Here is a 226461-nt window from a genome sequence, read left to right on the forward strand (position 1 = left end):
AATAAGCGTATGTGCTACTAATAGAGCAAATCAATATGGTATAGGAATATGCAAATTGTGGAAAACATGCAGGAGTTATTTCATAATTTAAATAACTGAAGCCTGTAGTTACAAAAGCATGAAACATGAGGGAGTGACTGGGATAAAATGCATCTAATTTTAACCTTTTGTGCACCATCATTTTTCAGGTCAAATATTTTTTGACTCCCATGTGCGAAGCACAAAATGGGAGTCTTTGCAGTTAGTGTGTCTGTATGTGTGTGTGTGTGTGTGTGTATGTGTGTGTGTGTGTATGTGTGTGTATGTGTGTATGTGTGTCCGACTGTTCCACTGCTATCTCAAGAACCATACATCGGTTTTTGATGAAACTTGGTGCATAGATGCTCTGGGCCAATGCGCAGATTTGATTAGGTTTTGGTAAAAATCCATGCTCGTTAATTACCTAATTTGCATGATAATTAGCTAATTTTTAGCTGTTCTATGACTGTTCCATTGATATCTAAAGAACCACTCATTGGATTTTGATGAAACTTGGTACATAGATGCTCTGAACTAATGCTAGGTTTTGATTAGGTTTTGGTTAAAATCCATGCTCGTTAATTACCTAATTTGCATGATAATTAGCTAATTTTTAGCTGTTCTATGACTGTTCCACTGATATCTAAAGAACCACTCATTGCATTTTGATGAAACTTGGTACATAGATGTTCTGAACATATGCACAGATTTGATTAGTTTTTGGTAAAAATCCGTGCATATTAATTACCTAATTTGCATGATAATTAGCTATTTTTTAGTGGTTCCATGACTGTTCCACTGATATCTAAACAACCACTCATTGGATTTTGATGAAACTTGGTACATAGATTTTCTGAACTAATGCTAGGTTTTGATTAGTTTTTGGTAATAATCCGTGAATACTAATTACCTAATTTGCATAATGATTAGTCAATTTTCGGTTTTTCCACTGATATCTCAAGTACTAATCATCACATTTCAATGAAACTTGGTACATAGATGTCATATGACACTGCACAGACCTGATAGTTTTTATGGTAATATCAGTACATGTAATTACCTAATTTGCATAATTAATTAATTTTCAGCTTTTGATATAAGTAGTGAGCATTACATTTCAATGAAACTTGGTACTTACATACTCAAGGACTATGCAGAGATTGATTGTTTCGGATAAATATTTGTGCATATTAATCACCTAATTTGCATAATTAGTTAATTGTCAGCTTTTCCACAGGTATCTCAAGTACTAATCATCGCATTTCAATGAAACTTGGTTCATAGATCCTTTAGGACTATGCAGAGACCTGATTAGTTTCAGGGTAAATAATTGTGCATATTAATTACCTAATTTGCATAATTAATTTTCAGCTTTTCTACTGATATCTAAAGTACTAATCATCACATTTCAATGAATCTAAAATTATGCAGAGACCCAATTAGTTTTTGGTAAATATTTGTGCATATTAATCACCTAATTTGCATAATTAACCAATTTCCAACTTTCACACTGATATCTCAGGTACTACCGTAATCATCACATATCAATGAATGTTTATACATGGATGCTGTAGGACAATAGACAGACCTGGATAATTGTGGGTTAAAATCTGTACATATTAATTACCCAATTTTCATAATTAACCAATTTTAAGCTTTCACACTGATATCTAAAGTACTAATTTCCATTTTAATGAAACTTAGTACAAAGATGCTCTAGGACAATGTACAAACCTAATTAGTTTGGGGTAAAACTCTGTTCATATTATTTCCCCAATTAGCATAATAATTCATAATTTTTTGGTTCTAATCACATTTCAATTAAACTTGGTACATAGAGTTTTTGTTACATTGCGCAGACCTCATTAGTTTTACAATCAAATCTGTTCATGTTAATTTTCTGATTTGCATAATTAGTTTTCAGCTAAGTAATTTCAAATTATATTTAATGTGTCTCCAATACTCTCAGCACATGGGAGTTCTTTCTAAGCTTTCTTTGATTTATATTTTGATGGGATAATTTTAGATCAAATGAAAATAACTTTCCATTGGCTACAAGTCAAAATTTTGGAAAAATGATGAGGCAAAAGTTTATTTTCGTCCTCAGCGTATTGAATAGAGAGATAAAAATGTGAAGCTGTTCTAAGTTTGGAGGGGTATCATATATCATGATAGATTTGGTACTTCTTGTTATCCTGAATTTTTTCAATAATCTTGGTTTTAAAAAAAGACAAAAATTTTGTTCAAAAAATAGCAAGCATTTGTTTAATTGCAATATTGTGAATGTAGCAGTGATGGGATATTGTTATTATAAGTTATGGTGAATAGAATTCAAACACAAAAATCTTTGCAAGCTGAAAATATTTTCTGTAATTTCCGAATATTCACATCATCAAATATTTTCATAATAGTCATAAATAATAAACTTTAACATTACACTTATATATAATTGAGGCATTTACATTATAATTAATATAAACCTAATTATTTATAAATTTCAATGAAAGCTATATATTGTATAAACATGTACAGTGTTGTCTGTTTTAACACATTCTATATTTATGCATGAGGACTTTGTGGAATGTCGTTGTTTACCAACTGAGCCAATCCAAATGTTTTGATTTAAATGAAGCTGATTTCAAATGAAAACAGTTGGGTTTATGAACTTTCAAACGTGTCTTTGTTGACTGCATTGTAAATCGGTGAGCAAATAAAGAGCTCTAAAACATTTACGATGCCCCTTGTTCGGATGATAGTTTGATTTTAAATTACAAGTCTATGAACAATCTGCTTGGTGTTGCTGTGACAATGGTCACATTGATTTGCCAGTGAATACATGAACAAAATTTTTTCCACCACTACCCAACGAATTCAAGATTGCATACTTGCAAGATTTTACGAGAATTTACGAGACTGTTGGAACACAGTCAAAGTCAAAATCTTCATTGATGAAAAACATTTTCCGCCATGTTGTATTTGTATGATTTGACCTGCAACATTGTCCTTTGACCTAATGGGTCAAGTCTGTTATTAACCAATCAGAATGCTGTGTTGTACCGACATAATTCGATGTCAAAGTACGATCTGATGGAATTGACTTCGGTGAATAAACGACATGGTTTTTTCAAAAAACTGGTAACCAGCCATTTTTGAGAGGTAAACTGTATATGGCATGAAATATTTGCCGCATTTTACTTTTATTAACAGGTCATTGTCGAAGTGTAGTTTACACATGGTTACTGTGGTCTACGCATTCACAACAGTCTTATGGTCATCGATATCCACACTGTATCATATGAAAACGATAACCAGTATTCGTTAAGCACCCACTGTCCTGGTAATGCCATGATGTAATGACATCGATATCGACATCAGGTGATGTGATTGTCTTCATCAGGTGATGTGATTGTCTTCATCAGGTGATGTGATTGTCTTCATCTGGGATGTGATTGTCTTCATCTGGGATGTGAGTGTCTTCATCTGGGATGTGATTGTCTTCATCTGGGATGTGATTGTCTTCATCTGGGATGTGATTGTCTTCATCTGGGATGTGATTGTCTTCATCTGGGATGTGATTGTCTTCATCTGGTATGTGATCGTCTTCATCTGGGATGTGATTTTCTTCATCTGGGATGTGATTTTCTTCATCTGGGATGTGATTTTCTTCATCTGGGATGTGATTTTCTTCATCTGGGATGTGATTGTCTTCATCTGGGATGTGAGTGTCTTCATCTGGGATGTGATTGTCTTCATCTGGGATGTGATTGTCTTCATCTGGGATGTGATTGTCTTCATCTGGGATGTGATTGTCTTCATCTGGGATGTGAGTGTCTTCATCTGGGATGTGATTGTCTTCATCTGGGTTGTGAGTGTCTTCATCAGGGATGTGATTGTCTTCATCTGGGATGTAATTGTCTTCATCTGGGATGTGATTGTCTTCATCTGGGATGTGAGTGGCTTCATCTGGGATGTGATTGTCTTCATCTGGGATGTGAGTGTCTTCATCTGGGATGTGATTGTCTTCATCTGGGATGTGATTGTCTTCATTTGGGATATGATTGTCTTCATCTGGGATGTGATTGTCTTCGTCTGGAATGTGATTGTCTTCGTCTGGGATGTGATTGTCTTCATCTGGGATGTGATTGTCTTCATCTGGGATGTGATCGTCTTCATCTGGTATGTGATCGTCTTCATCTGGGATGTGATTTTCTTCATCTGGGATGTGATTTTCTTCATCTGGGATGTGATTTTCTTCATCTGGGATGTGATTTTCTTCATCTGGGATGTGATTGTCTTCATCTGGGATGTGATCGTCTTCATCTGGTATGTGATCGTCTTCATCTGGGATGTGATTTTCTTCATCTGGAATGTGATTGTCTTCATCTGGGATGTGATTGTCTTCATCTGGGATGTGAGTGTCTTCATCTGGGATGTGATTGTCTTCATCTAGGATGTGATTGTCTTCATCTGGGTTGTGAGTGTCTTCATCAGGGATGTGAGTGTCTTCATCTGGGATGTGATTGTCTTCATCTGGGTTGTGAGTGTCTTCATCAGGGATGTGATTGTCTTCATCTGGGATGTAATTGTCTTCATCTGGGATGTGATTGTCTTCATCTGGGATGTGAGTGGCTTCATCTGGGATGTGATTGTCTTCATCTGGGATGTGATTGTCTTCATCTGGGATATGATTGTCTTCATCTGGGATGTGATTGTCTTCGTCTGGAATGTGATTGTCTTCGTCTGGGATGTGATTGTCTTCATCTGGGATGTGATTGTCTTCATCTGGGATGTGATTGTCTTCATCTGGGATGTGATCGTCTTCATCTGGTATGTGATCGTTTTCATCTGGGATGTGATTTTCTTCATCTGGGATGTGATTTTCTTCATCTGGGATGTGATTTTCTTCATCTGGAATGTGATTGTCTTCATCTGGGATGTGATTGTCTTCATCTGGGATGTGATTGTCTTCATCTGGGACTTAATTCTGATTCTGATTCTGAAGAGAATTCTATACATAGACTGGATGTTGGTGGACCACAAACTGACTCAGTATTAAATGGGAACAAGGACGTAATTTGCAGCTCATAATCATAGGTCAGTTTTTTCCAGTTGGGTAAAAGCCTACATACAAGGCAGAATTTAATTAAAAAAACTTGTCAACAAACATGCTGCTCTCTGATTGGTCCGATTATTAGGTGTTAGGGTTTGGTAGCCAATCAGGCACATTCTTGTAAGTAGCTTTGCATTAACTCGTTTTCTCGCCAGCAATCTGCATATTTGGTGGTATTTACATATGAATCAATATCATTTACATATTGTTTTTTTATTGATGATTATTGTACTGATAATTAGCATTACATTACAATTATATTGTTTTAAAAAATGGGAAAATTAACTAGAAAGTGCCTGCAAATACAGTTTCAATTTTGAGTCGTATAATCAATATTACCTTGTATGGTTACCCTTGGTAACACATGACAGCACTCTGTTCAATCATATTACGGTAAATATGTATTATAAAATTCTGATTAAATTTGAGTTAAAGTAATCAAGATACGATATATAAAAACTTAACAATGGCAAGTAAAACCAGCAATTATTCATAAATGAACCAAAATAAAAATAAAAAAATATAAAAAAAAAATTGGAGCCTATACCTACTTGAGATTTTTACTCAAGCCGGAAATCATAATATCAAGCATGTATGAAAAATAATTTTATTTTGAATTTATTGATAAGATGTCGAAAATAATTGATATTGTTGTGGTGGACTACTCTTGTTTCCATGGTAATAGTTGTGTTGCAGCAGCCCTATAGAATTATACTTTTATACTGATCATTTGGGGACAAAGACTGTTTCCAAGAAGTATATTTATGGATTATGGAATTTGCTGAAGATGTGTGATTTTTTTTTAGTTTATCTTGTCTATATTAATGCTAAGTGACAACTGCATATATTCATAACAAGGTAAAATGATATCAAGTTCTACCTTACCTTGAGCATTTTAAAATAAACAGCGCCCCCAACAATTATAGATGAAAATTCACTTGTTCACAGCCTGAGTGCAGCACATTTACTAAGCACGCTGCAATGTAATGCTTTATTTTAGTGTATAGTCAACGTCCATGAAAAAGTGGCATTGTTGTAGCAAACATTGTAATCGATGTTCAGTATTAATGCTTCACCACGGAATTCGCTACAATCTTCCGCTGAGTGGAGCCCCCCCCCCCCCAATTTTGACAAACATTTAACGAAAGTGTGTATTTAACAGTATGGTTGTGTATCTGTAATTTTACCCATACTGCTTTTATATATAATATAAAACTAAAAAAATTAAATACTATTAGCCGTTAAGTTCAGTGCACGCGCCTGTCGTAAAACTGAAAGGTGTGCCACTCGGTCTGGAGTTATCCAAATGTGTATGCTGTAATATACCCATAACGTATATAGGTGTGTCAGCAATTATGAGGAGGGTTGGGCACGGTTACTTGTAACCGTGGTTTGGGCGATACGCACGCGAAGAATAACGCAATTCCCAGTTTAACGATTGCCGAACCACACGGTTCGTCTACATACTTTTAGGGAACAGTTGCGCATATAGAAGGCGGTGCCGCGCCGCTGAATTGGGTTAATTTTGTGTCTGAAATTCAGTATTTTTCACCCAAGCCCCGATAGACAATAAAGCTTCAAGTTTTATTGAAACACCAAACGACCCTACAAAAAAACGGCGCAGTACATTTAATTTTTTTTTTTTATATATATTCAATCCATTGTTTTTTTTAGTTTATACATAAACCCCACTTACTATATTGTAGGGAATGGTTCATATGAATTTTACATCTACGATATTTGCCGAATCGGGGCTTATAATTCAGAAATGTTTTTCTTTAAAGAAGTGCGTCTGTAGATCATTCCAGCGACATAGACTGGCCTTCCTTTTCCGTTTTACTAGGGAAGTACCCCGCCCCACCCGTTGATTGGAATGTTGCATGCGGGGCCTACGTGCAAAACTGTTGGTACTTGGTGTGACCTAACGTGTACAAAGTACATTTCTATTTTCGCCAACTACGTATAAGCATGTATTCACCTTGGCTCCGGGTACCGCGAATCAAATGACGCGCTTTCACTGCAAGGTAAACACTGTATGACATTCCCACAGTTCCCCGACATCCACTCATAAATTCTACTGTAGCAATCAATTTTTCTTTCTACTTTCATAACCACTGTAATAAATGCATCTGTTTTTCTTGGCGATATCCTGGAATTAAAGCTCGAAGCGTGTGACGGATTTATTCCTTGAACAAAGACAACAATTAGTGCTACGTGAGTCAGTTGATAGTGGTGAATTTGTACAATGGTTATTATTAATATCTGATGTTTATTATTTAAATAACTGTATTTATTATTCACAGTACTATAGTGCCGCGCTTTCCCGATAATAGTCCCGCCCTGTTCTTAAATATGTCGTTTTGCACGTATGCCGTCACAGACTGATGTTGTTGTTGGTAAAGCCATTAAACAATATGTAAACTTTTGTTATTATTGGGAGGAAAGCCAACAATTGTTAATTGTTAATTGTTAATTGTTGGCGGCTGTTTAGCCTTAAAGATTTTCCACGTGTAATTGTTAAATTAAACTGCATACGTAATACATAAAAGCGAGTTCATTGCGGGCTGCGAGAACCTTGAGTAGCATTTGTCCAATTTCAAAATGCTGTCAGTACATTTAATCAATGGATTGTCAGCATTTGAGGATCATTGCACATGGTAATCCATTCAAGGCCCAGGCGTGCTCAGCAATACAGTGTCTGTCAATAAAACAGACAAATCCAAACACTTCTAATTGTTCACAAAAACATAACATCCATATGTTGTCTTTGTTCTTTGTACCCGGTATTAGGTTGTGTACAGAAGAGTGGGACATTGACAGTCATCAACATGCTGTTACCGTTGTGCGCCGGGACATCATATCATCACACAGCCCGCCATTATAGTGACGCACCCTTTCATGTACACACCGGAGTTTTGAAAGTTTCATTACAAGTTGATTAATATACCAATAAAAGTAGTTGAATATTGGAGCATTATATGTTGCGCATGGTGAAGGTGTAAGTTTGGAACTTCGGTGGAACATCGAAGGACATTTAGTGGAAAATTCGCTTTAGCTTGCATGATCTATAGATTCTTGATCCGTAAATTCCATTTTCATTTCCAAGTACATGTACATGTTATGCTCTCATCACTGAACAAAATAAGTGGACTCAGTATTCATTCGTGATGTGGGGAATGCACACTGCTAAAACGTGAAAATGTCATAAAACGTTCAGTGTTCCACGCAAGGACTACTTCGTAATAGGCATAAATTAAACATATCTATAAACTTGAAAGTTCTGATCAAATTGATGTACAATATCCAACAGATTATTATGTTTTATTTATCAGTCCCGTGATATTAGGTATAAAGGTAAACAAAATTACCTTCAAATTCCACCTTGGTGACTATTTCCGATCCGATCAAGAAAATTACAGCGATTTTTTTAATATTGTTGTTCGACACTACATACTGTAGACTAAATCAGACAATGATAGGACACACAACACTATTCGTTAGACAAAAAAAACCCACTAAATTTAATTTAATTTAATTTAATTTAATTTAATTTAAGGAAGACCCATTCGCCACTTGATGCGCTCTCCCAATAAATAAGTGACCAATTAATAACCAGACCCTATAATTTTGAATATGTTGAATACGCATGCGCATTAATTGTTATTATACGTACCGAAAATCCAGTACGCATGTGTATCAGAGAATACTCAGATGTACGGAAGAAGTGCATTGGAATTTTTTTCTTACAGTAAAAAAAAAAAAAATTTCAGTGAACAAAACAAGTGCACGTACTGATTAATGTATAAATAAATACACACATATCATCACTTGTGCCGTTCGTACTGTGGTTATGATATTAGCCGTTTTTCACCAGGCTCAGCGTTGTTTTTCGATGATGGTTATTGTCAGCACTGCCAATTTTAAATGTTATACATCCTTTAAATACTTTAGCTCAAAAATTAATCCGTTTCAGATATTTTCACTTAAAACAAGACCCAATGTATGCCCGTCTATGTGCGCTTACAATCAATGAATACACCCTCCCTACTAGTAGTTTTAAAGTGTTAAATGGCGAACCCGCACAGCAGCGCTAAGTTGTACATCAACCATAAACGCATGAATACTCGCCATCGCGATTCAATTCCCACTCTACGTAGTTAGATGGACGTACTATATAGTAACCGAAGCGTGCGACCAGCTGGAGTTTGCATTAATAAATAATTTCCGGATACTTTTACCAAACCGTTTTTTTTTTCTTGATGGCAGATTATAGCCTGGGGGAAATTGCGAGCGTACTGGATGTTGCCGGAGTTACCCGTAGACATCGATCACGGAATGTGCAGGACTAGGTGAAACATGATCAAAATAATAAGCTAGCAGATCGAAGCTTCTGACAACATACGTTATAGAAAGACATTCTATTTACACAGATTGAGGTCGCTGGAAATGTGTTTAAGTCGCGCGTAAGTTAGTTGCGGTTATTTATTTCTGGTCGTCACGTAAAGTTGGTATTTGGATGATTAAAACAAAACAAAACGTCAAATCAATAAAATATTTACTAAATGGCCAGCTGGACATATTAAATACTTTTTACTATGTTCGAACGCTAAAATTAACCTGTGGCTATAATCGTATTCATTAATGTATTAATTAAGTATAAAAAGGATTGCATGTTTAAAGGACGCGTGTGCAATAATGACGTAGTCCAGCATATTTTCACATTCGGTTGTCTACAAATTTGAATATCACCATCCATTTTCACAACAAATATGTAGGGGGAGATTTCCACGTGTCCATGTCGTGCGTATTTCAAGTCCTACTCGCTGACACGTGTTCGACAATAAAGATGTTTTATCGTGTCGTCTGCTCGTAACTTGATATCAACGCCGCCATGTTCGCTCACGCTCGACAAATGTTGCTAGCAACAGGTGCCTCTCCAGTAAACCGAAAATTATTGCACACAAAATATAGCAGTTCCTTAAAACGTAATTATAAATGTGCCACGGGCACTAAATTTTTTAGTATAGTATAGGGGTAAACTGGGTGCATTTCACCTCCATGCATGACGGGGCCCAGAGAAGAAACTTATTCTAAATTGGCATGCACATTTTTTTAATTGTTAGAGATATGTATTCAAAAAGGGGTTTAAAAATGACGTTTTTTTTTATAGATAGGATAGTTTTCTATTCGCCAACGATTTGGCGTATCTGAACTCGAATTTGTAACCTCTCGCTGGCAGTGTGGCAACAGTTCTGCACCAGTTAGCGTTGCCTATTATGGCCAAGCTGTGGAACAAAAGAGACCAACTCACACCACTGTTATGCCGGACAGTTACAGCACGCAAAGAGTTGAGGGTCAATGGTAACAACAAGTTGGCTCAAGTTATGTTAACGATGAACAGCGTAACAATGAACAATAGAAACGCGATAATGGCAGAAGAATTCAAGTCTAGAGCGAGGGTGGGGCCTGTTGATGAATTTATAATGGCTGGATAGTAATTCCATTAATACGGTTAATCCATCGAGACTGGTGGTTATAAATGTATAAACCATCAGTCTAAAACAAGAAAATCGAGCACACAGCGACAAAAATCAACACATGATTAGTGCAGCGCGGTTTGGCATGGACAATAAAATAAAGATGGTTAAAGGGTCGCGGAGAAAGTTCACTCAGAAAATTGTCAGATAATATATTTCAAATTTAACCATCATCATCATCATCGTAAAGTAGTGCGGGTCAGTCATTGTCACAGCCAGCCTGACACAACAAAATGGCAGTCAGAATAGAATTAAAAGCTTATGACGGCGAATTAAATCGGATTTGTCCTTGGTCTACGTTTTGTTACAACACGTGTCATCTACAAGATTTGCACATGTTTCTAGGGAGTTTTGCTTGATTGTAGGCACCCCCAGGATTCGTGATAATAGTCACCTTCAGCTCTGTTCTGCTGCATGTAACCGGCGACTAGCCGTGCCTTTGAACATTAATATCTACATCCAATATCATTAAGCAATATTTCCAATCCATATTATAAAATATTTGTAGCGTTTGCCTCTAAACCCCTTCGTTTTTACGAGAGTAATAAAGTATTCCAACAAAATAGGAAAGCGTGCGATGTTTGTGTCACATATAGGTTGTGTACAATATGGGTTCAATTTAGAACGTTTCTATGGCGATGTGATATATGTTAAAGTAAAGTCGGCGTTTGAAAAGTACACGCTAGGCTTTTCATACTGGTCAGTGTCCGTACGGTTTTCCTGGTAACACGTGTCAGAAAGATAGTTACCTAGTATAATAAGGCAATCTGAATATTAATCCCATTATCTCCATAGCGTTAATTGTCAAACAAATACCAAGTGTGTACGTTCAAACATGGGTGTCCATGGTTCAACATATTTCATTGTCTTTGTTAGGAGAGTGTTTATTATTAAGACAAACTATTGTTTGAAAGCTAATACAACAATCTACCGAACTGCTCACGCCCGTGTGTTAGACGGCGCTAACGACTACCGCTAGTTGACTCGACTTACCATGGTGCGACTACTAAAGCATACACGTACTTGTATATAACACGTATACTCATGTCCGTTCGCGACTTGGGGTAAAACATTGAAAGACTTATCTGCGGCACAGACAAGCATTGATATACCTTCAGCCATTTTATTTAAATCGCTATTTTAGTCGCATCGGCATGTTCAATGCACCGTCGCGTTTTAACTCCCACATTTCACCTTAGTCATTGCGCCAACTCGCTGCCACTCCTGGAAAATTGAAGCCATAGCAGCCACGCTGGATAAGGAACAAGTACAGACCCGATCCGTTGATTGATCGAGTGGTCTATTTACACCGACAGTTGAATGATGGTCAACTGTTTATCGACTACATTTCCACTAAGTTGCCATTATATTTGTGTGTGTCTTTTCAACAGACCATCCAACAATAAAACGTATTCTTAATAACGCAACATACGGATTGTTATAATATATAACAAAATAAACCCTGGTCACAATCGTCCTCTATATTGTTATATATCTGGGTCAACAGTTAAAATAATTTACATTATTGTTAATCAAACATTTTGACAGAATATTAAACAGGGGAGATAACAACTGACTATATATTTTAAATGGAATCGAGCGGTTTGTCAGAATGGATACTTGGTCCGTTATGTCAACTGAGCTGTCGCCAGGCAACGCTTTTTTTCTCTGACTCTTGTTGCTGCAGGGTAATTTATATTGAAGAATAAACGGCATTTATTCAGCGGACGAGTTCAAGATCATCAAATCCTCATGCATCTGCTTCTTTTTATTTGTCACAATATATCAATATGCTTCATACAAAGCGCCTCCTCGCTGCTAACTGCGGGTTTTCAGCGGGAAATTGTATTTATTTTCGAGGGTTATTTTACTTATAACAAATGTGACAGCACTCGGTTCGGCATACGTTGACGAATGGCAGACGTGGCTACTCGATCGGTATTTTTTACTCCAGTTTTCATGAACAAATAGTGTGCGATTTGGCTGGCTTTATCGTATGACCAGAAATAAGCGAGACACGTGGGGGAAACTCACGCCTTCGTCATTCCACCGGCACATGTGACGGTCATTTAAACCGGAAACGTCTTGATCGTATCATGTTGTTGCTATGGAAAGTGTCTGGCATTAAAACAAAACGACATAAAATTACAAATAAATGAAAGAAGCACAACAAAAAATATTGTCCATAAGTAAATACAATGCCAGACCCACTATATACACGTCAGTTGATATACATATATCCTTCTTGATTACCTTGCGAATTTAAAGTTCCTTTAAAGTCACGTCGAGTGAACTCAAGGTCGATCATGACGCGTGTTGTTGGATGGGATTGCTGTGGCTCGACTGTGCAAAATCAACACGAACCTCGACACCGACTGAAAATGACTTTATTTTCTCAATGACGTGATTTTTACATTTACTCGGTCATTCGACAGGAAGAGAGGAGATCGGGCCTGAAAATTTTTAAAAGTTATTTTTAGAGGGTGATTATTTACTCTATCAGCTGAGTTTGACAGTGTCATAACAATGTCGATCCGCCCCTATACACGAGAGTCCCGTGATGCAATGCATTGTTTTGGTCATATTTTTTTTCTGGCCTGGATAAATACTCACTGTTTCTGTACAGAAAACATAATGAAGAGACAAATGGATATACATAAGACCAGAATCGTGCTTGTTTGCGTCAAAAAAATGTGCTTAAGTAACTGATTTTGAGTGTTTTTTTCGTGTTTTGATGCTTTTATGCAGGGCGTGGCGTCATCCACGTGTGTCACACATGTCGTCGTCCTCTGACGTCATCACTCAGCTTGATCAACCAATCGATGCTTTGATTTGGGGGATTTTAATTTGAATTGCTAATATTGTTTGTGATCTGACCTCAACTTCTCAACGTGCCGAACTCATCGCCACACGTAAATGCGCCGAGTGCAGAGAGACTATACTTACCTATCGATCAACAATTTTCGTCTTTTATTCTTGCCCACAATTTTATATATTTTTTTGTCTTTATAAAATCTCTTCAAGATGATGAGCATAGCCCAATTGCTGCAGGCAGCAGAATATTTAGAGAGGAGAGAACGCGGTAAGTTTCGTTGACAGTGGAATGTTTTGGTCGTCAGATGGACATGCTGTGTGTTTGTTCTTCTCGGCTGACAGCTGAGTTTTCCCCATCATGCCCAACAAAATTCTGATCTAGACCCTTTTTTGCAGAAGCAGAGCACGGATATGCATCACCACTGCCATTACACGACGAGCCATCACGCAAGAGGCTAAAAGCTAAGAAAATTCTGGGTAACAGGTGAGTAATGTGGAAGAAAAAATCGGGGATTTTTTTGACGTTTTCCTGTTTCGATGTTGACTCGTAGATATCTGAATGTAAACAAACCGACCAGCTGATCTTATGGGCTGAGTCTCCTGCAATACCAGGGCAAAATAGTCTTTTAAAATTTGCGTAAATCTACTCGTATATTCTTTGCTTTAAACAATGATATTTGTATTTGTGTTATTTCTGATTTTTTTTCTTGAAGCCTATAACTTAAATTTGGACAGTCGACGTGGCCGGGCGCCATTTTCTGTTGACGTTTTTTTTCCATGGTATTTTACTTGGTGCCGTCGTTAGCTCAAATTGTCACGTGAAATTGGCATATTTTTCTGGCTGCCGTTTTCGAAATTTTCAACCAATTTTGTAGATTGGATGCCAAATTCGAAAGATTTTCATCCGTTTGTGTTTGAGCGCGAGGACGTGAATGTGTATGTTGGCACAAAAGGCCAGCTGCCTGTTCGATCGTCTCCCGATACAGTGCGCGGTCTTTTCTGTAGGGAAGGCTAAATAACAAATTAATTAGCGCGATAGTATATATTTTGTGTGAAGTCTTATTAAGCCCGTAGTTTTCCCTGAAATCTCAGAAAAATTTTTATATTTCCCCTGCATTTTTATCGCCTTGATCGCTTTAATAATTCCCCTCCCACTACTGTGACCCGCAAACGTGTGCGGGGTCAGACTATCTCAGCTGCTTGGAAAATAACATAACAGCAAGCACTGCTGATAAAATTCACAGTACCGTTCAATCTAATTTTTGTTTCATTTTTTTGTTTCATTTTGCAGTCGTTCCACTCACAACGAACTAGAGAAAAATAGGTGAGTGTGTGTAAAGATGTGCGTACCTATGTGAGACTATTTTTTCCGTTGCGTCGCGTATTTGGTTTCCCTCCCACCACACATGAATACAGCGGGTGTAAAGGGATAATGCCCGCTTATGAATAATGCATGTTTTGTTTTCAAAGATTCTATTTTTACGGGGTTTGCAAGATATATCGACTGCTGGACAGCCAAACAACGGCTTTTTTTGTTGAGTATTGTGTAGACAGTATGTGTGGAGTCCTATTTTTTGGAAATTACAGACGCCATGTGTGTGCATGACTTTCACTATCTGTCACGGTATTTTAAATGTGTATTCACATGTCTTTTGATATTTTTGTTGTGCCGGCCGGCGACGTGATAAGGCATGAGTGTGCGCGTGTAAATTTCTGCAGCCTTGGCCCGTTGTCATCCTCATATTGAATTTACCTTCAGGTCATTGTTAAGCATTGATGACGTCAACAAAAGACTTCCACACTTTCGTATATTGTGCTATATACATGAAAAATAAAAAAATATTCTCAGATTTTGCTGGGTTGGCGCCAGTTACTATGTGAATTAACACTTAACAGTCCTGGGTTTTAAAAAAAAAAATTGAGGAAAGAAGCAGTCATCTATGCCTCATTTTTATTTTTAGTAAGAAAAAAAAATATTAATATTAATTTTCTCCAATTACAAAAGACAAAGGAAACCGAAATCAATTTTTTTGCATAAAGTATTTTTTAAAAGAAGCATGTTGCATCAAATTTGGCATGCCTTTGAAAAAAAATCAGTTGTCATTTAAGCTCTCAATGGTCAAAAATTTATTGCTGTATTACATCATAAGCAAGCCTTTAGCTGTCTAGCCCTGAGTACAGTCCTGTAGGTTGGCCTCCTTCCGTTGATCATTCGGCCCCCACAGTCCTGAGAAGTCGCATAGACCGGGGATTCGACACCCGCCTACAAATTTATGGCGGAGAACCGTTCTGCAGTTTTCATGATTGTAACCAGCTAAAACATCTATCGACCAATCTAGCGATTACAAATACCTTTTTTGTGGCCGAAAAATGAACCTACAGCACTGGAACGTTGGCGAAAGCAAGTTTTACGCAACGAAACAACGTTTTGTTTATGAATGCGTCAAGAACAAGATGGCGGCGTATATTTTCGGTTGACGTTGGAAAATGTCGATTTTATCGACCCTAGTGGGAAATCTTATGTAATTTCGCTTCCAGTTAAGGTATTTAGAATAGTTAGACGCATCGACCTGCTTATTTTTTAACCGCAAAGCTGAATGCCTCTTAAATCGCCCGATACACTCTTTCACAATAGTGTCGAATCCCCGGTCTATGCGACTTCTCAGGACTGTGGGGGCCGAATGATCAACGGAAGGAGGCCAACCTACAGGACTGTACTCAGGGCTATTAGCTGTCATGAAAGAAAATACTAGGTCTGGAATGATAAAAATGTGACACTGTTTATTTTCCAGTGACACATTTTTGTATGCAGTAATGTATGGCCAGCGTTTTTTTTGCATACAATAGAACTAGCACTTAAAGTGCAGTACTCTGGCTTTCTATTGGATTACAGCTATGCTAATGTGTGACCGATTTAGCTGTGTAGCAGTGACCCTTGTATTCTAGCTTCATATACAAGCCTGTCATTGTGAAAAAAAATCCACATGTACTTTGAAAGTAGCAAACACATTGCTTCGAAAAAAACCTTCCTTGTATGGCATGTACATGTTACTATCGTGTGGGTGGGTTGGTGAGTGTAAGGGGGATACCAAATTGCGTTCTGACCTCATCTTCTATTATTAGCTAATTGAATGCAAAGGTTTTTGGTTTCTATTCTGTCTTTCTTCTGGGAAGAAATATTTATTAGTTTTGAAGGTGGCTTATGAAACTGACATTGCCAAGCAAAATTGTCAATATTGTAGATTTCCCATGAGGATTGTATTTGACACTGGCTTTGAGTGCTCTATGAAATTTCATTTCCATTTATCAGATAAAGCAGCCAACCCAAATTGAAAGTATTGTGTGTGAAAAAAAAATTACAAAACCTTTTCAATCTCATGATGGCCAGTTTTAATGTTATTGCAATTTACTTTTTTCCAACTAGTTAATTAACTTGTCTATCCCATGTTACATGGTGGTTGACTTTCAAAAGAAGTTGATTATTATAATTCGAAGCCCCATGTCTATTTCATGCTGACAACCCCAATATTAGATTATTGCTGGAAACAATGCTACTTGAAATAGAGGATAGATGCCTGTTTATTAATGATTTTTCTTAATGAATAATTGTGTACACAGTTCATATCATTTCAGTAAATGGAGTCTGCTTGAATTGGAAATGGATTTTCAACATAAAAAAGCAAAGAAATTTCCTTGAAATGTAATTTGAAATTATACCATATTGATTTTTTTTGCCTTTTAAGTGTCTCAGTTAGAATGTAAAAAAAAAATATGAGAACTGAAATAATTTTTATGTGTAGTGTGACAGGATATCAGTATTTTTTTTGTCTTTTCACCATTTTAGAAGTAAATGCGACACTCGCATTGTGTTCATATTTTAGTGCATATAACCTAAAATTGTTTGTCAAAATATATATATAATTAGTTACATACAAGTCAAACAGCATTTCGACTTTTTTTTTTACTTGATCTGTCAATTTAAAAAAAAACAAATAGTATGCAAACATTTATAATTTAACATCAGTTACCATATATACCACAATGAAACAAATTTTGTCATTAAAACCGCAGCTGAAAATAGTGACTTTTTGAATAGCCATTAAGATACTATATCATTGGTTCTCCCCATACCATTGAGAAAAATGTTGAGATATTAAGATATATTCTAGCCATATGACACACTGGTAAAATGCCATTATTTTTCATTCAGCTTGTCTTCATTCATCACTTTTCTATTCTAATGTTCTTTTGGAGATATTCTAAAACGTTTGTCAAAATACTAGTACTTTGTAAAATGTATTAAGAGTAATTTTTCATATTTTTAGTTAACTTCATCAGCCCATTAAAATATTTGTCTTGGCTTTTGTAAGGAGGTTATGTCAGCTTGGGAACAATTGTATGTGTGCGTGGTTTGTTAAAACTGTATGCCCCCCCCCCCCCCAGTTCTCAGAATATGATATTCACTTATCATAATGTATTGTTTGAACTTTATAAGGATATAGTTTTGTAATGTGTATGTTTAACATATTTAAATTGGGAAAAAAAAACCTGCTGCTTTTGTTGTGGTATCAATTCTATTTCTGGTTCAGAAACTCTCATTTGACCTGACTGTGTCAAAGCTCCTATTTCTTTCTTAAGTAGGTTGATCTGCTTCAGTTTCTTTGTGATGGACAGCAACTTTCAGTCCAGTCTGCCATATTGGCCTAGAGTATTGTTTACAACTTTCCTTGCATTCAAAATCTAACTAAGTAGTCAGGATTTTTTTTTTCACTACCCAGGTTTTTTTGGTCATGCTTGGGGAAAATAGTGATATTGTTTCTGTGTATAATCAGAGCATTGCTGGCCTGTGTAACATTATACACAACCTTTATTGGGTCAAGGCTGGCAGGGGTTCTTTAATGACACATGTGCCTTACTGCAGATGAAACCTGTCAGTGCCTTGAAGATGATGGCCACTGAGGGCCTGCATATTTTATGATAATTAGTTCATTTTCCTCAACTAATAATGACCTGTGAGAGTAAGTTCAGCATCAATGCAAGCTGCTGATCATGAATGACCTGGCTGAGTGCCAGAGCAATGTTGTAAACAAAGTTGCCCTACTTTGCTGCTTACATCCTCATTTAAATAACACTCTCTCTTTTTTTTCGTAGGAGAGCCCATCTTCGAAACTGCCTGGAAGGCCTTAAAGAAATGGTGCCACTTGGTCCTGAAGCCACAAGACATACCACTCTAGGGCTCCTAACAAAAGCAAGAGTATTTATAAAGGTAACAAAAAAATGTGCAAATCTGTCTAGTATAAATCTTTCATGCATGTTTTTAATTTAGGGAGTATGAGGGATATGACATCTATTGTATATTTCAATATCTATAATCAGAGCACAAGTGATTTATTTCATGCATGTGTACATGTGTCAATGGAAATGCTATAACCTGATGGTTGTTGTCATGACAACTGCTGATGCCTTATCTAGTACATTTCAATGGATAAACAAAAGAGAAGGATGGGTTGTAGTGTAACAGCTTTGCTTTATTATCTGTTCTTGGTCACTACCACTGTTGATTAATGTACTATCCTTTCAAGTTTGTGCTCCAGCTGGCTGTAAAACCATTAACATTTGTTAATCAAAAAATAATTGGACGAAGGAAAACAGATTTCAGTTCTGTTTAAAGTTCAGTATCTACAATAAAAAAAATGTATTTAATGCTTCAATAAAAGAAAATTGAAATATCACATCACACTCAACTATAAATCCACTTGAACCATGTATTATTTTATTTTTATTATTCCTTCCTAGAATTTAGAAGACAAAGAGAAAAAAAACCAGCAGCTTAAAGATCAACTAAATCGGGAACACAGGTTTTTGAAGCGAAGGCTTGAGCAGCTAGACACCAATGTATTTAGGAAATCACGAAAACTCAGGCAAGACAGTACAGGCTATTCGGAAGATTCAGAAAAAGGTAGGTCCATTCAGTTTATTTTTCTTTTCTGAATTGTCAGCTGTGAGGTGGTTACATTCACTGGCTGGTTTTGAGAACTTAAATTGGTCATTAGAGATGCATACATGTAATGTGGTTACATTTTAATCAGTTTTATAAATGCTAATGAATGTACTGACTGACGCCCATGAGGAAATTATGATGGTATGCCCAATTTGAATAACAATCAGCAGTCATTGTAATTAATTGCACTGGGGTTTATAAATGGTAAATGGGCTCCTAAGTGTATGTGATAGCTTTTTGGAGAAAGATATTTTGTTAACACATAGCCTGCTGAAAAACATCCATGGATAGCTGAATTAAATGTCACCTGGCAATGTGTAGATTACGGTAGATTTCAATGGAATGAAGCAGATTTCAGGAGGTAGAATACAGTAGAATACCACAGAATATTCCAAAAGGTAGAATATGAAAAATTTCAGTATAATACGGTATATTTCAGTAGAATATGCTCAATTTCAGAAGGCAGAATATGATAGATTTCAGGTAGAGAATATAGTAGATTGGAATAGAATATAGGCGTAGATTTAAAAATAACCATAGAGACTTTCTCAGCTCTCGCATTATTCTCTGTTGTATGTCCCTAATATCGGCAATCTACATAATTATAATGAAGATGTGTGTTGTGTTCACAGTTGCAAGATAATCCCTGTTGTTCAAATCTGTAGACTTCCTATCTGTCTTTTGTTTCCATTGATATTTAAAACCTGCTAAATAAAGTCTGTGTGTATGCTCTGTATTTAATATGGGAAATAATTATATGGACCTTTTACTTTTAGTGGTGTTATTTTTTAAAAGTATAACGCCCATCATTAAATTGGTATTTGTTTGGCCTTTGCAGATGAGGTTGACGTCCTTGGTTACACTAGTCACAGTGATTCAGATGAGCGAAGTAGCGTTGAAACGAATGGAAGTGATGGTGGTTTTACGTTGAACAGTATCAAACTTCTTGATGTACAGGACTCGTGATTTACTCCGCCAAGAAACTCCATGTTCTAGATTTTGTATTCCATGCCACAGATTATTGTCTGGTAGAGCTTGGTGGACTAAAATGAAAAGGATAAAGCGCATGGAATAAGTTATTCGCTGTGTCAAGGCAGTATTAGCTGAAATACTTTTGTTTTGTTTTTAAATGCAGCTGCTTCCAATTTTTGTGTCTCATCAAGGCTGCTGCAGCCAGGTTAAAAGTTGAAACAGTGCCATACATGGTCCCTCATCATTCCTCAAGTCTGTAGTGAACAGGAAACTCGGGGCAGAAAGCGTCACCATCTGATTCTATGAATGAGAGACTAGTCATGTTGATTTTTAGTTGAAGAAATGTTTTGGAAAAGGTGAAGACTAATAATTTGCTTATTTCAATTGGTCACCAGCATTATTTATATTCTGAATATAGAATGAGATCGCACACAGCATTGAGAGGCCCAAATGAATGTTTATTATAATTTCAATCAGAAATTACATGTGATCAAGTTGCAACCTTATCTTTTATGCACAATTTGTAAAGTCCTATTTTTTTTTTTTAAATAACAAAACAGGACTGGAAATTAACTGAAATAGTTTTCTGAGAGAAAACTACACATCTTTGTTTTAATCAACAAAGCGCAATACCTAGAGAAAATGATAATTTTATCATTTTAATTTTTAACATCACACTACTTTGCTTAGATGCTTAGATTAACTAATTATTGTCCTATTAAGCATACAGTATGTCCAAGGCAAATTCTGGGAAGTTGGTAAATGCATATGCTCATAATGGCAGAAAGTAATGTAAAAATTTTATTTGTAATGTCATTGAAAATGACTCAAGGGACTAAGATAATATAATATTTAGTGGTCCACTATTCACACTATTGACGAGAGGTTCTGCAGTGCTTAGCAAGCCTACTTGTACCCCCTAAATCATATCTTGTTGTGCAGAGTATTACATGCTTTATTAATTAGCAAGCTGAAAAATGACTCCTCTTCCCAAATTATTTCAAAATTTACAGTGCTATTTGTGGTGGATAGCAGTTTTTAAACGGATACATGCATAATAAGCTTGGACATTGTTATGCAAACTTTTCCTTTATAAACATTTGCACTGGGGCCTGGATGTTTTGTTACACTGAACAATGGTTTTCTCCAACTAAATGGGCTTTGCTGGCAAAAGACCTAGTTGTTATCATATCCAGTCACTGAGCCATGATGACCCAAGAATCGTTGACTTTTTTTTTTTGGTCCATACACATGAGCATTCACTTTCTAGACTCAAACATTCCAAACAGAGACTCTATTTTTTTAATAGTGTCATTTTCCACATACTTAAATGGAAATAGACTGACTGATAATGTTATCATATTTGGTGCGTATATATCAACCCGGATAAGTTATCAAAACAAAACAAGGGTTGCATCTTTTTATAATCCAGCTTTATTTTGCTAATTGTTAGCAATTAGTAGAACTGCAGGGGGTGGCTAGCCTCCCACCATACCCTATTTTTGATCATTTATCAAAATAAAACGTGTGAGAATCCCATGTGTTTTCTTGGTCGTTAAAGTTACAGCCTGCTTGCTAAGCATTGCATGGCCAAATTTGAAGCACGCTACAGGTGTTGATTTCAAACCAATCAGTGATGCCCAGGGGGGGTAACCTCCCTGATAAAATCGGGACTTTGAAAGTTATATGGTTATTTATTTGCGTGTGCATTTTTTTGCTAAGATGTTTTTATTAGAGAAGTGTGAAAAAAAAAAACAATTATCTGATTATCATCATGGCTGCAAGTCAACGCCAGTTTCTGTGATCGTGGTAATTTGCATGCACCGTTTTCAGCTGAAAATATCTCTTGAGTACTTTTAACCACAGAATTGAGTTTAATAGTTTTAAAAATACCAAAATTTGTCTCCTGTGTTGTAGAGAGCAATTTCTCCGCGATCATGGAGCTTTTTTTATATGGTGCTATTTATATCTTAGAGTTTTTAGCAAATACGATCAATATTTAGTATTTCTGTAAATTTGAATGTTGTATTGCATTTCAATTTTGAGAAAAAGCAATTAGCCAAACATAAAAATTTGGCTGCCATGCTCCATCCAACCTAGGGCATATATATATATATATATATGTATTATGGTTCTCGTAGAATTGTCTCTACAGAGACGAGACGTGCTGGCATAGGTTTTTACTAAAAAAACAAACCTAACGTAAAACCAGCAAAACTTTCAATTGTATATTTTGCATGTAATTTATGTGTACAGAAAAGAGTTAAAATGAAATGTATGTATAGCTGAAAAAAACAAAGAAACTTTAAAAAAAACAAATGTAGATTTTTCCCCCAGATTCTTGAAAAAGCTCTAGCTCCAACTTTTAGGAATCTCTTTTTCTAGTTCACTTAGAAATTCAGAACTGAATTAGTTATTTTTGAAATTATTGGTGTTTTTAGCATGGTTGTAGTCTGATAGCGTACTCTCTACTTGCCATAATGCTCTATTCTCTGCAAGGTTGGGTGGTTGTGGTACAATCCCTCTCAGGTTTAAACAACATGCAGTTTTTTGGTGTTTAGGCAAAAAAATACTTTTTTGGCAGATTTTCAGGTGTCCTCTAGATTTGAATGTATATTGCAGAGCGTATACGTGTGTATGTGTGTATATATACCTGACAGAAATTTGATGTTATTATTACCTTTAACCAGTTGTTCTGATATAAATAAATTTTTTTTTTATTTCCCAGCAAAAAAACTCATTTTGCATTGTCTTTTTTTTTTCCTGTAAAGTATTCATTTCCAGAGAAGCCCTGCAAGCAACCTAGTGTTGGCAGTATTCAAGTTCAACGCATTGAATTGTTACCATCGGTACAGGAAGTCGTTATCAATTCAGTATTAGTCTTCAATTTCTACTGGTAAAAAAAAAATGCATTTTACGAGGGGAAAAGTTCACACATCTGCAGATAGGTAGATTGTTGGACTATCGATGGCTGTGACCTGGTTCATATGCTGTGTTCCCTTCATTGACTTTGATGCCAAGCAAGATCAAAGTTTTCAATCAACGTTTGCATAGGCTAAGCAGCATGTGTACCGATTGTCTGTTGCTAGTTTACACTGCCTGGCATGAGTCTCGTTACAGAGTTTGGCTTGCACAAAAACAAGATGACCTGAGAGACCATAACTGCCAACTGCTGCTATTAAGTGAAAGCCCATGCAGGATGTGAAGTCCTGATACAGTTTCTCACTCAGTTACTACCAAATTTATTTGTTGTTTACCTGCTTTAATTGTTGCTGTTTATGTAAGGTGTTTGCCCATAACTGCAAAATGCTGGTTGTTCCACCATTAGCGATCGCATATTATACGTGGTCTAATATTATCTTGCTTCAATAAACCACATTGAAAAACCAGGTGTCTAGCAAACGAAGCTTTACTTTGTTGTTGCCGACTTTACGTTTAATGGATATAAATATTTCTGTTCAAAGTACAGCGCATGTAATTTGACCAGTAGTTGATATATCTATATAGTATGAGGTACTAAAAAAAAAAAATTAGACTGCTAGAATTAAAATGTTCTGTGCAAGGTTTTTGAATATTGCTTTCAGTATACATGTATTTTATAAATTTAAATTCACAGGCTTATACTTATTAATATATACATTTCAATCTGATGAGTACTACCGGTATATATTTTATGTCAATTTCTCTGATCGGATCCTGTTCATACATAGCTGCAGACTGCCTGATTAGTTAACCTGCCAGAGTACAGACTCCATTTTTGATAAAAAGTTAGTTCCACCACGGAACACCCTCAAGTTTGAATTACGAAATTTTTTTTTTACAGTGTACATTTTGGACATTCTTGATTGTAGGTAGCATTAACGAAATTGACAATTCTTCCTGCGATTGTAGTAAGAATGTGCGTTAAGGGGTGGTTTACTTTTTGTAAGAATTGAAAAAGGGGATCTAGGGCGTGCTATGCATTGAAGCAAATGTCTAAATTTAAATTAAATGCATGAATATTGTGCAAATATAGCTGAAATCACCAAGCGTTTAATAAAATACCCACCCTAAAATTTATCTCTGCCTTGAGAGCCAGGAATGACATTCCCCTTGGCTTCAATTCATGCATCTTTTTATGCATTCATTTATTTGTTTAAAATGTGCAGCAGTAAATGTATACTGTTCTACATTAGTTTTGATGGGTCGTTAGTTTGACACAGTGGAATTACAATACTACTGGGAGTGTAGCGTGTACAGGGTGTTTGTCACATGGCCCAGTAAAATGAATGAAACACCTCCATCCGTACCTTGAAAACACAATGCCTCCATGGCAATAGAAATGCCCTATTGTTGTCAAAGGACGCCCACGTTAGAATCCATCCATTTAAAGCAGCCACATGTTGGTACTTGTCGGAGGGGGGATTTAAAACTTGCTGCATGTTTTTAAAGGTGACATTTACACTGCCAGTTGTTTATTTAAACGTGGCACAAACTAAATTTAAAATTGACTGCATTGTTGGTTCAGTAACCTGGCATGAGTCTACAGGTTATAAAAAAAAAATACATTGATTAATTTCATGCAGGCTTGAATGAGCAAAACCTTTCAGAACACTCTCTATTAGACGGTAGTGCATGAACAACACAGGTATATGCATGCCTGGTAATTCCCGCCAGATAATGCCTTCATATTTCAGACTAATGTATTGACGCAAGCAGCGAACAAATATGAAGATTACAATCCCTGGTAGCTATTTGGAAACCCTAAAAATGTGCCTGACAATCACAATAGGTTTATTGTTTTGTTTGTTTGTCCTTAAACAGATAAGGGGTGAAGGCTCCATACAACCAAACCTTATTGTTGCTTGGGAACTTATGGACAGCTTACCTTATGATATATCATTGTTCCAATTTTAAGGAGTTAACCTTTTGAAACTTGGGGGGGGGGGTATTTTTTGCTCTCATTCTTAGTCTACAATCACTAGATTTTTATCTTCCCTCATGAAAATCAGTTTGACACACCCTAAACATTTCATGTCCCTTGTCTTTCTTGTCCTGGCTCAATGTAGCTGGATCATCCTCTTATATATTGCTCTGTACTCCCTCATGTAATGTGTTGCTTGCACTCACCGAGTATACCATTCGAGCATTCACATATTGTGTTGGTGGGAGGGGGGTTAATTCCTAATTATTTTTTGTGAGCAAGATAATTGAATTAGTACAGCAACACATGTGTTTGTAATCGCTATTAAATGTCGGATAGTTTTGCCCGTTTGACTTCTCAATATGGGGACAAACTGCCATGTTCTGTAGGAACTTGCTTCCCATCCATCAATATCACCATAAAGGTGTGAATATGCACATACAAAGGGATTACAACATGAAATATGCCAGCATTTAGCAATACAGTGGCCTGCTATTGTTGCTAAATTTTAAACTAATAGGTATATACATTGTAATGCGTGGTGACAGATGGACTGACAATCATTCTCAGCATGTGGTGGTAGTTCGATGGGGGCACCCAGTCCACCCACCAGTATTTTATTAATGTTTTACTCTTGCGTCACTTAAATATATATATATGTATGTGGGGCACTGATGTTGCCTAGCACTCAATGTATACCATATTATAGTAAAAATGTTAACTATAGTTAATTTTTAAATGATTTGTATGATTCACAATTTATTCAATTACAGGTAAAACAAGTTATATTATATGGATTCTGATATGAGATTGTTTAAATGTCTTTGGCATATTTACTTAAATGTCCTTCATACCAATTGAAGGGTGTGTTTTAATGATTTGTGTTTGTATGTTTGTACAAAGTGCATTTTTGGCAGCTTTTGAAACTTTGGCTGTTAAATATAAGTATGACTTAATTGGTACAAAGTACAAAAAAAAAAAAAAAAAAGCACACAATTACAGTTGTCAGGTGGTGTTTGTAGAATTCCGATAACTCCCATTTGGTATCGAGTTCTCTTATCTACTTCCTTAAATTCAAAATTTATAAATTTTGTGTTTCTGGCAATGTAGGTCAGAGGTAGTCACATTGCATTTTACTCATATATGAGATAGATATCCAACTTATCGCAGCGATCGTCATTTTTAATATTTATTTTTTCCTTTGCTTGCAGTTAGACATTCATTTTTTTCATAAAATAAAATTTGAAATTAACATAAAAATTTGTCTTTTTCAGCAAATAAATAAATAAATAAAATAATCCCTTAAATAAAAATAACATAAACAGCTTTAACTTTGAGAGAGACAAATTTACTGTGAAAATCATGAAATTCTGCAGCAGTACAAATTTGTCTGTGGTCCTACGGCATGGAGTATCATCATCTTTCATAAACTTTTGTCTTCAAGAATGCCATGAAATTGTGAAAATTGCTAGCGTCAAAAATGTACAGGACTCGTATTAAATGCTTTAAACAAGACAGACATAGAATAGCTTCGTAGATTAAATGTCAATAAACAAATGACATACATAGATTTTTTTTTAGGAGTCCGTTTCTATTAAAAAAACAAAATGGCATCTATTTTCAAGAGCATAATAAAAAGTCTTGTGTTGATGTGTAAACATGATAGACCCTAAAAATAAGCTCCATGAGGTAATTTTGAATTTTCAGGAAAATTCACACAAAACATTGGCGATAATATTGATTTACATTCATGAAAATAGATGTAAATATCTTGAAACAATAATAAAATTTAATTATCCAGCTATTATATTTTGTTTTACTTTGTATCACCGACTTTTATTTTGCATAATGAATGCAGGTCATTGACCAAGCAGCTTGGCTACGTGGTAAAAAGGCTTTTCTGTAGACAGACAGTCAGTTCATAGTGACATAAAATAATGCCATAACTAAAATAGTTGTGCTGAAAGAGCATTTTGTATTGTATGTACAAAGGTATTAATTGGTTATTTCAACATCCATATTACAGGGGGAAGCCATTAACATGGATAAATACGTCCATGGCAAAAATAACCTCTCGCTCATTTTCGTCTGTATGTGCATTAGTGCAACTTGTGTTCATCAAGGTATATGTAAATTTATAAATTTATTTTCAATTACATTGATATATTTTAATCATAATTAATATATATTGAAATATATTTGTAAAAATGCAATACAGTATGTTGAAGACAATATATACAAATCCGGCATGAAAATATAATTGTAATTTTGACATGTAAAAATAGATGGCTGAACAAATTTAAATAATTATAATTTTTCTTATTTTTTTTCCCGCTAATATCATAATTTTGGTCAATGTCAGGATGACCTGCATGTAAGTGTATCTTACTAAGCTTACTGTGAAAGGCCTTGAAAGTTTGAGGGTTTGACCAAATTCATTTGAGGAGGGATTGAAAGAATGGTCTAATTATGTGACCTGATAATAAAGGGGAAAGTTATAGTCTTTGTGTCATCGTCGTTATTGTCATTAAATATTTCACTTATGGTCACATTAACAAACGTAATTTTTATCCAATCATTTTCAAACTTGGCTATATCAGTATGATGTATAATTAGTGAAATATCAAATGTGAAAATGCTTTTTTTCCCATCCTTATTCAATGTTCATGCTCTATAGATTCATTTTTCTTATATGATTTCCAATAATATATTTGTATATGTTTTGCATAATTATAACCGTTGTCAACTGGATATTCCACAATCATGGAATTAGGTTTTTGACAAACAAAAATTATGTCTTAAGGTCAGTTAAAGTTCAACACAAACAATCTTGTTTCAGGTTACATACAGTGAAGGACACAAAACTGGGGCTTTGCTTATTAAAGTTCAAATTCAAATATTTAATAGCGATTGACTCAAGAGCTAAACAATATCTATGCCCATAATGCACACACATACTTAGACATGACATAACAACTGCGACTGTCCATATATTCACAATGAGGCACTTGCGGATTACATAATGTTGAACTATCTCATTAATAGTAATTAGAACTAACGATAATGTCATAATACCATTCCTGAATTGGTCAAATTGAATTCTAACATCCATTTTGTTGATGTATATAAATATGAAACTTTTATATAATGACCACAGCTTTCTGCCCTTCACGGTATCTATGAAAGTGGTCAATTTTTGTCAATATAGATAAATGTAGATTCAAATGAGAATTATCCTATTGGAGTGCATGTTATAAAGAGGTACTGCACTCTATGCACAAAGCTGATTGCTGATTGGATGATCTCATTACATTCATCTTCACTAAAGCCTCATGCTTCTGTTGTTATTTATAAAAATTTACAAATTAACCATAAACCACATGGGTAATATGAAACCATTTTAGACAAGGTTTGAATTCTCTTGATTGCTTCACTGATTTAGATGAGTGCACACGCTAGTGTCTATTCCGCCATTAGAATGAATTGATTCCACAAGCATTTGTAAAATCGTTAGAAGCTGTTTTTTGCATTTCCATCATTCTCCCTCAGTGTATGGAACACAAGTACCATCTCAATGACGCTAATAATAAAAATTAAATTAAAATTTGCGCCATTAAACTGAAACAGATTTGTAATATCTCTATTGAGAACTGCCTATGACCGAAAGCATATACTCTACTTTGCTTATGAAATTGACATCGCACATGGGGTTTCCTAGCAACTAGAACCCAAATCTGTACAATTGGACTTAATTATCTAACATTTTTTTCTATTTTTAGCAAAGTTTTGTCTACTCATGACCAATTTTCTTTGAATATTACTGTTTTTTTAATATAAAATATTGTTTGGGGTAAAGTAAATGTTAATAATATTTTATAAATTTTCATAAAAAATGTTCTGGTTTTTGTTTTATTTTCTAATTTTTAATTAATTTAATTTAATTTTTTTTTGTATATTTCAAATTTTTGCAATAGATGAGAACCTTTGCATGCTTAACATTCACAGCGAGATATTATTGGCCAAAAAAAAAGTTCAGGTCAATTTGTTATATATTTTTCATTTTATTCTGAAACTGTCATTAAATTATATGATTTTTCACAAAAACCCAATTTTTTATTCAAAATTTTGAATAAAAAACACATAAAAATAACCACATATTATTAACTGAAGTGTATAAATATGAAACATAAATATGAATATTTAATAAGCAAATACTGTAAGCTCCAGGAATTAGTGATTCTTGACTAAACATACATTTTTGGATTAAGGCAATTTCTTGAGAGACTGAAGAGTTAGCTTGAATAATTTTTTAGGGGATATCAGTTTCAACCTCATTTATTTTATATTAAGGTAGAACTAACAGGGATAGACGAATTTTACTTGTAGCGGGGTTGGAGTTTTTTTTTATATAATGAAAAAACGAACTGAATATGTGGTCGGATTTGGTAGTCCACATTTCAACATATAAGATATAGGACTTCAACAGAACAACTTGAATTTGAATACTCATAAATCAATTGTTCAATATTCCAACATAAACTCCATTTATTGCTGACTTTGAACGTATTTACACATGTTAACTTCTGGTAGTTACAGAGACAAGCACAAATCACAAACGTTGCATAAATAGTTGAATCTAACGCAGAGTACACCAGAACAGAAAACTACCGGGAGGTCAATCAATCAGTGACTACGTACTAAACTACCGATAATCATGGAATATCAGCCAGAAAGGAAATATAGAATGTTTTCAAATGATTGAAATAATTATGTATAACTATAAACACATAACTTATTTATTAAATTGGAACCATAGAGCAATAAATTCTGTAAATATTCAGAAATTATAAACATCACAAACACACCTTAGTATGGATTAAAGCGCGGTGGTCGTTGCGCAGCGCATGTTCGAATTTCATGTAAATAAACAATGTATTTTACACACGTTGTATATGAGTCCCATATCGAACAGGACATGGCAAGATGACTGCTGCCCTTAATATGGTTTCAACGATAGAATATAATTCCCTTTAATTTGTTTCTCTCTCGTTAATTGTCTCACTATGCTTGGCTTCAGGGAAGCCTTAATGTTAAGTCACGGATATCGCATTAAATTGGCGTAATGTCATTATGATAGGACGATGGTTACAAGGTTGTCTCGAGAGTTCCAATGCGGATTACATTCACCCACATGGCCACCACACCCACTGAATAATTAAAGTGTAAAAACACTTGAAGGTGAAATTGTGAATTTCAGAAATGTAATGATGTAATAAGGAACAGTAATGGTCAAACAATTTATTTTAAACAGTATTATATATACTGTGGTTGGTGAGGAAAGTGTAAAAACTAAATATGAAATACAAATTGATCAAAATACTTGCAGATGAACACTTAATTGATGAAAATCATTTTAATAAAAATAAATATAGCACATGTAGTTTTTTTCAAAGCATGCATGACTTGCTCTGCATGACTGTAGTTATCAGAATTCTTATAAATAACATGATTTTCACATTATTAAGTGAATTTATCAATGCCTTGCAAAATTTGACAGCACAGATTTTTTTGGACTTAAATTAAGCATGAACTTGGAAATACATCAGTAGCAGCGAAGTATGTAATAAATTTTTCTTAATAACAGTTTCTTAAATACAAAATCAACCTAAATACTCAGGTTTAAATAAAAATGGGAAGAATTTAAAAAAATCACTATTTGACATATTTCAATAATTAAATACCTTATTTAATTGAATTATTTATAACAAGATGATAATTTCTAATACAAACAATATGCATATAAGTAAGAGCACTGTAAAAGGTAAAATATTCACTGGGTTTAATTTAAAAATTATAAGTTACTTAGACAATTCATTGGTTTGTAAAGAAATTCTATGATTAACCTTGCATATTCACTGCGTTTGAATTTTGTTTCGCATTTACAGCAGAATGAGTAAAAAAACAAACAAACCGTGAATAATTAAGCCATTATTATTATAAAAGGCAACTGTCAGACAATCAGAGTATTGGTCAACAGTCCCTGTAATAGTGAGGCTGTGACTGGGTGTGTATTTAAAAAAAAATTACTAGACTGGAGCATTCTCTACATTTATTCTGCAAAGAAAAAGAAATACTTTTTCACATTTCTAAGTATTATTAAGTTTCTATTTTTATACTGAAGAGACCTAATTTTTTTTTTCATAAAAAAAAAATGTATGTATAATATAATATCTAATTAGAGTGTGAAAAAATTCAAATACGAGTGCATCAACTCAGTTTTATTTTATTCAATAATTTGTAGTCATAGTTCATTTTTGGCATATCTGAGACATCTAGGGCTTAAATTTGAGAGGAATTACAGGTGGGTCTTAGCAGGTATTTCGTTGTCCTCATATTTTGCGGTCCATTGGGGAATACATCACAAATGATTGACCGAGTTATGCAGTCCATGAAAACGGAAATGCAATTCCTGCCATTTATATTGGCGTAACCTTGAACCAGATGCCAGTTTTCTTCACTTCAATATTAGAAATTTAACACTAACTACAATGTAGGTTAGCTGACCTGATGTGTGCAATTACTCAGTATTCATAGTTAGTTTAATTATAAATACAAAAAGCAATAGAATGATTTATATATTATTATTATCGCAGTCAATACTTGACAACTAGTAAGATGCGGTGCTCATCAAAGCACAATACTAGCACACATATGTATCATAATTAATGAGTACCGTAAAATCTGTATTAGAAGCCGCATCCCTAATAGAAGCCGCACCATTCTTTTTGAACAATTGAGAACCAAAAATTCACCATTTCTCATATGTGTAGATGCTCTAATAGAAGCCGCATCTCTTCTGTTGCATTGTACCATTTTAATAGAAGCCGCAGCTTCTAATACAGATTTTACAGTACATTTTTTTTATAATTATGTCACTTGAATTCTTGTTGCTAAGGCTACCAGACTTAATCAATACCACCAAGCTTTTCTTCTTAATTGCTTCTTAAAAAATAAATTAGAAAGTCACTAGTGAGCTATTTGGAAGGAAATAGCGGCTGTTAGTCTCTGAGGAGTCGTAAGTTCTCATTACGTTGATTGTTCTCTTTGTTTCAATAACAGAATGCTAAATATCGTTTAATTGTCATGGCTGAATTCCAGCAGATGTCGTTAATTTCAATACTCAAATAATGAAGGCGGCGTTTTTATTTCACAATTATTAACAGACATACGAATGGTCGATTGATTTTTCTGAGGGGCCACATACATGTATGAACTCAGAACTATGATTGCATGAGATCGAGAGAAAAAAATCACTTCTCTGAAAATACTATATCTATATATAACCGGAAATGGGGGAATTGCTTTTAATAGTAAATATTTAATTTTGTGGGATGCAGCCTGGATTTCAGACTGTGTTTTTTTTATGCAATCTTAGAAGGAAAGGATGTGTTATAAAATAAAGTGGTAAGTTGATATTTCACATCAAATTACACATATTTCAATATTTACCTTTAGCAGCACTATATGCTGATGTATTCAGTGTACATCAGGGATAGTGTACAGAGATGGTACACAGATGCATGCTGAACTTGGTATACATGGATGTATGATGCACTGTGTGCTGTTTTTAGTATACAGAGATGCACTGGATCCTGGACATGATGCAGAGATGGACTACGTGCTGGCTTCAATTTACACTGGATGCTGGATGTGATGCAAAGATGCATTGCGTGCAAGCTTCAAAATATACTGGATGCAATGGATGCTGAATGTTATGCAGAGATGCATTGCGTGTTGGCTTCAATATACACTGGATGCAATGGACGCTGGATATGATGCAGGGATGCATTGCATGCTTGCTTCAATATACACTGGATGCAATGGACGCTGGATATGATGCAGAAATGCATTGCATGCTAGCTTCAATAATTACACTGGATGCACTGGACACTGGATATGATGCAGAGATGCATTGCATGCTAGCATCAATATACACTGGATGCACTGGACACTGGATATGATGCAGAGATGCATTGCATGCTAGCATCAATATACACTGGATGCACTGGACCCTGGATATGATGCAGAGATGCATTGCATGCTAGCATCAATATACACTGGATGCACTGGACACTGGATATGATGCAGAGATGCATTGCATGCTAGCATCAATATACACTGGATGCAATGGACACTGGATATGATGCAGGGATGCATTGCATGCTAGCATCAATATACACTGGATGCACTGGACACTGGATATGATGCAGAGATGCATTGCATGCTAGCATCAATATACACTGGAGGCACCGGACGCTGGATATGATGCAGAAATGTATTGTGTGCTAGCTTCAAAATACACTGGATGCACTGGACACTGGATATGATGCAGAGATGCATTGCATGCTTGCTTCAATATACACTGGATGCAATGGACGCTGGATATGATGCAGGGATGCATTGCATGCTTGCTTCAATATACACTGGATGCACTGGACGCTGGATATGATGCAGGGATGCATTGCATGCTTGCTTCAATATACACTGGATGCACTGGACCCTGGATATGATGCAGAAATGTATTGTGTGCTAGCTTCAATATACACTGGATGCAATGGACGCTGGATATGATGCAGGGATGCATTGCATGCTTGCTTCAATATACACTGGATGCACTGGACGCTGGATATGATGCAGAGATGCATTGCATGCTAGCTTCAAAATACACTGGATGCACTGGACACTGGATATGATGCAGAGATGCATTGCGTGTTGGCTTCAATATACACTGGATGCACTGGACACTGGATATGATGCAGAGATGCATTGCGTGCTAGCTTCAATATACACTAGATGCACTGGATGAATCAGAGTACAGAGATGCACTGAATGCTGGATATGTATCCATCACTAGCTTCACTATGCGCTGGATATGCACTGCATTATTAGGATACAGAGATGCACTGGTGGCTGGATAATACAGGGATGTACTGCATCATTCAGTATACAGGGACAGTGCACTGCATGCTATACGGGATACACTGTGTACTGGATCATTCAGTATACAGGGACAGTGCACTGCATGCTATACTGGATACACTGTGTACTGCATCATTCAGTATACAGGGATAGTGCATTGCATGCTATACTGGATACACTGTGTACTGCATCATTCAGTATACAGGGACAGTGCACTGCATTCTATACGGGATAGACTGTGTACTGCATCATTCAGTATACAGGGACAGTGCACTGCATGCTATACAGGATACACTGTGTACTGCATCATTCAGTATACAGGAACAGTGCACTGCATGCTATACGGGATACACTGTGTACTGCATCATTCAGTATACAGGGACAGTGCACTGCATGCTATACGGGATACACTGTGTACTGGATCATTCAGTATACAGGGACAGTGCACTGCATGCTATACGGGATACACTGTGTACTGCATCATTCAGTATACAGGGACAGTGCACTGCATGCTATACGGGATACACTGTGTACTGGATCATTCAGTATACAGGGACAGTGCACTGCATGCTATACGGGATACACTGTGTACTGCATCATTCAGTATACAGGAACAGTGCACTGCATGCTATACGGGATACACTGTGTACTGCATCATTCAGTATACAGGGACAGTGCACTGCATGCTATACGGGATACACTGTGTACTGGATTATTCAGTATACAGGGACAGTGCACTGTATGCTATACTGGATACACTGTGTACTGCATCATTCAGTATACAGGGACAGTGCACTGCATGCTATACGGGATACACTGTGTACTGGATCATTCAGTGTACAGGGACAGTGCACTGCATGCTATACTGGATACACTGTGTACTGCATCATTCAGTATACAGGGACAGTGCACTGCATGCTATACTGGATACACTGTGTACTGCATCATTCAGTATACAGGGACAGTGCACTGCATGCTATACGGGATACACTGTGTACTGGATCATTCAGTATACAGGGACAGTGCACTGCATGCTATACTGGATACACTGTGTACTGCATCATTCAGTATACAGGGACAGTGCACTGCATGCTATACTGGATACACTGTGTACTGCATCATTCAGTATACAGGGACAGTGCACTGCATGCTATACGGGATACACTGTGTACTGCATCATTCAGTATACAGGGACAGTGCACTGCATGCTATACTGGATACACTGTGTACTGCATCATTCAGTATACAGGGACAGTGCACTGCATGCTATACGGGATACACTGTGTACTGCATCATTCAGTATACAGGAACAGTGCACTGCATGCTATACGGGATACACTGTGTACTGCATCATTCAGTATACAGGAACAGTGCACTGCATGCTATACGGGATACACTGTGTACTGCATCATTCAGTATACAGGAACAGTGCACTGCATGCTATACGGGATACACTGTGTACTGGATCATTCAGTATACATGGACAGTGCACTGCATGCTATACTGGATACACTGTGTACTGCATCATTCAGTATACAGGGACAGTGCACTGCATGCTATACGGGATACACTGTGTACTGCATCATTCAGTATACAGGAACAGTGCACTGCATGCTATACGGGATACACTGTGTACTGGATCATTCAGTATACAGGGACAGTGCACTGCATGCTATACGGGATACACTGTGTACTGCATCATTCAATATACAGGGACAGTGCACTGCATGCTATACGGGATACACTGTGTACTGCATCATTCAGTATACAGGGACAGTGCACTGCATGCTATACGGGATACACTGTGTACTGCATCATTCAGTATACAGGGACAGTGCACTGCATGCTATACGGGATACACTGTGTACTGCATCATTCAGTATACAGGGACAGTGCACTGCATGCTATATGGGATACACTGTGTACTGCATCATTCAGTATACAGGGACAGTGCACTGCATGCTATACGGGATACACTGGAATACGGGATCTAGAAAGATGGGCAAATTAAATACAGCAATGCTACTATTGAAGACATCACAGAAAAACTTAAAATGCAATTCCAGAAAAAAAGTAAAGAATGCATGTTTGATGATGATAAGGGCGTGCATCACAAAAACAAATTGAGAACATACAGAGAAATAAAAACTGATTTTTCTTTTGAGAAATACCTCCAAATAATTAAAAATCCACTATATCGTGCTGCAATGACTAAACTTAGAATAAGTGCCCACCGTTTACAGATTGAATCAGGCAGATACAAAAACATCTCCATCTCTGATAGAATATGCCCTGTCTGTGATCTTGGAGAAATTGAAGATGAGAAACATTTCCTTTTCACGTGCCAGCTATATGATAAAGAAAGAACCAGCCTTTTTACTAAACATAAAATGCATGGAGAGACATTAATAAACATATTAAATAATAAAAACGATCACATAATTAAAGACATTTCAAAACACATTTATACTTGCTTTATGCTTAGGGAGCAAAAAATCAAACAATAACTTCAGTACCAGCTGCCTCAAAAAAAAAAAAACCCCACAAAACACAGATTTACATTTATTTACATTATATTACAATTATTCATTTATCTCTTATTGTGAGATGTGTATTTATTTCATTCATTTACTGTATTTTTAGTATTTCCTTTTATTTTCATTTTTTTATTATTACATGTTTTTGACTTTATTGTACTTTTTGTCAAGATCTCAAATGGGATACGATAGCAATAAAGAATTACTTACTTACTCACTGTGTACTGCATCATTCAGTATACAGGGACAGTGCACTGCATGCTATACGGGATACACTGTGTACTGGATCATTCAGTATACAGGGACAGTGCACTGCATGCTATACTGGATACACTGTGTACTGCATCATTCAGTATACAGGGACAGTGCACTGCATGCTATACGGGATACACTGTGTACTGCATCATTCAGTATACAGGGACAGTGCACTGCATGCTATATGGGATACACTGTGTACTGCATCATTCAGTATACAGGAACAGTGCACTGCATGCTATACGGGATACACTGTGTACTGCATCATTCAGTATACAGGAACAGTGCACTGCATGCTATACGGGATACACTGTGTACTGCATCATTCAGTATACAGGAACAGTGCACTGCATGCTATACGGGATACACTGTGTACTGGATCATTCAGTATACAGGGACAGTGCACTGCATGCTATACTGGATACACTGTGTACTGCATCATTCAGTATACAGGGACAGTGCACTGCATGCTATACAGGATACACTGTGTACTGCATCATTCAGTATACAGGAACAGTGCACTGCATGCTATACGGGATACACTGTGTACTGGATCATTCAGTATACAGGGACAGTGCACTGCATGCTATACGGGATACACTGTGTACTGCATCATTCAGTATACAGGGACAGTGCACTGCATGCTATACGGGATACACTGTGTACTGCATCATTCAGTATACAGGGACAGTGCACTGCATGCTATACGAGATACACTGTGTACTGCATCATTCAGTATACAGGGACAGTGCACTGCATGCTATACGGGATACACTGTGTACTGCATCATTCAGTATACAGGGACAGTGCACTGCATGCTATACGGGATACACTGTGTACTGGATCATTCAGTATACAGGGACAGTGCACTGCATGCTATACTGGATACACTGTGTACTGCATCATTCAGTATACAGGGACAGTGCACTGCATGCTATACGGGATACACTGTGTACTGCATCATTCAGTATACAGGAACAGTGCACTGCATGCTATACGGGATACACTGTGTACTGGATCATTCAGTATACAGGAACAGTGCACTGCATGCTATACGGGATACACTGTGTACTGCATCATTCAGTATACAGGGACAGTGCACTGCATGCTATATGGGATACACTGTGTACTGCATCATTCAGTATACAGGAACAGTGCACTGCATGCTATACGGGATACACTGTGTACTGCATCATTCAGTATACAGGAACAGTGCACTGCATGCTATATGGGATACACTGTGTACTGCATCATTCAGTATACAGGGACAGTGCACTGCTTGCTATACGGGATACACTGTGTACTGCATCATTCAGTATACAGGGACAGTGCACTGCATGCTATACGGGATACACTGTGTACTGCATCATTCAGTATACAGGAACAGTGCACTGCATGCTATACGGGATACACTGTGTACTGCATCATTCAGTATACAGGGACAGTGCATTGCATGCTATACGGGATACACTGTGTACTGCATCATTCAGTATACAGGGACAGTGCACTGCATGCTATACGGGATACACTGTGTACTGCATCATTCAGTATACAGGAACAGTGCACTGCATGCTATACGGGATACACTGTGTACTGCATCATTCAGTATACAGGGACAGTGCACTGCATGCTATACGGGATACACTGTGTACTGCATCATTCAGTATACAGGAACAGTGCACTGCATGCTATACGGGATACACTGTGTACTGCATCATTCAGTATACAGGAACAGTGCACTGCATGCTATACGGGATACACTGTGTACTGCATCATTCAGTATACAGGAACAGTGCACTGCATGCTATACGGGATACACTGTGTACTGGATCATTCAGTATACAGGAACAGTGCACTGCATGTTATACGGGATACACTGTGTACTGCATCATTCAGTATACAGGAACAGTGCACTGCATGCTATATGGGATACACTGTGTACTGCATCATTCAGTATACAGGAACAGTGCACTGCATGCTATACGGGATACACTGTGTACTGCATCATTCAGTATACAGGAACAGTGCACTGCATGCTATACGGGATACACTGTGTACTGCATCATTCAGTATACAGGAACAGTGCACTGCATGCTATACGGGATACACTGTGTACTGCATCATTCAGTATACAGGGACAGTGCACTGCATGCTATATGGGATACACTGTGTACTGCATCATTCAGTATACAGGGACAGTGCACTGTGCATGCTATATGGGATACACTGTGTACTGGATTTAGTATACAGGGGACGACTTGAGTATACAACTTTTTCTGGAATGTTTTTTTATCAAGTATTGCTGCTATATTCTCAGATAAACAAAAATTTAAACATTATAAAATTTTGGAAATTATGAAAGTTTGATAACAATTCTTAGCTAAACTGTACACATCTTTGAGTTGAAATAGAAGTATAAATGACTGTGTCATTTCTCTTTAATATACCAAATCTAGGTGCTGTATTTAATGTATTATTTTTAGAAAAATAATCCAAACATGTTCTTATTGAATGTTCTTATTATAGACACATTCAAGGTCATTGTCAGCTTGTGTTTATTTCATTCACAAAATAAAAATTGGAAATATTCAAATTGGGCCAAAATAAAATACTGAAAATCTAACTATTTCAAGTTAGAATAATTCTGGGTCACAAAACAGCTTAACCTACAAATTTAATTTACTTTTACCCCATATTTTAATTATTCAAAATGGCTTCAAGATATAATGTACAGTATTGGATAATGAATGGCTGTCGCCATGGAAACGTACATGGATGACATATCTTGATTAGCGAATTCTCTGTATGGCCAATTAGGATTAATACATGCAGTCATGTGATATGCCTCTTTTTCATAACTTTGATATTAATTGTGGCAATTTTGGGAAACAACTAGAGATAAGGAAAACATGATTTTATCGCAGTCACCAGCTGGTTTTTCATAGACAGGATGCAATAGCAATGTAACATCAAGTAAATTAACAATTGAAATATATCTAATTCATTCTCATTTTTACCATGATACATAATGAATGACTCAATATTTTTACTGCAAGAAAACAACTCTCTAAAGTCGCTGTGATTTTTCAACCACTACAAAATTTCACTGATGTGCATATTCGTCTCTCGCACAATTAAAGTTGGTTAGATATATGTAACAACAACCAATCTATGGACATTGAAATTATACCAGTCTGTGGACTGAGAAATACCTGAGAATTGTATGCAAGATTTTTTTTTCAGTGTTGCCGAGTACCACGGCTGACTCACAATACCGATGTTGGTATCTATAACCAAGAGACGAGGCCTCTCTACTAGAATACTAGTATACAATAGAACACACATACATACATGTAAGAGTATTATATCCGGTTATAACGCTGACATACTGGCTTGTATTGTTATGTAAATGACACGCAGACCCCAGCATGGCTCCACTTGTAAGGCGCCCACTACCCATAGTAATGAGGTGTTTATTAAAACTGACTTCAACATAATACCGTTTTAATTGAATCAAACACAGCAGAGTGTCATGCGTGCTCATGTAACAGGCTGTTATGAACAAGAACACATGTGTGTATAAAACAAAACAAAAAATGAAAATCTTTTGAGTTATCACAGTCATGTCCTGGCATGCTGTATACTGATTGCTTTGTTTCCATAGTTACATGAATACAATTACATGAATACAATTACAGGGCCCTGGCACAAGATGTACAGAAAGTTATGCAAATTTAATAAAAAAATGTATTATGTAACATCTACTGAATTTTTAAATAAATTATATAACTACCTCGCTGGTTAATAAGGTTAGTATTTTAATGGAAGCTCTGAGTTATCTTCAATTCAAACATATTATTATGTGCATACCACAATGCAGAGCCTAGCACCATGGCTGATGAAGAAAGTTTCTTAGCATTTTAAAATGCATTTATATGCAAAAATTTATTTCTCACTAGATCCAGAACCTGACTAGTTAATAAAGTAAATAATTTATTGAGTTTTTTTTAATATTCTAAATGCTTCTAATAGACCAACAGGACATTTGAGTTGTTTTAGTCATAAGAACCAATATTAAAAGAAATTCCAAAATGACAGGCATCAACCAACATTGTATCTAAAATAGTATGAAGATAGACCCAAACAACAAATACTGATCTAAAATCTAGTTATTTCTATTCATCAGTCCAATAGCTGATCACATTCTGAATATAAAATAGCCAACGTGATAATATTGGTAACACTGTATTATAAAAGTTCTTTTTTATTATCTTGGTTAGTAATAATCTCATCCATCTTAGAGAAACTTGGTGGCCTTGGGGGTAATGAATCTTGACCCCTGACCTCCACCCTACTCAACCCCAAGTAGGAATTATGGGTAAACATGCTATTTTTTTTTTTTAATTTGGACAAAACCCACATCACTCTTGTTATAATCTATCATGTCTGATGGAATTGATAAAATGACTGTAAGACTGGTTCAATGATATATAGCTTGTCTAGTTCAGAGGATATGGATTGTGAAAAATTATTTACGGTTTCACAGTGAAGAGCACAAACCTGGGTTTATATTTATAAAAACTCAGATTTGCTAGGGCTGAGCTGTATGTCTTTCAGAGACTAAATGCATATAGGCATCACTGATTGGTCAATGAAGGCGATCAGGTTCAAAGTTGATTGGAAATGCTGTCAATGTAAGTGTCAATCGCATGACTGCATGCACGTACACATTGAAACCAAACCGGGAAATTAATGTGGAGTATTTTACCTAAATTTTTGATTCAAGTAAAGTTAGCCCATAATAATGATATGTTTGAATACATTTGCATACAGTTAATTGAAGAACGTGAGGTACCGTAGTAGAGGTTCCTAGGAAAATGCATACATTGTATGTGGCTTAATTTGATGTCCATGATCCCCATCAATCAAGCCAAGTAAAATCTACCAAATCTGGCGTGACTGCACAAACTTCTTAAATTACCTGCCATTTTGAATTTATAAATATTTATAAATTATTAAAAAGTTTGTTCATTTGACCAAAAAAAACAAAACAAGGTTTTGTCAGAGTTTTAGAAAAATTAAAGTAATTATATGATTATTTAAAACATGTAGTATCTTTGTCAATTTCAGAAAACAAATTTATCAGAAACTCTTTTGAACCTTAAAAACTTTACTGTATACAAGCAAGTCTATATAGAAAAATGCTATTCAGTTTACACAGAATTCAGATTACAGAAGTTAATAAACCGTATATGCTCTATTAGTATGCACTTACGTAAATAACAGATTGGTATTTTATGATATTTTAATTATTTAGCATACAAAAGCAATTTTTGTTTTGCATGTGCTTCTATGTGAGATGTGCTTCAAATAGAGCAAAGATTATTGGTATAGATGTTTTATTTCATGGGTAACCAATTTTTGTGTGACATTTTGTAAGGATGAAAATTAATATTCCATGGATTTCTACGGTCACATCAATTATAATTAACCCTTTGAGCACCATTATCAACTTGTTTGCATCTAAAAAGTGATTTTGCAGTTTGCACTGTCCCACAAAGCATGAAATGTTGAAATAAGTTGACAAACTTTTTGATCAAAAACTATAAGCAATATTTAAAGCTGTTCATACAGTCCGAAATGATGATGAAATTTAGCGAAAATTTTACAAATTGTGAAAATATTTGCACTGAATTTTAGGCAGAAAAAAATATCTGGCACCTAAAGGGTTAAGAATGACCCCCTAGTTTTGTGAGAATTGAAAAAATGTCACTGAATTCATGGAGATTTGAACTGAATTGAACATTACCCGTATATTTCATCGTTTTTATACTTTCATGTTAGTAGGATACTGAAAAGGAAAACAATAATCATGATCAGCAAATCATTGTTCAGAATATCATAGAAAATGGCAAAAATTGCATTTTTCATTTGTTTCTATGGTGATATCTTGGAATGAAAAAGTCATCTATAATAATTATTGACATGAATCCTAATATTGTTAATATCAACATTTCAAAACATTGACATTCAATTTATTGTCAGTTTCCAGGAGGATTATAGCTTTTCATTTTCATTTTTTTCCAGTTCTTTCCCATAATGCATTGTACACATGCTCAGTAGTGAACTGCCTTACATAACCACAAGACAAAACAGGTTACCGTGGTAATCAGACCATATCACACAGGTAATTTTCATTGATTAATGAGTATTGGTCTTTAAAGTATCGCACAATTGTTAATGTGTTTTTTTCAGTTACAACCAATAGGTCAACATTGGAACATCAATAAAACTGTTAACAGCTCTGTGGTCCTGACCTTTTCAATGCCCTCCCAGGGTAATGGTTGACAGCCGAATTGCAGCCTTATCGTAAAATGTAAACATCCCTCACCCTAGCACTGGGGTGTAACTACGGGTAGATACAATTCCTCACACTAGCAGGGGGGGGGGTCAGGGTTGGGTGGATGAGGGGGTGGTGTAATCACATTTTGAATATAATCAGCAAATATTGTAATATTGAGTTTCTTTACACTACAAGTTTTCTACATGTATTTCATTCTACAAATTGTACTCTGATGTCACATGTTCTAATGCTCCATTGTGATTGGTTGTTAAGTACATCAAATAGCAGATTAATTAATATATATTCATAATATACTATGCTATTATCTGAAATTTGACAGTGGGGATGTACAAACATTTATCAAAACCTGTACAGACACAATTATATTGAATATATGATGTATGAACAAAAAACAAAACGTGAAAATATCAATGTTCAGTTAAAAAGTTGTGGTACTCGGTGATCACTGGGAAGACTCAGGAGATACAAATTATTACCTGACAGGTACTTGTGTACTGCTGCGGTAACGTAAAAATTGCCATCTGACCGCACATCCCTGTTGTGTAGTTAAACATACATATAAGGCAAAATATCTGCTTAACACTTGCAATGAAAGAAACATTCAGGAAAGATCATAGTGACGCTCGGTCTTTTGAACCTTTATCTACAAAAGAAAATAACAATCCTACTAAAAAATATTGCGATTTTCTCTGACTTGCATTATTTATTAACATTTGTTTCATTGTGAAATTAAAGCATTTTATTGTATAGTAATATAGTGAATTACCAGAAATACTTCACATACTGTAAAGGCATTAATTATTTTCTGGGTTTAAATTTTTGCTGATAATTTTTGTGGAAATCTACTAAAATTAAATCACCATGAACAAATTTCTCAATTTTTCATTACACTAAAAAAAAACAATTAATTTAAAAACAAGTGATTATGATCAAATATCAAAATTGTGAAATTAAATAATCGTTAAAATTAATGTCTCTACTGTATACAAACTTACTGACACTTTATATTTTTGGCGAATATTTTGTGTTTGTTACAGTGGAGCTTAGCTTGGACAATTGTATATAACCCAAATTTATATCACAGTAGTATTCCCTAAGTGTAGAAGGCATCAGTATTGAGTAAAATGAAATCATGCAGAAAATCAGCCCTATTTAAATATTTTGTTATTCAGCCAGCCAATTAGGCAGAAGAATTCCTTGTAACTCATTTGCATACGATCTAAACAAAGTGAGATTCTAGTCTCTGTTGCATCACATTTATCAGCATTATACAATGCTTAAACAAATTCATTATATTTATTGATCATTCACTTAGTTCAAAGTGACAATATAAAAATATAATTTTCCTAGATTTTATTTGTAAGGTGATTTCTCTCAAAGGTGAAAAATAGCAGCTGAAAATCAACCACTCCACAAAAAATCATTTTACAATAATTTGTTCTAAGTTGCAATCATACAATTAATGTATTGAGTTAATTATTAATCGTCGAACCTGGTAAATCTCAACCAAGAAGTGGATCTTACTGAACCCTTCAGTTTTCCTTTATAACAACCACTTGGTGCCCCACATCAGCTATATATCAAAGCACAAATTGTTCATAAATTTACGACACAGAATTTAAAATGTAATTTGGTCAAGGAAACGGAAGGTACACACCAATTTTATTACACATTAATATTTTTAAAAATAGATTTAATTTCATAATTTTGGTGATTTCATTTCCTGTCCTCTCACCGAATATGAAATCCAAAAAGAAAAGCAGTTTAATTTTTATTTGATGTTATTTTATGCATTATAAAAAACATATTTTGGTATAATATCATTTGTCTTACTTCATGAAGATGAAGATGATGTGAAGGTCGAATCTCTCCTATATACAATCTTGTTGTTATGCAAAGCGTTTTAATTCATGACGATAAAAACAAAATCAGGCTGTAAAAAACATCAGACAGATTTTGAAACACCGCATGTTAGGTGATTCAAATTTAACGACTTGCATCTGGACTATTAAAAACTATTATAAAAAAAATGCCGCCAGTATATGCGACAAATCTAAAATCAATGGAGCATGAAATAGCAAGCTTTTCAAGTCTTTAATAGAGACTTGGATGTTTTCCTACAACAGAAAATGAGTAAATATATTAATATACAATTTTTTTTATATTCACCATTATTACTTATTATTAGTAAGGGCAAGTGATAGAACCTTAATGGGTGAGTGGTTTACAATTATTCCAGGGGGTGGAGGTGGGGTAACATGAATGATGAAACTCTGCATGATCAGTTTATGTAACAAATAACAACTGTCTGGTCTCGGTTTTACCAGGAATTCAAATCTTCCACATTTTTAGTCCCCGTTCGGACACAGTCCGAAAACGGGGACTTATGTTTTGCCCTGTGTGCGTCCGTCCGTGCGTCCGTGCGTCCGTCCGTGATCACCTGTATCTCGAACATGCATGGACCGATTAAGTTCAAACTTCACTCATACATCACACATTATATGGGACATATGCACATGCATTTTTTTCATGATCTGATTAACGATAGCCGAATAGCGGCCATTTTAAGGCCGAAAATGCATCAAAATCGCACATTTTCACCATTCCGGACCCGGATCTCAGTTATGCATGGACGGATTTTGTTCAAATTTGGTACATACATTAAACATAATAGGACCTTGATGCACGTCATTTTTTTGGGGGGATCGGGTTCGAAATGGCCGACTGGCGGCTATTTTGTTTTAAAGAATTCAGTTCTGGATCCGTATCTGAGACATGCTTGGATTGATCGAGTTCAAACTTCACACACACAAGGTACATCATGTCACAAATATGTATGTGCATTTGTTTCATGATCTCATTAACGATAGCCAAATGGCGGCCGCTTTAAGGCCGAAAATGCATTGAAATCGCACATTTTCACCATTCCGGACCCGGATCTCAGTTATGCATGGACGGATTTCATTCAAATTTGGTACATACATTAAACATAATAGGACCTTGATGCACGTCATTTTTTTTTTCGGATCAAGTTCGAAATGGCCGACTGGCGGCCATTTTGTTTTAAAGAATTCAGTTCTGGATCCGTATCCGAGACATGTCTGGATTGATCAAGTTCAAACTTCACACACACAAGGTACATCATGTCACAAATATGTATGTGCATTTGTTTCATGATCTCATTAACGATAGCCAAATGGGGCCATTTTAAGGACGAAAATGCATTGAAATCGCACATTTTCACCATTCCGGACCCGTATCTCAATTATGCATGGATGGATTTTGTTCAAATTTGGTACATACATTAAACATAATAGGACCTTGATGCATGTCTTTTTTTTTTTCGCATCAAGTTCGAAATGGCCGACTGGCGGCCATTTTGTTAAAGAATTCAGTTCTGGATCCGTATCCAAGACATGTCTGGATTGATCAAGTTCAAACTTCACACACACATGGTACATCATGTCTCAAATAGATATGTGCATTTGTTTCATGATCTGCTTAACAATAGTGGAATGATGGCCATTTTAAGGCCGAAAATGCATCAAAATCATGTATTTTCACAATTCCAGAACCGGATCTCAGTCATGCATGGATGGATTTTGTTCAGATTTAGCACAATGTGTTGTACATATGCAGGTGCATTTCGGTCATGATCTGCTTTGAATTTATATGTCACTCAAATATGAACGGAACGGGGACGTGTCATTGACAATGACTTGTCATTCTACATTTGTTATAAAATAACTCATTATTAGCCCCCCCCCCTCCCAAATATTTGTTTCAGCTCAACGTTTGAATCGGTTTAAAAAGTTTCTTGACTTTTTTTCTGGTTTCTGCCAATCATCAGTCATTCATTATCAATCACTGAGAAGTCGATGAATGACACCGATCAGTAAATTCTTATAATAGCAATTAATACAATTTATAAATCATGCATTTTAAAAATGAAATAATTCAAATTTTGTAAAGTATGGAACAATTTTAGTATTCCAATAATGTTCACCGCAATGCTTGTTGCCAACTGAGCTTACATTTCTCATTGTTTTGGCACTGACCTATTTTTAAAATATTGCTCATGAATTATGAAATGAGGCGAATAATCCACACTTATTTATGTCCCTGATAGCTACTGTAAAACCATTTTTTTCCCTGGCATTTAATTTCACTATTTTGATGTTTTGAGCACCTTCACTGGGTTTCAAATTCACAAATTTAGCAGAAAAACAATGCGTTTTATTGTTATTTTACATGTAGATTTAATTCATCGAATTTTACTTATCGATGAAAATAGCAAAATTAAAACACAGTGAAAAATTAACGCATTTACAGTAAATTGAAACAGCAAATAATCAAATTTAACAATAAAAAAATATTGTTTCTTTTACAAACCAGTGAATTTAAAACTGAGTGAATATTCACACATCAAATCTCCTGGAAGCAAAATATTCCTCATTCCACAGTAAACTCTTGTATCCTGGCACAATTCTCTAAACAATACTTTTGAGCTCAGTACCGCACGTACGTACGTACGTTATAATCGAAAATAAATGACATAAATACTGTCAGTGACAGATTTTTGCGTTTTGGATGCAAATATTTATTGCTCCGCTGTCGAAATGAGCTTATCATATGAGTGATTGTCCGTTGTCGTCCGTCGTCCGTGTCAATGTTTTACTTTTTCGACTTCTTCTTGAAAACTACAAGCCTGAATGCTTTGATACTTGGTGTATATGTACCTTGGGTAGACCTCTCTCAGATTTGTTCATTTCATGATCATATCTTCAATTCTCTAATTTTGGTGAATATTTTTGTCATTTTTGGTAAAAAGTGATATTTTCGACTTCTTGTTAAAAGCCGCAAGTCCAATTGCTTTGATATTACATATATAGGTACTACATGTGGATCTCTCTCAGATTTGTTCATTTTGTAATGATATCTTTAGTTCTCTAATTTTGGTGAATAATTTTGTCATTTTTGGTAAAAAGTGATATTTTCGACTTCTTGTTAAAAACCGCAAGTCTAATTGCTTTGACATTACATATATAGGTACTACATGTGGACCTCTCTCAGATTTGTTCATTTTGTAGTGATACATTTTGTATCTTTAATTCTCTAATTTTGGTGAATACTTTTGTCATTTTTGGTAAAAAGTGATATTTTCAACTTCTTGTTAAAAACCGCAAGTCCAATTGCTTTGATATTACATATATAAGTACTACATGTGGACCTCTCTCAGATTTGTTCATTTTGTAATGATATCTTCAATTCTCTGATTTGGGTGAATATTTTTGTCACTTTTGGTAAAAAGTGATATTTTCAACTTCTTGGTAAAAATCGCAAGTCCAATTGCTTTGATATTACATATAAAAGTACTACATGTGGATCTGTCTCAGATTTGTTCATTTTGTAATGATATCGTCAATTCTCTAATTTTGGTGAATATTTTTGTCATTTTTGGTAAAAAGTGATATTTTCGACTTCTTGTTAAAAACCAGAAGTCCCATTCCTTTGATATTACATATATAGGTACTACATGTGGACCACTCTCAAATTTGTTAATTTTGTAATGATATTGTCAATTCTCTAATTTTGGTGAATATTTTTGTAATTTTTGGTAAAAAGTTATATTTTCGACTTCTTGTTAAAAACGACAAGTCCAATTGCTTTGATATTATTACATATATACATGTAGGTACTACATGTGGACCTCTCTCAGATTTGTTCATTTTGTAATGATATCTTTAATTATCTAATTTTGGTGAATATTTTTGTCATTTTTGGTAAAAAGTGATATTCTTGTTAAAAACCACAATCATTTATGGTGAAAAATGATATTTTTGAATTCTTGTTGAAAACAGCAAGTCCCATTGCATTGATACTATGCATATTGTTCATTTTCTAATGATATCTTCTGGTCTTTAATTGAAATGTGCATTGATAACAGCGGAGCTATCTCAGCCGAGAGGCTGCTTGTTTGAATATGCAAATATTTTTTGTAATTTTAACAAAAACATACAAAATATATCGTTTTAAGATCCTAATCATGTCAATATTTCAAACTATGATTAACACCATCGTTGAATGGAACTTCTTCATGAGAGGGGGGTCAAAAAATCGACAATGGCAGCGTCAATTTCATGCTTTTATCAGATAATGATGGAATTGTACATTTCTTTATTTAAATTTTGAAGTAATTGGTACATTTTAATTTTATAGTAATTGGTACATTTTGATTAAAATGTACGTATTTACAGCTGATAGAATGATTCTGAAAGATCCATTATTGTAAGAACAAATTTCACGCATAAATAAATGTTTTTTTGTTTTTTTATTCGCTTAATATGTAAGCAACAATTGCTTTTGATATGTGCATGAGCCATTAGGCCTACAGGATAATACACAATAGTAACTTCTAACAAAAGCGTGGTGCATAAAATAATTACAGAGATAATATGGTTAATATTGCACAAAAGTAGAAGTGAATGTTTATTTTATTAAAGTCGGCATACGAAAACATGCATAGATCAAATATATTATCACATATTAACAAAGAAAAGAAAATACCAATATTTAAATTTCCTCTCACCAGAAAGTACTGTAGAGAAATAAGGTAATATAATATTACTGTAATCACAAGACTAATTAAAAACTGTACATGCCTAATTTGTTATGAAAAAATATATTTCCGATTGGAAAAATAAACAAACAAACAAATCCTGACATGAAAATGTAGCTTGCGAAATATTACAAAAGCGGTTTAAAAATATAGATTGGATCAAAGCCTTGTATGGTATGTACACACTTTCTCATTATTCACACTTATCAAGTTGTTTTCCAAAATCAAGATAAAACTTTCCATGATATTATACATATTAGTAGCCAGCTACCAAGGCTAAAGTATGATTCCATGGAATTACAATAGATCATTTTTTTTTTATTTTAATTACAACAGTTATTTATTCATTTTTTTTTAATTACAAAAGATATAAAGTAGGATTGGTTCAAAAATGTTAATATAACAATGTCGATAATATAACAAATTGTTCTATTTTTCAGTATTATTTTTCCAACACAAGTACAAATGTATAAGGATCATATTTTCCTAATACAATGTTTTTCATGGGCACTCTTACTGGCAAAATATTCTATAAATTGATCACATAAAAAAACAAACATGTTACTCTTGTTGAATTGCTAGATGAAATCAAAGAAATTGATTCATTATAAATCATCATCTTTATATATTCAATTAAAATGCATTTGTACTATGAATGAGAACACACAAAATATCCTCACCTACAATAATTGGAACACTTGAAAAATGACCGTGTTACATTCAACAGCGGTTTTTGTTCATCAAACAAATGGAATGTCCTTAGGCTACATTCTCCTTCCATACCTAATTAATGTATTTTTTTTTACATTCAAACTTGGGAATGTAAACATAAAATCGATGAAAAATTAGCGAGATAAAAGTATGGCAAGCCAGTAATAAACACTGGTCATGTGATAGATATAACACCTTCTGATTGGCTCACATGATATAAAACATGAGAAGTCTTCATGAATATTCATGATGACCTTGGGATAACCTGACCTAGATATAATATATATTTAGATTAGACGCTATTATTGAAAGGGACTCCTATTCTACCAACAACAAAATTCAATGCCTAATCCAATTATGTTTGGATTAATAATTTAATTTAAAATTGTCAGCTGTATCACATTTTCAGACTACAGAAATGTACTTGATAATAATTAATCATTGTATTTTTTTTTATTTAAAATATTTGGGGATGTAATTGCAATATTGCAGTAATCACTTGGATGAAAACGACTACAATAAACCATGTGACTTACATGTGACCCAATATCACATGTTAGTTGGTAGGGATTGATAGCAACACGAAGAATAATATTGGTAAAACAATAATATTAAAATGCTTCCTTGCTTAACAATAGCGAAATTAGATCAGGCAAGCTGGTGACGCATTTCATGGTTTCAGTCACAGTGGCTTTTATTATTGATCGTTATTGTCACACACCACAAATATATGTATCAATATACATTTATAATTCAAAGTTGGGCAACCTTTGTGTATTGTATCATTTACTAGCATAGACTCAACCACTTTACAGCAGGGGTGGTGGGATAAACCATTCAACAGTTAGGGTTACAATTACAGATCGCAGCAGGCATTTTCATGGAAAGCTTGTGTGTGATGATAGAAATTAAAGCATTTAAATTACAACAGCAAAAAAGGTTTGATGTGTTTAAACATTATATGCATGATTGAGGGAATGTATCCTGTGTTATATAAAAAGAATAAGACCTACACAAGTCACAGATCAAAATAATGATTTACATTCGGCAGGTTGATTGACGTATAACAAATTGAGCTTTGAAAAAATAATTAAAAAAAACTAAAACACAGGTCTTTTCGGCGGTACCATCATCTAACTGAGGCTGTGCCATTGACATCAGTATTATTATAAACATAATTGTTATTAATAAACAGATGGCGAAATATAAAAAAATGTTTTATATTGGTCTGTTGAATGAATCCAGAATGTAAGGCATAATAATATGAAACATACACCAACCAGTAAATATTAAATCGATTGTCTGAAAATATCAGCAATTATTTAAGAATTTAAAAAGGAAGTTACCCAGTAATAATTTTTTCCCTCACAATTTGCTGCACCCCCCCCACAAGCCTTCAGGTTAACATCGGCGTACAAATATTCTACAAACAATTATCCATATAAACCATACCAACTAATTAAAAATAATTATTTATCATTGCTTTAATATAATATTCTATTTTTTTTTAGATATCTATAATAGATTTAAAGTCACAATATTTTTTTTTGTATTGTGACTGGAATAACTGCATTTCTACACAACATACGAAAAAAAAAATATGAGAGTATTTCTTTGTCAAATGAAATATTGGAAACATATTGACATATTGTATTAGATCCAGATTACAGACATCCACCATTATGTAAATACCCTTAGTCTCAAAAGTCAAGATAAAAAGAAAAGAAGTCAAGACTAATGGAAGTCTTTAGGTGCCGTTGTCATGGAAACTTGAAAAACCATATATGTCAACGTGAAGATGTTTATTCAAAAAGATCTCTGAAGCGTATCTGAATCAAAACTGACCCCAAAATAACTCATAAATTAATCCATTATTATTCTTGTAATAAAAATAATATTATGATGTAAAAAATTATGAGAACATTCTTCAAATTTGAAACGGTAAACATGCTGAGATAATAATCAGGCAGGTCATGTGACAGGTCACATGATAAGTATAAATAGACAATCAATGTCATATGCAAACTACAACACTTTATTTTCATTGAAAGCACCGCCGGTGTGACATGTGTCATTTATTTTCATCAATTTCTAAAGAGTTGCACACAAAAAATGGGAATATTTATAATCAATAAATTTCTGGTTATTTTTTCACTGATTTATAAGTGGGAATAAATGGGAAGAGTTCATTTTAAAGAAGGGAGGAAGCTTACATAACATATTCAAATGAAATAAGGTATTTTATTTTTATGCAAAAAAGAGTTTTAAATTTGTCAGCAAAAAGAGCTTTAAATTTGTGTAAAAAAAAGATTAAAGATAAGTGACTAGATAGGTTTTCCTGATGGAAATAAAAGCTTCTATTAAATTCATTTTAGAATTTGGAATATTTATACAGGAATTCAGCTGCCTCCCCCCACAAATAATGATTGGTTCCATGACTTTGTACTCCAGGAATCCGCATGATAAAACACATCAGGAAGATCTATTGGGAGCTGGTTCTTTAGTTACTACCTAATTGTGGAGCCAGCGTGACTCAATGAAAGCTAGCGTGCAATTGATGGTCACTGTATTGACATAGAAATGAGGAATATAGTTATTCAGATTATTTCTAAGCGTGATGTTTCTTTGAATGAATACATCACATATGTCATTCGATTCTGAAATTTTGTGCAAGAAAAAATTGAAAACATTCTATTGAAAGAGTCAAGTAACTTATAGCCACCAATGTTAAAATATTTGTTACCCATCACAGTGTGGCAAATTATTCTTTCCTGGCCACACACCCTAAACAGTTTGTTTACCACTGTGGCATTTTACACTAGAGAACTTAATCAATGGCAGGGTTTAGAAAAGTGTTCGAAAGTGACATAAATGCAATGCACAAAGAAGACATTTGAACACTTTCAAACATATTTCTATACATTTCAAAGATAGATGAAAAACTGTATATATATGTCTACGATGCCAAATGTATTTTTTATTGATGCATAAAAAAGAACATTTTTTATTTTGTTTAGATATTAAGTACAACAAACTCAGACTGTGATTTTAATTCGTTAATGCTAACATTTCATTCTTAGAGCACCATCATTTTTGCGGGTGAACATTTGTATAAATTTTTCTACAAATTCTTCTTCGTTTAAAATAATTAAAATTGAAAAAAATTATCCAGGTCTATTTTGTGAAAGTAGAAAAAAGTTGACCTTGGCTTTTACCTACAAAATGAATGCATTTTTAATAGTGTAAGTATGGTACATGGTGAGACAGGATATGATCTATTAGCTGTGGTTTGAACCATAGTCCCTATAGAGGGACCGTGTTTGAACACATTTATTTATTTTAGGGAAAACATGAAAACATAAAATAGCATATTTTCTACAGTAATCTTTGCTAAATTTGCATCAAACCACAAGTTGTCGGTTTTGATGTGATGCCTTGGTATTAGCACATTTTAAGAATGTAACAAAAATAAAGCAGCTTTCACTCCTATTCTGATGTGAACCTTACTCAAAATGTTTATGAAGCTGGGCTAAAACACTTGTATAAAGGGGTGTAAGCAGTGATCCTTCCATTTTGTATAGGGGTGAAAGCTGTGAACCCTCTCTATCATGAATCCATGATTTGGAACACCTGTTCAGACTGTGTCCCTAGTCAGCATGGTGGAGTTTATCCATTGTATCATGAAAACACAGGTGCTGGTATAGTCAGGCATACTTTGCCGCTTCCTTGCAAAATCAAAGTGTTTTCCTGGTGGTACTGCACAAGCTCTAACGGACTGTTAAATAGCTGTAAAAAAAACAGACCATTCAAGTTCATAAATTTAACCTAAAACCAGTGTCACCGCCTCAAGGAGACAGAGAGCATAACAGAATATTGTACTTCATAAACAGATGAACTTTTGAACTTCTGAGCTTATGGTAATTTTAGCTGCTCATCAAGGGTAGTCCACCAAGTATGGAAGAGACATTAAGGGAGAAGCCTACTCATAAATTAAAATATCCTGAATTTATTCATTTTTCAATAAACTGTACTCAAGGTCAATATAAGGATATTGACTTGAAAAAAAGTTAGGGGTCACCAGCCTTATTCTCGAGAAATTGATGGTTGTATTTTAGTGGAAAGTCACCATTTTGGCACTATTATAATGCTTTTACCATAGGTTCCTATGGCAGAAATATTATGCAATATCTCAAAATCTAGCCTGGTGACATAGGCAGAAAAAATCATATATTGTTAATGATGGAGTACTTTTTATTGTTATGAATTATTAAAAAAAATCTTGGTTTTAAAAAGTGTCAAAAATGCATTTTTTCTTTAAAAATGTGTTTTATAGAATTGTTCTAAAAATAGCGATTGTAACACACAAAATAATGCTATTTCATTATACCATGGGATATTAGCTTCATGATTGCACATAATAAACTAATGAACATTGTCATGCGATTTATGACCAATTTTGTACAAAATTATGAGTAGGCTTCTACCTTAATGTTACTTGTGAATTTTTTGCATGTGCATATATTTCAGAATATATATAGCAGTTACGATATTTCATTTCAAAATCTGTCTACAATTAATCGTCTTAGTAGTAGTCAACAGTATGTGAACTATATTGGTTCACTGTTAATATGTTTTTAGAGTAAAACGGTAAAATAAGATGCCATTTTAGTAGTGGTTTCCACAGACCATAATGTAAACACATGTTCAATTTTATAATACTTGTAGACATCACCATATGTCACCAAAACATTTTGAGATCTTGAGAAATATTGTTGTCATGGTAAACACTGATAAAATGACCTAAAACAGACAAACCATGCTATTTTCATTGTATTATATTTGATAATTTTTTTCCTAATTGAGTACAGCAACCCCATATGTGTTTTTTTCATCCTTGTAACATGATATATCAAATAAGATATAAGATAACAGCTTTATTACAACCCTGTAGAAAATTTTACATTTCTAATTTGGTGTTTAAAATGTAATAAAGTTAATAATAAATAACTAAATGACAATATTTTTAATTTTTTGTAGTGTTTGTATTTGCTCTATTAGAAGCACATTTTCAATAGAATCACATATAAACCAAAAATCATATTTGTTGTTTAATAAATCATTAAAATATTAAATTTTTTTGCCCATGGAAACACCTCTGTAGTTCACATGAGCGCATGCACTTCTAATAGAGTAAATACGGTATACGTGCAAGCACTTCCAATAGAACAAATACAGTATTTGTAATTCAGAGTTATTAACTGAAGTGAAAGATATGTAGTTCATTCACCTATACAGTAGCAATTGTATGTAGACGTGCTGCTCACGATTCCATAGGGGCTTCACACATGGAATACCTTAAGCCATGTAGCTTAATCAAAAATTATGACCTAATGTGCCAGAGCGTTTTGTTCACGATGTTCTAATAAGCATTATGCATGACCCCTAAAGGTCACACATCCTGGCATTTCAGGGATATTGTTCCCCTATAACAGCAATAATTTCAAATATCATTTATCTAAATATACGCTGTGTTTTTGAATTTCAATGTCAATGTGTGGAACAATTAAAAAATCTGTACGCCCGAAAAGTACCACCAGACTTTCTCGCCCAAATTTGTCTGCACTTTTTTCTTATAATTTTCATTATTTTTGGAAATGAATATTAATTTTTAAGCCAAAAGACAAAATTTGAGTCAATTTTCAGTTTTTACTCAAAAAAATTGGCTATTTTTGTCCCAATCTTCTGAAGGAAAGTGCAGACTATTTTATGAATTTATGATAAAAAGAGGGAACCAGTGGTTAAGGGGCCTGAATTGCAAAATGTTATCTTCACAAATGCCATGAAATCATTAAACTCCTATCAGTGAAAATTACCGGTAAATGGTTTACACTATAATCAAAATGTAACATCAAAATGCTGTTCAATTCTTTGATAAGAAAAATAAACATTTTTAAATAAAATTGGGAAAGCGTTAATTAATATTGCAGGCTAATTATGTCTTTACCTTTTCTCCTTCTTTTAACGCACCAAGAGCTATCTTTCCCTGACTTCTCCTCTTCATTTGAAGATGCCATGGTCGTTTGTACCATACACTGACGGTATATGGGGAATTACTATTGATGCCATCCTTGCCATCGCGTATTATGAATGCCCCGTCCTGAAAAATATTCACAAATAAACACATGTAAAGAAGTCATGTAGTTATACAAAATAAAATCTGGTTGAACAAATCTGCTGCTGATGATAGTTTTTTCCATTTTATTTTGGATATCCTCACTATCCATTGAAGTTGGTTATCCATTGGTTGCTAAGGAACAGATGGTTTAGTCACCATCAATATACTCCAGTGTTTTGATATACATTAGTTTTAGTATTTTTTTTAAATTCTAGAGTGAAGTGAAATGTTTACACAAGTTTGTCAAAATTTGCTCATTTTAACAACATAAACGAACATTAACATTAACATCCAATCAACTCCTGCTTATATAGCAGGATGTAGTCAACCAGAGTATCTTGTTTTTGTTACACCTATTGGCCAGGTTTTCAGGTAGGTTTGTGTAGTACAAATGTAGATGGAGGTAGAGGTAGAATTTACATCACTGTATATCTTATATTTTTCTTTAAAAAACAAACAAAATCAAAACACGGTGAAAGAGTAAATTATTGTTAATGTGTGACAATACGGGTGTGGCATCAGGTTGTTACGCGAGAATATATTGGCATGTTTCCAGACAATATCGTCCTTGTATATCTGCATGTTGTAAACACACGCAGTTGGGACTATACACGTTACATAGGGTTTAAAACACATGCAGGTTCACATAACCAAAATTCCATCCAATCAACTCCTGCTTGTTTTCAACACACATACTATGGTGTGTACGTTCTATGAGAAGATATGATATCCCGCAGAAATAGACAACTATTCAAGTTGCAATACACATGCAGTGAGGTCATAGAACTTCTTAGGTACATGCACATGGTTTTATTGACAAAAATGGGTCAGGTCACATCGAGCAGGCAAGCCAATCTCTTATTCAGACAAATCAAATAAAGACCAGATTTTTTTCAGAAAATTGATTCTATGACATATTTATATCTGTTATTTAGATATTGTTAAATTTAAAAATGCCAAACTTGTTTACAATTGAATTTGATCCCATGTTAGTTTGTGCTCAAAGAGTGTCATATAGTGAAACTTGACTCAAACAAACTCTGCGTAAATCAAACACCTGTAACACCGTAGACTGATTCCAGTCTCTTCTTCATGATGCATGAACTTGATTTATTTAAGGTCATTGATGGTCTTCAACCAATTAACATGAGTGAAAAAATTATCATGCTTTTTTGGTTTCAAACTTGATTTTTGATTGAGACACAAGAAATCAACTTTGGGGAGTCTTCATCCAGTAGAATTATATTTTTTTGTGAGAAAAACCTTCTGAAAACACAAATTGGCCTTTTAGGAAGTATTTCCATAAAAGTTTATGTTAAAATATGGTAAAAGAAAATCTGGCGATAAATTTTAATGGTTCCAACTACCTTAATGTTTAAAAAAACTTTATAACTTTTAAGGTTAAGACGCGTAGATTGGTAAAGTCAAAAGAATTTAAAACATGCCATGTTATATTCATATGCTGGAAATTTCAGCTTATGAGAAAAATATTTAAAAAAAAAATTGTACATTCATGAAATAATTTTGGTTTTTTTGTATATTTTTTTTCTATCCAGTTGTAAAACACATTGTCTACTGAGAGTCTCCACAGATAGCTGGTATAGAATGGTTTCAGTAGGCAATGTATTACCGGTAACTGGTCTTATTTAAATGTATTTTCACTTAAGATAAGTAAACCATGTTTTCATTATCAGATCCTCAGATGCTTTTATGTCACATTTAATATACATGTTTCACTGGGTTATTATTGGTTGCATCAACTTATGAAATACTGTAAAATACTTTATTATCGCTTAGAATTAGTTTACGTGATTCAGTGAAAATAAAATTCAGCGAATATACCCTTTTTTTTCTATATTTGACATTCAAATCATCAACAAATCAGTGAGAATAATCTCCATACAAAACACCCAAAATATCTGTTCAGCGAAAATTAATTCAAGCTATTAAAATTAAATTATTTTACAGTAATGCTTTTAAGCCGAGGCTTCATGTGCATTAAAGGAAAGATGGCGACCAGATTTCAGTGGGTAAGTCTCACCTTATGGTAATGCATGTGGTTGGAATACTCTACAAAATGGTTCTTTTTGATAATCAGATTTCATGGACTATTTTTTTGCCGCAAATAATCATGAATATTTGTAGAATACAATTTTGACATTATTTACAATTTGAAGTGAATTCTAAATCTAAATGTCGATGAGAAAAAATTTTTCAAACAGCCAATGAGATTCTTCAAAATAACTGTCAAACACAGGCTTATTCAAATCAAAGTTAATCCAAACTCTTCCAAATCAGACAATGGTGTACACAAAGGATTAAGAGATCAGCTAATGCTTGTATTGTGTAGTACTAATTGATGGGCAGGTCATGCAAATTATATTTCCCATAATGCACTGGTGCAATCCTAGGGATTGGAAGCAGCAGTTTAAACATTTTTTTTGTATTGCTTTCTTTTTTTTGAAAGTATTTCTTCAAATTTCACTTAAAATCTCAGTTAAAAAAAGTCACATAATGTTAACTGATATTAATCTTATACAATGCAGATACAATCAGTAGTACTAAGTTCGAATTTGGCACAAACTTGCACGAATAAGGTACCGGTATGCACAGTATTTCATGTATTTGACGCAAACATTTTCAGAAAAGTTGAAGCTAGGCAAGTCACATACATTCTATTTTATAGTTTGTGTTTAAAGGGTTGAAGACTGGTGCCATTATAGTTATGGTACATGTAGTTGGACACCATTAAAACTTATTGCTAGATTTCCTTCACTTTGAATTGATTTCCTCACAAAATCCAGATAAAAAAGTATGGTCATCGAACATTTTTCACAAAAATTTTTTTTTTAATACCTATGGTAAAAGGTTTCGAGATATTTCAAAATGTGGTACATATGGTGTGAACAGAATCATCAGTACCTGTAGTTATGGGTATTCATGGTTTTCCGAATTATTGGGAAATTTTGATAAATACTATCCATTTTTTTTTCCTACCGAAATTCTATTTATGATTTTATTTGTGATGTTTTTTTTTTAAAAAAAAGCCTAATGTTGAAGACTTGTGTCAAAATTAAAAATAAGATTACACTTTTCAAAAAACAAAAGAATATGATATTTGTTTCACTCAAATGCCTGCAAATGACCTGAACTACATTCACACAGACATGAAAGAACTTTTTCTTTCTTCCTACACTCTAATAAAATAATACAGTTAAGTTTATGTGTAATACAAGTCATCAGTGAGCGGAAACAGCAGTCTGGATGTGCTCGTTAACTAGTTCAGGTCACTGTAACATCTCTATTCAATAGACCAGAATAAAAACATGAATTTTATTCACATAATCTTTTTGATAAAGTTTTCTAAACTACCACTTAAATTTAAATCATCAACAAACATCACTTTGTTTGCATAAACTGTGATGAGTAAAAACTCTCCATACTTAATTAAGAATCATCCAGAACTTTAAAATTGTATGGTTATTGAATTTTGAACCAGGAATGTTTTTTTTGTCGGTGACAGGTTTCTCCTGATTTTTTTTTGGTACTGAAATATAGCGCAATTTGTAATATTCCAGTTTCAGACTAGGTGGCCATCATCCTATCATAATGGCATTATGTCAATTTAATGCACTATATTGGAGTTAATCAGGCCTGTTCTAATGCAATACCCTGCAAATCTTAACCAAGGTTCCCCCAAAGTCACTTTTGTTAGTGAATGAAATTTGGCCAGTGGATTTAGCCACAGACAGTATAGAAGACTACTACTAGATTAGACTACTACTTAACCTTCCCATTAAATCTGTGTCATACTCGCCCAGGGTAGGGGTCGAGCCTATTTAATGCCTACCCATACAAATTAGGATCATGAGTCTGATGCTCTAGCCATTATGCTACTGGTTCCAATGAATAGTAACGTGGATGAGAAGAGTATGAAGCATTTTCAATGCTAGTACAAAATGCACATAAAAAAAGTTTGAAAAGACATCAGCAACATTCAATGTTCAAAACTGATGTCTAGCACACACAAAAAAAAACAAAAAAAAAAACATACTGATTAAAATCATTCTATTTTCATCTAATTGTCAATATGCATAATAATTAAGGATTTGTGAATTTTATTTCTCACCAGTCATGGACTGGGTCTAGACTGCAAATTGCAGTCCCTGTCTGATTAAAATTTGTCATTCAACCCTCCCAAATATTCCATTACATTACCCAGTTGTCATGGAAATTTTCTTTTTGTTTCATCTTGGTCCACAACAAATTTGGTTTACACAAAAAACTCTGACCCAAATGAGGAACCCCTTTGCAGAAAGTGTCTTTTCAAAATATATTTACTTTTAAATTAAAATCTACTAAAATCCCACTCAAATTTTTAATGCTTGAAATAAGTTTTGCAATTCTGTGGAAATGATGAATGGCCAATTAAATTTGTGCAATGACAATTCTTGGATTTTGATTTGTGACCTCGTAACCAGGATACCAGTTTCAACTGAAACTAACACACACATGTTGCAACTTTTCAACTAATGAGGGCGCTTTTCAAATAAAAGGAGACGTACCCTTTTACTGTCATTCAGAGCCTGCTCGGCTTGCTTCCTGTCCAACGAACCATGGTAATAGGGATAGCCTATAAACTCACTCTGAAATAAAAAAAAAACAATGTGACAGCTATTTATTCGGAAGTAATAATTCAACATAGTGTTTTAATGAGAAGACACAGACAAAATGTCATGTGTGGTTTGTCAGTTTCATTGCTATATGATGTCCAGTGCTCACCATGTAGGTATAGCTATACTAATATGTGTATCTCTACATTAGTTAATTTGCATTGCTCATATGTGACATATTCCCTCTACTATTATTAATGTCTTACACAAATGACAGACGTGTATCCATATTAAAAATAAATCATATTTCAATGATTCAAGATAAATAAAATACAATTTTTGGTTTGCATGCACTTCTAATAGAGCTTTACTGTAACTGTATATTTTGTTAAGCGCGTCTTTACCCCAGGTTTGTGGGTGTATGACAATTAAATTTGATTACTTTGTGTCTCTCTGGGATAGGGTGTCGGATGAGTGGATCGCTGATAGCGTGACGAAATGCAAGATAGTTCTAACACCATCAGAAACTTCTCTTTGTTTAACCCATCTGCCCCACTGTTGCTGGTGGCAAGTTATTTTCACAGAGTTTTATCGTTACCTAGTTGATTTCAAATGTTCATTTTTACAAGACAAATAACATGTAAAAATAATTTCAGGGAAAAGTTAAAACAAAAAACAAGGATTGGAGTGTTATTTGTATTCGTACTTTAATTACCAGTAACTTTAAATTTTATTTTGTATGTATTTAGATCATGAATTTTGAGAATAAAAATGGTTATCACAGTAGATACATCACAGAGTCACTGTTTCCATGGAGACAAACTTGAGAAATGCCTTTTTTTTTTTTGCATTTTTTTTTTTTCAATACTAGAACCTAATAATTAGCAGTGCTTTTTTAAAGTTTTTAGTGTTTTATTTGTTATAACAGCAGTCACATTAAATTATACGACCCACCATGCACCAAAATACAAAAACAGGATGTCCAAAATGAGGCAACTTCTGAACTCTGTTGTATAATCAAAATAAACTTTGTACTCTTTGTATGTGGTCAATAAAACTTTATTAGGTGACTTCAGGCGGCTTTTAAATGGATTTTATACAACAAGTATGAATGGACCTGAATACATAGCACACACTAGTCTGGGTTTAACTTGCAGACAATTTTATTAAAAATTGACATACAAATTTCATTTTTTTTTTTCGACATACATAGGATATTTTATCAAAGTTGCTCAATCAGAGATGAGATGTATAAATTGTATTCTGTCAGGCAGTTTATTTTATACAGACCTAGAAAGCGACTGATAAATCTAAAAGATAAGTAAACCTCAGCAAAGAGGCCCTACTGAATGGAAACCTCCATTTTTTCATATTTCTCATTAAATTTAAATTAATTTTCACTATTTTAAAATAAATTTTCAAATTTTCAACATACTGCAACAACAAAAATCAGAGAATTTTGATTAAAATTCATACAAAAACTAAGTGGGATACATTTCGATTAAATGTGCCCTACTTTCTAGAAATACAAGTCAGTCAGCCAATAAAAGTATTAAGTCATGCACAAAGCACACCACACTGACTGGTTTCATTTTAAAAACAATAGATATACAGGTACTTCACTAAAAACTAGTTGAAACTAAGACGTCAATCTAGCGACTCTGCCCTAGTAACAAGTTCACAACACAGTATTGTAAATTATAAATTTGAAAGTACCGATATTGATTAAGAGAGTGTGTGGGTGCATTTGTGTGAGTTGGGCCAGACACCGAACTGAAACAAACAGTGCATGACACAACATGATGCAGAAAGCACTAAATACCTCTGTAATTATAGTAATGTTTAATGTGTGCCTCGTTACGTTGGACTGTAAGCTATAAAACATTTGTATTATCAATTAATTACCGCAACTTGTTGACACCTTTCCTAAAATGCTCTTATTCAGTAAGATTTATGTTTTAAGTTATTTCAGCTGTTTTGAAACCATTTTCTCAGTTTGTTCAAAAACTATAAATTTTGGAGAAACTGCGAAAAATCCAACCTTCAAAAATTCCGAAAATCTCATCTCAGAATGTACAAAATGTGGAAAACAATAATTCCCATCAGCCCCGATATATTTTATTCTGACTTGTCCACTTAACTATACGAGAAATATCATAAAAAAGAAAATCCACCCATCACACACATTTTAATGTATTTCCTCCTCAACAGGAAAACTTGTAATATATATTTTATGAGAAATTGCTGCAAACTTCAAAGAGCGTTCATAAATTACGTACTCCAGATCCAAGAACACAAGAGTGTGCTATGACATCACTCACTCGTATACGTGTGAATCATGATGTACATTAATACATATGTCCTTGAGGTTTGAACCAATATACCTGTAATTCGTGACAATAAAACAAAAACAGGTCACGACTTGACCCATTGCATTCTAATTAACGAGTGACGCCGATTCAATTAACACACAATTGTCGATGAATTATGTGCATTAGAAATCAGTTTACAATGCATCTATTGTGGCGGCGAGGAAGGAATTTCTCAAAGTGATCAAAGAATGTGATATGTAAGGTGGTTTGTTTTTTTAAAAGAGCCGCTTTTGTTACCAGATTAATTTCACCGCAAACATCTCTGCTGGATAATAATTTGGACAGGAAATAACAAGAGAAATGAAATTCATGATAGTTGAAGTTGTGAAACACTGATGTAATTTCAGGAATTCCAGATTAAACTGTGAATCATACTCCAGGACCTGTTCAGTTCTGTCACGTAGTGAGTACATGCTGCAATGGGGATATTTCTTTTGCTTTACTTCTCACAGAACTACAAACAATACATGAATGTACTAGCTAGTGTAAATACTATCACCGAAGATGAGATAAGAGAAACAGGAAATGGCAGTCAGCAGCAAAGTCAGGAAATGCATTAATTCTTTATTCTGACGTGCAATTGATTTCTGATGCTAAGAAAGAGTTAAATAGACAGAATGTTCCAGCTGTCATTTTTTTTGTACTCTGATTCAATTGTGACTTTCAATTCATGATTATTTCAGTGATCCTTTTTTTTATGAGATTTTATTTCTTGTGAGACATTCTCTACATTATCAGTTATATTCTTGTGTCACAGGATGTTGATATAAAAAGTATCGTATTTGCTCTATTAGTAGCGCATATAACTAATGATCCAGGATACAATGGTTTTCGTGTGCTTCTATTAGATACTAGTATGCTGCTGTTAAAGCGAGAGGGTCATCACCTGCACACACACGAGAATTGAGTCCCAAGCGACGATAACAACACACGCTAAAAACGCGAAGGCTCATGGGCAGACGCTTATTTGTAAACAATGACACGCTATGGCCATCTGATGCATGCGCAGGTGACAACTCCCTCACTTTAATTGCCAACATCAATCAATTATAAACAAGACAAACAAAGTTTTGTAAATTCACAAAATCACAGCAGTGAAAATTTGACTTGGGTTCCTCATGTGATATCGAGTCATGAGACTTTCATGTGTCCTTGCCTCTCAACCCTTATGAAAATGGAAGCTGTGCTGCATAGTTACAGCATGGATGCGGCATGGCCAGGGCAAATGATTTATTTTTAAAAAAATTTGTGAAGTAATTTTACACACTGTGACCACTTTATTTTGGACAAATTTTTATGAATTAGTAAAAATCATGATATTTTGTAGTAGTGAAAATTTTTCCTGGATCAGTGATTTTCACAAAAATTAGTCGTCTTCACAAATGACATAAAGTCATCAAATCCTGAATATTCCAAGCCACCCAAATTAAGAGGTTTACAGTATATGTCAACACACATACTTTCAAATTACTCAAACTAGAAGCATGTCTCTAATAGTGCACATAAACCAAAAATTGCATTTGGTGAATATCAAATTATTAAAATATCATTTTTATTAATATCATAATTAACATACGCACATGTACTACTAAATACACCACACATTTTTGTGTTTGCATACACAAACACACCTATATTTAATCCACAATTTTCCTGATATTTTTAATATTATACATCATTTATTCACCAATAAATATTTATATTTAATAACAACCTTGAGCAATCAGTACTGACAAATTTTTTTTTTCATAATTTATGAATTCTAGCCTATGCGTGCATAGATACTAATCAAAGTGAATCACAGAAATATACAGCCAAGATTATAGATAAGATAGACTATTGATGTTTTGGAATCATCGCAATTAACCTCGGAGTCAACCTTGGTTTATATTATAAATAGACCTGGACATCAATGTAATTCCCTTAATAATAACTTACATTTTAAAAAACGGCTTATTACAATCTGCGAGTGATGTAAAGGTAATTACGTTCTGCTTGTAATGTACTGTAATCTGCTTGTATTTCGTAAGAAATATATTTTCATGAGTCAAGAAAACATGCAAGATTCACCCTTCCATAGAGTTCCATGTGCGTCATGGAAACAGCATTCTGACCAATGGCATGGCAGTAGTTCATCTCAAATCTCTGATAAGCCACATTTAATTGTGTGTTCGATACTTTTATATTTGTGTTTTAGGAGAAATAAACTAAAATAAACCATTTTTTTTTAATATAATTTATGATTTGGTAATTAAGTTAAAAATGCTGAGCAAAATGTATTTAGAACAGAGCATGGTGCACGTTGTTGGACAGTTATGCAAAACATTATTGAATATAGAAAAGGTGATTCATGTATTATTAACCATTTCATTAAAAAAACAACATTTTGATTTGTTGCTCAATTAAACACTGAGTAAGCATAGCAGATGCACTTCACTCTGGTGTTCAGTTTGTTTTTATTTTTATTTTGTGCTCTATTGGTCCCAGACTCATTGCCAAGATCAGGGCTTGATGTATGTTAACTTTTAAACACAAAATGCACGTTACCAATATATTTATATACTTCCATCTACTGTAAAATACTTTATTTTAGCTGGAATTAATTTTTCATTGAAAAGACTTTTTGGGTGTTTTGTATGGAATTTACTTTCCTTTTTTTTGAATGTAAAATATAGGGAAAAAGGTATACTTGCTAGATTATTTTCAGTGAAATTTTTTTCTTGTCAGGCCAAGCATGATATATTACCAAATTTTATTTTGAGGTTGAATAAAAAAATAATGTGTTTCTAATAACTCAACCTTGTCTAGATGCCTTGCTTTTTCAGACCATATAGTAAAAAATGGAAACTTGAAATTCTTTATTTTTTTACCAAATTGTCAAAAATCTCATACTAAGCAGCACTACAGAATAATAAATTGAGAGTTATGATAAACAAGCAGCCTGTCGGCTGAGATAGCTCCGCTGTTAGCAATGCACATGGCAATTAAAGAACAGAAGATATCATTAGAAAATGAACAAATCTGAGAGAGGTCCACATGTAGTACCTATATGTATAATATATCAAAGCAATTGGACTTGCGGTTTTCAACAAGAAGTCGAAAATATCACTTTTTACCAAAAATTACAAAAATATTCATCAAAATTAGAGAATTAAAGATATCATCATGAAATGAACAAATCTGAGAAAGGTCCACATGTAGTACCTATATATGTAATATCAAAGCAATTGGACTTGCGGTTTTCAACAAGAAGTCGAAAATATCACTTTTCACTAAAAATTACAAAAATATTCACCAAAATTAGAAAATTAAAGATATCATTACAAAATAAACAAATCTGAGAGAGGTCCACATGTAGTACCTATATATGTAATATCAAAGCAATTGGACTTGCGGTTTTCAACAAGAAGTCGAAAATATCACTTTTTACCAAAAATGACAAAAATATTCACCAAAATTAGAGAATTAAAGATATCATTACAAAATAAACAAATCTGAGAGAGGTCCACATGTAGTACCTATATATGTAATATCAAAGCAATTGGACTTGCGGTTTTCAACAAGAAGTCGAAAATATCACTTTTTACCAAAAATTACAAAAATATTCACCAAAATTAGAGAATTAAAGATATCATTACAAAACGAACAAATCTGAGAGAGGTCCACATGTAGTACCTATATATGTGATATCAAAGCAATTGGACTTGCGGTTTTCAACAAGAAGTCAAAAATATCACTTTTTACCAAAAATGACAAAAATATTCACCAAAATTAGAGAATTAAAGATATCATTACAAAATGAACAAATCTAAGAGAGGTCCACATGTAGTACCTATATATGTAATATCAAAGCAATTGGACTTGCGGTTTTCAACAAGAAGTCGAAAATATCACTTTTTACCAAAAATTACAAAAATATTCACCAAAATTAGAGAATTAAAGATATCATTACAAAATGAACAAATCTGAGAGAGGTCCACATGTAGTACCTATATATGTAATATCAAAGCAATTGGACTTGCGGTTTTCAACAAGAAGTTGAAAATATCACTTTTTACTAAAAATGACAAAAATATTCACCAAAATTAGAGAATTGAAGATATCATCATGAAATGAACAAATCTGAGAGAGGTCTACCCAAGGTACATATACACCAAGTATCAAAGCATTCAGGCTTGTAGTTTTCAAGAAGAAGTCGAAAAAGTAAAACATTGACACGGACGACGACGACGGACGACGACGGACGACGACGACGACGGACAATCACTCATATGATAAGCTCCGCTCGACAAAGTCGACAGCGGAGCTAAAAAGATTATTTCTACCTAAGTAACCTACTTTTGTTTTCAATTTTACCAGAAATACACTATTAACCTTTTCACTACCAGTTCCCTCTTTTCATCACAAATTCACAAAATAGTCCTGTTTATAGTCTGCCCTTTCCTTCAGAAGATTGGGACAAAAATAGCCAAATTTTTTTGAGTGAAAACTGAAAATTGACTCAAATTTTGTCTGTTGGCTCCAAAATTAGGGTTCATTTCTAGAAATATTGAAGAATATAAGAAAAAGTGAAAGTCTGGTGGTGGAAAGGTTAATTTTATTTGTCCTGAATCTGCAAAAATTGTTAGCCTATATTCCACACTTCCTCCAATAATGTATTTTTCACACAACTGAATATAATTGTGACTAATATTTCATTTGAAAAAAATATTATCTTGTTTATATGCATTTTATTAAGTACAAAAATAATATTCAGCTACACGTGTTCTCAAAATATATTTTTGACAATGTACCGGTATGCACCATAGTAGTGTGAGAGCAAATTGAGAGATGCACATTAACACTGATTGACTGTCTATGATCTAATTAATATTCATGAATAAATCAGTGACCCTACCTACAAAGGTCAAAATCGCAAACTCCCCTGGGTGGCCACTATAGACAGGTTTGACTGTAAGTATTTCTGCAGTTCATCTTGAGAAGGGACTATTTTATCTCATTTGCATATCAGTTGTAGACATTACCAATGGTCTTCCATGGCAAAATAATCTACAGTGTATTAGTACACTGTAGAACATTAGGTAATACAGAATGGACTCCCTAACTTATTAAATTTTCCAACCAGAGCATGCATAGATACTGTATTCAAAGTTAATTGTGGAAATATACTGCCAAGACTTTTTCACCACTCATAGTAAGCCAAGATGTACTTTGAGGTATTCTTTCACTAGCAAATGAAAATACAGAAAAAATATGCCAAAGTTGTCTGGGTTGGGTAACCAATCAGGTAGCTTCACATTAACTCTATTTTGGTAACAATTATTCGGTATCTAAAACAGTTTAAGTTTGATAAGTCAGTAACTAATTTATTTTGACTGGTTTAGAAATTCATTTATTCCCACACCCAAATATGATAATAGAGATATCAATTTCAAACCATGAGAATGCCGACAGGGTAAAGGCAGCTGGAAAAGCCATAATTTGATTAGAATATCATTATTACAATGAATGACGATGTATCGATATATCAAGTTGTATCAAATCATTGACAAGACTATTAAATTGCTTTGAAATCTCTTACTAGATTACAAGACAGCCAACTTAGTAAGGCACCAAAGCCAGAACTGCATAGTTTCAACCTGGCCTTCATTTATTTAACCCTTTTTTTTTGCCTAAATTTTGAGGCAACATTTTGCGCATTTTTATGTAGTTTATGAAATATTTTCTAAGTAATTTTGCACCAAATTCCCACTGACTATAAATCTTGTTTATTTTTTTTGAAAAATTATGTCTACAATTTATGCAGTTTTGTTTTGACAGATATTGACAGAAATTTGCAGGTGGGTTGGGTTGTAGCGGCTGTGATGCATGTGGTGCCTGATCTGGTATTACAGAGAATAAATCTCCAATTTGCATAATTACAGGGGAAAAACGATTCTCACATTTTGTGATTTATAGAGAAAATAGATTACTTATTCATCCCATCCAAGGCAGAGACTGAACGCCTCCCACAAAAATAAAATAATTAAATTTTGAATTTGTTTTTTATAGCTCAATGTTGAAACGCCAATCATTGAGAGGGCAATATTGCATTGAGATTACCGGTACCTTACTTCATCAAAATTGACCATCATACATGTAGAACATTATTATACCGAGTACCCCAAAATGTTTTCACATTATTCAAAACCCAAGCGATGTTTTGATGTCACTATGACCAATATTTGTCCTGTTTTTACGTTCAATTTCACGCATGACACAAGATCTCACTGTTAACGAAATGGCCTAATGAAGAACCAAATACATAGCAGTTATTTTTTATTCACATGTACATGTAGAAAACATATTTTTGAATTAAAAAAAACAAACAAGGTTCACTAATTATATTTTAGTACATAATTATTTTTATTATTAAATTATGCAAATAATTATGAGAGTTTTGAATTAAAAAAAACGCATTTATGTTAAGACAACACCCCTCCGCCACCCACCCTCAACAAAATTTTACAGCATTTTATTTACATGTATTTATTTATAACAGTTTTTATCAGAATTTTTTATTTTGATTTTGTATGTGAAATCTACCAAAAGATTGTTATTAAACTTGTATACACCAAACCTCCAGTAACTACTAATGTGACTGATGAAGTCTAATCCCATTATCTTGGCACTGTAACACAAACAAACAACCAACCTGACAATCTGAAAGACATTTTCACCATGACTGCTCTTGTCTTTTCACTTGCAATTTTTTTTTCTTAAAGGTATCAATGACAGGACATGTTCAAGAGCATCGTTTCAGCTTGACTACTGTTCTATTCATCTGTCACCATGACATGAAGGATACAGATTGATGCACTTTGCATTGGACAATGATATCTTACTTTACAGCTCACTGAATGTGTGTGACAGGATGTAAATCAATCCATCCCTGGCTTTATAACCTTTTGAACACCAAATAAACTTTTGACTCACAGCATTTTTTTCTCAAACATTTTGATCATAACTTTTAGCCAATGGGAAATCATTTCAACTTGGGTAAAAAATAAGAGATAAATAGAAACAGACTCCTTAATGTTGCATCGTCATTTTAGTGGGGAAAATATGATGTTCAAAGACACAGCATGTAAATATATGGCTGATAAAGCATAATAGTGGTTGCTAAGGGCAAAATGGTTAGAAGTTCATGCAGAGTTCAAATCTTACATACATGTATAGGGTTGATATAAAAGAATTTAAGCCATGAGTGAGCTAAAATCATTGTACCCTGGGTGAGTGTGGCACAGACTCAATGGGGAGGCCAATAAGCCACTGTAGCCTGGGTGAGTGTACCACAGACACAATGGGGAAGGCAAAGCCACTGTAGCCTGGGTAAGTGTACCACAGACTCAACAGGGGGAGGCCAATAAGCCACTGTAGCCTGGGTGAGTGTACCACAGACACAATGGGGAAGGCAAAGCCACTGTAGCCTGGGTAAGTGTACCACAGACTCAACAGGGGGAGGCCAATAAGCCACTGTAGCCTGGGTGAGTGTGGCACAGACACAATGGGGAGGGCAAAGCCACTTGGTAGCCTGGGTAAGTGTACCACAGACTCAACAGGGGGAGGCCAATAAGCCACTGTAGCCTGGGTGAGTGTACCATAGACACAATGGGGAGGGCAAAGCCACTTGGTAGCCTGGGTAAGTGTACCACAGACTCAACAGGGGGAGGCCAATAAGCCACTGTAGCCTGGGTGAGTGTACCACAGACACAATGGGGAGGGCAAAGCCACTTGGTAGCTTGGGTAAGTGTACCACAGACTCAACAGGGGGAGGCCAATAAGCCACTGTAGCCTGGGTGAGTGTACCACAGACACAATGGGGAGGGAAAAGCCACTTGGTAGCCTGGGTAAGTGTACCACAGACTCAACAGGGAGAGGCCAATAAGCCACTGTAGCCTGGGTGAGTGTGCCACAGACTCAACAGGGGGAGGCCAATAAGCCACTGTAGCCTGGGTGAGTGTACAACAGACACAATGGGGAAGGCAAAGCCACTGTAGCCTGGGTGAGTGTGCCACAGACTCAACAGGGGGAGGCCAATAAGCCACTGTAGCCTGGGTGAGTGTACCACAGACACAATGGGGAGGGCAAAGCCACTTGGTAGCCTGGGTAAGTGTACCACAGACTCAACGGGGAGGCCAATAAGCCACTGTAGCCTGGGTGAGTGTACCACAGACTCAACATGGAGGCCAATAAGCCACTGTAGCCTAGGTGAGTGTACCACAGACACAATGGGGAGGCAAAGCCACTGTAGCCTGGGTGAGTGTGCCACAGACACAATGGGGAGGCCAATAAGCCACTCGGTAGCCTGGGTGAGTGTGCCACAGACACAATGGCGAGGGCAAAGCCACTGTAGCCTGGGTGAGCGTGCCACAGACTCAACGGGAGACCAAAGCCACTGTAGTGATTTGAGTGAGTGTACCACAGACTCAATGGGGAGGCCAAAGCCACTCGGTAGCCTGGGTGAGCATGCCACAGACTCAATGGGAGACCAATGCCACTATACCCTGGGTGAGCGTGCCACAGACTCAATGGGGAGGCCAGAGCCACTATACCCTGGGTGAGCGTGCCACAGACTCAATGGGGAGGCCAGAGCCAATATACCCTGGGTGAGCGTGCCACAGACTCAATGGGGAAGCCAGAGCCACCCTACCCTGGGTGAGCGTGCAACAGACTCAATGGGGAGGCCAATATGCCACTATACCCTGGGTGAGCGTGCCACAGACTCAATGGGGAGGCCAATGCCACTATACCCTGGGTGAGCGTGCCACAGACTCAATGGGGAGGCCAATATGCCACTATACCCTGGGTGAGCGTGCCACAGACTCAATGGGGAGGCCAATGCCACTATACCCTGGGTGAGCGTGCCACAGACTCAATGGGAAGGCCAATGCCACTATACCCTGGGTGAGCGTGCCACAGACTCAATGGGGAGGCCAATGCTACTATACCCTGGGTGAGCGTGCCACAGACTCAATGGGGAGGCCAATGCCACTATACCCTGGGTGAGCGTGCCACAGACTCAATGGGGAGGCCAATGCCACTATACCCTGGGTGAGCGTGCCACAGACTCAATGGGGAGGCCAATGCCACTATACCCATGGGTGAGCGTGCCACATACTCAATGGGGAGGCCAATGCCACTATACCCTGGGTGAGCATGCCACAGACTCAATGGGGAGGCCAATGCCACTATACCCTGGGTGAGCGTGCCACAGACTCAATGGGGAGGCCAATGCCACTATACCTTGGGTGAGCGTGCCACAGACTCAATGGGGAGACCAGAGCCACTATACCCTGGGTGAGCGTGCCACAGACTCAATGGGGAGGCCAATGCCACTATACCCTGGGTGAGCATGCCACAGACTCAATAGGGAGGCCAATGCCACTATACCCTGGGTGAGCATGCCACAAACTCAATAGGGAGGCCAGAGCCACTGTTCCCTGTAGAACAGACTCAACATGAAGGTCAAAACTATATACCCATGGTGAAGATTCATTCATTTAAGACTGTGATGTGAGGACAGTTTCATTCACCACATTATTTTCCACACCACATATCATGGTCCCATGCAGCATATAGCATATGTAAAATACAGGATACAGCATATCTTCACTACACACAGTACATTATTTCAATTTCATGACTTGGATTATTATCACATTATCTGCTGAAAACGTTCCCCCCCAATTCATTTCAGATACCGGTAGTCATGGAGGTTTTTAGCAGATAATATGTTGAAGCTTCACAGTAACTTTATAGTCAATTCATTGGTGTATTAAAGTCAAGCGACTTGCATTTTGTAGAAAAAATTCAGCAAATCCAAAATGTTTCCTGTACTAGCAAGCTTTCTTTTTTATACTTAAACCAAATCCTCATGCAAACAAATTTATTTTTCCAATTTTATTTTTTCTCTAAACCAATACCAATAATCATTCTGATTATTGCAAAGAATATTATTGTTAGTCGCTAAGCAACATGATGAATTTAAAAGAAAACACTTAAGCAGCTAGGTTCCAATAATCAACATTCTCATAATTACAGATTTGACTCATGGACAGACAAGAAACACAGTCCTTCAACAACAGAGACTGCACAGCCAATAATCCTTATCAAACAATGATTCCATTGGAAACCCATTCTCCCTCAAGGTTGGGTACACAGAATTCTTTGATAATTCCCCTTGGAATACTGGGAAAGGATACAAGTGATGAAACTTACACTTCCAGAGTTATTTTGCAATTATCAGTGCACTGCCTTTTCTCCATACATGATTAATCTTCAAGTCCTCATACTCCTGTTACAAATACTTCCGTTTGGTGATTTTGTTTGTCTTTGCACAGACTTCTTATGTTACAGTTTTTAATTTAACACTCAGGGTAAAAATAACTGGCATAGTAAGAGAAGGTCATATTCTATGGTTGCTCTTATTTTAATTAATTGATCATTCAAGACTTAATTAATTAATGAAATGCTGTGTTAATGCCGTGAAAACCATTATTTTGGGGCAACATAGTTCATTTTTATGTATTTTTCTTTATCAATTTTGACTATTTTGACAATTTTTTCCCAGGTCTTGGTCAAAATTTAAAAAAAACAGTATGGACAAAATTATGGGTATATTTTGTGAACTTAAATTTTGTTTGCATAATTTTGGATGTTCTGAATCAGAACTAATATTTTAATTGACATACCCCCAGCAAGCTTTACTGTACGACCCTGGTATGTATGTAGTCTTGGCTTTTACAAACTAAAGATGAGGTTTCCATACAGTAACTGAACAAAACTATACACTATTATAACATGTACTCAGAAATGAGAAAATTTAACCTTTTTACCACCAGTTTCCATTTTCATCACAAATTTACAAAACAGTTTCGTTTATAGTCTGCACTTTCCTTCAGAAGATTAGGACAAAAATAGCCAATTTTTTTTAGTATAAACTGAAAATTGACTCAAATTATGTCTGTTGGGCTCCAAGATTAGGAATCATTTCCAGAAATAGTGAAGAATATAAGAAAGTCAAGAAAGTCTGGTGGTGAAAAGCTTAACACAAGCATTGTCTATAAAACTAGAAGAGAACAAAGAAAATTATTAAACTAGAAGCCTCATAACATTACAATTCATTGAATACTATCTTCTTTATTTCAAAATGACATTTATTTTTACAATATTTTATTTTAATGCATTTTTCTAATATATCTAATTTTCTAATATTTTAAAATTTTTATTTTGACTGATTTATAACTGAACATGTATTTACTTGAACAGAGCTTCTACATGTTTCAGTATATGAAATTGAAAGCTTTCTCAAGATTTTTCAAGACCATGATTTTAGAAATTTAACATTATAAGACCTCTGGGGAAAAAAAAAAAAAAATTCCAGGCTTTTTCAAGGTCTTAAAAATGTAAAAATAAAAGTAAAGCAAAAGAACCCCCAAAGATGACAAACAATGCTTTTTACTTTAGCCTAAAGAAAAAAATACTGTTTCTGGTGAGTTTGATATTTGCCAAAATATTGTTTTCATAGATAAATAAAAAAAAATGTTTCATCTCATCTCTTTTTTTCTGGCCTGGTATTCACAAATCTTTTTCACATCAGTTTGTTTTTCAGCCTGAGTGTGCTTTGATTAAAAAAAAATGCTTGACAAGAACAACTAATGAACAGCAACACTGACCCAATTTCATATGACCCTTGGAATTTGTCAGATTTTATTACAATTTAGGGATGGATTTGTCACCAAGCCACATGCCACCTTAAATTCACCAGGGTATCCTCACTGTCAAGTTCAGTTTGCTTTATATCTGTTCTGTATATCACATGGTTTCCCTTATGCAGAAAATGCAGTACAAGTAGATTTTTTTAATTTTATACAATTTTTTTTAATTTTATACATTTTTTTTTAATTTTATACATTTGTTTTGTCTAGATTTAAATTTCAAAATGTCATAGCAATCAGTTTTCCTAATATGTCCTTATGGTAAAAACATTCAAAAAAAACAAACAAACTTAACACTAGCTCCAAATGCATCAAAATCTGAATCAAAATGGAACATAACATACATACACCAGAGCAATAGCACAATTTAGAACAATCAGCCACAAATTAGCAATAGGAAGGGGTTTATCCAAAAGCAAAAACGCCAAATGAACAGACTAATAAGTGTACCATACATTGCAATGAAGTACAGAACAAAATACATCATCGTATGAGCTGTACATTAACAGTGAACTTAGAAATACAATGAACATCGTAGTACAACAAATCAACCCAGACTGTCAAAACAGAAATAAGACGGAACAGTTTAGATATACCAGGTATTATTGAAACATCGAATATAAACTTGAATCTGCCATCCAATGATGTTTTATAATTATGCTTAACTGATACAACATATACCATTTTTTTGAAGTTTAAAACACTTTCTATTCTATTCCAAAATATTGTCAAAGTGTATGGCTTTAATCCCTAGGAATCACCACATGACTATCTCTCTATTTTCTAATCAAGCAGAGTGACATTCCTGTAAATGAAAGATGGTGATTGTACTTGGTGCGCTACAGTAGATGAGCTTCAACGCCAAACGGACAGACTGAAATAAGATATGCACATAGTTAATGAGGCCACAACATCAAATAGACAAACTGAAATAATAGTTAATGAGGTCACAATACTGAACAGACAGACAGACTGGAATTAGACATGCACATTATGAGGATACAACAGACTAGATTAAGATATGCACATTGTTAATGAGGTCAGAACAGGATTGAATTACATAATATATGCACATACCTAATGAGATCAAAAGAGACTGGAATTAGATATGCACATACCTAATGAGTTTATTATGTGCATAGTTAATGAGATGACAAAAAGTTCCAGTTGATACTTCACAATAAATACTGGATTTGCTCTATCAGTAGTTATACGCTTATGTGAATGACAACAGCAATAAGACCATAGTCAAAACAATAAAGATCCACTTACAATGAATGTTATTTTTAACTTATGTGCGCTTCTATTGAAACTGTACTTTTTTACTTGAACATTGTCTACTGTTCAGAATATGAATTAAACATTGCACTGCAAGTGGCACACTTCACTGGTATGCAAAATTTACATAAATATTGTGTGAGGCAAAGATTTTCAAGTGAGGTGCATGATGAGAAGCAAAACTTTGTTTTTTGACATGTAAATGTAAATGGTGAAGTAAAAGGCAAGACAAAACCACACAAAAAACAAAACATGCAACCAACTAGAACTCATCCACACCCACAACACAACTCGGTGACCTTCTCAATGGGTCGTTGACCTCAATCTATAACCTTTGACCTTAAGAGATGGATGTTATTAAATCAACAAGTGTGGGAAATAAGTGGTTTACAGCAACAAGTCAGACATATAAAATGAAACCCATTAAAAGAAGTCTGCATTCAAAGTAACTCTTGACATTTGAGGTAACAAAATGTTATCTGAAAGAGTCGTATATGCACACTATTATTTTAACGATATCAGCTCTTATGTAAATCCCAATAGACTGGCGCCCTCTAGAGAGATTACAGAGAAATTCAATTATTATTCTTTATCTGTAGAATTTCGGAAAGACATGATATAGAGGAGCTAGGCACAAAGGGGTTGATTCCCTTAAATGTCGTGAGTAAAGTGGATGGCTAATTCCGAGGTAATCACAATGTTCTGCCATGCTTTATCAGGTTGAATACGTAGATGAGTGGTGTCTATAATACAGTGTCATTCACATACACTTTAAAAAGCACAAGAGATCTGATTATGAAGAGGAATCTGCATCACTGTGTTTTGTGTTGTCTCCACATCTATAGAAACTGCCATTGTCAGATTGAAGAGAATCTATTCACTGTGCAAGAAAGAGAAACTATTCCCTCAGATTTGTACCATGTGTAGCATATCCATGTTTTTAGAAATAATCAATTTCACCTAGTTATCTCTTGATGCATTATGGGTTGCTAGGAGACCAACAAAGAATGCATCCATCTTTTATTCCACTTTGATTATTATTCATTGCGCTCAGTTCTCAAATTATCTGTATAAATAAAACTATGCTGAATGAAAAAAAAAATGCATGTAATATTACTGTTTATATTTATATTATGAGCATAAACAACAAAACAAAATTGGAACATTGCAATCATACGGTAATGGGTGAGTGAGGATGATATGTACATCAGTGAAATACAACCACAGTCAGCTGGCGTACATGTGATAATAAATTAAATGTGATTAAATTCCTGATATTTACTATATGGGGACATCAATCTTGAATATGGCTTGTAATAATTTAGTTTCTAGTTGTATTCAAGATGGCCGCCCCCATATAGTGAATATCAGTACTTTTGATCACAATTATGTGTACGATAGCTGATTGTGAATATAACATGCGAGAAAGGCAAATTTTGAAGAAATTTGGGATTGTTTGGTCATAAAGGTACTTTTTCATTATTGCACATATACTTGATATTCTGCTTCAATCTGTGAAGTTTTAGTTAGTGAAAAAAAAAAAAAGATCATTGCTACTTCAGGGTTTCTTAAAAAAACACACAGTTCTAATCTAATTCTCTTTGTTTTTCCCTTTTTAACTGACATACACAAATCAAAAACATCATTTTTTTGGTCTTATATAGTTTAAAAATTATGGTTTTCAAAAAGCACTTTTTTAAAAAAAAATGTAATTCGATAAATGCATTTCTTGCAGTTTAAAACCCTCAGTGTTCTTCAGATATGAATTCATCTCTTCATTAAAGTCGGAAATATTCAGTTTTCTCTTTTAAATCATTTTTTTTATAATTTTTTGATCATTTTGGACCAAATGGCCATAATTTTACTATTAGCTACATGTCAAAATTTTAGAAAAAATCTGTGAAAAATGGAACATTTTATTCTGCGAATGGTGACGAAAGTTTAATTTAGAACTTTTTCGCTGGGTTTTATTTCGACTGATATGCTTAATTAAAACCCTACAAATATGCAAACTATAACCAGAGAATGTATTCACAAACCAGTGAGATTAAAACCTAGTCAAATCTTCTAAAATTCAACGCTATAATTTTTTTCAATATTTGAATTTTTTTTTAAATTTTCGAACCAAAAGGAAATAATGTTCTATTGGCTATATGCTTTGATCAAAATATTGTGAAAAAATTTGAGTGAAATCGCACAGATTTATTTTGAGGATGGTGACTAAAGTTGACTTTAGCACTCAGAGGACTAAGACTGAATAACACATAACAATGGTATTTAGAATAGGCTGTGATAGGGTCAATGTCCTATACTATTGTTATCTTACAGTGCAATAAAAAAAGATGATCTTCATTCTTTGTTTGTTTGGGCGAATCCTTCAATATGCTGTCACATCTTCATCACCCAAGGATAACCCTTGACCTCAAGTTGACCTTGCAAGCATGAATTATACCATAGACCTTAGAAAGAGGTCTCTGATTATAGGCAATATAGAGCATGGTGACCGTTAAATTACTTTTCAACTCATTCAACCTTCAAATACTGACATTTAACAATGTTATAATCACAAGGTCTGTTACAGTATATCAGTGACAGTCACAATGTGGATGAAATTGTTTCCTGTCTATTATCTCAAAGGAACAAGCTTGTCCAATCTTTTAGTGACTACAGCTCACATGGTTGCCATGGTTGCCGCAGTTTTCCTTTACACTAAAAAATCTGCAATATAGACTGTAGACAAAAGTGTGCAGGTAATCAACAATTTTTCAAAACAAAGTAGGTACCAGTAATCAACTGTAAAATTTTGATAATTTTTGCTGTAAACCATGAAAAAAAATATAATTTACAATTTTCACTTAAAAAATTTGGCTATTTTTGTCCCAATCTTCTGAAGGAAAGTGCAGAATTTTGTGAATGTGTGATGAAAAGAAGGAACTGGTGGTGAAAGGGCTAATATTGTCATGTACTACGGTATCTGTAACAACATTTTAAAGCTATGTCTTGATGACCATGCATATGAGCCGATGGAATGAAAAGAGGATTTACTAATGAATGCGACTTTGAGAGTACCTTGGTTAAGTTTGGTATGTTTTCGCAAAATGCAAATAAAAAAAACACAGTGATATTCAATGACCAGCACAAAAAAGTTAATTATAAAAAGAGTGGGTGGTGTTCATATGGTACTTTATATAGTGAAAAATATGAACAGTGATCAGATGCTACATTTACATGACAGCATTATATCGGGCCCTACAGCTTGAGCTGCAAAAATGGTCGTGTATGCGCTTTTGACCTTAGCCAGCTTGAGCCAAGTTCGGCTACAATAAACCCTTGGGGTTTAACTCTGATAGGATTGGGCCCAACAAGCCTCGACCGCATATACGCAACAGCTAATTTATCTGGCCAAATCATGCCCTCAGTCTACTTCTTCAAATAACATGTCATTTTAATTATGGCGGAGACAACATTGCTTGTAATTTCGCATAATTTCTGACTTGATGAAGAGGTGCACGCCTTAATATCTATTTGACAAAGTAAAGAAATTCTGTGATAGATTGATATCTCATCGGGAAACAGAAAAAAAGGCTTACGAAATTATGCATCAAAAACTTGAAAGGACGACTGAACAGATCCAATGGAAATTGAAGGAACTTTTTGAAGAAACCGAAGATAGTTGCATCCTGTTTATTCAAGAGTATAACAGTGCATTGTCTAAGACTCATGACTGTCCTACACATTGTGCCATGTTGTAAAGAAAAATCAAAGAAAGCTTAGAAAGAACTCCTGTGTGCTGAGAGTATTAAAGAGACATATTAAAAATTAATTCAAAATTTAGGATTTGGTTTTCAAACGAGAAGCTTGGCAACTAATTTTTGTCTGCTATTTGAGTCGCATAACATGAAAAACATGTGATTCACATTATCAAAATTTATAATACATACAGAAAATACATTCAATTTTTCATCATGGTTTTTAGTCTAATTTATTCCAGAGCACCTCTGCAATGAATTCAATTTAAATCTGATTTTTTTAGATATCAGAAATGGGCTAATAATAGATAATCAATATGCATGTTTATCAACATTAAACTAATCATGTCTGTGGATTACCTCAATGAACCAATTGAATTATTATATATAGATTTAGGTCTATATATTGTTTCAGGGTGCACATGTACAAAGTTTCATTATAATGTGTTTTAATCCTAAGTAAATTAGTGGAAAGCTGAAAAGTAAATTATTATGCAAATTAGGTAATTATTATAGATGTATAAAAACCTAAACTAATTTGATCATCACATTGTGTTAGAGTACATATGTACCAAGATTCATTAAATTAAGATAAGTACTGTCACAGACCATCTATGTATGAAGTTTTATTGAACTGTGATTAGAACCAAAAAATTTGATTTATTATGCAAATTAGGTAATTAATATGATCTGATTTTAATTCAAAACTGAGTGGGTCTGTGGACTGTTCTGGAGCATCAATGTACCAAGTTTCATTGAAATGGAATAATTAGTACATGTGATATAAGTGTAAAAGCCAAAAATTAACTAATTATGCCAATTAGTTGATTAATATGCACACTTTTTTAATTAAAATTAATTAGGTCTTTGGATTGTTTTAGAGCATCTATGTACTAAGTTTCATTGAAAAGTAATGAAGTAATAATACTTGAAATATCAAAAGCTGAAAATGTATTAATTATGCAAATTAGGTAATTAATATTTCACATAAATGTCTGTGCATCATCATCATGTATCTATGTAAGTTTCATTGAAATGGAATAATTAGTACATGTGATATCAGTGTGAAAACCAAAAATTAACTAATTATGCAAATTAGTTGATTAATATGCACACTTTTTTAATTAAAATTAATTAGGTCTTTGGATTGTTTAAGAGCATCTATGTACTAAGTTTCATTGAAAAGTAATGAAGTAATAGTACTTGAAATATCAAAAGATGAAAATTTATTAATTATGCAAATTAGGTAATTAATATTTCACATAAATGTCTGTGCATCATCATCATGTATCTATGTAAGTTTCGTTGTAATGTGATGATTAGTACCTAAGATATCAGTGGAAAAGCTGAAAATTTACTAATCATTATGCAAATTAGCTAATTAATATGCACTAATTTTTACCCCAAACTAATCACATCTGTGCATTTGTCCAGAGCATCTATGTACCAAGTTTCATCAAAATCTAATCAATAGCTCTTCAGATAGCACACAGGAGTCAAAAACAACAACACAAGCATGACATCAAAATTGTTTTCATCCATGTTGTTTTCATACTAAGTATTGAGGCGCTGTTCCATTCGGCTCTGATCAAACTGAATTAATCTCTAGCAGACTCATTCGTTTGCCCCCCCCCCCCCCACCATGTAATCACATAGGAGATAATCTCCTGTTAATCAGTTGGAGGAGCAGTAGTTCGGCTCCAATAGAATGCTGCTGTGTAAAGGTAGTATATATGTACAAAAATGTTTGTGACTTGTTTATTTTATTATATTACTTGTTTATTTTATTTGTACTGTATTTGCTATTAGGAGCGTATGCACTTAAGTAAATGATAGATAAGAGGTACAAAAATGTATTTTAATTATATATTATATAAGTAATGTTGTTTTTTTCTATTAAAAATATGCTTCACACTTTCAATAACAATTTAATAATTTTTTATGAAACTGACTTTATATTAGTTCCTTAATTAGGGTAAAGTAAAAACACATTTATCTCCCAAAAATGTTCTGTTACCCAAATTTATTTTTATTTTGCTTAGAACCATGTGTTATATTAGACACTATCGGCAATTCCTCATACTTTAAGGAAACTGTATTGTCACATTGTGATGTTTGATAAGCTTCACATGGGATGTAAGCAATGCATATAAAAATTGACTGTTCATTCAAATAATGTTTGCATGCACACTGTGTGATGACTGCAGTCATTTACTATATAAAAAATAAAATGTGACACATGCAGATCCATCAAAATAAATCAAAGAAAAGCATACATCTGATATTTCATTCACCATCTGAGTATTCTTTTGATTTTCTCAATACGCACAACTTCTCCACTCTATATTGTATATTTAATTGAATCACAGAATCAAAAGATCAAAGTAAGCTTAGAAAGAACTGTGTATAGAAGCACATCACAGTGAAAATAGGTAATTTTTAAAATTCATTCAAATTTAAGAAGCCTGGATATAAGTCTCCTATTTAAGAAGCACCACATTAAAACAATGTGATCCACAATATTGGAGTTGATATAATACGCACAGAAAGTTGTTGTTGAAACAAAATGAATAGATTTGATTGTACATCTCTAGTTTGTAGCTGATTTATTCCAGAGCAACTGTCCGACAATAATTTAATTTGTATCTGATTTTTTGAGAAAATAAAAAATTAAAATTTATGCAAATAAGATTATCAATATTCAACAATTTTTAACCCTGAAATAATCACTTCTGTGGATCACCCCAGTGCATCTATGAACAAAGTTTCATTGAAATCTGACTGCTGCTATCGGTACTTGAAATCTATGAAACAACTAAAAACTGGCTCATTTATTTAAATTAGGTAATTATAATTAGTATGCATGGTTTTAACCTGAAACTAATCACTTTTATGGATAACCCCAGAACACCTATGTATCAAGTCTCATTGAAATATGATGAGTTGTTATTGGGGAAAAAAAAGCTAAAAATATGCTAATTTATGCAAATTAGAGAATTTATATACGCAGATGTCAACAACCAAAAAACAAAGTTTAATTAAAAAGCAACATCTGGTTCTCAAGGTATCAGTGAAAAACTGAAAATTGGCTAATTATAAAAATTAGGTTAATGATTCGCGACTTTGATATCCATACAAGGTGATATATTAATTATTCTATGTTCCATGCATGTATCACTCAAATCTATTTCAGACCAATGGCATGACAGAACACAGTGAACTGACCAATGGCATGACAGAACACAGTGAACTGACCAATGGCATGACAGAACACAGTGAACTGACCAATGGCATGACAGAACACAGTGCACTGACCAATGGCATGACAGAACACAGTGAACTGACCAATGGCATGACAGAACACAGTGCACTGACCAATGGCATGACAGAACACAGTGAACTGACCAATGGCATCACAGAACACAGTGGACTAACCAATGGCATGACAGAACACAGTGAACTGACCAATGGCATGACAGAACACAGTGAACTGACCAATGGCATGACAGAACACAGTGAACTGACCAATGGCATCACAGAACACAGTGGACTGACCAATGGCATGACAGAACACAGTGAACTGACCAATGGCATGACAGAACACAGTGAACTGACCAATGGCATGACAGAACACAGTGAACTGACCAATGGCATGACAGAACACAGTGCACTGACCAATGGCATGACAGAACACAGTGGACTGACCAATGGCATGACAGAACACAGTGGACTGACCAATGGCATGATAGAACACAGTGGACTGACCAATGGCATGACAGAACACAGTGGACTGACCAATGGCATGACAGAACACAGTGGACTGACCAATGGCATGATAGAACACAGTGGACTGACCAATGGCATGACAGAACACAGTGAACTGACCAATGGCATGACAGAACACAGTGAACTGACCAATGGCATGACAGAACACAGTGAACTGACCAATGGCATCACAGAACACAGTGAACTGACCAATGGCATGACAGAACACAGTGGACTGACCAATGGCATGACAGAACACAGTGGACTGACCAATGGCATGATAGAACACAGTGGACTGACCAATGGCATGACAGAACACAGTGAACTGACCAATGGCATGACAGAACACAGTGAACTGACCAATGGCATGACAGAACACAGTGAACTGACCAATGGCATCACAGAACACAGTGAACTGACCAATGGCATGACAGAACACAGTGGACTGACCAATGGCATGACAGAACACAGTGGACTGACCAATGGCATGACAGAACACAGTGGACTGACAATGAGTATCATCACAGAACACAGTGGACTGACCAATGGCATGACAGAACACAGTGGACTGACAATGAGTATCATCACAGAACACAGTGGACTGACCAATGGCATGACAGAACACAGTGGACTGACAATGAGTATCATCACAGAACACAGTGGACTGACCAATGGCATGACAGAACACAGTGGACTGACCAATGGCATGACAGAACACAGTGAACTGACCAATGGCATTATGGAATACAGTGAACTGACCAATGGCATTATGGAATACAGTGAACTGACCAATGGCATTACAGAACACAGTGAACTGACAATGGCATTATGGGATACAGTGAACGACCAATGGCATTATGGAATACAGTGAACTGACCAATGGCATTATGGAATACAGTGAACTGATCAATGGCATTATGGAATACAGTGAACTGACCAATGGCATTATGGAATACAGTGAACTGACCAATGGCATTATGGAATACAGTGAACTGACCAATGGCATTATGGAATACAGTGAACTGACCAATGGCATTATGGAACACAGTGAACTGACCAATGGCATTATGGAATACAGTGAACTGACCAATGGCATTACAGAATACAGTGAACTGACCAATGGCATTATGGAATACAGTGAACTGACCAATGGCATTATGGAATACAGTGAACTGACCAATGGCATTATGGAATACAGTGAACTGACCAATGGCATTATGGAATACAGTGAACTGACCAATGGCATTACAGAACACAGTGAACTGACCAATGGCATTATGGGATACAGTGAACTGACCAATGGCATTATGGAATACAGTGAACTGACCAATGGCATTATGGAATACAGTGAACTGACCAATGGCATTATGGAATACAGTGAACTGACCAATGGCATCATGGAATACAGTGAACTGACCAATGGCATTATGGAATACAGTGAACTGACCAATGGCATTATGGAATACAGTGAACTGACCAATGGCATTATGGAATACAGTGAACTGACCAGTATCATCACAGAATACAGAGGACATACCAATGGCATGACAGAATACAGTTTACTGACCAGCATTACAATAACCCAATCCCTCTTGCAGGATTTCAAGAATTTTGAATTGAAAAATGATGTAGGGATACAGTTTTGAATTTGTTTTTTGTATTACACATCGCCTGCTAATGGCATTTTTTCCCATCCATTTCCGTTCTCGGGAAGGCTTCTGCAGACAATGGTTAAAACTATTCAGTATGTTTACAAGATACATAGATGTTCATTTAATAAATAAAGTTTTCAAACACATGCGTTAAAGGTTTATTTGGATCCACAAAACATCTACTGAAACAGAAAACAGTCATTGCCCTATTCTGCTGTACAGTGAGCACTTTACCGACGCACAGAATTGCAAAAAAAAATTATGATGGGTGCACAATGATGTAAACTATAGTTATAAGAGCACTCACCACTCCTGTTGATAATGTTGTTCTTGGTGCCGGTGCATCAGGGAGTGGTCTTTTCTGTTGTTGAACTTGACTTGGAGCTGGTCGACTTTTCTCTATGAAAATATTAAAAAAATAGAATTAATAAACAAGAATGCCATAAAATTATGGTGCCCAAAGTGTTAATCTTAATTTTCATAGATTTTTAAACTTTATCCTTTTTAATTCCTGGAAAGTTCACTGCTTTCATAAAGTTTCAGTTAAATTTTCATTTCTGGACTTGGAAAAGTCAGTCCTGCTGTTACATGAATGGGAAAACATACTTTAACATGATTTTAAAACTTTATCCTTTTTTTATTCCTGGAAAGTCTACTGCTTTCATATAGTTTCAGTTAAGCTTTAATTCTTTGACTTGAAATAGTCAGTCCTGCTGTTATATATACAAACATGGTGTGCAAAAATTCACTCTGTTGGAATTATTTATATATTAGATCAGGAGAAAAAACAATTTTTCCATCTGCTATGTGCACAAAGAAATGGGAAATAGCAAAGCCTAATGAAATTACATTGAGTTAATGCAGTTTAGTATGTACCGGGGTACTGTTAAATAAATGTTGAGCTCTGTAGAAATGTATTCATGATCCTTAAGGTCCAGGTATTTTCAGGATGCACAAATTCACTAGTAAATGCAATTTATTGATTATTTTCCCTGAAAAAAAATTGGCAAAAAACGAGGTATAACTGGAAATTACAAGACAACAACATCCTAGAAAATGTAACAAGATTTGTTACCTTCAGAGGTTATGCAAAATGCATGAACAACATAGCTCTTAAATGATAGTTCAATATTTTGAATTTTCCCACATAGTAATAACTCCCTCTATTGGCAAATTTGATAGTACGCTCATTAGTTATTTAAAAAAACAAAACAATAGGGTATCTCAATAACCGTGTCATGACTTCTGAAGATGAGACAGGAAAAACAAAGACGAGTGGAATCTAGCTGCTATAAAGGCAAGTTGAAATTTTCTTTTTTTCGGTGCAATTTCAAAAATTAAATGAATGTAAAAAACCCTACAATTTTTTAACTTTTTGTTACTGATCACACATAGTCAGGATAGAATCGTGATGTTTTGTTGCTAATTTTTATAAATTCATATTGACATATTCAATACATGCTTTATTGCTAATATTCTTCGAAAGAAGCACATTCTGTGTATTTTATATACATACCAAGGATGGATATAAAGATAAATTTAATTTAAGCTGTATGGAGACATGCTGAGATTCAATTTTTAAATTTATTTTGAGACAAAGACACTGTAGTACCAGGGGTATAATGAAGATGACATCACTTTCTTACCTGGAGTAATCTTTTCAGGTTTTCTAGTGTTATCTTTGGGAAGGTCCGGCAAAGCTTTACCCATTGGACCAGCAGGTCTAGTTATTGGTGGCGGCAGTAGTGGTGGTGCTGCTGCTGACCCATCTCCACTATCACCAGGAGACATCTGATGCGGTCGTCCTGGTAACGGAGGTGGTCTGAATTCTCCATCTCCACTGTTACCAGGGCTATCTTTTCTTGAGAAAGTCGGTTTGCTTGTTACATCATTGTCACTTTGCCTAGGAGTCCTAAAATCAATGTTTTTATTTTCCAACAAGTTCTTCATGTTGTTGATAATGTTTCCAACTGCTTTTCCAGAATCAGAATCGGTACCAGGTTTGACAGAAGGAGTTTCATTTTTATTTTTCTGTGCAATAAGATTTTTCTTCCATTGAGGGACATTGTCAGCAGCCTCTGTTTTTTTATCTAAAGTAGGAGCATGTTGTTTATTCTTTTTTGCAATGAGATCTTTCCTCCACTGAGGAATATTGTCAACAGCTTCTGTTTTACGTTCTATTTTAGGAGATTGGTTCCTCTTACCGGGAAGACTTGGAGGAGTCAAATCATTTTTGTGACCCCACTGTTTAGGGGGATTTACTTCACTGGGGGTAGCCTGAACCGGAGGTTTTGGTGGCCAATTCCTCTCAGCTGGAGTAACCCCTGGTAATGGCATCTGTGGCCTAGTAGTCTGTGCTGGTGGCAGTTCTGAGAGATAGAAATCATATGGGATGAAAGTATTAAACAACATATCACTCTTTAGTAAAATCAACTTTCACAAATGCATAATTTGTTCCCAGCTTGTTTTTGATCAAAACCTGCAGCCAATGAGACTGGACTAAAAATATTGACAAATAACCGACAAATACCTAAAAATGACCAATGCACCAAAATTCACATATCATAAGCAATAAGCCATTTATTGTGTGCTATTACTGCCACAATGTACAGTTAGCCAAGTATGTTAGACATACCACAAGGAAGACGGGGCAAGATGGCCATGGTTCTTATGTGTGAAATAATTTATAGTATTGGTGTACCACACTTTGAATGCGACAATATATTTAGACATATTTAGACATATTTTGCTGATTTTTATATTTATATAACTTCTGTATTCCCAATAATTGACCTGGATTTTGAATGGATTTTGGTTGTATGGACACATTTGTTATTTTTGTCACCTAATTTAGATTTCAAGTGCATTTTTTTGCCAATCTCCTCACGAAATTACATTTGTATATACATTCTCAGCAACCCAGTTCTTGAGAATGAGAAGTTAAATAACTGAGACAGGGAACACATGTACATGGCACATACCTGAATTTCATGGGAGAATTGACACTGGATTACATAGGGGTGAATTCTTTTATGAATTTTACATCATTGGTTGATGTGGATACATGGCATTATCAGAGTTAGCGATATTTACATTCGGTAGCCAGCTACACACTGAAATGCCGCCATGGACTCTGGTATTACTGGTATATAGCAAAATGGGGTTGAATGCATACAGTACTTATGCCTATACCAGTGAAAACCTAACTTTGATTTAAGTACACGTTCCTGTATAGATAAATTTAACCAAAATGAGCCAGAATAGAGATTTTTTACAGATTTTTCGTTGTTTTAATGGTTTGCGTTTAGTTCATCTGTTTTGTCTAAAACTGTGCCTATCAATTTGCTGCATATCAAAATTTCTTTCATATTTGATTGGCAGCTGAGATGACCGAACTAATCTAATCACGTAGCAGCTATGATAACATCATGAACCCACAGCTACTTCATAGATAGACCACAAACCTTCAGCAATCTCATAAACATCTTCAGCAGGTTGAGACTGCTCCACCATTTGTAAATTATATTGCGAATGATTTCCCGGACGAGCAGGAGATCTCTCTCTCTGTTGTGCATTTATCATACTAGGCATGTTGCATTTCTCTTCTTGCTGGCCATATTTACCAGTTGTTGGCAGCGGTGGTGGTGCTACCTGGTTTTTAAGCTTCCATGCTGGATAGTTCCCCGTACGAGCTGGTGAATTGTCTTGTGCTTTTAACTTACTGGGCAGACAAGGTTTCTCCTCTTTTTGCTGACCCCAGTTTCCAGTTTTAGGCAATGGGGAAGGTGTAGCTTCCTGGTTTTTAAGTTTCCAAGCTGGGTAGTTTCCTTTTTGAGCTGGAGTATTCTCTCTCTGTCCAAATGGTTGTTTTTTCAGTAGTGGATTCCATTGAGTATATTTTTGTTTTGGAGGTGGCTCAACTTTGGGTTCAACAACAGGCAAAGTGGGGACATGACTCTCATCTGGCATTTCATAATCATCATCATCATCTGTAGAAAAATTATAGAAAATTACAGACACATTTAGGCCACTTTAAGCATGCATTTACACTGTATTTCCCTGCCCCAAAAACTGACAGCTTGAAATAGCATTTGTCTTGAATACTTTTAATAATTAATGTGTGTCTTTGATTAAATATACTACGAGAAAGAGCTGGTTGTCAATTTATTTCAATTGCAAAGTCATAAACGCTGTGCAAAATTCATATGGAACTGATTATGGAACTTTATTTAATTTATTAGGACAGGAACTTATTGATTGACCTCTGTGTGTTCGTACCTATATCTTGGACATGCCAGAACCAATTAAATTCAAATTTCACACATACATCATACATAATATTATACATATATGCACATCAGTTTGTTTCACGATCTGATTTAAGATTACTAAATGACATCAATTTTTGTGCTGAAAAATGATGAAAAACAAGCATTTACAAAACCAGATTTTGGCTGTTTATAGATGGATTTTGTTTAAACTTGGTACATATATATTGGACATTGTGGGACCGTGATGTTATTTAGTTTTAATGAATTTGGTTCTAGTGCCATATTTCTGACTTGCTTTGACTGTTTATGTTCAAATTTTATATATTCAATACATCATGTCATAGATATACAGAATTATTGGTTTGATGATCCAGTTTTAAAATGGCCGAATAGTGGCCATTTTTGTGCCATTTTCGTAATTTCAGAACTGGATCTTGGTGATGTATATAACATTTTGAATGCAATTTTATTTTACCTTCTTCTGGAAGTGGCTTTGGTTCATCTTCAGGAACTTCATACAATTCTTCCTCGATGGGAGCTTCGTAAATATCACCATCGTTTGGTTCAACATACATACTGTCATCCTAGGAATAGCAATGCAATGTAACAATAAGATAACTGCAACATTTCTAGTCACAACATTCATGCTATTACCCAACAAGCAGCCTCTCGGCTGAGATAGCTCCTCTGTTAGCAATGCACATTTCAATTAAAGAACAAAAGATATCATTAGAAAATGAACAAAATGTATAGTATCAAAACAATCAGACGGTTTTCAACAAGAAGTGGAAAATATCATCTTTTACCAAAAATTACAAAAATATTTATCAAAATTAGAGAATTGAAGATATCATCATGAAATGAACAAATCTGAGTTAGAACCACATGTAGTACCTATATATGGTAAGCTCCGCTCGACAAAGTCGACAGTGGAGCTAAAAATTACCGAACAGTCACATAAATTCTTTATTCATGATTTAGTTTTCAGCATATCAGTGCTGCATTATGGCATTGAATCAAGCGCAGGATTTCTGTTTGATGATTGACACATACAAGAAATATAAAAAATGTACTGATAAGCCATCATGGAAAACAACAACATTCACAAACTTGCAGCCATCTCTATGATTTAAAATGTTTAACCTTTTCACCACCACTTCCCTCTTTTTGTTACAAATTTGCAAAATAGTCTGATTATATTCTGCACTTCTCTTCAGAAGATTGGGACAAAAATTGCCAATTTTTTTGAGTGAAAACTGAAAATTTACTCAAATTTTGTCTGTTGGCTCCAAAATTAGGATTCATTTCCAGAAATATTGAAGAATATAAGGAAAAATGTACAGAAAAATTTGGGTGGGGAAGTCTGGTGGTGAAAAACTAAATTAAACATAACATCGACCAAATGTACAAGAAAATTTGGGTGGGGAAGTCTGGTGGTGAAAAACTAAATTAAACATAACATCGACCAAATCAAAAATGAAACTCACGTTATCTGTCTAAAACTGCACATTCCTGCTGACTGTATGGTAGCAAAGCAGCTAAAAAATCTCAAATTAGTGATAACTATGACTATCCCCATCATAATTTACATACAAACTACGATTATACTAATCAAACTCAAACTCACCTCTACTGGAAGTGGTATCGGTTGTGATTTCGGTGGCCTGGGAGGCAGATATGATGTGGGCTGCTGTTGTATTTGTTGCTGTATTTGTCTTGGTGGCTGCTGTCTTGATGGCTGCTGTTGTCCCGGTTTAGGTGGACGAGGAGGTGGACTGTAGGAACAAATGAAAACAACTACATGGTAAGAGTATCAGGTAAACTAACAAACAATTTGCTAGGACTTGGTTTAATTTTAATTTTGCGACCACAGTAACTCTGTCATCACCATCGCAATACTTCGTCTTAATCAACACGAATCAATTACAAATATCAATACTTGACTTTGTTCTGAGTTTAAAATAAAAAAACACATTATTATTACTAACATGAGGTTACTTTGTCCATTTTGCGATATTCCAAAATGACCCTGAAACAATAAAATTAACAAAACTATTAATGTCAGTGTAATACTAGGTTATTACAAGATTATACACGGAGGCAGTACGGTGATTGTATTATTCCTTATGGACTGATGGAGGTTGTGCGCCAGGAGCGCCTGAGATTGTTAAGGCGCGTAAGCTGTACGACCAAGGGCAACAAAAGCAGTATCCAGTCTATAATTGTTTTATCATATACCGTTTAGGTGTAATTACAGTTTTACCATGACGTGACCTCAAAAACACGGTGTAATTTAGAATGACGCGTTTAAAACATGGTTGATGCATAGTTACAAAATGTAGTACTTTCCATTGTTGATGAAAGCTAGGCAGCACCTGATACAGAAAATTATTGCCTTGCTTTGAGGGCGCACTTCCCATAGTGTTACTAAGCCGGGCAATATGAGGTGTATGATAACAAATGACATGATAACCTGATAATTATACATTTTTTCCTTGCTTGTAGTAATAATTTTAAGAGAGATAACAACCAGAATGGCAACAAAGAATGTTCTATGTTATGTAAATGTTTTAGTGGCAGGGTTCTATTTAAGCCACACGCTTGATTAATTTTGCATTTGTTGTAAACAAAGAAAATTGTTCAAATTTGATGTCAGTGATTTTAAACACATTTAGGTTGCTGATGTACCACACATGCAGAAAATTTTGAACATTTGAACAAGTGCAGATTTGTCATTTACGAAAACAATAAAATTCTAATTTTAGGTTCTAGATATATAATTTTAAAATGAACTTGGAAAGTGAAATTATTTCTCAGATGGAATTACTTGCGGTTGATGAACACTTTCCAGCTGTATAAATGCATTCAACTAAACACCCTTGGACTGTTGTATATCGCCCTCTACAGTCTGTACAGGGAAATTTGTTTATAGGCTACACACCACAATTAGATATCCATCCATATCTAAGATCACATTGGCACATCATATATTATATTTTTGAGCTTTATTGACTTCTTTAAGTTTGAGATTATATCATTTGTCTTGAATATAAAATTAATTAATTGTTTTGCCAATAAGTGAAAATTCCAATTTTCACTTATCTTCACCTGAAAATTCACGAATTCAAATCCAAAGAACATGATCAAATATCATAATAGTGACATTAAATATTAGTGAAGAATAATACCTCTACAGTATTTGAAATTAGGGACTGTTTAATATACTATACTGATACAATGTTGCATGGTTGTATCAGCTCAGAGCACAAGAGAAACATTTTTAACTGTTTGATTTGAAAACTGTGGATAACACTAATTTCAATTTTGTCCATAATAACATTCACCGTTTTTTCAGTTAAACAGTATTTTTGTTCTGGTGTATTCTGCGCTCAACTCTGTGCATAGATTTAACTATTTATGCAAGGTTTGTGTTTTATGACATTCTACAACTTCCAGAATTTTACACTTGCAAATATTGTAAATTGTAAATACAAAGTGTTTCAGCAATAAATGGAGTTTACGTTGGAATATTGAACAAGTGATTTGCGAGTTTTCCATTTCAAGTTTTTTCCCATTCATGTTCTATTTCATGTTGGAATGTGGCCAACCGAACACAACCAAAAGACTGAGCAAGGTCAGAACAAGAGGAGACACAAGATGTATTTTTGCAGTCTGCAGAACAAAATGTAGCATTATGGCAACAAAGAGTGGCCTTTGAGGATAAAGTAGATCATATGGTACTTACCACTGGTAATCTTGGTGGTATTGCAGGTTCTAGTTGGAAAAAACACACATTTATTTGTAAATTCATCATGTGATATGTTTTATTTGATTACTAAAGTAATGTCTTTTAAAATGACAACAATTGAACATTCTTTTGGCTCAATTAAAAACAAATTCTATATCCTGAAAGAATTTACATTTAAATTAACAAGTAAATGTTTGGACCTGAATGAACTGAATGGATATATAAAGCCAAATAGAAGGGCTATACAAAAGGAGAAAAGCAGAGTTTAATAACCCTCACAAAACTTTGACAAATTATGTCTGTATTGGAGGGGAAAAAATGTCATAAACCAAAAAACATCTACCACAATGACTTATGGGTAAATTGAATCAACACTCATTGTCAAAATATGACATCATATATCAGACAGAGAAATGTGTTCAAATAGATTTTAGTACTGATTGAAATTGCTGCAGTCAATTAACACACCATGTCATTTTCAATATGGGTCCCATGTGATGGATACAACATGTGTGAAATCACAGTCCCTCTATAGACTCAAAACTGTAGTTAATTGACGGTTTGTTTACATGAAATTCAAATGTGTGTTGCATACCAACAGCGCCACCAAAGTTCAAAAACTGAAATGCTTTTACTGAATAAGATGTGCACATACTGTTTTAATTTCACTTATTTCGCTGACTGGAAAATGCTCTAAATTAAAACCCTGTGAATATGTAAAATTTAGCATAGAACACATTATCTAAATGATAAAACTGTGAATTTAAAACCCACTGAATATGCCTGAAATGGTAAATCAGCGAAATTTAAACCCAGTGAAAATTAGTCATTTTACAGTACTGCATGATAACATCTTCCATTGCTATGATTCTTACCTGCATCGTCTGGCTGCAAATATAAATCGTCTTGTTCATCTTCTTCTACAAAAAAATACAACACACAAAATTTAATTGCGCTCTTGAATTTTGAGAGAGAATTCCTGTGTATTCCACAAGACATGTATAATCATGTACGATAACTGTAGATACAGATACTGGTTTTGTTTTAATTTTGTTATTTTTGTTAAAAAGTAAAATTCACTAAAGACCCAGTGAAATTGCTCAAAATAGTGAAATTAAATGCCAGCGAAATTTAAATGGTTTTACAGTATGATTTTTTTTATTGTTGTTGAATTTTATCCAGTGAATGCAGAACTATGTAGCTAATTTTGCAAGATTTATGTGAAAGAGATGATTGATATGGCATGGGTGAAAGGAACAGCGCAAACATGCGACAGAAACGTATACAATCACTGTTAAAATATTTGTTAGTAATGATGTCACTAAGATCTCCTATAAATATTTCTCTGTGTAAGTTGCCAAGATCTAAGACTCATTGATTGACCTTTTTGTTTTTCTGGTTCTTGAAGTGATTCAGGTAAAATCTAGGATAGAACCCTATTGCCGTAGATACAATTACAGGATATTATTGAGAACTGATATAATCATAGCACGGGAAACAGATTCAAATGTGGACAATGTGCACAGACAGTAATGACAATTTCCTGCTGACTGCATTACTTCGCTGTGGTTTTCAGCGATTTGTTGTTGTCTGTTGCTAATCTAATTTTTGTTTATATACCTTACTAAATACTAAATAATTTAATCACATGACCTAATACATTTATAAACTAAGCTACACAATGTGACAGGGATGGTAGTCATGGCAACCCTCATGAAATTCCTCACAACATATCTCATGCTGAAAATTCAATAGTTTTAAATATTGACAAACTTACCTGGCAATCGGTAATCAAATTGTTCATTCTAGAACAGAAAGAATTTGTTATGGGTTATAATTTTTGAAATGCCATAAATTTTTACACTAACAACATTTTGCTTATTTTAATCTAATTTTTTTACATTTTTTTTTTTAATTTTTGAATTGATAAAAAGTGAATTAATTTTCCAAAAGGCGACACTAAAATTGTCATTGGTTTTCAAATAATAACTTGCCATAAAAATAAATAGACAAACAAGCAAATTAACAGTCAATTTACAGACAGTACTAGTTTGGTTTAACAAATCAAGAATTGTACTTGGAATGCTACCTCCTAGCAGTTACAAAAATAATTTTAATTTGAGCTTGTTTATTAAAAGAAATAAAAACATCAGTATCACAGATAATAAGTAGTGATAAGTAAATAATAAGTAAATTCATAGTTACCACAGAATTGCCAGGTTGCCAGTGTCCTGAAAAAAAAAAAAAAATAAAAAAATTCAGATCTCTGAACATGGCAGACAAAATCTATAAAACCTTGAGAGTGATATCATGACTGAATATGCAAATGACATGTGCAAGTTAAAAAGCATATATACAGTCGGTAACTGTATTCCTGATGCCAAGTTTAGGAATACAAGACAGAGCTGTGCTTCCTATCATAACATTGTAGCAAAGGTCACACAAAATTCACATCGTATCGTGAATAATTCTCAGTCACTGGCTTTCACCTAACTGACTAACAATTACTTTTAACAATTACAGGATGCCAAATTCTTCTGAAAACATACAAATGAGCAATAAAAATTAAAAAAAGGTAAAAGTGCTTCGTAAGATGGCACTGATTGGCTCATATAGAAGCTTTGTGAATGATCAAAATTAATCTGATTGGTTATTAAAATCAAAGAGTTGTGAATCTGAGAATTGCATCAATCTCAGGCACTAGTCATGTTGCCGCACAAACCAACACTTCAGTAAATATGAGAATAATATTGTTGCCGTAAATGTACATTTGGTGAGTCCTACATGATGAGAATATGTCCAGAGCAACCAATGTTAGATAAGTGCTGAATTACTGGTGCACAACAAAGCCTTATCTGAGGGGAAGAAGAGCTCATAGGTTTGCAGTAATGGTGTTTGATAGAACGGTGAGGTTATCAAGCTGCTATACTGTGTTTAGATAAACAGAAAAATACTCGTAATGTACCCGTAGATACTGAAATTATATAACGTTACTTTAGTTATTATATAGTTCAAATTCGTACCTGCGTCTTCATCAGGATCATCAGGAGGAAAATCATAATCTGGTTGATCATCATCTTCTTCCCCATCACTCTGTAAATTACATTAAATAATAGTACATAATTATTACATTAATTAATAATTAAAAATTCTTCTATTGATTTGAATCATTCTGGACTAATAGATACAGTATGGTGTTAAAATATGGTGTGTTCAAGTCCATTTGAATCAGGTAAAAAAAACAAACATTAAATTTGACCACATGTGCCAACTACAATGTATATAGATTTACATTTTCTGTGAAAAAATCAACGAAGTCACATAAACAAGATTCAAAATAACACAACCCAGCAGTACCTGAAAATCTGATCCCCAACCTCCATCTGAAAAACAAAACAAAGAAACATTTATCACACGAACGTTGAAGACCTTTAAATGGCATGGCGTGTTACTGATTTCGAAAATGTGAACTATAGAGGGTGCAACATAAATGAGACAGGATGAACTATAGGTGGCGCCACCTACAATGCTATCAATTGAATCATCAACAAGTATTGTAAAATACTTTATTTTAGCTGCTTAGCTGCAATTAATTCCCCTGAAAAGGCATTTTGACTGTCTGTATGAAGTATAGTTTCACTGATTTTTGGTGAGTTGAATGTAAAATACAGGACAAATGGTATTTTCACTAAAACATGCCTTCAGCGAAAAAGGCGAAAAAATAACAAAGTTCTTTACAGTACTTCTGCATGTACATTATTACACAATGAAATCACAATCATTCTCACCAAACTAGGTTCTCCTATTCAAAATCATTTCACAAAATTTGTCTTAATATTATAAATAATCTCAATTTCACTACATCATGATTTTAGTTGCAGAAAAAAGTGATCAGTTGTGAATATATTTTTGTACCTTCATCATCATTATAGTCCTTGGGTGCTGGTGCTGGTGCAGGAGACGATTTATCACTTCTGAAAACAATAATGCAACTAAGTTAGGCTAAACCATTTGATAGCTGGGGGTGTATAGGTGGTGGCGAGATGAAGGTGTTTGGAGTAACTGTAAATGAAGACAATACTTGATCAAACCAGCATGCATTAAACATTACACTTTATTAAATCCGATTATCGTCGAACTCTTTAAGTGTATTTTACTCAACAAGAAGAAATATGTTGACCTTTGACCTCTCATCGCCATTGCAAGTTTTCACACTACATGACAGTATAGTTGTTAATTTCAACGACTGATGTTAATCAAAATTGAATATTTTGTTTTATCAAAACCAAATTTATGTTGAAATCAGTAACAAATTACAGAAAATGAGGAGGTATGTTAGTCACGATTTTGAAAAAAAACATGTGGCTGTGGAAGGTTTGAAAATTACAATCGTAGTGTTTATAGTAATTAACTAAAACTAAGCGAAATATTCTAACTTTTTGTTGAGCCTAATTTATCTTGGTGAAGCTAATTTATCTTGGTGAAGCTAATTTATCTCGGTGAAGCTAATTTATCTCGGTGAAGCTAATTTATCTCGGTGAAGCTAATTTATCTCGGTGAAGCTAATTTATCCTGGTGAAGCTAATTTATCTTGGTGAAGCTAATTTTTCTTGGTGAAGCTAATTTATCTTGGTGAAGCTAATTTATCTTGGTGAAGCTAATTTATCTTGGTGAAGCTAATTTATCTTGGTGAAGCTAATTTATCTCGGTGAAGCTAATTTATCTTGTTGAGCCTAATTTATCTTGGTGAAGCTAATTTATCTTGGTGAAGCTAATTTATCTTGGTGAAGCTAATTTATCTTGGTGAAGCTAATTTATCTTGGTGAAGCTAATTTATCTTGGTGAAGCTAATTTATCTCGGTGAAGCTAATATATCTCGGTGAAGCTAATTTATCTCGGTGAAGCTCATTTATCTTGGTGAAGCTAATTTATCTTGGTGAAGCTAATTTATCTTGGTGAAGCTAATTTATCTTGGTGAAGCTAATTTATCTTGGTGAAGCTAATTTATCTTGGTGAAGCTAATTTATCTTGGTGAAGCTAATATATCTTGGTGAAGCTAATTCCTGGAACAACAGATAACTATAATTTATATTTTTACTTCTGCTTATGGTTCGTTAGGTTATTAAATCAGACAAAGTTCAAGTTTTTGAAACTATACATTTAAAAACTATTCCATATTAATCATTTATAACTAAGCTTTATGACTAATTACTGCAAAATATTATGTGGTGTGGATCAAATACGACAGAATATTATTGTGGCTAACACAACAGGAAAATGCAGATATCACGGCATATCATATGACAAATACTGGTAGATATAAATAAAAAACAAATTCTAGAAGTATTATCAGATTGCAGTACAATCTGTTGGGATTGATTTCACCAATGTTGGGATTGATTTCACCGATGTTGGGATTGATTTCACCGATGTTGCTTCTTAAAATGTTTTTAAAAAGTAAAACAAACATTTCAAGCCATTTAACAGTTTTGTTATGATAATAGAGAAAACATACTTCATATACTCACACAATGAATTCTTTTCTATGTCACTAACTCAGTCGTAATCCTTTGGGAGGGCACGTACCGAGTGGGATACTTGCCCAAAAATATGACCCTTTCCCCCAACGATCGCACAGGGCAAGATAACAGGCAAATATGATACTAGATTTACTTTTTGTTGTTGTTGTATTTATAAATTTTATTGGAGTTTTTGCACTGAAATTAACATTTTACATACCTGGTTTGTAAATTACAAATTGCAATTAATCTACATATTGTGCTAGATTTACTTACCCTAGACGTTTTAGTAATCCTTTATCTCTATTTCTTGACTTGTTAATCTGTTTTAGTAATGATCTGTTGAGAGATTATCAGATTAAACATATGTCACCACTATTATCGACTATTACGACTAATGTACTGCCATGGAAATTGAAGATGAGACCAACTTACAAACAGAAAAGAAATTTATTTTTAAACATCGCAGCAAAAGTTTATTAAAAATTTCACTGTTTTGACGAAAAACAACAAATTCTAATGAGGTCAGATATATTGCATTTTCATGTTAGCAAAGTACATAGAAAAATGTATCTGCATAAGACAGTAACTTCCAGACCTAACACAATAAGCCAAAAAATAAAAAATAAATAAAATTAATTTAAATATCTTTCCTTGTTCCGTCCAAATTCCATTATGCTATTTTCTCCAGAAATACTTAAACTTTATTTCTTACTTTTATAGCTTTATCAATCCTAGTCGTGTTGTATTTTGGTTGTCTTAGTGTTTCTTTCTGAATCAGTGTTGTGGCAATAAAGATGTTATGAGAACAGAATTGCAATGGAATACACCATTTGTATAAGCAGCACTTGCTAAGTGCTTCTGCTGTCGTGTATGCTTATCCACTTGTGTTTTTTCTCATTGATTCTATTTGTTGTTGTTTATTCAGATTTATTCATTCTTGCTCGAAATTTAGTTATATTATTAGATCATGTTTTGCTTTATCTATTCGTCTTTATTTTGTTCAATTACAAGTAGTATTAGCTGAGATATAGCCAGTAGAAGTTATTACATGTCAAGATTTCACACTTCAATACATGTATCTCTATTATAAATTAACACAGAGTCGAGTTACATAAGCCATTTAATAATAATCAATAGACAGCATGAATGCAATAGGAATCAGTTGCAAGGGCGATTTTAAGCCAATGTATCAATATTGAAAACCTATCACTGTGTCTCCCTCTTATTTTAATCCATAGGTGTGAATCCTACTGAACCCTATAAAAGGGGCATTCTATCGTGTATTCATCAGTTGCCTTCTTGTTACATTGTAGTTTCTTTGTTGTAACATTGCCATAATAAACAGTGTATTGTTTAAATGTACATTACGCTTCCTTTATTATACTCTACAATCCAATACATGCAGTTTGAACCTGATCGAATGTGAGCGAATATCATCCACATCTGCAAGGTCAAAACAACTCAGCTTGACTGTGAAGTTGTTTTTGGACCCGGCACATGAAAAACATCCACCAATTGAAATAATATTAAAGGAAATATCAACCCAAACAACATAATGACCCCTGAAGAAAAAAGCTCTACAAATGTAAGAGAATGCAATTTACATTTTTTTTATATCACTTTTCATCAATATTATGTAGTCAGCCATCTTGATTTTCAAGCAAAGGATTATGGGTAAAGTATGACATCATAGAATCTGTTGTCAGAAATTGAGAAAATGATTTCATCTATAACTTCAAAAGTTTAACTTCAAATTGGCTGAAAGTTTAGAGATTGGTAGCATACATGTACTGGGGCAATCCATGTTTATAAAATAGTTGTCATGGAAACAGAACTGAAAATTTAGCAATATCTTCACTTCATGTGTATTTGTAATATTCTAATTTCCACTACTATAATTATATACATAAGCAATATGCACAATGAAAATTTGAACTAATTCGCATCAGTATTTCTCATGTTATAGATAATTTTCTTAATGTTTGACAACAGATTCTATGATGTCATACTTTACCCATAATCTTTTGCTTGAGAATCAAGATGGCTGACTACATAATAATGATATAAAGTTGAATATCTAGAGAATGAAAAGTGATATAAATTGCATTCTCCTACATTTGTGGACCTTTTTCTTCAGGGTCATTATGTTGCTTAGATTGATGTTTCCTTTAATGTTGTGATTGTTGTCCTTTATATACTCTTTGTTTTGTCTTGTCGCTTGAAGGATTGAATTAAATAATATAATCTGCTGAATAAATCATTATTATGATTATATTATAATCACAGTGCATAGACAACTCTGAACTCAGACAGCAACTAGACAGAGGTCACATTATTTACAACAGTTCATAGAAATCTAATAATAGTAACGTATTAAATTCATATTTACTTTAGTTTTTTTTCAGGAAACTGATGGTTCATGGAATTTATTTCCTGTTCTGTGATCGTCTAGAAAAAAGACAGAATTAATAAAATCAGAAACTAGCAACAGTAGTGCAGTGGTTGTTGATAGGGGAACTCCTATATTGGGCAGACCTCAAGTTCATATCCTAATGGGGAGGATTGCTGGTAGTGGGGTGACACTGAACACAAAGACAGGATATCTACATTTGGGTTAGTTTGCCAAGATAACATGGTGAAGGTCACAGTTCCAGAATTATTTGCTGTCATTGGCATAACCTTAGTTAACCTTTTCACCACCAGACTTTTTCGTCCAAATTTTTCTGCACTTTTTAATTACATTCTTCAATATTTCTGGAAATAAACCCTAATTTTGGAGCCAACAGACAAGATTTGCGTCAATATTCAGTTTTTACTCAAAATATTTTGCTATTTTGGTACCAATCTTCTGAAAGAAAGTGCAGACTATAAACAGGACTATTTTGTGATGAAAAGAGGGAACTGCAGGTGGTGAAAGTAGCAGTACTTAGGTGAAACAGAAGTGCAATGATGGTCTCAATAATCCAGAATGTAATAAATGCAATTTTTGACTACATGATAGTGAGATGAAAAGAGGGAAAAGAGGGAAGTCTGCAGGTGCTTGTGCTAAACTTGGTCTACATGTAGTTGATTATATTGTAATTATGATATCAAGACACTGTCACATAAAAGTAGTAAATGTGGATACAATTTCTGTGGCAAAATGCACTATATATACAATTAACAAACAATTAGTATATCAGACATGACAGAAATATTTAAAAGAAAAACATTAGAAACTACTATCAATAATTAAGGGTGACGTGTGGTGAACATTTCTCTCCTGAAATGTATTACATGATTGACCATCTAAATGTATGACTGTGTTCCACAAGTCTACTGTCTGGGCACTTAATTAGTGACTGACTGACAGCATTACCGGAACCCAGAAAATAATATCAGAAATAACATTCTCAACTTAACAATCTATACCCAAAACTCATTTGTTGCTTGATTTCCTGAGTGACAGTAAAAATAGTACATGGAATTTTGTTTTGCTTATTTATAATTTGATTCTATGGTTTTGGTTACCATGGTATTTTTATTATGACAATTAATCATGGACTTACCAAAAGTTTCACGCCATCACATCGGTAGCCTTTGAATGCCAGTACAAACTCACCATATCCTGCCTGAGGGGAGAAAGATCATTTTTATACACTCATGTAAATTACAGAGGTGATTCTATAATCAAAATAAGTAATATTTTAATGATTTAGTGTACTACAAATAAAAGTTTTTATTTATGTGCACTATAACATAACTGAACTCAAGAACATACATGCCAAGTTCACTTAGTTTTTAATAACTTAAGTCACATGACCATATAGGATTATTTAATATATAAAGCGCTGCTTGAATGGTTCTCCCAATATGATATTCATGCATTTTTAATGAGATTGCATGACCATATATGGCCATTAATTTTGTTGATCAGATCTAGTGTGCAATATCTTCAATAAAGAACTGGTTGAACGTCATTATCTGCAATAATACTCCTGATATGATTTTGTATGGCCATACGTATGGACACTGGTAATCACTAAAAGTGTAATGATCACTTGAGGGCTAATAATTCCAATAAATCGATCAGTACTACAGTATTTATTATTATTTTTTTCATTGTTATTTCCCAATGAAAAACACTAGTTGTGAAACTGTGAAATCGTACTATTTTTTGGGAATTTTGGTTCTGGAAATAACATTTGGAAAGAATGTACATGTATTCTTGATGCCATAATATTTTATTTTTACATTTAAGATAAAAATGGATTATTGAAATGGACAATGCTTTGATTCTACTATGGCTATGCTTTACAACTTCTGTTTATTTTAGAAAAAAGTAGAGATGAAAAAGCAGGAACAAAATAATAATAAATAGTAATATTATAATTATTTGAATTTTCAACTCTCAAGTGATTGTGACAATTCTATAGCCAATCACAGTCCTCATTTTAAAATATTTTAAAACTACTTATAAAGTGATAGCATACTCTCTCTATCTAAACTGAATGTTTTAATTGGAATAAATAAACCACAACAAGTACAAAGAAAAAAATGTATGTTATTGGAAGTTTGACTCAGCAAATGCAGATATGGCAATGTTCAAGTGCTTGTTGTAAATCTTTGTATTGCCATAACATCTTCACTTCCGCTTTGATTTTCTAAGAATTAAAAGAGAAATATTCGCTGAATTGACGATCTCTTATTCATTGACCTGAACAACCATGAAAAATATACGATGAGAGAGAATGATCGCATTGCGTCACTTTAAGATATAACCCTCCAACAACTTACTGCTCTTAGCCATAATGTTACTTCGTCCGTTGACCACTTCTGCAATACGCTGGGACCTGGAAGATTTTTAGAAGCCATCTCGATGATAATTTAAATAAATTGCTAGTGTTTCACCGCTTTAACGACGAATTTACACAGGGATGCTGGAAACACAAAACGCGATGTTCACAACACTTCATCAAACTATAAACTTACTTCCTTAACTTCCTTGTTCAAAATAAGTTTTCTGCGCAACAATTTGCGCACGTCGATCATGACCTTTCACTCAGACACAATCAGCTGATTTGCAAGTCTGATGACGATCAACGTGAGAGTCGAGCGTACTTTTATTCGAGTATGAAATGTAAGTTTATCGTTGATGACTGTTTGATGCACCACTGCCATATCACAAGAATATATATGATCTATTTAAATTCAGTATAATTTGTTGTTGTTCAAATTCTGCTAGAAAATTACTTAGTTCATATAATGAAGATCGATTACATTTGTACATTTATTAGATTTCTAATTCTGTGCACGTAACGTTAATGATTGTACTGTGTAATCATGATCGAGTTGGGGGGGGGGGGGTACTCACGATAAGGGGTGCAGCACGAACCTCTAGACCATGAGCTGTTGAACTATCACTTTTATCAAGTGAGTGTTGAACCACAGTTAGCTGTCATTCGCCATGAGGACAGTCCTGTAGGTTGGCTTCCTTCCGCTGATCATTCGATGGGGGCTACCTACAACAACTTAAATATTTCAACCGGGTAACAAACTCTGATAACACATTACTAAGAGAAGCCTACTTAGTAAACAAGAATGTAAAAAGTAAATGGTTTACAAGTGTAGAAACCCTCATGCAAGATTTAGATGTTGTCACCATTGTAAACTCAAGTGAAAAAATAATTAAGAAAAATTTAGACTTTATTCATAAAAAAATAAACAAATCATTTGAGAACCAATGGATCTTAGACATGCATAATGATAATAGAAAACTAACCTTGGCTAAAAACAAACTAAGAACATACAGACTTTTCAAACAAGATTTAAAAATTGAAAATTACCTAATTAATATGCAGAACCATGGTCTTAGAAGGTTAATTGCAAAATTCAGGACAAGCAACCATGACCTTAAAATTGAGAAAGGCAGACATAATAATGTGCGGCTGGATAAAAGAACATGTGATATGTGCAGCCAAAATATAGTTGAGGATGAGCAACATTTTGTAATGAAATGTCCAGCTTACAGTCACCATAGGGACAAATTATTCCTGACTGCACAAAATAAAATTCCAAATTTTGATAAAGAAAATAGTCAGAATAAATTCATTTTGATTATGGCAAACCATACTCTAGCACCAGCCTTAGCTGTCTTCTTAAAAAACAGCTATGGAACAAAACAGCAACAACTATCAGTGTATTAGGCCACATTCTGTGTTCATTCTATATTCTGTATTCACCATTGGCTGCAAATTGTATTTTTTTGTTTTTGACTTGTTTTTTTTTTTTTTTTTTAGAAAAGTTTTTATTTTTTGTTTTCTTTTTTAGATTGTAGTTTTTTTTGTTTTTTTTTAATTTCTTTCTGTAAGACCCTTTTTATCCTTTCCTAAGGATTTTATGCGTCTAATAAAAAAATATATACAGGACTGTACTCGGGGCTAAGGGGTACTAATGCTGACAACGGCAGATGTACTCGGAAAATTCGAAATTAATCTTATTTTAAATAAAGTGAATGGTACCCTTGTCCCCACCACTTTTATTGTCTTTGCATGTATGCACCGTCGGTGTTGAGGACGGTGATGTATGCCAGTAATATATTGGATTAAATAATTGCAAATAATTGCACTGATTTTTAACTTATAATATGTTAGAGGGCAGTTGTCATCACAGCATATGCATCAAATTCTGTGTCAACTATGCATTTTACACACAATGTGTAAGTAGCATGGGACCCATATTGAACAAAATGCATCACAACGACCATTGCTATCATTTTATTTCACTTACACTCACAAAAAAAATTACTAAGAGAAAGAAGGATTATTGGGTTAACCTTGTAAACGTTTGACACAAGGCAGTGCTACTATAATAGAACCACATCTAATACAATTTCATGTTGTCAAGAATTGCATTTTTTGTATGCTGGGCTATTGAGATTTGACCAACGTTGCACTTCTGTCATAACTAAGCACTTATACTTGCACACAGTGATGTTTTTTTCAATAAAATAAAATATAATAGGAGTGTGTAAATGGCGAAATCTGTGTTACCGTGAAAACTGGGTTACCGCAACATAATCAAGGGACTTGTGACCCTTGTAGGCACCCTCTTGTAACACTGGTAATAATTATCACCAGTCTGGGTTCATTGTCGGATGCAATATGCCAACAATCAGCATTGACTAGTCAAAATTGCAATATGATTTGTCTTGATATAAACTGCGCCGAAAATGAAATTTCGCATGCTTGCATTTCACATTATTCTTTGTGTTTCTTTATGATGGCAAGAGGGCATCGAAGGTGCACTTAAAGATACTTTGAGAAAACCGACTAGAGATTGTTAATGCATACACTACTGGTCGCGATGTTTGTTTGCTTTGAATAGTTTTCTGCGGTTATCCGATTTTTGTATTTTTGACCCGCATACAAGAAAATTCATTCCCAAGTTCTCAGTGACAGTTGTAAAGCTTGTTTTTGTCGGTGTGCTAGCGATCGATTGTCCGCTATTCTTGTCCATTTTGAAAGAATGTAAATTTATATGTACACTCCGCCTATCAAATCCATCAAAATTAAAGGGTGGTTGTCATTGTGTCGCTCATGTGTGACATTTGTGTTGATAAACATTGATCTTTCCCACAGTTCAATGCGCTCATCTAATGAAAATCCCAAGTACAAGTTTATAGCTGGGTGCGACATGCACCAATCTTTTGAAGCTCAGTAACATCCTGGTTTGTACACGTTAGTGTGCTCAACAGTCAAGGTCTTTGTATATATAAGTCCCATATCTCGCACATGGTATGACAACAACCGCCTTTTAATAAATAAAGTAACATGTCAATCAAACTTACATCTATGATTGATGAATATTTTTCAGGGATTTGTCAAAATTGGGTGAAACCATTCTACACTGTGATGTCAACATCAATAAGCGTGTTAACGTAGGATGGAACAGCAATGTACAAGTTTATCTATGCGCGTTGTTGAACTCTGGTGGTGGTATTCTTCATTTGCAAAATACATCCCACGAGAATGATGACGTCAACTTTAAGTCGCTCGACACGTGGTGGAGCGGGGTTGAACAACAGTTGAGATGGGTCTTATCTGAGGATGACATCTGTAATTTTATTGATCTGGTTGGAAGCTTCAATGATCCAGACTTGTACGTCTTCGTGAAAGGTGCCGATCACATCTGTACGGTTCACTATCATGCTAGAGTTCCTACAGACACCGCAACGCTGTTTCTCAGCTACCACACTGTCATGAAACTGATGATGCAGCAGGATGGTCAAGTTGGTTGTCTGTCAAAGTTACGACCGTTTCCCAACGAATTTCAATACGGTAAACAGATTGCTGGCATCCCTCAAGAGACCATGCAGATTCAATTTAAGTTCCTGAGTAGTGATAAAGATGTACGGACAGAACCGATCGCCGATCGCATCAGTTGGTTCATTCGGCGATACGTCTCGGCCTTCGCTAATCATGCTGGGGGTCATATTATCTTTGGTGTGGAAGACAAAACATGTCAGGTTTACGGAGAAGAGATACCAGACGAGGCAACCAAATATGACATCATCGACAAAGTAGAGGAGAGAATGAAAAAAACGATTTGGGTGCACCTGAAACAACGCGTCCAGAGAGGTATACATTGGGATATTGGATTCTATCCGGTACTCAATACTCCGGAAGGAATCACTGGTTCACGGGTTGTTGTGGTGGTGTCCGTGGTCAAGTACCCAGGCCTTGTTTACACACAATGTCCAGAGAGCTATCATATTGTTAATGGGAAAGTAGAACAGTTGTCATTCACAGACTGGAGGTCTAATCTAATGATGCAAATCACAGGTAAGAGGGGGCGGGTAATTTTTGGATAATTGTACTGTAAAACTTTAGCTGGAATCAATTTTCACTGATTTTAGATGTTTTGTACGGTATTTATTTTCTATAATTTTTGACAAGTTGAATTTAAAATATAGCAAGAAAGGTATTTTCGCTGGATTTTATTTTCACTGAATCATTCCGTCAGCAAAAATAGCAGAAATTAATTCTAAGCGAAAATAAAGTATTTTGTATAGTACACATATGTACATGTATGTACAAAATTAAACCATCATATTTATTCAGTAATTCTTGCAAAATAACCCACATCGAGTTCATTCCCAGTTTTTCAAATTTGTTGTTATGTCTACATGTAGCACTAAGCAAAACAGAATTGTACTTCATTTAATGCAAAAATATATATATACATGTATATTTATAAGATACAAAAACAAAATCTTGTTGTAATGAGTTACTACCTTTTAATATTACTTTTATCAGGATGAAATTTCAATCAAAAAATTTAATCCATTTTAAATGTTGCCTTTTGTCATCTTTCATACCACAAACTATCAAAACCTTTTTCAATATTTTTACAAGAATTTGGATCAAAACTTGTAGTTAACATAAAAATAAAAACAAAGTTATTTTAGAGAATACTTAAAATTGCACAGCGTTTGGCAACATTTTGGCAGGAAATATTTTGCTGTTCAAGAAGTTTAACATGGTAGAAAAATCATCAAAGTTAATTATCAAATTTGTTTAAATTGGATGACCTGGGTGGTCCCATGCTAACTGATAATTTAAAGCTATTGCTATTTAAAGTTTCAATGAAATACAAATTTAAAATATAAATTTTAACCAAATATAATATCTTGTGATTTTCCCATACTGATGAAAATAGCAACTGGTATTAATGGAATGGAAAGTTGGTAAATAATATGCAAATTAAGCTAATTAATATGCACAAATTGGTTCTAAAATAAGAACTTGCAATTGCTCCATAGTAACTGATTAATGAATTCATCTGATTCAATTTTTAATTGAGATGTAATGCTGCACAGCTATTAGTTTTATTGATATTCATTTGATAAAAAAAGATTGAAAATCTGACAATTGGAAGAAAGATTAGCATTGTGTGGATGGAAAATTAGTTTTATTATTGTATTTTGTTGTTATTTTTCAGATATAGATGAACTGAAATATAAATATCATCGTCTGGAAATTCAGAGTCCTAGATGCGTTCCGGTCTACATGCTGCATGACACCATCACTGTAATTCAAGAGAAACACTTTAAACGTTTGTACTGGTTTATTTCAATCTTTAATATTTAATATTTACAGCAGAATGCTTTATTTTCACATACAATGGTTGTCAAGATCATTCAGAGTGAAGGTTTTTGCCATTCAAGTATTGTCTCGTAATTACGTCCACTGTTCGGTTTACCATGGTTACATATTACAGAGGACGCAATGACAGACAAAAACTAGTCTTGCGGCTCACTCGCACTCAACATGATCTTGGCGACTATTTGTATCTTAATTATTAGGGTAAATATTTTTGCAAAAATCAGCAAAAATAAAAATTATTGAAAATTCCCCCTTTCATTGTTTACCCTCATTGATTATATGTAAATCAGTCACGTTTTGTCAACCAAAATAAACAGCTTTTCAGAGATAATAAATCAATCCACTGTAATGAGTATAACCAATGTTTTTATATTTTAAGGGTATGCAACTCACATGATATGCCGTGAATATTCCAATATGAAGACGATAACTTGCACTCTGACTCCTCCCTTTGTTTTCTATCAGTTAAAGAAGATACCATATCCTGTTTTCCGACTGGATTTCTACAAAGACTGTCTTCAAAGCCAGCCAGGGAATGGCTGCAGAAATTTATCTCTCAGTGTACTATGTCGGGCATCATGATACTGTTGTCATGGACTTTATTTGATGCCTCCATGGTTACCAAACCAAAGGATGCAGTTTGTGATGTTCTTCTCCTGACAAAAACAGGAATCATACTTATCACTTTGGTTGAGGGCGCTGTAACCAGTAAAACGGAACATTATAGCGTTCAACTTGGAGCCAAATTAAAACAAAGAATAGTGTTAGATGGAGGCTGTCGTGAAAAGTTTAATATCATTTGTCTTGCTTTTAGTTGTCTTGAGAAGGTTCCAGGTAATTACATCCTTGAAAACCACTGTCTGGAGCAGTATCACATCACTGAAGACAAAATCCAGGCACTTCTTCACAGCATAGTTGTTGTCATGGCAACATTCACACCAATGATCAATGAATCATGGCTTAAAGAAAAGTCTTTTCTTCTAACATTCAGTCCGCAACAGTTTGAGTTGCTATGGCTATACCGCCAGCACAAGGAACTATGGGTATATGGTCCTCCAGGTTCAGGAAAGACTCTCTCAGCCATTTGTTTTATCAAAGGGCTGCTAAAAACTGGTTGCCATGGTGATGAAGTACTGTACTTATGTGAAAATCAACCTCTGTGTGACAATATTAGGTAAGCTACTATTCTTAATTTGATGCCTTGTCTGTTGCTAGGTAGGTTACGTTGCTAGGTAGGTTACATTGCTAGGTAGGTTACATTGCTAGGTAGGTTACGTTTGCGCAAAAAGAATTACCAGTACATTGCGTTTCTGGGTAATTCAGGAATCAGGAATTGGACATTATTGTAAACATGGAAGTTTTTTAAGTAATTAACCAGGTCTAGTGCAATGGTTGTGATCTACGGTGAGGAAATTTTAAAAACTAGAAAAAATGTTTATAGGATGCGTTTGCAATAAACGAAAATTCATCCAGTAGCATAACTACCTAATGTTACTAAGTAACATTACTGGTACTACGCAAGTGATATAGCCACAAGTTGCATGCACATATCAATTAAACATAGGCATCCCACAACGCATAGTCTGTAACTATAGTGAACTGACATGACTGAGCTTATCAGCTTTTTATGAAGTCTGCAGTACATCATTTATGAATATGCACCATTAGTAGAAAAAAATATTAACCATTTCTTTCATTTGTATCTGTATTTTTTTTAAATCAATGGTGGGATTGTTATCATATTGTACCACAGGATCATACCCATATATATTTGTTTAATAAGATTTATTTTTATTTAACAGAAAACTCAATATATGTCAAGCAGTTTGCAGAAGGAAGTTTCTTGCAGACTACAATTCTAGCAGTGAGAAAGGCAGTTGCTATGAGAACATAAAACACATTGTTATTGATGAAGCTCAGAATTTCAAAGATTGGGATGGTGATTGGTACAGGTTAGCAAATCACATCGTCAGGAGAGGTGAGGATGGTGCCGGTCACCATGGTTACCTTTGGGTTTTTGTTGACACAAATCTGCAGGTGCACAAGTTCAACACAGGTATGCCAGATTTGACCCACAAGATAACATTTGGGCTTACACAAATAATCAGATGCTCGGGTGAGCTGTTTGGTTTTGCGTCCAAATTTCTTCAAAGTCATTATGATGAAGTTGATTCGTTGGACACTAGTTTAGCTCATGATTACCCTGGTGAAAAAGTGAAATTCTTGTCATCGCACAATGCAGATATTGACACTCTACTACCAAATCTTGTCCGTGAATATACCCAGCGTGGTTACCATGCCAGCGATGTGGCAATTCTCTTCAGCAAGAAACAAGAAGCAGAGGAGCGAAGTGACTTACCCGTAGGAGAAGCCACTACTGTAGACAGCGTCAAGCACTTCAGTGGTTTAAGCAAACCAGTCGTTATAGCTGTGCACCCAAAGATCAATCCACAGACAGGAGATTATAACAAATTCATGCTTAATCTCATTTCTAGAGCATCATCACAATTAATTATTATCTCTGCATCAGACAATGATAAATCTCAACTGATGGACAAATATAACGACTGATGGACAAGTAAATGACCATTCAATAGTTTAATATTATATTGATATTGCTGGTAACCAGTTGATTTGTGCAATGTTTGCATAAAATGTTGAACTTTACATATGTGAAGCTTTTTGTGATCGAATGAGAGTATTTTTGAAGTAGACGCCAAGTATTACTTTGTTTTTCATATGCCTGAACTTGCGTGTTCTATAAATTATAATGTGAATGTATTTTTAAATGTAATTAGTTATATTTTGATACGCTGTTTATGATTATGACTTTTTTTAGTAATTACAGAGATTGTAAAAGCCTGTATTAAAAATTTGCATAGTTAAGAGCGTAGAGACAAGAAAAAAAGGGAATAATGTATCATATGCTAATTTAATGAGATATTGCATAATGAGACTTGAAATGAACAGTACAATTGATGTGGAAATTGCCAAGGATTGCGTTGATAGCTAGTAAATATTATTAAGTGGCAGGAAATGAAACTGTGAATCACTCAGGAACAATCAGCTGAAGGAAGGATAGTATAACGTTGAATATTGTCAAAGTTATGACTATTTTGTTTCACAAAAATTAAACTGCGTCACATAGTACATACGATGTTGATGGCAGATTTTGAAGTTTATTTCAGAACTTAATTTTAACGAAGAAAATTCATGAGTAATTTTTGTGTGGAAAACTATGAAGTTAAAAAAACTTAGATTGGATGATGAGTGAGCGTTCTACATAATACTGTAAAATACTTTATTTTAGCTGGAATTAATATTCGCTGAAAACACTTTTAAATTTCAGGAATTTACTTTAGGTATATTCTCTGGATTTTATTTTCACTGAAACATTTCTTCAGGAAAAATAGTGAAAATTAATTCCAAGCGAAAATAAAGTATTTTACAGTACAAAGGATCTGATGAAAAAAAATAGACTTTGATTTTGAAAATTCAAGTTAAAGTGAAGGCTCAATCAGTGATTGAAATTTGTGTGCATAGCCTACATTAGTTTAATGAATTACACTTAACACATCAAAATAGTAATGAGCCATCGAATAACAATACTTCATCACATAAATGTGAGTTGTTGTTCAATGAACATTTCGTCAAGTGAACTACTGTTATCATAGATGAGGACATCAGCACTATCCATGTATAAACATTGTATATATTCTTTCACATTTTGAAATACATATGTATCTAATAAAGTATAGGCCACTCCCAATTTCCCAAAAGGCAATAACACCCTCTATGTTGAATATTTCAACTTGATTAATAGGTATTAGCGCCCTCTAGTGTTGAATAAATGTTATCAATGCTGTACAACACAGTGGTAGCTATGCTCAAATTTTCATTCACGTAAAAAAATACAGGTAAGATTTATGAATAGTTTATAATATTTATGTAATACAATGTAGGGTAAGTTTATTATTAATTTATCTTGTAATAAATATATTGAAGCGATATTACATCCGTGTCATTTTTAAGTACTAGTAGTACTGAAGTACAGCAAATTTGATTTTGTATATGCAACACTTTGAGCTTTCAGCCCCAGACATGTCCCCTGAATGTTGGTGGACATGTGTTTTATAATAGAAAATTGCTAATATCCCCGTTTTACAACTTGAAACCATACTTACATGTACCTTTCACAAATCGATATAGAGTATCGATTGAACTTTTAGGCATGGTTCAACTTTGACCGTAAATTTAAAATAGGCGGGACTTGATACAAGAGGGGTGCCACCTAGCTTGATCATCAGTTTCAAATTCCAGACGAGTTTAAAACCAAACTTACCTTACACTAATTGATATAAAGTATTGATCAAAAAGTTGGGCAGAGTACAAAAGCACACCTAGGTTGTGGGTAATATGTTTAGAGTCCAAACCAACGAAAATATTTATTTCCAAAAGTCCAGTGTATACATATATGCAATTGCTCCTTTGAGTAGAGTTTTGAAAGCCATGATTAAACAACAGAGAGATAACACATAATCAAGACATTTTGAATAGGTATAGATTTGGAATAGTGTGGATCAATCAAGAGGTGGGAAATGAATTTGCATTCTTCGCAAATTTTGCTCAAAGAATTAGGAACATGTGGCAACAGAAATGAGCCGCCTAAATTTGTTCTGCCAGGTAAAACGACACTATACTGTAGAAAAATATATTATCAGTGTAAGTGTGAACAAACATAGGAAATCTTTATCAAGGCTTTGTTGCTCGAGTCACCAATTAGCAATAGAATCTGACCGTTTGCATAATGTAGATCGTTTTGAAAGGAAATGTGTATTATGCAATAGCGGAATAATTGAAGATGAATTACATCTAATTTTCGAATGTCCCATATACCAGGCCTACAGAGACGAGCTATAACCTTGTTGGTCATTACATGACCAGGGACACCACACCTTCATAAAATTAATGGCAAGTGAGTTACCCATTACACTTTGTAATTTGTCAAAATTTCTGTATCAAGCTTTTAAGTTAAGGTTAGAGGCACTAAAATTAACCTCTCGATGGGCAGTATTTTATATTACAGTTAATTTATGTATTTATGTATTATTATTGTTTTCAAGAAATGTATACATGTACTTGAGATTGTGATGGGCCGGTGGCTTTGTATGGCAATATAGTTTATTTATTAACTGTTATTAAACAACAGAGAGACTGGAGGTATATGATTTCAATACTAGTATATGAACATTTTATTTTTACTCAGGCTCTTTCCATTGTAGTAATGTAATTTCCATTTAAAGCACGCAGTCTGACACTATCAACTTTCTTCACTTTGGCATTGTTATGGGAACCAGAACTAGAAATTGGTGAAGTTCACTGAAGTAGACATGGATTATACCTGTTGATAGTTTTTAAGGGAAGGAAGGATTGTGCCTTGGTGTTGAAGGAGACAATATAGATGGTTGTGATGGGAGTTATGAAAGAATGGATGGGGGTAGTGAGAGGATCCATTGAACATGAAGTTCTTTCTAATTTGAAGTGTGTGTAGATGTAAATCCGTGGACTTGTTCAAAATTTGTCAATGTCAACAGCATTACCTATCCCAGATTGACGAACACTTTGTACCATCTATCGCAGATTGACGAACACTTTGTACCATCTATCCCAGATTGACGAACACTTTGTACCATCTATCCCAGATTGACGAACACTTTGTACCATCTATCCCAGATTGACAAACACTTTGTACCATCTATCCCAGATTGACGAACACTTTGTACCATCTATCCCAGATTGACAAACACTTTGTACCATCTATCCCAGATTGACGAACACTTTGTACCATCTATCGCAGATTGACGAACACTTTGTACCATCTATCCCAGATTGACGAACACTTTGTACCATCTATCCCAGATTGACGAACACTTTGTACCATCTATCCCAGATTGACAAACACTTTGTACCATCTATCCCAGATTGACGAACACTTTGTACCATCTATCCCAGATTGACAAACACTTTGTACCATCTATCCCAGATTGACGAACACTTTGTACCATCTATCCCAGATTGACGAACACTTTGTACCATCTATCCCAGATTGACGAACACTTTGTACCATCTATCCCAGATTGACGAACACTTTGTACCATCTATCCCAGATTGACAAACACTTTGTACCATCTATCCCAGATTGACGAACACTTTGTACCATCTATCCCAGATTGACAAACACTTTGTACCATCTATCCCAGATTGACAAACACTTTGTACCATCTATCCCAGATTGACGAACACTTTGTACCATCTATCCCAGATTGACGAACACTTTGTACCATCTATCCCAGATTGACGAACACTTTGTACCATCTATCCCAGATTGACAAACACTTTGTACCATCTATCCCAGATTGACGAACACTTTGTACCATCTATCCCAGATTGACAACACTTTGTACCATCTATCCCAGATTAACAACACTTTGTACCATCTATCCCAGATTGACAAACACTTTGTACCATCTATCCCAGATTGACGAACACTTTGTACCATCTATCCCAGATTGACAAACACTTTGTACCATCTATCCCAGATTGACAAACACTTTGTACCATCTATCCCAGATTGACAAACACTTTGTACCATCTATCCCAGATTGACGAACACTTTGTACCATCTATCCCAGATTGACGAACACTTTGTACCATCTATCCCAGAATGACAAACACTTTGTACCATCTATCCCAGATTGACGAACACTTTGTACCATCTATCCCAGATTGACAACACTTTGTACCATCTATCCCAGATTGACAAACACTTTGTACCATCTATCCCAGATTGACAAACACTTTGTACCATCTATCCCAGATTGACGAACACTTTGTACCATCTATCCCAGAATGACAAACACTTTGTACCATCTATCCCAGATTGACGAACACTTTGTACCATCTATCCCAGATTGACAACACTTTGTACCATCTATCCCAGATTGACGAACACTTTGTACCATCTATCCCAGATTGACAACACTTTGTACCATCTATCCCAGATTGACAAACACTTTGTACCATCTATCCCAGATTGACGAACACTTTGTACCATCTATCCCAGATTGACAAACACTTTGTACCATCTATCCCGGATTGACGAACACTTTGTACCATCTATCCCAGATTGACAAACACTTTGTACCATCTATCCCAGATTGACAAACACTTTGTATCATCTATCCCAGATTGACGAACACTTTGTACCATCTATCCCAGATTGACAAACACTTTGTACCATCTATCGCAGATTGACGAACACTTTGTACCATCTATCCCAGATTGACAAACACTTTGTACCATCTATCCCAGATTGACAACACTTTGTACCATCTATCCCAGATTAACAAACACTTTGTACCATCTATCCCAGATTGACGAACACTTTGTACCATCTATCCCAGATTGACAACACTTTGTACCATCTATCCCAGATTGACAAACACTTTGTACCATCTATCCCAGATTGACGAACACTTTGTACCATCTATCCCAGATTGACAACACTTTGTACCATCTATCCCAGATTAACAACACTTTGTACCATCTATCCCAGATTGACAAACACTTTGTACCATCTATCCCAGATTGACGAACACTTTGTACCATCTATCCCAGATTGACGAACACTTTGTACCATCTATCCCAGATTGACAAACACTTTGTACCATCTATCCCAGATTGACGAACACTTTGTACCATCTATCCCAGATTGACGAACACTTTGTACCATCTATCCCAGATTGACAAACACTTTGTACCATCTATCCCAGATTGACGAACACTTTGTACCATCTATCCCAGATTGACAAACACTTTGTACCATCTATCCCAGATTGACAAACACTTTGTACCATCTATCCCAGATTGACAAACACTTTGTACCATCTATCCCAGATTGACAAACACTTTCTACCATCTATCCCAGATTGACAAACACTTTGTACCATCTATCCCAGATTGACAACACTTTGTACCATCTATCCCAGATTGACGAACACTTTGTACCATCTATCCCAGATTGACGAACACTTTGTACCATCTATCCCAGATTGACAAACACTTTGTACCATCTATCCCAGATTGACGAACACTTTGTACCATCTATCCCAGATTGACAACACTTTGTACCATCTATCCCAGATTAACAACACTTTGTACCATCTATCCCAGATTGACAAACACTTTGTACCATCTATCCCAGATTGACGAACACTTTGTACCATCTATCCCAGATTGACGAACACTTTGTACCATCTATCCCAGATTGACGAACACTTTGTACCATCTATCCCAGATTGACGAACACTTTGTACCATCTATCCCAGATTGACGAACACTTTGTACCATCTATCCCAGATTGACAAACACTTTGTACCATCTATCCCAGATTGACGAACACTTTGTACCATCTATCCCAGATTGACAAACACTTTGTACCATCTATCCCAGATTGACGAACACTTTGTACCATCTATCCCAGATTGACAACACTTTGTACCATCTATCCCAGATTGACAAACACTTTGTACCATCTATCCCAGATTGACAAACACTTTGTACCATCTATCCCAGATTGACAACACTTTGTACCATCTATCCCAGATTAACAACACTTTGTACCATCTATCCCAGATTGACAAACACTTTGTACCATCTATCCCAGATTGACGAACACTTTGTACCATCTATCCCAGATTGACGAACACTTTGTACCATCTATCCCAGATTGACGAACACTTTGTACCATCTATCCCAGATTGACAAACACTTTGTACCATCTATCCCAGATTGACAAACACTTTGTACCATCTATCCCAGATTAACAAACACTTTGTACCATCTATCCCAGATTAACAAACACTTTGTACCATCTATCCCAGATTGACAAACACTTTGTACCATCTATCCCAGATTGACAAACACTTTGTACCATCTATCCCAGATTGACAAACACTTTGTACCATCTATCCCAGATTGACAAACACTTTGTACCATCTATCCCAGATTGACAAACACTTTCTACCATCTATCCCAGATTGACGAACACTTTGTACCATCTATCCCAGATTGACAACACTTTGTACCATCTATCCCAGATTAACAACACTTTGTACCATCTATCCCAGATTGACGAACACTTTGTACCATCTATCCCAGATTGACGAACACTTTGTACCATCTATCCCAGATTGACAACACTTTGTACCATCTATCCCAGATTGACAAACACTTTGTACCATCTATCCCAGATTGACGAACACTTTCTACCATCTATCCCAGATTGACAAACACTTTGTACCATCTATCGCAGATTGACAACACTTTGTACCATCTATCCCAGATTGACAAACACTTTGTACCATCTATCCCAGATTGACGAACACTTTGTACCATCTATCCCAGATTGACGAACACTTTGTACCATCTATCCCAGATTGACGAACACTTTGTACCATCTATCCCAGATTGACGAACACTTTGTACCATCTATCCCAGATTGACGAACACTTTGTACCATCTATCCCAGATTGACAAACACTTTGTACCATCTATCCCAGATTGACAAACACTTTGTACCATCTATCCCAGATTGACGAACACTTTGTACCATCTATACCACAGTACAGTTACGCATCCACTGTTAAATATTATAAGAATGACCTGAAGCATGCGCACTGTGCACACATTATGGTAATAATTTCAATGAGGTTATGACGTAGATATATCTCATAAATATTATTTTAAAGTGCAATTATTAATAGAAAACATTTATTCTATTGTGGTTATTTGAAGACTGTACACGCTTTCTATCATACTGGTTACCAACTTTAACACATGTCTGTACTTTTTACACTGTTCGTGTGAGCGTTGACAAGCCTAAATAGGTTTTGATTGTATACAGCATCACTAGTGGCTGTTCCCGGCTCCATGTGTCCAGCTGATACTATGACAAAAAAAAATTTACAAGACAGACTGACGGAGACATTCTGAATAGGAACAGATATTAAATTAAAATGTGGGGAAAGTGTTTCTTCACAAGATGCTGAATGTTTGCGTTACGAACATTGAGTTACGAATGAGGAAACAGAATTAAAGAATAGTTTTGATGCCGACACAATATCCATGAGCTTCAAATTGTCCAATAACTTCTTCATTGCATGTTTTCACGATCTCTGTAAAGTGATTAGTTGATCTTGTACTGTTTCCATTTCACCAACACTGTGAATTAAACAAACATTGCATTATATTAAGGAAGTTTCACATAACAAAAATATTATTTCTTTTAAAGTGTTAAAAGTGCTCAGAAACAGACAACATTACATGTATGTATGTATGTATGTATGTATGTATGTATTATATTGTTGATAGACTATTAACCCAGGAGAACCTTCAGTGCACATAATATAGGGCTAAAAATAGATTTATTTCTGGTTCTGATGTCATTTTTTTTTATTTTCATGCAAATAAAATGTGTGAAACTACTTTTCAAATACGGTAAATTTTTTTTTGTCATTTTATTTTAATATATACTTGCCTTCTTTCAATTGCTTCTGCTCTGTAAGTAAAAACAATAAATCAAAGTGAAATAATGGAAGAAATGAGTATGTTAATAAAGTTTATTTATTAATTCCAGAATCCCCAGATTCAATGATATACAGTATGTACCAAGTGTTGTTGATAACTGTTCATGCATGACCAAGACTTGGTTAACATTAAAATCCAAGTATTAAAAGCTATTCCTTGATATACTCCGCAAGTTTAAAATTATTATGTCACTTACTGAAATTGTAAATGTGAAACCAGGATACCCATTCTCTTGACAGTCTAGAAAATAAAAAACATGTAATTCCTTGAACAACTAGAAATTGTATTATCAGATATATTTTGCTTTCAGCCTATGATGTATGAAGTCATAAGTGCCATACTACCGGTAGTACAGTTAGGTAATCCAAAACAAAAGTTGTTCACAAATAGAGAAAAATGGTCAAGAACTACCATAGATTTAGTTGAGATTAAATTTTTAACATCTCCTAATGCTGACACCAGCGAATCACACAGAGAATTTAATGTCTGACAATTTATATTTTACATTCAACTCGTCAAAGATCAGTGAAAATAAATTCCATACCAAATACCCAATAAGTCTATATTCAGCGAAAATTAATTACAACTAAAATAAAGTATTTTACAGTAGTGGTTTATGGACCTGGATTAATTACATTATGTAAATTAACCTGTATACTTACTGCATCTGAGCTTTCTATTGTGTTGTCAACTGATACAAATGTCTTGGCAGCATGCGATAATAACTGATGAAAAAAAAATACATTGTTTTACTTCAGAATGGTTGGTTATAGAATGAGATATCCTTTATCACTAGTATGACTGCTGTAGAAAGTTTATCATTTAAAATACAAAACCCACCTAAACTACATACATTGCTCTGCCCCCATATTTATCATGGACTCTGAGGTATGAATCAGCTAGGCAATCGACAGTGAAATTGACATAAAAATAACAAACGTTACCCTAGAATATACGCGAATGTGCCCCTAGCTGCAGTTCTGTAGCTCGCTTGGTTTCGCTGTCGGTTATTTTGTTCGTCGTGGTGTTAACGCGAAACCAGGGAGCTACAGTTCCATCCTATGCGAGTTACCATATTTTACCGACCTGAAATCAGGTCGGGCCGTAACAGCCGTTTTTTTTTCATTATTTTCGCCTCAAGTTTCTACTTTTCTACTGTCGATGGGTCCCGAAACTATTTCATCAATTATTTTGAGGGCGATTGTCCGAAATTGGTCGATTTCACGACGAAAACCGCGGAAAACTACAGCGAAATCCCCGCATTTGCCGCCATCTTGAATAAGTTATCGTGACGTCACAAGGCGTCACAGTTTTCCCATTTCACGCAGTTTTCGCCGTGAAAACGACCAATTTCGGACAATCGCCCTCAAAATAATTGATGAAATACTTTCGGGACCCATCGACAGTAGAAAAGTAGAAACTTGAGGCGAAAATAATGAAAAATCAAAGAAAGCTTAGAAAGAACTCCCATGTGCTGAGAGTATTGGAGACACATTAAATATAATTCGAAATTACTTAGCTGAAAACTAATTATGCAAATCAGAAAATTAATATGACCAGATTTGAGTGTAAAACTAATGAGGTCTGCGCAATGTAACAGAAAATCTATGTCTCCAAGTTTAATTGAAATGTGATTAGAACCAAAAAATTATGAATTATTATGCTTATTAGGGAATTAATATGAACAGATTTTTACCCCAAACTAATTAGGTTTGTACATTGTCCTAGAGCATCTTTATACTAAGTTTCATTGAAATGGAATAATTAGTACCGTGAAAACTCCAAAATTTCGACCCCTCTAAAAATTCGGCCACCTATTTATTTGCCGGTTTCTGTGTTTTATTTACCTACAAATTTTCGACTCCACTAAAAATTGCCGACTCATTCTTATTCGAAAATTGCGACCAGTTTTAGTTTTCCCCCAAACGAAAAAAACACACGATGTGAGCGTTCAAACGGGACCTTCCTCGAAGGCATGAATCCGGGTTTCTGATTGACTGAGAGATTTTTATTTTATTGGTAACGAAAATATATTCTAAATAAACGAAGTTTGAAATAAAAACGAACACAAAAATCTCGGCATGCTGCGTTTCTGAATTGTTGATTATTACTGTACTCAGTAGTGATTATAATAATGTACACAAAATAAATTTGTTGAATGGTTATGAAATACAAATAAAAGTCAACTTAGTTTCATCGTAAGCGAATGATTCCGGTCTCGTATAAACGTTTGATGCTGTAGGATATCCGCCATGTTCTCTTAGGTCAAATAGGTCAAATCGCTAATTAACCAATCAAAAAGCTGGATGATGCCAACGTGTTCAAATTACCATAGCTTATTTAAATATGTTAATGTTATTGAACGCAATGCGGAAGAGATTGGTGTTGTAGTACGATATTTTGGCTTGGATTTTGATGCGAAAACGGCATGATTTTTTTTAAATAAAAAAATTAGTTGTTTTTAAAAAATAAACTGGTCATCTGAAGAATAATTTAACATTGTTCACAGTGATAACAGCTCATTCTCGAAAGGAAGCTTACCCGCTCACGCTAGTCACGATAAAAATCATACACGTGTACTCTTGAATAGACAAACGTCAATGACTACGGTAAAACTTAGACTCTATTTTAGCCGGCAGGATTGATTGAAATGTCCGAAAAATGACGCCAAAATACACCTTAAAAGTCCCATTTTATTTTCTTAAATCCCATTTTATTTTTTAATCCAAGGGCGAATTTACGGCAGAATTTGGTCCCTCAAATAAGGGACACGTGAGCTTTGATTCTAACCGGATACATTGCACTGGGTCGGGGAGATAGTTTGCTAAACTTCCATGCATCTTTTGTCCAATGGGTACCTGTACTTCGAACATTCGCAAGTTTTTCTAGGTAGTGCGAGACAGCTTTGTCTTTTGACCTATTAGTTTTGTGCTGACCTCTTCTCCGCGTCTTGATGTTTTGTTTTGCTTGTCATAATACTCACTGATTGATGACTTTGTTTAGATTTTGAGTTACAACTCGGCCACGACCTTTGCTTTTACCGTGAAACATGAGGAAGTTTACGTCAATTGACGGACATTGCATTTTTTAAAAACTAATGAAGCACACTGTCTATCATCCCCATTTTTTCATTTGCTGATTTCTATTCTGAAAAATTCGACCGTCCGAAAATGCACCTTAATTTTGACTATAAAAACACGTCACATATCGAACACCAATTATTTAAAACCGGTCGAAATTTTGGAGTTTTTACGGTACTTTAGATATCAGTGTGAAAGCTTAAAATTGGTTAATTATGCAAATTAGGTAATTAATATGTACAGATTTTAACCCACAATTATTCAGGTCTGTCTATTGTCCTACAGCATCCATTTACATTCATTGATATGTGATGTATAGTACCTGAGATATCAGTGTGAAAGTTGGTTAATTATGCAAATTAGGTGATTAATATGCACAAATATTTACCAGAAACTAATTGGGTCTGCATAATTCTAGATTCATTGAAATGTGATGATTAGTACTTTAGATATCAGTAGAAAAGCTGAAAATTAATTATGCAAATTAGGTAATTAATATGCACAATTATTTACCCTAAAACTAATCAGGTCTCTGCATAGTCCTAAAGGATCTATGTACCAAGTTTCATTGAAATGCGATGATTAGTACTTGAGATACCTGTGGAAAAGCTGAAAATTAACTAATTATGCAAATTAGGTGATTAATATGCACAAATATTTATCGAAAACAATCAATCTCTGCATAGTCCTTGAGTATGTAAGTACCAAGTTTCATTGAAATGTAATGCTAACTACTTATATCAAATGCTGAAAATTAATTAATTATGCAAATTAGGTAATTAATATGTACTGATATTACCATAAAAACTATCAGGTCTGTGCAGTGTCGTATGACATCTATGTACCAAGTTTCATTGAAATGTGATGATTAGTACTTGAGATATCAGTGGAAAAACCGAAAATTGACTAATCATTATGCAAATTAGGTAATTAGTATCCACGGATTATTACCAAAAACTAATCAAAACCTAGCATTAGTTCAGAGCATCTATGTACCAAGTTTCATCAAAATCCAATGAGTGGTTGTTTAGATATCAGTGGAACAGTCATGGAACCACTAAAAAATAGCTAATTATCATGCAAATTAGGTAATTAATATGCACGGATTTTTACCAAAAATTAATCAAATCTGCGCATATGTTCAGAGCATCTATGTACCAAGTTTCATCAAAATCCAATGAGTGGTTCTTTAGATATCAGTGGAACAGTCATAGAACAGCTAAAAATTAGCTAATTATCATGCAAATTAGGTAATTAACGAGCATGGATTTTTACCAAAACCTAATCAAATCTGCGCATTGGCCCAGAGCATCTATGCACCAAGTTTCATCAAAAACCGATGTATGGTTCTTGAGATAGCAGTGGAACAGTCGGACACACATACACACATACACACATACATACAGACACACTAACTGCAAAGACTCCCATTTTGTGCTTCGCACATGGGAGTCAAAAACGGCTGTTACGGCCCGACCTGATTTCAGGTCGGTAAAATATGGTAACTCGCATAGGATGGAACTGTAGCTCCCTGGTTTCGCGTTAACACCACGACGAACAAAATAACCGACAGCGAAACCAAGCGAGCTACAGAACTGCAGCTAATGTGCCCCCTATTTGATGTAAACCGGGCGTGAACTCTTAAAAACTTGACGGAAACCTTCCTGAAATAACCATAATATTTGATAATAAACAAATGATGATTGGACAAAACATACCTCGTTAGACTTTGATCCACGGATGATCTGACGGACTAGCGAACCTGAGTCGTTAACATTTTCTTGAATTTTAGGAGGTAGGCGAGGATCCACCATTCGGGAAGAAGCCATTTTATTTTGTAAATACAAGTACTGGGACTCGAGTACTCTTTTACGGTAAGTGTATTTGAACAACTAGTATAATTTGTTCTTAAAAAAAAAACACGGATATAATCATGATGGAATTCAAACTACAAGTATTTTAGGTCAGGTGCTTTTTACATTTGTGTGTATTTGATCGACGCGGTTTTATTTACGTCCTTTGAATTACTGTTGACAGTTTTGCGGCAAGTTAAGGGTCACTCAACCAAAATGGTGGACAAAAGCAAACACGGAATTGCTGTCTCTGCATTTTCACTACTAATAATGTTTGGAGGGTGTGGGTCTGGTTAGTTTTATGACAAGAAGGAAACGAGGTAAGTAGTGCTACTTTTATATATCTGTGTGTATATGTCTTCGTACGGAGAGAATGTCTTCTCGTCGAATCGTAGGCTTGCCTCCAGATCAACAACAGACATGTACACAGGGCTAGTGAATTCTCCCATTTTGAGAGATAGTCTACGTTTGGGGGAACGGTACCTTCTGACTATATTCTTCAGTACTGTTCGTGGGTTAATAAATTTGATTCAATATGACAAAAAAAAACAAAAAAACAAACAAAAAAACGAGTGTGTGGTTATGGTCTCTGTGACTGCTACACAGACCAGCGCCTAATTATTTGTTCAGATCACACACAAGCTTCTTAATAAAAATCTGTGAATGACATTAAAGACATTATATATTTTATCTTTCTTCCACCATCTCTAGTGATCTGTGTGTGGTTTATCAGCATGTCTTCCACATTAGATCACACAGTATGTGTGACATTGGCTGGTCTTGTAGAAGAGCTCACAACATCTGGATCACAGACTCTAGACAAAGAAAAAATCAAGAAAATTAAAAATATTTGCAGGTAAGTTTACCAGTTACTGTTTGTTTTAATCATTTATAAGCATACTATTTGAAATTTCAGAACAGTATATATGAAGCTTGTGCTTGTGTTAATATATTTGGTTAATTTGAAAACTATGAGGTCACACATTTTTATTTAGATTTTTTCCAAAATATTGGAAAAATGAAAGAATGTTCATGTGATTAAAAATAAATAAATAAGATAAAATATCACCCCATTACTGGTTGTTGCTATGTGTAGTATGGGTCCCATAACAATTACTCTCCTGTAATATGGATCAGTTGTGTTATATTAACAAGGTCACAATTAATTAAGCATATTATAATAAAGTTTATTGCAAGAAAGTCCTAGTAATTATCACCACCTTGCCTAATTATACCAAGCTGTTAGAGCATGGAAATGTATAATAATAAAATCGTTACAGGATAACTGCAAAGTACATGTTGGGCAGTATTCTCATCATTGTTTTCATGTTTACTTCGTGGCTTACTCATAATTATGGTACCTCATATTATTATATGTCTTCATTTCATTCTAATTTGATACATGGTTTAAAATTTAATTTCAGTTCAATATCAATGTTTGTATTACAATAAAATAACATTTGTCCTGTCGGGCTGATAACAAATACCTATACTCTGGCATAGTAGAGATTAATTAAAATTCATACTTTATAAATTTGCATAATTGATACTAAAATTTTGGTGTTGAAAATCTGAAAATCACATGTAAAAAATGGAAAACATTACGCATTTTAAATTTTTGTTTTGTACAATTTATTGAGATTATTCAATACTTCAACAAACGGCTGTACATTCAAAACATTTATAAATTAATGTTTTTGAAGTATTGAAAAGTGATTTGACAAAACATTACATCCTATAAAACCAAAAACAAACTTTGTGTTGCAAACTTCACTGGTGTGAGTTTCAAATTGATATGCACCATGGAGAGAAGCAAAATACTTTTTTTTATGTCTAAAATAGAGAAATATACTGTAACCAATTTAAGATACAAGAGATGAATTTTACAAATCACAAAATATTGTCAAGCAATGGTAATTTCACTGGGGTTCTTAGAACAATACTTCACAGTGACTTTACATTTTTGTTAATGTATGCTCTAAAATGACATAAATTTCTATCGGCAAAACATTTAGTAGTTTTCAGTATTCAAGTCATAAATATTTGAGATTTTATCGGTTACTTTACAGAACATCAGATGCCTATGTGGAGCATGTTTTTGATCTGGTAATGAAACAGTTAGACAAAGAACATTCAGAAGTCAGATTATCCGCATTCCAGATTACCAATGAATTATTTATGAGATCTCATAAATTCCGGGAATTATTGGTGGATGATTTCCAGACATTCTTAGAATTGACAGTGGAAACAGACCATGAACAGCCACTGCCACCTCCAAAAATATCTGCCAAGATGTTGAGGGAAAAGACGCTAGAAGCAGTGCAGATATGGAATGAGAAATATGGCAAGGCTTACAAGAAACTGGCTTTAGGTTACAACTTCCTCAAGCACTGTAAAAAAGTAAGTAATATTTTTTGGTTGTTTATTGATCAGCATCATTGTAAATGAGAGTCAACATGATAATTTAATTATCTTGTCTCACAACCTACTGTAAAAGAATTAATTTTTCACTGAGTTTTAATTTTGCTATTTTCTATGATAAGTAAATTTTGCTAAATTAAATCTATGCAATCATGTTAAATTGCAATGTAACTCATTGTTTTGCTGGCAAATTAGTGAATTTAAAACGTATTTTACATTCCATCACTATTAAATGTATGGGTACTTTAATTTGAACACATTGTTTAAAATTAAAAAAGTTGGTTATTTATAGTTATATTATGTCTAGGGGTATTCTTAATAATGTGACCCCCTTTAAGTGACAAAACTGATGTGTTTGTACATTCAGATTGACTTTAATGACATCCATGCAAGAACTGTTGTTGAACGACAAAGAGAAGAAGAAAGACAAACAAAACAAAGGACTATTTTATTGGAAAAGGCTAATGCAGCTATCAAAGAAATAGAAGGTAAAATCTGTAGTGTCATTTGCAGAGCATACAAGTTTTTGTTTTCTCCTTCTGTAATTATTATTAGTGACTAATTTAATTTGATATGTTTTGTTTTATTTTCAGAAACAATGCCAGACATAGAGCAGTGTTTAACCCAATCAGATAACTGTTTTCAGTTGTTACTTCCTCATCCAGATGAGTATGATATTCTAACTCCTGATACAGAAAACACTCAGGGAATTAATACAGCTAGTAGCAGTCAGCAAACTGGGTCAAATCTTATGATTGAAAAATGTCAGAATGATAATACAGATATAGCACATCAAAAGAAAGAAACCAGTAATGTGAATTGTGAAGTAATAAAACCATGTAATAAGGATGATGATGGTAATGACATTCAAAATTTAGAGAAAGGTATTGTGGAATACTCAGGAAAGCTGACAAATGGAACTGCACAGATTGAACAGAAAAACAAATTTAATACCTCACATGCTAAGGGTGGTAATAATGATGATGAAGCTGAGGACAAGGAGGAACAGGAGGAAAAAGAAGAAGATGAAGATGGTGATGATGATGAAGAAGAAGAAGATTTTGAAGATGTCTCAAATACTGAAGCCACCTCAATGTTACAAGACCATGGTATGGTGGCCTGGAATTACAATCTCAGCATTGAAGTCAATCCAGGTATATGCACATACATTGTACATTCTATTGTACTGGGTTTATAACTTGACTTACTCCTGAGAATAATTTCATAATACTATGCCAAGGTTTCTGTGTGATGGTTGGTACATTCTGAATGGAGGTTGTGAAAATGTTTAATTACATTATATCGTTTTTTTTTTTAATTTTACTGCAGATGCTATTCACATCAAAGAAGATGAAGACAACACAGATATATTACAAACATTATATGACATGCAAAGACTAGCTATGACTAAATATCATCCACAAATACAGAAATGGCTCGAGGTGAGTCTTCCTATGAATAATTAATATGCCTATATACTGTATAATGACTAAATTTCACTGATTTACCATTTCAGGCATACTCAGTGGGTTTTAAATTCACGGTTTTATCATTTAGATAATGTGTTCTATGACAAATTTTACATATTCACTAGTTTTTAATTTAGCGCATTTCCAGTTAGCGCAATGAGCAGAATTAAAACCCAGTGAATAATTAACCTTTTTACAGTATGGCAATAACAGTAATTATATATTATGTGGTGGAAATTGTTAATTATTAATATTGTTTGGTGTCAAAGTTGTATGTATGCTAAAAAAAACAGTTATTAGGTTTGATCTATTCACATTGTAGCTCCAGAAAAGTTTTTATATACCGTAAAATCTGTATTAGAAGCCGCATCTCTAATAGAAGTCGCACCCATTTGTTTTGAAAAATTGTGAATAAAAAATTCATCATTCCTCATATGTGTAGATGCTCTAATAGAAGCCGCATCCTCTGTTATATTGTACCATTTTAATAGAAGTCGCGTCTTCTAATACAGATTTTACAGTACACCAAACATACACCATTCCATTTATGCTTTCAGGTCATTTATGTTTTCCCATGTAATTCTAATAGAGTAAATAATTATAATATGTTGTGACAAAGTTGGTTTTATGGTGACTGTGTATTTCGCAGGGCTTTATTATATCACATACGTTGTCATGATGGACCATGTCAGTCTATTTTAGTATAAACAAAGTTCAGTTTGTTATAAAACTCGTGTTTATATTTAGATTTTAAGTAAAGCTGGTGTTGCAATTGACATGGTGAAGAAACTTATTGATATAAAACAAGCACTGGAGTCTATTAAAGAGAAAACAAATGACCTGAGAATTCAACGAAAACCTAGAGAGATAATCAGAGGTGACAGTGACAGTGACAGTGACGAGGATTTTGAAGACGTGCCTGAAAAAGAAGGATATGAACCAAGGATACCTGATCATCTTAGAAAAGAATATGGTATGCTGATTCTGAATGATCTTAGTATTTTCATTTTTAGAGGTTATAAACGGCAAGCGAGGGTATTTGGTAGCAGATCAATCTGATTAAAATCTGATGTAGTGTACAGGCTTTAATTATTTTGGCCATAAATTATTTTAATTTTATTTTTATTATTAATGCCTTTTTTTATTATTTTACTTTGATTTTGATTTTGTGATTTTTTTTTTAATTCCGCCCTACCTACATCTGATCCAACGCCTATGTAAGTCCTGTTCAAATCTCGCGTAAGTAACAGCCAATCACAGCCCCCTTTCATACAGGCTGTCGGTTGCTTACTTTTCAGTGTAGCGATACTCTACGGGCAATTTTTCTGTACATTATATTTTGCCCACTTGAATAAACCATTAATAGAACATTGCTAGTATATTTTTATTTACAAAAGAAATTCCACAGCATTTTACAATTTTTGTCATTACATTGAATATTTTTTCGACTTCCAACAAATGTGTACACTTCCAGATACATCTTCACCAGCGAAGGTTCGTTCATTCAGTCATCGCTTCAATTTTACATCAAACATTGAGCATAATTATCTCATACAATAATATTAGTTTTCCTGTTTTGATCAGTTGATCAACAGCCACTAGTGCTCACAGTCGTGTGATCGTGATTCAGTTAGATATTTAAACAGTTTATATAATATTACATTTTGATGCTACATGTATTAAGATTCAAAAAATAATCAGGGTTAGAAATGTATTGTAAAATTGTCAAAATTTGCATTTCTGCACTGATTTTCATAGTCAGACTGATTTTTCATATCACAGAATTTTGTTTGGTGACACAGGATGAAAAAAACATATTTTCGCTTACGTAACTTACCGAGGTGTTTCTATCATCAAAATAAATAATACAACCATGAGAATATAGCCTGTCGTAGTGATTGGTTGGCAAGAAATGGCGTTGTTCATTGTTGTTTACATTAAATATACATGCATGTGTCTCAGTTAAGAAAACAACTTGGGGACAACGTAGTCACACCATATCATGAGCAATAACTGATTGGTAAGCGACATTTGTTATCAGACATTTGCATGCTGGTTGGCAAAACAGTAAACTTATGATTACACAGTGCTATGGCCCAAAGTCTAGTATGAATTCTGTCAACATGAATAAACAACAATCATGTCACTTGTGTTCTCAAGGTCTTGATTGCGATGACAGCAACAGTCTGTCACAGAAGACAAAATCACAAGATGATGAGTTACAGGACCCTACATCAAGAGCAGCATCAGTTGCACACTTCAAGGAAAAACTCAGTGAATTGCAAGACAAGTTGAAAAACAAGTAAGTATAATTCAAGATAACTTACCAAAAGTGTAAGATCTAAAGGCATTGATGGATTTATTAGTAGCTTTATAGTTATGATGTACACACTTTGTTCTTTCAGAGAAATTGATTCATTTCATGAAAGAGATCCTGAACCGTCAACATCACAAAGTCCATCTAAAAAGAGAAAAGCTGAACTTCTTTCCAGGGCACCTAAAGTGCCATATGGATTGGATCTGTATTACTGGGATAGACCTGAAGATATTGTAGCTCCAAAAATTGTACGGTTAGTTCTTCCTCTTTATTAGTTGTTGCATGGTATGCATGTAAAAAATGTGTTCTATTGTATGAAAATCAGAATTGGTGCAATTATTGGCCTGAAAAGGACCCTTTGGTTTGTGCCGTTCCTCCACACTCTCTTTACCTTTCAAATATTGCGATCACCAGTTTTTAGAACACTGTATTTTAGCATTGTGATAATTTACTTCTGTATTGCATTAAAAAAATTTCATTTTCAATATTCATACATCGGTACAACACATCATTCTGATTGGCTAATAACAGACTTAACCTGTCAGGTCAGAGAATGTTGTTTTAGGTCAAATCATGCAGAAAAAAGATGAGACGCAGATCTTGTCTTCAACTGTTTTTTCACAGACTAATAATAATTTTTACTCCATAAATTCAGATGGTATGTAAATGCTATTGTAATAAAATGTACAAATGTTTTGGGAACATTCATTTCTCAATTTTATTTTTCCCCCAAATCATAATAACCCCTAATCCAGTACACAGTGAATGAAGATGTCATTTGCAACATGTTTTTGAGAAGGTAACATGGTTACAATGTTAAACAGAAAAATCTTCATCTGTTCTGAGGTGGTGCTTGGGTATTCGTCCATCTTTTATTTTTACATGCTGAGGTCCCTTCACTATACCAGAGAAGTAGTCTTGTAATCATAATGTATCAAGAAATAAACTGTAAATACAAGTGAAAAACGAGCAAATGTGTTTAACAAGATTTTTGCCTAGTAATCATTTTCATTTAGTGACAAGACTGTCCCATATAATCTGTTGTAAGAAAAGCCTATAGCACACTTGAATGAGTTTTGTTCAAACCAAGTTATTTGCTGCATAGCTGATGCACTTTATTCATTTCATAATGTTATCGTAGGGTAAACTGAAATGAATGTTTACATTTTGTGGTGTTTTTCAGACCTGAGTCTCAACACAGATTTTGGGTACCAGTAGAAAATGACGAAATTGTGTTAGAGGTAAGATTTTGGTTATTATTTGTTAGACAGTAAATAGTCCTACATATTAAAATTCTATTAAATGTTTTTGTTTTTTATGAAGCAAAAACATGTTTGTCAATCTCATCTGTATGCGTTGATTATCACACTCTGGTGGTGAATCTGTGATATACTTTTGTTTTTACAGGGCATGAAGGATATGGTCACAGAACGTGCCATTCAGTTTTCAGGTAAATTTGAACCTGTTAAATGGAAATGCAGAGCACCATTGATGAATGGTAAACTATGTGAGCGTCAAGACAGATATAAGGTACATAGCAACAGTGGTTGTTAAGCATAGAATTTATTCTGTAAAAATATTAAGCCACTGCTTCAGTTTTGCACTGATCAGTTTATGCAAATGAGGAAATGTCAGGTGATACACATTGGCCAATCAATATACTGTATTTAATTCATTCATTTCTTTTCAGTTTATGCAAATGTCTGGTGATATAAATTGGCCAATCAATGTAATCTATTTATTTTTGTTCACTTTAAGCAAATGAGGCGATGTCACGTGATACACATGGGAATTGTCTTATAAACTAACTTTTTCCTTCCACTCATCAGTGCCCTTTCCATGGTAGTATAATTCCTAGGGATACTGAGGGTACACCTGCAAAGCAAGAAGATATAGAAAAAGAAGAGAGAAGAAAAGGTATTCGTATATCCTTGAATAATTTCAATTAGTCTCCTGTAATTTTAGTAAAACAACTTTTTGGCTTGTCACTAGTGTTCATACAGTCTAACTTAAGATAGCAGATGGTTTTTGTTCAGCATTTATGGAGAAGGTACTTTTTCTTAGTTCAAAACAATACCCGCTTACTAGTTTTTTTGTTCTTTAAAACTATTATCTATGTACGAGGGGACTGTTTTTCAGAACTAGGTTGACACAAGGAAAGAGCAAAGAAGTGAATGAGCTAAGCAGGTGGTTTGTGATTGATAGCAACACGTAATATACTATGTGCATAAATCAATTAGTTTAGGGTTTTGGTTCTAGTAAAGGTGCTGGCATCGATTTTTGCTGACAAGGTTAAGCAATGATCGATCATCACAGGCTTTATTGCAAGTTAAGAATGCTGTGTTCTGTTGAAACTGTTGAGCTTCGCTTAGCAAATTATTACCAAAGACGCAGTCTGAAAACAGGGACTTATGTTTTGATCTCTGTGTGTCTGTGCGTGCGTGTGTGCGTGCATCCGGACCTGTATCTTAGAAATGCCTGGACCAATCACAATCAAACTTCACACATACATCATACATGATAGTATACATATGCACGTCAATTTGTTTCATGATCTGATTCAAGATGACCGAATGGCGGCCATTTTTGTGCTAAAAAATCCTAAAAATCAAGCATTTCTCAGCTGTTTAAAGATGGATTTTGTTCAAACTTGATATATACATTAGACATTATGAAACCTTGATGCAAATAATTTTGTTTTTCAGATAAGATTCAAAATGGCCGATTGGCGGCCATTTTGTTTTAATGACTTAATCTCCGACTTATTTTGACTGATTATATTCAAATTTTAAATATTCATTATACATCATGTCATAGATAAACAGATTTATTGGTTTGACGATCCTATTCAAAATGGCCGAATATTGGTCATTTTTGTGCTAAAAATCATCAAATATCAAGCATTTCTGGCATTTATGGATGGATTTCGTTCAAACTTGGTACATACATTAGACATTAAGGGTTCCGGATGCACGTCATTTTATTTTTCAGATTGGATTCAAAATGGCTGACTGGCGGCCATTTTGTTTTAATGATTGGGTTTCCAGAGCCATATCTCTGAAATGCTTTGACTGATTATATTCAAATTTTATATATTCGTTATACATCACGTTATATATATACATGTATTCAAAATGGCTGATTTTGAATGCTGTTCCAGAGCAATATCTCTTGATATGGACAAGTACTTGTTTGACGATCAGATACAAATGTCAATCATTTTAATGTTAAAAAATCATATTCCTGACATGGTTATATTCCAGCTACACTGTAGCCTTGCTATAACGAACTCTTTGGGAGACATACAATTAGTTTGTTATAGTGAAATGTTCACTATAATGAAGTACATAATACATTGGGTTTGTTGTGAGAGGGAGACACGCTATGTGTTCATTATATCAGGAAGTTCATTATAACGGTGTTCATTATACTGAGGTTACAGTGTATATTACTATAAACAAAACTATATGTCTTAAATTTGATAACTAACGGGGACTGTGCCATGCATGGCTTGTTCTTTGATGCATTGTTATAGTTCAGGATTTGTGTAATTTTACTGCTTTGTTGTGTTGACACAGCTCAAGTAGCGTCTACTTCTGAATGGCGAGATACTGAGCTTATGAAAGACATTGAGACAGCCACTGGAATAGACTTAGGGTCTGCAAGTACTAGAGGCAAAGGAAAGGGAAAGGGAAAAGGCAAAGGAAAGAAAAAGAAATATCCAAATTTGACAGATATCAAAAAACAATCTAATACATCGAGGAGAAGGCTGGAAAAGAAAGTTATGAACAAGTAAGTTGTTGGATCACATGCTTGGTAATGTAGAGGGTGCTGTGAGTGGTTGCATCACATGCTTAATATTGTAGAGGGTGCTGCGAGTTGTTGGATAACATGCTTGGTAATGTAGAGGGTGCTGTGAGTGGTTGCATCACATGCTTAGTATTGTAGAGGGTGCTGTGAGTGGTTGCATCACATGCTTAGTATTGTAGAGGCTGCTGTAAGTTGTTGGATCATATGTTTGGTAATGTAGAGGGTGCTGTGAGTGGTTGCATCACATGCTTAGTATTGTAGAGGCTGCTGTGAGTGGTTGCATCACATGCTTAGTATTGTAGAGGCTGCTGTGAGTTGTTGGATCATATGTTTGGTAATGTAGAGGGTGCTGTGAGTGGTTGCATCACATGCTTAGTATTGTAGAGGGTGCTGTGAGTGGTTGCATCACATGCTTGGTAATGTAGAGGGTGCTGTGAGTGGTTGCATCACATGCTTAATATTGTAGAGGGTGCTGCGAGTGGTTGCATCACATGCTTAGTATTGTAGAGGGTGCTGTGAGTGGTTGCATCACATGCTTAGTATTGTAGAGGGTGCTGTGAGTTGTTGGATCATATGTTTGGTAATGTAGAGGGTGCTGTGAGTGGTTGCATCACATGCTTAGTATTGTAGAGGGTGCTGTGAGTGGTTGCATCACATGCTTGGTAATGTAGAGGGTGCTGTGAGTGGTTGCATCACATGCTTAATATTGTAGAGGGTGCTGCGAGTGGTTGCATCACATGCTTAGTATTGTAGAGGGTGCTGTGAGTTGTTGGATCATATGTTTGGTAATGTAGCACAGTCACCTGGGGGCTGAAAATCAATAAATACTTATTTTAAAAAAAAATCATCCGCTATACGTATATAAATAAACAAGTTGTGAAACATGGCACCTAGTAAATCGACACCCTGTCGGTTTCAAATTTCGATTTCTTACCTTAAAATGCGAAACAAAATGTTTATAGGGGATCAGGTGTTACGTTAATAACCATTGTTCATAATCGCTAACTTGGTTTTATTCAAAACTGCACAAATCCCGCGTTTTCTGATGATATCCGACGATTTCATGAACGAAAATGGCCAGCAGCCAGAATCAAGGGGGATTCGCACAGAGTTGTGGGTAAATCAAGGAAATACTCGCTGTTACGGCACGCCTGATTGGCCTGATTTTTTAAATTAGTATTTATTGATTTTCAGCCCCCAAGTGACTGTGTAATGTAGAGGGTGCTGTGAGTGGTTGCATCACATGCTTAGTATTGTAGAGGGTGCTGTGAGTGGTTGCATCACATGCTTAGTATTGTAGAGGGTGCTGTGAGTGGTTGCATCACATGCTTAGTATTGTAGAGGGTGCTGTAAGTTGTTGGATCATATGTTTGGTATTTTAGAGATTGATGTGAGTTGTTTATAAATAAAATCTTTTAAATTAAATCTACGTGGACTTGTAAAATAACTATAAAACTTATTGTTTCTTCAACAAATTTGTGAAATTAAAACACATTGAATATGCTCAACGCATCAAAATAGTGAAAATAAATGGTTTTACAGTATTTCTTTTTAGTATAATAGAGGCCGCTCTGTATGCTCTTGTTTACATATCAAATCCATGATTATTGTCGCATACGACTTATTTACCACTTCCGTGTCACTGAGAATGTTCTAGAACCGTACTGTGTCTGGGTGGAATATTCTAGATTTTTTTTTGAAACTGGTTGAATAGGTAATAGAACACTGTAGGAGGCAATAGAAGGAAATGGAACATTCTAGAAATTGGTAGTAAGTTCCAGACTCATTATGTATGCGGATGTAATGGTCTATTTATTGACAGTGGGGGTATATATATAGGGGAGTTGTTCAGCACTGAGATCAGATCGGAGATCTCGTTGAATTGTATTGGAGTATCTAGTTATTGGAGGTTTGGAGTTTTACCGCGTTATTGTACTTGATGTTTGCAGAGTATAATAATACCAGTACCAGTTGAAACCTCATCTGTTGGCTCCGTGTTCGTATTTTATCATCGCCGCCAGGGAAGTCTTTATGTTACTGTTGCCATTTTGGTATTTGAACCATCACACCTGTACTATACCAATTACGGTAATATTATGTTGCATGTGACAATTATCAATACTGTGGGTTTGTTGATACCGGTATTACCCTGACCTTTTAAATGAGTTGATAATGTTTGTAACTATGTCATCTTGTCTTTCTTTTCTAGAAATGCCTTGTCCAGGGTGGCTGGTTCTTTGGATGCTTTTGATTCAAAGAGATATAAAGAAAAATTTGGCAACAATTTCAACTATGCTTATACATCGTGATCTTAAATTTATGGTTGATGTATTTTCAACTTTTTAACTCATGCATAATACAGCCTCTATATATATGTATAGTATCAACTAGCCACACAAACTTATAGGGCTGTAGTCGCCGTGCCACACATGCGCAAGGTATAGGGGTCTCATATAAACAAAGATGGCGACTTTGACTGTTGCAAAGATCAACAAGTACAAACTGAGACATTTCCAGGCTTTAATTGAGTATTTTTCAAGTGATTTGAAGATATCAAAAGAGTCATCGGCAGTAATTAGTGCAAGTTGTGCCCAAGTCAAACCTCATACTTGCGATTTCCATTAGAATGATACATTCAATAATGTCAGTGTTTTGCCTGTACATAGACCAATTCAATCAAGTAACTACTTACTATTCCTGTCTAGTCTTGTTAGATATTTTGAGGAATATTTTAGTAACTATTATGATGTGACTAGTTATGGACCAGGATAAACAAGATTTGGTGTAAATGTATTTGATAAAATACTCTGACAACAATATAGTGTGGTGAATGAATACTTGGGGAACTGAGATTATTACATGACGAGCTATGAACAAGATGGTGGATTTGATGAAGTACTCTGACAAAAATATCACATGGCACTGAAACCTAAAATCGTCTATGGGATGAACAAAATGGTGGATTTGATGAAGTACTCTGACAACAATATCACATGGCACTAAAACCTAAAATCGTCTATGGGATGAACAAAATGGTGGATTTGATGAAGTACTCTGACAACAATATCACATGGCACTAAAACCTAAAATCGTCTATGGGATGAACAAAATGGTGGATTTGATGAAGTACACTGACAACAATATCACATGGCACTAAAACCTAAAATCGTCTATGGGATGAACAAAATGGTGGATTTGATGAAGTACTCTGACAACAATATCACAATATATCCTGCAAATAATCAAGCAATAAACAAACTTTACTAAAAGCGAATAAATCATTTCCAAACCAATGTTTTTTGTTTATAGATTGTCTGTTTAGATTTTCTGTGTCCCAATGTTGACACAAGGTGTAAATCTTCTTACATTTTACACAAAAATATAAAAGTGAGAATTCAGGTCCTGACGATGTAGGAATTCTGGTTACCATATGATAGATACTATGTGTTAATCAAGTATTAATTTTTAAAATTTGATATCGAGAAGTAATACTTCACTTGACGTGAACTGTCTATTTATATATTTATATATTTATGAAAACAGCTATGTTGTGTAACAATTTTCAACTCAAAAGTGTGATGAAATAAAACAATTTTATACATAACTATTCATTTATTTATTTTCTGAGAAAACTAAGGGCAATGTCATATATAAATATGGATGTCTTCCTTATTTGAAAAATATCTGAGCAAAATCTGGCAAGAAAAATTCTTTCCAACGTGTTCATCTATTAATACTACATGTACTGTATTAATCTTAATGTCAGGTAAATGTATAAAATATGTATTTATTGTTTAGCATATGGAAGCATAATATATAAATGTCTGCACAATATCAGTAGGGACTCGTTCTTTGTAAAATCTTGTGTTGATATATTGTCATTTCTATTCAATCACTGAACAGAAACATGCAAAATGTTTTTCGTAATCACTTTGTACTATACCGATAATCTCCACAAACAGGAGAAGATGTATAATGTATTTAGGTTCTATCAAAAGAACATGGCAAAGTATCCATACTTTGAGGTAGTATTCTTGTGATAACCTCATATGCTTAACATATGAATGGTTTTACATCACCATGGTCTGCTACACCGAAATCAAAAACAGAATTAAGGTTCAACCCTAGTGTTTAACAATGATGGTTAAAATGAAATACTGGTTATTAACATGGAACATCTTATATTCTGTTTCCTGTCATTTCAACCATGAACTCATGTGGCACAATAACGTTTAAAATTTATAGTCTTTTTATGCACATTAAAATTAATCAAAAAGAAGAAAGTTATTTTAATAAGATTCGCAGCTCAAAGTTTCCCTGAATTGATCCATGGGCTCTGAACCATAGGTCAATGACACTACATACTATCAGTATTCTTTCTTTGCCAAATTCACAGAATAACTTAAAGGGAAAGTAGAGTCAAACAACACAATGACCCCCTTCAAGAAAAAGCTCCACAAATGTAGGAGAATGCAACTTTTCATCAGTATTATGTAGTCGGCCATCTTGATTCTCAACTTTATTACAGATAAAATCATTTTCTCAATTTCTGACAACAGATTCTATGATGTCATACTTTACCTATAATCTTTTGCTGAAGAATCAAGATGGTGGACTACATAAATTGATGAAAAGTTGAATATTTAGAGAATGAAAAGTGATATAAAAAAATTGTAAATTGCATGTTCTTACATAATATGTTGTTAGCCTTGACTTTCCCTTTAAAATTATCCAACTTTTTGCTCAAGGGTCTTGCATATGTCAATGCTGAACCATAGACACGTATTATGTATTTTATGTATTTATTAATATTGCTGAGAATACGATGTGATTATTATGTACCCTGTGTGATATTCCTTGTTTGCATAGTGTACATTGGATTGGATTTCTTCGAAAAGTTTGATTCTTCTTTTATATATCAGTGTATATGGGTATCACTGTTGAATGGTTTGAACACCCTGACATTTTTGTGTTTGAAGAGTATTAAAATGTCAATTGAAGGTATAGAAAGCAAAATAAAAATTATGGAGAGGGAACTGGATGTTGCCAACAAAAACTACAGTGATCTCGTGGATTGTAATATTATTTTTTCACACTTAGCCAATTTCAAGGGCTCCCTCAAAAATGCAATCTCCTAATTTAAGACTCCAAGTTCCTTAAGTGTGGTAATTATAATGATGCTGTGCTGATGGTAATACAGAGTCCATAGGAGTGAAGGACCTAGTACAAGTGCAGAAACAAAATAAAACTGAGATACATGCAACAAAGTTAATAAGTATCAGTTACCAACAACAACAAGGTGGTGACATCCTTAAAGAATCCAGAAAGCGAGAGGTGGTAGCAGATGAATTAAACAAAACGGATCCAAGAAAATAAAAAAAGTAGTTACCAGTGGCATGGTGATGACTGTAGTTCAGACCCTAGAGAGCAAAAGCTGCTAGCAAGTGTAACCAAGGTTCATGCAGCTCATAAAACAAATTGTGACAAAGAGTATGATGACAGTTACAGTGATGGGTGGGTTCAATTTCTATGAAAGCTGCATGTAAGAAAAAGGGAATAAGAATAACCTCGGGCAAATCACAATATGTTTTTGTGATTACCATGGCATCAAACTCGCAAGGCATCTTTTCAACACACATGGTAACGAATTGGAAGTTTTAACAAGCAGCCAGTAAACCAGCAGTACCACGGGAAAGGCATTTGTTAATTGAAGCGATCAGAAACAAAGGAAACTACAACCATAATCAGAAAAGAAAGGTGAACTACTAGTAATTGTTTATAGATGACATCATCTTCTGGTGTTCCAGCAGCCAGTTACTTGCCATGAAAATAGTGTATAGAACTGTTTGTGGGTGCTGCACTTTGAAGGCATGTGAAAACGTGTTTGCATAAACCATTTACTATCGGTAGCCAGTATATTGAAAATGAGTTCAACAGATGGCGATGTGAATAACCATGATTACATTTGCATACAATTATGTCCAAAATGAATAATGATGACGTCAGTAGAGAGGTTAATATGATAGTTTAATTCAATGTTTTAGATCTAAGTTTTCATTCACTGGGGAAAAGACGGGATGTCAATATCAGCCAAAGAATATGAGAACGATTGCTGATTAAACCCAGGGAGTTTGACAAGATTTTTTATGTAGCATGTTTGACGCACTGTTTCAAGTTCATGTAGTTCTGATTTTGATTACCCTGCCTGTATAATCACCCGACGGCATAGTAATGCTGAACAAGCTACGTTGTATCAAAGATATGCAAATGCAATGTGTTTGAGTCAAAACTTGCGGCGACTGCCTGCTATCAAAAACCAGCCTCAACTATAGTAATCAAATGTTGTCTGACACAAACATTTCTCATAGGCTTAAAGTTGGTGCGCCATCACATGAACTTAAACCAATGATAACACTTACACAGTGCCACAATATATTGAAAAATAAAACATTGATTCCCGTTCCATATGTTGACTTATCAGTTAAGAAAAATAGTTTTGCGTTAATTATTGTGAAAAAAAAGTACTGAAAAAATATTGCACAAGTTTGTGTTGATCATCATTGACATGCATTAACGGTTGCCATATATAGTATATATGTACATATAACATCCAAAACTACAGATATATTGACTGTAGTGTCAGTACTCTTGGTGCAACAAATGCATTTTTATACATCATATTTATAAATTGTACGATTCAAACTAAAACAAGGGGTTTAGACAGATGAAAGGAAAGTTATTTTTGGAGGGGGTATAATAGTTGTGCATGTAGGAAGACTTTTTCATACTGTAAAACATGTTGAAAAAGCGACATGCAATTTTAGCGAATTGTGGTAAAATGACGTAATACCGAATGTTGATTTAGCGAATCGCTCTTGTCCTTGTTGATTTCCTGTTTTCACAATTATTTTTTTTATAATTGTCTGTCGCTAGCAAAAACATATGCACAGTTATCATCTTAAAACAAAGAAAGACGGTCAAGTGTAATTTGATTTTGTTTGCAATGATAAAAAAATGATTTAACAGGGATTTGAAAAAGCGGGTATCGTTGCTACGTTACATCCAGAACATTGACCTTTTATATTGGGACTCAAAAATGTCCGTAATAATATATCAGTTACTGTATCACTTTATTTATTTTCATTGAAATAATGACCCCAATGATAACGTTTATTTGTTTGTGCTAAACTTCTTTTCAATAAAATGTATCTATCATGTCAGCACGACCATTTTGAATGTATAATAAAGTCATTAGTGACATCTTGAATTAGCGAACCAGTTCTCTCGCTAAATTCGCTAAAAAGACATGCTCGCGACATGTTTTACAGTATGTTTAGCTTGAAAGGTACGAACCGAACGTCAGTCGCAACAATCGTACGATTTAATTTGTTTTTATAGCTCCATGCCATGCCATATTTTTATGTTCGATTTCACATAACTTAAAGGGCGGTGGTCGTCTTATAAATTGTGATTTTTGAGATGTATATATTTTCCCGGGAAATTCTTGTTATATAACTTGCTGATAATGTTCTTGAATTTCATAAGAAGGAAAGCAATAAGTAAATAGATATAGATGAATCAATTTATTATAATTCAGTGATTATTTCACCCAGAACTGTGGTTCACTTGTTCAGCTGTGTCGGAAAATTGAGCTTGAGTACAATTTAGGATTCTGACTGAGATTTAGCCAGCCAATGGGATTGTTTTAATTTCAACCAATCAGCTCCTTTATCTTTTCACCAATCATGTACAAGGCCATATTCATTGTAACCATTCATGAACAAGACCAATATTTACTTTGATAATATAAATAGAAGACGAAACGTCTCTTCTTCAGTTCGTTTTTGGTTCGTCTTGTTCGTTCATGATTCATTCATAGTTCGTTTAATAAAATCATCTATTGCAGTCCATACGCGGTTTATTCTTCCATTCCTGAACTTGAACCAACTCTTCTTAACAATTCCCACAAGCTGATAAAATAAATAACCTGGGCTACATAAACAGTCATTGCCACGGTTTTACTTCACATTTCACAAGTTAGAATCATTTGCGTTTTTGAGCGTATTTACAGTAATATATATATATATATATATATATATATATATATATATATATATATATATATATATATATATATATATATATATATATATATATATATATATATATATATATATATATATATATATATATATATGTATTTGTTTTGTGGTTTAGTGCTGAATTAGATTTAATACAAATCACAGTCGTTAGCGCTGACTGACAATGAACTCACAACAATAGACAAACGATTGTCAAATGCGTCATATATAGACAGGTATCAGTGAAAGGGTGAGATAATATTGACAAGACACATTCTTCAAAGTAATCATTTTATTGCATTAGAGCTTTCTCTTTGGAAAATAATGCATTGACTTATATTTTAGGCGGAATTTTCAGGAGTAAATTAAATTCAGTTGCCGACAACGGCATCATGATCACAGCATCCTTTATCTATGCGCTGTCTCCATTCCACATGTTTCTATATAGCAAGCACTGGTCGTCTTTCATATCCCAGATGGTTAATGTTTTACCAGTCTCAATAGCCGAACCATCAGCTTTGTGTATGCGATAGGCACCGAGTGAGTAAACATGTCCATCTTCACTTGCTAAACCAGTTTCATGTACATCAATGTTGACATCAATGTACTTTTCAAGATATTTTTTTATGATCTTGGCAATGTCTGAGGTAATGAATAAATATAGAAAACACATTACCATATAAATCACTATAACAACTCAGCAAATCTGCAATAATTAGTCTGCGTTTCGATGATGCTATTTCTATATTTTAAAGACGTGCTTACACGTATACTCCACACTAGACAAACAAGCACCTCTACCTTCACTGTCGAAAACCACCATGTCACATATGTTATGGGGTTATGTTGGTATGAATAAACGATGTTGATATGCAAATTTACAGGCAGTGTTCAAAATTTGACAAATTGACAAAAAAAGAAGATACAATATCACTGAACATCTCACTATATCTTTATAGGTACTTGGATGATGGTCCCATTGTTGTCTAGGTCACTCCAGTCACTAACCTCTAATTCAACTTTTCAAGATTATGTAATCAGTGGCGGCGGCACCGGGGAGAGGGGGGCGGTGCAGTCGCACCCCGAACAAATGTTGGGGAGGGCGTCACCTCCAAGTCAAGCTGAAACCCTTTGTGTCGGCGAAATTTGTCCCTCAAAATGCAAGATACATTGTTTCAGAGGGTCTAGATTTCATTTTTTTCGGCTCGATGGAGAACAACACCCCATGCAAAATTTAGTTATGGATTTTACCTTCTTTTCCAGTTGCAAGTTTTTCTTCTGGAGCCAAATACTGAGCATCAGATCTCATAGTATCTAACATCATCTTCATGTCTTTTGTTCGATATCCTTCACAGAACTGGTCAAACGCATTTTGGACCTTAGTTTTCACATTGGTTTTAGACATGGTTAAACGCAGTCTGTACCTCAAGTTATCAAGTGATGTATACGTGGCGTGTATGTATTCATGTGATATGTCAACCCTTATGTAAAGTTTCAAAGGTTAATTGACGAATGCACATGTTGGGGCCTCGATGTCAGGCTCTTGATAAATTTATCTAATTTCTCTTGATAAATGTAAACACGTGCCTTTTGCTCAACGAAATATACATTTGTTGATTGTAGATCAAAGAGTCCATTGTTTGGTGAGGTGTGTGTCGGTACTTGTCACGACTAATTTATGTTTTACCTCGACTACCTGAAATCCCATCATTCAACGCGGTTTTGGAACACACTTATACTAGCCTCGAAATGCTTTGACGCAGTGGTAACATAAGATAAATAAGAAGGTCATGAAGGTCATATGTGTTGCTCAAAAACTAAAGCTAGATGAAATGCTTCACTCAAATGTCGATTTATCAGGGTGACTGTGTTCATCAGTACACCTTAAGTTACTAAGAACATTTTCTAGATTCGATTGTGGTTGTCATCTCTGAATATATTGAGAATACTACATTGTTTGCATTAGGTATATGGTACATGCTACTTCATAAGTCACAAAAATCACATACTACACACAAACTTTATCCGATAATAGAATTTTAATTGCTTATTGAAATTCACTGATACATTTAAATGTTATGACGTCACGCATGGTCTGATAAGAATTTCAGCTAAAAGTTACAGAACATCATGTATTATTTTCCACTCATGGTATTGTCAGTCCAACCATGTATGCCCAAACTAATTTTCGCGTTGATTTTGGTACGTCTTGGGTGCACTCACCATTAGCAGGCAGCGTTTTAAATTGATCAGACCGACCTTTCAGCACAAAGTAAACAACTCAGTTCTTTATCATTCTCTCGAAAATAATTTTATATCATTTAGGGAATAATTCACCTGTTCTCATCGAATCCCAAACTGCAGATGCCATGGTTGATGTGGCAAGGTCCAAATCCATCTTCTGGCATAATTTCATATAGTATGGAGCAATTCTCACTTCCCGGTTAAAAAGTTTTATTCAAATATAAATGAGTTATTGATAGGTCATTGCAGAACGCAATGACCTATCAAGTCGTAAATATACACATGCATATGTTCCATAATCCAATTAAAACATGGCCGAATAACAGTATTTTTACTAAGAATTGCTAAGAATTCATCAAAATCGAACAATTTGCACTTTCTGGAGCCGGGTAAGTCGTGCATGCTTGTATTTCATTCAAACTTTGTGTGTCTATTGCATGTTGTATCTCTGATATGCCTTGGTCGTTCACATTCATACTGTGAACATGAAGTGCACGTGGATCAAATAAGACTTAATTGGGCGTACATTGAACATGAAGGAATGCCTTTTTTGTATAGTGAAGTACCTAATAAATTGATTGATAAAATACTATTATAGTGACGACAAAAGGTGTGCTGGCAATGAACATTCAAACTGATGTACATTGCATTCCAAATTCCAATTCCAATCCTAAATTTGATTTGCGGTTATTTCGTCAGCGTGGTTGAGCTGAGCTGATTAATTTCACATGTTCCAGACTGATAGGGACTAAAGTGGCGCCTCCTAGTTCAACTGAGTCTTTGCCTAAATCTCTTTTTGTGAACACAAAAAACTGACTTTCAGGCATACATTAATTGGCTGTTTCACTTCAAACCATGCACATGCTTAACACCCAGTTAGTGTTCTTGTGATGATTTTGTGATTAGGCCGAAGATGACCGACTGACGACGATTTTTGTTGTTTTAAAATCAGGTATTTTAACAAATACTCAAAAGTTATTTCAAACTTTGTGAAAAGTTTAATCATTATGGGTGGTTGGTGAGCGTCACCTTAAATTTGCAAATACGGGTTTTCTCTGCTGTTATAATCTACTTCACACACACTTTATAGAAAACACAAATTTATATGCTTATGGTCTTACTAATAAATACAGAATGGGGACTGTACATTCCAAAATGCTTGTTTAATATCTAGATTCTCAAAGAGCAATGATGTACACTAAGTTTGGAAATAAATTACATGTATGTGAACATGACAATTTCTCACGTGTGATATTTTGAATTTGAAACAAATGAAAATTACTCTATTATTTTATGTTGCATAACAAAATGTATTTGTTTACAAATTACTCATAAAATTTCAGTTTTTTTCTGCACTTTAATGCTATATCATGATTCATATTTCAGTCAGTTTGACAGTGGTTGCCATGACATATACTGATAAAGGTTAATGACAAGACCAGATGGCGAGCTGGTCGAAATCAACCAAAAACATCTTATGACTCTGCAGTTTTTAAGATACAAGACAGTAGCTGTAATTCTAAACCAATGTTGTTTGCGATTTTAAACTAAGGTAGTATCTTGGTGGAATGTTAGTGCGAGATTATTACCCCATCAATATTAGTTAGCGTTGACAATGTATAGAAATGTTTTCTCTAGACAGCTTGACGAGTAATTAATTGATTATGATGTGTAAAACTTTCATGTGATTGGTTGTTTGTTGGAAGGAAAGGCCTTGGAGTCTCTTATACTGATTGTAATTGGTTAAGGGGTGACAAGAAATAAAGATGGATTTAATGCTGTCTCGGGTGAAAACCAGGGACTTGGCAGAGAATCGTTTTGGGAACATGAACGAAGCTTGTGTGTGTCTTTTGTTAGCCTAGCGTGGAAACGACCGAATCCCGGTTACCTAAGTGAAAGGTTTTTAACCATCAAAAATACCTATCACACGTGGTGGAGAACCCTTGGGCATTGTGTTCAACACAAAAATCATCCTGTGAAGAAAAGTGAAATGACGAAGAGGTGTCTTTCTTGTGAACCGAACTAACAGCTCCATGGCAGAGACGACTCAGAAACCACGCTCGACGACTAACACCGTTACCAGTATGGCACCGATGTACAACGCTGAAGAGATGAAGATTTCAGAACCCCTTCGGAAGGACCAGTACCGGATAGGACTGTATAATTAAGAATTGAGCGACATTAAAGACAAGAAGATGACAAAGAACGACCCGGAATAACGCGACAAGAGAAGAGACGCTTATAGACTTTGACTTTAGCTATCTGTGTATTGCTTAGAGAACCGCTCGTTGGACACTGTAACTGACACTGTGTAACTCAAGACGTTGAACTCTTTTCCAGAACCCTAACCCTATTGCTCAGTAATGTAATGTATTGCTTGCTTTTCTATCTTTTTTCTTACCGTTTTTTTGTTGTTGTTGTTGTGGTATTGAATTGTATGTATGCCCAGAGACGCAGAGATGAATAGTAAGAATAGCGGATATTTTGGTATCGAAAAGATTATTAAGGGTAGGCTAAGGAACGGTAGAAAAGAGTATCTTATTAAATGGGTGGGGTACCCAAAAGATCAAAATTCTTGGGAATGTTATGAGAATTTAAACGAACAGGCGAGATTATTTTTAGAAGACCATCCGATACCCCTTATGGGATCGACAAGAGCGAATAAAAGAAGGCGGGAAAAGTTGATTAATGGTTTAGAAGTATATTAAAAAGAGATTAGTGTGTGACAAGACGAGTGTTATTTAGGCCCTGGGACGCACATCAGTCATTACTAACGACAATACTTAACGAATTCATTCATACGAGATCATTTCTCAAGGAGCGTGGAAAGGATCCATGATAAAGCCTAAGTTTAAATTACATGGAGGTGTTATGTCCGCACTATAGCTACGTACGGGTTTGGTGTTGGGGGTTACACTTTCATGAAGACGCCGGGCGGTGACGCCATGGACAATTTGATGAGAACATAGGAAACGCTTTAGGTGGGTACTTAATTCTACCATTCGACCACGCAAATTGAGAATTGGCCACGAATTTTTCATTTATCATGTGTCATATCCCTTTCTTTTCATTTCATTACTAATTTATAGTGCGTCTCCCGAGAAATTGATGTCAAGATGAGAATAGCGTTGATATTTATTAGTGTATTACTGGTCGTACGATGGAAACCGTCTGTGCAGATGAGAGATTATGTTCTGCGCCCCAATTATGGAGTATTGTTTGAACGGGTAGCAAACATCGATAACAGCCTAACGTACTGGCATCATACGTTCGCAATACCTTATTTAGATATTCCTATGATGAGTGTGAATGAGTCATTATGTTCGAACGAAACAGTTCACCTCATTCCGAAGTTTTGTGAGGAATACGGGGAAACTTTGAAGTTAGTCGAACAACAGAATAAGTTCTATATGTATCATATTTCGAGAGATGAACGAGCGATTCGTGTGTTATTTCCAAAGATAGAGAAAAGGAATTTGGGAAATGAACGGCAGAAAAGGGGATTATTAGACTTTGTAGGGAAGGTATCGAAATCTTTATTCGGAACGGCCACGTCGGACGACGTAAATATTTTGAGACGGCATGTAGCGGCATTGGAAAGTTCCACCGAGGTTATGACAGATCAAATTGTTGCGTACGAAGATGATTTAAACTCATATGTTTTCACAACGAATAAAAGAATAGGGAATGCTCTGAATGGGATTAAGGAAAATCATGAGGCCATTTATTCGATCGTATCTGATTTATCGCAATGGAGAAAGCGCTTGAACAGAATGGAACTAAATCAAGAGGCGTTAGAAAAAGAATTAAATTATGAACGGCGATCCACACATTTAATGTTTCGATATGCTATTCAACGCCTACAAGCGTTACAGTTACTTGAAAGGGAGACACAACGTAGGGTGGGTTCGATTGACGTGTTATTACAAGAAAGGTTACCTTTGCAGTTGGTAGGACCGAGAGTGTTAGGGGATGCTTTAAGGGCAGTGCGAAAGAAGCTACGAAAGAAATATCCTAATTTTGATATAGCATACACGAATTTGAATTATTATTACCATAATGCGAGAGTGACATTTCGGCGTACAGACAATAATGTGTACATAAAGGTTGGAATCCCCATTACTATAAAAAACGACATATTCGAAGTGTATAAAGTGATAGTCATGCCTATGCCCCTCCCTTATAATTTAGGTGATAAACCTCAGCATTTCGACAATAATACAGCAAAGAACGGGCGCACGAAGGTAACGTCAGTTGCAGAGTATTTTGGGGTTAATGAAGATGAAACTTACTACATTGAAATGAGTGCAGACCAAATTTCGTCTTGTACTGGTCTGACAGTAAAAGATTGTCCCTCTGTGATTACCATGATAAATATGCGTAAGTCGTCGTGTACGAAGGCCTTGTTCTATGATAATAAAGAGGAAATTCATAACACATGTAAAATAGATTTAATACTCAACCCAGTATACGACCCTAAGATTCTCGAAATCGGACAGGGGAATATTTTGGTAAATAGCAATGATACTAAATGGTTAATAACATGCGGGGATAAAAGCCCTGAGCCTATTGAAGGTTGTACAATGTGTATAATTAAATTGCCCTGTGGATGCGCTATAAATTCCGACAATCTCTATATATCGCCATTGTTAACCAGTTGCACAGAAGACGAGGCCCCCACGTTTCTGCATCCGGTAAATTTGCCATTTTTAATACCCTTTTATGACCCAGATGATTTGACAGAAATTACGGGGGAATCGATGTATGAAAACCCGTGGCGAGTACAACTCCCTAACATCACCATTAACAGAGGGAATTTCGAGGAAATTGTACGTTCTGATGCACGTTTGGTGGTAGATTTAAACAGAACGGCAGATTTATTAAGGAAAAAGGAACCAATTTATTATTCTAAAGTAGACAAATTATTTAGCGACATTACGGATGAAACCCCTGCCTTACCGTTTTTGGAAGTCAAAACTATTACTATAATGGAAACCATTCTGGCTATTATAAGCACAGGGTCACTGATTTTGTCAGTATATACAGTTTGTAAGGTGAGAACTTTGAGCATATTGATTGCATCCCTTCCCAGGGTCCGGGCTAAAACGTTATATTTGCCAGTAGACGAGTTAATTACGGACCACCCCTTGCGAGATTTGAAGAGTTCCATGATCCAACTTCGAAATGAAACGTTAATTCTGATTTTAATGTGTTCAGGATTCTTATTAATATTGGCGGTTATTCGATTGTGCAAGTGTTATCGTAATCGCTCTATAATGTATCGTGCACCTAAATTGCCCCGTACTAAGTTAATTTTAGAGATATCCAATGACAAGCTGTATGTCTTGGTAAATGTTATGACCCTGTACGTGTCTCCGAGCCATTTGGCCTTTGCAAAGCGACCCGTGATCGAGAATTTAACAGTTGAACGTGTTATAATTTCGTCCGTGTTGAATATCGAATGGGGTGATTTAAAATACAAATTTCATGGTTTAGAACGTGTAGTTCCTTTGCCCAAAGCCGTTAAGATACCAAAGTGGAAAGATAGTAAGTGCATGGCTGTGGAAGGGGTAGGGAATCATTATAGATTATTGGTAGGTCTATCTGAAGTATATACCGAGATTCCCAGGGATATTATTAGTATGCAGTAGATAGGGAACCCAATACTGAATAATTGGGATAGCAAGTGAAGTGCTGGCACCTCTCCTTGATAGAGTAGGATATTCGAAAATATAACCAATGTATTTAACCTCATAATCTTTTTATTTAAATATATATAACTATTGTATTTTAGAATCATAACAGTATAGTGTTTAAATTTATAGCTTTTTATTTGAAATTATAATTACCATATGTAATCATTGTATTTACTCATTTGAAACTATGTATTTTGTTATATTAGAGTGTATTTTACTTGCTTAACAATTGTTGATGTATTTGACGTGTGAAATATAAATGTGATGACATCCTTGGTATTGGAACGGTATGTTCGGAGAACATGCAGAATGTAAAACAGGGGGTTGTATCATGATTCATATTTCAGTCAGTTTGACAGTGGTTGCCATGACATATACTGATAAAGGTTAATGACAAGACCAGATGGCGAGCTGGTCGAAATCAACCAAAAACATCTTATGACTCTGCAGTTTTTAAGATACAAGACAGTAGCTGTAATTCTAAACCAATGTTGTTTGCGATTTTAAACTAAGGTAGTATCTTGGTGGAATGTTAGTGCGAGATTATTACCCCATCAATATTAGTTAGCGTTGACAATGTATAGAAATGTTTTCTCTAGACAGCTTGACGAGTAATTAATTGATTATGATGTGTAAAACTTTCATGTGATTGGTTGTTTGTTGGAAGGCAAGGCCTTGGAGTCTCTTATACTGATTGTAATTGGTTAAGGGGTGACAAGAAATAAAGATGGATTTAATGCTGTCTCGGGTGAAAACCAGGGACTTGGCAGAGAATCGTTTTGGGGAACATGAACGAAGCTTGTGTGTGTCTTTTGTTAGCCTAGCGTGGAAACGACCGAATCCCGGTTACCTAAGTGAAAGGTTTTTAACCATCAAAAATACCTATCACAGCTATACCACTGTTAAATCATGTTAACTGTATGTTTATTTGAACATATAGAAAATTAATTCTTCTAATGAATGGGTACCGACCTACATTGTGCTACGCTTTCTATTCATTAGTCATCAACAAAGTAGTGTTTAAATTCGATAGTACAAATCCATGTGTTAGTAATTGACCGTTCCATAAACTAAACCACCCATAAGTTGACTTTTCATTCAGTTTTATGTTATAACATATATTAAAATTTGCACGTGTTTTAAATTAACAAGTTTTCGAGGTCGGCACACAATGGATGTAAGTAGTTAAAACGGCATGCAAAGTTGCGCAAAGCGCGTGCAAAGTTGGTAGATTTCCGTGTATGTTTGACTAAGTTGATGTCATATCTAACCGGGAAGTTATTAAGTAGAAAATATGTATAAAATGCAAGTGAAAGCCCCGTATATTAGCAGAGTGTCATATGAGCTGACTGTAACATGTTCTAAAACAGTCTAAAACAATATGAAAGCAATTAAAAAGTTGGTGGGTTTGGTAATGTATTTGACCTAAGTCATTGTCATATTGACCCGCAGTTAAATTTACAATAAACCTAAGTAAAAGAGTTGTAAAAGCCCCTTATATTAGCAGATTATACCACTATCAAAACGTAGAATGATAAACAAACAGCTTACAAAGTTATAAAAATCGATTGCAAAATTGGAAGATTTACATGGTAAGTTGGCATATGTTGTTATATTACCGTGACGCATCATTAAATGTTCGAAAAAGTTTATTATCGTATTGTCTCCTGAAGCATGAAGAGGTCATAAGTCAACTCACGAAAGACACAAGTGCAAACGAACACAAAATTGAAACATTTCCCAACATTAAATGGTCATTAGCGGCATTTTAAAGCGGGAGGGTCGTCACCTGCGCACTCGCGGGAATTGAGTCCCAAGCAATGATAACAACACACGCTGAAAACGCAAAGGCTCATGGGTAGCCGTTTGTTTGTAAACAATGACACGCTATGGCCACCTGACGCATGCGCAGGCGACGACTTTCCCGCTTTAAAGCTTTGTTGGTAATTTAAATCCATCTACAAATTGCTGAAATTATATGTTTGCTATGGTAAATGAGAATATGCTGAACACCAATTCAAAAATTGTGCAAATTTACCCTGTACGAGCGAAAATATAGTTTTTCGACATCTAATTTAAATGCCATCTTACGGCGTACACCCCGAAGAGTTCTGAATGACGTCATCACACTTTAAATGCGAGCAAATAATGGCTGACTGAAGTGCGTATTCCGCGGTAAGTATATACCATTTCGTTGCGTTTTCCAGTGAAAACCTGCATAATTTTTATTCTGTTGTTCACAGTCGACTTCTTGCACTGTTTTTGTCGATATCGAACACACTGTTTGGCGATCGTGTTTGACCAAGGTGTACAATTGCATCTCAGCGTTTTATCACAAAATGAATATATAGGTAAAATCTACCAGTAGTTGTTATTCCTTAATGCATTGCAATGGAAGTCGACTATTTTATTTCCGATATTTCGCTTATTGATCGCGGCCATTATGTAGCTGACGATCGTGATGGGGAAGGGTCGAGACATGGATTTGTATATAAAAGTATATAAATTGAGTATGCCATTACACTTTTGAACCGACTTGGATGAATTATAAATTATGATACGTTAGTATACTACTCCATGGTTTAGTGTATACACTTTGTGGACAGGAAGTTTACTTGACGCGTTGTGCCGGACAGTGACTAATGTACTTTCAATCTACCTTTTGTTTTCTCTCGACTGATATTATATAATACTCAAAAATAAATTTGTGTTAAAGTGACTGCAGTCGATTTGATTATAAATAACATCGCGTTTTTTGTGCGAAAAACGTGAAATATAGGCCAAGTTTAGGGCGTGACCACAGAGTGACAACATATTGTTCCTACTAACAGTGACCAATGCACTGTTAATCCATTATTAGTTCTCTCTTGATTGACATATAACATCAGAAAATACATGTGTGTTTGAGTGGCTGTAGCCGATTTGATTATTATAAATATTATCGCAATTTATGCAAAAAAGTTGAAATATGGACCAAGTTAAGGGCGTGGTTATAGAGTGACAACATATTGTGCCAGAAAAAGACTAATACATTTTTTAATCTACTATTAATTCTGCATCATTTGACATATAACATCAGAAAACCAATTTGTGTTTGAAGTGGCTGCAGCCGATTTAATTATAAACAACATCGCATTTGTTGTGCAAAAAACGTGATATATTGCCCGTACATGGGCATCGAAACGTATATGACCACTTTTTCGTCTTCAATTGGTTTATAATGTGTAAACATTTTTAAATATTGAATAAGCAGTTTAAAATGGAAACAAACGAGGTCATTATTACTTGATGAAACCGCGAGCCAAGTACAGGGTTTAGCACTTGTATGGCTTTGTTGTATTTTCGTTGAAAATTCGTTCCAAAAAAGAATTCGGCTATCATGTACCCCAATTTTGATTATTTTAGTCACACCACCGGTGTATACTACAAATAACGCCGGCGTGCTCTTCTTGCGTGCCAGCTTCTAATGCGTACTCTTATTGCGTGCCAACTTCAAACTGGTCAAACTAAGTGCCGAACTCCGCACAGTTCGATGCGCGTTACTTATCAAAGGCCTCTGGGAAGGAGATTGACATTCTCTACCATCGGCCCCACGGACCTCTGTAACCACAACTTGTGCGCACAGTCACTGCGCATCTTCCTCCGCGCACTGAACCCTGAACCACATTTACATAAACACAGAAATGCAAACAAGCGGAGGCACGACCGTCATTCACTGTTTTAGTTTTCGACTGCTGGATTATCATTTTATATCAAGCTCGGAAGCCGTAAAGCCAAAGCTGATAATATAACGACCATCTTAGAATCGTATTTAGATAAGATTTCCTTATTTTGTTTTCAATAGTATTTTGTTATGCAATCGGAAGAGCAATATTAGGAAATGTTATATCTGAACTCATGATTGCGGATAATTTGTTGGTTTTCTTAAAAACAGTGAAACTTTTAATTTAATTAATAATTACTTTTGTTGCATTGTCAAAAACTAAATTTCTTTGTTGTTCGTATTTTTACATGATTTGAGACAGAAGTATGGAATATGTAATGTCAAGACGTTAATCCACCGGCTAGGCCCAAATAAATTTACACAAGCCATGGGTCGTGAAACAGGGTCAGCAGATGCAGTATGTAGTTCTGTGTCAATTTTAATGAAGTACTCTTCATCTACTGTAAATCCAGTAGACACACGTATGTAGTTCCGGAAGAAGTTTTACTTAGAGGTACACAAGTACTACAGAAGTTGAGGATATTTATGAAAACCCTTGGACAATCATGTAATGGATTAAAAGGAATTCATCGCCATTTCAGAAATTCAACAAATGTGACCTACTAACTAGAGTGGCATTACTCGTGTCAAGATTGAAAACTGGACTATCAAATGATAGTGATTCTGATACAAGTACAATATTCATAACTATCAATATCTCATTATTTATGTCAGAAATCTTACTTTTTCAGTAATAAAGTTGTAAATATTTGGAGCACTTTACAACGAATAATCTTTAAGTGGCCTCAAACATTGTATTATATTAGTATAAGTAAAAAACAAATCATAACACAATGACAATTTTCACATAGGATTCCAATCTTTATTAATTACCATCATTATGATAAAAATACAGTTCAATTACAACTTGTAACCTTGGGATTAAAAATAATTTTTTTGATATTTGGGGACTAATAAAGGTTACCAGGGGCCATGGATATACAGACCTCTTCCATGTTGAGAAAACATCTTTAAATTGACATGTGTACATGTACTTATTTATATATATTTAGTATAGAAGAAATTGTTGTATTAATTGGAATACTAACACGTTTATAAGTTAATGCTAATCTGATTATAAAGTAAAGGCACATTGATTGATGCAAATGTGTGGTATTATTAATTTATTAATGAATGGATAATGGACGTTTATATATAACAAACATTCTTGTGATATACATGTATATATATAATTTTATAATGGGATTATATTACATGTATACACTATAAAAATAAATTTTATTATGAAAGTCTAACAAAAGAATGATTTGAAATACTACTGTTGTCCAAATGTAGACACTTGTTCAAGTGTAAACCTTGACCCTCCCAACCCTCAAGGTAGAAGTCTACTCAAATACCCAGAATTTATCTATTTTTTATAAATTGTACTTCTAGGCAATATATTGACTTAAAAAAAGTTGGGGGTCACCAGGTTAATTTTCAAGAAAATATATGTGGTTGTATTTTAGTGAATAGTGGCTATTTTGGCAGTATTATAGTGCTTTTATGATAAATTCCTATGGCAGAGATATTATGCCATATGTCAAATTGTAGGCTGGTGACATAGGCTGAAAAAAAAAATATTGTTAATGAGGGGTACTTTTTGTTTTCCTGAATTTTTTTAAAAACCTTGGTTTTAAAAAGTGTTGAAAAATGCAATTTTTGCTTAACATTGCGCTCTATGGAATTGTTCTAAAAATAGCGATTTTTGAAAAATATTAGGACAAGTTTTTCAAAATACGGCACTGTTCACACAAAAGAATGCTATTTTATGGGGCAATAGCTCCACGATTTTACGTAATAAACCAATGAACATGCGATTTATGACCAACTTTCTCAAAAAATGCTGAGTAGGCTTCTACCTTAAATCAATACTTGTACCATTATTGGTCATGTGACCTTTGTTCTGGTTGTAACCGCACTTGTGTTGATATGCAAAGTGTAGTTAATACAGATGACTATACATAACATGTAAACCACTATTGAAATTCAGCCTTACACCAATGCAGACAAATATCTGTTGAAAATTAAAAAAAATCTTTGTTCACAGACTGAAAATTACTAGTACTACCCATTAAATTGGTCTTATCTTACTTGACCTACTAATTGTGAACCACATTTACTGTATTAGCTCATCAATAGACAAAACACTTATTTATTTACACATATAAATATGTGCTTCTAGAGCAAATATAGTATTGGATTCGAATTATCAGGAGTTTTTCATGGGGTAAAGTACCCAGGTAAAAGAGGTGTTACAAATTTAACACAGGTATGATTATATTGGAGGTGCACTTAAATTATGGCAGTTGACTTAAAGACAATTAGTGCAGCACATCCCTGGGGAGCACTGCTCTTTTGTGAATCCAAACACAGACAACATATATTGTTGTGCAATACATTATTATATTCTCTTGCATGCCAGGAACATTCTTAGCAATATTTTGTAACTGTGGTAACTGGTCCAGCTGTACAGCAGTCAGAGTGCCACTCAATGCCATGAAAAGAGCCATAATAAAAAAAGACAGTTGTGTGTTCAGCTCTTTGTAGGTTTTACCATGGAACTATAAACCCCGTTCCATGGTTTTACAAAATGTTTTTACTCTGCAAAAAAAAAATGAACATGTTTAGTCAAAATACAATATATGAAAAATTGTACTTGTCACAGAAATACTTGAAAATGAAATACAACAACCAGAAACTGTGAAAGTTATTTTGCCCACTAAAATTAGAATGACTTACACGTAGCAGCTATAGTGCACATTGTGACTGAATCTATTTCAACAATAGCAGAAGCCTAGATAAAAATAAATCTAAATTAGTATCTTATTATAATTTTAATCCTAATAATATTTACATGATCAATGTAAAATTTATATTGTCAAGCAGCACACTTGAACATGCTGCATTGAGAGTGGGGGTACATTTTGTATAGGACAAATAAAATAGTGTTGTTATGGGAATTAAAAATCTATTTGGTGAATTACTTGGCGCTGCTAGGCCAGTTGGACTACAAGAAAAACAACTTTCACTAGATGCATACGTTATTCTACATAAAGGATGTTGTAGTTGTGCCACAGAGATAGTGATTGACATACCAACAGATAGGTAAATATTATGCATGATTGTTGTTTTTTATTTCACCAGAAAATATACAATAAATAATATACACAATAATAATAATAGTAATTCTAGTGAGGACCACAGATATAGTTCATACAAACTAATCTAGTCTATGGCCCCATAATACTGATGTTATTAATTAAATTCATAGCACATTTAACTTAATTAAAGATAAATGAAAATACTTGTATACTGACTTTTAAAAATAACATGACACATTCATGAGATACAGTTTTAACGTATTTTTAAATATGTATCTGCTTTTAATAATTTTTATGGAATCAGGAAGTGAGTTCCAGTTGTTTGCTGCTATATAGGTGATACTGTGTTGATTAGTAGTAATATTCATTCTTGGAATATAATAATTGGAACTAGTAGCTTGACAAGTTGCATAGTGAAAAAGGTTTCAAGTAGTGGTCAACATTATGGGCAAACAAATTCTTATTAAGATAAAAAACAAACAGGTGTGGAACTTACTGAGTTTATACCGGTAGATATCTTAAATATTTAGTTTTTTAAACAGGAGGGCAGTGGGGGCACGAAAATCTTAAAAAGTTATCTGGAGTAGTGGAATTTTGTCGAAAAAGGTTTTGTAGGTGTTACCCCATATTTTAATACAGTAAGTAGTATGTTGTAAAAAAAGAATTGTAAAGCAGGATAAGAATAGATCGTGGGACAAAATGATGAATTTTATACAAAATACCAATTTTAGGTGATATAGTTTCACAAATTTGTTCTATGTGTTCTTTCCAATTAAGGTACTTAGCTCGTTTAGTGGCATCTGAAAATGTACAGAAATGTTTCAATCTTTCAATTTACCAAGTTTGTAAACATCTGTATATTGTCAACCATCAATTCCTGGGACTAGCATAAAACGAGTGATTGAATTATAATTAAAGATGAGAACATTTATAAGACAAAATGTAAAAAACTAAATGTTTTAGGTTGAGCTGTGTAATGTATTGAATTAATTTTTATACCTAGTGAAATAGTGCATTTTGGCATAGTCCAACTACAGAGTTTATAAGGCAGATGCATGTGTTGTGACAAGCTATAACTGAAAGCTGTATGATCATAGTTGTATCAGTTTATGAAATTGTTGCAGTTTTGAACTAAACAGTTGAAAATTAACTGTTATGTTTTAATTTAACATCTTCTGTTTATTTTCTAGGCTATTCCAATGATAGGGTTCTATCTGAATTGAAATGTGGCTAACCCAACACTTACATAGCTGATTTGAGGAAAACTGTGAACACATTCAAATATCATCTAGTGTTTGATATGAAGACCAGGAACATCTTAAATTCATATGATAATGATTCCTCTCACCATGACATGCACTATGCTGGAGAGTATCCTTTCAGTTTAATAATGACTCAACTTGACATAAAGAACAATAAGCTTAGATTTAGATTCTATTATTATAAATCTGTCATTGTATCACCATAAGTAACTGTTTAGCTACAATTTTGCAGTGTTGCACAGGTAAATTATAGCCTACCATGTTTAAATATGTAAAAATAAAAGTTGTAACCTGAAAACAATAAATATTGCCAATTTATTTGATTCTGAGCATCGCAGACTCTGGATGATGTATTATAAGTTTATTACGGTATGTGCATACTTCAAGGTGTGTCCTCTAGACAGTACAGTCGCTTTACGTTAATCCATACTCAAACTCTGGGCACAATCCACAATCCAAAATGTTGTAAAAGTATCGATAGCACTTCATAGTTGTTAAAGTACAAAATAATTTACCAGTATATTGATTTCTTAACTCAATACATAGTGTTACCTCAAAATGCAGCATTTAATCTGACTCTGGGCAACCTATCAACAAGAACTTTATTGACAATAAATGCTTATAAACCACCTGCTATGTACAACAAGGTAAGAAATTGTAAATACATATCTTGGTCAGTAATTTGCATTGTGTGAATCATTTACTACCGAGTATTAGACACAATTAAGGGGTGTTGACCTACTTCATTAAATTTTTATAAAATGTACATCTAGCACCAAAAACAAAGGAAATTATTCCTCCCAGATATGCTAGGGCAATTTTATAGATTGACTTTGAAAATGGATGCCCTCCCAATCCAACAATTAACACCCCATCTTTGAATAAATTAACAGTGATTTTTGACTCTCGTGTGCGAAGCACAAAAGGGAGTCTTTGCAGTTACCCTGTCTGTATGTATGTCACTTTTTTTGTTCCACCGTTATCTCAAGAACCACTAATCACATTTTGGTGAAACTTTGTAAATAGATACTCTGGGATAATGCGCAGAGTTGATTAGGTTTTGGTAAAAATTTATGAATATTAATTACCTAATTTGCATGATAATTAGCTGATTTTTAGCTGTTTCAAGACTGTTCCACTGATATCTGAAGAACCATTAATTGGATTTTGATGAAATTTGTCACATGGATGCTCTGAACTAGTGCGCAGATTTGATTAGTTTGGGGTAAAAATCTATGAATATTAATTACCTAATTTGCATGATAATTAACTGATTTTAAGCTGTTCCACTGATTTTTGAAGAACCACTCATTGGATTTCAATGAAACTTGGCACATGGATGCTCTGAACTAATGCGCAGATTTGATTAGTTTTGGGTAAAAATCTGTTAATATTATTAATTACCTAATTTACATAATGATTAATCAATTTTCGTTTTTTCCACTGATATCTCAAGTACTAATCATAACATTTCAATAAAACTTGGTACATAGGTGTCATATGACACTGCACAGACCTGATAGTTTTTAGGGTAATATCAGTACATATTAAGTACCTAATTTGCATAATTAATTAATTTTCAGTTTTTGATATTTCGAGTAGTAATGATCACGTTTCAATGAAACTTGGTACATAGTTACTTGAGGACTGTGCAGAGACCTAATTAGTTTTTGGGTAAAATATTTGTGCATATTAATTACCTTATTAGCATAATTAGTTAATTTTCAGCTTTTCACCTGATATCTCAAGTACTAATCATCACATTTCAATGAGACTTGCGACATTTTTTCTAGGACTATGCAGAGACCTGATTAATCTTGGGATAAATAATTGTGCCTATTAATTACCTAATTTGCATAATTAGTTAATTTTTTGCTGTTCTATGGCTGTTGCACTGATGTCTAAAAACCACTCATTGGATTTCAATGAAACTTTTAAAGAGTACCCATCACATTTCAATGAACCTCAGACCATGCACCATATTAGTTTTTGGTAAATATTTATGCTTCTTAATCACCTAATTAACATAATTAATTAATACTGATATCTCAAGTATTGATCATCGCATTTGAATAAAACTTGGTACATAAATGCTCTAGGACAATAGACAGCCTGATTAATTTTAGGTTAAAATCTGTTCATATTAATTCTCTAATTAGCATAATAATTAATAATTATTATATAAATATAATTATTTTTTTGGTTCTAATCACATTTCAATGAAACTTGGTACATTGTGCAGACCTTTAGTTTTACACTTAAATCTGTTCATATTAGTTACCTTATTTGCATAATTAGTTTTCAGCTATTCCATCAATATCTCAAGTATAAGTAATTTTGAATTAATTTTTAATGTGTCTCCAAACTCTCAGCACACGGGAGTTCTTTCTAAGCTTTCTTTGATTTTTTTTTATTATTATAGGAATTTACAGAATTTGCCGTAACAGTTCTGGAAGTCAATGAGAATATTACATGGACAATCTCATGTTGCAAAGTCATCAAATTGAACCTAACAAAAAAAAATTTACAACAGATAACGATAATTATGCAAACCGTGAAGAATGAGTGATACAAACGTCAGATCACAGATTGTTATTGTCAAATGACATGAAGATAACCTGCTTTGAACACTGTCTGGTTTTTATTGATAATAAAGAATATGTACTTTTTTGAAAGTGGGACTTCACAGGTGAAGTTTCTGACCTGGAGTTGTTCTCTTAGCAATGTATCTTCAGATTACAATCACTCCAGAGTCTCTATTTAGCGACTTTTCTGATTTGACGTTATCAGATGATAACCAGGGCCCAACAATACATGCACTGTTCTTTAAAGTCATGGTTTCAGAGTATTCCTGGGTTATAGGAAAATTGATACTGGCGACACAATACCAGTACGGTTAAGACCAGATCCGAACAACTTGTTTGATGCTCAAGTCTGTAGATTTTGATTTTGCAGAACTGGGTTATTTAGACCAAGAATTGACAACATATGTACACCCTCTTTTAAAAGCCAATAATTATAACTGATGTTGTTGTAGATAATATAAAGTTTCGAACTACCTGGCTAATTATCGGTTTTTATGCCAAAATAAGTATAACACTAACTGGCAGTCAGTTGGAGGCAGAGGTACTTTGGGAAAAGTCTGTCCTAGATATATTGTTTAAATAAATCTTTTTGCAATAATTTGCTTTTATATTTTGTATTAAACAAATTTTGCTAACATAGTTTGTGTTGATATTTGTTGACTTTTCACAGATGAATGAAAAACCTAGTCCTAGACTATGAATTTTATTTTGTCAATGCACTAATCACAGAACCAGTGGTGTCCTATTCAAAAGCCTGGTTTTGCAAGTTTCATGTGTTGACAAAATTTCGCCATACTTCGCCCTGATTTGTGATGAACAGGTTGTCATTTGTACTGTATATCAAATTTTCTGGTTGTGCAGTTCAGTTGCACCCACAAAACGAAACTTAAAGAGTCGAGGGCAAGTTACACCTTGAACACTTCATAATATTCCTGGAAGTGTACCCAACTTGCTGACTATTGTTTGAGTGGTGGTGAAAGGATTAATGAATATTTAATTAAAATATCACTGGTGCAAATTTTTTCAATGAAATGATACATTATGTTTAATGTCTCCTGTATACATAAATAGACTTTACAAAAAAATACAACTACATGTTTTCATGAATATTCCCCAATTTTCCAGGGTCGCAGGTAGAAATGTTTTAAAAATACAACAAGCAGCCTCTCGGCTGACATAGCTACACTGTTAGCAATGCACATTTCAATTAAAGATATCAATCAGAATTGCTGTTTTCAACGAGAATTCATCAAAATTAGATAATTGAAGATATCACTCTGATGTACCAATATGCATAGTATCAAAGCAATCACACTTGCGGTTTTCAACAAGAAATGGAAAATACAACTTTTTACCAAAAATGACAAAAATATTCATCAAAATTAGAGAATCAAAGATATCACGAAATGAACAAATATGAGAGAGGTTCACATGTAGTACCGCTATATATATATATATAATATCCAAACAACCAGACTGTTTTCAACAAGTTGTCACTTTTTACAAGATAGGTGTACAGACATCTTACTTCTTTTCACCTGCCTAGGCGTCGGGGTGTTAGACTCACGCGGTCTCGACATGATTCTATAAAAAAAATGAACATTTATAATTAATTTGTCGGAGCTGTCTCTTATTTTGCGTGCAGGGCAAAGTTGTAATGTCCTCCAAAAATAGGCCTCAAAGAATGAGCGTAAACACCAAATTAAAAAGGGGCGCCTTGGGGGGGGGGGGGCCTTCGTATTTTTGGACAGCATACTAAAGACAGCAGAAATGTCAAAAAATAACATGAAAGGCGGTTATTTTTTTCGTAAACGGCTATTAAACGAACGGTAGTGATTTGGTAAATACTGCCATTTGCGTGAAATTACTATTTACATTTTGAAAATGCCATCGACAAAAAAACACAGTTATGAAAGTAGCCCTGCGTACATGGATGTGTAGGGATGATATTTACATTGGGCTTCTTACGCCACCCCAACACAGGCTGTGTATTGGGGCGCAGATAAGGTCCCGGTGAATAGGAGCGCCTCCACATTCACAGACCTGTACACAGAGCTATTATGAAAGTATTAAACTAGTTTCACATCGGTATGCGAAAGCTAGCTATATATTCTTCCAGAAATTATACGAAAAAAGATGATGAAAAGGTTTATCTTAACAGTAGCACCACATAAACGGACTTAATGCTCTCGTGACAAAACTCTGCTCGAGGCCGCCATTATACACGCAAAGTAGGAAGTAAACCGGAAGTGACGTCGTGACCCACATCACCTTACCCTGGCGTGACTGTATGATCGTTCTGTTCAACTGGTAAGCTTGGATTAATTACCGTTATTGTAATTACATTGTTACGCGATTTGTTCAACCTCATTGGTAATGTCTTAAGTATTGTTGTTGTAATTTGTATATACCAATTCGTTTTTTCATGGTAACTTTGAGTGGGCCACGACACAGGCGCATGGAACGTTTCCTGGATAATAAAAAATGACCTAAAGTGGGATCAGCATAGTTAGTCAGTCGCCGGTACATTCCCCTACTACTCATATACCTACCACTCATGTTATTATATGAGTAGTAGGGGAATTTACCGGCGACTGACTGACTATGCCGATCCCACTTTAGGTCATTTTTTTATTACCCATGAAACGTTCCGAGCGCCTGTGGGCCACGACCCCTTTGTCGAACAAACGACCCTGATTAAAGGGCATGTATTTTGTGACGCTACCAATTCGTGTGTAGGTATATACGTCTTCTGGAATTGTGTTACATGAGTTTTTTAATTAGTTCATAAATATTCTTTGATTTTTGCAATACATAACACATATACTCGGGCGATACAATTCGCCCATTGCTACTAACTATTGAATCAGTCTCTTGGACTGTGGACCATTGAACCATTATTAACCTATATATATACTCCCATGATATCTTGGACAGTATCTGCGCAGTACCGACCACGATGGACTCCTTCCACCCTGTCCCAGTTAAAGTAAATCCAGATCTACAAAAGGAAAGAGACGCTGCACTTTTTAATCCCGTAGAACTCACTTACTTGAAGGATGGTGGAAAAGACAAGACAGAAAGGCGAAGACGTTGTGGTGATTATAAATGACTTGTGTTTTTTTAGCCTCATAGCTAAATATGATTATAATAAATAGATTGCTCTGTGTTGGAGAAGATGGATTTCTGACTTGTATAATAATACATTATTTTAACTTGCATTTGTATTTAAAATGTAAAATCCATTTTTGACTCCCGTGTGCATTCGCACACAATGTGAGTCTTTGCAGTTAGTGTGTCTGTATGCATGTATGTGTGTGTGTGTGTCCGACTGCTCCACCGATATCTCAAGAACCATATATCTGTTTTTGATGAAACTTGGTGCATAGATGCTCAGATTTGATTAGGTTTTGGTAAAAATCCATGCATATTAATTAACTTAATTTGCACGATATATGTAATTAGTTAATTGTTAGCTGTTCTTTGACTGTTCCACTGATATCTCAATAACTACTCATTGGACTTTGATGAAAATTGGCACATATATGCGCTAAACTCATGCGCAGATTTGATAAGTTTTTAGTGAAATATGTGCATATTAATTATTCTAATTTGCATAATGATTAGTATATTTTCGGCTTTTCCACTGATATCTTAACTACTAATCATCACATTTCATTAAAACTTGGTACATATATGTCTTAGGACACTGCATAGACCTGAATTTTTAGGGTAATATCAGTACATATTAATTATCTAATTTGCATAATTAATTAATTTTCAGCTTTTGATATTTCAAGGAGTAATTATCTTCACATTTCAATGAAACTTGGTACATAGATACTCAAGGACTACCCAGAGGTTGATTGTTTTGGGGTAAATATGTGTGCATATTAATCCCCTAATTTGCATAATTTGTTAATTTTCATCTTTTTCACTCATATCTCAACTGCTAATCATCACATTTCAATGAAACTTGATATACAGATCCTGTAGGGTATGCAGAGACCTGATTAGTTTTTGGCAAATATTTGTGTTTATTAGTCACCTAATTTGCATAATTAGTTATTTTTTGCTATTCCATGACTGTTCCACTGATATATAAATAACCACTCATTGGATTTTGGTGAAACTTAGTACTTAGATGCTCTGAACTAATGTGCAGATTTGATAGTTTTTGGTAAAAATCCATGCATATTAATTACCTAATTTACAAAATGATTAGTCAATTTTTGGCTTTTTCACTGATATCTAAAATACTGATCATATTTCAATAAGACTTGGTACATAAATGCTCTAGGGCAATAGACAATTTTGGGTTAAAATATATTCATATTATTATTCATAATTTTTTGGTTCTAAACATATTTCAATGAAACTTGGTACATGGATGGTCTGTTACATTGCATCCTACATCTGTTCTTATTAATTACCTGATTTGCATAATTAGTTTTCAACTTTTCCATCAATATCTCAAGTACAAGTAATTTTGAATTTTTCTCCAATACTCTCAGCACACAGAAGTTCTTTCTAAGCTTTCTTTGATATTCAATGTCATGTGACTGAGTCTCAACCAATCGCAACATCATAAAATATATGATAATGGTCACTTAAGTAAACATATCGGCCAAGTCAGGTAATTTTACATGTTGCCTCATTGAAGATTATAAATAAATATGGATATATTTTGAAGAATCTAATCCATTTTTTTACATCTTGGACGTACTGAGGCGGGTTACTGATACATTTGAACGTTTTTATGTTGTCATCTTGTTCTTTTAAAGTTGCGAAGTTAAATTTTAGTGCAAAATAAAGTATGGCATCTGTATATCTATCAATGATTCACAATTGTTTAATACACGACTGAATAGAGATCCAATAACAAACTGAACCTTTTTGTATTTCTGTCTTGTGTATTTATGCATTTGTTCAATTTTGCAATTGTCCAAGTGTGTTATCATTCATTTCATTGTGTCTGCTATTGGTAAATAATTTCTCTGGAAATTCTAAATCATATTTTCTTATATGTTATTGTTTTGTTCAGTTGTGGACCAACCAGAGTACTCTTCTCGTTTCAGTGTCAATGCTTATTTGAATATAAAATGTAATCAGCGTCCAAACTGTGTTGGTGTATCATGAAACAGTTATAAATACCAGCATTGTTCTGCGATATATACTGACAGAGACAATGTCGTTGACAATGACTTGCTATTTACAGAATTGTTGGCCATCAATGACCCTGATCTTCAACATAAGGACATATCTTTCATGGCACGGAATGAAAGATACAGTAATGCTGTCAGAAAAGCAGTTATTATAGCAAGAAAAATAAAAGAGCATAGACTGACTAATATGGAAGAAAAACAATTGTACATATCGTAAGTACGTTGTCAGTTGTATGCATTGGTACAGAGTGCAAATGTAATATCATGTAATGTTACAATTATGACTGGTACATGTTTATACATTATATATGCATGTTTATAAATAACCAAATATACATTATTTCAGTGTATTATTTATTACAGTGCTGCTACACAATATGATACCTATGGATTCGGTTTACATTATGGAATGTTTCTACCAGCTTTAAGTGCCCAATGTGACGAGGAACAGAGAAACTACTGGCTCCCGTTAGCAGAGAATTTGAAAATACTTGGAACGTATGCACAGACAGAATTAGGACACGGTAATATATGTGTGACGTGTATACATACACACCTGTTTTACTTCGCGCTCGTGTTTTGAAAACCATATATAAAAGGCGTGTAATTTTACAACATCTACTATGGCAACATGTTTTGTTTCTGTTTATGCATGTAGTTTAAATTCATTTTATGATCACCATCGTAAGAAAAAGTTTCCAGAAAAAAAGCGAGCGAGTGTTGCGCGATGGATAAGCATGGCAGCTTACTCGCTGACAATAATTTTTACAATTTTGTCAATTGATATGTATTACAAAACTCTAATTTCCAGCAAAATGAAATCTATGGTAATGATATACAGTTGCATTGTTTGCAAATGCTGAGCAAGTTAAGCTGAAATAATAGATATTAGTAATGGGATTTAATTAAAATTCATGAATGTAATTAACCAATACTATTATCACACTGCAACATAATGATGCAAGTTATTCACAATTCATTGCAACACGAGTAATTTATAATACATTGTATCAGTCACTTATTAGTTATTAATAATACATTGCATCAGTCACTTATTAGTTATTTATAATACATTGCATCAGTCACTTATTAGTTATTTATAATACATTGCATCAGTTACTTATTAGTTATTTATAATACATTGCATCAGTTACTTATTAGTTATTTATAATACATTGCATCAGTTACTTATTAGCTATTTATAATACATTGCATCAGTCACTTATTAGTTATTTATAATACATTGTATCAGTCACTTATTAGTTATTAATAATACATTGCATCACTCACTCATTAGTTATTTATAATACATTGCATCAGTCACTTATTAGTTATTTATAATACATTGCATCAGTTGCTTATTAGTTATTTATAATACATTGCATCAGTTACTTATTAGTTATTCATAATACATTGCATCAGTTACTTATTAGTTATTTATAATACATTGCATCAGTTACTTATTAGTTATTTATAATACATTGCATTATTCACTTATTAGTTATTTATAATACATTGCATCAGTTACTTATTAGTTATTTATAATACATTGCATCAGTTACTTATTACTTATTTATAATACATTGCATCAGTCACTTATTACTTATTTATAATACATTGCATTAGTCACTTATTAGTTATTTATAATACATTGCATCAGTTACTTATTAGTTTATAATACATTGCATCAGTTACTTATTACTTATTTATAATACATTGCATCAGTCACTTATTACTTATTTATAATACATTGCATTAGTCACTTATTAGTTATTTATAATACATTGCATCAGTTACTTATTAGTTTATAATACATTGCATCAGTTACTTATTATTTATTTATAATACATTGCATCAGTCACTTATTAGTTATTTATAATGCATTGCATCAGTCACTTATTATTTATAATGCATTGCATCAGTTACTTATTAGTTATTTATAATGCATTGCATCAGTTACTTATTAGTTGTTTATAATACATTGCATCAGTCACTTATTACTTATTTATAATACATTGCATCAGTCACTTATTATTTATAATGCATTGCATCAGTTACTTATTAGTTATTTATAATACATTGCATCAGTCACTTATTAGTTATTTATAATACATTGCATCAGTTTCTTATTAGTTATTTATAATACATTGCATCAGTCACTTATTAGTTATTTATAATACATTGCATCAGTCACTTATTAGTTATTTATAATACATTGCATCAGTCACTTATTAGTTATTTATAATACATTGCATCAGTCACTTATTAGCTATTTATAATACATTGCATCAGTCACTTATTATTTATAATACATTGCGTCAGTCACTTATTAGTTATTTATAATACATTGCATCAGTTACTTATTAGTTATTTATAATACATTGCATCAGTCACTTATTAGTTATTTATAATACATTGCATCAGTTACGTATTAGTTATTTATAATACATTGCATCAGTCACTTATTAGTTATTTATAATACATTGCATCAGTTACGTATTAGTTATTTATAATACATTGCATCAGTCACTTATTAGTTATTTATAATACATTGCATCAGTCACTTATTAGTTATTTATAATACATTGCATCAGTTACTTATTAGCTATTTATAATACATTGCATCAGTCACTTATTATTTATTTATAATACATTGCATCAGTCACTTATTAGTTATTTATAATACATTGCATCAGTTACTTATTAGTTAATTATAATACATTGCATCAGTCACTTATTAGTTATTTATAATACATTGCATCAGTTACGTATTAGTTATTTATAATACATTGCATCAGTCACTTATTAGTTATTTATAATACATTGCATCAGTCACTTATTAGTTATTTATAATACATTGCATCAGTTACTTATTAGTTAGTTATAATACATTGCATCAGTCACTTATTAGTTATTTATAATACATTGCATCAGTTACGTATTAGTTATTTATAATACATTGCATCAGTCACTTATTAGTTATTTATAATACATTGCATCAGTTACGTATTAGTTATTTATAATACATTGCATCAGTCACTTATTAGTTATTTATAATACATTGCATCAGTCACTTATTAGTTATTTATAATACATTGCATCAGTTACTTATTAGCTATTTATAATACATTGCATCAGTCACTTATTATTTATTTATAATACATTGCATCAGTCACTTATTAGTTATTTATAATACATTGCATCAGTTACTTATTAGTTATTTATAATACATTGCATCAGTCACTTATTAGTTATTTATAATACATTGCATCAGTTACGTATTAGTTATTTATAATACATTGCATCAGTCACTTATTATTTATTTATAATACATTGCATCAGTCACTTATTAGTTATTTATAATACATTACATCAGTCACTTATTAGTTATAATACATTGCATCAGTCACTTATTAGTTATTTATAATACATTGCATCAGTTACTTATTAGTTATTTATAATACATTGCATCAGTCACTTATTAGTTATTTATAATACATTGCATCAGTCACTTATTAGTTATTTATAATACATTACATCAGTTACTTATTAGTTATTTATAATACATTGCATCAGTTACTTATTAGTTATTTATAATACATTGCATCAGTTACTTATTAGTTATTTATAATACATTGCATCAGTCACTTATTAGTTATTTATAATGCATTGCATCAGTTACTTATTAGTTATTTATAATACATTGCATCAGTCACTTATTAGTTATTTATAATACATTGCATCAGTCACTTATTAGTTATTTATAATACATTGCATCAGTCACTTATTAGTTATTTATAATGCATTGCATCAGTCACTTATTAGCTATTTATAATACATTGCATCAGTCACTTTGCATCAGTCACTTATTAGTTATTTATAATACATTGCATCAGTTACTTATTAGTTATTTATAATACATTGCATCAGTTACTTATTAGTTATTTATAATACATTGCATCAGTCACTTATTAGTTATTTATAATAAATTGCATCAGTCACTTATTATTTATTTATAATACATTGCATCAGTCACTTATTAGTTATTTATAATACATTGCATTAGTCACTTATTAGTTATTTATAATACATTGCATCAGTTACTTACTAGTTATTTATAATACATTGCATCAGTCACTTATTAGCTATTTATAATACATTGCATCAGTCACTTATTAGTTATTTATAATAAATTGCATCAGTCACTTATTAGTTATTTATAATACCTTGCATCAGTTACTTATTAGTTATTTATAATACATTGCATCAGTTACTATTACATGTAGTTATTTATAATACATTGCATCAGTTACTTATTAGTTTTTTATAATACATTGCATCAGTTACGTATTAGTTATTTATAATACATTGCATCAGTTACTTATTAGTTATTTATAATACATTGCATCAGTTACTTATTAGTTATTTATAATACATTGCATCAGTCACTTATTAGTTATTTATAATAAATTGCATCAGTCACTTATTATTTATTTATAATACATTGCATCAGTCACTTATTAGTTATTTATAATACATTGCATCAGTCACTTATTAGTTATTTATAATACATTGCATCAGTCACTTATTAGCTATTTATAATACATTGCATCAGTCACTTATTATTTATAATACATTGCGTCAGTCACTTATTAGTTATTTATAATACATTGCATCAGTTACTTATTAGTTATTTATAATACATTGCATCAGTCACTTATTAGTTATTTATAATACATTGCATCAGTTACGTATTAGTTATTTATAATACATTGCATCAGTCACTTATTAGTTATTTATAATACATTGCATCAGTTACGTATTAGTTATTTATAATACATTGCATCAGTCACTTATTAGTTATTTATAATACATTGCATCAGTCACTTATTAGTTATTTATAATACATTGCATCAGTTACTTATTAGCTATTTATAATACATTGCATCAGTCACTTATTATTTATTTATAATACATTGCATCAGTCACTTATTAGTTATTTATAATACATTGCATCAGTTACTTATTAGTTAATTATAATACATTGCATCAGTCACTTATTAGTTATTTATAATACATTGCATCAGTTACGTATTAGTTATTTATAATACATTGCATCAGTCACTTATTAGTTATTTATAATACATTGCATCAGTCACTTATTAGTTATTTATAATACATTGCATCAGTTACTTATTAGTTAGTTATAATACATTGCATCAGTCACTTATTAGTTATTTATAATACATTGCATCAGTTACGTATTAGTTATTTATAATACATTGCATCAGTCACTTATTAGTTATTTATAATACATTGCATCAGTTACGTATTAGTTATTTATAATACATTGCATCAGTCACTTATTAGTTATTTATAATACATTGCATCAGTCACTTATTAGTTATTTATAATACATTGCATCAGTTACTTATTAGCTATTTATAATACATTGCATCAGTCACTTATTATTTATTTATAATACATTGCATCAGTCACTTATTAGTTATTTATAATACATTGCATCAGTTACTTATTAGTTATTTATAATACATTGCATCAGTCACTTATTAGTTATTTATAATACATTGCATCAGTTACGTATTAGTTATTTATAATACATTGCATCAGTCACTTATTATTTATTTATAATACATTGCATCAGTCACTTATTAGTTATTTATAATACATTACATCAGTCACTTATTAGTTATAATACATTGCATCAGTCACTTATTAGTTATTTATAATACATTGCATCAGTTACTTATTAGTTATTTATAATACATTGCATCAGTCACTTATTAGTTATTTATAATACATTGCATCAGTCACTTATTAGTTATTTATAATACATTACATCAGTTACTTATTAGTTATTTATAATACATTGCATCAGTTACTTATTAGTTATTTATAATACATTGCATCAGTTACTTATTAGTTATTTATAATACATTGCATCAGTCACTTATTAGTTATTTATAATGCATTGCATCAGTTACTTATTAGTTATTTATAATACATTGCATCAGTCACTTATTAGTTATTTATAATACATTGCATCAGTCACTTATTAGTTATTTATAATACATTGCATCAGTCACTTATTAGTTATTTATAATGCATTGCATCAGTCACTTATTAGCTATTTATAATACATTGCATCAGTCACTTTGCATCAGTCACTTATTAGTTATTTATAATACATTGCATCAGTTACTTATTAGTTATTTATAATACATTGCATCAGTTACTTATTAGTTATTTATAATACATTGCATCAGTCACTTATTAGTTATTTATAATAAATTGCATCAGTCACTTATTATTTATTTATAATACATTGCATCAGTCACTTATTAGTTATTTATAATACATTGCATTAGTCACTTATTAGTTATTTATAATACATTGCATCAGTTACTTACTAGTTATTTATAATACATTGCATCAGTCACTTATTAGCTATTTATAATACATTGCATCAGTCACTTATTAGTTATTTATAATAAATTGCATCAGTCACTTATTAGTTATTTATAATACCTTGCATCAGTTACTTATTAGTTATTTATAATACATTGCATCAGTTACTATTACATGTAGTTATTTATAATACATTGCATCAGTTACTTATTAGTTTTTTATAATACATTGCATCAGTTACGTATTAGTTATTTATAATACATTGCATCAGTTACTTATTAGTTATTTATAATACATTGCATCAGTTACTTATTAGTTATTTATAATACATTGCATCAGTCACTTATTAGTTATTTATAATAAATTGCATCAGTCACTTATTATTTATTTATAATACATTGCATCAGTCACTTATTAGTTATTTATAATACATTGCATCAGTTACTTATTAGTTATTTATAATACATTGCATCAGTTACTTATTAGTTATTTATAATAAAATGCATCAGTCACTTATTAGTTATTTATAATAAATTGCATCAGTCACTTATTATTTATTTATAATACATTGCATCAGTCACTTGTTAGTTATTTATAATACATTGCATCAGTCACTTATTAGCTATTTATAATACATTGCATCAGTCACTTATTAGTTATTTATAATACATTGCATCAGTTACGTATTAGTTATTTATAATACATTGCATCAGTCACTTATTAGTTATTTATAATACATTGCATCAGTTACGTATTAGTTATTTATAATACATTGCATCAGTCACTTATTAGTTATTTATAATACATTGCATCAGTCACTTATTAGTTATTTATAATACATTGCATCAGTTACTTATTAGCTATTTATAATACATTGCATCAGTCACTTATTATTTATTTATAATACATTGCACCAGTCACTTATTAGTTATTAGTCCCCGTTCGGACGCAGTCCGAAAACGGGGACTTATGTTTTGCCCTGTGTGCGTCCGTGCGTCCGTGATCACCTGTATCTTGAACATGCATGGACCGATTAAGTTCAAACTTCACTCATACATCACACCTTATATGGGACATATGCACATGCATTTTTTTCATGATCCGATTAACGATAGCCGAATAGCGGCCATTTTAAGGCCGAAAATGCATCAAAATCGCACATTTTCACCATTCCGGACCCGGATCTCAGTTATGCATGGACGGATTTTGTTCAAATTTGGTACATACATTAAACATAATAGGACCTTGATGCACGTCATTTTTTTGTGTGGATCGGGTTCGAAATGGCCGACTGGCGGCCATTTTGTTTTAAAGAATTCAGTTCTGGATCCGTATCCGAGACATGTCTGGATTGATCAAGTTCAAACTTCACACACACAAGGTACATCATGTCACAAATATGTATGTGCATTTGTTTCATGATCTCATTAACGATAGCCGAATAGCGGCCATTTTAAGGCCGAAAATGCATCAAAATCGCACATTTTCATCATTCCGGACCCGGATCTCAGTTATGCATGGACGGATTTTGTTCAAATTTGGTACATACATTAAACATAATAGGACCTTGATGCACGTCATTTTTTTTTTTGGATCGGGTTCGAAATGGCCGACTGGCGGCCATTTTGTTTTAAAGAATTCAGTTCTGGATCCGTATCTGAGACATGCTTGGATTGATCGAGTTCAAACTTCACACACACAAGGTACATCATGTCACAAATATGTATGTGCATTTGTTTCATGATCTCATTAACGATAGCCAAATGGCGGTCGCTTTAAGGCCGAAAATGCATTGAAATCGCACATTTTCACCATTCCGGACCCGGATCTCAGTTATGCATGGACGGATTTCATTCAAATTTGGTACATACATTAAACATAATAGGACCTTGATGCACGTCATTTTTTTTTTCGGATCAAGTTCGAAATAGCCGACTGGCGGCCATTTTGTTTTAAAGAATTCAGTTCTGGATCCGTATCCGAGACATGTCTGGATTGATCAAGTTCAAACTTCACACACACAAGGTACATCATGTCACAAATATGTATGTGCATTTGTTTCATGATCTCATTAACGATAGCCAAATGGGGGCCGCTTTAAGGCCGAAAATGCATTGAAATCGCACATTTTCACCATTCCGGACCCGTATCTCAGTTATGCATGGATGGATTTTGTTCAAATTTGGTACATACATTAAACATAATAGGACCTTGATGCACGTCTTTTTTTTTTTCGGATCAAATTCGAAATGGCCGACTGGCGGCCATTTTGTTAAAGAATTCAGTTCTGGATCCGTATCCAAGACATGTCTGGATTGATCAAGTTCAAACTTCACACACACATGGTACATCATGTCACAAATAGATATGTGCATTTGTTTCATGATCTGCTTAACAATAGCGGAATGATGGCCATTTTAAGGCCGAAAATGCATCAAAATCACATATTTTCACAATTCCAGAACCGGATCTCAGTCATGCATGGATGGATTTTGTTCAGATTTAGCACAATGTGTTGTACATATGCAGGTGCATTTCGGTCATGATCTGCTTTGAATGTATATGTCACTCAAATATGAACGGAACGGGGACGTGTTATTGACAATGACTTGTTTATAATACATTGCATCAGTTACTTATTAGTTATTTATAATACATTGCATCAGTCACTTATTAGTTATTTATAATACATTGCATCAGTTACGTATTAGTTATTTATAATACATTGCATCAGTCACTTATTATTTATTTATAATACATTGCATCAGTCACTTATTAGTTAATTATAATACATTACATCAGTCACTTATTAGTTATTTATAATACATTGCATCAGTCACTTATTAGTTATTTATAATACATTGCATCAGTTACTTATTAGTTATTTATAATACATTGCATCAGTCACTTATTAGTTATTTATAATACATTGCATCAGTCACTTATTAGTTATTTATAATACATTGCATCAGTTACTTATTAGTTATTTATAATACATTGCATCAGTTACTTATTAGTTATTTATAATACATTGCATCAGTCACTTATTAGTTATTTATAATGCATTGCATCAGTTACTTATTAGTTATTTATAATACATTGCATCAGTCACTTATTAGTTATTTATAATACATTGCATCAGTCACTTATTAGTTATTTATAATACATTGCATCAGTCACTTATTAGTTATTTATAATGCATTGCATCAGTCACTTATTAGCTATTTATAATACATTGCATCAGTCACTTATTAGTTATTTATAATGCATTGCATCAGTCACTTATTAGTTATTTATAATACCTTGCATCAGTTACTTATTAGTTATTTATAATACATTGCATCAGTTACTATTAGTTATTTATAATACATTGCATCAGTTACTTATTAGTTTTTTATAATACATTGCATCAGTTACGTATTAGTTATTTATAATACATTGCATCAGTTACTTATTAGTTATTTATAATACATTGCATCAGTTACTTATTAGTTATTTATAATACATTGCATCAGTCACTTATTAGTTATTTATAATAAATTGCATCAGTCACTTATTATTTATTTATAATACATTGCATCAGTCACTTATTAGTTATTTATAATACATTGCATCAGTTACTTATTAGTTATTTATAATACATTGCATTAGTCACTTATTAGTTATTTATAATACATTGCATCAGTTACTTATTTATAATACATTGCATTAGTCACTTATTAGTTATTTATAATGCATTGCATCAGTTACTTATTAGTTATTTATAATACATTGCATCAGTTACTTATTAGTTATTTATAATACATTGCACCAGTCACTTATTAGTTATTTATAATACATTGCATCAGTTTCTTATTAGTTATTTATAATACATTGCATCAGTCACTTATTAGTTATTTATAATACATTGCATCAGTCACTTATTAGTTATTTATAATACATTGCATCAGTCACTTATTAGTTATTTATAATACATTGCATCAGTCACTTATTAGCTATTTATAATACATTGCATCAGTCACTTATTATTTATAATACATTGCGTCAGTCACTTATTAGTTATTTATAATACATTGCATCAGTTACTTATTAGTTATTTATAATACATTGCATCAGTCACTTATTAGTTATTTATAATACATTGCATCAGTTACGTATTAGTTATTTATAATACATTGCATCAGTCACTTATTAGTTATTTATAATACATTGCATCAGTTACGTATTAGTTATTTATAATACATTGCATCAGTCACTTATTAGTTATTTATAATACATTGCATCAGTCACTTATTAGTTATTTATAATACATTGCATCAGTTACTTATTAGCTATTTATAATACATTGCATCAGTCACTTATTATTTATTTATAATACATTGCATCAGTCACTTATTAGTTATTTATAATACATTGCATCAGTTACTTATTAGTTAATTATAATACATTGCATCAGTCACTTATTAGTTATTTATAATACATTGCATCAGTTACGTATTAGTTATTTATAATACATTGCATCAGTCACTTATTAGTTATTTATAATACATTGCATCAGTCACTTATTAGTTATTTATAATACATTGCATCAGTTACTTATTAGTTAGTTATAATACATTGCATCAGTCACTTATTAGTTATTTATAATACATTGCATCAGTTACGTATTAGTTATTTATAATACATTGCATCAGTCACTTATTAGTTATTTATAATACATTGCATCAGTTACGTATTAGTTATTTATAATACATTGCATCAGTCACTTATTAGTTATTTATAATACATTGCATCAGTCACTTATTAGTTATTTATAATACATTGCATCAGTTACTTATTAGCTATTTATAATACATTGCATCAGTCACTTATTATTTATTTATAATACATTGCATCAGTCACTTATTAGTTATTTATAATACATTGCATCAGTTACTTATTAGTTATTTATAATACATTGCATCAGTCACTTATTAGTTATTTATAATACATTGCATCAGTTACGTATTAGTTATTTATAATACATTGCATCAGTCACTTATTATTTATTTATAATACATTGCATCAGTCACTTATTAGTTATTTATAATACATTACATCAGTCACTTATTAGTTATAATACATTGCATCAGTCACTTATTAGTTATTTATAATACATTGCATCAGTTACTTATTAGTTATTTATAATACATTGCATCAGTCACTTATTAGTTATTTATAATACATTGCATCAGTCACTTATTAGTTATTTATAATACATTACATCAGTTACTTATTAGTTATTTATAATACATTGCATCAGTTACTTATTAGTTATTTATAATACATTGCATCAGTTACTTATTAGTTATTTATAATACATTGCATCAGTCACTTATTAGTTATTTATAATGCATTGCATCAGTTACTTATTAGTTATTTATAATACATTGCATCAGTCACTTATTAGTTATTTATAATACATTGCATCAGTCACTTATTAGTTATTTATAATACATTGCATCAGTCACTTATTAGTTATTTATAATGCATTGCATCAGTCACTTATTAGCTATTTATAATACATTGCATCAGTCACTTTGCATCAGTCACTTATTAGTTATTTATAATACATTGCATCAGTTACTTATTAGTTATTTATAATACATTGCATCAGTTACTTATTAGTTATTTATAATACATTGCATCAGTCACTTATTAGTTATTTATAATAAATTGCATCAGTCACTTATTATTTATTTATAATACATTGCATCAGTCACTTATTAGTTATTTATAATACATTGCATTAGTCACTTATTAGTTATTTATAATACATTGCATCAGTTACTTACTAGTTATTTATAATACATTGCATCAGTCACTTATTAGCTATTTATAATACATTGCATCAGTCACTTATTAGTTATTTATAATAAATTGCATCAGTCACTTATTAGTTATTTATAATACCTTGCATCAGTTACTTATTAGTTATTTATAATACATTGCATCAGTTACTATTACATGTAGTTATTTATAATACATTGCATCAGTTACTTATTAGTTTTTTATAATACATTGCATCAGTTACGTATTAGTTATTTATAATACATTGCATCAGTTACTTATTAGTTATTTATAATACATTGCATCAGTTACTTATTAGTTATTTATAATACATTGCATCAGTCACTTATTAGTTATTTATAATAAATTGCATCAGTCACTTATTATTTATTTATAATACATTGCATCAGTCACTTATTAGTTATTTATAATACATTGCATCAGTCACTTATTAGTTATTTATAATACATTGCATCAGTCACTTATTAGCTATTTATAATACATTGCATCAGTCACTTATTATTTATAATACATTGCGTCAGTCACTTATTAGTTATTTATAATACATTGCATCAGTTACTTATTAGTTATTTATAATACATTGCATCAGTCACTTATTAGTTATTTATAATACATTGCATCAGTTACGTATTAGTTATTTATAATACATTGCATCAGTCACTTATTAGTTATTTATAATACATTGCATCAGTTACGTATTAGTTATTTATAATACATTGCATCAGTCACTTATTAGTTATTTATAATACATTGCATCAGTCACTTATTAGTTATTTATAATACATTGCATCAGTTACTTATTAGCTATTTATAATACATTGCATCAGTCACTTATTATTTATTTATAATACATTGCATCAGTCACTTATTAGTTATTTATAATACATTGCATCAGTTACTTATTAGTTAATTATAATACATTGCATCAGTCACTTATTAGTTATTTATAATACATTGCATCAGTTACGTATTAGTTATTTATAATACATTGCATCAGTCACTTATTAGTTATTTATAATACATTGCATCAGTCACTTATTAGTTATTTATAATACATTGCATCAGTTACTTATTAGTTAGTTATAATACATTGCATCAGTCACTTATTAGTTATTTATAATACATTGCATCAGTTACGTATTAGTTATTTATAATACATTGCATCAGTCACTTATTAGTTATTTATAATACATTGCATCAGTTACGTATTAGTTATTTATAATACATTGCATCAGTCACTTATTAGTTATTTATAATACATTGCATCAGTCACTTATTAGTTATTTATAATACATTGCATCAGTTACTTATTAGCTATTTATAATACATTGCATCAGTCACTTATTATTTATTTATAATACATTGCATCAGTCACTTATTAGTTATTTATAATACATTGCATCAGTTACTTATTAGTTATTTATAATACATTGCATCAGTCACTTATTAGTTATTTATAATACATTGCATCAGTTACGTATTAGTTATTTATAATACATTGCATCAGTCACTTATTATTTATTTATAATACATTGCATCAGTCACTTATTAGTTATTTATAATACATTACATCAGTCACTTATTAGTTATAATACATTGCATCAGTCACTTATTAGTTATTTATAATACATTGCATCAGTTACTTATTAGTTATTTATAATACATTGCATCAGTCACTTATTAGTTATTTATAATACATTGCATCAGTCACTTATTAGTTATTTATAATACATTACATCAGTTACTTATTAGTTATTTATAATACATTGCATCAGTTACTTATTAGTTATTTATAATACATTGCATCAGTTACTTATTAGTTATTTATAATACATTGCATCAGTCACTTATTAGTTATTTATAATGCATTGCATCAGTTACTTATTAGTTATTTATAATACATTGCATCAGTCACTTATTAGTTATTTATAATACATTGCATCAGTCACTTATTAGTTATTTATAATACATTGCATCAGTCACTTATTAGTTATTTATAATGCATTGCATCAGTCACTTATTAGCTATTTATAATACATTGCATCAGTCACTTTGCATCAGTCACTTATTAGTTATTTATAATACATTGCATCAGTTACTTATTAGTTATTTATAATACATTGCATCAGTTACTTATTAGTTATTTATAATACATTGCATCAGTCACTTATTAGTTATTTATAATAAATTGCATCAGTCACTTATTATTTATTTATAATACATTGCATCAGTCACTTATTAGTTATTTATAATACATTGCATTAGTCACTTATTAGTTATTTATAATACATTGCATCAGTTACTTACTAGTTATTTATAATACATTGCATCAGTCACTTATTAGCTATTTATAATACATTGCATCAGTCACTTATTAGTTATTTATAATAAATTGCATCAGTCACTTATTAGTTATTTATAATACCTTGCATCAGTTACTTATTAGTTATTTATAATACATTGCATCAGTTACTATTACATGTAGTTATTTATAATACATTGCATCAGTTACTTATTAGTTTTTTATAATACATTGCATCAGTTACGTATTAGTTATTTATAATACATTGCATCAGTTACTTATTAGTTATTTATAATACATTGCATCAGTTACTTATTAGTTATTTATAATACATTGCATCAGTCACTTATTAGTTATTTATAATAAATTGCATCAGTCACTTATTATTTATTTATAATACATTGCATCAGTCACTTATTAGTTATTTATAATACATTGCATCAGTTACTTATTAGTTATTTATAATACATTGCATCAGTTACTTATTAGTTATTTATAATAAAATGCATCAGTCACTTATTAGTTATTTATAATAAATTGCATCAGTCACTTATTATTTATTTATAATACATTGCATCAGTCACTTGTTAGTTATTTATAATACATTGCATCAGTCACTTATTAGCTATTTATAATACATTGCATCAGTCACTTATTAGTTATTTATAATACATTGCATCAGTTACGTATTAGTTATTTATAATACATTGCATCAGTCACTTATTAGTTATTTATAATACATTGCATCAGTTACGTATTAGTTATTTATAATACATTGCATCAGTCACTTATTAGTTATTTATAATACATTGCATCAGTCACTTATTAGTTATTTATAATACATTGCATCAGTTACTTATTAGCTATTTATAATACATTGCATCAGTCACTTATTATTTATTTATAATACATTGCACCAGTCACTTATTAGTTATTAGTCCCCGTTCGGACGCAGTCCGAAAACGGGGACTTATGTTTTGCCCTGTGTGCGTCCGTGCGTCCGTGATCACCTGTATCTTGAACATGCATGGACCGATTAAGTTCAAACTTCACTCATACATCACACCTTATATGGGACATATGCACATGCATTTTTTTCATGATCCGATTAACGATAGCCGAATAGCGGCCATTTTAAGGCCGAAAATGCATCAAAATCGCACATTTTCACCATTCCGGACCCGGATCTCAGTTATGCATGGACGGATTTTGTTCAAATTTGGTACATACATTAAACATAATAGGACCTTGATGCACGTCATTTTTTTGTGTGGATCGGGTTCGAAATGGCCGACTGGCGGCCATTTTGTTTTAAAGAATTCAGTTCTGGATCCGTATCCGAGACATGTCTGGATTGATCAAGTTCAAACTTCACACACACAAGGTACATCATGTCACAAATATGTATGTGCATTTGTTTCATGATCTCATTAACGATAGCCGAATAGCGGCCATTTTAAGGCCGAAAATGCATCAAAATCGCACATTTTCATCATTCCGGACCCGGATCTCAGTTATGCATGGACGGATTTTGTTCAAATTTGGTACATACATTAAACATAATAGGACCTTGATGCACGTCATTTTTTTTTTTGGATCGGGTTCGAAATGGCCGACTGGCGGCCATTTTGTTTTAAAGAATTCAGTTCTGGATCCGTATCTGAGACATGCTTGGATTGATCGAGTTCAAACTTCACACACACAAGGTACATCATGTCACAAATATGTATGTGCATTTGTTTCATGATCTCATTAACGATAGCCAAATGGCGGTCGCTTTAAGGCCGAAAATGCATTGAAATCGCACATTTTCACCATTCCGGACCCGGATCTCAGTTATGCATGGACGGATTTCATTCAAATTTGGTACATACATTAAACATAATAGGACCTTGATGCACGTCATTTTTTTTTTCGGATCAAGTTCGAAATAGCCGACTGGCGGCCATTTTGTTTTAAAGAATTCAGTTCTGGATCCGTATCCGAGACATGTCTGGATTGATCAAGTTCAAACTTCACACACACAAGGTACATCATGTCACAAATATGTATGTGCATTTGTTTCATGATCTCATTAACGATAGCCAAATGGGGGCCGCTTTAAGGCCGAAAATGCATTGAAATCGCACATTTTCACCATTCCGGACCCGTATCTCAGTTATGCATGGATGGATTTTGTTCAAATTTGGTACATACATTAAACATAATAGGACCTTGATGCACGTCTTTTTTTTTTTCGGATCAAATTCGAAATGGCCGACTGGCGGCCATTTTGTTAAAGAATTCAGTTCTGGATCCGTATCCAAGACATGTCTGGATTGATCAAGTTCAAACTTCACACACACATGGTACATCATGTCACAAATAGATATGTGCATTTGTTTCATGATCTGCTTAACAATAGCGGAATGATGGCCATTTTAAGGCCGAAAATGCATCAAAATCACATATTTTCACAATTCCAGAACCGGATCTCAGTCATGCATGGATGGATTTTGTTCAGATTTAGCACAATGTGTTGTACATATGCAGGTGCATTTCGGTCATGATCTGCTTTGAATGTATATGTCACTCAAATATGAACGGAACGGGGACGTGTTATTGACAATGACTTGTTTATAATACATTGCATCAGTTACTTATTAGTTATTTATAATACATTGCATCAGTCACTTATTAGTTATTTATAATACATTGCATCAGTTACGTATTAGTTATTTATAATACATTGCATCAGTCACTTATTATTTATTTATAATACATTGCATCAGTCACTTATTAGTTAATTATAATACATTACATCAGTCACTTATTAGTTATTTATAATACATTGCATCAGTCACTTATTAGTTATTTATAATACATTGCATCAGTTACTTATTAGTTATTTATAATACATTGCATCAGTCACTTATTAGTTATTTATAATACATTGCATCAGTCACTTATTAGTTATTTATAATACATTGCATCAGTTACTTATTAGTTATTTATAATACATTGCATCAGTTACTTATTAGTTATTTATAATACATTGCATCAGTCACTTATTAGTTATTTATAATGCATTGCATCAGTTACTTATTAGTTATTTATAATACATTGCATCAGTCACTTATTAGTTATTTATAATACATTGCATCAGTCACTTATTAGTTATTTATAATACATTGCATCAGTCACTTATTAGTTATTTATAATGCATTGCATCAGTCACTTATTAGCTATTTATAATACATTGCATCAGTCACTTATTAGTTATTTATAATGCATTGCATCAGTCACTTATTAGTTATTTATAATACCTTGCATCAGTTACTTATTAGTTATTTATAATACATTGCATCAGTTACTATTAGTTATTTATAATACATTGCATCAGTTACTTATTAGTTTTTTATAATACATTGCATCAGTTACGTATTAGTTATTTATAATACATTGCATCAGTTACTTATTAGTTATTTATAATACATTGCATCAGTTACTTATTAGTTATTTATAATACATTGCATCAGTCACTTATTAGTTATTTATAATAAATTGCATCAGTCACTTATTATTTATTTATAATACATTGCATCAGTCACTTATTAGTTATTTATAATACATTGCATCAGTTACTTATTAGTTATTTATAATACATTGCATTAGTCACTTATTAGTTATTTATAATACATTGCATCAGTTACTTATTTATAATACATTGCATTAGTCACTTATTAGTTATTTATAATACATTGCATCAGTTACTTATTAGTTATTTATAATACATTGCATTAGTCATTTATTAGTTATTTATAATACATTGCATCAGTCACTTATTAGCTATTTATAATACATTGCATCAGTCACTTATTAGTTATTTATAATACATTGCATCAGTTACTTATTAGTTATTTATAATACATTGCATCAGTTACTTATTAGTTATTTATAATACATTGCATCAGTTACTTATTAGTTATTTATAATACATTGCATCAGTTACTTATTAGTTATTTATAATACATTGCATCAGTCACTTATTAGTTATTTATAATAAATTGCATCAGTCACTTATTATTTATTTATAATACATTGCATCAGTCACTTATTAGTTATTTATAATACATTGCATCAGTTACTTATTAGTTATTTATAATACATTGCATCAGTTACTTATTAGTTATTTATAATACATTGCATCAGTCACTTATTAGTTATTTATAATAAATTGCATCAGTCACTTATTATTTATTTATAATACATTGCATCAGTCACTTATTAGTTATTTATAATACATTGCATCAGTCACTTATTAGCTATTTATAATACATTGCATCAGTCACTTATTAGTTATTTATAATACATTGCATCAGTCACTTATTAGTTATTTATAATACATTGCATCAGTTACTTATTAGTTATTTATAATACATTGCATCAGTCACTTATTAGTTATTTATAATACATTGTATCAGTTACGTATTAGTTATTTATAATACATTGCATCAGTCACTTATTAGTTATTTATAATACATTGCATGAGTCACTTATTAGTTATTTATAATACATTGCATCAGTCACTTATTAGCTATTTATAATACATTGCATGAGTCACTTATTATTTATAATACATTGCGTCAGTCACTTATTAGTTATTTATAATACATTGCATCAGTTACTTATTAGTTATTTATAATACATTGCATCAGTCACTTATTAGTTATTTATAATACATTGCATCAGTTACGTATTAGTTATTTATAATACATTGCATCAGTCACTTATTAGTTATTTATAATACATTGCATCAGTTACGTATTAGTTATTTATAATACATTGCATCAGTCACTTATTAGTTATTTATAATACATTGCATCAGTCACTTATTAGTTATTTATAATACATTGCATCAGTTACTTATTAGCTATTTATAATACATTGCATCAGTCGCTTATTATTTATTTATAATACATTGCATCAGTCACTTATTAGTTATTTATAATACATTGCATCAGTTACTTATTAGTTATTTATAATACATTGCATCAGTCACTTATTAGTTATTTATAATACATTGCATCAGTTACGTATTAGTTATTTATAATACATTGCATCAGTCACTTATTATTTATTTATAATACATTGCATCAGTCACTTATTAGTTATTTATAATACATTACATCAGTCACTTATTAGTTATAATACATTGCATCAGTCACTTATTAGTTATTTATAATACATTACATCAGTCACTTATTAGTTATAATACATTGCATCAGTCACTTATTAGTTATTTATAATACATTGCATCAGTTACTTATTAGTTATTTATAATACATTGCATCAGTCACTTATTAGTTATTTATAATACATTGCATCAGTCACTTATTAGTTATTTATAATACATTACATCAGTTACTTATTAGTTATTTATAATACATTGCATCAGCTACTTATTAGTTATTTATAATACATTGCATCAGTTACTTATTAGTTATTTATAATACATTGCATCAGTCACTTATTAGTTATTTATAATGCATTGCATCAGTTACTTATTAGTTATTTATAATACATTGCATCAGTCACTTATTAGTTATTTATAATACATTGCATCAGTCACTTATTAGTTATTTATAATACATTGCATCAGTCACTTATTAGTTATTTATAATGCATTGCATCAGTCACTTATTAGCTATTTATAATACATTGCATCAGTCACTTTGCATCAGTCACTTATTAGTTATTTATTATACATTGCATCAGTTACTTATTAGTTATTTATAATACATTGCATCAGTTACTTATTAGTTATTTATAATACATTGCATCAGTCACTTATTAGTTATTTATAATACATTGCATCAGTCACTTATTAGTTATTTATAATACCTTGCATCAGTTACTTATTAGTTATTTATAATACATTGCATCAGTTACTATTAGTTATTTATAATACATTGCATCAGTTACGTATTAGTTATTTATAATACATTGCATCAGTTACTTATTAGTTATTTATAATACATTGCATCAGTTACTTATTAGTTATTTATAATACATTGCATCAGTCACTTATTAGTTATTTATAATAAATTGCATCAGTCACTTATTATTTATTTATAATACATTGCATCAGTCACTTATTAGTTATTTATAATACATTGCATCAGTTACTTATTAGTTATTTATAATACATTGCATCAGTTACTTATTAGTTATTTATAATACATTGCATCAGTCACTTATTAGTTATTTATAATAAATTGCATCAGTCACTTATTATTTATTTATAATACATTGCATCAGTCACTTATTAGTTATTTATAATACATTGCATCAGTCACTTATTAGTTATTTATAATACATTGCATCAGTTACTTATTAGCTATTTATAATACATTGCATCAGTCACTTATTATTTATTTATAATACATTGCATCAGTCACTTATTAGTTATTTATAATACATTGCATCAGTTACTTATTAGTTATTTATAATACATTGCATCAGTCACTTATTAGTTATTTATAATACATTGCATCAGTTACGTATTAGTTATTTATAATACATTGCATCAGTCACTTATTATTTATTTATAATACATTGCATCAGTCACTTATTAGTTATTTATAATACATTACATCAGTCACTTATTAGTTATAATACATTGCATCAGTCACTTATTAGTTATTTATAATACATTGCATCAGTCACTTATTGGCTATTTATAATACATTGCATCAGTCACTTATTAGTTATTTATAATAAATTGCATCAGTCACTTATTAGTTATTTATAATACCTTGCATCAGTTACTTATTAGTTATTTATAATACATTGCATCAGTTACTATTAGTTATTTATAATACATTGCATCAGTTACTTATTAGTTTTTTATAATACATTGCATCAGTTACGTATTAGTTATTTATAATACATTGCATCAGTTACTTATTAGTTATTTATAATACATTGCATCAGTTACTTATTAGTTATTTATAATACATTGCATCAGTCACTTATTAGTTATTCATAATAAATTGCATCAGTCACTTATTATTTATTTATAATACATTGCATCAGTCACTTATTAGTTATTTATAATACATTGCATCAGTTACTTATTAGTTATTTATAATACATTGCATCAGTTACTTATTAGTTATTTATAATAAAATGCATCAGTCACTTATTAGTTATTTATAATAAATTGCATCAGTCACTTATTATTTATTTATAATACATTGCATCAGTCACTTATTAGTTATTTATAATACATTGCATCAGTCACTTATTAGCTATTTATAATACATTGCATCAGTCACTTATTAGTTATTTATAATACATTGCATCAGTTACGTATTAGTTATTTATAATACATTGCATCAGTCACTTATTAGTTATTTATAATACATTGCATCAGTTACGTATTAGTTATTTATAATACATTGCATCAGTCACTTATTAGTTATTTATAATACATTGCATCAGTCACTTATTAGTTATTTATAATACATTGCATCAGTTACTTATTAGCTATTTATAATACATTGCATCAGTCACTTATTATTTATTTATAATACATTGCATCAGTCACTTATTAGTTATTAGTCCCCGTTCGGACGCAGTCCGAAAACGGGGACTTATGTTTTGCCCTGTGTGCGTCCGTGCGTCCGTGCGTCCGTGCGTCCGTGCGTCCGTGCGTCCGTGATCACCTGTATCTTGAACATGCATGGACCGATTAAGTTCAAACTTCACTCATACATCACACCTTATATGGGACATATGCACATGCATTTTTTTCATGATCCGATTAACGATAGCCGAATAGCGGCCATTTTAAGGCCGAAAATGCATCAAAATCGCACATTTTCACCATTCCGGACCCGGATCTCAGTTATGCATGGACGGATTTTGTTCAAATTTGGTACATACATTAAACATAATAGGACCTTGATGCACGTCATTTTTTTTTTGGATCGGGTTCGAAATGGCCGACTGGCGGCCATTTTGTTTTAAAGAATTCAGTTCTGGATCCGTATCTGAGACATGCTTGGATTGATCGAGTTCAAACTTCACACACACAAGGTACATCATGTCACAAATATGTATGTGCATTTGTTTCATGATCTCATTAACGATAGCCAAATGGCGGTCGCTTTAAGGCCGAAAATGCATTGAAATCGCACATTTTCACCATTCCGGACCCGGATCTCAGTTATGCATGGACGGATTTCATTCAAATTTGGTACATACATTAAACATAATAGGACCTTGATGCACGTCATTTTTTTTTCGGATCAAGTTCGAAATAGCCGACTGGCGGCCATTTTGTTTTAAAGAATTCAGTTCTGGATCCGTATCCGAGACATGTCTGGATTGATCAAGTTCAAACTTCACACACACAAGGTACATCATGTCACAAATATGTATGTGCATTTGTTTCATGATCTCATTAACGATAGCCAAATGGGGGCCGCTTTAAGGCCGAAAATGCATCAAAATCGCACATTTTCACCATTCCGGACCCGTATCTCAGTTATGCATGGATGGATTTTGTTCAAATTTGGTACATACATTAAACATAATAGGACCTTGATGCACGTCATTTTTTTTTTGGATCGGGTTCGAAATGGCCGACTGGCGGCCATTTTGTTTTAAAGAATTCAGTTCTGGATCCGTATCCGAGACATGTCTGGATTGATCAAGTTCAAACTTCACACACACAAGGTACATCATGTCACAAATATGTATGTGCATTTGTTTCATGATCTCATTAACGATAGCCGAATAGCGGCCATTTTAAGGCCGAAAATGCATCAAAATCGCACATTTTCACCATTCCGGACCCGGATCTCAGTTATGCATGGACGGATTTTGTTCAAATTTGGTACATACATTAAACATAATAGGACCTTGATGCACGTCATTTTTTTTTTTGGATCGGGTTCGAAATGGCCGACTGGCGGCCATTTTGTTTTAAAGAATTCAGTTCTGGATCCGTATCTGAGACATGCTTGGATTGATCGAGTTCAAACTTCACACACACAAGGTACATCATGTCACAAATATGTATGTGCATTTGTTTCATGATCTCATTAACGATAGCCAAATGGCGGTCGCTTTAAGGCCGAAAATGCATTGAAATCGCACATTTTCACCATTCCGGACCCGGATCTCAGTTATGCATGGACGGATTTCATTCAAATTTGGTACATACATTAAACATAATAGGACCTTGATGCACGTCATTTTTTTTTCGGATCAAGTTCGAAATAGCCGACTGGCGGCCATTTTGTTTTAAAGAATTCAGTTCTGGATCCGTATCCGAGACATGTCTGGATTGATCAAGTTCAAACTTCACACACACAAGGTACATCATGTCACAAATATGTATGTGCATTTGTTTCATGATCTCATTAACGATAGCCAAATGGGGGCCGCTTTAAGGCCGAAAATGCATTGAAATCGCACATTTTCACCATTCCGGACCCGTATCTCAGTTATGCATGGATGGATTTTGTTCAAATTTGGTACATACATTAAACATAATAGGACCTTGATGCACGTCTTTTTTTTTTTCGGATCAAATTCGAAATGGCCGACTGGCGGCCATTTTGTTAAAGAATTCAGTTCTGGATCCGTATCCAAGACATGTCTGGATTGATCAAGTTCAAACTTCACACACACATGGTACATCATGTCACAAATAGATATGTGCATTTGTTTCATGATCTGCTTAACAATAGCGGAATGATGGCCATTTTAAGGCCGAAAATGCATCAAAATCACATATTTTCACAATTCCAGAACCGGATCTCAGTCATGCATGGATGGATTTTGTTCAGATTTAGCACAATGTGTTGTACATATGCAGGTGCATTTCGGTCATGATCTGCTTTGAATGTATATGTCACTCAAATATGAACGGAACGGGGACATGTCATTGACAATGACTTGTTTATAATACATTGCATCAGTTACTTATTAGTTATTTAAAATACATTGCATCAGTCACTTATTAGTTATTTATAATACATTGCATCAGTTACGTATTAGTTATTTATAATACATTGCATCAGTCACTTATTATTTATTTATAATACATTGCATCAGTCACTTATTAGTTATTTATAATACATTACATCAGTCACTTATTAGTTATTTATAATACATTGCATCAGTCACTTATTAGTTATTTATAATACATTGCATCAGTTACTTATTAGTTATTTATAATACATTGCATCAGTCACTTATTAGTTATTTATAATACATTGCATCAGTCACTTATTAGTTATTTATAATACATTGCATCAGTTACTTATTAGTTATTTATAATACATTGCATCAGTTACTTATTAGTTATTTATAATACATTGCATCAGTTACTATTAGTTATTTATAATACATTGCATCAGTTACTTATTAGTTTTTTATAATACATTGCATCAGTTACGTATTAGTTATTTATAATACATTGCATCAGTTACTTATTAGTTATTTATAATACATTGCATCAGTTACTTATTAGTTATTTATAATACATTGCATCAGTCACTTATTAGTTATTTATAATAAATTGCATCAGTCACTTATTATTTATTTATAATACATTGCATCAGTCACTTATTAGTTATTTATAATACATTGCATCAGTTACTTATTAGTTATTTATAATACATTGCATTAGTCACTTATTAGTTATTTATAATACATTGCATCAGTTACTTATTTATAATACATTGCATTAGTCACTTATTAGTTATTTATAATACATTGCATCAGTTACTTATTAGTTATTTATAATACATTGCATTAGTCACTTATTAGTTATTTATAATACATTGCATCAGTCACTTATTAGCTATTTATAATACATTGCATCAGTCACTTATTAGTTATTTATAATACATTGCATCAGTTACTTATTAGTTATTTATAATACATTGCATCAGTTACTTATTAGTTATTTATAATACATTGCATCAGTCACTTATTAGTTATTTATAATAAATTGCATCAGTCACTTATTATTTATTTATAATACATTGCATCAGTCACTTATTAGTTATTTATAATACATTGCATTAGTCACTTATTAGTTATTTATAATACATTGCATCAGTTACTTACTAGTTATTTATAATACATTGCATCAGTCACTTATTAGCTATTTATAATACATTGCATCAGTCACTTATTAGTTATTTATAATAAATTGCATCAGTCACTTATTAGTTATTTATAATACCTTGCATCAGTTACTTATTAGTTATTTATAATACATTGCATCAGTTACTATTAGTTATTTATAATACATTGCATCAGTTACTTATTAGTTTTTTATAATACATTGCATCAGTTACGTATTAGTTATTTATAATACATTGCATCAGTTACTTATTAGTTATTTATAATACATTGCATCAGTTACTTATTAGTTATTTATAATACATTGCATCAGTCACTTATTAGTTATTTATAATAAATTGCATCAGTCACTTATTATTTATTTATAATACATTGCATCAGTCACTTATTAGTTATTTATAATACATTGCATCAGTTACTTATTAGTTATTTATAATACATTGCATCAGTTACTTATTAGTTATTTATAATAAAATGCATCAGTCACTTGTTAGTTATTTATAATAAATTGCATCAGTCACTTATTATTTATTTATAATACATTGCATCAGTCACTTATTAGTTATTTATAATACATTGCATCAGTCACTTATTAGCTATTTATAATACATTGCATCAGTCACTTATTAGTTATTATAATACATTGCATCAGTCACTTATTAGTTATTTATAATACATTGCATCAGTTACTTATTAGTTATTTATAATACATTGCATCAGTCACTTATTGGTTATTTATAATACATTGCATCAGTTACGTATTAGTTATTTATAATACATTGCATCAGTCACTTATTAGTTATTTATAATACATTGCATGAGTCACTTATTAGTTATTTATAATACATTGCATCAGTCACTTATTAGCTATTTATAATACATTGCATCAGTCACTTATTATTTATTTATAATACATTGCATCAGTCACTTATTAGTTATTTATAATACATTGCATCAGTTACTTATTAGTTATTTATAATACATTGCATCAGTCACTTATTAGTTATTTATAATACATTGCATCAGTTACGTATTAGTTATTTATAATACATTGCATCAGTCACTTATTATTTATTTATAATACATTGCATCAGTCACTCATTAGTTATTTATAATACATTGCATCAGTCACTTATTAGTTATTTATAATACATTGCATCAGTCACTTATTAGTTATTTATAAGACATTGCATCAGTTAATTATTAGTTATTTATAATACATTGCATCAGTCACTTATTAGTTATTTATAATAAATTGTATCAGTCACTTATTAGTTGTTTATAATACATTGCATCAGTTACTTATTAGTTATTTATAATACATTGCATCAGTTACTTATTAGTTATTTATAATACATTGCATCAGTCACTTATTAGTTATTTATAATACATTGCATCAGTCACTTATTAGCTATTTATAATACATTGCATCAGTCACTTATTAGTTATTTATAATACATTGCATCAGTCACTTATTAGCTATTTATAATACATTGCATCAGTCACTTATTAGTTATTTATAATGCATTGCATCAGTCACTTATTAGTTTTTTATAATACATTGCATCAGTTACTTATTAGTTATTTATAATACATAGCATCAGTTACTTATTAGTTATTTATAATACATTGCATCAGTCACTTATTAGTTATTTATAATACATTGCATCAGTTACTTATTAGTTGTTTATACTACATAGCATCAGTCACTTATTAGTTATTTATAATGCATTGCATCAGTTACTTATTAGTTATTTATAATACATTGCATCAGTCACTTATTAGTTATTTATAATACATTGCATCAGTTACTTATTAGTTATTTATAATACATTGCATTAGTCACTTATTAGTTATTTATAATACATTGCATCAGTCACTTATTAGTTATTTATAATACATTGCATCAGTTCCTTATTAGTTATTTATTTGTAACACGCCACACACTTGTAAGAGGAACAGTTTGCATTTAATAGAAAAAACGACAATGGTAAAATACAAGTCTTAATCAAATACAGAAGCACAAAAACACAATATAATAAAAATAACACAATATAAAACTACAATATAAAATCTAACTACAAAATTGGGAAGGGGCTCCTTCAGTCACACTACAGAGGTCAAGGCCATGACCCACCCGCAAGGTAGGTCGAGGTCTTGACCTTGATGGGTCAAGGTGATCCTGCTGCGAAGCCAAGATAGATGGGAGGTAACCAAGAAGATGGCCGCCGAGCCCTGAAATGGGGGTAGGATGAAGTCCAAGAGCCCAAACCGAGAGAGGCATAAAGTTGTGACTGAAGGGACCCCCATGAAGAAGGTGAGAAGAAAGGCTTGGCCCAGAAGACATAGCAATATGTCGGCCTGGGGGAGTGGGAGCTCGGCCCAGAGGAAATAGTGATATGTCGGCCTGGGGGAGCGGGAACTGGAGGTCAGGTGTCCGTCGATCCAGGTGGAAAAGCGAGAAAGAAAAAGGAGAACAGCGCCCGACCCAGAGGACATAATGTCAGCCTGGGGGGGGGGGTGGTAGCTGGAGGACAGGCATCTGCCGGCCCAGGTGAAAAAGCAGGTGCTGATGCTGCTCGGCCCAGAGGATGCAACTGGTACATCGGCCTGGGGGAGCAGACATGCAGAAATAAAATAAGTAAACAGCAAAGCATAGGCAAAATGAATTGTGCACATGATGCAAAAAGGAAATCGAAAAGCTAAACGCTAAATGCACGCAGCAGAATGCCAGGTTTGACGCAGGTGATAGCATCGTTCGAAAAATCAGACAGAAGCATGTGTCTTAGAAGCTGACTGGAGCAACTGTTCCGGTGTTCTGATGTATGTGCGATAGCAGTTGTTTGACCATCTGCCCATTGTTTGAATAAGGTGGTATGGAAGATGCACACTCACTGCAGTAGTGGCCGCTCCAATGCGAAAAGAGTGTCCCGCGAAGAGGTGAGCTTTGAAGCCAAGTCTAGTGAGAAGAAACCGAAGCGAGTTGGTGAAGTGGGCACGATTGAGTGGTATTCTTTCAGGAAGCATGAATAGTGGTTCGTGTGGTGCTGCCCCCATCTTGTGGCGAACTAAAAGGAAGCGATGTAGGGACGAAACTGGACAAAAGGCAGAGCCAGTTGGATAGAGTCTAAGTTCAAATCCACGTCGGAACTGGTCAGTTTTTGATGATTTAATGGTCACAACCAGGGCATCAACTGAGTGTGTGTTACCTAGCGTCATAATGTCCTTAACGCAGAGACCGACTTGTGGGTTGAAAGACTGTGATAACGAGGTAAATTCGCTACATCGTAGGAATTCGAAAAATGCCAACAGAAAAGCAGCTTCCAACAATAGGTCAAAGTAAGGCCCATATACGCCTGAACGGAGTAGCAAACACAGGCGTTTTAACAGGTCAAAGGTGATTGGCAGCCTTGGGCGTGTAGCAGAGCCTTGCACACAGCGAATACCTCGCAGTACGTATTGGAGGCGAAGTAAATTCAAACCATGGCTAGTAACAAGCGGATTTAAGTGACCGCCAAGTAGGTGATGATTGCGTATTCCTGCAAGGTAAACCTTGATGGTGCTGAATTTTAGATGCAAATATGTGGCACAATGTGTGACGAAGTAAACCAAGATGTTTTCGGAGATAACCGGGTAAGTGGTTGACTGACCTGTGATCTTGAACATGGCTGCAAAACGCAACCATGTGCGTACACCTGTGGCATAGGAACCGACTGTCCGTATTCCAAGTGATGCCCTTTGACATGTATCCACTGCCTGGTTCAAGCGAACATCACGAATGAGGGAATCTGGCAAGGTATGGCTTGCGCTGATGGTGCTGCTTCTCTGAAACGTGTAGTCTGAAAACAAGAGAGAGCATCTGCAATTATATTAGATTTACCAGGTATATGAACAGCAGAGAACATGAAGCTATGGGATGCAGCAGTAATCACCAAACGTCGCATTAGTTTCATAATGGATGGCGATTTAGAGCGACCTTTATTGACGATATGAACAGTAGCCATGTTGTCGCAGTGGAACAGTATACGCTTCCTAGTCCATTGATGACCCCAAAGCAAAGCAGCTACAACGATGGGATATAGTTCCTGGAATGCGATAGACAGAGTCTTGTCATGATCGAGTCTAAGGTTTGTTGCCCATCTTTCATGGAACCAGTATCCCCGGAAATACCCACCATGGCCGATACCACTGGCATCTGTAAATAACTGCATATCTGGGGCAGGAGTGAGGTATTTGTCGAGAAATAGTGAAATGCCATTCCACCCAGATAGAAATTCCTTCCACATGCAAATGTCCTGTTTACTTTCAGATGAAATGCTAACGTGGTGGTGGAGTTTTTGAATGCCTTTCGAAAGTTCGATAAGTCGTGACATGAAAGTACGACCCGGAGGGATTACACGGCACGCGAAATTGAGGTGTCCAAGCAGACTCAATAGCTGGCGCTTGGTGCAGGATCTGCGTAGGAGAAATTCATCAAGCAAATCAAGAAGGCGATTGAGCTTAACCAGTGGCAGACGGGCCTCCATCTTGATGGTATCAAGTTCAATACCAAGAAACTCCAAAGTAGTAGTAGGACCTACGGTCTTATGTGGGGCTAATGGGATTCCTAAGCGGCCAAAAATGAGCGTTAACAATGCCATTGTTCTTTCAGCATCATGGGATGGTGCATCGATTGTAAGGAAATCATCCAGTAGGTGCAGCATTTTGTTGATACCGTAGTTATGATGAGCGATCCAGCAAATGGCAGTTGAGAGTTGATCAAAAATTTTTGGACTGGAGCGAGACCCAAAAGCGAGGTGGACGAAAAAATAAAAATTGTCCTGCCAGTTGATGTCGTATAAATGCCAAAGTGACGGATGGATGGGCAGAAGCTTAAACGCATCAACGATGTCTGTTTTGCAAAGTAAGGCACCGTGGCCAGCTTGTTGGATGGCCGTGATGGCGTTGTCAACTCTTACATATGACAGAGAGTATTCATCCTTGTCGATTAAATCGTTAATACTAGTTGACACCGTGTTACCGCGAGGGGCAGACAAGTCAACGATTAAGCGTTTTTTATCTGAATACTTTTTATCAACAACGCCGATAGGACTGCAACGGTAGACAGGGAAAGGAGACAAAGGAAAAGGACCAATAAGGTAGCCCTGCTTGACTTCCGCTGCTATGTGCTTTGAAACAATGTCCGGTTGGCTACGAGCAGAGAGAAGGTTGCGACAGATAAAAGGACACGTGGGGAGCACTTGCACCCCTGTATGGAAACCTTCCTTAACACCTGAAAGCAGATAGTCCACAAAGACAGTGTCAGGATGTGAAGAAAGTTCCTTGCTCAAATTGTCAAAATTGATTGGCGTGGTTGCGGCAAAACAAGGCAGTCATGCCTTTAAAGCATCTTTTGGTTCGCAATTACCTTGTGTGGCATTATGGTTCCCAGAGTGGCATACAGCACAGATATGTGAATACGGGCAGTTGGATCTTTTGCAACCAACGGAGGAATTAAAATTATTGCAAATTTCTTTTCCATTATGTGTAATTCTTTTACGACCATTTCTGTCATGGGTAGCATGCTGTGCTGCAGAAACTGAACCCTGGACGCCCTGGCCTGGTCGTTTAGAAGATGATGCACGCTGCGGGCATGGATCGGTAGAATGAGCCATGCTGTTGCAAACATTACAAGCCGTTACTGTTGTTCCGGCGATAATAGAAGTGTAGAGATGGGATCACGGCGTGACCAATCGACCTTTATATTATGGTTGACAAGTAAGGCTGCAGCCCTGGCTGCGAATTGACGGTGATATTCGTAGTAGGCCAGACCCCCGAAACGACTTGACATGTCAACAATGTCGCGTTCATAAGCATCTAGTTCTTGGCGATGGGTCGGGTATACTTGGCACATAACATTTTTGTAAACAGAAAATGCGATGATGAACTCTTGAATAGTAAGCGCCCTCGTTAATCTACTGTCCTGAAATGGTTTTAAAGTAAGAGCTTCGTCGCCCACGATAACATGACGTTGGCCGGAGTTATATGTATAACCAGGAATTAGCAAGCAAGCAAGATTTACGTCCTTACCTGCGATGATATCGCGATGTACAGCCGGTGAGACCAATTCAACGTGTTGGATCTGTTCTGACAAAGTTCCCTGTCTATGAAGCAAACTGTTTTCGATGGGCGATTCATGGGAGTGAATGTTCGAGTTGGCATATTGCGTTTCGTTAGAAATTAAATTGGATGGTTGCTCGCGTATAATCACACTTGCGCCATGTTGATGTTGTTGTCTGTGTGTCGCCAGGTCGTTGACGTGAGTACAGCAATGGTCGTGAGGGCGCTGTTGTTGCTGAGCATTTACGATGTTTGTAAGATTTGTAACTGCCGTTTGGAGTTCTGAAAATATCGCGGGAGTTATAACTGTGCCGCTGGTACTTGGTTGGTCATGTTGAGGTGAGGCTGAAACAACCACTGCAGGAGAAACGGGTAGGCAATCAGCGTTGTTAGCTTCCTGTACTGCAGGTCTATGTAGTACTGTGGTGTCGTCGATGCTTCTTTGTTCCAAGACTATTTCATCAGGCGTCCGTGTGGTCGAGCGTGTAACTGGACGAGTATAAGGCTGGATACGTGGTTGGGCATTTCTCCAAGGACGACGTCCTTTACCTCTTGGTGCCATTGTAAACGTATGTTAGTAGTTGAAAGCCGAACAATTACGCCGAGTAGATGAAATAATGAGTTGTATAAAAGCAATTGATTGAAAACAAAACGATGCTCACTAAGCGTGGCTAAATACATGAATGACTAAGACAAAGGCACACAAAAGAAAGCAATTAGCAAGGGACGCTAGGGGATGAGTGCAAAAAGACATTGATTGGCCGGCAAAAAACAAAGCTGTGGTAGGTAAACAAAGCTGTGATAGGTCAAAATAAACGAGCTGTGATAGGCTGAAGGCAAGACGGCCAGAATCCTGATTAGACTCCAAGCTCAGGGCGTTTTACAAAATCGATTTTAGCAAGCCAAAATCACACTAATACATTGCATCAGTCACTTATTAGTTATTTATAATGCATTGCATCAGTTACTTATTAGTTATTTATAATACATTGCATCAGTCACTTATTAGTTATTTATAATACATTGCATCAGTTACTTATTAGTTATTTATAATACATTGCATCAGTTACTTATTAGTTATTTATAATACATTGCATCAGTTACTTATTAGTTATTTATAATACATTGCATCAGTCACTTATTAGTTATTTATAATACATTGCATCAGTTACTTATTAGTTATTTATAATACATTGCATCAGTTACTTATTAGTTATTTATAATACATTGCATCAGTTACTTATTAGTTATTTATAATACATTGCATCAGTCACTTATTAGTTATTTATAATACATTGCATCAGTCACTTATTATTTATAATACATTGCATCAGTCACTTATTAGTTATTTATAATACATTGCATTAGTCACTTATTAGTTATTTATAATACATTGCATCAGTTACTTATTAGTTATTTATAATACATTGCATTAGTCACTTATTAGTTATTTATAATACATTGCATCAGTCACTTATTAGTTGTTTATAATACATTGCACCAGTCACTTAGTTATTTATAATATGTTAGTTGCTTTGATTGGGTAGTTTCTCAGTTATTTATCTCTTATTTCTGTTAAAAAGGTACTTTCATTCGAGGTTTGGAAACAACTGCAATTTACGATCCTAAAACCGAAGAATTTGTTCTCCATACTCCCACATTATCAGCATTGAAATGGTGGCCTGGAAACAGTAAGTATGAATCTTATAATGTCCACACAATTATACTCAGACATTGTATCATAACATGGTTTCTTGGAAACTGCAAGTATGAATCAAACAATGTTCTTACATTTGTACTCACGCACTGCACAGTAAAATGGTGGCATGGAATCTGTATATATGTAACTATGAATTAGACAATGTCTATACAATTGCACTCGCATACTGTACAGAAAAATGGTGACCTGGAAACTGCAAGTATGAATAATTTTTTTACACAAAATCGTACGCGCACACAGTACAGTAAAATGGTGGCCTGGAAACTGTTAGTAATCAAATAACAAGCATTTAAATACCAAACAGTTTATTGAATTTTGCAAAAATGAATGTACCATGTTTTTCATTTATTTGTCTGAAAAATATATGATGTATAAATTGCGTCTAACAGTGTTATCCATCTTTCGTGTAAATGATACTAATTTAACCATTTCATCACATGACGTGACACGCTCAACATCTAATAATTGTAGTATTTGCTAGTGGGAAAAACTGCAACACATGCTGTTGTCTTGGCACAGTTATACACAAACGGAAAAAGCTATGGATTACATCCATTTATTGTGCAGTTACGGAGTCTGGAAAACCACCAACCTTTGCCAGGTATGAACTTCGTTTTGCTTATTATGTTCAGGTATTATATTCGGAGTGTCCTCCTATTTTGATGTGTATCTTGCATATTATGGACTTCAATTGTTGGTATATACCCCATATAGATTCATCCAACATTCAATAACTTTGAATTGATTGGTATGACTGTTCTTGCCCCCCCAATCATTATCTGAGAACAGCTTGTCAGATTTAAATGAAGCTTAGCACAATTACGTTTTAAGAAATTATCTGCACATTGTTGGCGCACCACATCGCCAATTTTCAGTAATATCATTATCTCAAAATATTAAAATTATGATGTTAATGAAGTCACAAATCGGGACCTGAATCGTTGAATTGAATTGGAAGAACTTTTCACAAGATATTCAGAACAGCTTGTTAAGACCTCAACAACAGAAAGAGTGAAGGTGCTTCCATTTTCTCTACCCTGATTATGCTCATTTAACTAGAAAAACGTCTAATAATTATATTGTAGGTATAACACTTGGTGATATTGGACCGAAGCTTGGATTTCATAGCTTCGATAATGGTTTCCTGGGATTTGATCATGTCAGAATTCCAAGAAGGAATATGCTAATGAAATATTCACAGGTTATTAACAATTTTATTTTGTTGGCAGTGGGTGTCCATGAGATACATAATGTCTGCAATATATTCAACCACACAAAATATTCAGATAGTTATATTACCTGACACTGTGCTCTCATGTTCGTGTTGCTTGCCAATACATTATTTTTTTTCTTGCAGTTTCGTTAACTTGTCCACATTTAATTTTTTGGATCAGCGTAACTTGAGTGTATAATGTGTGTGAGCAGAATTTCAGATTTATAGTCAGATTTATTCATATTTCCTGCTAGGTTTCACCTGATGGATTTTATATTAAACCTATACATGCAAAACTAACATACAGCACTATGGTTGAAGCGCGTGTCACACTTGTCAGTGATATCGCTTATTCGTTATCGCAAGCTGTCACAATTGCTGTAAGATATAGTGCTGTAAGAAGACAAACTGAACAGATTAAAGGGTATATGATAATAATTATTATAATAATATAATAAATATAATAATAATAATAATAATAATAATTAAATGCTAAGTAGCATAATATACAGAGTTGCTAATCTCTTGGTTGTGTTATTGTTTGCAGTGTAAAGGAACCACAAATTTTAGACTATCGAACTCAGCAGTTGAAACTGTTTCCATATTTGGCTGCAGCATATGCATTCACCTTCACTAGTTTTGTTATAACAGGTCGATATATTGAAGTCCAAAATGAAATGAATGATGGCAATATGGAATCACTTTCTGAGGTGAAACAATCATGTATTGGTTGAAATAAGAGATCATGTACTTGGTTAAAAAGAGAGGTTTGGACGATACGTCATATGAGAGATTCATGTACTTGGTTGAAATGAGAGAAAGTTTGGATGATACGTCATATGAGAGATTTATCTACTTGGATGAAATGAGAGAAGGCTAGATGATACGTCATATGAGAGATTCATGTAATTGGTTAAAATGAGAGAAAGCTGGCTGATGCCTCATATGAGAGATTCATGTACTTGGTTATAATGAGAGAAGGCTGGCCGATGCCTCATATGAGAGATTCATGTACTTAGTTGAAATGAGAGAAGGCTGGCTGATACGTCATATAAGATGTTCATGTACTTGATTGAAATGAGAGAAGGCTGGCTGATACGTCATATAAGATGTTCATGTACTTGGGTGAAATGAGAGAAGGCTGGCTGATACGTCATATAAGATGTTCATGTACTTAGTTGAAATGAGAGAAGGCTGGCTGATACGTCATATAAGAGGTTCATGTACTTGGGTGAAATGAGAGAAGGCTGGCTGATACGTCATATAAGATGTTCATGTACTTGATTGAAATGAGAGAAGGCTGGCTGATACGTCATATAAGAGATTCATGTACTTGATTGAAATGAGAGAAGGCTGGCTGATACGTCATATAAGAGATTCATGTACTTAGTTGAAATGAGAGAAGGCTGGCTGATATGTCATATAAGAGATTCATTTACTTGATTGAAATAAGAGAAGGCTGGCTGATACGTCATATAAGAGGTTCATGTACTTGGGTGAAATGAGAGAAGGCTGGCTGATACGTCATATGAGAGGTTCATGTACTTAGTTGAAATGTGAGAAGGCTGGCTGATACGTCATATAAGAGATTCATGTACTTGGATGAAATGAGAGAAGGCTGGCTGATATGTCATATAAGAGATCCATGTACTTGATTGAAATGAGAGAAGGCTGGCTGATACGTCATATAAGAGATTCATGTACTTGATTGAAATGAGAGAAGGCTGACTGATACGTCATATAAGAGGTTCATGTACTTGGATGAAATGAGAGAAGGCTGGCTGATACGTCATATAAGAGATTCATGTACTTAGTTGAAATGAGAGAAGGCTGGCTGATACGTCATATAAGAGATTCATGTACTTGATTGAAATGAGAAAATGCTGGCTGATACGTCATATGGGAGACTCATGTACTTGGTTTAAATGAGAGAAGACTGGCTGATACGTCATGTGTGGTGTATCTCTCTCACTGAGTTTCTACTGTACTTAATATACATTGTGTGAAACAGCATGCAATTTGTTATATCGCCAATAATCACACAATAATAATGACATGCCTGATGTATGCTATTGATCAGAATTTGAATTTTTATTCATCTTACAGTGAGATACATAAAACATGAGGAAGTGTGAATGTGTTAGCCATGCATGAAACATTTTCTTTGTATACATCATCCCAGCAACATGTAAATAACCATCTTACTTTCTTCGTGTGTTTTTTGTTATATTCCACAAAACCTGTCTGAATGAATAAGTTCATTGAGGTGGCAATGAATATTTCCAATAACTAAGCAAGATTTCTTTTTGTTAACCTAAAATTCTATTTGGTTTTCTAGTTACATGCTCTCTCAGCTGGTTTGAAAGCTTTCACATCATATGTTGGGAATGAAGGAATTGAAGTTTGTCGCTTGTCATGTGGTGGACATGGGTATTCACAAGCAAGTGGATTTCCTGAATTGTACACATTAACAGCACCCATCAGTACCTTTGAAGGAGAAAATACAGTTATGTTGCTGCAAACTGCTAGGTGACTATTTACCTCGTACCTCTGTAATGCACAGGTGTTGTGCAGTAATGGCAATTTCCTCAGTACATAGTATTCGTATGTACACAGTGAATATGGTAATTGCAGTGTCTGTCCTGAATGTATCGATAAAAAAGCTACTGAAACAGTACGTAGTAGTACTGACATACATATTATGATTTATTGTTTATTTTCAGATACTTAATGAAGTGTGCCACTACTGCAAAACGTGGTTTGGAGCTTCCAAGATTTGTTTTGTATTTGAGTCAACGTCAGAAAGGTCAATGCCCTGCTAGGAATGAAAGTGACTTATTGGATCATGGATTACTATCTGATGCATTTGAGCACAGAGCTCGCAGGTAATGTTTAGACTAAATATGTATACATATATGTGTAACATAAGACATTTGAGCAGAGAACTCGCAGGTAATTGTTAGACCAAATATGTAAACATATATGTGTAACATAAGACATTTGAGCAGAGAACTCGCAGGTAATTGTTAGACCAAATATGTAAACATATATGTGTAACATAAGACATTTGAGCAGAGAACTCGCAGGTAATTTATAGACCAAATATGTAAACATATATGTCAACACAAGACATTTGAGCAGAGAACTCATAGGTAATGTTTAGACCAAATATGTATACATATATGTGTGACATAAGACATTGGAGCAGAGAACTTGCAGGTAATGTTTAGACAAAATATGTAAACATATATGTCAACACAAGACATTTGAGCACAGAACTTACAGGTAATGTTTAGACTAAATATGTATACATATATGTGTGACATAAGACATTTGAGCTGAGAACTCGCAGGTAATGTTTAGACCAAATATGTAAACATATATGTCAACACAAGACATTTGAGCAGAGAGCTCATAGGTAATGTTTAGACCAAATATGTAAACATTTCGTCTTTTATATATATAAAGTAGATACGAAAGTCGATTACTCGATAAACAAAAGTGCTCAATACAAAGTATATGTAGAGCGTACAACATTTTTTTAATAAAATAAGTAAAACTATTTATTGTTAGAAATATGAGACTACATAAATCACACACAGCACAGATTATGTTTTGTTTATTGGAAAAAAGCATAACGGTCATTAGCCCACAGAGTAAATACAATGTTATTTAATTATATTAAGTTTCTATATGAGGTTAATCTAATTTGTTCTCATTTCTAGACCTTCGAGAGAATCTATGAAGATTATGTTCTAATATGATAGCAGTGAAATATGAAACCACAAAATGAAATTCTTTCTAAATAAAAATGTGTTGCATTCATCCTAGTACTCACAATATCATCATGGCATAATAACGTTTTTCTTTTTCAATACACATTTTAATACAAGTCTTTATTTTCCAAGTGTTGACTTAAACTATGGATATGAATTTAGCCTTGGGGATGGGGCATTGTAATTATGAACAGTAAAAGTAACAGACTTGTTGACACCTTGGTTCCACATGACCGAATCTATAGCGAAAAAGCAAGATATGCTCAGCTGTGATACTATAACACGTTGATAATCTAAACATCACACACCTTTTAATAATGACATCCATCTGTAGTATTTTCATCGATTAGATAATGCATTATTTGAAGTAAAGGACATAGATACGATTTCGACCACATGCACTCGTATTAAGCAGAAATGTAAATAAATGTAATAACGTACAATTGTGGAGCATAGTTTCCTTATCATATAGTAATATCGGCACAATTCACAAAATTAAATGAATTAAATCTAATTTAACCAACCCAACTAGCTTTCTAATCATTACTTTAAATAAATGCACAACATAGAATTATTTGTCCACCTTATAGCATGTGATTTAGATCATGGTTTTACCTAAAACAAATACTTATTTATAAATGAATCTCGATAATAAGATATGTTATATGATTCATTTTGTAACTAGTATTTTTTACATATGAAATGATGGAAAATTTTGCAGTTATTAAATAAATGTATAATTTGTACAGGTTAGTGATCGAGGCTGCACAGAAGATGCAATCCAATATTGGCAAGGGCAACCCACAACATGTTGCATGGAATAATTGCCACATGTATCTATTAAAAGCTGCAAGTGTAAGTATGTAAAGCTGATGACATAATATTAGTGAATGCTTTGAGGGTACATGAGGGTTATATTCCCAGTACCCAATATGACCAATTTAATGACCATCGATTAACACATTATCTGAACTGATATGACTGCCATTAATGTATTCAGTCATGCATCTAATATTGTATAACTGTGTACTATTCATGTCAATTATATTATTGCATTGTAAACTAGTTGTGTCTTCATTAGCATATTACTGTGTGTCATAGAATGCTATATTTCGTGATGAATAGAGATCAACCCATTGCAAACACATGCCCCATTAGTCTTCAGTAAAACAGGGTAACCATACCAACAAGGATAGTACCACTAACTCTAGATAGTACTTCACCTCAAAACCATCCACTAAATACAGCCACACTTCAGTACAACTCCTCGCCATCTTAGCGAAAGCCTTACCTAATTTCTGCTACAGAGGGAGCACATCACAAAAACAAATACTGTGCACATAACCAGTCATCCATTAATTGTATCGTGTTATTTCACGTGACTATTGTCTGTATTGTTTGTCTAGGCACACTGTCATTTTTATGTGGTGCAGACGTTTGTGAAATATATAAACGATACTGAGATGTCAGATGCTGTACGTGATATTTTGACGTCATTGTGTCAGTTTTATGCCTTGCATGGTATTTGGCAAAATGCTGGTGATTTCTTGCAGGTGAGTGAACTAATGTTCCCAAGTTTGGGACCAGTGAACAGTAAACATCAGATCATGCAAAAACTTAAAATACAAAGTCCACACATAATGATCTAGTAATTTATATATCGTTATTTATACAGTATTGCAATAAACAATGAAACGAACGTTAATTGGGGATAATTGAAATTTATTGACAATGTTATTATAGGATGGTTATATGAATGGTAACCAGTTGGACATGGTGCAATCTCTTGTGGGAAAACTCTTAGACAAAATCCGTATTAATGCTGTAGCTTTGGTTGATGCTTTCGACTTTCGTGATGAGATATTGTGTTCTAAGCTTGGAAAATATGATGGTAATGTCTATGAAGCTATGTATGAATGGGCCAAGAATTCTCCACTCAATAAGACCGAGGTTAGTGTCAAGTGTGTCCTCTATAATGTCTATGAAGGTTTGTAAGAATGGACCAAGATTTCTCCATTCAATGAAACCTAGGTTAGTATAACGTGTGCCTTTTATAATGTATATGACGGTTTGTATGAATGGGCCAAGAATTCTCCACTAAATGAGACCTGGCTTAGTACAACCGAAGTTAATATAACGTGTGCATTTTATAATTTATATGACGATTTGTATGAATGGGCCAAGAATTCCCCACTAAATGAAACCTAGGTTAGTATAACTCGTACCTTTTATAATGTCTATGAAGGTTTGTATGAATGGGCCAAGAATTCTCCACTCAATAAGACCGAGGTTAGTATAACTTGTACCTTTTATAATGTCTATGAAGGTTTGTATGAATGGACCAAGATTTCTCCACTCAATAAGACCAAGGTTAGTATAACGTGTGTCCTCCGTAATGTCTATGAAGGTTTGTATGAATGGACCAAGATTTCTCCACTCAATAAGACCAAGGTTAGTATAACGTGTGTCCTCCGTAATGTCTATGAAGGTTTGTATGAATGGACCAAGATTTCTCCACTCAATAAGACCAAGGTTAGTATAACGTGTGTCCTCCGTAATGTCTATGAAGGTTTGTATGAATGGACCAAGATTTCTCCACTCAATAAGACCAAGGTTAGTATAACGTGTGTCCTCCGTAATGTCTATGAAGGTTTGTATGAATGGACCAAGATTTCTCCACTCAATAAGACCAAGGTTAGTATAACGTGTGTCCTCCGTAATGTCTATGAAGGTTTGTATGAATGGACCAAGATTTCTCCACTCAATAAGACCAAGGTTAGTATAAAGTGTGCTCTCTATAATGTCTCTGAAGATTTCTTTGTGTGGGCCAAGAATTTTCCACTAAATTAGACCGAGATTAGTATAGCTTGTTTCCTCTATAGTGTCCAGCAAGCTATGTTTGATTGGGCCAAGAATTCTCCACTGATTGAGACTGTTGTTAGTATAACGCTCATCCTCTATAATGTCTGTATATTCAGTGTACACGTTGTAATTTGAAATGCTTTTTCTCTAATGTTTTACTTCCAGGTGCATGACTCCTATAATAAATATCTTCGTCCACTGATGCAATCTAGCAAGGCTAAGTTGTAAAACAAGATGAACAATCACTTCCATAGCACTTTTGTTAATAAACAAAAAATGAATGAATAGTAATTTATGAATTCTTCAAATTGCAATTGATGATATTGTGTTGTGTAGAATTTTAAAAGGAAATATAACAGATACCAGCTGTGTTATGTTATGACAAGGGCTGGTCAGAATATCTTCACTTCATAACATTATTATATAACAATAAATTGATTTCATCATAGTTTTTAGGGAACTAACTTGATTTGAATTTGTGTTATATAGACATCTTTGTTTGTGTATTGTGATTCAATTTAAACTGTAAATTACACTTTTAGTTTATTCAGTGTGATCATCACACTGATCAAAATACAATAAAAAGTACAAAATATGACATACCATGGTATGCCCACAAAAGCCGGTATAAAAAGGATTACATGTATATCAATTTTTATGTGATAATAATGATAAATTGTTTATTGCATCTTTAGAAATACAAATTTCTTCAGTATATAGCAACATAAATATTAATCAATTTAAATAAAATATAATTATTTAGTAAAAAAAGTTTTAAAAAGTTGTTGGAATGCCGTGAAGATGAATTGTGCGACATGCTTAATTGAGGTTTTGTTTGTTATTTCCATTAAAAATTGAAATTTGTCATTATTAGTTTTCTTTTGTTTTGGAATTATAGGCTGGGGCCAGGTTATTGTAGGAAAATTAATTCCATTACTTCTGACCGAAACCGTGCAGGGTTGCAAACCTGGTGGTGTTGGGAGCCAGCGTTTTACAGGGGAAAACTTTACAGACTCAGCGAGCTGTGCTCCAGGGGCTCGTCTGTATAGAGTACAACATTCTTGTATTTTTTACATCATTTATACTGTTAAATTTATGTATATATTGTAACATTTACAATGAAGCACAAGTTTGTTTGTGCTTAGACTGGATAATAACGTACATACATCTATGATAAAATTGTACGAAATTCTGAGAATTGTATGTAGCAGTATTGTGTATTATCGCATCATTGTATATTTTATTGAATAGTGCCACTTATTGGGTCTACGCACTACAGACAATGAGGTACGTACTACCAAACTGACGATATATGATAGACTTGAGCTTGTAATATCACGCACCGGAACCAGCTACGTTTGACTGTCGTCGTATCCCCATTCTGTGCTCAGCCACTATCAATCTCAAAGTCAAGATATTTGGGACACATCTTTACGTTATTTGAACTCTATCTTGTTTAAGTATAATTTAATTGAAATAATCAACAGTACTGTATACCTTGTTTATTTTATGATCTGTGTATCATCAATATGATTATTATATTTATCCCTTGCTTGACACTGTAGATGGTCACTGCATAATATATTTCTGATGGTGATAAGGTTATTAAAAATATATACTACTACTACTTGTAAATGCACTGTATTTGTGGGAATGATAGCTCGACCAAACATTGCCAAATTGTTCCCGGCCTAGTGCCAGTGACAAACATTTGTTACGGTATTTATGATGTATTTTTATCAACAGCACCTCTATCCAATTTATAACACATTTTTTGTTATTGCCATAGTTCCACATGTCTGCTTGTCTAAAATAGCTGGGTTTAATGGTTCTAACAAGGTCATTACTATACAATAAACAATGTTGGGCTTACTACACATTCCTGTACTCCGTTTCTATACTCAGTTGAATCATCAAAATCCTGTGTTAGTGTATTTCAGTAGTTCATTGATAGTAAGAGATTCTCGAAGGTTTTTGCAATACTTGCTAATTGATCACCAAACACTCTTTCTAATTTACCCACTGTTTCTTCGATATTTGATATATCTGCGTTTCTCTCTTCACTGACGATGGCTTTAATTTTGTTGTTGTCAGATTGAACACTATCCACTATTTTGTTAATTTATGTTTGTTAATTGTTCAGATTGTTGGCTTAAACTAACATTGATAACATTCAGTTGGCCATTCATTCCTTCTATCATGTAACCATTTCTGACAATCTCGCAGTTTTGTTGCTCTATTCGTTTGACATTTTTGTACATTTCCGTTAAAGTTGCTGGTAGTTCTGAGTCGTCAGTTGTCGTTTTATTTCCCAAAGCTGACGATTGTGCTGTAAGGTGGTGGTAATCTTGATGGCGTATTGTTAATCTTTTAACATAGTAGTGACTGGTGTTTTAAGTGTAGCAAGTCTTGTTGGCGTTTTGTGGCACACTTTGCTTGATTTGGGTTTGTCTTTATTTCTCACACTTTCCAGTGTTGAATAGCTCTTGTTGGATCCTTTGTACCTGTTGTTTATCCTGGTTGTGTTCTTTTATTTCTGTACATGATGTACTAGTGCCTGTTTGCGCGCTCATCGTCTCCATTGTATTTATGTGACATGTTTGTTACACTGTTGATTTTATCATCAAGTCGTTTGAAATTTCAAAATCTTCATCCTTATATCGTACTGATCTTATGGACTTTCGTTTATGACATTCTTTTGCTGACTACTTTAACACTTTTACACGAAGCAGTAGTTGCTTTTATATAATCTCACTAAAATTATCCTATCATTCATAATCCATGTATAATATGAATTATTATTCACCTTGATAGTCACAGTATTTCCGTTTTCTGTTTCCTGACTTGTTTCCAAACGTAATTTTTTAAAGTAATTTTATATTTATATGGGTACTTATTTTCTGAATATTATTTAATTTGAGGCCAATATTATTTACCTTCAGTTGATCGAAGGAGTTCAATTTGTCTTCATTGAAGGATTGGTTAGTTACTAGTGACTTGATCATGGTTATGTTTGATTGGTGATATTTCACTAGAGTACAGAGTTGTTTATTAAGAACAACACTGTCTGTATTATAGACTGATGTTTGTATAATTGCTCCTTTTTCTATAATGGCTACCAATGTGTTGTACTATTTGTGTAGTGCTAACAACGATTAGGTAAAACTATTTTACTTGTTCTGTTATTCGGTATATGCATCTAGATTTTGTTTCAGTGTCTTCTTTCACTTATCAATATTATCAATACTAACAGTTCACATACGATATAACTCGCCAAATGAATGAATGAACATTCATAATGTCTCTTGTAATGTTATAATGGTATATAACTGCATTCAAATTCATGGAAATCAAGGCTGATTAAAAAAACTCAATAGCAAATGACATTAAGTTATTCCAATCTACGAAAGAGACAAAACTTTTAAAGAAGGAACGTTTTCTTCACTTACAATCCTTGGAATATGAAAATATGCTTGACTACCTCAATAGGAATGACTTAATTAAAATATTTATTCAAATATGCAGAACCATTGTTCATATAAAACACATCGCGCATAATGAAAACGTGGTCAAATAATAATGTAATAATGATAAAATAATATAAGAATTATTATCAAATAATGACAATAGAATATCCTAATAATGAAATAAAAGTATAAATATTACTAAATAGCGGAAAAATAATAAAAAAAGATAATGTGATATGAACATGGCAAATATTGATTTCTCACCCCATAATAACCACCTTTCACACTTGGACCCGAAAAAGCTGCTCTATAGCTTTAATTTATGTTTGTAAAGAGTTATACTATATACTAAGATGTTGTGGTTCGTACTATCAGAAAAAACATTTTACATCCCTTTTCAAGCATTTTATATCCAATAAATGCATTATATTGTTTGATTAAAGGCTCAAGCAATGATCCGGCACTTGGAGTAAATGCTGTTAGTTTTTCAAAATTAAAAACAAAACAATTCTATTATATATGCAACATACATTTGTCAGCATATTCTTTGTACGTTTCAAACATACATATCAAGAAATAAATGTGACTTTTAATAACACTAAATTCCTATTAGATTTCATTAAGAGAGTGACACCGTCATAACAATTTTGTAATGTATTAATCAATATAGAAACCTATAAAAATAAATGCAACAACGCCTTAATTTGTCACAATTGTTTTTGAAATAATCAAACGCGGATTATGTTTAGCAGAAGTACATCACGCAAGTTAGAGATATTTTTAAATAATTTATAGTAAACATGCAGCTGGACTAGGCAAAGTAGAATGGAAATCAGCGCAGCTCGCCAAAGCACCAACAAGTTCTTTTTTTCCGTTTTGACAGATAGTTTCCTAGACATTTTTTGGAGACATTTTTGTAGTTACTTGCTGATCCTAGTAATGTTCAACTCCGATCAATTCATATTTATCTACAGAGCTGTTCTAGTCAGTGCCAATCGGTTTAACACCCACACTTTCTAAATGAAATGATAAGCTGGAAGGCGAATGTGAGTAAATATCAGACCTTGCGCATCCTACTCAAAATACAACAAGCGTCAAATTGGATTGATATTGACTTGCAGTATTCTCAAATATTCATCATAACAAGGTATCTGGTCAATGTAGAAAGGCAAACTTAGACAGAATAACATGATAAATAACAATCGATGTATGTATATGCTTTATTATCTTTAGAACTCACTAATAAATATGCAGTAAAATAGAAAAGTGTCAGGGTGACATATAGACTGGCACAGTCGGGGCGATTAATTGTTTTTTGTAGTTTAAATAAAATAAAAAAAATCACGAAATGGAGGTGTTAGCGCGAAATGACCCCGACTGGTTTATTCTGCAGGAAATTCATTGCTAATAAATATTCAAGAATGCACATAGTATAATGAGGTGGGCGCGGAAATACGTACATAATGAGGTCAACATGGTAAAGGTCACACTGCAGACCCTACATGGCGGCACGTTGAAATTCGAGTTTGTCGTAGTCGTCGTAAATAGACTTAGAATGTAGCATATAAACTGTAAAACGTAGGTTTTAATGTAGTTTCTAGTTGTAGAATTTAAAAAAAAATCGGCCGCTACAATCAGCCGACGTCTTCTCGGTTAGAGGTTAGTTGAAGAGACGTTGTGATTGGATGATTGTCAGTTAGAATACTCATTAACATAATTACCCGTTGAAAAATCGACGGGTTCCTGCAGTGTCGATAGAGGGCCACGCAGAATAAACCAGTCGTACCTTTATTTCGCGATTTTGTTACTTTATTTAAACTACAAACACAAATTAATGGCCTCGACTGCGCTAGTCTACGTGAAATGTTACACGATCATTCAGTTTCTTTTTTTGCATGTGAAATTAAAATGGCTTTTTTTAAAATTTTAATGGGGATATTTTAGTAATTTGCAATATTTCACTTCCCCATTCACTGTACAGATTTTCTCTCTCAAATAAACCACATGTTGTGCCAATACCAATAGTGTTACCATCGCTATTTACTGTCACGCCAGAAACGATACCACTGCCGTCCACCTTTGTTCAGCTGCATTCAACTCCTGGCCTTGTCCATAGTTTTCCATTCATACTAACTACAAGTATTTCTCCAGACGCCAACTGGATAGTGGATTGAACACAGCAACTATTCTTTACTGGTCCAGACCATTTACCTTCAATTTGCGGACGAGTCCATAACTTTTTAACTATATTAATACCGAGCAGCGAATCATCACTCAAGTATGTAACATTAGTTACACAGCAACTATTTGGAACCCATTTACTGTTAGCATCAGACCTGTTATGAAGTTGATTATTTGTTACAAAAGTTGTCATTGAGTTACCACAGCAACTGCCATCTATCTTCTGCCATTCGTCCTCATCGAGTGTCTACCGACTCCATAAATTACCCCCAGTTCCAACACCATAGTAACCTGCATGGTTATAACAAATCAACTAAGCAATACAGTATGGTATTGTAGAATAGGATCTCAGCAAGTATGTGGTCTAGTTTATCTACATTGCATTCATTTAAAAAAATACAATTAATTGCTCAGGATGACAAAGTTAGTTTTAATATAAATAAATGGATTGTAAAATGGTGGTGGGTATGTAAAATTAATCTGTGATCATTGACTGCCTTCACAATATTACATATCGTCAACTACTAATTAGCGAAGTAACTATGTAATTGTCCCATTACCGGGTAATTTCCGATTGTTTTGGAGTTTTTTACCTCCTGTGACCCTTGATGCTATTTATTTGAGCATCACCTCAGACCGCACCATGTCTGATAGATGCATGGATTCTATACACCCCCCTAGTCTTAATTTTCACCATCCTTCATAGTACCATGTCGAACTGGACGTATTACCTTGATTCGTAGTTCATTCACTGCCCACTTGTTTTGTTTAACTCAGGCTTTTGGCATTTTATAGTACATTATTCACTAAGGTGGTGCTACGTTTTCAGTCCATGGTTACATTGCATTTACAGTATGATTATGAGTCACTTTTATACATGTCTTATTTGCAAGTAGCATTCCAAAAACTCTTGAAGTATTAAGTCCTTTGAATACGTATTTGAGTTCATTTAAGCCATAATTCATTTTGATGTTGCTCTGTTACAATACTAAAGTTTTGACAAACAAATTTCGTATTTCAGCTTTGTGCATTTCGAATTTATTGCTCTGTATTATGTTTCGGAATTTATCAGAAATATTACATATGCATGGAATGTCACTATGTTTGGTTTAACATCTTCGCCTGTTACTTTACCCGGAGGGTTAATAAACTATTGCCTCACACAACCAATCATAGTGATCTGTGTTTTATTCAGTAATTGTATCCCTTTGAGGGACAAATTGATAGAGCGACCTCCAAGTGTATAATTAGTTACAGCGTGTTAACCGGGTAATTCCAATACACTCAAACATATTGGGTTGCTGTATGTGTCTCCGTGAAAGCGATCCGACCTCATTTACTTTCGGATAGAAGATTTATCAAGTGTGTTACTTTTAGTTCTGATGGAGGTGAAAGGCAGAAAGGTGTACCCTAGTTTATGAAAATATCTATAACAATTTTTAAATGACGACCAACAGCTTCTATACAAATTGAAATGTTTAAAAGTGATTAGCTCTACAAAATTTACGCCCATAATGCGCGCACATCTTCACGTTACCTAGCAACTGCTACTGCCCACTTATTCAAAATGAGGCGCCTGATGATTGGATAACGCTGATCTCACTCATTATTAACTAACGACTATGTCACAAATGTAGGAGAAAAGAATTTAAATAGTCCTACTGGTACGTATTAAAACAACTGTGCCATATTGCTATGCTTTTAGAATTCGTAGTACATCTATGAAACAGAAAATCTTTGAAAAAGCTTTGTAAATTCCAAATGAAAATTGTAACACCGTACAGAATATATTTCGCGTGTATGGCAGTAAGTCGGCCAAAGACTGAAGGTAACACGCAAAGAATCATGGGTGATCATTGCGAGGGTCTTCTCAGGTAAATGTTTTATACATATATTTTATATGTGCATGCTAATGTTTATTGTGAAATTACGGTTGAATAGCTAGCACGATATCGCGTGAAACATTAACAGAACATTAACATTGTTACTCTTGCTGCCACAATAAATTAATAACGGGACAAGCTACCATTTAACATTCTACCCTTGCAACACTGCGACGAAACAAGAGAGCAAACAGAGCCAATTTGGTATTTAGCTGTGGCAAAATATTGTTCATCTGCACCGCTTTTCCACTACTTTGCACTATAATTTCACACTTTGCACAACTGATCTACTACTTTACACTCCAGTTTCACACTTTGCACCAATTTCACACTACTTTACACTCGAGTTTCAAACTTTGAAACTTTGCAGGCTAGTCTGCTAGTCACTACTTTTTCACTAATGTACACGCTAGTTGAATACTTTGCACCCTTATTCCACTCTTATTGGCACTCTAGTTTCACACTTTTGCACTACTATTCTACTACTTTCCACTTAAAATTCACACTTTGCACCACTTTCCCACCAAGGTGCACGATAGTTTCAAACTTTGCACCCTTATTCGTCTATTTTACACTTCTGGTTCACGCTTTGCACCATTATTTCACTACATTCAAATCTAGTTTCACACTTTGCACTACAATTCCACTACTTTGCACTCGAGTTTCACACTTTGCACTAATTTTCCACTACATTCCACTCCAGTTTCACACTTTGCACCACTATTCCACTATTTTACACTCTAGTGTCACACTATGCACCACTATTCCACTACTTTGCACCCTAGTCTCACACTTTGCACCACTAATTCCACTACTTACACTCCAGTTTCACATTTTCACCATTAATCCACTACTTTGCACTCTATTCTCATACTCTGTACCACTTTTCTACTACTTTGCACTCTAGTTTTACACTTTGAACGGCTTTTCCACTACTTTGAACTCTATTTTCACACTTTGCACAGTTTTCCCACTATTTTGCACTCTAGTTTAACGCTTTGCAGAACTGATCTACTGGTTTACACACTAGCTACCACTTTTCCACTAATGTGCACGCTAGTTTCAAACTTTGCATACTTATTCCACTAGTTTACACCTCAGTGTCACAATCTGCGCAATTTTTCCACTAATGTGCACTCTAGTTTAACACTTTGCACAACTGATCTACTAATGTACACACGAGTTACATTTTGCACCACTTTTCCACTAATATGCACGCTAGTGTCACACTATGCACCACTAATTTAGCTATTTACATTCTATTTTCACACTTTGCACCAATTTTCCACTAATGTGCACTGTAGTGTCACACTTTGCACCACTAATTTCGCTATTTACATTCTATTTTCACACTTTGCACCAATTTTCCACTACTTTGCACTCAAGTTTCACACTTGCACTAATTTTTCCATTACTTTGCAGTGTAGTTTTACAGTTTGCACCTCTATTCCACTACATTCAAGTTCGGTTTCACAATTTGCACTATCTTTCCTCCAATGTACACGCCAGTTTCCTACTTTGCACCCTTATTCCATTATTTTACACCCTAGTTTCACCCTTTGCACCACTATTCCACTGACTGACCCTCTATTTTCATACTTTGCACCGCTTTTCCACTCCTTTGCACTATAGTTTTACACTTTCCACAATTATTCCACTACTTTGCACTCTATTTTTTCATACTTTGCACCGCTTTTCCACTACTTTCCACTATAGTTTTACACTTTCCACAATTATTCCACTACTTTGCACTCTATTTTCATACTTTGCACCGCTTTTCCACTACTTGGCACTCTAGTTTTACACTTTGCACAACTGATCTACCAATTTACACTCTAGTTACATTTTACACAACTTTTCCACAGATATGCACGATAGTTTCAAACTTTGCACACTTATTCAACTATTTTACACTCCAGTTTCACACTTTGAACCATTTTTCCACTAATTTGAATTCCAGTGTCACACTAACTTTGCACACTAATTCCGCTATTTACACTCTAGTTTCACACTTTGCACCCCTTTTCCACTTCTTTGTTACTTTCACACTTGCTCTGATTTTCCATTACTTTGCAGTATAGTTTCACTCTTTGCACCACTATTCCACTACATTCCACTCCAGTTTCACAATTTGCACCACTATTCCACTATCTGACATCTAGTTTTCTGCTTTTCCCCATGTTTCCACTACTTTTGCACCGCTTTTCCACTCCCTTGCACTATAGTTTTATACTTTCCACAATTATTCCACTACTTTGCACTCTATTTTCATACTTTGCACCGCTTTTCCACTACTTTGCACTATAGTTTTACACTTTCCACAATTATTCCACTACTTTGCACTCTATTTTCATACTTTGCACCGCTTTTCCACTACTTGGCACTCTAGTTTTACACTTTGCACAACTGATCTACCAATTTACACTCTAGTTACATTTTACACAACTTTTCCACTGATATGCACGCTAGTTTCAAACTTTGCACACTTATTCAACTATTTTACACTCCAGTTTCACACTTTGAACCATTTTTCCACTAATGTGAATTCCAGTGTCACACTAACTTTGCACACTAATTCCGCTATTTACACTCTAGTTTCACACTTTGCACCCCTTTTCCACTTCTTTGTTACTTTCACACTTGCTCTAATTTTCCATTACTTTGCAGTATAGTTTCACTCTTTGCACCACTATTCCACTACATTCCACTCCAGTTTCACAATTTGCACCACTATTCCACTATCTGACATCTAGTTTTCTGCTTTTCCCCATGTTTCCATTACTTTTGCAACGCTTTTCCACTCCCTTGCACTATAGTTTTATACTTTCCACAATTATTCCACTACTTTGCATATTTAACCTAAGTCATTATTATGACAACCCCGCAGTTAAATTTCGAAAACATTAGGTAAATGTTCCAAGAATGCCCCATTTATAAACAGATTATCACAACAGTCAACACAAAAATCGACATCAAACTGCTGACAAAGTTGTGAAAAGCGATTGCAAGGTTGATAGATTCATTTGGGATTGTTACCTGTGATGTCATATCAACAAGTCACATAGTTGAAAGTTTAAAAATGTGAACAAATATTTCCTAAATTGCTGTTAAATTGACGTAGTATTACTCCAAATATGTAGAGGTCATAGGTCAATTGTAAAAGGTACTTGTGCAATCGATATCGATTTTAAAACGTCCAAAAACGTTAAATAGCCGCCAATTCGGCTTAATTTCAAATAATCCATGCAGCCGCGTGTTTAGATGACCGACAAATGTTTAAAGTAAAGCACAATCGAGCGTGGTTAGTACTTGCATGGGAGACTCGATGAGTAAACGAGCTGTTGAATTTATGTTTGTTGTGTCGTCACACATAAGAATAAGGCAACGTTCTTGCATTTTTTCTTACTGTGATGTCAATCATTTATAGTGGAAAATCGTGGCATTTTTGTAACTTTTTTAATTAATGGAAAGTTTTCAAAATCATTATATTTTCAAGACAAGTTGTTGATGATGTCGGTACGTAGTGGGTTTTAAGCTATTAACGCACCGTGCAAACTTGTTCAAAGTGATTGCAAAGTTGTGCAAAGTTATTGCAGGCTTGGTAGATGCGTTTGTATATGACCTATGTTGTTTGTATATAGAAAAGACGTAACGTCGACAAAATTAATAAAAACCAGTTGAAAGCAGCCTATGGATGTTCACATGAGCTGACTATAAAATGTTAGAAAACAGCGTGCAAAGTTGAAAAAACGAAGGAAATGTTGTCGGAGTTGCTTGTGTATGTTCATAACAACCCCACAGCCTATAGATGTTTCACACTCTGAACCACTATTGCACTACTTTGCTCTCGAGTTGCAGACTTTACACCACTATTCCACTACTTTTCACTACTTTTTCACAAACTGGCACTGGTTTCACACTTTGCACAGCTTTTTCACAAACTGGTACTCTTGTTTCACACTTTGCACAACTTTTTCACTACTTTGCGATCTAGTTTCACACTTTGCACCTCTTTTCCACTACTTTGCACGCTAGTTTCAACTGTTCACCCTTATTTCACTCTAGTTTCTTATTTTGCACCAATATTCTACTGCTTTGCACTCTCGTTTCACACTCTGAACCACTTCTTCACTACTTTACACATTTTGCATCACTATTCCACTACTTTGCACTCTGTTTACATACTTTGCACCACTATTGCACTACTTTGCTTTCTAGTTTCACACTTTGGACGACTTTTCACTACTTTGAACTCTAGTTTCACACTTTGCACCACTTCTTCACTACTTTCCACTCTAGTTTCACACCTTGCACAACTATTCCACTACTTTCCACTCTATGTCACAGTTTGTACCACTTTTTAACTACTTTGCTCTCTAGTTTCGCACTTTGCACAACTATTCCACTTTATTTTCACAGTTTGCACCACTTTTTATCTACTTTGCTCTCAGGTTTCGCACTTTGCACAACGTTTCATCTACTTTACTCTCTAGTTTCACACTTTGCATAAATTTGTCAATACTTTTCACTGTAGATTCACACTTTGCGCCACTATTTCCCTACTTTACGCTCTAGTTTCACACTTTGCATCACTTTTCCTATGATGTGTAGGCTAGTTTTAAACTTTTCACACTTCACTACATGAAAATTCGAATTTCCGTTGTAACCACTTGACGGATTGGCTACGTGTTTTTCCATGTAACCGTTGTACACATTTGTGTAAATTTACGTTCGATTTCCAGTCGCGTAACCGGCGAAACTGAAACGACATACAATTTGAAGTTGTGCGCTCAATACATTCAGTGTAAACAGCAGAAATTTCCAAATTTGCTGTCATTTTACGCTGAACTTAAAGAACTGATATACTAAGTTGCCCGTTTTATACAACTCAGAGTTTGTTGTTGTTATCCGTTCAACTGTTTTCCGTGAACTGCAGCGCTCCTTGTTTAACATGCTAGATAGCATTAAATTTTCATATGAACCTGCTTCCATGGCCTGGTTTAAAGACTCTAGAAATATATTTCAAACTAATTAGTTTATAATTTACTAGTTTATGATCATTCTCTCAACACAAAATTATATCTGTTATTGCGCCCTCGCCGAACACATGTATTGTTACACTTCACAATTCATGCAAAGCTAAAATAACTGCTTATCATGGCTTATACGATTAAATGGTTTTGTGCCCTCTACATTCCTTATCTTTTCATACGTAAATTGTTGTCTGTCTATTAAATTAACACTTTAGCAACTATTGACATTTTGTAAAGTGGCATTGGGTACTTTTTGAGTTTAACCCGCACCTTCGCTAATCCTATGGCTACTAAATATGTTTTGAGTGTAATCTAAATATGACATTTACTGGATAGAACTATGTCGATCCTCCGCCGAAGTCTGCGGACGAAATCTCAGCAGAGCAAGATCTCGGCGGACATTTTCTCAGAGAACAGTGTTTATTTAATGTATCTATGTTTAACAGAGTTACTGCCAACACATTATAATAGAATAGGGACGATGAGGAACGTTGATGCAGATTTAAATGTCACCTATTTCAATCTTTGTTTCAAAATACAAATAGTCCTATTGGGGCTTCATAAATCGCGGGACATAAGAAATAATATATAGCAAAGACATATGTGGTTGAACTATATATTATATGAACGTGAAAGCCTCATATTAAACGACATTGTCTCCAGGCAATTGTATGGGAGTCTTTTTACCCGGATTGTTTCTACCAGAAATGCACGATTGCACGGGAATTTGCCTCTGGGAATTTGTTCAACACGGATACGGGTTATAGATATATATCATTGCCAAGGATTTTTTTCGGCATTGCTGCAATAGTTACTAAGTCTAAGCATAGATGTACTACTACTAGTACGTCCATGGTCTAAGTTATTTTGATATCGGTGAGGTTTTAGTTAGATTTACAACCTTCTGTAGATTTAGTTAGATTGTTAGAGCGTGTATATTATCTCCTTGCAAGTCACTCTGTAGTAAACAGCTCTGGCCAGGCTCCGGTAAAATGTGTTTTCTCGAACTTACAGGTCGTTTGTCGTGCCAAAATGTTTGTGACAATGAATATCACAGCAGTGATTATCTATAGTATTTATGACAATAAATAGTGTACGAGTTGAGAATTCTGAGAATGGATCGTGCTACTTGTATAATAACTGCTGTCAGTCAATGTCACGTGAAGTTGGACTGCTGAAACAAGATGCATCTAATCCCCACGAACGTTTACAGGGTTCCTAAAGCGTTTCTCATTAGGCCAAAAAACACTTATGTTGCCCTCAAGTCGGAAAATTGAAATTGGGTAGGTCGGTCGGATTTTTTGTTTGTTTTAAATATATGCGGAAAAAACGCGATCCTATATTTCATATTTTTCGGTCGGTCGCTGAGGGCAACAAACAAATTTTGTTTGGCCTTATAACATAGCGGATTCGAGGAAGACAATGAAAAACGTGTTTGCAAATTTAAAAACTCGTCACAGAGAAATACCCCTTGTCGTTTTTGATGAAATGAATACTGTGTTTAGTATGTTATTTTCCAAGGGTGTGTAAGCGGTGATAAACAGCATATTCCGGAAATAACGCTGCCTGTGACGGTAAATGGAAGAGGAATAAGACTCGTACCACACGATCTCCATGGTTGCCAAAGACCACGGTTACTAAAAAACCGTGCGATGACAGACCAATGTGACTCGGTACTAATTCATTTACTGGCTTCTTCGGAGGTATTTACAGTTAATCAAAAATTAATGGGGAATTCATGCCTTAGAAAGGCTAAACCGTGATCTTTGTTTTTTCTAAAATTATTTTTTAATGTGACTACTGAATGTAGCCTTCGCAGTCAAGTAAAAGTAAGTGAAAAGTGAAACGTTACTGGAAAATTAGTAGATTTGTTTGCAAATATGTGGTTGTCCTATTGCGCCATGCTGTTAAAAGTTAGAAAAACTATTCAAAAGTTGAGTGAAAGCCCTATACGTTACCAAACAGTCATACAAATCTCAACTTATGTTAAGAAATAGCATAGAAAGTTGTGAAAAACCGTTGAAATTTGCCAGATTTAATTGCAAAATTCTCTATATGAGCGTTATCAAACTTGCAATTAACAGTTTGAAAAAAGTGGGGTGGTCGGGAGGAACCTAGAGTCTATGTTGGGTATGAACTATGTCAATAGGCGGGTTGAAAACCCCTGTCTAAATTAACTATATTCAATTACACACCATGAACTCCGGTCATTCAAAATTACTGTTTTGAACTATAGGCGTGGAGGTGGTGGGTTTCCGAGCAAAAACAGAAACAATATAGGGTGCCCCAGCCCCTGCCAGAGACAATATTCCCTACTTACGACTATCACCTATGACCAGTGACAAACAGTGTCTTAACTTGCCAGTATCGTTCCCATAAGAAAGCAACGGCTGATAGGGTGATGGGGTCGGCATGCCCGAGGACGCCAGACCCAAACCCAGCGTCTTGGGTGTCTAGCATTCCAAAGAAAAGGAGGCCAAAACAGTTCTGCATGAGGACATAGGCCAAAAGTGAGACCTGGATATGTTCAGGGAGCACTGACAGGAGAAAACTTCTCTGCATAAATCTGTAGCAGAGACTACCCTATCGCCTATGCGCAGGGATCACAATCGTATGGACCGGGTCAGAAACCAAAGCCTGACAAACTATGACGGGACCCACCCTAAAAGAACCCTTCTCAATGGTTTGCATTCTCCAGAAGCCCACCCTCAGTAATGCTCGCAAGAGGCACCTGATGCAAAAGCTAATGAGTTAGTGATTGCACGAACCTCATGCGTTTATACTTGGTGTCTCTGTAGACCCTGTGTCGAGGATGCCAGATGGTCATAAACCTCACTGTCGCAGTGGTCCACCTGAAAATGGAAGTCAGGGAGGCTGGTATGTCCTGTTTACCCTGGACATAACACATAAGCATGAGCTTGCTGCCATGCCTCAACTCCCTAGTATGGTTCTCATAGTAACTCAACGCTCAAGCCGGGCAAAGAAGCAACTCCTCTTGGTCTTTGAGCCAAAAATGTTGGCGAGACAAGGGATGACGATCGGTTAAGTATCATGTCCTGGGATTTGGATTTTGGAGAAAACCCTGATTTGTGTCTTTAGCACAACCGTCCGAGTAGGACAAGGCCTCTAGCTCAGAAAGTCGCCTACCAGAGGTAAGGGCTAGCAAGGGTGGCCTGCTTAAAGCTGACAGTACAAGCAACATGTCCCGATTGGGCAGTTCCCTTGTTCTGGGTCTAGCCCTCTGATGGCAAGCAGTAAACAGTCTCCTAATTATAGGACAATCGGCTAGTCTTGCGCCAAAGAATTCTCAATAGGCTGGCCTATAGCCAACGTACGCTGCATAGGACAAGCCCAACTCAGACAGACAAATGAACGAGACGATCAGCTACCTGGCCAATAGAGGGATAGCATGGATCAATCTCCCTTCCACTACACCCATTTTGGGATGAGGCTGCATTGATGGAATCTCTATTCACCCTGGCCAGGATGTTGGTAGCCCGCTCAGATAAACCTGATAGATTCAACTGAAAGACTTGATGTGTGTAAGTGGTGGACCACTGGCCTCATCTGCAGTGTGCTGCCCACTTGAGACAGCAGATCCAGTAAGTCCGTAAGCACAACTGGTGTTTCGATTAACATTTCCAGCAGTAGTGAAAACTAGGCCTTGCTAGTCCTGTTGGGCGCCACCAATGTCAAAGTGCAGGTGTGCTCCTGTTGAAGTTTCTTCAGTACCCAGTGAATAGCGAGAAGAAAGGAAAGGCATACACGTCCATGCGGGTCCACAGCATCGACAAAGCGTCCCTGGCTCAGGCTTCTGGATTCTGGAAGAGTGTCATTTCTGGGTGTGGTGAATAAGTCTGGAGGCTACCCCTTGGGGTATCTGCCACTCCACGTGCAGCTAGCTCCGATACCAAAGGAGAATTTGCTCTGCCAGAACTAACAGAGATGGGGTTCAGCCCCCTTCTTGTTGATATAGAAGACCACCGCTGTGTTGTCCTTGCGAAGCATGACTGTGGCCTTGAACTATGGGTGGAAAGTGCACTGCTTTTAGTGTAGCAGCCATATTCCATGGGCTTATTCGTCCTATAGGTGCACTCCCCAACCTGTGAGGGAGACATCAGTTAACAGAGCCATAACCATGGCGAGTGGGCCCAGGGGGACCTGTCTGAGGTTGCAATTGCCGTCCACCAGGGCCAAGAATCCCTTGATTGGTCCGAGAGAGTTACTAGCCTCTCCAGTTCCCTAGGTGAGCCAGGTCCTGCAAGAAAGTGCGCTGTACCGAGCGGCTGTGTAATGCAGCTTTGGGAACTACCCTGTTAACTGAGGTCATCATTCCGATGATACGCATTAGCTCTCGAGGAGGAAACGTTGACTAGGCCGATTAGTGCTAGACAACAAGCCTGCAATAGTTGTACCCAGCTGCACTATGTCGGACTCCATGCCCAGAAACCCAAACTCTGTGATGGATGTGGATGGATTTTTTTTCGATTCACTAGGAAGCCCCTTGTTGTGTAGCAACCAGTCATCTTGGTATGGGTTGATGTGTACCAACGTCCAGTGCAGCAGCAGCACCACCTGTTTCCACACTCTTGTGAACACGTATAGAGCCATGCATAACCCGAATGGGAGCACCCTGAACTTGACTACTTGGACCAAATGGGCAACTCGAAGGAGTCGCTGACTCGCTGGGTGCATTGGTATGTGCGGGTAAGAATGCAGCTAAGCTAACCAGCAGAAACAGAGCACAGAGAGTCAAACGGTGCTCGTGTTTCCAGGAAGCACATACTGATTTAGTCTGCTTAAGTCCAGAACTGGGTGCAGCCACCACACTTGCCAGTAGAAGCCCAGACTTATTGCCAGGTCCTCTATCCTGTGTATAGCACCCTTTGTAAGCAAACTGTCTACCTGCTGTCAAATTGCTTCTGCTTTACGGGGATCCCCTGATAGCGCCCCAGACAGGGGGCTGTTGACAGGGGAGATGGAGATCGCATGGGGATCTTGTAATCGTGTATCACCACCTGGAAAGTCCAATGGTCGGTTTACGTGCTGCCTCCAAGCCGGAATACACTGACGCAATCTGCATGCGACAGAGATATGTGGATTCAGCGGTTCTACATGGGGGTGAACTCTCC

The 226461-nt window shown here is 34.1% G+C and overlaps 9 protein-coding genes and 2 long non-coding RNA genes across 13 annotated transcripts; 7 read left to right on the plus strand and 4 right to left on the minus strand.

The window, feature by feature from the left end:
- Nucleotides 1-13532: 13532 nt before the first annotated feature.
- LOC100378330 (max dimerization protein 1-like) lies at nt 13533-23188 on the plus strand. Of its 2 annotated transcripts, none has more exons than XM_002737582.4 (6): nt 13533-13747; nt 13876-13963; nt 14771-14803; nt 18631-18745; nt 19276-19438; nt 20319-23188. In XM_002737582.4, exons 1-6 carry the CDS (start codon nt 13690-13692, stop codon nt 20444-20446), a joined length of 585 nt encoding a protein of 194 aa, XP_002737628.1. In that variant the 5' UTR covers nt 13533-13689; the 3' UTR covers nt 20447-23188. The 2 variants fall into 2 exon arrangements, with proteins under 2 accessions (XP_002737628.1, XP_006820040.1); XM_006819977.3 differs by having other exon boundaries at nt 13882-13963.
- Nucleotides 23189-43235: 20047 nt separating this feature from the next.
- Nucleotides 43236-70959, plus strand: LOC146737851 (uncharacterized). The gene is made up of 2 exons (XR_014930697.1): nt 43236-43313; nt 70745-70959. It is a non-coding gene; the product is annotated as an uncharacterized LOC146737851 (long non-coding RNA).
- LOC102806532 (uncharacterized) lies at nt 49803-104713 on the minus strand. Its single transcript, XM_006819981.3, has 20 exons — nt 104501-104713; nt 103273-103335; nt 102114-102172; nt 99998-100060; nt 98118-98176; nt 97560-97585; nt 97226-97295; nt 96408-96433; nt 95980-96007; nt 95078-95122; nt 94200-94228; nt 92443-92483; nt 92082-92229; nt 90930-91038; nt 89648-90172; nt 87830-88552; nt 86491-86582; nt 61561-61641; nt 56825-56977; nt 49803-54606 (listed from the first exon to the last, which is right to left on the minus strand). The coding sequence occupies exons 1-20, from the start codon at nt 104576-104578 to the stop codon at nt 54499-54501; spliced, it is 2526 nt and encodes an 841-aa protein (XP_006820044.3). The 5' UTR covers nt 104579-104713; the 3' UTR covers nt 49803-54498.
- Nucleotides 104714-104772: 59 nt separating this feature from the next.
- LOC102806638 (schlafen family member 5-like) lies at nt 104773-113880 on the plus strand. The gene is made up of 5 exons (XM_006819982.3): nt 104773-104843; nt 107579-108546; nt 109706-109819; nt 110335-111043; nt 111672-113880. Coding segments are annotated over exons 1-5 (2562 nt in total). The 5' UTR covers nt 104773-104841; the 3' UTR covers nt 112441-113880.
- Nucleotides 113881-119667: 5787 nt separating this feature from the next.
- Nucleotides 119668-125453, minus strand: LOC102805940 (BLOC-1-related complex subunit 7-like). Its single transcript, XM_006819978.3, has 5 exons — nt 125315-125453; nt 121179-121241; nt 120713-120756; nt 120467-120487; nt 119668-120150 (listed from the first exon to the last, which is right to left on the minus strand). Exons 1-5 carry the CDS (start codon nt 125423-125425, stop codon nt 120096-120098), a joined length of 294 nt encoding a protein of 97 aa, XP_006820041.2. The 5' UTR covers nt 125426-125453; the 3' UTR covers nt 119668-120095.
- A 150-nt stretch (nt 125454-125603) lies between these two features.
- On the plus strand, nt 125604-139303 carry LOC100378627 (UV-stimulated scaffold protein A-like). Its single transcript, XM_006819979.3, has 14 exons — nt 125604-125769; nt 126161-126305; nt 127519-127849; nt 128238-128358; nt 128464-129024; nt 129200-129312; nt 130087-130312; nt 131500-131641; nt 131745-131909; nt 132840-132897; nt 133064-133186; nt 133486-133573; nt 135235-135448; nt 137676-139303. The coding sequence occupies exons 1-14, from the start codon at nt 125751-125753 to the stop codon at nt 137773-137775; spliced, it is 2406 nt and encodes an 801-aa protein (XP_006820042.2). The 5' UTR covers nt 125604-125750; the 3' UTR covers nt 137776-139303.
- Nucleotides 139304-143821: 4518 nt separating this feature from the next.
- On the minus strand, nt 143822-145000 carry LOC100378776 (uncharacterized). Its single transcript, XM_002737585.3, has 2 exons — nt 144799-145000; nt 143822-144189 (listed from the first exon to the last, which is right to left on the minus strand). Exons 1-2 carry the CDS (start codon nt 144950-144952, stop codon nt 143960-143962), a joined length of 384 nt encoding a protein of 127 aa, XP_002737631.1. The 5' UTR covers nt 144953-145000; the 3' UTR covers nt 143822-143959.
- Nucleotides 145001-148682: 3682 nt separating this feature from the next.
- On the plus strand, nt 148683-151442 carry LOC146737852 (uncharacterized). The gene is made up of 2 exons (XM_085504838.1): nt 148683-148772; nt 148881-151442. The coding sequence occupies exon 2, from the start codon at nt 148908-148910 to the stop codon at nt 151440-151442; it is 2535 nt and encodes an 844-aa protein (XP_085360964.1). The 5' UTR covers nt 148683-148772; nt 148881-148907.
- A 2168-nt stretch (nt 151443-153610) lies between these two features.
- LOC146737853 (uncharacterized) lies at nt 153611-162840 on the plus strand. The gene is made up of 4 exons (XR_014930759.1): nt 153611-153662; nt 159545-159725; nt 160163-160263; nt 162039-162840. It is a non-coding gene; the product is annotated as an uncharacterized LOC146737853 (long non-coding RNA).
- A 1588-nt stretch (nt 162841-164428) lies between these two features.
- Nucleotides 164429-210400, plus strand: LOC100367747 (peroxisomal acyl-coenzyme A oxidase 1-like). 2 transcript variants are annotated; one of them, XM_006823746.3, is made up of 15 exons: nt 164429-164511; nt 165139-165299; nt 167420-167579; nt 167730-167890; nt 200778-200885; nt 201396-201515; nt 202000-202115; nt 202382-202551; nt 202675-202837; nt 204466-204656; nt 204851-205012; nt 206653-206758; nt 207310-207456; nt 207647-207853; nt 208931-210400. In XM_006823746.3, exons 1-15 carry the CDS (start codon nt 164492-164494, stop codon nt 208991-208993), a joined length of 2055 nt encoding a protein of 684 aa, XP_006823809.3. In that variant the 5' UTR covers nt 164429-164491; the 3' UTR covers nt 208994-210400. The 2 variants fall into 2 exon arrangements, with proteins under 2 accessions (XP_006823809.3, XP_085360349.1); XM_085504223.1 differs by having other exon boundaries at nt 209664-210400.
- LOC102802624 (uncharacterized) lies at nt 195862-197735 on the minus strand. The gene is made up of 2 exons (XM_085504810.1): nt 197197-197735; nt 195862-196918 (listed from the first exon to the last, which is right to left on the minus strand). The coding sequence occupies exons 1-2, from the start codon at nt 197733-197735 to the stop codon at nt 195862-195864; spliced, it is 1596 nt and encodes a 531-aa protein (XP_085360936.1).
- Nucleotides 210401-226461: the final 16061 nt, after the last annotated feature.

Source organism: Saccoglossus kowalevskii, chromosome 10 (assembly GCF_978046115.1).
Source record: "Saccoglossus kowalevskii chromosome 10, keSacKowa6.1, whole genome shotgun sequence".
Lineage (NCBI taxonomy): Eukaryota > Metazoa > Hemichordata > Enteropneusta > Harrimaniidae > Saccoglossus > Saccoglossus kowalevskii.

Coding starts and splice junctions, on each gene's coding strand:
- LOC100378330 (XM_002737582.4), top strand. CDS start 13,690: ATGATGAGCATAGCCCAATTGCTGCAGGCAGCAGAATATTTAGAGAGG. Junction 13,748..13,875: donor TTTAGAGAGGAGAGAACGCG/GTAAGTTTCGTT, acceptor CCTTTTTTGCAG/AAGCAGAGCACGGATATGCA. Junction 14,804..18,630: donor AACGAACTAGAGAAAAATAG/GTGAGTGTGTGT, acceptor TTTTTTTCGTAG/GAGAGCCCATCTTCGAAACT.
- LOC102806532 (XM_006819981.3), bottom strand. CDS start 104,578: ATGGCTTCTAAAAATCTTCCAGGTCCCAGCGTATTGCAGAAGTGGTCA. Junction 96,434..97,225: donor TGATCCTGATGAAGACGCAG/GTACGAATTTGA, acceptor TTTTTTTTTCAG/GACACTGGCAACCTGGCAAT. Junction 94,229..95,077: donor TTTGCAGCCAGACGATGCAG/GTAAGAATCATA, acceptor TTTTCCAACTAG/AACCTGCAATACCACCAAGA.
- LOC102806638 (XM_006819982.3), top strand. Junction 108,547..109,705: donor TCTAATGATGCAAATCACAG/GTAAGAGGGGGC, acceptor GTTATTTTTCAG/ATATAGATGAACTGAAATAT. Junction 109,820..110,334: donor TCAAGAGAAACACTTTAAAC/GTTTGTACTGGT, acceptor GTTTTCTATCAG/TTAAAGAAGATACCATATCC.
- LOC102805940 (XM_006819978.3), bottom strand. CDS start 125,425: ATGGCTTCTTCCCGAATGGTGGATCCTCGCCTACCTCCTAAAATTCAA. Junction 121,242..125,314: donor GTGGATCAAAGTCTAACGAG/GTATGTTTTGTC, acceptor TTTTTTCATCAG/TTATTATCGCATGCTGCCAA. Junction 120,151..120,466: donor GCAGAAGCAATTGAAAGAAG/GCAAGTATATAT, acceptor TTTAATTCACAG/TGTTGGTGAAATGGAAACAG.
- LOC100378627 (XM_006819979.3), top strand. Junction 131,642..131,744: donor CAAGACAAGTTGAAAAACAA/GTAAGTATAATT, acceptor TTGTTCTTTCAG/AGAAATTGATTCATTTCATG. Junction 131,910..132,839: donor GTAGCTCCAAAAATTGTACG/GTTAGTTCTTCC, acceptor GGTGTTTTTCAG/ACCTGAGTCTCAACACAGAT.
- LOC100378776 (XM_002737585.3), bottom strand. CDS start 144,952: ATGTCTAAAACCAATGTGAAAACTAAGGTCCAAAATGCGTTTGACCAG. Junction 144,190..144,798: donor ACTTGCAACTGGAAAAGAAG/GTAAAATCCATA, acceptor TCATTACCTCAG/ACATTGCCAAGATCATAAAA.
- LOC146737852 (XM_085504838.1), top strand. CDS start 148,908: ATGAGAATAGCGTTGATATTTATTAGTGTATTACTGGTCGTACGATGG.
- LOC100367747 (XM_006823746.3), top strand. CDS start 164,492: ATGATCGTTCTGTTCAACTG. Junction 164,512..165,138: donor ATGATCGTTCTGTTCAACTG/GTAAGCTTGGAT, acceptor TATCTTGGACAG/TATCTGCGCAGTACCGACCA. Junction 204,657..204,850: donor ATGTTGCTGCAAACTGCTAG/GTGACTATTTAC, acceptor GTTTATTTTCAG/ATACTTAATGAAGTGTGCCA.
- LOC102802624 (XM_085504810.1), bottom strand. CDS start 197,735: ATGGCATTGTTAACGCTCATTTTTGGCCGCTTAGGAATCCCATTAGCC. Junction 196,919..197,196: donor CTCGATCATGACAAGACTCT/GTCTATCGCATT, acceptor CACGTTTCAGAG/AAGCAGCACCATCAGCGCAA.